Source organism: Hemicordylus capensis, chromosome 3, assembly GCF_027244095.1.
Source record: "Hemicordylus capensis ecotype Gifberg chromosome 3, rHemCap1.1.pri, whole genome shotgun sequence".
Lineage (NCBI taxonomy): Eukaryota > Metazoa > Chordata > Lepidosauria > Squamata > Cordylidae > Hemicordylus > Hemicordylus capensis.
The window spans coordinates 196236678-196480470 of NC_069659.1; the positions used below are offsets into that span (position 1 = coordinate 196236678).

Genomic DNA, 243793 nt, shown 5'->3' on the forward strand with positions numbered 1-243793 from the left:
CATGCTGCTTCTCTGAGCAGCATTCAGGTGCAGCGAGAGTGGAGGCGAGCACCAATTCATTTACTCTCAAAGGTGCCTCTCACCGCTCCTCCAGCAGTGCCCTCCCCATCCGCTATTGCACAGGGGTAACATCAATTCGAATCTAAGAAAGATTATCTTCTTCTGATTATCTTGTTCTGGAATCATTGATCTGATTATTGAGTGTTAAAAATCCATCGAGATCCATAACAGTTAGAATACAATAATTATCATCAGAATTTCTTCTTTAAAATACAAAAACAAAAAAGTATACCTTTCCCCCAACATACTCCAGTGTAAAATGGAGTGCATTCAGCTAATTTCAGTGGCAGGAGTGTCAGAGGCGTAACTATAGGGGGGGCAGGGGGGGGAACGTGCCCCGGGCGCCATCTTTTCTGGTCATGTGGGGGGCGCCGCCATGACAATTTATTTTTATTTTTATTTTTATTTTTTGTTAATACAAATGTTTCCTGCTCAGTGCAGCAGCACTGCAGCAGTCAAGGGAGCGCGTCGGCACCCCCTCCACGAGCGGTCCCTTCCGCGCCGCCCGCGCGCCCCCCCCCATTGCTTTGCTGGCACCTGGCGGCCAGTCAGTGGCCTGGCTTGGAGGCGGCGGCGGGCACTTGTGAGGAAAAACCTAAGTATAATGTAGTATGTTGGGGAGCGGGGGGCGCGGGGGGGCACCATTTCAGTGCTTGCCCCGGGCGCTGTTTTCCCTAGTTACACCTCTGAGGAGTGTTGATGCTGCACTAAGTCCCTTGGTTAGTATCTGGGCTGATTGAAGCATGGCGTGGGGCCAGCAAGAGGGGGGGGGCAACGCCCGTGCTGGTTGCAGGCATGGCAGCAGGCTGGGGAGGCAGCATGTTGCCTTCACCTCTAGTGGCAAAAGCAAACAAGATGGCCCTGATTTTGTAGTGATGTAATTATAACACTCAAATAAATCAAAGAATGATCAAATCACCGAATCTAGTGAGTGAGTGAATTGATAGCTTTATTATGATCATTGATCAGATGTACATTCAAGCCAATCAAGAAGTCAAACATACAAAGTACACCAACATAGTAGTTGTAGCAGATTCTTTTGTAGCGGAATCTAGAAAGTAGGGCTAGAAGTTAGCAGCCGCACAAAATTTGGCAACATTGTAGGTGATAAAAGGTTTCTTATCAGCAAGAAGGAGTGTGGCATAAAATTTAGTGGCTTGGCCGGGAAAGTGTGATAGCGGGGGAGAAATAAAATTACGCCGACCGACCATCAAACAACAGCACACCTAATCTTGTAATAACTGTGAGATATCAAGTTCTTTCCTGGTGTATAAAGGCAATACAAAGAACAGTTTGAAGAAGCATAGAGGTTTAGACTGACACAAGCCAGATTATAGAGGCCTAGTCTTTCTTCTCTCTGGCTTGTCTGCAAAACCTTATCCTCACACACTACCCCGTTACAATGTCAACAAAAATGTGAACTGGAATTCTAAACATTATAGGCACTAGTGACAGTGTCCAAGATTCTATGCAGTGGAATGCCAGTATTAGGGACCCACCAGGGCTGCAGGGCTGCGCATTGTGAGAGTCAGCCCTAACAGTGTTGCACAACAGAATATTTGCTCAATGTCTTAAACAGTATCTAGGCAGTTGTGTAGAGCTACTTCCATTGGAAATTATTATTATTATTATTATTATTATTACATTTATATCCCGCTCTTCCTCCAAGGAGTCCAGAGCAGTGTACCACATATTTGAGTTTCTCTTTCACAACAACCCTGTGAAGTAAGTTAGGCTGAGAGAGAAGTGACTGGCCCAGAGTCACCCAGCTAGTTTCATGGCTGAATGGGGATTTGAACTCAGGTCTCCCTGGTCCTAGTCCAGCACTCTAACCACTACACCACGCTGGCTATGGGAGCAGTGAAGCAAGGCCAAACTACAGGATGAGCTGGAGCTGTAAGATACAACATGGACAGAGTGTGCCCAAGCTGAGGCCAGTGTAGGGCGAAGAGGGGTGGCATATGGAGTGAGTGAAGTGCAGGGCAGGGGCAGCAAGGAGGGTGGGGCCTTGTCAGCACTGCCTCTGGGTGTGAAGCCAGCAAGGGCGGGGGGGGCACATGGAACGGAGCAATGAGACAAGGGTGGCCGTGGCAGGCGGGTGAGGCAATGCCTATGGGGGTGTTTGGCCTTGTCTTGTCTTAAAGGGGAAATTGATCCAGAAGAAATAACATTATGTCATATTTCATGCCTGAATTCTACCCAGACTAGATTTTTAAAAAACTACTTCAGCAATTAATTATAGAGTTTATTTCACAGGATATAATAATTGCGGGGTAGGGTGGGATTTCAGGTGTTGATGGATCCCAATCTGGATAGATGAGACTTATGAAGGTTAGTAGCTAAGTCTAATGTCATTACAGGGCAGTTTTGATACTTTTTAAGACTGTCACTGAACATTTGTCAAATCTAAAGTGAATGCCAGGATTTTTCCCAAAGAGCAATATCTTCAATTTTCAAGGGAAGACAAAGAAAATTATGTAACACAAGTGAAATTTCTCAGGGGGTTTCTGCACATTCCTAATCTGACCATGTTTTTCTGACTCTACAGATTTCTTCTAATAAGTGTTATCGACCACAAGAATGGAAGCTTAATAATCTATTACTTGCTGATAGGAGGTAGGAGGGAAAATATGAATGCAGATGGGATTTTCCCTAGATATATAGTTAATTCTGAAACCTCCTAGACCCTTGTTTGGGAGATATTTAAAGCATATATACAGGCCATTTGATCTCTCTTGCATAATTTAAATGCACACACAAAAAAGGAAACCTACTAGAAAGGAGATTCTACATTTAATGATGGATTAAAGTAAACAGCATAATATAATGTCTTTGAAAGAAATCTATTTGCAGTTACTGAGATGTAGGGAAAAACTAGAAACTTTCATATAGTGGGAGATACATTTCAACTCGAAATGGGCTGTTTCTAGTATTTCAAGCTCAAAACAGAACACACTTTAAATAAATGGCCTTTTGGAGGCCTGTTTTTCTCTTGCTCATTGGTTTTATGTCACTAGCTTCCAATTGCAATCTCCTGGTTTCCTGGTTGGCTTGTTATCATACAAATAAAATGTTGTTATGGGCAACTGTGCCCCCATTGGCTGGGGAAATGGAAGAGGGAGGGGGAACACAACAGGAGGGAATTTCAAAGTCAAAATGTATTCAAAAGGACTGGGAGGCAGGGAGAGCCCTTATAGTGTGCCTCTCCTGAAGAGGATACATCGGGAGGAGGAATCAATGAAAGTTTGATGCTGTAGTTTTCTTTTCTCAGGACTGAGTATAATATGCTGTGCTATTGCTACTATAACTAGCTGGTTTTGATGGATCTCAGACTGACAAATGCAGAACTTGGGAGCCTGCCTTCCTTGAGTTGTGGTTTGTTTTGTTTGTGAGATGGTGTTGTGGTGAGAAATGGACAGTAGCAGCTCTCTCTCGCTCTCTCGCTCTCTCTCTCTCTCTCTCTCTGCATAATATTTCTTGATGATTGCTGTGATGAGCTCCATGTCTGGCCTCGAGACTAACTTGTGCTTCATTCACTGCTCTGGTCTGCTCTGCAATCTGCATTGCAAGGCATACTCAGTCAAAATATGGCTGAAGTTGCTCTAGTTGAGTGTGTGCCTATGCTTGCTACTAAGGGTGCTGCTGTGGCCGCTGTTGCAATGCTAGGAAGTAACATAAGGAGCCATAATTGTGTGTAAGACAACAACTTGTGCCAATGATGTTACTGCAGCACAGGTACTGTGGATGCCAGTGAATCCTGGATCCATTATTCTTTTTTGGGCATTTTGGGACTGTGTTTGAAACATGTGTTCTGTGTTGGGAGGGACAGGTTCCCTTTTACTGTGTGTTTCTGAAGTGTTTTTCAAGGCAGGCCTGCAAAATGCATTCCTATTTGCTATGCAAAATTTGTGAGCATGCACTCTGTGAGTGCAGCTGTTTCTGACTGTAGGGAACAATGGGGAAACTTGAAATACCCCATTGTTCTACATAGGTAAATCCTAGGTGGGTTGTATGGTAAAATACCACAGTGGGTTGGGTGGTAGGGCATGATGAGGATCCTATGGGCGTTTGGGGGGAAAGTTTAAATATTTGTTTAAAATCACCCACTTGCCATTGCTTGATTTCCCTCTCCCCCTCCCCCCCCACTCTTTTTATAGTAAAATGCTGTTACTACTCCATGCCACCAACTCAGCAAGATGTGGTCCAAGCAGGGCTATTTAAAAGACAGAGCAAGGAGCATCTATGATGATCATGAAGTGGACCTTATTAGGCTGACCACCTTGGATCCTGGAGAGGAGCAATATTCTTAGGGTGACCTATCCACAGGAAGAGGACAAGAATGATTAAAATCTCCTCCCCTCCATAATGAGCTACACTGGCAGAAAAGGGTGGAGGACCAACCTTTGGACAATTTCATTACTTGAACAAAAAGGGGGGAAAGATTAAAATCAAAGCCTCCCCTCCTAGAGGAACAGAAATCAACAGTGTGGCAATTGAGAGAGGCTCTTCAAGAGGCAATTCAGGAGCAATTCAACACAAATGGCTCATCCATGATAAACAGAAAAGCATGACACAGGCAGAACCTACAGTATTTATTATTTTATTTAGTTAGTTAGATTTATATGCCACCCTACTCCTATAGGACTCAGGGCGGCTTACAAGCAAAAACATAACAGCAACACAATTCCACAAAATATATCTTACATAACCTCATAAACCACAACCCCATACAGTACTCATGAAGTAATGAAGCATTTAACTAGCATTCGAAAGGGCCTTTTCTAAATGATAATTATGTGTGAGTAAACATTTTAGAAGCATCTTGGCCATGAGGAAGACCACTGATGAATAATATTGTGTTAAATGCCATAATGTCCCATTCCAGCTAATTCTGGGAAACCTATGCCTTCACCTAAAAGGATCTAGTGTGGAAGCTGTCTAGGTTGAAAGTAAAAAAATTAAAAATGCCAACATCTAATTTTAGAGCATATTGAAGAAACTACTGGTGGACATACTGTATAACATTATGTATACATTGCAATGTAATGTTCATGCAGTTGCACAAGTGCATTCTTGTGCAAGTACAAAAATTGTGCAAACACAGTTGTGCAACAATACTGCCATTATTTCCACTGGTCATACTGTTGTGCAACTATGCTTGAACAAGAACACATTTGTACACTGTATGAGCATTCTGTTGCAGCATATACGTAACATTGTGCAGTATGCCAGCCGCCATGATTTGCCTTTAGGCACTCTGTACTTGAAATCTATCGTAGCCCAGGATGATTTGGGAATGTTTATACATCTCTTAAAGCCTACAAGATGGGCAATAAGCTTTAACGGGGTGAACGGTGGTGGGGACTAAATGCGCCAACTGACCATGAATAGTTTATATGAGTTTAGGATATGGTTTATATACGAATACAAGTATGATGAATATTTATATACCACACAAGTTCCCAAAGGGGTTTTCATAGATAAATATAAACAAATAAATAAATAAAATGGCTCTCCTGTCCCCAAAGGGCTCACAATCTAAAAAAAGAAACATAAGACAGACACTAGCAACAGCCACTGTAGGGATGCTGTGCTAGGGATGGATAGGGCCAGTTGCTCTCCCCTGCTCAATGAAGAGAATCACCACTTTTAAAAGGTGCCTCTTTCCTCAGTTAGCAGCATATGTTTGTTAACCAGCTTGGTCAAAGTAAGAGAGGGGAGACAGGATAATGATTTATTTATTCAGAAATGGAGTTTGTTTATCTTTATAAGAACAATAAAGTACAAGGCACAGCCCAGCCATTTGCGTTATTAGGAATGTTATAACTGCCATTTTTTTCTTTCTTATTTTTGTGTTGTTTCCCTACCCCACTTCATCCCATATGGCTGTGTTGAATCTGTAATGTTTGTTTTACAAAAGACAAATTTATATGTGTAAAATATAATCTACAGATATGTGTGAATAATACCAGAGCACACTGTGTTGTAAAAATTATTATTGTGATTTGAAGTCTTGTTTTGAAATGGTGTTTCGTTTTTAGTTTATCTGCTGCTATACAGCTTCAGATTTAAGCTAGATATTTTATTTTATTTTATATAAGATGAGTAAAATAAGTGAGTGGACTAAAAGAAAGAAATATACTATTTTGGGGCTGATCATAAGAAAATGTGGCTGTAAGTTTTGGGGAAAGAAATTACTGTCCTTTAGAGCAGATGGCATGCTTCTAGGGATGTGCTAACCAGTTCATGATAGAACTACTCTGGTTCAGTAGTTCTAGGTAGAGCCCAAACTTAAAATAATAATAATTAGAGTTGGTTTCTAGATTGGACCACACTGAGCCCAGTTCTAACAGAACCAACACAAGTGGTTCAAGCCTCCATTTTGTGTAAGAAAGAGACATCTGTCATCCATTTTGTGACACTTGTGTCAGTTGGAGCAATTGGCTATGCTATACATCCCCTGAGTCTGGCCCTTTGAGTGGCTTTGAAAATGTGTCACTCAGGGACACCTGTCACTCCATTGGCCAGTAGGAAGGGACAATGGCTGGTGCTCCAAGGAGAGTTATTCAAAGTATATTTAAAGACTACCTTGTGGCTTGGAATCTTTCTCTGCTGCTTGTGTCTGCTGCTGCTCTGCCTGCTGCCTGAGAAAGACTGAAGAGTTACTGTTACTGTTGCTGCTGTTGCTGCTGCTACTACTACCACTACTACTGGTTTGGTTGCCTTGCCTTGTGGTCTGGACTATGGATGTGCACGGAACCGGTGGGGGCCAGTTCGGCGGCAGGGGGTGCAGCACTAAGGGCGGGAGAGGGTGCACTTACCTCCCTGCTGCATTTCCCCCGCCGGCACTAAGTTCCTTTAAGCTGCACACACACACCGCCATCAAACAGGTGGAACCAGCTGCCGTTTGAACCAGTTCAGAGGCCCATAAAGGTCCATCCCTAGTCTGGATTGGTGGTATCCAGAGAGAGGTATGACTGACTCCTGCTTTCCCACCCATTCCCCTCTATTTATTTATTTATTTATTTACAATAATTACTTATTTTCCTGGCTGGCTACAGTGTGCTTAAAATTTTTGTGTGTAGTGAGTGGGTGCACGGTGAGGCTCTAATCCTCCCTCCTGCTTGTTGTCCAGCCAGCTAGCCTGGATTCAGACCTCTGGCCCATTTTTCTGGCCGTTTTTTCCCCTACATAATGAATTCCTATGTAAAATCGATGTTCCATCAGAGAATCCAACACATGTGGATTTTCTGATTTCAATAGTGTTGGATTCTCTTATGGCACATAGATTCTACATAGGGATTCATTGTGTTGAATCTATGTGCCATCAAAGAATCTAATCCCCATTATTCCCTATGGGAGAAATAATAAAACTTTAAAAATATTTTTAAAATATTTAAAAATTGCGCTTTTGACTGATTGCTTTGGGGCTTGGGTGGTAGTTGGCACCATGGGGGCCTACCACCAGCCCACTTTGGCACCCCTTGGTGTTACCCATAGGGAATAATGGGCCAGTTTGAGCCCCATTATTCTCTATGAAGAACTATTTAGAACTGGCTCTAGGGGGTTCTAATTCAAATTGAACCATGGGCTGGTTCTAACAGTTTAGAACCCAAACTGAGCCATTTTGGAAGGGCGGTATATAAATCAAATAAATAAATAAATAAATAATGAAACTGGTAGAATGAGTTCAGTTCTAATTAGAACTGAACCACAAAAACCAGTTTTGTGCACATCCCTGCATGCTTCAATATCACCAACCTCAAATGTTGAAAGTTCAGTGTGACTTAAAATTTGTGTTTTCAATGTTTTGTCTGTGAACATTCAAAAATAAACTTGGAAATCATGTGGGAGAAAGTTAATATTGTAACCAGAATGCTTCTCCATGGTTCACTTAGTGCTATGACAAATGTAAAAGTGACCATTGCCGTTGTGCACTCCTCCTGTAGGCTTTGTATTGCTTTCTTCTGCAGAGTAGGGTATGACTGAATTTTCTTGTTTCATTCCACTGGAGGCATTTCTTCCATAGGCACCTTCTCTGGTGGGGCTGAGGGCTGGGTTTAGGAGTGGTTCTGCCCTTTTGTCACACAGGTGACCCTCATTATCCACAGGAGTTCCATTCTAGGCTACCATAGATGATAAAACCTTGAGGCACTTCACACGATCGATGTGAAGCGCCGGAGGGGGTTCTGCAGAGAGAGCAGGCTTAGCCTGCTCTCTCCACAGACAAGCAGCCGCTCATAGCTGGGTGGCCGGATCTGCCGCCCACCCGACTGCCAGCTCTGTCATGGAACTGACAGGGGTGGCAGGGATCGGGGGCCGTGCAGCCCCCTGAAGTTCCAGGTTGCCCCACGTGAGCACGCAGGGCATCCTGGAGAGACCACTGAACCTGGGAGGCTGCTTGCATCCTCCTGGCAGGGATCTCCTCTTGTGTCGCCATGTTGCGGAGCTGTGCCGTGGGAGCACACGACCAGAAAATCTGGATTAGTGGAGCGTTCGGTCCACTAACCTGGGCTAAGGGGAGGGCTACTTTGGTGGGCTAGCCACTAGAGAACCACCAGGCTCGCCCACCAGCCCGCTGGTACTCACGATGGGGAAAAATTGGGCTGGGCTTCTTTAGCACGGTTTCCCCCCATCGTGAGAATAGCCTCCTTGAGTCTATGGGAATAAGGGGGCTAGGTTCCTGGAGGTTAAAAAAAAGCCTTTAAAAGTGTGGAAGAGGCAAAAAATAAAGGTAATAACATACCATAATATGTTCTGCAGGTCTGCAGCTGCCCCCCAACAATTCAGCTGATTTTCCATGAAAAATCACCAGGGGTGGTGGTTTTGAAGAAAGAGCCCCAAAACGGCTCCGTTCAGCAAAATTGTGGCCAGAAATGACCTTGGAAATAATTTCTGGCCACCTAGGAACCATGGATAGGCAAGTTTTTACTATTTTTAGAACAGCCGACAACAAGGTTGGGTCCCCATTGCCTGACCACGGATATGTGGATCCGCAGGTGCCAGGACTGCAGATCATGAGGACCACCTGTAATGCAGAACCAGCTACTTCTTTGGTCCTTTCTAGTTCTAGGGTGCCTCTCTCAGCCATTTCACTGCTACTAGTTTTATAGAGTGGAGGACTAAGACCTAGCAAAATGGGGAACTGAGCTTGAACTGAGGAAGGTCTTAACTCCAAAAAGAGCTTTCTAGAGCCAGGACAGTGCCTCAGCCAATCTATCATCAGTCCCAACTGCACTGCAAACAATCCTTTTTATGCCTTCAGTTCCTTCCTACCCCAAATTCTGCTTCAGTGATCAGGTGATCCCTTAACAGCATGTCCCCCCCCCGCATTGTACTTCATTGCACTTCTTAGAAAGTCAAGGGAACAGGATCAAATATTTAGTCTTTTCACATGTGCACGTGTATACACACAAACACCTGGCTTGAAAATTTAGTAGTTGTTTTGAACCTCAAACCTCACAATTTGCATTGAAGAGCCATTGACCTCTCATTGCACTGGATTTCAGGGGACTATTGTCCCTTCAAGCTCCCCTCACATCAGCCCCTTTCCATAGTTCCCCCTGCCCCACACTTTCCTTTGTTGTTGTTGTGTTGTGATTTCCTGAGCCAGAAAAATTGTTTCCAAGACGTTGAACAGAACATTCAAGATATATCATTAGTAAGAAGCTATGTGCTCTTGTAATAATAACTCAAGACAGCAAGGAAGACCTTGTCTTTTCTAGTCAACTAGATGATAAAGGCCTGTCATTAAAAGTGGTGCTCAAGTTCCTTTGTCAGGATAACATAATTTTGCAAAGTTTTCTGTTCGCTCACCATGTATCTTAAAATATATGATCACATGAGAGGTATTGGTGGGGAATGCATTTGGGGTTTCCCCTCAACTTGTTGGCACATCTCAGGGAATATTTGAGATAGGAATTTTAAAAAAATGTGTGTGTGTTGCAGGACTTGCAAATACATACATTTAAAATGTTGTATTTCTCAGCAAAATATACAGAAGTAAGGTTGGCAAAGGCTTGAGCTCCTGCTTCCCCATCTTTTGCTGAGAGAAGCAGCAATCAGGCACCTGGACACCATTTGCAAGTGAGGCAAGGCACAGGCATTTATTTCCTGGTATGTGTACCCAACTGCAAAATACTCAATGAAAGGAAGCCCTCAGATGCTCCGTTACCATATGATGGAGAAACAACTGAGGAGGAATTTTCAGTGCTGTTTGCCTGCATAGGGAAACAACGTCTGGGAGACAAGATTAGCGGCACAAAGGAATGATACCTTTTTGAGCGCCACTTTGTTAATGTGAGGTTCAGGAAGAAGGGGGGAACTTGGGATGGGGGTCACAGAAGTGTGAGGCCCTGAATACCACTGGGCTGAGGGCCCTGCACCCCTTCAGTCTCACACTGTTGAGAGGAGGACACAGAATAGTAGTGTACATGTGCCGGGAAAGGGTCATAACCTCCTCCATTCTTCTCCTGAGGGGGTTTGGATAATGAAGGAGAAAGCAGTGAAGCTGAGGGCTAATTTATAGTGGCATTTCCTGGCCTCTCTTCTGCCAATGAAGCTCTGTTTCATCTTTAGCCTTATCAGTTCTATGGTCATGTGGCTTTCCGCTTGCACGCCTCTGCTTCTTCTCCCCCACTCACACCTACCCCAGACTTTGATGCTAATAGAAATGTTGTTAATGTCATTAATCTGCTGAGAGGTACAAGTCAAAAATACATCAACACACCCACACACTCAGAAGCAAGGGCTGCTGGCATTCTTAGGCCACACAGTGCCTATCACACCTTTTCAGAGGTTTAGCATTTCTTTATTTATGGACCTTAAATTTCTTCTTCCTTTCTTCCACTACCCACTGATTTTGAGCTCTCACAGCAACCTTTCTCTGAAATCCAAAAGGATCCTGTACCTTCTTGTCTGAACTGAGCTTTATCTGTATCAAATGCACATCTAAGCCTGAATTACCGGCACTATACTTTATCCCTCACACACATTCATTTTCACTGCATACGGTGCACTTGCACTGTGTTGGTCTGGGGACCTGCTACTCCATTGTCACAGCAGCAGTGTGTCCGGGGCAGAATGAAATTTTAATGCTTCTGCTTCAACTCCCAGTTTGCAAACCCATGTTTGCCTGGTGATTGCAGGGGTGGAATACAGATGAGAATTGGTGGGAGAAGGGGAGTGCATAATCCAATTGGTAAAGTACAATTTTCATGTCGTTAAGTACAACCTTTCTGTTATATACTGTCAAAACCGAGAACAGCCAGGATGGGCTGAGCCTGAGTTTCCATCACAGGGCAAGCAAACCGGGATCAAGGAACCAGAGGCAGAAGACATAGTAAGAAATGGATTGGTGGTCAGGTACCAGATTAGGTAGACAATCAGAGGGTCATGGGCATGAAGTATGATCAACGACAGACTAGTAGTTAGGTTCCAGATGAAGCAAGGTGTGGCAAGGTTTTATTGATATCCAATCAAAGGAGTTGCTCAAACTAAGGACTGATGGCTAGCGCAACGGTTATACAAAAGTACAGAGTCGGGTACAGAGCAAAGGTACAGAGCCAGCCAGATCACCTGGGCTGGAAAGTAGCAATACCAGCTCCAGCTGTTATAAGAGCAATGCTGCAGCACAGCAGAGTTCAGGCCAATAATTCATTGTGCCTGGGAGATCTGCTGATGGCACAGGAAGGAAGGCACCTGTACCTTGATGCCAAAAGCTCTGGTTAGAGACTCCCCACACCTTATATATACAATCCTCAGACTCTTTCCAAATCTAAGGTACACACTACTATTCAATCACATTACAGCTCTCACAGACTAAGAGGCCATTCACACAATCAAAAACTGTGTTCTACCCAGATTTGGGAGCTGTGTGTGCTCCCAATTTTTTGTTGTGTGGAAGCAAGGTTTCCCTCCTACCTTGCTTCCACACAATCACTTCTACCCAGGTTTCCCCCCTACCTTGCTTCCACACAACTGAAAATTGGGAGCACTCACAGCCCCCAAACCTGGGTAGAACACAGTTTTCGGTTGTGTGAACCTCTGAGTTCTTTCAAACGATCATCTTTCTCTAGTATTGACAATAGTTGCTCCCTTGTTGATTCCTCAGAATCCAGACAATGTTCTTCCCAAACTGTCACATTACAAACTTTCTTAATATGTTATAAAAGCAAAATGCTGTATCTGTGTACAGTGTCCTGAGCAGGGGCGTAACTATAATAGGGCCAGGGGAGACCGTTGTCTGGGGGCCCACTGCCTTGGGGGGGGGGCCAGAAGCAAGTCACATGCTCCAAAATGGATGTGAGTGTTAAGACCTGGAGCTACCGGAACAGCATGTCTTTCTCTAGTACCATTAAATGACTTGCATCATCCACAATTTACAAAACCTTTTTAAAACTAATTTAGGACGATGTTCTATTGTGGGTCATAGGGGTGTGTGTGTGTGTGTGTGTGTGTGTGTGTGTGTGTGTGTGTGTGTGTGTAAAAATCTTACTATGCTTTTTGTTACCACTATTCAGCCTCATTTAAGATTTCTTTACTTCATGAGCTGAGCTTCAGGGGGGGCATTTTAAAATATTGTCTCTGGGCCCTCTACAACCTTGCTACGCCCCTGGTCCTGAGAGCACACTGGCAAGCCCCCACCTTGACACTAATGTGCTGAGAAGCCCCAGGCTCCTGCACTCTCCATGCCTGCAGTGTTTATCTGAAGAGGCAGATGATATAAGCATGATGGAGCTTGTTTCAGTGATCACAAGGCTAGGACACTTTGTACAAGGAGAGGATCAGTGAAGGCAAAGCTCGTGCACTTTTATTCAGTAGCAAACCCACTCCCACACATCAGCGCTCTCAGAGAGAGATCAAGTACCCAGGGGCATAGCTAGGGGAGAGGGGGCCTGTGTTCACCCCTCTGTCTGGAGACCTCTCAGAGTGAGGGAGTTGGAAAAAATGGAAGAAAATAGGGAGGGAGGGAGCTGGGGGGCCTCAGAAGCTGGGGCCCCGGGTTCTTTGAACCCATTAGCTCAATTATAGCTACACCCCTGCCAGTACCCGCAGGTTTGGCTGTAATGTTTTAATTTAATTTTAATAAAGAAAAGCAACTGACATTTCCTACCCACTTTGTCAAGGTCATGTAATACCTGACTGCATAATTAGCTAGCAGCAGCTTGGGGGGTGCATGACTTAGACCAAGGATAGAAGGAAAAGGTTTTTGGGTTTTTTTAAAAAAATCTCCTCTCAGAGTGCCACTTTCCTGTTCTTCAAAGCAGCTCTAATTTCAAAATTGAAGCTACTAATTATGACAACAAAAACTGTAAGTGTTCGTCTAATTTGGCCCTCAATTTCATCAGAGCAGAGAGGGTGGATAGTGAAGGAAATTGCATTGAGGTGTCATGCTGCCCAGGTTTGCCCATGAGCTCACTCTGTGCTTGAGCTCCCCAGAGAGGAGGATTCCCGCCAGTGAGATATAGATAGATATGATACACTCTACACAGCTTTCCCCTTAGACCTCTATCCCCCTTCTTACTATAGCAACTTGGTAACGTGCCTAACCAACCACCTTTTCATTTCCTGTACCCCTATTAGTCCTCAATATAGCAACTTTTTGTTTTCAAAGACACATCTCCATCTTCTTTCTTACCTTTTCCCTCCATGTTGCAGCCCCCTCCTACACACAGCTCTTACAGTATTTTTATGGCTGTTCACAGGACTGCACCATTTGACGCTAATTTCCCGCACTCATAAGCGTAACTATAGGGGGCAGGGGGGGGCACGTGCCCCGGGCGCCACTTGGCAGGGGGCGCCAAAAATTGCCCCCGCCGATTTGCTGAAAAAAATTTTTTTTTGATTTTTTTTTTTTTTTTTGCAGAGCAGTCCCCCTCCCCCGGTCCCGGCGCCCCCCCCCCCCCCGGCATTGCTCATCCAGCTCTGGGCGCCGCAGCGTCTTCATAGTCCAAGTCTCTGATTCTCACTCCCCGGCGTGCCCCGCTGCCCTGCCACCAGTCGTGTATGCGTCGAGAGGAGGACACGCACCAGAGCAAACTTCCTGAACAACTCCCTCTTCTGAACAACTTCCTCTTCTGAACAACTTCCTGAATGCCCGAATATAGACTATTCCTGCCGAATGCCAATGAGGTTGAACCACACTCCGTCCCCCACCTTCGGGAAGTACCGAAACATAAAGCGCTGCCAGAGGCATATCCGGCAAGTTGTGCCGTACCCTGTGACCGGAAGTTCTGCTTGGCTCCTACCCAGTAGGGGGGTGGAGCCTGAAGAAGAACAAGCCGCGGTCCTAGCCAAGGGTTTCTTCCCATGGCGGGACAGCCCCGCTTTCTGTGCCCACTGCGGATCAAGAAGAATGGATGGAAACAAATGACACTGGCTCTGATCGTGAAGAACCAATGGAGGTGGAGCCTGGACTCAGAAGTTCTCTGTGGTTTCCAAATGCCTCCGGTTAAATGTTGGAGTTTCTGTTTCCTGCTGTGAGGATGAGCAAATGTGTGATTATGTGACCGCCACACCAGGAGGCGATGCAGCGACTCTGCCAATCCGGGACTTGATCAACATTTTGTGTTCCTCAGCTGGGGGACACACAAATCTGAGTGGTGTGTTGGGACTGCGGACTGCGGAGTGTAGTGGTGGATGCAAGGACCCCCAAGGAGGACAAAAAAGGTTTGTGTGTGATCTCTTATTCTCATCCTCTCTGCCCAGCCTCGCTAGCCCCACTCCGGGGCGCCAGCGGGAAAGCGGGGGGGGGGTTCCTTGGGCTCAGGGGGCAGCAAGAGACAGCCGCAGCCGAGAACTGCCTTCCCCCCACCGCGCCCAAGCACCGGCTTCCCCTCCAGCCAGCACTGTCTAAGGGGCAAGTTTTCTTTCTTTTTTCATGTGTGGGGCACGCCGCCGCCACATGGAGAAGCTGGGGTCCATGGGGGTTGGGTCGGGAGCGCAGGGCAAGCTGTCTGTATTTTAAAGTCTTGGGAACAAGCAACATCCCCCTGCGAACCCAGCCCGAGAGCACTGCATAGACCATGCCTGTTTGGTGTGCTCTCTCCAACCCCCGACCCATCTGGGAGATCTTGCTTGCTGCTGTTGCTGCTGCTGCTGCTGCTTAGCTGGTCAGCAGCCACCCTTTCATGCCAGCCGTGAGCACCATTTGTCCTCCTTGGACTTCATCCTGATCTCCTTTGTCCAACTCATTCCCTTAACTGGCACAGATTTCCTCTTGCACCAGCTCAGTCGGGAAATGGAGTGGGGAGGGGGAGGGGCGGGCTGTTCTCCTCAGCTACATTCTACCTGCTGCTGCCAGGGGAAGGGGAAGGGGGAAGTTTTCCAGTTGTATTTTTTGCCACCAGTTCCCCTTTTTGCTCATTCAAGTCCTTCCTTCCCTATAATCTAACCACGTTTTAACTGAAAAGGTTCAGGGAGGGGGAGATGGGGGGATGTGGAACCTTGGGTTCCACATCCCCCCATCTCTCCCTTCCTGGACTTTTTCACTATGTAATGCAAGCTAATTTAATTATATGTCATCATCAAAATGGATTAGCTGTTTCAGCCCATCAGGAAAGTCTAAACCTCCACCGATTTAATTAACCAGACTGAAAATCAGATGAACTGAGAATGTTTTAAAGAAAGATGGTATATAAATTTAACAATAAGTAAAACTATCATTAGGAGCAATTAGCGATTACTTAAACATTGGTGCTGCCAAGCAATTTGTAAATAAAACTAGAAGCCCTTTGAAAATAAGCTGGAATTAATTGTAGGTTGGGCAGGGGGTGAAAGTATATACTTCTAAACATTTATTGTTAAATTTATATACCACCTTTCATTAAAAACAACCCCAAAGTGGTTTGGTTTTAGTCATGGATTTTAATTTTAATTGCTCTTTTTGTCAATGTGATGAAGATTAGTTAAATCTGAGTGGTCTTAGGCAACCAATGTTGCATCTGAAATGCCATTTCATTTTTTATTGTCATAAATACTCTCCAACCAATTTAAATAGCAAAGGTGTATATTATTGCTTTATTCAATTGCAGGGAATCTCCAAAAAGCAGGATTTGCAACTAAGGCAGTGCATATCTTCTCTAAAATGGCCCTTTTATAGTTTTTCTAACTTTGAAATCGTAACATAAAACAAAGCATAAATGCATAAATGCTTCCCCCTCCATTTGAAACCTTTTCTGGTGTAAATAGTGCGCGGTTATGGAAAAGGGGAGTCTTTCTTTAACAGCGGGAGAATAAGGAGTCTTTAGCACTATCACCCTAGTCCATCGAATTACTTTGGAGTCCTTGGTTTTCGTTTTGTTAAAATACAGTCACTCACAAGGGAAAGTCAGGAACAGAACCAGGGCGTGAGGGAGGGGCATCATAATCATAATCATCATCATTGCATCATAATTCTGATGTTTGAGATACAAGCCAACTTCACAGGGTTGTTGTGAGGAAAAACCTAAGTATGTAGTGCATTTTGAAATTTTTGGTAATTTTTGTAATTTTTTAAATTTTTAAAATAAAAGTTTTCTGAAACATGTGTGTCAGTCGGATGTATGTTGGGGGGTGGCGGGGGGGGTGGCGGGGGGGTGGCGGGGGGGCGCAATTTCAGTGCTTGCCCTGGGTGCCGTTTTCCCTAGTTACGCCTCTGCCCCCACTTGAGCCAAAACATAGTCCCTGAATATGGTAGCTGACATGCCTCCTGCAGACCTCGTAACAGTGGAATGGTAGATAATTCAGGAATGTGGGGTAACCAATCCCTCCTCTGTACAAGATGTGGCAATAGGGCTATGCCACATAACTGAAAGTGTTATGCTGCAATTGTGCTGGAAGCTAATATAAATTTTATATTATTTATTTAAAAAATTATAAAATTTTGTCAGCACTTGGTGGGGAGGGGAGAAAACAAAGAAAACACTGAAGCCCTCTTCAGATGTGTGTGTGTGTGTGTGTGTGTGTGTGTGTGTGTACACATACATATATAAAATGTAAAAGGGACACTGTATTTGTGCACAGCATCCCAAGAGTGCACTCAGAAGTCCTGCCCTGGTACTGACACACTCAGAAAGCCTTATATCACATCACTATCCACACGTTTGAAGAAGCAAACACACATCTGAAGAGGCAAACACTTCAAATGCGATTGATGAGGCAAACACTGTCAGCTTAATGGAGCTTGTTTCCATGTCTGGAAGGCTGGGACACCTTTCGATCCTCTAACCTTCACCTTCCAAACCCTAATCCTCTCTCAACAGTTTGTCCTCCATCTTTTCCTCAGCCAGAACCCAAGTCCTAAAATAAGCCCAGCTGGGAGAAAAACAGCCCTTGGGAGGTGGGGGGGATGCAGAGGGAAAGTAGCCAGTGTGGGAAGGGTGACGTCTTCTTTCATTTTGTGGGCAAATTAAGTTTATTTGGTCTAGAATTTGTGGGGAGGAATAGAATGTCTTTTAGGTTAAAACTGCTGCTGTTTTATTCTCTTTTATTGGATATATTAGTTATGTGATTTCCACCTCCACATACACACCCTTTTTTTAGTTAAATGCCTTAGATATCATGGCAGAAAGGTGAAGTATAAATATTTGAAATAAGTCAATATCCATTTACCAATCACTCACAAGTTAGTAGAATATTTGGCAAGGGTAGGCATAGATTGATTGTACAGATCCAGAGGTGGTTCCACATATATGAATAAACAAAGATTCAGAACACCTGGAAAGCAAACACAAAAGAAAATAGTATATTTCTAAATCTGACTCAAAAGCAAACTTTCTTTGTCCTTATGTCTATAAGGACAAAGCTCATACATACTTCAGTTACCCAGTTTCTAGGAGTCCATTTCAAAAGATTTATTTATTTATTTGTTATTTTATTTTAGACTTTTGTATCCCACTCTTCCTCCAAGGAGCCCAGTGTGGTGTACTACATACTTAGGTTCTCCTCACAACAACCCTGTGAAGTAGGTTAGGCCAAGAGAGAAGTGACTGAAGTGGATGGATGGATCCATAGACCTATAGGCTTTTACATATGCTAGTCTTCTCCATATTTTTTAACCACAAGCACTGGCAGATTATTTACACAAACACCCATTCTCTGGACTCTGAGCATTAACAAGCCAATCTGTGCCACATAAGAAATTCTCACAGCAGGTGGTTTTGCCATGTGCTCAAGTAGTTTTTAGACTCCGAGTCTAGGGTAGATTACCAAAAGTATTTACATCAGACAAAAACCTTTTCCCTGTAAGGTGCTGGAAGCAGAAATCAATCTCAAAATAAATGCCTTCGGATTTTGATTGACCGCCCTTCTGTCGGTCCCTGATTTCCAAGATGTTCGGGGCTCTAGGACCCGTAAAAGGGCCTTTTCGGTTGCTGCCCCGTTCCTTTGGAACTCTCTCCCGCTACAGATCCGGCTAGCACCTTCCTTACTGATCTTTAAATCGCTATTGAAGACTTTTCTTTTTTGCCAGACCTTTGCCCTGTAGTTCATTTTTCTGTTTTTTTGGTAGTTACTTCAGTTCTTTAATAATTTTTAATTATTAATGTCGTGTAATTTTTAATGTTGCCTGTTTGCCTGTTGTTGAAGACCCAGAGTCTTCGGAGTGGGCGGTATATTCAGCCTCAGTGGAGGAAAGAGCCACAATTGACTCTTTTCTACTCATCCAAGCAATTACTCCTCCTCCACAGAAGAACAGCCACTAGTTTTCTGTCCTTTTGGTCTTCAGCCCGGTTTGCATCCATGTAACCTATCAATTTAGGATCCTTGCAGGCTGGCAACAGAAACTCAACATTTGCTGTTCCTTTTAAATATTGTCCAATCCTATTCACTGCATTCCAGTCCTTTTTCGTTGGTGAGTCCACCTTCCTTCACAATATACCAATATATCAACTGCTGCTGCAATATATGGTCTTGAGATATGTATAAGGGCTTTCCAATTCCTGTCCTGTGTTTTTTATTGCCCTCTAGAGTTTCACTGCCATCTTTTTCTTTCAGAAAACCCACTTCCATTAGGGTGTTTGCCTTATTTGCCTCTTTTAGACCAAGACATTCTACTCTTATCTTTTGTATTTGATTGAGAGTAAAGCTTCCATCTCTTCACCATTTAAACTGAATTCCTAGATAATAGGATATTTCTGCCAGTTCAGTATTCTCCATTTCTTTATTTGAATGTTTCACGAACTCATCAAGATTTATTTATTTTTAATGACAAGCAATGACATAAGAACATAAGAAGAGACCTGCTGGATCAGGCCCAAGGCCCATCTAGTCCAGCATCCTATTTCACACAATGGCCCACCAGATGCTGCTGGAAGCCTACAAGCAGGAATTGAGGGCATGCCCTCTCAGCTGCTGTTACTCCCCTGCAACTGGTACTCAGAAGCATCCTGCCTTTGAGGCTGGAGGTGGCCTATAGCCCTCCGACTAGTAGCCATTGATAGACCTTTCCTCCATGATTATGCATTGTGTGAAAAAATACTTCCGTTCTCTGATCTTAAATTTCCCAGCAATCAATTTCATGGGATGACCCCTGGTTCTGGTATCATGTGAGAGGGAGAAGAATTTCTCTCTATCCACTTTCTCCACACCATGCATGATTTTATAGACTTCTATCATGTCTCCTCGTAGTCATATTTTTTCTAAACTAAATAGCCCCAGGTGTTGTAGCCTTGCCTCATAAGAAAAGTATGCTAGGCTCCTGATCATTTTGGTTGCCCTCTTCTGCACCTTTTCCAGTTCTACAATGTCCTTTTTTAGATGTGGTGAGCAGAATTGTACACAGTATTCCAGGTGTGGCCGCACCATCATTTTGTATAAGGGCATTAGCAGTTTTATTTTCATTCCCCTTCCTAATGATCCCTAGCATGGAATTGGCCTTTTTCACAGCTGCCGCACATTGAGTCGACACTTTCAACGAGCTGTCCACCACGACCCCAAGATCCCTCTCCTGGTCAGTCACCAACAGCTCAGATCCCATCAACATATACTGTACTTGAAATTGGGGTTTTTCATCCCAATGTGCATCACTTTACACTTGCCAACATTGAACCGCATTTGCCATTTTGTCGCCCACTCCCCCAGTTTGGAACTCCATTTTGGATTTCACTACCCGGAAGAGTTTGGTATCATCTGCAAATCTGGCCATCTCTCTGCTTATCCCAACTTCTAGATCATTTATGAATAAATTGAAAAGCATGGTCCCAGTACAGATCCCTGGGGGACCCCACTTCTTACTTCCCTCCATTGTGAAAACTCTCCATTTATACCTACCCTGTTTCCTGTCCTTCAACCAGTTATTTATTTATTTATTTATTTACACAGTCAGACAGGTGTTATTGACTGGTTTGTTTTATCCAGACATCAAGTCCTTCCCAAGGACCTGGGATGGCTGAATTTTATTGTCAATGTTGTTGCTGTTGTTAAAGATATCGTCGCAGAATATAGGCTGTTCCCAGTAAAGTTGCTTTTTGTAATTGGCTGATGGTGATTTCTGTGGCCCCTATGGTGTTGAGGTGCTCTTCAAGGTCTTTTGGAACTGCACCCAGGGTGCCAATTACCACGGGGATTATTTTGGTCTTTTTCTGCCACAGCCTTTCAATTTCAGTTTGTAGATCTTTGTATTTGGTGATTTTTTCTATTTCTTTTTCTTCGATTCTGCTATCCCCTGGTATTGCTATGCCGATTATTTTAACTTGTTTTTCTTTCTTCTCAACTACAGTTATATCTGCTGTATTGTGTGGCAGATGTTTGTCTGTTTGTAGTCGGAAGTCCCATAATATTTTTACATCTTCATTTTCTTCAATTTTTTCAATTGTATGGTCCCACCAATTTTTGGCTACAGGTTGCTTGTATTTTTTGCAGATGTTCCAGTGTATCATCCCTGCTACCTTGTCATGCCTTTGTTTGTAGTCAGTCTGTGCAATCTTTTTACAACAGCTGATTAGGTGGTCCACGGTTTCATCTGCTTCTTTACAAAGGCGGCACTTGCTGTTTGTGGTTGATTTTTCGACTTTTGCTCTTATTGCATTTGTTCTTAGTGCCTGTTCTTGTGCAGCCAGTATTAAACCCTCTGTTTCTTTCTTCAAGTTGCCATTCTTAAGCCATTGCCAGGTCTTGGTGATGTCTGATTTCCCACTTATATTGTGCAAATATCGACCATGCAGTGGCTTCTTTTTCCATTTTTCTGCTCGGTTCTTGACTTGTTCTTTCTTGTAGGCCTGCTTTGTTTCATTGGTATTTAATAGTTTCTCGACCATTTGAAGTGCATCTTCTTCACTGTCCTTGATATATTCTTCAAGGCCTCTTTTCTCCTCCTCTACTGTTTGATGGACTTGCAGCATTCCTCTTCCACCTGAGCTGCGAGGGAGGTATAACCTATCAACATCACTGTGGGGGTGCAGAGCATGATTGATGGTCATGATTTTCCTGGTCTTATGATCTCGCATCTCTAGCTCTGCCTGGGTCCAGTTGATTATTCCTGTGGTGTATCTGATAACAGGTATAGCCCAAGTGTTTGTGGTTTGTATGGTGTTCCCACCATTGAGTTTGGACTTTAGGATTTTTCTAACTCTCCTGATGTATTCACCTCCAATTTTTCTTTTAACTTCAGTGTGTGCAATGTTATCAGCCTGGAGAGTGCCCAAGTATTTGTAAGGTACTTTCTCTTCCAGGTTCTTGATGTTGCTTCCTTTGGGCAGTTCTATTCCTTCTGTTTTTGTTATTTTTCCTCTTTTCATTATTAATGCAGCACACTTGTCTAGTCCAAACTCCATTGCTATATCACTACTGAATATACGGACAGTGTTTAGCTGTGATTCAATTTCTGACTGGGACTTTCCATACAACTCCAGATCGTCTATGTACAGCAGATGGCTGATTTTACTTGATGTTTTAGATGTTTGGTATCCGAGGCCTGTTTTGTTTAGTATTTGTGAAAGTGGAGTCATGGCGATTACAAACAGAGGGGATAGTGAGTCCCCTTGGAAAATACCTCTTCTAATGCTAACCTGTCTAAGTGTCACGCCATTGATTGTTAGCTGTGTACTCCACATGCTCATTGCTTTTTAAATAAATATCTGAATGTTTTTGCTGACACCAGTTGTTTCTAAACATTTTAGTATCCATGTGTGAAGCAATGAGTCAAAGGCCAGTTCTATTCCTTCTGTTGTTGTTGTTGTTGTTATTAATTCGATTTCTATACCGCCCTTCCAAAAATGGCTCAGGGCGGTTTACAAAGAGAAATAACAAACAAATAAGATGGCTCCCTGTCCCCAAAGGGCTCACATTAAAAAAAATGCTGAGTTTCCTCAGGAGTCTTTGACGAGGAACTTGTCGAAAGCTTTTGGGAAGTCCAGGTATATTATGTCAACTGGAACACCTCGATCCACACACTTGTTGACACTCTCAAAGAACGCCAAAAGATTGGTGAGGCAGAAGCCTTTACCTTTGTAGAAGCCATGCTGGTTCTCTCCCAGCAGGGCCTGTTGCTCCATGTGCTTTACAATTTTATTCCTAAGGATGCTTTCCATGAATTTGCCTGGAACGGACGTTAAGCTAACCGTCCTGTAATTTCCCAGATCACCCCTGGATCCCTTTTTGGAAATCAGTGTTAAATTTGCTACTTCCCAGTGCTCCAGTACAGAGCCTGCTTGCAGGGATAAGTTATATATTTTAGCAAGGAGGTCGGCAATTTCACATTTGATTAAATTAAAACCGCAGGGTTTCTGTGGAAGACTCCAGTCCACCTAGGTTTTCTACCTTAGGAACATAGGAACATAGGAAACTGCCATATACTGAGTCAGACCATTGGTCTATCTAGCTCAGTATTGTCTTCACAGACTAGCTGCGGCTTCTCCAAGGTTGCAGGAAGGAATCTCTCTCAGCCCTATCTTGGAGAAGCCAGGGAGGGAACTTGAAACCTTCTGCTCTTCCCAGAGTGGCTTCACCTCCTGAGGGGAATATCTTGCAGTGCTCACACATCAAGTCTCCCATTCATATGCAACCAGGGCAGACCCTGCTTAGCTATGGGGACAAGTCATGTTCACTACCACAAGACCAGCTCTCCTCTCCTTCTATATCTATCGATCCCATCTTTAACATACAGTGCTACTCCACCTCCAAGGCGCCCCTCCCTGTCCTTCCTATAGAGTTTATATCCAGGAATAACAGTGTCCCACCATGTGGGTGGCCGATCTGGCCACCCAGGGCTACCAGAGTGCTCATCTGCAGGGTAAGCAGGCTAAGCCCACTCTCCCTGCTAACCCCATTCAGGCAAGTCTCACTGATCATGAGACTCGCCTCACAGTGCTACTCCACCTCCAAGGTGCCCCTCTCTGTCCTTTCTATAGAGTTTATCTCCAGGGATACCAGAATCCCACTGGTTCTTCTCACTGTTCCACCATGTTTCTGTTATGCCCACTATATCTGTTATCAACCAAGCACTCCAGTTCACCCATCTTAGCTCAGAGGCTTCTGGCATTGGCATATAAGCACCTATACACTGAATCTTTCACCTGATGTATGCTATCTTTCTTTTGACTCTTTGACCAGCCGGCACAGCCTTCTGTCTGCTCTTTATGTGGTTCTGCTCTGTCCCCTTCTGTTTTATCTGAATCCTTTGCACCCTCACACTTTAAAGAATGGCATTTGCCAAACCAGATACTGCCCAGCTCCTGTCAGCTATTCCTCAGGCGTCCTTTCAAAAGCTGCTCTGCAATCTTTTTGATTTTAAGCACCAGCCGTCTGGTTCCATCTTGGTTCAAGTGCAGTCCGTCCCTTTTGTACAGGCCTTGCTTCCCCAAAAATGTATCCCAGTGCCTAACAAATCTAAACTCCTCTTCCTGGCACCAACGTCTCATCCACGCATTGAAATCCCTCAGCTCTGCCTGTCTCACTGTACCTGCGCGTGGAACAGGTAGCATTTCTGAGAATGCTACCTTGGGGGTCCTGGACTTCAATACACTACCTAACCGCCTAAATTCGGCTTCCAGGACCTCCCAACTACATTTCCCCACATTGTTGGTGCTGACATGCACCATGACAGCTGTCTCCTCCCCAGCACTGCCTAACAGCCTATCTAGATGCTGCATGATGTCTGCAACCTTTGCACCAGGCAGGCAAGTCACCATGCGGTCAACACGCAGGTCACAAACCCATCTCTCTATACCTCTAATCACCCACATAATCTACATATGTAAGTATAGCTGTCCACCTGCCATCTCTGAGTCTTGCATATAAGCAAGGATCACCTTCTCCTTGTTTGAATCCTTCATTTACAAGTAATTTGTCCAGTTTATCATTCCAAGCCCCTGTTGCTTGTTTCAGTCCATGTGTGAGCCAGCTCAATTATAAATGGACCAGCCCCAGTTCTAAGAATCGCTTCATGGTCTGATTTGAGGATACTTGTAAAGCAGAATCCTTGAGTAAAGGGGTACAAGTAAAGGGAGCATCCCTAATCCTACAAGCACCAGTGGGGTGGAGAGAGAAAGGGACCTCCATACCTTTAGCGGAGGTGGCGAAGCAGGGGTAGAGATATCAGAGGCAGTGGGGGGTAGCAACAGAGGCTCCTCCAAATGCCCTGCTGGCCTCCTGAATGACAGCCCAGGCCAGTTGATCGGGTTCAGGCTTCCATGTGTGCTATCTCTGTAGCTCATTTTTCAACAAGCCTTTCATTAGAAGCTTTCCTCCTTTGAAAATAAGTCAATGGTCCCTTCTTAAAATAACTCTACATCCACATCTTGTAGCTGTTTTTACACACATTAAACTGTTTTGCAAACTTGGAACACAGTATGTCCCTGGAATACACACTTCATTCATTTTATTTTCACCAAAAGTACATTTCAGAAAAACTGTCCCTTTTCCTTCTGCAAAAATTCACTGCCCATTAGAAAGGTTTATAGTACTTTTATGTTCCATGCTTATCTCAGAGAAATCTTACAAATTATTGAAGAAACATTTATTTTTATTTTTATTATTTATTACATTTTATATCCCATTCTTCCTCCAAGGAGCCCAGAGCGGTGTACTACATACTTAAATTTCTCTTTCACAACAACCCTGTGAAGTTGGCTAGGCTGAGAGAGAAGTGACTGGCCCAGAGTCACCCAGCTAGTATCATGGCTGAATGGGGATTTGAACTCAGGTCTCCCCGGTCCTAGTCCAGCACTCTAGCCACTACACCACGCTGGCTCCCACAAACATGAAGTATTTCCACAACCCCAATATATTTTGTTTCTTGCATCAATCCTGCAGATTATTTCTCTTGCAATGTATAATTTCACATTATTCTCAGCATTATTTTCATTGCTTTCACTTTTTGTGAAAGTGTGTTTGTTAGATTGTCCATCCTTATGGAATGTAGTCTTACTCCCTTTACTTTGTTGAGAATAATTCCCTTGCTTTCTATTAGGACATGCATTCCTTTATTTATTTATTTATTTATTTACTTACTTACTTACTTACTTACTTACTTACATCTATGTAAACCACTTTGGGAACTTTTGTTGAAAAGCAGTATATAAATATTTGTCGTATTCATATTTGTATTTGTTAAATGTAAGGTGCTTCTACATACAATACATTGTCTACCATCAGCTACTTTCTAGACTTGATTTTTATTTATTTATTTATCATATTTTTATACTGCCTGGTATATAAATCTCTAGGTGGTGTACAAAATTTAAAATATTTAAAAGCCACAAATTAAAATACATTTATTTATTATTATTTATTTATTATTTATTTATTATTAAAACTTTTATACTGCCCTTCCAAAAGGCTCAGTACGGATTACATTAAAACACCAATAAAATCAATTAATAATTAAAACAAAAATTATAAAGCATAAAAACAATGATTAACGATTAGAAACATCATAAAACAACAATTAAATAATCAGAACAATTTAAAAACAGGTTTTAAAAAGCTGAGAAAGCCTGGTTGAAGAGATGTGTTTTCAGGTGTTTTCTGAAAATTGCCAGAGATGGGGAGGATCGTATCTCAGCAGGGAGCGCATTCCACAATCTCGGTGCAGCAGCCGAGAAGGCCCGTCTCTGTGTAGCCACCAAACGAGTTGGTGGCAACTGGAGACAGACCTCCTCAAGTGACCTCAATGGGCGGTGGGGCTCATAGCGAAGAAGACGCTCCCTTAAATACCCAGGGCCTAAGCTGTTTAGGGCTTTATAAGTTATAACTAGCACTTTGTATTTTGCCCGGAAACTTATTGGCAGCCAGTGTAGCTCCACCAACAAAGGAGTAATGTGGTCTCTCCAAGATGACCCAGAGACCAACCTGGCTGCTGCATTCTGAACCAACTGAAGTTTCCGGACTACGTACAAAGGCAGCCCCACGTAGAGGGCATTACAGAAGTCTAGTCTGGAGATTACCAACAAATGTACCACTGTTTTGAGGTCACTGATCTCGAGAAACGGGCACAGCTGGTGTATCAGCCGGAGCTGATAGAAAGCACCCCTGGCCACCACCTCAACCTGAGAAACCAAGGAGAGACGTTGATCCAGAAGTACTCCCAGACTGCGGACCTGTTCCTTTTGGGGAAGTGTGACCCCGTCTAGAACAGGCAGATCAAAATCGTCTCTAGAGTTCCGACCCCGCACAATAAGTACCTCCGTCTTATCTGGATTCAGCTTCAGTTTATTCTCCCTCATCCAGCCCATTACTGCTTCCAGGCAGGCATTTAGGGAGGACATGCCAGCTCCTGAAGAAGTTGACATGGAGAAGTAGATCTGGGTGTCATCAGCATACTGGTAACACCCAGCTCCAAATCCCCTGATGATCTCTGTGGAAAGTGGCTGTAAGTGCAACCTTAACCAGATGGTGGTCCGTCCATGACAACGGGGAGATCATAGGAGTCCCCACCCACGGAACACCACCCTGATTAGAATAAAAGACCAAATCAAGCATGTGACCTGCAATATGCGTTGACCCAGAGACCGCTTGGGATAGGCCCATAGTTGTCATGGCCGCTATGAACTACATGACAATAAAACAAATATAATAAAATAATTATTAAAACAAATTATTTAAATTATTTAAATTAATTCTAATTAAAAGCCTGAGAAAACTGGTGAGTCTTGAGGTGCTTCCTGAAAACAAACAGAGAAGGAGATGCTCTTATTTCATCAGGGAGCTTATTCCAAAGCCCTGGAGCAGCCACAGAGAAAGCCCGGTCCTGGATTGTCACCGAACAAGCCAGTGGCAACCGTAACCGGACCGATCCAGAAGATCATAACAGGCAGCAGGGATTATGACAGAGAAGGCGCTCTCTCAAATAGCCTGGACCCAAGCCATTAAGGGCTTTATGGATAATAACCAGCACTTTGTTTTTCACCCGGAAACATATTGGCAGCCAGTACAGTTCTTTTAGACCCGGTGTTTTGTGGTCCCTTCATGTTGTCCCAGAGACCAATCTGGCTGCCGCATTCTGTACCAATTATAGTTTCCAGACTACTTAAAAAGGCACCCCCATATAGAGCACATTACAGTAGTCAAGCCTGGAGCTTACCAGCATATGTACCACTGTTTTAAGGCCATTCACCTCTAGAAAATGACATAGCCGACATATTAGCCAAAGCTGATAAAAATCAGCTTCTGCTCATCACCTCAACCTGAGAAACCAGGGAGGCTTTGAGTCCAAGAGCGGTCCCAAGCTATGTACCTGATCTTTCACGGGGAGTGTAACCCCATTCAGAACAGGCAGATCTAAACCATCTCTCAGATACTGACCCCCCACAATCAGTACCTCCATCTTATTTGGATTCAACTTCAGTTTGTTATCCCCCATCCAGCCCATTACTGCCTCCAGGCAGGCATTTAGGGAAGATATGCCATTTCCTGATGAGGTCAGCATAGAGAAGTAGATCTGGGTGTCATAAGCATATTGATAATACCCAGCACCAAACCTCTTGATGATCTCTCCTAGCTGTTTCATGTAGATGTTAAAAAGCATTGGAAACAGTATGGAGCCTTGTGGGACTCCGCACTTCAGCTCTCACTTAGCAGAACAACAGTCTCCAAGCGACAACATCTGGAATCTGCCAGTGAGGCAGGAGCAGAACCACTGTAAAATAATGCCACCCAATCCCACCTCCCTCAGGCAGTCCAGAAGAATACCATGGTCAATGGTATTGAAAACTGCAGAGAGATCCAAAAGGATCAGCAGAGTAACTGTCCCTCTATCGATAGCCAGATGGCTCTCCATCAGGCTGACCCAGGCAGTATCAACCCCATAGCCCACATGAAAGCCAGTTTGAAATGGGTCTAGATAATCTGCATATCCAAAACTGCCTGGAGCTGAGAAGTCACCACCCGCTCAACCACCTTGCCCAACCATGGAAGATTAGAACAGGTCTGTAATTAGCTAAATCTGAGGGATCTAGGGATTTTTAACTGATTCTTCCCTTTCTGTTTTCTTTCTTAAATCAAATTCTTGCAAATGTTCTTGCACAAATTCCAAGATCACATTTTCTTTAATTTGCAGGAAGCTGATGATACTTACATATTATTTAGGAAAGGCATTAAGCAAAAGTTCAGTCTTTGCTGGTTCAGGCATAGTCATCTCCTGCAGTTCCAACTCTTTCCGTATTTTCAAAAATGAACTTATGTGCCCTTTCAGACTCCCTCTCTGAATCTTTTATTACACAAATGCAGCATAAGAGAAACTTGACGACTGATAGTTCTTTGTTGAAAGACCTCCTTCAGTCTTTCCCACATCTCTTTTGCTGTATTTTTGTCTTCTATATGTTAGATTAACTGATCACTTACAGTCAGAGATATGTGACCCATGGCTTGTTTATTTGAAGAATCCCATTCTTGTTGCTTCTTTTCATTCTCTGTTGGTCTTTGTTTCTCCAGTACAAAAGATAATCCAAATATATTCAGCAACATCTTGATTCCTCCAGAATATAAGATAGTCCAAGAGTAGTCAGCAACAACTTCACTCTGTACATCTTCACATTTTCACAGCAACATCTTCACTTTCTGTAATTTGTTTCATTGAGCAGTTCAATAGTGTTGTCGTTTCTCTTCATTCTCTGTTGGTTTTTGTTCCTCCAGAACAAAATATAACCCAAGAGTATTCAGCAACATCTTCATTCTGATGGACCATTTTCTGTAATATATGTTTCATTGAACAGTTCGACAGTGGGGCGCTCCCCCACAGAAAGTAGTCATCTTGTCAAGCTTTCCTGCCTACAAACTCTTTGTTATCTCAAAACCTATTGCTTCACAACAGGGCCGATAACCCAATGTTGCAGAGAAATTACAGGAAGCAACTTTAACTGAGAAACAGGAGTTTGATATTTATTACTAGTTAAGCATAGAGGTTGTTCACACAGTCAAAGATGGTGTTCTACCCAGGTTTGAGAGCTTTGTGTGCTCCCAATTTTCAGTTGTGTGGAAGCAAGGTAAGAGGAAAACCTGGGTTGAAGTGATTATGTGGGTGCAAGGTAGGAGGAAAAGCTACCCAGGTTTTTCTCCTACTGTGCTTTCACACAATCAAAAACTGGGAGCTCCCAAAACAGCTCCCAAATCCGGATAAAACACAGTTTTTGATTGTGTGAATGAACTCATAGGCGAAGAAAACAATAAACTTACAGTATTGTATGGCAAGAGAGGGAACCTCTCAGTTTGAAATTCAAAATAGCAAATGAAGAGCTGACAAAAAAACAACCTGTCTCCATCCCCAAGCCAGTACATAGAGAAAAAAAAACATACAGACAAGCATGTCTAGTATGAGAACTGAGACAATGCTATGGCAAAATCCGAACAAAGACATCAGCATGTCATTTGCTATGATGTTAGAAGGGGCGTGCTCAGTGTGATCATGCCTTTTCAGCATTGATCGCCCACCTTTGGCAGGGCAAAGACAGTGTAACCCTTTCCTTTCCTCACACCACTTGCACCACTGCCTTTGCAAGAACTCCCAGGCTACATGGTCATGCACAAGCACAATTATTGATACCTGGTATCCTGGTGACGAATTGGCTCCATTTCACTTGCAAGGAACTCAAAGGTCTGTCTGGTCATCCTACTGTGACGCATCTTACTGTGACACATCCATGGGCTGCCAGGTGTTATCATGTCTTGGCAGTGCCCACCTCCTCTCCACAGACAAGTCCGCCTGTAGAAGGTGCACCAAGGATAAGATTGCTTTTGCACTTCTTTGCAGACTTGCAGCGGCAGCTTTTGAACATGCAAGCAGTCTGTTCCATTTCATGGTAGCAGCACTGAACATTGCAGCTTCTTCATGGGGAGGCAGCTGCTGCACTCCCCCCCCCCACCCGTGCTCCCAAAGCTTCTGAAAATTTGCAGGATCACCCACCTTTGCATCAATCTTATTCTGGCTTCCTCCTCCCTGCTTTCCAGGACCATTTCCATGCCAATGTGCACTGCCATGCTGGGTGCTCTGCCCAGTGCCCACCATTGTTCAAATCTTCACTGGGTGAAAAAGGAAGTGGATGTTACCTGTCACCACTTTGGAGATGTTACAGTGTGTATGTTGCCTGCTCATCACCTCCCCGGCTATGGAAGACCTGCGGGTGCCCATGGGTGCTCTGTGAGTTCCTTGAAGAGCAGAACAGAAGAGGCAGTGTCCCCTCAGAGGACACAAGGAGCTGAAGAATGCTCTCTGTTCAGCAGAGGAGTGGAGATGGATTTCCAGTTCTTTGCACTGCTGTGAGCATAGAAAAGGGAGTCTATAAACTCCATTGGTGTTTGGAGTTATAATAGAGTTATAATGGAGCTATAAACTCCATTCTCGCTTGGAATGTTGTCTGCTGTCCCAATGCCCTGCTGTAACTTTGGGGCAGATGGTGTGTGTTCAGGAAGCACCTTCTGAAGAAAGGGCACACAGAGGCCATGGCATCTTGCTGCTTCCACAGTGTACAAGTCCCTTTATGTGTGTCTGAAGTCCCCCACCTACCCGGAAAGCAAGCAGGCACTACACTTGTCCCATTTCTCACCTTTGGGAAGAGGAGAAAACAGAGGCAGCAAGCCCAATGGGGAAGTTTGCAGTTGTAGCAGTTACCCAGTTCATCTCCTTTTTATGGGAGATGGGGGCCCTGATGGGTAAGAAAGCATTTGGGGAACCCAAAGATCCCCCCTTTATGTGGGGCACATCCACATACCCCTCCCCATGGGGAAGCAAGCACTCACACAGCTCTTGGCAAGTTTATCCCCTCTGCATGCTGCCATCCCACTACACCCAGTGGGGACATGAGCAGTTTTAACCCTTACCCAGTTTCTCACTTTTAGATGTTGGATACTGCCCACAATGGGTCATTAAGCAGCTGCAGCACTTCCCCAGTTTCTCCCCTTTGGTTGGGGCATAAACCACATACCACACCCCATTTCCCATGGGGAACCAGGTGCTTGCAGCACTTTTGAAGTACTTGACCAGTTTCTCCCTCTGGGATGTCTCCTCACCCCCACAACCTGAATTGGCAAGCAGGCATCTGAAGCACTAGCCCCCCCCCCTTTTGTGTTGGGCTGAAACCCCACCCCAATCCATGGGGGGAAGCAGGCAGTTACAGCACCCGCACGTGTTAAAACAGCAGCACCCTGCCCCACCCCACCCCCTCCATTCTGTAATGAAAACCAGAGGCAAGGTGTCATTTTAAAATAGTGTTTACTGACTGAAAACTTTTTTAAAAAAGACAATTGATCCCTGCCAGAGAAATCCCAGCCACAGGGGTGCTTGAAAAAATGATTTCTGCATGGAAACTGAAATGCCCAGTAAAAACATTTTTGAAGGTTTTTGTGAAAACCACCATTCACCAACACTCAAGTGCAACAACCACACACAACAATGGCTTGAAGAACAGAAGTACTTTAACTAGTGCGTAAAAAACTGAACTCTAAGGCATGGTGCAAAGAACTAGAAGTAGTTGTTTTTTCAGAAACTGTTCCTCCACGTGTGTGCCTTAATCCTCATCAAGGGTTGAGGAAGAATCAGAAGGATATTTGCCCCCAGCATTGTCCTTTCCCCTCCCCGCAACCTAAGCAGAGTGTGGGTGTGCACCCTTGTTGGAGATGAAGTTCCAATGCATCGACCTTTTGCACCAACTGTCCTAATGACCACTAGGGGCATTGGGAGTAGAGACAGTGAGTCAGGGTCTCCCTATCTGTCCCTACTCTATGACCCCTGAACTGACTCTGCAGCACTTCCTGTGCTGAGTCACAATCCTTCCTTTTCTCCTAGAGAGCAGATGGAAACATCTCTCTGTCTCTCCTTACCTATCCACTATGTAGTCCTTTAGATTAGAGATAGGTCTTTCCTATCTAAGTGTATTTAACCAATAAATGTTTAGTGTTTGGTCACACAAGGATCTCCATGTGTTTTCTCTAAATAGCTGCAATATCCAAACCACCCTCTGCTACCTACTCTGTAACTGGAGTGTGTGCTCATTCCTTAGTGCTCTGCTGTTTTACCTATTGTGGGTAAAAAATCAACAACCTCTAACAACCCTTGCCTTTCTGCAAAGTCATTTCCCCCCGGGGGGATGTGTGGGTGGCCACAGCATGCTTTGTATGGTACATGCAAGTTCCTTTTGCTGCCATGCTTTGGGTTTGGGGTGGCGGGTTTTGCGGCTCTGGAACCTGGGGTAGGACATGCTGTATTGGCTGCTGGTGTGTGAGCCCAGAGGGCCCTTTCCCTGCCTGTGGACATATGAAGGGTGCCTGCATAGGCTGCAGAGGTGCCACGGCTGGGGTGCCTTGGGCCGGCCCCGGCTGTACCAGCAGGTAAGGTGCCTGCATGAGCACCTGTGGCTGGTACAGTTGCTGTTGGTGGGGAGGATGAGCTGGTGCACGCTCAGCCAATCATGCAATTGATTCAGCCATCCTCTCAAAGGAGGTGGTGTAGCATTCAGGTCACATCTCTGCTGTGGCATCTGAGTGCTCCATGGCGCTGACCACTTGCTTCACTGCGTGTTTGGAGACTGCCTGGAAGTTCCTCCTGTCATCTTCCTGCCTCTGGTCTTCATTGTGGTTCAGTTCTCAGAGGAGGGTGCATGTGGCCTGCAAACTCTCTGCATTGTGGGCCACAAGGTCCGTTGCAAGCTGCAAGCGATCCACACACTGCCTGCTCCTCAGTTGTGCTGCACAACTGTGGAGCGCATTGGAGAGTGGCCTTCTGGGTAGAGGTCCTTCTTCTGGAGCTGCAGGATGAGTGGGCACATCTTCCTGTGGCTCCCCTGGGGGGTCATTATCTGATGAACCTGGAGGGAGAATTGTGAAAGGAATCGAAGACTGTTCAGAACCATAGCTTGAACTTTTTTTTAAAGTGGTTTGCAAGCAGCATAGTAAGCGTGTTTGGAGGAATGCCTGCATGGACTGATTGATTCTTCTTAAGGGATAGATAAAAATCTCTAGGAGCTGCAGAAAGTGTTTTCAACTACTCCTTTCTGCTTCACATTAATTCTGTGAACCATATACATCCTAAAGGTGCCCTTTAGTAGAGTGGCAGCTGGAATCATTTTTCAAATAGTTTTTACATTTTTAATCATTCTGAAACTCAGGATCTCTGCTCTAAAAGTTGTTCCCTAGATCTTAAAGGGAGGCCTGGAAAAACTGGGCTCTACCAACGTTGCTGGAGCACAACTCCTATCATCCCCAGGAGCAAAAACCTGTGTCCAGGGCTGATGGGAGCTATATTTCAACAACCTCTGCTGGGTCAAGGGTGCCTATGCCTGTCCCAAGTTCGTATCAAGGTCTACAATTTGCACATCATTGCACCTGTTATTAATTGTAAAAATGAATGAAAGCGTAATATGTGGTCAAGATGGATGGTGTGCTAATTGTGCATTAAACTGTGTGAAGATTACAGTTTGGACATAGCTGTCCTTAAGAGCAGTTCTTGTTGCAACTTGTCCAGCTTAAGGACAGGTGGACTCACCAGGTATGACTTCTTGCTTGAGATGGTGCTCTTCTGAAGCATTGTCTAAACCACCAGCTCCTTCAGCAAGCAAGGATGTAAGTGAAGGACTTTGAGCTGTCTCTTGTCTCAAAGACAGTGGAGGACAGTCAGAGGGCTATAGGGTCAAGACATTGGTCATCCCTTCTCTACTGCTCTGACACTATCCCTTTGGAATGTAGATTGCTACTCTTAGGGACTAACTTACTTACTTCCTGCTTTGCACTTCCTCTTCCCTTCTCTTCCTGTTCCTTCTACCTTGCAACATGCAAGCTCCTCTCCCCTGCACCATCTGTGCAGAGATGTAGAATCCATCTGCATCCAGCTAGATAGACAGATTAGAGATCCTAACTCCTCACTTTCCTATCTAGAATGTTCTCTAATAAATACCACTTATATTGATTTGAAACTATGAACTGGCTCCAAGTTACTTTACTCTCAGCATACATGCATACCTAACTAAATTCCACTGTGTTGTGCCTCTGTGCACCCTGCTATAATGAAAAAGGGTTTCTCCTACCAGACAGAATTCCCAACAGAACATAGCTCTCTTTAAGAGTAGTTTTTGTTGCAACTTGTCCAGCTTAGGAGGACAGGTGGACTCACCAGGTATGACTTCTTGCTTGAGATGGTGCTCTTCTGAAGCATTGTCTGAACCACCAGCTCCTTCAGCAAGCAAGGATGTAGGTGGGAAACCCAGAAAAATTATTTCAATGCCCATCCTGGAGAATACATCAGGGAATGTGAGAATAGTTCCTCTGACTGCTGTGCGTCCTGTACTTGCTCCAGGAAACTTCTTGTGCTGAGTGGAACACCCTCCACATGCTCCCACTCTAGCAGGGCACCTTGGCTATCCTCTTCCACTTATTGAATGGCATTCGGTGTTCAAGGGCCTCCATTTGTGTCTCATAGTCTTCCTCCTCAGAGCTGATGGGAGTACAGCGCAGACCAAAGTGTCTGTCCCTGGGCATCCCTGGACATCCACAGTTTGCACAAACACAGGTGCACTGCGCGCTCTGCCTTCCCGGGCAGCTTCAGTGGCAGCAGCTTTGTGCGTGTGCTCCACAGGAAGGGAAGGCCTGTGTAACTGGCTTGCCACCTCAGAGCAACTTGCAACCTCTGAGGCCCAGGCCTGTAATGTTGACATCATTGCATGCTACACCATGGCCATGTCTGCTGTGGATCTACCTGGACGGGCAGAGGAGGCAACGGCTTGCTGACATAGCTCCCTGTGGAAGGAGCCTGGCATGCTGGTGGGCAGTGCCATCTGGCTTGCCCTTTGCTTCTTCTGTGGAATGGGAGGGCCACTCCCAGCCATGCTCCCAGTCATTATGTCCCTCCAATCCGGGAGGACTGCTGCCAGCTAGCCAGAGTGTGGCATGGCCCTTCACTCCAGTCATGGCATTTGGTTGTGGGTGGTCACCCCCTTAAATGTCCTCTTCAGGAACTGCAGTTTTTCCTTGCCGTGTGCATTGGAAGCCCCTCTGTGCCCTTTGCCTAGAGATCCAGTTGAAGGTGGTCTTGTTCCTGAACTGCTGCTGCAATTGTGAGCGGACATGGTCAGACATCCACAAACACCCCCGTCTCTGCCTCCACCCACAACTTTGCACAAATGTTCCTGCTTCCATCGCCAGTGTGGCTGCTTTCTGTGGCAATGGTGGTGCCAGTTGTGGATGGCAAAGAAATCATGGAATGCTGAGACTGCATGGCTGGTGGCAATTTTCCAAGTAGACCGTCAGAGGAGCATGGCATGGGCCACTATCCTGGTCTCTTTGCATGAGGGGAAAGGAGGAGGGATGGGGACGTCTACCTCATGCATGCAAAGCCAGCAGTGTGCAGGAGGGGGCGTGGTCATCAACTATGTGCACACAAAGCAAGCAGTGTGGGTTACAGGTGGGACACTTGAGGGGGAAACAGAAATGACTGAGATGTGTGTGGCCAGAAATGCATTCAGTTATTTGTGTTCCTAGGACTTAATGTGTTTGTGCACAAAGCAATGCAGTGATGAATTGTTGGAGACCTCTCCTGCTCTCTCCGTCTTGTGCTCCAGTCCTTTTTTTTTTTTTTCTTCCCTTGCTCTGGAGAACACGAGGTCCAAAACATACAGGGGAAAGCTGGCTTGCTCCAATATGGTTCTGTCCCTTTAAATTCATGAAGTCTAGGGATGCAGCATCCCTGTTGCCAAGCAGCAGCAGGAGTAAGGAGACAGCAGAGGGTGGAGCATCAGCTCTGAGAGGCAGCCAGCAAGACACATGGCCACCCTAGAACTGACGCATTTCTGGGCTGCTCTGAGACAACATCTCTATGGTTGTGGGAGGAGCTTGAACACAAAACCCCGGTTATAGAGGCAGCAAAATTCAGATGACCCAATGGTGCCATCTAACCGCAGGTTTCACCTGCAAGCTGTGGTTGGGTGACAAAACTGTGGCTTCATGCATTCAGACGATCACCAACTCCAACCTCTCTGGCATGTTTACCTCTGGTTTGGCATTATGTCCGGACAGGCCCTATGCCTCTATGCATCCACCATACATGAGGAAAGGGAGCAGGAGTACACCCATTGCTCCCACCCCTAGTATCTGCATGCTCAGCAGCATATCTGAAAGAGGGGCTTGTGCATGTGCAGCTGTACGCACATGGGTTCTCCTTTCGGATCTCCCATTACACATGTGGGTGTGGGGATTGGCACTGGAAGGCTATGATCATCGGCATCAGAACTAGCAGGCAGACTGCAGGTGTATGGCATATCTGTGGAGGCATAACAAGAGACCAAGCAGAATTCGGGAGCATTTCTGAAACAGAGTGGACAAAAGTTTGAAACTCTCTTACCATACGGACAGTAAAGGCACCAAACGATATGAAGACTTTGCACAGTAAGCAAAGGCTAACCTAGTGAATCCAAGCAGCTAGACCTTCATGATCTCCCCCCACCCACTCCTGCCCCACCAAGGAAGCAATTAAGGCAAGTGAGGCAGCAATTTATATAAGGCCAACTTGTGCAAGGACAAGTCTCATTCATTTCAGAGTTGGTGTGGCAGAACCAAGTGTGTGCCTAAAAGCATCTTAAACAAGAAGCAGGCTACCACTCCCAGTATCACCTTCTGCACCCCCAAGCATCCAACCGTGCTGGTGAGAAAAACACAGATTTTTTTACTAGTGTCAAGCATGATACTCAAGTAAGCAGCATTGTAGAAAAGCAGCCTTCAGGGTTAAGCTCCTGGCACAAAGTATACATGATCCACTTCCCTGTTTGGGTGCAGTGTCAACCTCCTTATCTCTGTAAGGGCCCATATTGGCCAACATCCACATCAGCCCTCCAGCCACCCCCCCTGCTTTTAACACAGAAAAAATATTTTGGCACCCCACTCCACCCCCAGTGGCCTTTGAAAAGGCATCAGTACCAAAGGGATCCCATCTTCATGGTTTTCCCTTTCAGCAGGTCTCCAGGAGTTTAGGAAGAAGCTTTTGACCAACTCCTTCTTCTATTGTTGGAAAGGAGACAAAGGGCTAAGGACCTGGATTTAAGCATAATGACAAGAAGTGCCTTCATGCAGAAAAACCACCACAGAAGGAAACCCTCTGACATACACAAAGCGGGGGAAGGGAGAGAGAAATCTTTGAAAATAACTAATTAAAGTTGTTTTAGCCTCTCTCACACGCCTCTAAGGGCACCTAATCTCACAGGAGCGGTGGCATGTGGAACAATGGACCCTCAGCCCCCACCCCACCTCCCCCTTCTCTGTGCCCCAACCTCTGTCTCAGAGGTTTTAAAACAAGAGGCCACTTTAAGTTAATGAGCTCTCAGCTGACTGGAAGAAGTCTCTAATGAAAGCTGATGGTCACACATTCCCTGGCTGAATGAATAGGATCCTGCCAAGCCCATAACTGTCAGAAAGTTTCATTCATAAAATCCACATGCTGGAGAGGTAGGAGGGTCGCAAGGGGGGACTGTGAGGGATGGAGGTGTCTGCATGGAATAGGCCAAGTAAGAAGGTGCATGCATTTCCAGCAGTGGCCAAACCCCAGAACTCCTGGGCCCCAGGCCTTGCTCCTTTGTCTGTTGGTTAATTAGGAATATCCCCCAAATGAGTCTGGAGGCCAACCGTTGGGATCATCAGTGAGTGTTTGGGTTTGGGGTTTCCCATTTCCAGCTGTTATGTCACCATCTTTACTAGGGCCAAGGGCTGGGTGGCAGCAAGTGGGGGAGGGAAGAAGATGGGGATTGTTCTAAGGAGTTGGTGTGGGGACACCATGGCTTGCCAACTCAGGGGTCCATGTAAGACAGAAAGAGGAAAGGAAGTAGATGTCTTTGGTGGGTGTCAAAAGAAAGAGGATGGGGGCAGATGAGGGCACTGGCATCGTCCAAAGCTTGGTGGACTCTAAATGCATACTCAGAGCATATTCCCAAAAGATTCAAATTCTTCCACACTTGCAAAAGAGATTAAATTTGGTAGCCAACTCACATGACCGCCCCTGGGGCAGGGTGAGCGGTGGGAGAGCGAGGCAGGGATGAACCTACCTTCCCCCCAGATGATCAGTCTTGTACTGTGTGGGGCATGTCTCATACTCCCACATGATCTGTGCTGCTTCAAGCAGCATGGCGCTCCAGAGACCGGGGAAATGAGCCCTGGTCTCTGGATACTCCACAATGCACTGTGTGATGAGCATGGTGCATTGGGGGAATCCCCCTTGAGTTCAGCACTCTAGGAGCCCAACTCTGTATACTTGGGCTGCAAGTTTGTGGACCAGCTTGGGGAGTATACTTGTAAAAGGGAATCTGGCACAGATTCCCCTTTACAGGTACAGGGGGATTCCCTACCCGAAGGCAGAGGGGGAGAGGAAAAGGTCCTTTTTACCTTTAAATTGTAGGTGCTGGGAGCGACATTAGATTGTGGGTGACATTGGTAAAGGCTGCTCCAACCCCACCCCACCCCACCAGCCTCCCAAATGACAGCCCAGACTGGCTGTGGCCTGGTTCAGGACTCTGCACATGCGTGGATGCCATTTCCATGATGTCCACACAGGATTTATGTCACCACCGGTCCATTTATGTCACCACCGGTTGCACTTGCTGGTTCCGTGCACATCCCTAACAGATAGGAAGGGTATTGCTGTTCATGTGTTGAAGATCTTGTGTGAATAGGGGGCTAACATGTTCCTAGAACTGAGGTCAAGAGAAGCAGATGCTGACTGGGCTGAGAGCCTTGTCTTCTCTCTCCCACTCCCCAGAGAGATATTTCAGCTTAAAACCACTGAGGAGTAAAAATAATAACAATAATCAGGCACTGTATAAATTGTTTAAATGCATACGGAAAGAAACCAGAAACAGTGGGGGGGTGGGGGGCAAACCAGCAAAGAAATCAGCATTCACTGTGGGGGCAGGTAGGGTTGTCATCGGAAAAGAGAAGGGTGTGGGAAGCCAGGCTCACCATGCTGGGGCAAAAAGATGCTGGCTCCTGGTTTTGTGCATGCATGTTTGTATCCTGGATTCACTCGTAACTTAATAGATGTTCTAAATATATGAGACCAACTCAGCACGGGGTGGGGGGGGAATGGGATTATTAAACCTGCCAATGTGCGAGGCCAATGCTCAGGCTATAATGCCATAAATACCCCAAAGCAAGGAAATGCAAAATCCAACCGTCCAGCATCTTCCCCACCTCTGCTTTGGACCAGGTTATATGACTGGCAGGCAGCAGCACTTTCTCATCAATCTGGCTGCCCACCTTCCCTGACTGAACTGCCTTAGGTCTAGTGGTGGGAAAGCCTCTCCCAGTTCAGTTCAGCAGAGGACTCAGCAATCCCCCACAACCCAGCCCTGCAGCACTATAGCTCGGTTTCTGAGCTCAGTATGGCTCCCACCTGGCTCCCAGTGACATTTTCAGGAGTCCATTTAAAAGAATAGGGTACTCAAGTTCTGTATTCCAGAGTTCTCAAATGTAATGAATACAGGTGAAACTCGGAAAATTAGACTATCGTGCAAAAGTCCATTAATTTCAGTAATGCAAATTAAAAGGTGAAACTGATATATGAGACAGATGCATTACATGCAAAGCGAGATAAGTCAAGCCTTAATTTGTTATAATTGTGATGATCATGGCGTACAGCTCATGAAAACACCAAATCCACAATCCCAGAAAATTAGAATATTACATGGAACCAAGAAGACAAGGATTGTAGAACAGAACAATATTGGACCTCTGAAAAGTATAAGCATGCATATGTATTCAGTACTTGGTTTGGGCCCCTTTTGCAGCAATTACTGCCTCAATGCGGCGTGGCATGGATGCTATCAGCCTGTGGCACTGATGAGGTGTTATAGAAGACCAAGATGCTTCATTAGCGGCCTTCAGCTCTTCTGCATTGTTTGGTCTCATGTCTCTCATCCTTCTCTTGGCAATGCCCCATAGATTCTCTATGGGGTCAAGTCAGGCGAGTTTGTTGGCCAATCAAGCACAGTACACTGTATACTTTTCAGAGGTCTGATATTGTTCTATTCTACAATCCTTGTCTTCTTGGTTCCATGTAATATTCTAATTTTCTGAGATTGTGGATTTGGGGTTTTCATGAGCTGTACGCCATGATCATCACAATTATAACAAATTAAGGCTTGACTTATCTCGCTTTGCATGTAATGCGTCTGTCTCATATATCAGTTTCACCTTTTAATTTGCATTACTGAAATTAATGGACTTTTGCACAATATTCTAATTTTCCGAGTTTCACCTGTATATGAGAATTCTAACTGCCACCGACCATGGGAAACACCTGTATTGGACAGCCGCAATAGAGGAAGATGCTGAAAGGCATCATCACATACTGCGCAGGAGATGGCAATGGTAAACCCCTCCTGTATTCTACCCAAGGCAACTGCAGGGCTCTGTGGTTGCCCGGAGTCAAGACCGACTCGACGGCACAACTTTACTTACTTAACTGACATCGAACCAGCTGTGTGTGTGAAGAACTATGTGGCAGGAGCAGATCAGTCCTCCTGGGCCAGATATGATTATATGCTCTGGTCCTAGATTTGGTCAGGAAGGTGGCTGCTTTCAAGGAGGGCTTGCTCTTTGTCCCACCTCTGAGGCCAAGGGGGTGAGAACTGGTCTTGTGGTAGCGAACATGAATTGTCCCCTTTGCTAAGCAGGGTCTGCCCTTGTTTTCATTTGGATAGGTGTGAGTGCTGTCTGTTGTAAGATATTCCCCTGAGGAGATGGATCCGTACAGGGGCGCAGCAAGGTTGGATTGGGCCCAGAGACAAGATTTTAAAATGCTCCCCCCCCCACTGAAGCTCAGCTCATGAAGTAAAGAAACCTTAAATGAAGCTGAATAGTGATAACAAAAAGCATAGTAAAATTTATATAGATATATAGATATAGATATAGATATAGATCTATAACCTATATGCCACAACATCATCCTAAATTATTTTTTTTAAGGTTTTGTAAATTGTGGACAATGCCAGTCATTTAATGGTACTAGGGAAAGACATGCTGTTCCGGTAGCTCCAGGTCTTAACACCCACATCAATTTCGGAGGATGAATACAACTGAAGGAAGCCCGGGTGGGTGCGTGGCTGGGAGAGTCAGTCATGTGACTTGCCTCTGGGGGGCCCCCCAAGGCAGTGGGCCCCCAGACAACTGTCTCTTCTTGCCCTGTTATAGTTACGCCCTTGGATGCGTAGCTCAGTGGTAGAGTGTCTGCTTGTATGCAGAAGGTCCCAGGTTGACTTCCTGGCATTTCCAGGGAGCGCTGGGAGAGACTCCTGCTTGAAACTTTGGAGAGCTGCTGCCAGTCAGTGTAGACAATACTGAGCTAGATGAACCAGTGGTCTGACTCAGTATGAGGAAGCTCCCTATGTTCCCTATGTTCCTATGTTCCAAGGCAGCCAGAACACCAGTGACATCAGAGTGGAAGAAGGCCAGCAACTCTAGCATGGCCTCTTATATGCTGAAACAAAAACTGTTGCTCAAATATGTTTGTAAGCAGCCTTGAAGACCTAAATGGAGGAGAGGGGGGAGAGGGAGGGAGGGGAGGGAGGGAGGTTGGTTGAAGCACTAAGGGGGAAACACCCAATAATTAACAAAAGGAGATAGTCCTTTTTTATTAACAGCACTTTAAGTTTGCCCCCTTTTTTGGCTACTGAAGTACTAGTGAGTGCCCCCTGACTACCACGTGTCAAAGCAGTGCTGGTTGTCCTTCAGGTCGTGGTGATGGGAGGGGAGGTTCCGGGTGTTTACATGGAAGCTACAAACCCCTGAGCAAATGGTTTTCCCCTGACAAAAGTGCCGTGGAAATAAATGAGCGATGTGAATTGCATGAAACAAGAGGATGGGGGAGACTGAGTACTTCTGTGCCTTTGAAAATGTATCATCTGCACAAGCCTGGGGAATGGAGATGGATGGTTGCGGAGAGTGGAGATATGCAAAAAAAGAGAGCGAAGAACAACAGCGAGAAGCCAGGCACACTCAAAGAAGGTTTGCTTTGCCACATCCTGTGATCCTTTTGCATTAGGCTTATAAGGAGGAATGGTGGTTTTAGCTTTGCCTTGTGAGGGCACTTGTCTGACTCAAGAGGCACTACTAGGCCCTTCCCTTTGGAAGCCAAAGCTCTTAAGTGCTTAGGAGAGACAAAGGCCTGTTTGTGTGGAGTGCACTTGGGATGAGATGGCCTGGAGCCTGCAGATGCCTGGTGCAGCTTGTCAAGTGCATCCCAAATAGATCAACATGGGGCAGTGGTCAGACCATGGATGTGCATATCTTCTAGAGCTGGCATTTGTTTTTTCCTTCATAAATCCTCCTTGAAATCCTTCACTGATGATTCTGAGGCACAATATCCCTTGAAAATTCAGCATGATGATATTCAGTATCAGTCTCTGGCATCCAATGGTGTTGATATTAGATACCTGACACTATTTAACAACTGACAGGCTATGGTTTATGACACTTTCCTGACATCTAGTTGTATTTGGAATCTGAGAACTAATGGTGTTTGATAATTAACTTCCAGGACTTTGTACCTGACAGCATTTGATGACTTGAAAACAATCTTATATCTAAGAGATGTAAAAATATGTAAAGAGCTGAACACAGATTTCTCAGTATTTTAAAAAAATCTGAAGAATTTCGAATTCTTCACTCCACCCCCCCCCAAAAGAAAACCCCAAATTGCCCCCACATTAGTCAATGGGACAGAATGTTCATGGGCAAAGTGCAGTTAACAGGCAAGCAGGTGGGCAGAGCTAATGGAACTCTGTTGTGAGTGGGGAGGAGGGCTTGAACAGAAAGAGCAGAATATTTCTCACTTAAAGAATACTCCCTCAAGACAGTCACAATCCCTTCTGCTTCTGAGGGGGGAAAGTGTGTGGAAATCTTTTGTTGCCTCACCAAACACTTCACAGCTTTGTGTTTCTGAAGGGGAAAGAGTTTGAAAAGGAGCTGAGACTGAGCACCCAGAAAAGGGGGGAGAGGTTGCATATGAAATAAGACCAAAGATACAAAAGGGACTTCTGTCTTTGTTGCCAACTTTTGCTTTTTCACCATGCTCAGCCATGGGCTCAGGTAACATATGAACACCAGGGATGTGCTGCAACATTTTCTTGTGGGCCCATACTTGCAGTATTTAATATGTGATTTGTATCATCCATTTTACTCGATAGTATTTGAGTATGGACATTATTATTATATGGATAATATACATTTATAGATAATCGCTCTATGTATTATGCTCTAGTGATGGGCAGAGGTTCACAGTGTATCCTGCGAATGGGTGTGCTGTGATGGGCTGCAGAAATAGTCTGACTCCTCTATTCTGTGGCAGGCATCTAGAGCAAGGATGCGCGAATGCAACGAGACTAACTGTACTGGTGCACCGAGGAGAGGGTGGTTTGGGATTACCTCCCTCTGCCCAGGAAGGGTGTCCCTGAGGGCTGCAGTTAGTCTGCAAGTGCTGCTAGTCTGCTCTTCTTCCTGCACTGGTCAACCTGTCACTCAGCCATGGGGGTGCGGGTCTCCACTGATTTCAATGGGCGATGTTTAACTTACACCTCTGAAGTTGGCAGCACATTGTGCCAGCATAGGTACCACAAGTGAGAGGAAAGCTGGTCTTGTGGTCGCAAGCATGGCTTGTCCCCTTAGCTAAGTAGGGTCTGCCCTGGTTGCATATGAATGAGAGAATAGAAGTGTGAGCGCTGTAAGATATTCCCCTCAGGGGATGGAGCCACTCTGGGAAGAGCATCTAGGTTCCAGGTTCCAGGTTCCCTCCCTGGCATCTCCAAGATAGGGCTGAGAGAGATTCCTGCCTGCAACCTTGGAGAAGCCGCTGCCAGTCTGTGAAGGCAATACTGAGCTAGATAGGCCAATGGTCTGACTCAGTATATGGCAGCAGCTTCCTATGATCCTATGAAGTACTATGTGGAAGATGAATATTGTTCAAAGAGGGCAGTTGTGGGTTATTCTAAGCTGGTTGACAGGCTTTTATTTTCTTCTGTTGTACAGGTTTTATGTTTGTGCATGAGATTTGATTAGGGGTTTACACACACAGGATCCAGGAAGATCCTACCAAATGGACTGGTCTCACACTGAATTTTCAAAGGCCTCCCTTCCTGATCTAGATTCTGTTTGAAGTCGGTGGATTAGGGAGTCATCTCTGAAGATTCAGATGGTTCAATAAAAGGCACTGCTCACTACCATCAAACATTCTTCAATGAACTTATGTCTCTGACTCTTTCAAAAGAAAATACTACTACCAATAAATACTAATTGGACACCTACTCGATTCTTGCCCTTGCTGGATATGTAGGTTCCCAGGGGTCAATTGATCCCAGCTTTTCTGGAGTTGCCAAGGGGTAACCCCTTTTTGCTGGGGAATTTTCACCCAGATAAACACAGCTCTCTATACTTCCCATGTTAAAATGCATTCCTTGCTTTTTAAAGATTTTTTTAGGATACTTCATAACAACTGAATTCTGTCAGGGTCAGAGGTTATGGTTGGTTTGCAGATTTAGTGGTCAAAGGCATTACACTTTGAAAATGGGATCCGAAACGAACTCCCTTCGGGTTAGAGAACTGCTTGATCAGGAAGCACATGAGCAGGTGATGTTTGCTACAAAAGAGGCCTTTGGTAAATCTGAGGAAGTCTGCCCCAACGGCTGGAGTGATATGCGGACTGAACCTGGAGACATGACAGCAGGTGGCTTTCCCCTATCGGCTTAGGAGTGCAAGTAGACTTCCCAAGAAGCAGAGTTACATATATACACATGTGTGTTCCTTTCCTCACCCTTTTTCAAGTTGGACATGAGCAAGCAGTATGATGGCACTAAAAAAAGGCTTATGAGAATTTATTATTATTATTTATTTACACAGTCAGACAGGTGTTATTGACTTGCTTGTTTTATCCAGACATCGAGTCCTTCCCAAGGACCTGGGATGGCTGAATTTTATTGTCAATGTTGTTGCTGTTATTATTATAGATATCATTGCAGAATTTAGGCTGTTCCCAGTACTATTGCTTTTTGTAATTGGCTGATGGTGATTTCTGTGGCCTCTGTGGTGTTGAGGTGCTCTTCAAGTTGTTTGGAATTGCACCTAGGGCACCAATTACCACGGGGATTATTTTGGTCTTCTTCAGCCACAGCCTTTCAATTTCAATTTGTAGATCTTTGTATTTTGTGATTTTTTTTCTTTTTCTCCTATTCTGCTATCCCCTGGTACTGCTATGTCGATTATTTTGACTTGTTTTTCTTTCTTCTTGACTACAGTTATATCTGGTTTATTGTGTGACAGATGTTTGTCTGTTTGTAGTCAGAAGTCCCATAATATTTTTGTATCTTCATTTTCTACAACTTTTTCAATTTTATGGTCCCACCAATCTTTGGCTACAGGTAGCTTGTATTTTTTGCAGATGTTCCAGTGTATCATCCCTGCTACCTTGTCATGCCTTTGTTTGTAGTCAGTCTGTGCGATTTTTGATAACAGCTGATTAGGTGATCCACTGTTTTGCATGCTTCTTTACAAAGGCGGCACTTGCTGTTTGTGGTTGACTTTTCTACTTTTGCTCTTATTGCATTTGTTCTTAGTGCCTGTTCTTGTGCAGCCAGTATTAAACCCTCTGTTTCTTTCTTCAAGTAACCATTCTTAAGCCATTACCAGGTCTTGGGGATGTCTGATTTTCCACTTATATTGTGCAAATATTGACCATGCAGGGGCTTCTTTTTCCATTTTTCTGCTCGGTTCTTGACTTGTTCATTCTTGTAGGCCTGCTTTGTTTCATTGGTATTTAATAGTTTCTCGTTATTGACCATTTGAAGTGCATCTTCTTCACTGTCCTTGATATATTCTTCAAGGCCTCTTTTCTCCTCCTCTACTGTTTGATGGACTTGCAGCATTCCTCTTCCACCTGAGCTGCGAGGGAGGTATAGCCTATCGACATCACTGCGGGGGTGCAGAGCATGATTGATGGTCATTATTTTCCTGGTCTTACGATCTAGCGTCTCTAGCTCTGCCTGGGTCCAGTCTATTATTCCTACAGTGTAGCTGATAACAGGTATAGCCCAAGTGTTTGTGGCTTGTATGGTGTTCCCACCATTGAGTTTGGACTTTAGAATTTTTCTAACTCTCCTGATGTATTCACCTCCAATTTTTCTTTTAACTTCAGTGTGTGCAATGTTATCAGCCTGGAGAATGCCCAAGTATTTGTAATGATCTTTCTCTTCCAGGTTCTTGATCTTGCTTCCATTGGGCAGTTCTATTCTTTCTCTTTTTGTTATTTTTCCTCTGTTCATTATTAATGCAGCACACTTGTCTAGTCCAAACTCCATTGCTATATCGCTACTGAATATACGGACAGTGTTTAGCAGTGATTCGATTTCTGCCTGGGATTTTCCATACAACTTCAGATCATCTATGTACAGCAGATGGTTTATATTACTTGATGTTTTAGATGTTTGGTATCTGAGGCCTGTTTTGTTTACTATTTGTGAAAGTGGAGTCATGGCGATTACAAACAACAGAGGGGATAGTGAGTCCCCTTGGAAAATACCTCTTCTAATGCTAACCTGTCTAAGTGTCTCGCCATTGATTGTTAGCTGTGTACTCCACATGCTCATTGCTTTTTTTATAAATATCTGAATGCTTTTGCTGACACCAGTTGTTTCTAAACATTTTAGTATCCATGTGTGAGGCAATGAGTCAAAGGCTTTCTTGTAGTCAATCCATGCAACACTTAGATCTGTGTTTCTTCTCTTGCAATTTTGTAAAATCATTTTGTCAATCAGCAGCTGGTCTTTTGTGCCTCTGGTGTTCAGGCAATTTCCTTTCTGTTCAACTGGAAGCTGTTTGTTAGTTAATAAGTGTTGCATCACTTCATCTGCTATTATTCCAGTTAATAATTTGAACATGGTTGGCGGGCAGATTGTCGGTCTATAATTACTTGGAACTGCACCTTTTGCTGGGTCTTTCATTATGAGATGAGTTTTCCCGGTTATTTTATTTATTTATTTATTTATTTATTTCTACATTTCTATACCGCCTTTCCTTAAAAGAAAACCCCAAGGCGGTTTACAAAAATTAAAACATACAATAAAAAGCAATAAAAACATCACGCAATAAAAACAAAGCTAAAAACATATAAAACAAGCATAAAAACAAGACAACAGATAAAAACACCTTTTGCTGGGTCTTTCATTATGAGATGAGTTTTCCCAGTTGTTAGCCATTGTTCAATATCACCTCCTTGCAAAATGTGATTGAACTGTTTTGATAGTTTATGAAGGCTTGTTAGGTGTTTAAGCCAAAAGCCATGCAGTTCATCGTCACCTGGAGCAGTCCAATTTTTAATTTTCTTTGCTCTTTCACTTATTAATTCTGGTGTTGTTTTTAGATCTTTCATTTGTTGGTTACATTTTTTGACCTCTTTCATCCAGCCTGCTTTTTTATTATAATCTATTGGATTGTCCCATAATTTCCCCCAGAATTGCACTGTTTCTTCTTTATTTGGTGTTTCTACATTTCTTGCAGTTTCTCCTTCTATGCTTTGGTAGAAACGTCTCTGATTTGACTAGAATTGGAGATTCTGCCTGTGTTGTGTAATTCTGGCTTCGTATCTGCTAAACTTCTTTGACACTGCTGTTATTTGCTGCTTTATTATTTCCAGGACTTCTCTAATTCTCCTTGAATCTAGGTGGTATTTTTGGATCAGATACTGTTTGGTGTTTTCATTCTTCAGCTTCTTGTCTTTCATATCTTTCAATTTACTAGCATCTGATCTAAGCCTGGAGATTTTATTTTCTAATCTAATCTTCCATTTAGGTGATGTACTACTTTCTTTTTTTACAGGTCCACTGATCTTATATCCAAGTTCTTGTGTTGTTATTGTTCCTGCACTGTACATTAGTTGGTTTGTTTCTTCCAAAGTATTGGTTGTTATTTCTGCAAGTGCAGTATTGACATCTTTTAATGCCTGAGCAAGTTGGTTTTTTGGCAACTGTTTTTAGAGCTGGAAGTCGAACCGTGGTGGTTGTTTGGTTCATGTGCTCAGTTATTTTTTGCTTTAGTTCTTGTTGCTTTTCTGTTAAATGGCATTCGGGTTTTTGAGGTGAAGGCAAAGGGGAGGTTGCCTGGTTTTGATTTTGAAACAGTTCAGCAACAGTGGCATTCTCGATTTCCAACACCTCCTCCACCTGTGCCTGAGCAACTTCTTCAGTTGATGGTAATTCTTATTGCATATCTTGAGCCTGTGTTGCTCTTTGCAGTTCTTCCAGCTCAGCTTCTGTGAATACTTTATTTCTTATTATGAATCTTCTCTGGTCTGCTAGCCTTTGTTCTGTTATTTCTGTATCTCGATGCTTCTCTTTCCAAATTTGGTACATTCTTTTTAAATAACCTCTTCTAGTTGGACTAGACTTGTAATAGCAGATCATTATTTCCTTGTTGGCATTTTTCGTATTTTTTTTCAGTTAAGCGACGTTTCTTCCAGTAACTTTGCAGTCTCCAGCCCTGGTTGCTCAACTGAAGATCCTGAGTCCTGTTGCCCACTTGCCACCAGATGTCCAGGGACTCCAGCACCTGGCGCGGTCCTTGTTGACCCGGGCGACGACCGATCTGGTATAGAATTATTAAAGTTACGTCTCACCATATTGTTGATGGGAGAGGCACTCTTCGTCTGGCTCCTCTGGTGAGACCTGTCCAGTATGGTTGGACCTCTGGCATCGCTCTCACCTTCCTCAGAGCACGCAAGCCCCACAACCACGCCAAGGCAGTGCCTCACTGTAGGTTGTTGTTGTTTTTGTTATCTTACATTTGATAACCCGCTCTTCCTCCAAGGAGCCCAAAGCGGTGTACTACATACTTAAGGTTCTCCTCACAACAACCCTGTGAAGTAGGTTAGGCTGAGAGAGAAGTGACTGGCCCAGAGTCACCCAGCTAGTTTCATGGCTGAATGGGGATTTGAACTCGGGTCTCCCCGATCCTAGTCCAACACTCTAACCACTACACCATGCTGGTATAGTTAATTAATTAATTAATTAATTAATTAATGTGCTGCTTTAATAGAGGACCATGGTTTCCAAGTTAAAATACATAATCGTTCCACTTTATTCCACACTAGTCATGCCTCAGCTGGAGTACAGTATCCATTTCTAGGTTCTCACTAAGAAGAACTGTAAACAGACTGGCATGGATTCGGAGGAGGCCAACAAATGCGGATAAGAGTCTGGACAACAAACCCAATTAGAAAAAGTTGGAGGAACTGGATGTGTTTAGCCTGGAGAAAGAAGGCTGAGGGCAGACACAAAAGCACACTTCAAGTTTTACTTATTTACTTACTTGATTGTTTGTTCCTTTGTTTGTTTATTATATTTCTATACTGCCCAGTCCAAATGGCTCTAGGCACTTTACATTGCTGTGAAACAAACAGAAGAACAATTAAAACTATTAACCCATTTAAAAATCAAAAAGATAAAAAGTAGTGTAACAGAGAGAAGAGAGCAAAAACTACTTCTCTGCTGTCTCACAGGGATTAGGTCTAGGACTTGAATTACAGGAGGGCAGATTTTGGTGGAACATTGCAAAGAGGGATCTTAATAAGAGTAGTTCAACAAGGAAACCAGTTACTAGGGGAGGGGGTTTCCCTCACTGGGTCTTTAAGCAGAGACTGGACAACCATCTCTCACTCTGCAGTTTCTGCATCAAGAAGGTGCTTGGCCTAGCATGGCCTACAAGGCGCCTCCAGTTCTAGGATTCTGGTGTTTACTTTGGTCATTGGAGAAACTTCTGCAATTGACTGAAAGAGTTGTTGGGGGAGGGAGGGTGGAAGAAGGATTGGAGGGGGGCTTACTATAAAGCTTTAGGGGCTATTCACACGTGCAGGCAAAACTGAGCTAAAGAAGCCCAGCTCAGTTTTGCTGATGTGTGTGAACCGCTGGGAGACACTTGGCTCCTGGCGGCAGCATGGCAACAAACCTGCTTAGGGAGCCCGCCGCTTAGCCTGGGTTTTGGACACAAGGGCACCCTTAAACCAGGCTTAGTGCTAGTATGTCAGTGCCACATGGCACCGTGCAGCACCTACATGCGAGTCAGGGGCGTAACTATAATAGGGCAAGGGGAGACAGTTGTCTGGGGGCCCACTGCCTTGGGGGGCCCCAGAGGCAAGTCACATGACTGACTCCCCCAGCTGCGCACCCACCCGGGCTTCTTTCAGTTGTGTTCATCCTCCAAAACTGATGTGGGTGTTAAGACCTGGAGCTACCAGAGCAGCAATTCTTTCTCAAGTACCATTAAATGACTTGCATTGTCCTCAATTTACAAAACCAAGGATGATGTTCTATTGTGGCACATAGGTGTGATTGATTTTTATATATATATATATATATATATATATATATATATATATATATAATGTTTTTTGTTACCACTATTCAGCCTCATTTAAGATTTCTTTACTTCATGAGCTGAGCTTCAGTGAGGAGGGGAGCCATTTTAAAATATTGTCTTTGGGCCCGCTCCAACCTTGCTATGCCCCTGATGCGAGTAGCCTTTCGGCCAGTACTGGGAGGATCCCTATAATGCAACACGGTCCTACATGGTGGATTATAGGTGATCTGGAGGCTGGGAAGACGCATCCCAATACTCAACCTTCCACGCTGCTGGCAGTAGCCAGAAATCATCTGGGCAAGCCATCTGCCTGCCCAAGAAGGAGCCCTCAATTGTCTGCCAAGGAGTTAAATGTTTAAAGGCTTCCTTCCTTACAAATCAGAGCCCTTTCTCACTAATCATGAGAAAGGGTTCAGTATGTATTACAGTTTGCAATATGATCCATAGGCTGCATTCTCACATAATGGGGAACCGGGGTTGCAGAGGCCAGAGGTTTCCCTACCATTATGTCCAAATGCATGCAACTCCGGTCCTGTATTCTCCATGACCTGAGGTTTCACTCTGGAGACTCCAGTTTGAACCCTCAGTTTCTAGTGTGTTTCTCTACTCAGAACCGGGGTTCCATTGTGCCTCTGTTACATCTGAATGCAACTCTGGAAGCAGCTGCATGGCTCTGCTGGAGTTGGACCAGAGTTGAGGGAGGAAGTTCCTCCCTCTCTCCATATGTGATTGGCTATGCAGGCTGTCCTTCAAACAAGAAGGAAGCCCACACAACCAGTTCCCCCTCCCCTCTGGAGTCTCACTGACTGCAGAGAGGAGACTCCATTTTTTCCAAATGTAGACTGGGGGTGGGGGGAGCAGAACCACAGGTCCATTGGACCCGCAGTTCCACGTTCTGTGCAAATGTGGCCATACTTTCATTGTATTGGGTGAACTGATATCTGAAATTGAAATTGCAAGTTGTTAGTTTCCGGGGAGGGAGGGAGGTGGGCAAGGGTTGTTTCTGAAAACTGTACAAAGAAATACCTTTACTGAAATGTTAATTAAAATGTCATTTTCCTAATGGCAATATACTGTGCTTTGAGAGTTAGGAAATTGTTATTTCCCCTTAATGGAGGTTAAGACATTTGAACCAGCCATAACAACTGAGTAACAACTAAACATTCTTTGCACAATCATCTGGAAAAGCTCTTCAAATGATGCCCAGAGAATTTTGTTGGCAGGACACTTGATAATAGTAAAATGTGCACATCAGGGGTGTATTCATTGACCACAAACCAGCAGCTGAAATAAGAATGCACAAAATTACACTCCAAAATGTAAGCAAAGCAAATCTGATATGGGAGATTCTGCGATAAGAGCGACACATTTTGATTGATTGCACCAAATATGGGTAAGTAAAAGAAAGTTACTTCTTAAGTTGTCAGACCACATTCCTCATAAATTTGCCCCAGAATAGTATTGGTTGCCTTATTTTCTATAAAACCAGATATCTTATTTTTTGTGAAGTGGGTAAAAAGATTTTTTTTTTTTAAGAAAACATGTTGAAATAACTGAAATGGCATTGCACAGCTTTCTGTCATACAATAGGAATGGAGGGCAATAAGAGAAAATCCTTGCTCTGAGGATTTACAATTTGAGCAGCATTTTACATTGCCAGGATGTGTGCTGCATGCACATCAGTGTTTGTAGCACTAAAGAACTTTAAGTGTGAGGTGGATGTGCACATCTCCAATGTTCAAGGAATATAGTGGATACACACTAGTGGATCCATCATGATTCCCCAGTATGCACCCACTGGATGCCTAGTGACACATATCTTCCCAATTCACCATTAACATTGTTTGGTGCGCCCTGCCAACACTGATGTACATGTAGCAGGCACCCTAGTTGCCAAGCAAAGTGCACACTGACCCTTAGAAAGAGGAGAAAGCAATAGAGGTCTGCCAAGCAGTGATATTCAATTGTTAGATAAACCTTAGGGGTGAGTAATCTTTTTTTAAATGAATGGAATCTGATCAAATGGACCCCATTTATATTAGGTCCTTATTTGTTTTGAGATAAATGGGTCAGGATACAAATGGGATGAACAGAAATGAATTGTGGTGGGTCCATTTTTGGAACCTCTATTCATTGCCATTTGTTTCCGGGGGCAGGGGGTATTTTAAAACAAGTTAAATTCTTAGAAGTAAAGCATAGCACTAACTTTAATATCCATTCTACCCTAAGGCTCAGTGAAGTTTCATGGCAGTGTAGATAAAAATAATGGCCATCACCATGACAAAATTGGCACCCATTATACAGCAGTCACAGCCTTTTTTTTTTTTTTTTTTTTTTTGGTAACCCATACTGTTCCATTATAATAATGCATGGCAGGGCAAAATGGGTATTATCAGTGAGCACTGGAATTCCTGCTGAGAGCAGTTACAAGTTGAAGGTTAAGTCATTTTCTTGTTTTTAAAAAACTGAAAAATGAATAGAGTTACAAAAGACCCCTAATAAGCATCTCACCAAGAGACTGCACAAATTGTCAAACTGTCCAGTTTTGAATTTTCTGATCCAATGTCAAAGTCAGACTGTGATAGTTTTCCAAACTTCCTATTCCAGCTCTACTGTCTTTCACCAGAATCACGGATGATTAGCTTAACATTTGGGGCTAATGCAGTAGGGTTCACAAGCTAAAAATGTCAGGTTGACAGAGGCAAGACTCCTGATTCAGCGAGTAAGATTTTTTTCCTTCTTCCTTCTGGTTTGATAGTTGCTTCTACCCTATCTGTGCCTATAACTCCTGTCTCAAATTTATTTGGGGTGGTTGGTCACCTCACTGCCACTATACCATTTCAGCACTAGCCAAGTATCAATTTTTCTGGGTCCCAAAATGGGGGTAAGAAGGAGCTGTGCTCTTGTCTAGCACAGATTAGGACATACTCAGTCACTCCCAGATTATTGGCAGAGAGCAGCATGTCAGGCAATTGCAGCCTTGGCAGAATTATAATTCCCCTTCTTTATACCAGTGGAAGGATAGCTCCGCATTACCATCTTTCCACATATGGTGAATGCCTTTGGAATATGCTCCCTGTTGAAATAAGAGCATCCCCTTCTCTGTTTGTTTTCAGGAAGACCTTCAAGACGTACCTGTTTCCCCAGGCTTTTAAATTGATTTTTTTTTAAATTAATGTATTTTTATCTGTGATGTTGTTTTTATTAGTTTTATCAGTTTTATATTCTTCTCTCCAGACCTTTTAATTATGTAGCTTAAAAGAAAATTTAAAACTACAAATAAAGAACAGACGTTTCAATGTACATCAACTTCAGTGTTCCATGTCTCACCGCTGTTGTTTTTTTCACATGCTAATCAGGTCCCTGATTAAATTTAGGGAGAGTATCTGGGATATAAGTGTGTGGATTTCAAACAGTTGGACATGGAACACTGAAGTTGATGTCTGTACATCGAAACATCTGTTCTTTATTTGTAGTTTTTAATTTTCTTTTAATCTATGCAATTAAAAGGCCTGGAGAGAAGAATTTGGTGTAGATCCATTATGCATATAATGGATATCAGTATATAAATGAATTTTATACTGTTTAAATATTTGATGTCTTTTAATTTGTACACCACCAAGAGAGATTTGTATCAGGAGGTACACCACATAGAGAGATTGTATCAGGCGGTATAGAAATAGAAATAAATAAATAAATAATAGTTCATATGGTGAATGGTTCAACTTCACTATGCAAGCCAACTTGTAATCAGAGATCCTTGGTTATTTTTCCTCTAACACAAGGCAGAAATGAGGACCCTTAAGCACAAGCCTGCAATATGTATACATATTGTTACTGATGGTAATGATAGTAGTAGTAGTAATGATAATGTACATATCTAATGTACATAATGTACATATGTGCATTATCATATTTGTACATATGATAATGTACAAATATGATAATGTACATATTGGTTTTAATGGTTTCTGTTTTTAATTGTAAACCGCCCTGAGCCATTTTGGAAGGGCGGTATAAAAATCGAATAAATAAATAAATAAATATCACTTTTCAACAAAAAAAATTCTCAGAGCAGTTTACATTGCCAAAAAAAAAAAATTGAAATAAAATAAAATAAAAAGAAGGTTCCCTATCCCAAAGGAGCTTACAATTTTAAAAGAGACATAAGAGAAACTCCAGCAACAGCCACTGGAGAGATGCTGTGCTGGTGTGAACATGCCCACTCACAGCTAATTATAAGAAAGGGGAGGGGAGCCGCTGGAGACACACACACACACACACACACACATCCCGCAGCCGCAGCAGCAACCCCTGAGGCCGCCAAAGCCCACAGTGGTGGTGGTAAGTCAAACTGTCTAAAACAAAAGTTAATGTCACCCAGCACCCCCAAACCAGCCCAGGAGATTCGGCTTGAACCCAAGCCAAAGCAGCTCGAGACTGCGCCGGTTCACACATCCCCGATGAGCAGCCAACCTGGCGTGGAGGGAGGTTAGACAAGTCGTCTTTAGAGACAAACTCAAATGTGGCCTTTCAATGTATTTCAGGGAGGCCTTTCACACAGCCTCATGGCCACTGCTGGGAGGGCTGCGTGGAAGGCAGGAACTCACCTGACTCCCTTGGCAAATGAGCAGCAGCCACCTGAGCCTCAATGAGCAGTGTGGCATGGCAAAGGCTATCGCTGGGAGCTGAAGGACGTTCCACCTCCCACATCCCAGGATGCGGCGCTGCAGCACGAGCACAGCCACTCCCCACCCCCGGCTCACTGCTGGAAATGGTGGTGGACCCACAGGAGCCTCTTGAATCAGCGGTGATCACCCAGGTGATAGCCTGCCGAGGTGTAGCAAACCACAGTTTCACTTAAGCTTGGCTAAATGCCAGGTTCAAAAGCAGGGCTAGTCATGGGGGCAACACTGGGATCAGGCTTGATCCTGGTGCTTCATATGCACAGTTTAGCCCAGGATGGGCTGCCCTAGGCTGAGCTAGACTGTGAATATGAACAGCCTCAATGTCTGTCCTATAGCAGGGGTGTGCTGTCGAGTCAGTGTCAACTCCTGGTGACAACAGAGCTCTGTGGTTTTCTTTGGTAGAATACAGGAGGGGTTTACCATTGCCTCCTCCCGCACAGTATGAGATGATGCCTTTCAGCATCTTTCCTATATCGCTGCTGCCTGATATAGGTGTTTCCTATAATCTGGGAAACATACCAGTGGGGATTCGAACTGGCAACCTCTGGCTTGGTATGTCAAGCCATTTCCCTGCTGCATCCTAATTAATTAAACATACTACTCATGCTGTTTCCTTATTACCTGTTTACATATATATATATATATATATATATATATATATATATATATATATATATATTCTTTCTCCCCACCCCTCTCTCTCACACACACCCCTACCTTTCTGTGAATGCATTTCTCCTTTTTTATTTATTCATCCCTATTTATTCATTTTTATTTATTCACACCCTACCTACTTCTTTCTCCCAATTTCCATTCCAAAATTCTGAGTTAAACATTGCCTCGAGAAAAATCACATCTCCAATAAGAGAGGCAACTCCATTACAATTTAACATTAAAAGATCAGCTATATCGACCCATAATTTGAACAAGTGCCATGCTATTGACAGGAAGACAAAATAAGTTAGAATGACCATGTTTCAAAAATTCTGTATGTACACTCAATCATTGGAACAGAAATTGCAACTGGGTATATAACAACACAGCCGTGTTTTCTATTTCCCCTGTAGATCAATGCTAATACAAGGAGGGCACCTGAAGATGGATGTTGCTGACAAAAAAAACCCCTTAAAATCTTTAACACAGGGCTTGGGTGGCTTAGTGCAGAGGTTCCCAACCTTGAGCCCCAAGATATTGTTGGACTACAATCCCCATCATCTTCAACCACAGTGACTTAAGGCTAAAGGCCATTGTAATTGGGGAAGATGGGAGATGTAGTCCAACTTCTGGGGCCCCCAGGTATTCGCAAATAAAAGACTCTACTGGGATTGAAGTGGGCAAGGTAATCTGGGATCAGGTTCTGCTTCAGGTTATTTCTGAGTCATAGGTAAACCTACCAATTCAGGGAATTGTTTCAGATATTCTCAGGGACAGGCCAAGATACTGCAGTGCCTGAGGTGAAGAGCTAAATGCTGCCCAGCCCCATGGCCCTGGTGGGGGCTAACCTCCTTTCAAAACCAATCCTTGGAAGCTCAGGAGGTGTCATGGAGCACAAGGAGAAGGGATGTTTGCCAGCAGCCTCCTCTCCTCTCCTCACATTTCTTGCAAGCTTTGCAAGGAGTGTGAGGGAAAGTGCTCCTTGCAAGTCTTGCACCATCAGTTCAGTCTTAAAGAGCTACTGGGGTGGCAGGGGACATTTTGCTGCCTGACTGGGGCCCCAATAATCTGCCACCTGAGGCAACTGCCTCACCTTGCCTCATGAAAAGGATATTTTGCACCTCAACTTGGGTTAAACCTGAGTGTAGTTGAACATAACCTAGATTTCACTCATAGTTTGCCCTTGGGCTAAAACCCAGCTTCATATCCACCAATATAAAATGGAAATCTAGATATTCTGACTGACTGAAATAAGAAAATATTAACCAATACTTAGACTTTAAAATGAGAAGTGCAAGGGACCAAGCCTAAAGACAAACGATCCCATCGGGCATAGCAACACTTCCCCCAGTCCCAAATGTGTGAGACCTTGTTGAGGTGGGAGCAATGGATGCTCCCAAAGGAGCTCTCTTTAGCAGTAATTTCATATGCCCTAACTCTTGAGAACAAAATCAGATTCCACAGCTAAGAACCAGTCACTCATCTCACTGCCAGATGTATCGTAGGACAGGCTCTTGCACCTTTAATAACGGTCATCCAAAAAAGGTTGCTCCTCCTGAATTCTCCATTCCACTACTAAAGGGACACTAGTTCTGTCTCTGCTGAATGTGGCAGCTCAAAAAAGCAACCCAGTCCTCTGAATGTTATTTGGAAGAAAGTTCTTGAGTTCAATCAGACTGACTGGACAGCCATATGATCCTGCTATGTTGGCAGATCACTGACACTAGTGTAACTTTGATAGAGCTTAGTTAGGATCCTGTAAGCCCTCCACACAAAAGCCAAAGAGAAAAAAGCAGCACTCCAAAAAGGACACCGCAGAGCCACCCCACCAGCCACTCCCCCAGCATCCATGGCAACAATGCTGGCACACCACCAACCATTGGGCTGCATGCCAAAGATGGCCCCATCTTAGCCATGCATGGAAAGAGCCAAGAAAAGTCAGAGTTCAGGCAAAAGATGAGCTGCTTCTCAGAATGAGAATATTCCAACAAGCACAAGAAAAGAGGCATTTGATCAAGCAAAGGGCACTAACGTACTTAGTCCTTACCTGGATTTTTTAAATCGGTAAGTCTCATCTGAGATTCAGGCTACACATGATATTAAACACATGCTCCTGCTCCCCTCACTGAAATCAGCAGCTGCATATTTAACTCCCCACTCTTGCACCATAACATTTAGCAGCAGTTCTCTATGTCATGACATCAAGGCATGTTTCACTGGCACTGCACCACAGCATTGGCTGCTGCTGTTGAGAGTGGAGGAGTGGGAGATACAGAGTGCAGTGACATCACAAAACAGCTGAGGGTGACACAGAGTAGGCACGAAATGCCACTAAGCATTACTGGGCAAATATTTAACATTATGCTAGGTCAGGGCTTCAGTAAAAGTAAAGAATTGACTTGGTATGTCTCCCTGTCTGTATGTACATATGTATTGTTATTGTTTATTGTTAAACAATATGTGTTATTATTTATTATTGCATCATTTATTATTGTGTCATCTATGTGCATGGTGCTTATTACAAAGATTTGGAAGACAAGTCTCTGCCCCAAGCAGCTTACATATAAAACAAATAGAAGTGAGATGACGGAAGATGCGGGGGAAGTGGAAGCAGGGATCACCTGAAGGGGAAAGTCTATCATTCTATTCCCAGCAAGGTTTGGGCAGAATGGAATGGAATGGAGTAGAATAAATAGCTATCAGAAAGCAAGACAGGAAGGTGATGGGTCAGCCTGTTTATTGTTTGGTTCCCAGAAGCTGTGCTCACACAAATCCTCTCTCTGAATGTTGATTGATTGATTGATTGATTATTGATTGAGTGGCATCAAGTTGGTGCTGACTCTTAACGACCACATAGATAGATCTCTCCAGGACAATCTGTCTTCAGCTTGGCCTTTAAGGTCTCTCAGTAGTGCATTCATTGCTGTCGCAATTGAGTCCGTCCACCTTGCTGCTGGCCGTCCTCTTCTTCTCTTTCCTTCAACTTTTCCAAGCATTATGGAAATGAATGTAGAAGTTCCATTTAATTATAATGATTGATCATTGTTGATAGGCATATCCTCCATGAATTGATGTAATGTTTTTATAAAGCCACCAAAGATAGTGGCCATCATCACATCCTGTGGCTCCATAAGCTAATTGTCCATTGTATGAAGAAATACTTCCTGCTACATGTGTCATGATGAATTTGCTACTGACTGACCAGCTTCATCCCTGAGTTCTGTTATTGTGGATGAGAGGGAGAATTCTTTCTATGTTTGTTGCTCTCACCAACCATTCAGATACCACCACCACGTATACAGATACGGGTTAGTTAGTTAGTTTTAGTTTTTTAACAGAAAAGCCTTCAATCAGGACTGGCCTGTCTACCTAGAGTACCAGAGGGTGTGTGTGTGTGTGTGTGTGTGTGTGTGTGTGTGTGTGTGTGTGTGTGTGTGTGTGTTGGGGGAAAGGACATAAACAGTGCCAAAATATAGCACTGCCAATTATTCTTCCTCTTCCTCTTGTATTGCACACCTGAAGTACTTCACAGTGGTGTAAGAATGTAATATGTAATACTGCATCCTGCTCCGCTAAGGACCTGTATATTCTACACCCCCAAATACAGTCTTCTTTGCTCATTGCACCTCAACCCCCAATAAACAGCTAGCCTTATTAGCAGCACTCCCCCTCTTGAATACGAATTGCCTGCCTCAGCATTATATTTCCAAAAAGAAATTGTCTCAGACTCGAACATAGGAACATAGGGAGCTGCCTTATACTGAGTCAGGCGCTTGGTCCATCAAGCTCAGTATTGTTTACACCAGGTCTGCTCAACTTCAACCGACCTGCAGATGTTGGCCTACAACTCCCATAATCCCTGGCTATTGGCCACTGTAGCTGGGGACTGTGGGAGTTGTTGTCCAAAAACAGCTGGGGGGCAAAGTTGAGCAGGCCTGGTCTACACAGACTGGCTGCGGCTTCTCCAAGGTTACAGGCAGTAGTCTCTCTCAGCTCTATCTTGGAGATGTCAGGAAGGGATCTTGGTCATTCGTTGGTCATCATCTCAAATGAGCAGCATGCATGGCTCAAGTTACAGCCAGGGCTCCACATTTCTTTGTGGGGGGATAAAACTTTGGAGGGATAAAACTTTGCCTCGGGCACCAAAAACCCTAGAGCCAACCCTGCCTCCAGTTGCTTCTGCTTTCCTTCGAGGCTGACTTGATCATTTTTATGTCTTTCGGCAACTTTTACAGCTCCATTATATCCTTTTGTTTTAAAAGACGAGGTGCCTAAAAGTGTCCACAGTATGGCTGTATCACAAATGTATAGGTTCATGGCATTGCTGCTGGGAAGAAAAACAATCCCTGAAATGACTCAGAATTGTTTCCTGTTCTTGCTATGCACATGTCAATGTCAAAAGAATATTTGTAGACTGAGATTCATTATGTCCTCTCAATGAACAAACATGACTGACCAAGGAGGATGTGGTATTGGTACAAAATGAATTCTTCTCCAATTAAATATTTGTCATTGTATTTATTTTATAGATATTACATTACATTTTTTAAAAATGCCACTAATCTGTACGAAATTTATCTGACCTGGTTCAAAACTAGCTCAAAGTGTCTGAGCCATTTATTGAAAATTTCTAGAAGTTAGTATCTTAACCAGAATTGAATAGGAGGTTTAAAAAACAAACAAACATGCATATTAACTTGAATTTGAGCAGCACTCTTTTTTAATGGTTAAAACATGTAAAGATTACAAAGTTTAGGGCCAAATTTGTTCTTGCTCTTGGTTAGTTTTCTGCCTATGTCTTTCTGCTTTCATCCCATTTTTTCTAGGGGAAACATACTGCTATGTATAGCAGTAGGTTTGTTGTTACATTTAGGTTGATCCTATGAGAACTCTGAAAAATGCACATTGCGGCTAATAATGTGGCCTTGGAGTGTCATCTAGTGTTCAACTGCAGCACTGCTCTTTGTTGACAATGCAGTCATAAGTAGTGCTAAGCCAGAATAAGGAATAACACACACACACACAGTTTTTGTCCAGCACCTTTGCAAAAGTGTGCTAAACTATTTGCAATGAAGCCAGGGACAAAACGAAGGCAACTGGGCCAATGCTTCATCTTCTTCAACCAGTTGGGAGGATAGATGCCACACATATGCAGATGCATATCAAAATTTGGATGACATCCACACTGCATTAATTTCAATGGGATTCACATTCAGATGCACATCCAGATGTACCTCCCCATCCACATTCTGCCCCAGCTAGCCATAACTATGCATGACTAGAGCTGGATTGAAAGTATGGCTGCAGTGCTGGTAGGCAATGAAACTGCCAGCACAGCAAAACAGGATATACCTGGCTGGTTGCCTGGGAAATGGCCATGCTTTGCTTCTCCCCTGCCTCTTCAGAGTGAAGGCAATGAGAGGGCTGTGTTTGTCTTTAGCAACATTGTCACTACCAGATCTGATTGGATATGTGGCACTATGGTGTCATCATGGTCACTACATGATCTCTGACTGGCTGGGAAGACACAGTGAAGAAACCATTTCAAATTTTAAAAATAGTACCAAAGTGGGGGCGGCAGCAGGGAAACAATGGCTTGACTATAGACTCTGGCAATATGCACAAAAGAACAGAAGGTAGGTGTTTATAATGGACCTCTTGTCCTCCCGCAAAACCTCAACTTTTAAACTGAAAATCGACACTTATGAAAATTCAACACAGCACCAGTAACTAGACAGCAGATCTTGACCCTCCATTAAAGCAGATTCTTTGCCAATGCAGTTCCTCTGAGCCATCCCTTTGAACCAAACCTTGGGAGAATTACCCAGAATGTTGCCCAGCTGCAAATCTGGAGCGACTTCTCACATATAGTCAAAGGGCAGTTGTCCAGCACTTGAAACATTCTGAAAACTAGTTTCCCATGTTCACTGTCTTCAGGGCACCCTTTGAAGCTGAACTTGAGCGGCTGTCCAAGCATGAAACAGATATTTTATGTAACTCCCTGTGGGATCACACCATTTCCTCATACAAATGGGGAAGGCTGATGTAAGGAAATGATTTGTAGTATTTAAGGAGCAAGATACAATACAAATGCAAATTGTCAATTCAAAGGCACAAAAGTAAAGTTCATCATCCCCACAACGAAAGTTGTCCATTGTATTTTGGATGCTGCATAAAAATCCTGAATTATTATTCTGAACAGGAACCCAGATCAAGCTGGATTTTGAAGTTGTGAATGCCATTACAACTAGCTGACATCCTGACCAACACTGCGCTCGAGCAAGTCTGTTGCATTAGCTAATTGGGCTAAAATCGGCGGGGGTGGGGCAAACTAGAATAGTGCTAGTGCAACAGGGTGAGCTTGCACAACAAGGCTCAGAAGCAGACATCCCCATCATGTTCTGCTATCCTGGTTGCATACACGCAACACTTGTACAAGAGCAGAAGGGCTCGTGCAACTCTCAGCAGCTACATAACCTTGCACATATGTAACTTTGTTGCACAAGTGTGTCTGGATGTCAACCACTGTCTCCACCTTCACAACTCTGTGCAGTCGAAAACATTGCATTTATAGCTGCATCACTGTGTGCTGTAACCAGTTTTGCAGTTATATTTCCACAGTTCCAACAGAGCCTTTGAAGTTAGAGCATTAGTGCAATATATTGGAGCCAGTTGATCATCTGTCCACTGTATTCAGTTGCTAGTGAAAAGATGTCACCAGTTTCACTGTACTTTTGCAAATGAGAGCCATGTAATAAGCTTGTCCAAGATAAAGCTTCAATGTCCCTTCCTTCCCAAATCTAAAATATAGAAGGTAGAATGGCATCAAGCATATTTTCATTTTCTGACCCTCTGAATAGACTGAATGCATGAAGTATATCATCAGTTGATTCTATGAGGGCTTTAAAGTGACTTACCACCCACTTCTTTTCAAAAGATGCAGCGTTATCCATGCCCTTAATTGTGTGTTATCCAATCTTTGATCCCAGTTTTATACATTTATTAATTGAAACTTTTCTGATCCTTTTAGAACAAAAAGAGTGGCTTTGGCAAAAGAGACAACAAACAGACCAAACATATCTGGAAAAAATAAAAATTAAATCGCTAGGACCAGATGGCATCCACCCAAAAGCAAATGTGAAATTATCAACCCCCTTGCAAAAATATGTAACTTATCCCTACAGTCAGACTTTGTACCAGAGGATTGGAAAGTAGGTAATCAGGGGTGTTGCAAGCTTGGAGTGGGCCCAGAGACAAGATTTTAAAATGCCCCCCCTCACTGAAGCTCAGCTCATGAAGTAAAGAAATCTTAAATGAGGCTAGTGGTAACAAGTGTGTGTGTGTGTGTGTGTATCCTATGTGCCACAATAGAACATCATCCTTAAATTTTTTTTTTTTAAGGTTTTGTAAATTGTGGACGATGCAAGTCATTTAATGGTACTAGAGAAAGACATGCTGTTCTGGTAGCTCCAGGTCTTAACACTCACATCAATTTCGGAGGATGAATACAACTGAAGGAAGCCCGGGCGGGTGCGCAGCTGGGGGAGTCAGTCATGTGACTTGCCTCTGAGGGGCCCCCCAAGGCAGTGGGCCCCCAGACAACTGTCTCCCCTTGCCCTATTATAGCGACGCCCCTGTAGGTACTGTAACACCAATTTTCAAAAAGGGGGAATCCAGGAAATTACAGCCTGAGGAGCTTAACATCTGTGCTGGGCAAATTGATGGAAAGCATTCTCAAGAATGAAATTGTAAAGCCAATAGAAGAACAGGCCCCGCTGAAGGAGAACCAGCATGGCTTCTGCAAAGGTAAATCTTGCCTCGCCAAACTTTTAGAGTTCTTTGTGTGTGTCAACAGGTGTGTGGCTAAAGGTGATCCAGTTGACATACTTAGACTTTCAAAAAGCTTTCAACAAAGTTCCTCATCAAAGACTCTTGAGAAAACTTAGCAGTCATGGGATAAGGGGACAGGTTCATGTGTGGAGTGATAACTGGTTGAAGAACAGGAAAGAGAGGAGAGGTATAAATGGAGAGTTTTCACAATGGAGGGAAGTAAGAAGTGGGATCCCCCAGGGATCTGTATTGGGACCAGAGCTTTTTAATTTATTCATAAATGATCTAAAAGTTGAAGTAAGCAGTGAGGTGGCCAAATTTGCAGATGTCACCAAACTATTTAGGATAGTAAAATCCAAAACAGATTGCGAGGGACTCCAAAAGGTTTTCTCCAAACTGGGGGAGTGGGCAACAAAATGGCAGATCCGGTTCAATGTAAACAAGTGTAAAGTGATGCAAAAAAACCCTATTTCACATGTACACTGATTCGGTCTGAGCTGTTGGTGACTGACCAGGAGAGAGATCTTGGGGTTGTGGTGGACAACTCAGTGAAAGTGCTGACACAATGTGCAGCAGCTTTGGAAAAGGCCAATTCTATGCTTGGAATTATTAGGAAGGGATTGAAAATTATGGTTGTGCACAAAACGCAATTCAGGTGCCAAATCACAGCACATCCCTTTAAGATGGAAGGATTACACAGCCCCTTTAACATGGAAGAGAGCAGGTCCATACCTGCTCTTCTGCCACTTCCTTAATTGCAGCAAAAAACCCCACCACCCTATCATCGCACACTGGCTGTGCTCTCCCCCGGCTGTCTCTCCATGACGCTGGCACACACATGGCCTCTGCACATGCTCTCCTCCATGTAAAGGGGATGTATAATCCCTCCGTTTTAAAGGGATGTGCTTCAGTTTGGCATCTGAATCACATTTCATGGACATCCTATTGAAAATAAAACTACTAATATAATGCCCTTATACAAATCTATGGTGTGGCCACATTTGGAGTACTGTGTACATTTATGGTCACCATACCTCAAAAAGGACATTCTTATGAGGTAAGGCTACAACACCTGGGGCTTTTTAGTTTAGGGAAAAAAGATAACTAAGGGGAAACATGATAGAGGTCCACAACATTATGGTGCGGAAAGAGTGGATAGAGATAAATTCTTCTCCCTCTCGCATAACACTAGAACGAGAGGTCATCCCATGAAACGGATTGCCAAGAAATTTAGGACTGACAAAAGGAATTACTTTTTCACACAACGCATAATTCACCTACAGAATTATCTGCCACAAAAATGTGGTGACAGCCACCAGCCTGGATGGCTTCAAGAAGGGCTTAGATAAATTCATGGAGGACACGTCTATCAACGGCTACTATTCTGAGAGCTCTAGCCTCAGAGGCAAGATGCCCCTGAATACCAGTTGCAGGGAAGCAACATCAGGAGAGAGGGCATGCCCTCATCTCTTGCCTGAGGGCTTCTCAGGGGCATCTGGTGAGCCATTATGTGAAACAGGCTGCTGGACTGGATGGGCCATGGGTCCGATCCGGAAGGTCGTTCTTATGTTATTTGAACTGGAATTGGAGCTGCACCCATTTTTAATGGTTTAAACATGTAGACTGGGATATGCAAAACTTTTCAACAAAACATTTTGACTCAGAAAAGGCCGTTCCAAGTGTTTCATTCATTCATTCGATTTCTATGCCGCCCTTCCAAAAATGGCTCAGGGCAGTTTACACGGAGAAATAACAAAGAAATAAGATGGAACCCTGTCTCTAAAGGGCTCACAATCTAAAAAGAAACATAAGATAGACACCAGCAACAGTCACTGGAGGTACTGTGCTGGGGGTGGATAGGGCTTGAAAGCTTGGGAGGGGGGGACCTATTAAGTAAAGGGCGTATTTCAAGCTCGGAACAAAACAACCCTGTCCAGCAGGACTGTTCTTATCAGGGTTGAAAGAATTTAATTTTGGTACCAGTGAGGTGCAGCCAGGAAATTTGTTTAGCAAATTGTTCACTTTTGAGTTCAAAATGTCAAACTTGCCATAGATATGCAATAATAATACCTAAACACTTTCTAGTGAAGATCAAGCTGGCTTTTGCCAAAGAGACAATTGAGAGACAATGTTAGAACAGTCTTGAATGTATTGGAGTACTATGAAAAACATAATGATAAACAGATGGCGATGATTTTTTTGGACGCAGAAAAAGCTTTTGATAATATTTCGTGGCAATTTATGCGGGGATTACTAGAGGAAATAACTGCTGGCAATAATTTTATTAGGGCAATTAAGACAATTTATTTGGAGCAATACGCTAAGATTATTGTAAATGGGGAACTATCAGATAATTGTGTAATACAAAAAGGGACTAGACAAGGTTGTCCACTTTCCCCATTGCTTTTCATACTGGTTCTAGAAGTGCTTTGTAGAAGTATTAGAGAAGATGACAAACTACATGGTCCCAAAATTGGGAAACAAGACTATAAGTTGAGAGCCTTTGCAGATGATGTTGTGCTGTTTTTAGAAAATCCAATGGACAAGATTGAAAGACTCTTGGATAAGATACAACAATTTGGCCAGCTGGCTGGATTTTATATAAATAAGACTAAAAACAAGGTCTTGACTAAAAATATAGATCAAAAAAATTAAGGACAGATTCTCCCAAATAAGTGAGTTAAAAGTGGAGAACAAAGTTAAATACTTGGGGGTCTGGTTATCAAATAATAATTCTTTGTTGTTCACCCATAATTATGTCAAAATATGGAACTCAGTGAAAATTGATCTACAAAGATGGTCTAAAATGAATTTATCTTTAATGGGAAGAATTTCAGTGGTGAAGATGAATGTCTTGCCTAAAATGTTATTTCTCTTTCAGACTATTCCCATAATTAACACTTTAACTTGTTTTAAGCAATGGCAGAAGGATATAACTAACTTTGTTTGGCAGGGGAAAAGACCAAGAATAAATTTTAAGAACTTAACAGATGCAAAGGAAAGAGGTGGTCTTGCCTTGCCAGACTTAAGTTTGTATTTTGATGCTGCTTGTTTGACATGGCTAAAAGAATGGATAACATTGAGAAACCCTAGAGTTCTTGATTTGGAGGGATTTGACAGAAGGTTTGGATGGCATGCTTATCTATGGTATGAAAAAAGTAAAATACATAAAGATTTTTTGAACCACTATGTGAAAAGGAGTTTAATGAGGGTATGGTTAAAATATAAAAACTGGTTGGAACCTAAAACTCCGTTATGGATATCTCCGATTGAAGCCTTATCACGTAAAGAAGTAAACATGCAGATGTGTTGGGGTACTTATAGGGACTTGTTACACTTTCAGGGAAAGGACTGTAAATTAAAAAGCTTAACTGAAATACAAAGTTTGGTTAGAGATTTGTTTCAGTATTATCAGTTAAATGAGATTTATAAGAAAGATTTTAAAGTTGGATTTGAGGATCAGATTTCAAATTTTGTCAAGGTGATGAAAAATTAGTTTCTAAAATGTATAAACTGTTACTTTTGGAGGAGACAAGAGAGGAAGTGGTCAAAACAACTATGATAAAGTGGGCTCAAGATGTGGGACATAATATAGAAATGGCAGCCTGGGAAAAGTTATGGAAAAATGATTTAAAATTCACTGCTTGTTATGCTTTGAAAGAAAACTATTATAAAATGATGTATAGATGGTATTTGACACCAAAAAAACTGGCATTAATGTATAAAAATGTTTCAAACAAATGTTGGAAGTGTGGGCATTCTGAAGGTACCTTTTTCCATATGTGGTGGAACTGTGGGAAGGCTAAGGCCTATTGGGATATGATATATAATGAATTAAAGAAAATATTTAAAATGACATTTCCTAAGAAGCCAGAATCCTTCCTGCTGGGAATAACACAAGGAGTAATTTCTACAAATAACTTAACATTTTTCATGTATGCTTCCACGGCGGCCAGAATAATATATGCACAGAAATGGAAGAGTAATGAATTGCCTTCAAAAGAGGATTGGCTGATAAAATTTTTGGAATATGCGGAGATGGCAAAACTTACAACACTGATAAGAGACCAAAACTTAGAAGGTTTCAAAGAAGATTGGAAACCGTTTTTGTTGTACTTAAAGAATTATTTTCCTACTATGGATCTTACAGCAGGATTTGAAATTTTTTTTTAAAAAGCAGGTCGGGTAGATTTAATTGTTTTTTTAAAGGGCTTAATTTTGTGTTTTGTATTATTACTATAGCAAAGGAAAATTTTATAGTTGATGTTTCACGAAGAGAGGTACGTGGGAAGTTCATTTTTGTCTATTATGTTTGTTATGGATATTATTTTTAAAATTAATAAAAATTGAATTTGGGGGGGGGGGACACTTTCTAGTGTGGATCCATCCTCATATCGACTCCTACTTTGAAATAAATTAGTTTCTGTTTTTTGCATTGTTTGTTTATAAAAATGCTAGCTATATCAAGAGGTACTCCAAATAGCATTTCTTAAGTTCCAGAGGAATTAGATGTCAAAAATAAAATAGACAATACACACAAAACAAGGCATGTGTATAGTCCAGGATTGGGTAAAACATGTTTGTCTCCAGCACTTCCAGGCAGATTTCATCATGCTGGGGGCCTTGTAATGGGGAGAAAGTACTTTCATAGAGGGGGCACAAAACCATCAAAAAAAATTCAGGCTGATAAAACTGCTTGCTTTAGTGGTAAAGGTAAAGTGTGCTGTTGAGTCAGTGTCGACTCCTGCTGACCACAGAGCCCTGTGGTTGTCTTTGGTAGAATACAGGAGGGGTTTATCATTGCCGCCTCCTCCTGCGCAGTATGATGATGCCTTTCAGCATCTTCCTATATTGCTGCTGCTCAATATAGGTGTTTCCTGTGGTCTGGGAAACATACCAGCAGAGATTCAAACTGGCAACCTCTGGCTTGCTAGTCATTTCCCTGCTGCGCCATTGGGTGGCTACTGCCAGTGGTAGGGTAGCTTTAAAAATGAAACATGCTGCTGTCTGTGGACAATGGAAGCATTTCAAACACTGCTTCTTGCCAGTGCACCAGGGTGTGTGTTTTTTAAAACATACTTCAGATGTTTAAAAAAAATGCCCTGACCACGGCAGCCTCATATTACCACCCTTTCTGCTTGTGGTGGTGTTGTAGAAGAATGTGAACATCTCTCTGGGAGCCCACAGTGCCAACTACCTTACAGAAAGCTGCAACGAGTCCATTGCTTAAAAGGTCCCCACTAGAGTCATTTGCTAAGACTGCACCTCGAGGCTGCTGCAGACTTCAAAGCCAGCCCCGACACTGTTCTGAAGCAGAAGGTGGGGACGCAGGTTTCCTCTTCTGCAGGTTCTGCAGGTCCCCTCATCATCACATACGGCTGTTGGCCTGTGTCTAATTTGCCACTCTTGGACTAAGTGCTCAAACAAGCTGTGGCAACCCATTTCCAGGGTTTCCCGAATAAGATAGATTGAGGCAACTCACACAAGCAGCCAAGACGAGGCTAAGGGCAGCTGCCTCAGCCTCAGGAAATTACCCCAGGCTTTAACCGGAGTTTAAGGGCGCAAGCCCTTAACCCCAGGTTTGGGCAGGCAGGCAGCCAGTACACACACAGGGCCCAGCAGCAAGAGTGCCCAGCTGAGGGAGGGTCCCTCCATCCACTGCACTCCTGGCGTGGTACACTGCGGGATATCAGAGGACTTCCTCCTCCAGCTCCCAGCTGCGGCACTCGCTGCAGCACTGCTCATGTGCCGCAGCAAATGGCATAGTTGACAGGGGAGGGAGGTCGCCTGTGGAGAGGCAGAGTCCTGCCTACATCTCTACAAATTGGGTCATGTGTATGACCTCATTATCTTGAGCCTATACAACCTCATTTCCATTGTGGTGCTGGGACTGAAAGCTTTGGTCATTCTGCTGGCCAACCTATGCTGGGAGCTAGATGGGGGCGTCTCTCTCTCTCTTTCTGTGTTGGTTCTGGTGAATCTCCCTAAGATTTTTTATACCATTGCATCCTTCTGTACCACTTAGGCAGGTTGGGACTAGAAGGCATTGAGGTCATTCACACAATCAAAATGGTGGTCTACCTGGGTTTGGGAGCTGTGTGTGGTCCCCAATCAAGGGACCAAACCTACCCAGCCTAGGTTTTCCTCCTACCTTCAGTTCTTTCTATCTTTCTATCTATCCAAACAGTTCTACCCAGGTTTTCTTCTTACCTTGCTTCCACACAACCAAAAATTAGGAGCCTACACAGCTCCCAAATCTGGGTAGAACACCGTTTTTTGATTGTGTAAATGACCTCATTGTTTTCTGCTTGCTTCATTCTAACCTGGAAGCTGGGTTAGAATGGCTCTGGAAGACTTCATGATCTTTTACCCAAAGGGTCCCTCGGGGCTCCATCTTATCTCCCATGCTGTTTTTACATCTATAGAAAACCCCAGGGAAAGAACACCCAGTTGGGCTTAGGTTGGGTTGTCATTAATATACAGGTAACACACACCCTGCACCACTTCTTTTCCATGTGGTTTATCCAGGGAAGCACTGGAGGTTCTGAATCCAATATTAGATCAGTTATGCTAGCTCATTCACAAATAAATGCATTCTGTATCTTTAGGAAATCACTTCTCAAAACTGTACAGAGTAGGAGCCTTCTATGCTCTGAAGCATTGAACAGGATTAATGAAGAGGGAGCACATAGGGTTATAAAATGCTGTCCACCAGCAGAGGGGGCTCTGATTCCATCCATGAGAACCCCTCTAATGCAGGATCCATTAATACTGTATTCTACTGAGGTTGTGTGTCTGTTATGGGAATATTTTCCAAGTACTCAAAGCCCAATAGTCGGTAACTTGGAATATGTGCTTGTTACAGCAGGTAGGCAGCACATCCATTGCTATTGTGGATTTCCTTGTGGGGCTGTAATATAAGTTTGAACTCTTTGAAGATTATCATTTTTCTACATTTTTTAAAAAAATAATAGTTAACAGTTAACAGAATATTTTTGCTTTTAAAGATTCTGTTGTACTTTCAGCAGATTCAAATTAGGAATTGATATTTTGATTTGAATTAATAGAGAGAGGTTTGGTTTTCCTTTTTGTAGCTTGTGTCAACATAGATGCTCTTGTATAGAGATATCTTGTAAACAGATACTCTTGTATCTAGCATAGAATGTATCTATTTATGAACCTGGAAAGCAACTGGGGTTGTGGTGGATTGTTCAATGAAAATGTCTAGTGTGCAGCAACTGTGAAAAGGGTGAATTCCATGGTAGGGATTATTATGAAAAGGATTTAAAATAAAACTCTCAATATTGTAATACCCTTACACAAATTTATGGTGCAACTGCACTTGGAATATTGTAGTGTTACTAAGTACTATCATTATAGATATTTTAATACCCTTTTCAGCACTATCAATGGGATTTGAGCAAAAAAACCCAACCTGAAAGAAAATCAAAATTGATGTTTCTCTGTCCCAACAGGTTCACAATCTAAAAATACAAAGGGAGACACCAGCAACAGCCATTTGAGAGGTGCTGTAGTGGGTTGGATAAGGACAGTTCTGCATTCCTTGGTTCAAATGCCAAATTTTGCATTCCTCGGTTCAGAAGCTGAAGTACAGCAGGCAGCTTCAGATCATAGTTTGGAAGGAAAAGGCATGGTGTTTTCTGTATAATGTCATAAAAACTAACAGGGGAAAACCCTTGCCTAAAGCAGACTGTTCCGTGCATTAGGTTTTTTTGTATTTCACTGTACACACAAAACATATAGCACTGTGAAACTACAGATGTTTGGGTAATGAAAACACATACAATATCAGCAGAGTTAAATATTGTACTCCACTGTTTTGGGGACATGTTTTTATGACTGAATGGGCACATTTCGGCAAACCAGGATGCTTTTGCAAGTTCTATGCTGTCTTGTACCTTTGAGTTGGATATATTGGGTGATGCACTACCTGCAGTCAATGCAACCACCCTGGCAATGACCTCATATATACCTTACAGCTGGTAAGAATGAAGATTTTCTAACCTTGAGAAAACATCTGCTTGCCTACACTAGGATAAAACTTTGGCCTGCAGAGCAGTGGAAACATCCAGGTTCCAAGCTTCCAGGTTCCAAAGGTGGCCATCCTCAGCCTTGGAATCAAATGTACCTTATGTTTCCTGTTTTAAAAGGTGAAGAACCATGATTTGGGAATGATATCCTTCAGCGTAAAGGAAATGAGAAATCTACTACTATGTTGCCTGAAGGCTGCCGAAAGATGTGGATTATGTGCATTTACTATAGGTGTGCCCCACCCAAACAAGCATCAGACATGCCTACTAGAGAAAAGGACCAGTTAGGCTGGTAATGAGAATCAGTGGGATCATCGCAGATCCTGCCACTCCCCCTGCCACCTAACCCTCTTAAGAAACCCCAGCTGTTAGCCAAGGCTAAGAGTGTGCTTGGACCCTTACCCCAGCTACCAGGTATCATGTGTCTCCTCAGGCTGAGTTCAGCCTAAGGAGACACAGAGGCGGGTGCATAGGGTGCCCATCTGACGGGGGAATCCCCAATGACATGTTGCATTGTGGGATATTGAGGCCGGAACAACAAGTTCTGGCCCCATATCCCTCTACCCTGCTCCAAGCCTCACAGAGCTGCACAAAGCAGGGCTGCCCATGTAGGTGCTTTAGGCTCACATAAGTCGGACAGTCATCTGGGGGGTGGGGTAAGTAGGTTAAGAGCAGCTCTTCCCCCACACCCTCCCAACCCACCCCTGGCAATCATGAGAATCGCCTCCCTGTGTTTCTTCTAAGAAGCTTCTGTTGGGTGCAGCACCTTCTGGAAGAGTCTGCACTGGAAGCACCCCCAAAGCTACTACTAGTCCTAGGAGGGAAGCTTCTTCTGGTGCCAATGAGCATTTTCCTCTTGTGGCCAACAGCAGCTTAGGGGGTGTGATTTTCAGTGGGACCACAATGTAAAGGAAAGGGTTAAATACCCCTTCCCCACATTCCACAGTCCCAATCCTGATCCACCACACATGGCTACTAGTTCATAAGAAACAAAACACACAGGCCACTGCATATTAAACATAACAGTTTGGTTTTTAAAGAAAAATACTTGGAATGGACATACATATGTAGGTGTTTAAAGAATTCATTACAACCAACAGTTTGCTGTCTAGCAATTCCGTGAACGTCAACACTCAGAACCCAGCTTGCAGACCACAGCATTTTCAAGAGAGATGGCTACTACAGGCATGGCCCCATGTCTCAAAAGCATGGAAGAGAACAAAGTTCATCTAGTCCAACATAATCCAACCCCACTAACTCAACCTACGTAAGTGTGCAGTAGAAAATAACAACTCGTAACCAGCGAGTCAAGTTTTCCAGAGTGGTACCTACCTTCAAAGCAAAGGAGCCCCAAGCAAGTGAATACAGTTACCTACTGCAAGTTAACAGTAAGGGAAAATGTCTTCTTCTGTCTATCCCCTTTTATGGTTATCTAACACACTATGAGAGCACCAGTCCAGTGCATCAAGACATCATGCCCTCAACAACATGCATTCGTACACAACTTCACATCACCACCAGTGACATATACTGAGCTCTATGAGCACAACTGGCCACAACAGTTATTTTGGAACTAGCATTGTAGATGTCGTTTAGTGTTTCCCAGACTCCCGAGAGTTGAAGCACTTTCACCCCCTGTATTAACATTGGAGACAATTCCCTTACACCCAAAAGGAGCATGGAAGAGAATTCCCCACCCCCTTTCAGAGCTCTCTGTATAGGAGTTACTGTTCTGAACCTCTTGATTACAACAAGAAGAGGCTACAACTACAACAGCGACTCTCGGACACGACTGGCAACGTTCTCCATGGGCAAGCCCTTCCACTGCATTTTTGTCTTGTAAACAGTTAAACTTCAATTAGCAACTCCCAGCAGAAACATAATGCTCTGGTCGTGCCTGCTTTCAGTGAATCATGCACAGATGCAGCGGCTAGCCTTCACAGTAGTTGGATATTCTGGGCTCTCAGGAGCCTTTAATTAATTTCTTGCAGAACATGTTGAGAATGTCTGCAGCAAACACCCTGCAACTACTCAAACCACACAGGAGCCAGTAAGAGAAATAAAGGTCCACCATGACGAGAAAGCATCCTTGGTTTTCTCCATTTTTTCCCTCCCAAGTACCCAAAGAAGTTGATCTGCTACGTTGCTAATTGGGTAATGAATATAAAAAGGGAACAATGTAAGGATATCAAGGAGGCAGAGAGCAAAGAAATGAAGAGAACGTCTATCAGTCACAAGTTAGCCAGGATTTATAGATTCAATTGACAGATACTTATGCCCATTCTAAGCCTTCTTACTAGGAACTCCTCATTTCAACATCATCTTCACTAAATGGCATGAAGTACTGGGCAAGAGGTGAGACGCCTTTTCTGCTTATACATTTGAGATGAGACTCCCCTGTGTACAGAAACAGGCTAATTACAGAAGATGACAAGGTAGAGGGCTCTTTGGGGCCCTCTACCCTTTTCCTTATTTACAAGAGTTACTTAGTGTGTTGCTTGTGCTGTTATACAGGAAGTCTTTGGGAATCTGTGCATAACATAATCATGTTCACCTAAAAGAAGTTAAAGCCTAACATCCATTACTGTACGATTTTAAAATGTGCTTCCTTTAATAGATAAAACTATTTTTCGATGAATTTCCAATCCTTTGAATATGACTGGCTCTTGATTTCACTCTCACACACTCCATTCCCACCTTTAGAGGCAAGGCAGGAAGGGTACAAGTGAAAGATTACTCCAACATAAATACTCACCTTAAAAAAACACACACACACGCAAACCACACAGACACTGAAAGATGCCACCTTTGGCTTAAGAGGAGGAAGATATTTGGTGGATGCACCTCTTCTCAAAATTTTGGCACCAACAAAAATCTCCCTACTCTTTAGCCTTCAAAAGCACAGGAGAAAAGCTGCAAACCTCAAGAGAAAAGATCTCCCTCTCAACTCTGCTCTCTGAGAGGATGCAAAAAGCCTTCTTTCAAGGCTTCCTTTCCCCAGCGGAAAGCAAAAGGGTGCTAGTGTTGACTGCTGTTAAACTTGTTCTCCAGGAAGCTGTGAGTTTCCACAACTTTCCCCAAAGAGATGTCATGAAGTTCAGGGTATGGGTTCAGCACCTATTCTCTTGGTTGTCTGCAGCCATTACAGGGTCAGAACTACAATCCATCTCTAGAATATCTTTAAAAATCACACATGCTATATACCAGCCAGCCAGGATACAGCTGGGAATCATATATAGTCCATCCTAATGCAAATGGGTTTGCTTTTATAGTGCAACCACATAGCCTCCCACAGGAGCATCAGCACCTCAAGACAGGCCCAATTTGCAGTGATGGGACTGAAACTCATTCTGCCTCTCGAGCTCCTCAGTAGCAGTATCCAACAGGTGTCAGGCAACCAGGATCAACTGGTGTGCCCTCAATCCATTAGATCTGAAGATTGATAAATGGGGCAAAACCCACGACATCCTGCAAGAGAACCAGGGCACGTTGCAGTGGAGGCTCCACGTCCAGCTCCACACCACGACTACGCAGGATGCTCAGGCTAGACTCCACTACATCATGACAATGCTTCACCTTCAAGGCTCGCAGCTTGGGGCAGTATTCTGCCAAGGTCCTACCAAAAAAGGGTGAAAAGAGTTAAGATCATAGTTCCCACTAGCATCAGACATTAGCTATCTTTAGACCAACAACCTTGCCCAGGAGGATGGATTATTACTGCACAAATAGCAAGGCTACTTTATAAATAAGGCAGTTTGATTAAGATTAGAAGTTGAAGGGAATGTGAAATCCTGTAGTAAAAATCCAGTTCTAGGACAAGAAACCAACACTGCACATAACGAAACTGGGCAAATTTAAGTAAATTCCAAAGCAAAATAGATATCCACACATACACGTACATATATGTGTATGTTCAGAATATTTTTGCTCTAATAGTTACAAACAAAGGGAAAGAAGATTGCAAGCCAAATCATGGGAAGTAAGAAGTGCACAGAGGTGGGGAAAGTGGAACCTAAACTGAGTGGAGGACTACTACTTGCTACTGGAAGCAACTCTCAAAATGTTCTTGTTTGAGAATTTGGCTTCCCACAATGTATCAGCAGTCTTCCAGGCTGAAGCTCAATCAATGTTTGTCATCTGTATTGCCCAGATCATAGTCAACACAGAGAATTGTTCTCTACTTATAGTGACAGGGGAAAAATAGGAACCAACTACACAATTTCTACCTAGTAGCTAACATCCTGACTAATGCCAGTGCTTCTGAAGAGTTCCAGACTAGTGATACACAAGTTCTAGTGGGTGTGGAAGGGAATATCAGTGACCTCTCCTTCCCCTGGAAACCCTCTGTCTTGTCCAGAAATATGTCCCTGAGAGCTGCACGGCCCTTAGGGACCTGTTTTCAGGTGTCATGAAGTGCTTCCTGGGGAAGGGGAAGTTGTTAAAGTTTACCCCACTGCTGAGCCAAACAGCAGAGCTGAGTTAGATGAACTTTTCAGAAGCACTGGTGCTTCATTAGTCAGGATGTCAGCCAGTGTTTTTTTGCACCTAGTTCATTAAGGAAAAGAAACACAAAATATAGAGGCTCTCCACACGAGCAGTGTGGCAAGCAGAGAAAGGTTTGGCAGGGAGAGTGAGCTTGGCCTGCTCTCCCCGCAGACGATCATGCCACTAGCCCTGGGTGGCCGGATTGGCCGCCCACATGATAACCAGGACCATCATGGAGCTGGTTGGGGCAGCGGGGATTGGGGGCCGCTCTGCCCCTGGAAGTCCTAGAATGCCCCGCGTGAGTACGTGGGGCATTTTGGGGAGCCCCCGGTCGGGGTCTCCTCGTGAGTCACAGAGCCATGTTATGATGACTCACGATCAGAGAAACAGGGTTAGCAGAGCACTTGCTATTGTATATTGTTTATTTAGAGAGATTTGCTGCTGGGAGCCGCACAGCTCCCATTGCAAAACACAACCGCTGGAAAGTGGGCTGGGCTCCCTTAGACCGCTTTCCAGCAGTCATGAGAATAGCCTCTTAGTCTTGTAAGCTGATTCAATTTACTTGGCAGGCCTATGTCACAAGAGCAGGTCCCATATACATCTCCACTATCTCATAAAAACTATCAATGCTAAAAAGAAACATTGCTAAGGGTATCTTGGAGGTACTGAATAAAGTTTCCATTAATTGGAAAGGCAGGCATAGATTGTTCTCTGTAACTACCTGTACCTCTCCCATTGTCTTTCAGCACTCCATGAATCCCTTTTCAGACCCTGGCCTATGAATTGGTCAAAAGTAATTTTTGCTAAAGACTTAAACCACAACGGGATAGGTGTAACTTTCCAGTTTAATGGGGATGAGACTTCCACATCCCTCCCCATGGCTCTGTGATTTTCCTCCTGCCCATTCCTCCTTTTCATTCTGTTACCTAACCAACCCTTACCCCACAAATAGGCTTATTTTTACACACACACTAAAACCTCAATGATGTGATCAGAATAATCTGCAGGCTTTGCAAGCTTTGTTCTACCTACTTAGTGCACTATCTCCATGAATGTAGCAACAGGAACATTTTGAAGAAACCTCTATGGACATAGGAAGACATGGACATAGGAAGATCAGAAACAGCTGCTCTACTCTATATATGCATTGAATACCTAATGGAGCTGTTTTTGACCCGCAAGCAACCTGTGAGGTCCAGGTGCTCCAGCTCAGGACAGGCTTTGGCAATTTCCTCCACTGCTGCATCACCAACATTTGCATTAACAGCCAGCGAGAGAAACTTCAGTCTATTACATCTTCTTGCAAGGTAGCAGATGGCTTCATCTTTCAGCTGTCGGCAGGCTGTGAGGTCCAGGGACTCAAGCTCTTTGCAATGGTCAGCCAGGCTCCACAGAGAGAGACTGTCCACCCACTCGCAATGAGCCAGCGAAAGCTTGCGTAAGTTGGGGCAGCTCAGAGAGATGGCCACCAGTGTGTGCCGGCTCAGTTGTATGCAGTTATTCAATTCAATCTGCTGCAAATGGTGGTTTTGGCCAATCACAGGAAGAAGCTCCTTGTCAGACAGCCATTCAGAGCAGTTTTGTAGGGCCAGTTGTTGCAGCACCACATTGTCCTTCAGCAAGATACAGAATGCAGCTTTTGGAAAGTTAGGTCCAACCTGCCATGGGCAAGAAAACAAACTTGGGCTACTTTGGCATCTTAAACTTTTGTCAGGGAGTCACTCCTCCAGCACAATTATTGTCCAATACCAAAATGTTACCATGAAAGGAAAACAAGGAAGGGACTTCATTTATCCTTTGCCTGAAATAGATGGTTTCCTTCACACCAGCTCTGCCCTAGGACTTAATATTGCCAGAAGGGCAAACCTCTGCTGTGGCTTATGATGATTCTGTACAAAATCTAGTTATCTTGCACAGACATTGGGGCGAGTATGGTCAAAAACCTGCATGTGCCCAGAGAAGAAAACATAACATGGTGATTCTTGGGCTTGCACTCTCCCCCTCCCTCCTCCTCTGCATGCTTGGGGAGGAGACTAGAAGATTCCACTTTCAATTTCCAACTTTATTTATAATTTATTATAAGATACAAATTGAAGCTTCCAATCTTTTCCCCTCACTTTCACGTGCATTTTATTAACATTTAAGGTTCATGGTAAAATGCCCAGGAACCACTCTGCCTTAATATGTAAGCGCTGCCACAGTCATACAATTATCAAATGCACATGGATAGTGCTATGTAAATAAAATATAACCACAGTACTGTAGCTCAAAAGCAAAATAAATTTGCCAAGAAGTTCTCTCTTATTTTATGCTGTGCCTTTTCTCAACGTTACTCTGGACCAGGTATTCCCAGATGTTGTTGACTACAACTCCCATAATCCCCAAGTAAAAGCCATTGAAGCAGTTGTAGTCAACAACATCTGGGAATCCCTGTTAGAGGGAACACTACTCTGGACACAGTTTGACCCAAGGATCCTACAACTGCACAAAGCACTGTACAGAGGAATGATCACCACTCTCCCTTGTTTTTGCTTCGGATTACAGTCTAGTCATAAGGCAAACCCACTCTGCATAGGACTGCAACCAGACACTCTTCACACCCACTCCATTGCCAATACCTGGCTAGAATCAAAGCTGTGCATGTTGGTGACGTAAAGCTGGATTAGAGACTGAAATGCCTTGCTGACCCTCTGCAGGCTCAAGAGCTGCTTCAGAGGGAGATGAGCAAGAATGTGGGGGAAGAGGATGTCCTCCCAAGGCAGGTCCAATAACTGCTTCCTGGAAGAAAAAGTGAGATGTCAAGGCAGGACTTGCAAAGGACTACCCACAAACCGCTATGCACTTTAGGCAACTAGTTATTAGCAATGATGTGGAAGGTCTGAAAGAAGAACACATCTAATATCAATATATATTGAAAATGACTCCGGGCCAGTCACTTCTCTCTCAGCCTACTTCACAGGGTGGTTGTGAAGAGAAACTTAAGTATGTAGAACACCGGGGCTCTGGGCTCCTTGGAGGAAGAGCGGGATATACAATGTAAATAAATAAATAAATAAATAATATAGTGTTAACATGTAATGGATTGGATTAGCAAGAAGATTTTTCTTGGAACTGCTCAACAAATCCTAAACTATGGTTGTCCTTCCCCCTGACCCACTGATTTTAGAGGACAAACATGGGGGGAGGGGTTGCATTTTACAGAAATTCAGCAACATCATGCATGCATGAGAACATCATAATGAAAATCACCAAATGAACTTTGGGTAAGTTCGGCATGCTCCCTCCCTAATTTTTTTTTTAAAAAACTTAAAACACATCTTTTAAAATAGGCTTTTTAATGTTTTATCTGCTGTTTATATCTGGTAGATTGTTTAGTGGTTTTGTTCTCCGTTTTTAGGCTTTTAAAATTTGTAATTTTAAATGTGGTTTTAGGCTGGTCTTTTATCTTGTTTAACTTTATTCATCTTTTACTTTACATTGTATCTGTTTTGTTAATGTTGAGTTGCACTGAGCAGTAGTGTGCTAGAGGGGCAGAGTATACATACTTTAAATACATAAATAAACACATTACTAATAGGCAAACCAACATCGTCAAAGTCAGATCTAAAATACTGTTCTCAAATGTCCTTAACAATCCCGCAGTGTTTTGTGTGTTGCGATGTGAAGGGTGCCTCCGCGTATAAAAAGGGCCCGTTCTGGCCTCTTCCGTTCTGGCTTCTACCCGGTCTCAGAAGTTGTGGCTAGTCAAGAGAGCAGAGTTCTTGTATTTGGCAGCTTTTCTTATTGAGGCTAAGTCGCGTGTCAGCAGCCAGCCAGCCAGCCACCGCCACCTCTACCACCACCACCATTCCCCTCCTCCCTGCTGGTACGACTGAGCCCGTATCCAGGGGGCAGTGCGAACACGAGAGGAAGGGGAAGGGAGCTTTCCTACCCAGCCCCACCCTCTAGGATGGAGGAGGACGACCTGCTCCCGGACAGAGGTCTCCTCCTCCTCCTCCACCACCACCACCACCACTCCCCACCCTGGCACCTGGCTCCGCTCGGGCCCTCCTGCCCGGCTCCCGCCGAGGGCTCCATCCTGCTGGGCAGCCGGCAAGGGGGGAGGCACACACGCCCCTCCCCCCACCTCCGCTGGCCCACAAGCGACGTCAGGAGTGGGAGGGCGGACAGGCGCTTGTCTTTGACGTCCTCCTCTGCCGCCGCCGCCGCCGCCGCCTTCTCGCCCAGCAGCTTAGACTCCTCCGGGGCTGCTACTGAGCCGCGCCGGCTCGCTTCCGCGTGGGCTTGGCATGCATGGCCACGCGGTGGTGCCTTACGGGGACCGCCCCCCCCCCCCACCGCGCCGCCGCAGCCCAGGAGCGCGCCTGCGTGCCTTGGAGGGCTCGGCTGGGTGGTGGACTTCGTTTTAGGGTGGCCTGAGGGGTGTTGGGGTTGTTGGGATTTTATTGTATTTTACGGCTAAAATCCAAGTCGCCACCGACAGAAAGTGACGGCATGGGGAGGAGAACCTCCCTTAGAGCATTTTAAAACACAAGTGACCAGCCAGGACGGCTCAAACAGCGGCAGGTTTGGGAGTCTGTGAGGGTAGAGGGGTTGCGAAGTTCTTGAGAACTGAGCTGGGGAAGTGGGGCGCTTAAGCGGTTTCTGTTTTCAAAATCTACCCCCGCCAGCTGCTTTCCCACCCTTTGGGGAAAACATAAGCCCCTTTCACGCATTATGTTCAACGTATGTGCAGTCTGTGTACAGATGATTTGTATGCATGTCGTTATTTACACAATATGTTCAACGTACTTCCTATCTCTGCCTTGCGTTGGCGACAGAGGGGGTGGGGGGTGCTATATCCAGGCTTACTTTTAAAATGAATGCATGCACAGTCATTCACACAAAAACATGTACCGTGTACGCATGTGCATGTTTACAGCAACATAATATCTCAATGGGGTTATAGCGGGACTCCCGTGGATGCAAAAACTTCGCCCTCCCTTCAACTTCATTTCCCTTTAAAGAAAAAACAGCCAGGACACTGGATAAGAACGTTGAACTAAATTGTTGCTGTAGAGCACTTATCTGCATATTGCAGCTTGTGGAACTAAGACTGACAATGACCGACTCTGATTGCATTGGGAGGGCAATTTTTAAAATTGGGGGGCGGGGAAGATTTAACGTTTGTTTGTTTTTTACCTCCAATAAGACCTGAGATTGAAATAGCATGAACTCCTGTCTTTGCTGCTTACATTTATTTGTTGATGGGTGTGTTGCTGCTCAGTCACAGGTATATTCAAATCTGTTATATCATGGACCACTATCACCTTATGGACCATTTTAATAATAATAATAATACATAATACATAATAATAAAAAATTAATCTTTGTTAGCCACCTCATAAGAGAGCCAGCGTGGTGTAGTGGCTAGAGTGCTGGACTAGGACTGGGGAGACCCAAGTTCAAATCCCCATTCAGCCATACTAGCTGGGTGACTCTGGGCCAGTCACTTCTCTCTCAGCCTAACCTACTTCACAGGGTTGTTGTGAAAGAGAAACTCAAGTATGTAGTACACCGCTCTGGGCTCCTTGGAGGAGAGCGGGATACAAATGTAATAATAATAATTAATAACAACAAATTGTTCTCTGGGTGGGTTACAAAGCATAAGATAAAAACAAAACACACATTAAATCATAACAGACCAAAAAGGAGGGGAAGGAAAATACAAAATATTTTCCCCTCAAAGTTTGGTGGGGGGGAGATCTGGTACGGGATCCGTTGATATGCATTAGAATGGGTTCTGCGCCTGCGCGGAAGCCTCTCGGTGTCGAGTTTTACAGCTCCTTTCAGGAGCCTGCGCCCCGCCCCACGTGACCATGTGGCTATTTAAGGCGGGAGAAAGCACAGGCTGCTCAGTTCCTTTGCGACCGCCGTGGAAATCACTTGGTTTCTACGGCTCCTTTGCGCTAGATCCTTGGAAAAATTTCTCGTTTTTTGATTCACTGGCTTCTGATATTTGGACTGTTTGACTGTTCTATTGACTGCTACTATCGTTTTGACCTGGACTGAAATTACCTTGGCCTTCTTGTTCCACTGTTTGGCAAAAGATCGGACTGATTTTCTGGCGTTTGACTTCGGCTTGTGAGTACCATGGAGTCCCCTGTGGGGAAACGTAATTTTAAACGCTGCACAGAGTGCAAAGCTAAATTGCCCTCGCAGGATCATCACAGTTTATGTCTCTTGTGCCATGGCGAAGCCCACAAGACTGCGGCGTGTAATATCTGCCTATCATTCTCAAAACAAACTAGGAGAAATCGCGAACAGCGTTTAAGGGCCGCTTTATATGATGATGTCCTATCGGGACCCTCTTCAAAATCTCCTCAGCCGCATAGCTCGAAGGACCTGGGTCCGGCCCAGTCTAAAACTTCGAAGCTCCAGTCCAAAAAATCCCCTAAGTCCTCGAAGAGGCCGGGAGAGAAAATGGCGTCCGCAACTGCTCCCACCAAAAAGTCACGCACCAAGCTTTGTCGGAATCGACACCCTCGCCGAGCGCCGCGCAAGAGGTTGTGTTCGTCTCGGAATCGACGAGTACGGTACCGAGAAAATCTACACCACAACCTTCGCCACCGACTGAATCGACATCGACATCGAAGTCTCCAGCTGAACCTCTGTCGACATCGAGACCTGCTGCTGACTCGACATCGACGCCACCTTCCATGCCGACAACTACTGAGCCCCAGTCGACATCGAGACCTGCTGCTACCCCGACGTCGACACAACCTTCGATGCCGAAAACTGTAGTTCCAACGGAAGCAGTGGAAATTGCCACTACCCATTGTTCCTCGACATCGACACAGACACGAAACGTCTCGATGCCGATGGTGGAACTCGCTCAGCCGTCTAAACAAACTACAAGTGCCTCGATACCGACTGCCAGGGAACTGCTACCGGCGCCGACACCGATTCGTTCGCCATCGATATCGAGGGAGGAAATTCAAGCTTCAGCGCTGAATACCCCTGTGAATGTCACAACTGTGACTCCACGGTTTAGGGCACCCATGACTTTTACTTTGTTAGAGACTGTGGAGGTTGAGGCCCTACAATTAGATCCCTTGATTAAAATGCTGGACTCTACTGCTACCACCCCCGCTACTTATCAAAGCTTCCCCAGAACTGAAGATACAGCCTTCAACGCCGGGACCAGGGTGCTAACAGCTGAACGACTTGCCTTACCGACTCCATGGCACACTTGTGGATTCAGCCATCAAGTGTCACCCTCAACAGAATCTGCCTTGCCAGGGACTGTCTCTCCTGGAGCAGGTTATGACTTCCAAGAGCACCGGACATGGCGGTCTGCCATGGCAGCTGCTCCACTTCTCAATAGGACCTTTACTAACGTGGGGACACAGACAAAAGCTTACACCGCCTCAGCACAAACCCAAACAGAGGTTCGAAATTTTCTTGATGTGGATGCACAAACTGACCCTGTTCCTACCTCTCACCCTCGGAGGGACACGTCACCTCAAATACCATCTCACCATTCTATTTCAGACCCAGATTCTGGTGAAACTCACCATGGGTCATCAGACTTCGAATCCGAAGGGGAAACTATGGAAGCGGACCCATCTCCAGATGTGGCTACGCCATCCCATGTGTCTCCAACAGAGGAATTAAAAGCCTACCACTCCCATGTTAAGCGTATGGCGAGTGCACTAGGATTGGACCTTAGTTCACAAACTGAAGACAATAGACGATCCTGTCTACAATTTCATGCGAAGATCGCAATCGGCTGAACCGGTAGCGCTTCCCCTACTATCAATAATTTCAAACGCTGCGCAGTGCGCCTGGGAAGTCCCTCACACCTCCACCCCAACGTCTAAAAGACTGGAAGGACTCTACCGGGTTCAGGAGAGGGATAATACCTACCTCTTTAAACACCCAGTCCCTAATTCGTTGGTCATCGATTGTGCCACGTCCTCCAAATCTACTCGACGTCATACTACACCTGCAGATAAAGAAGGCAGGAAGTTAGATGTGATGGGAAGAAAATTGTATTCCACCTCGTGTTTATCAGTGAAAGTAGCTAACTACCTAGCCTGTATGTCTAAGTACAGTTACTGTATTTGGGAAGATCTAGAAAAGAATTTAGATTCCATGCCATTAGAAGAAATAAAACAAAAGTTCCGAAAAACATTACAAAGGGCGGGGGACCTTACCTGTCAGCAGCTAAGTACGGCAAAGCACCTGGCGGAGTCTGAATCCCGCTCCATCACGACAGCCATCACCTTGCGTCGACACGCCTGGCTGAGATCGGCAAACCTGCAACAGGACATGAAGGACAAAATTGAGGGTCTGCCTTTTGACGGCAAAGGTCTCTTCTCCGAGGAAACAGACGCCACCATGGAGAAGATGAAGAAATCAAAGTTTACTGCTAAAACCTTCACTTTGACAGTTTCACCGGCTACGTCTTATGGCAATAGACAACGTGCCTCGTATAGGCGGGGTTCATCATATAGACAACAGGACCGTAGAGACTTCTGGAAAACTTACCATCAGTTTTCTAAACGGTCAACCCAACAAAAAGGAAAATTTGCGTCCAACCAACGTAACAAACAATCGGACGGAAACAAGCAGCGTCTTTGAAGTTCAGGACAGCCCATCGTCCACAAATGGTACTTCCCTATTCTCCTGCTCCCAGAACATCAACGAGCAATGGAGTCTGGTCTACAACATCCCAGAACCGGACCCACTAGCCGCCAATTCCATCAGGCTGGCAAGCCGTGCAAATGCATGGCGCAACATAACATCAGATCGTTGGGTCTTAAAGATTATTCAATCAGGTTATGCAATAGAGTTCAAGACCAGACCGAAATTCAGGAGAATTCGCTTCACACGCGCAACACCTGCTCTTCTACAGGAGTTGGAGGAAATCCTGCTCAAGAAAGCAGTAGTACCAGTACGATGGGCACACCGCCAGGAAGGATTCTACTCCCGGTATTTTCAAATTCCAAAGAAAGATGGAGGGATTCGGCCCATCATGGACTTGCGACATCTGAACAAGTTCATTCAAGTGAAAAAGTATCGAATGACGACGTTACAGGACATCCTACCTCTTCTACATCTGGAAAAGTGGTTTGTGACGTTGGATTTGAAGGATGCCTATTTTCACATTGGGATCCGACCTTCCTATCAAAAGTACCTACAGTTTACAGTGGGGATCTCGCTGTACCAGTACAGGGTGCTACCGTTCGGCCTTTGCACGGCCCCCCGTGGTTTCACGAAGTGTATGGCGGTGGTAGTCGCCCATCTCAGGACAAGAGGTCTGAAGCTGTATCCATATCTGGACGATTGGCTTCTATCCTCAGCAAGTAGAGAAGAATTGCTGTCACAGATAACATACATGCTGGAGCTACTCCAGGACTTGGGCATACAAGTAAACTGGAAAAAGTCGAAACTAACTCCAGCAAAATCCATATCTTACATTGGAGCTCAGCTCAATGCTACATTGGGGAGGGCGTTTCTACCGGAGGACCGGTTTCAAACCATAGCATCCCTGGTCGGGACTTTTCAGTCCACGCCACGACAGACAGCATGGCATGTGCAACGTCTGTTGGGCCTGATGGCATCTTGCAGGACAACTGTACGATATACGTGCCTCAAAATGAGGAAACTGCAGTTGTGGTTCCTGTCCTCCTTCAATCTACTCAGAGACAGCCCCGGGAAACTACTGACAATTCCGCTACCAATTCTAAGATCTCTCTCCTGGTGGACCCAGCGATCAAATCTGCTCAGGGGAGTCCCGTTCCACGTCCAGCTTCCATCCGTATGGGTCACAACCGATGCCTCTCTCCGCGGATGGGGAGGTCACTGCAATGCCACTACAACACAGGGCCTTTGGACCCGGAGCCAGAGTCTCCTGCACATAAACTTCTTGGAGCTGCTAGCTGTGTTCCAAGCCATGAAGGCTTTTCTTCCCATGCTACGTGGCAGGGTAGTCCAGTTACAATTGGACAACACCACAGCTATAGCCTACTTCAACAGGCAGGGAGGAACAGTCTCCAGATCCCTCTGTGCTCTCAGCGTCCAGATCTGGCACTGGTGCATCAGGAACAGCATAACGCCAGTTGCAATTCATATAAAGGGCTCAGACAATGTGTTAGCAGACGACCTCAGCCGCTCGTTCACCAAGGAACGTCACGAGTGGGAGCTGAACGACCAGTATCTTCGTCAGATCTTCGGCCAATGGGGTCAGCCGGAAATAGACCTATTTGCCACTTCAGAGAATGCGAAGTGCAGACGGTTCTGCTCCAGGGCAGGACACGACCCGAACTCACTGGGAGATAGACTGGTCGATGGAAAGGTGTTACATGTTCCCACCGTTACCACTATTGAGCAGAATCATAGCCCATCTCCTGCATACCCCTGTGAGGTGCATCCTGATTGTCCCATGGTGGCCGCGCCAGCCATGGTTTCCGCATTTACTCAGACTGAGCTCTCATACTTACAAAAGACTGCCAAATCGCCCAGACCTGTTAATACAGGAACACGGTCGGGTACTGCACCCAGAAGTACTGACGCTTCAACTGACAGCTTGGCAGATAAACTGCTGAAGAAAATCCTTCTGAACGTTAGAAAACCATCCACTAGAAAAAACTATGCTAGCAAGTGGAGGCGGTTTTTGACTTATGCAGAAACGCATGGATTCCAACCACGGCAGGCAACCATACGACAAGTCCTACTGTATCTTACGGACCTTAAGAAATCAGGTCTCTCTAATGTGTCCATACGAGTACACTTAGCTGCCCTTACGGCAAAACACCCTGGGTGGGATGGAAAGACACTGTTCTCCCACCCGACATGTAAAAACTTCCTAAAAGGACTGTCCAGTCTCTACCCTCCTACACGCAAACCTATTGAACCTTGGAGCATATCCTTGGTACTCTCTGCTTTAACAGAACCGCCATTTGAACCCATGAACACGGCCACACTTCGTCATGTCTCCTTGAAGACGTCCTTTTTAGTGGCTATCACAACTGCCCGGAGGGTAAGCGAGCTGACTGCGCTACGCATGGATGTTTCTTATACCCGGTTCTACCCGGATAAAGTTCTTCTGCGTCCGGACATCAGATTTAAACCCAAAATAGTTTCAGAGTTCCATGTCAATCAGGACATAGTTCTGTCAACCTTTTTTAGAGCACCGTCGACTCCGTTGGAGAAGGCTCTACATTCATTAGATGTCCGCAGAGCACTACTTTACTATCTTTCAAGAACAAAGCCGTTCAGGAAGTCAAAGAAACTACTGATATCATATAAAGGGTCTACTAAGGGCCAAGCACTGTCTAGACAACGATTATCGCACTGGCTAGTGGATGCGATCCGCCTCACTTATTCAATTCAAGGGGTGCCGGCTCCAAAGACTATCAAGGCACATTCCACCAGAGCATATGGCACTTCTGCAGCATTTCTATCTGGAGTTCCCTTCACGGAGATCTGCAAGGCCTCTACATAGTCATCTGAAGAACCATTTGTAAAACATTATGCTGTTAACCTACGGTCTGCTGCGGAGGCGAACTTTGGGAGAGGCGTTCTCAAAAGGGTGTTGCAATAAGGCACTGCTCCCTCCTCCTTCCGGAGCTAACTAAACACCCATTTTAATGCATATCAATGGATCCCGTACCAGATAAACAGATTGCTCACCTGTAACTGATGATCTGGTAGAGATCCGTTGATATCCATTAGACCCTCCCGGACCTCCCCTCTGCAGTGCACCATAGGTTGTAATAGTGAATCTGCACGAGTCTACGACTGCTTCGGCGGTCTCCAAGGAACCGAGCAGCCTGCGCTTCCTCCCGCCTTAAATAGCCATGTGGTCACGTGGGGCGGGGCGCAGGCTCCTGAAAGGAGCTGTAAAACTCGACACCGAGAGGCTTCCGCGCAGGCGCAGAACCCATTCTAATGGATATCAACGGATCTCTACCAGATCATCAGTTACAGGTGAGCAACCTGTTTTTTTCAAAAGGAACAAGGCAGTCCCATCTTCAAACAACGAAACTGTGATTCTATTCACTTTCTATCTCTGTCAGAAATACCCAGTGACAGCAGAAAGAGATAAACTTCAACTGCAAACTGGATTGTCTGATTATTTTTTTATGGCCTTCCCCTGCCCTACTCCAAATTGCAGAAGTAACAGTTGCTTATAGGAGGCATTAGAGGAATTTATCATAGCTGTAATTTCACAACAGCATATTCTCACTAAGTAAAATCAAAGACAGGAGTTTATGCTCTTCCAAATACAAATCTTCCTCTGTGGAACAAACATAAACTTCTAGTTTTTTAATTGTCCCGCCAATCTTCTTGCACTATGAGGAGAAAAAATAAACTTCCCAATGTTCTTATCCTATTGTAGATGAGCAGGTTAGGAGATATTAGACCCATATCAGAAGTGTAGAATTTTTTTAATGTCCTGGGGTGGGGGGACTGGGCCAAACCCAGGAAAGATGCAGATTAATTAAATGTAATTAGTCAGTAGTCCAGGAACATATAACCTATAGACTGAAGTCTAAGATCTGTCCCCCACAAAAAAGGGATTTTTTGAAGGAAAGGTTTGAATTGCACAGTGATGTGTGATTGAAATTTGTATGCATAAGTGTCCATTGTTACATACAACACACCTCTGCATCCTGGTTATTTTTATTTATTTATTTGTCAGATTTGTACACTGCCCCAAACATTCGTCTCTGGGCAGTTAACAATAGCATAAAACCAGTTTAAAACATATACAAAAAACTTGAAGAATTTAAAAATAAACCAGAGATTAAAACCCAAAAAAATTTAGGAAGCTGAGAAAGCTTGGGTGAAAAGATAGGTTTTCAGGTGTTTTTTGAAAATTGCCAGAGATGGGGAGGATCTTATCTCAGCAGGGAGCACATTCCACAATCTCGGGGCAGCCACCGAGAAGGGTCGCTGTGTAGCCACCAAACGAGTTGGCGGTAACTGGAGACGGACCTCCTCAGATGACCTCAATGGGCGGTGGGGCTCATAGTGAAGAAGATGCTCTCTTAGATACCCAGGGCCTAAGCTGTTTAGGGCTTTATTAGAAATGAATTCTGCTGGTCTTGAGAAACCCTTTCCTCCAGCAAGTCTCATAAGGTCTGGACAGCAATTGATACATAGATAAAGGGAATAAGTTTCCATAAGCATCCTTAAGCATGCTCTATTAAAAATTAGCTTCAGTATTCCCTCATGCTAATAAGCTTGCTTGCAGTATCAGCAGAGATGTGGTATTCCAGCAAATTTTGAATTGGAGATTTTTCCCATGCAACTTTCTCCATTTGCATAATATTAAAAATATACAGTTTTTTCCTGGTGCCCTAAATAGATTTGTTTGTTTGTATATTTATATCCCGCTCTTTTTCCGAGGAGCTCAGGACAGTGCACATGATTATTTTTATCTTCACAACAACCCTGTGAGGTAGGTTAGGCTGAGAGATACATGACTGGCCCAGAGTCACCCAGTGAGTTTCATGATTGAATGAGGATTCGAACTTGGCTCTTCCCACTCCTAGTCCAACATTCTAACCACTATGCTGAGCTGATTGTGATCTGATTTGGCATGTTATCTGACCTATTTCTACAATTAAAAAACCCTCCATAATATTTATTTTCCCTCACTGTATCTCTATAAATTTTTTTAAGTAGCCAAGTAGAAATTTTAGAAATGGAAAAATTTCCACAGAACATAAAGTATTGGGGGAAATTCCAGAAGATGTTTTACCCACATCTCTGAGCATCAAGGTCTGGTGTTCTAGAACTGCCACTGTAGTTTTCACATTGCTGTGTCACATAATACAACTTTTGAATAACTTGAAGGTTTAAACTGCACAAATATTCTTTTGGAACTGCAGATTTTTCCCAGCTGTAATTTTTAAAAGCCTTGCTTTATTATTAAAGCAAGTGTATTACAGCTAACTAAGAGAGGATAGCTGGTCTTGTGGTAGCAAGCATGAATTGTCCCCATAGCTAAGCAGGGTCTGCCCTGGTTGCATCTGAATGGGAAACTTGATGTGTGAGCACTGCAAGATATTCCCCTCAGGGGATGAAGCAGCTCTGGGAAGAGCAGAAGGTTTCAAGTTCCCTCCCTGGCTTCTCCAAGATAGGACAAGATTTTTTTTTTAATAGGACAAGATTTTTTTATTGAACCAACAAACTACCAAAGCATACAGTACGTTTCTGAGAGAGATTCCTGCCTGCAACCTTGGAGAAGCCACTGCCAGTCTGTGAAGACAATACTGAGCTAGATAGACCAATGGTCTGACTCAGTATATGGCAGCTTCCTATGTTCCTATGTATGAGAGCAACAAAGAGTAACTAATCAGAGACAGCACCAACAAGTGTACAGTGATGCTAGAATTCTTCCAAAACTGCTGATTCTAACTGGTGCTGTCTGGATGAACTCAGATAAGAACTGCTCCTCCTTCTGAGCCTCTGATTGGTGGGTGGATTCCTCAGCAATGCATTGACCACTTTCCTTCCCTCACCCCTAGACTCCTCCTTGCTCCCCCCATAGATAAGGATTGCTGCCACCTGTGGAGTCTCTTCCCCTTCTTACCTTAAAAAAAGCAACAAACAAGGCAGCAATGTGCCTCCCAGGGACTTGCTGGGTCCCTAGAAGACAAGACGGACTAATGAAGCTGCCAACCTGTGAACTGCTGGTGATTCCTGGCAGCATGAATTGCTTTAGCAGTCTTAAACACCATTTATTAAGGTCTTGCATCTTAATACATTAATTTATCCCTGTGATATTCTATTATGTTTTGGAAGTGTTGCTTTACCAACCATGGAGATAAATAGCAGAATAACCCCGATGGCCTGTAATGACATTCCATCCCCACTGCCTTGATGGGTGAGTGGGTGGAAATAAACAGACCAGAGGCTATAACAGCTTCAGCCTCATAATCAGTGCCTTGCAGAAACTAGCTTGCATCAAGCCCAGATGGAACTGGCTGTTAACCATCTTCCTACACTGCAAGTTCCTGAATTTGATCAGAAAGATCCTATTGGTGTTTAGCTTTTACTACCTTCCTAGTAAACAGCCCCACCCCCACACCACTCATAGACTTGCAGGTGCCTAGTTGTTATGACCACCCCTTTTTTGTCCAATGGTGTACACTAAAATTTCAGTCCTAGTAAAGGGTGACCACTTGGGAGGAGGGTAGCCCACTCTTCTCCTGGGCAGCCTAAGAGACTGCTAAGAAGAGACAATGAGGCTGTTCACATGGGCTTGGCTGCTTGTGTGCACCGCCAGGTTTGAGCCTGATCCTGGCACTGCCCCAGCTCCAAGCCTGGGAATTTATTTATCCCAGGCTTTAACCTGGGTTTAAGGGTGTGCAGGGAGGTGAGCAGGAGCCTGCCTCCCTGCCAGCCCTCCACCACGCTGGTGTTTATGGTTGTGTTCACAACCTTTAAGTCTCCTTTGTATGTTAACAGTAAATGTAAAAATGTAACTCCTCTCATCCTAAGGAAAAATAATGTTTGAGCTAAAAACTCTGACAAAAATTGCTGAAGATGTGCAGTGAGAAAGGGCTACCCGTTGTGTGGAGAGGAAGCCTGGAAGCGCTTACCTCCTCGTAACATCCCTGGGTGGGCAGATCACCCACCCAGATGAGCACCGGCTCCTGCCAGCAGCTCCGACGGTCGGGGTGCCAGGATGCACCACCCTGTGCCACCCACTGAAGCTCCAATAATGCACTGTGCAAGTGTGCGGTGCATTATGGGGGGACCCCTCCTATCCCCTCATCCTTCAGCCATGGCTGCAAGCAGCCATGGCTGATACACAGTCACTCAGACGCGGTTAGGAGAGCACTCACTCTCCTAACCCCATTTTGAGAGGAGGCTTCGTAGGCAGGTTTGCTACCATGATGCCGCCATGATTGGGTGCAATCCCGGCAGTTACACACACATGCAAAACCAGGTTCCCTTCACCTGGTTTTGCACACACATGTGATTAGCCTCAGTTAGAGGCTAGCTGATTAACATCAGTTAGAATTCAGATAGATATGTTTGGTGGGAAATTGAAGGTTTAAAATATTGCAGACATGGAAAAAGAGAAATATGATACCTCAATGACTTGTCAGAAGTCTTGGATTATATTCAAAAGATCAAGAAGAATACAGCACCAGAGTTGAATAGATTTGATGCTGACTTTTATCAAACTTGTAAGGGTATTTTAGCCTTAATTATGGCATAATTGTTCAATGTGCAAAAACATATTTTGTTGCACAAAGAAGGGAAATCTTTCTCTGAAGTCTAATCATACAGACATATCTCATTGTTGAACTCTGTTTGTACGTTATTGCCAGGAATAGACTGAATTTCACCACCCACAATTATGTTCACATAGATCATAAAAGACTCACTAAGGCTGTGTTCTCACTATCACAATCTTGGTTAAAAAGTTAATCCGGATTAGTGAGCCCCATGGAGCTGATTGTATGAACCCAGAATTTCAGGGCAATCTTGGTCAAACCACTCTGGAAAACCAGCATTTAATCAGGATATGCAGTTTGACCAGGATTGTCCTGAAATTCTGGGCTCACACAATCAGCTCCACTAGGCTCACTAATCCTGATTAACCCTTTTAACCAAGGTTGATGTGACTGTGAGAACCTAGCCTAAAATGGGGCCGGTGTGTGTGTGTGTGTGGAGAGATAATATCCAATAGGTTTGAATATTCTAGACCTTGCAAAAACTGTCAAATGGCCTTTTTTGTTCAGAATTATTGTTGTTGTAATAATAATAATAATAATAAACCTAGTAATGATCATCATCATCATCCCCCAGTGAGGATTTCAATTTCAATTGAAATTGAAAGGCTGTGGCAGAAAAAGACCAAAATAATCCCAGTGGTAATTGGCGCCCTGGGTGCAGTTCCAAAAGACCTTGAAGAGCACCTCAACACCATAGGGGCCACAGAAATCACCATCAGCCAATTACAAAAAGCAGCTTTACTGGGAACAGCCTATATTCTGCGACGATATCTATAACAATTGACAATAAAATTCAGCCATCCCAGGTCCTTGGGAAGGACTCCATGTCTGGATAAAACAAACCAGTCAATAACACCAGTCTGACTGTGTAAACAAGAAATCATCATCATCATCATCATCATCCCCCAGTGAGGCACTACCTTGGCCTGGTTGTTGGGCTTGTGTGCTCTGAGGAAGGTGAGAGCTATGCCAGAGGTCCAACCATACTGGACAGGTCTCACCAGAGGAGCCAGACAAAGAGTGCCTCTCCCATCAACAATATGGTGAGACGTAACTTTAATAAATCTATATGGATCAGTCGTCACCCGGGTCAACAAGGATCGTGCCCGGGTCAACAAGGACTGCGCTGGAGTCCCTGGACATCTGGTGGCAAGTGGGCAACAAGACTCAGGATCTTCAGTTGAGCAACCAGGGCTGGAGACTGCAAGGTTACTGGAAGAAACATCGCTTAACCGAAAAAAATATACGAAAATGCCAACAAGGAAATAATGATCTGCTATTACAGGTCAGGTCCAACTAGAAGAGGTTATTTAAAAAGAATGTACCAAATTTGGAAAGAGAAGCATCCAGATACAGAAATCACAGAACAAAGGCTAGCAGAATGTATGTAGCAGATACATAATAAGAAATAAAGTATTCACAGGAGTTGAGCTGGAAGAACTGCAAAGAGCAACACAGGCTCAAAGATATGGAAGAAGAATTACCATCAGTTGAAGAAGTTGCTCAGGCGCAGGTGGAGGAGGTGTTGGAAATCGAGAATGCCACTGTTGCTGAACTGTTTCAAAACAAAACCAGGCAACCTCCCCTTTGCCTTCACCTCAAAAACCCAAATGCCATTTAACAGAAAAGCAACAAGAACTAAAGCAAAAAATAACTGAGCATATGAACCAAACAACCACCAGGGTTCGACTTCCAGCTCTAAAAACAGTTGCCAAAAAACAACTTGTTCAGGCATTAAAAGATGTAAATGCTGCACTTACAGAAATAACAACCAATAATTTGCAAGAAACAAACCAACTAATGTACAGTGCAGGAACAATAACAACACAAGAGTTTGGATATAAGATCAGTGGACCTGTAAAAAAAGAAAGTAGTACATCACCAAAATGGAAGATTAGATTAGAAAATAAAATCACCAGGCTTAGATCAGATGCTAGTAAACTGAAAGATATGAAAGACAAGAAGCTGAAGAATGAAAACACCAAACAGTAACTGATCCAAAAATACCACCTAGATTCAAGGAAAATTAGAGAAGTCCTGGAAATAATAAAGCAGCAAATAACAGCAGTGTCAAAGAAGTTTAGCAGATACGAAGCCAGAATTACACAACACAGGCAGAATCTCCAATTCCAGTCGAATCAGAGACGTTTCTACCAAAGCATAGAAGGAGAAACTGCAAGAAACGTAGAAACAACAAATAAAGAAGAAACAGTGCAATTCTGGGGGAAATTATGGGACAATCCAATAGATTATAATAAAAAAGCAGGCTGGATGAAAGAGGTCAAAAAATGTAACCAACAAATGCAAGATCTTATAATAACACCAGAATTAATAAGTGAAAGAGCAAAGAAAATTAAAAATTGGACTTCGCCAGGCGACGATGAACTGCATGGCTTTTGGCTTAAACACCTAACAAGCCTTCATAGACAACTATCAAACAGTTCAATCACATTTTGCAAGGAGGTGATATTGAACAATGGCTAACAACTGGGAAAACTCATCTCATAATGAAAGACCCAGCAAAAGGTGCAGTTCCAAGTAATTATAGACCGATAACCTGCCTGCCAACCATGTTCAAATTATTAACTGGAATAATAGCAGATGAAGTGATGCAACACTTATTAACTAACAAACAGCTTCCAGTTGAACAGAAAGGAAATTGCCCGAACACCAGAGGCACAACAGACCAGCTGCTGATTGACAAAATGATTTTACAAAATTGCAAGAAAAGAAAAACCCATCTAAGTGTTGCATGGATTGACTACAAGAAAGCCTTCGATTCATTGCCTCACACATGGATACTAAAATGTTTAGAAACAACTGGTGTCAGCAAAAACATTCAGATATTTATTAAAAATCAATGAGCATGTGGAGTACACAGTTAACAATCAATGGCGAGACACTTGGACAGGTTAGCATTAGAAGAGGCATTTTCCAAGGGGACTCACTATCCCCCCTGTTGTTTGTAATCGCCATGACCCCATTTTCACAAATACCAAACAAAACAGGCCTCGGATACCAAACATCTAAAACATCAAGTCAAATCAACCATCTGCTGTACATGGACGATCTGAAGTTGTATGGAAAGTCACAGTCGGAAATTGAATCACTGCTAAACACTGTCCGTATATTCAGTAGCGATATAGCGATGGAGTTTGGACTAGACAAGTGTGCTGCATTAATAATGAACAGAGTGAGAACAACAAAAACAGAAGGAATAGAACTGCCCAATGGAAGCAAGATCAAGAACTTTGAAGAGAAAGATCATTACAAATACTTGAGCATTCTCCAGGCTGATAACATCGCACACACTGAAGTTAAAAGAAAAATTGGAAGTGAATACATCAGGAGAGTTGGAAAAATCCTCAAGTCCAAACTCAATGGCGGGAACACCATACAAGCCATAAACACCTGGGCTATACCTGTTATCAGATACACTGCAGGAATAATAGACTGGACCCAGGCAGAGCTAGAGACGCTAGATCGTAAGACCAGGAAAATCATGACTATCAATCATGCTCTGCACCCCCGCAGTGATGTCGATAGGCTATACCCCCCTCGCAGCTCAGGTGGAAGAGGAATGCTGCAAGTCCATCAAACAGTAGAGGAGGAGAAAAGAGGCCTTGAAGAATATATCAAGGACAGTGAAGAAGATGCACTTCAAATGGTCAATAATGCGAAACTATTCAACACCAATGAAACAAAGCAGGCCTACAAGAAAGAACAAGTCAAGAACCGAGCAGAAAAATGGAGAAATAAGCCACTGCATGGTCAATATTTGCACAATATAAGTGGAAAATCAGACATCACCAAGACCTGGCAATGGCTTAAGAATGGCAACTTGAAGAAAGAAACAGAGGGTTTAATACTGGCTGCACAAGAACAGGCACTAAGAACAAATGCAATAAGAGCAAAAGTCGAAAAATCAACCACAAACAGCAAGTGCCACCTTTGTAAAGAAGCAGATGAAACCGTGGACCACCTAATCAGCTGTTGTAAAAAGATCGCACAGACTGACTAAAAACAAAGGCATGACAAAGTACCGTGTTTCCCCGAAAATAAGACAGTGTCTTATATTAATTTTAGCCCCAAAAAATGCACTAGGGCAATTAGCGGTACATCTAGGTCTTACTTTCGGGGTAGGTCTTACTTTCGGAGAAACAGGGTAGCAGGGATGATACACTGGAACATCTGCAAAAAATACAAGCTACCTGTAGCCAAAAATTGGTGGGACCATACAATTGAAAAAGTTGAAGAAAATGAAGATGTAAAAATATTATGGGACTTCCAACTACAAACAGACAAACATCTCCCACACAATACACCAGATATAACTGTAGTCGAGAAGAAAGAAAAACAAGTCAAAATAACTGACATAGCAATACCAGGGGATAGCAGAATAGAAGAAAAAGAAATAGAAAAAATCACAAAATACAAAGATCTACAAATTGAAATTGAAAGGCTATGGCAGAAAAAGACCAAAATAATCCCAGTGGTAGTTGGCGCCCTGGGTGCAGTTTCAAAAGACCTTGAAGAGCACCTCGACACCATAGGGGCCACAGAAATCACCATCAGCCAATTACAAAAAGCAGCTTTACTGGGAACAGCATATATTCTGCGATGATATCTATAACAACAGCAACAACATTGACAATAAAATTCTGGCATCCCAGGTCCTTGGGAGGGACTTGATGTCTGGATAAAACAAACCAGTCAATAACACCTGTCTGACTGTGTAAAATAATATAAATTCAGTTTCTATACTGCCCTTCCAAAAGTTGCTCAGGTGGTTTACACAGAGAAATAACAAATAAATAAGATGTATCCCTGTCCCCAAAGGGCTCACAATCTAAAAAGTAACACAAGATAGACACCAGCAACAGTCACTGGAGGTACTGTGCTGGGGGTGGATAGGGCCAGTTAATGAGCCCCTGGTGGCGCAGTGGTAAAACTGCTGCCCTGTAACCAGAAGGTTACAAGTTCGATCCTGACCAGGGGCTCAAGGTTGACTCAGCCTTCCATCCTTCCGAGGTCGGTAAAATGAGTACCCAGAATGTTGGGGGCAATATACTAAATCATTGTAAACCGCTTAGAGAGCTCTGGCTATAAAGCGGTATAGAAATGTAAGTGCTATTGCTATTGCTATTGCTACTCTCCCCCTGCTCAATAAAGAGAATCACCACGTTAAAAGGTGCCTCTTTGCCAAGTTAGCAGGGGTAAATATAATTTACAAGTTCTACACAGAACAACTACACACATTTAAAATCATACCATAAAAGCATACCTGTGCAGACAACAATGTTACACAAAATCACATAATGGAATATATTAATAAATGTCCCTGAATAGTCAAAGTAGGCTCACAGTGAGCTAATATCCTTATGAAGACCAAATGCCTTCCACCAAGCAATAAAAGTCTTTTCAAAGTGTAAGAGTACTTTTTAGTGGGTCATTTCCAACATGTCAGACGTGTTTCGACATAATACATGTTTGTTTATGTATTACATAATACAATGTGATAATACATCACAATGCGATAATACATCTTTTGTTTTCTGCTTATAGTCTGTTTTGATAAGAAAACACTCAAAGCTTTGGATTTAGGTGTGTGTGTGTTTTAGTGGCTAACCTTGATTGATAGTCATCCATTTGCGGTCTAATGGTAAATGCAAATACATTAATGAATGTTCAGCTGACTAGAGGAACTTATCACGGCTGCCCAGTTTTGCCTGTTGCTTACTATGTTTCTGCAGTGACTGGGAACTGGAATTAAGTTGGATCCCAATATAAAAATATTTCAAGCTGAGAAAGAGAAGTTTAAGCTCTCTTTATTTGCAGATAATAACAACTTTAAGGGATCCAATGGACTCAACTGAAAATCTGCTTTTTATTGGCAAAGAGGCACCTTTTAACTCAGTTTTTATTTATTGATTCTATAACCTGATATTTCAGCAAAACCTTGCATAGTAATGCAAGGTTTTGCTGAAATATCAGGTTATAGAATCAATAAATAAAAACTGAGTTATCAGTTAGTGTACACCAAATTTGTAAAACATATCTTAAAATATGGTCAGGGATAAAATGAAAACCAATCAAGTACCTAAGACTTCATATACTAGCTGTCTTATCTCAGCTATTTAAAATCAATTATGAGGTCCTGATGAATAAGATTAAACAGGATGTGAAACATCTGAGTAAATGAGGTCTTTCTTAGACTGCATAGCTTTAGTTAAAATCTTGATTTTACCCATTTTTGTTGTTAGTAGTAGTGTTTATGGTTGCTTTGAGGAGACATGTTAAGTAAATTTATTTGGAGGGGGAAGCAAGTTTAGGTTTTGGTACACTGCAGACGAGACCAGGAAAGAGCTGTGTGGGGATTTTACATTTATCTTATTATATATCAGTGTAACTGGTGTAATTATTGCATTGGTTTTTTCATGACAAATTTTCAGCAGAGCTCAGTTTCAATGCCATTATCAGTATTGCCATGGTTACCTAGGAAACAACAGAAACCATTGTTAAAGGGGTTAACCAAACATCCAGAAGGGCAACTAGCAGGGGAGGGAAGCCAACGAGACCCCCTCTCCTTTTAACTAAAGTAATCAGACATTGGCTCAGAGATGACAACGAAGAAGCCATGCTCCAAGTGCCAGATACGAATCTGCCCAAGGAGCCACAAACAAGGCAGCACACACACACCCTCCCCAGTATGCACACACACAAGAGCACAGGCGAAGGAACAGAACTGCATGCAAAGACATAGCAACATCAGGAACCAAATACTGTACAAAGCCTCAACAATTATATTACCAACCCAGTAACCACACTGCAAATTACTTAATACAGAAGATAATGCATGTTGTTCTGTGAAGAAGCTGTGGTTCTCAAGGCTTTAAGCGTGGCTTTTAATTAGCAAGTGTGCAAATGAGAGAGCAGTAGCTATCTAGCAGAACAGGCACCATCCAATATGTGCTCCTGACTGCCATGGCAGTGACAAGAGGAACAGAAGCAAGGAGCAGAGAGGAAATTGTTTTTTCCTAGCAACAAAACATCTCACTGGGAAAATATCATATCCATGCAACAGAAGCATTTCCTCAAGAAATAATATCTGTGTGTCCCACAATAATTCTGAAACTGCTTCATGTTTTTGACTCCCTGAAAGGACTCCCTTGCATGGCAAAAGTAGCCAGTGACTCTCCTTGCATTCGGACTGTTAGAGCTGTCCCTTCAGCACCACACTAGATTTGCTGTAGCAAAATCCCAGGGCTTATTTTCACTCTGCATTTTTTACTTGGATGTGTATGCAAGATGTTTGTCCACTCCTCCTCCAAGAGCCACCAGGGTTATGGAACAGATGCTCGATTACAGAAATCAACATGCCAATAACCTCTACATGTTGGAAACCAGATTGGATCACAGGAAACCCAGTTTCTTAGGACAGGGAACACCATGAAGAGACCATTTTGGTTGTGTGTCTCTCTGTAGTGAAGGAATGCATGCTTTGTCCTTTAGTGTGATGGTTAGGACCTTTTTATTGTAATTGCATCCACATTCTTTCTTGAGCTGAAAGGAAGGATAGAAGGTACGAAGGAACTTTGGAAGGAAGGCACTGTTCTCCCTGTTGCCTTATGTGCAGTTACCATAACAACTCAATGTAAGGCTTCAATAAAAATAGAAGCTATTATTCCCTCCTGCTCTCACTTTGTTTCAAAGGTAGCCTGCTCAAAATAATTTATTTCAGAAATTTATATCCCACTTTTGTATGTATGTATGTATGTATTTATTTATTTATTTATTTATTTAAAACTTATGAAATGTCCAGAGCAACAAAACAAAGACCCATTGAGATTGAATCAAATAGCAGAAATAATATTAGAAGCATCAATTACTGCAGTGCTCAGAGGGAGAATGCTGGTGAGTTAGCGAAGGTATGAGGCAGCTGTTTTTCACAGGAGCAGTTGGTGCTGCCTGCATGGACTCGCCCTCTGGGCACTTTAGTAGTGAGGATTAGCTGCACTGGGTTCAAGTCTTCCTGCTGTGCAGTCCAGAGAAAGAGGGCAAGTGAAAACCTCTGCACCACTTAAGGAATGAAATAGGCAAGTTCTGCTGATTCCTGTAATCCCTTAAAAACTTGGGACAAACCAAACAGCCCTAACAGAGTGCCTAAAACTCTCGGTGCCTAGCGGAAGCAACAATTGCCTACTTTGCAGGATCCTTGTAAGGCTGACTGAGATGTTTATGAAGTACAGTGGTCCCTCGACTTACAAACTACTCGACATAAGTATTTTTCGAGTTACAAACGGCAGTTTTAGATCCGGTTTTAGATGCGGTTTTTTCGACTTACAAATTTTTAGATGGGGTTTCCTCGACTTACAAATTTTTAGATGGGGTTTCCTCGACTTACAAATTTTACATGCGGTTTCCTTGACTTGCCTGCCTGTTTACTGCCTGTTTATTCTTGAAAAGAAATGTTCCTGTGCAGTTTGCAAGCCTTACTGGGGGTCTGGGTCTTTTTTCTAGGCTCCGGAACGCATTAATCCGTTCCCAATGCATTCCTATGGGAAACCGCTTTTCGACTTACGAATTTTTCGACTTACAAATGTGCATTCGGAACGGATTAATTTCGTAAGTAGAGGGACCACTGTAGTACCAAAATGGCAAAAGAAGCCAGTGAGGGTGGGTTGTAAGCACCCCAGGGTCTTGCAGAGTGCAACATATCTTTGTGCATTTGTGACAATGGTGGGCCTCCTGGTGTTTCATACAAATCATTGTTCAGCCTTCTCAAAACATCTCCACACATTCCTATGACCACTTGAAAAATTAGCAGATTCTATACTGAAGAGAATGGATGTGAAGGGTGGGGGATGGGAGCAATTTATCAGCACCGATGGCCATTTGGACAAATATGTATTTATATGGATTTATCTTTGAGCTTGAAAGTAAAGGTGAAGGATTCCCAGTCCATTCAAAATATACCATAGCCTTCTTCAGCCATTATGCACATGGTTACCATGCTGGCAGGAACATGTTGGCAAGTCCTTCCTCTGCACCAACGCACTCTGTAGTCTCACACCCTACTGTCCACAAGTATCTTTGTAGGCATTCCTTGGTGATGAGCCTCCACTCACAGCTGTTCCTAAACACAGAACCCAACAAAATCAGGTTCCATGCAACCTGAAGCTTGCCAGGCCCTCCAAAGCCTCCCACACAAAGAATCCAAGCATCTGACACAAAAAGCAAGATGCAACAGAGGGTTAAAACTGAAGATCTGGCGCACATGAGCCAGAGTCTTCTTATCGGAGAATGGTTGCACTTAGGGTCAAAGAGCTACACATTACTGTAGCAGTACGATAGTCCTGTAGCAGCACCGATGGTCCAGTCTTGTGCAGCTATACCTCTCTCTCTCTCTCAAAAATCAAATTTTCAGTATTAATAAATTTGAAGCACAGGGAAACTACAGGGTGGCAAGCATCGTGTACAGCGAAGAGTTAATAGACAAAGTATGTCCATCCTGGACTAAACATCCCATCAGGTTGTGCTTCTGCATCTGGAGACTTCCCAACAGTGAAATGGAATGTAACATTCCAAAAAATGCCCAAATGAGGAAGTCCATAAGAAATCTATGGGAAAGAAATGCAGATAATTATGAGGGACCCCAGGGTGAGATTGATGCTATGTGTATTACCCTAGTCCCCTAAACCACAGATGGTCTCGATTTCTCCAAGTGGGCAAGAAAGGCCTTTTTTGGCACTGTCGGTCAGAAAGACAATTTATTTGCTGCTAGAAAGAAAGCTATTAACAGCCGTACTCTCCCACGTGGCCGGCCGGTGCATGCAACTGAAACTACCCTGCTCTCCCCGTGTGCGTGTGTCTACGTGTGTGCACACGTGCACACTGCCTTCATCGTGTAAAAAGGCAGTCTGCTTTATTCATGGTGCACGCGAACCCACACATACAGACTGACACGTCTGCGTACTGGCAGCCCTGCGCGCGTGTCTCTCTGGCCCAGGGCGGAGCCAGACGACATGCTGGCACGCGAGTGAGTGTGGCAGCCAAGGAAATAGCGCGCCATCCGTCCATGCTGCTGCTGCAGCACCGTCCTTTTGGCGTGGCAGCAAGTGCGCCTTCCTGGCGGTTGCTTGGCCCCACCCTCGGGCAGGTAGGGTAGGTGTCAGCCAGCATCCCTTGGGAGCGCTCCTCAAGCAAGGGGGCGGCGGCTGAGAAGAACTGCCGCCGCTGCCGCCGCTACTACCACTACGATTACAGGGCACCGCCGAAGCCGGGTGGGGGGGGGGTGCTGACCTTGGCTTACCACCCGCATCAGGAAAGCCGCCAAAGCGCTCGCTCTGAGCCGGGGCTTCGAAGCTGGGGGCGGGCCCAGCAGCCGGCAGCCGCGAGAAGCCGCTGATTGGCGCGGGGGGCCTGGGCGGGCGTGGCGCAGCCTGGGGGGGCTTCTGCAAGCCGAGCGCCGCTGCTGCGCTGGGTACCTGCTGGTTGGCGCTAAGCGAGGAGGAGCGGCTGCGGCAGCCTCTTGCTCTGTCCGGGCGAGCGAGCGAGCGAGCAGCCGGCCCTTGAGCCAGGGCGGAGAGGATGAAGCCGGCGGCCCCGCAACCAGGGCGGCGGAGAGCCCCCCGGTAAGTGTCGCCAGCCTGCCGCCTTCGCGAGCTGCCCAGCACGGGCGGTTAACGGTTGGCACACACAAAGGTGTGATGTTCCCCTCTTGGCTGGCTGGCTGGCCTGCCAGCCAGCTCCCCGCAGCCCGGCATTGTCTTCCGGAGCTCGGACCTTTAGCGCTCTGCGGGCAAGCGGGCGACGTTCCCCGAGGAGAGGCGAGCGCTCGCGGCTTTGCACTTCAAGAATAGCTGGGAATTAGCCCGGCGGCTGCTTGCTTAGGAGGAGAGGAACAGATGGAGGCGGGAGGGTGGGGAGGAGGCAGACGGGCAGGCAGCTAATCAGGCTGCTGCTGGTGGTGCTGCTGCCCACTGGTTCCGATTAGAGTTCGTCGAGCCTTGCGAGGCTTAGCGGATTGGGGACCCCGGAGGGTGACGGGCAGGGGCGGGAGGAAGAAGGAGAGGAAGGCTGCTGGATCTCCACCCATCCTTTGTGAGATCATGTAAAAAGAAGAGGCTCTGCCTTCATCCACCTTCGCGGGGTGGGGAGGGGTTGCTGTGGTTAAATCAAGGATATGGCGCGGGGGGGCTACTGCTTGGGAGATGATGATGGAGAAATAATACTATCGATGATGGGTCAGAAGTTTGTATCGGGCTGCTTGGAAGGTGAAGGGGCGGGGGCGGTCATTGCAGGTCCGCACCAACCTCTGCAATAGGCGTGTATCAGAAAAATCAGATCTATGCATGGAAGCAGACTCTAGATCCAGCCCACTAAGACGTGGGGTAGAAAATCTACTGGAATCCACTTGAGCAAGGAGAACCTGAGCGTCTGGGCCCTACCAAAAGGAGGTGCTCTAAGATATGGTGGGCTGAGTCAATAGGAAGCCGGTCTGTCCAAGGAGATTGGTATCCAAGGATGCAGTCTGTCATCACCCACACTCACAGGGCTGACACGGGCATGTTTAATTAAGTCCTGAGTGATATTTGGTAATTGTGGTGATGGTGGTGGGAGTCTGGCTACTGAGTTTTGTGTTTCTTTCTAGCCATTTTCATGTTAACTTGGAAACTGCCTATGCACAGGTTGGATGCAGTGGGCTCTGGCTCATGAGAGCTTAGGCCACAATAAAACTGTTAACCTTTAAGGTGCTACAGGACTCCTGGACTCTTTGTTGTTACTATAGGTTATGCATCTAAATTGGCAAGTGGTAGCCAGTTCAAAATCGTGTTACTCGGAACCTAAGCTCTGACCCCCACCCCCCACCAAATACACTGTTGTCTTTACCATGACCATCCAGCCAGAACAATCTTCTAACATTTTTGTTTTAAAAAAGCATTTCCTTGGGCAAAGCTTTTTAGGAATTTAAAAACTCATTGAAGTTGGATGCGTTTAACAAATCTTAAATGGTCGTCTAGTCCTGGTCTGGATTGAAAGAGGAAGCAGCATTATCTGTCTAGTAAGAGATCCAGCAGGAGCTACAGAAGATACTGTATTGCAAATGTGTACAGATGTACATAATCTGAATCTGCTGTGAAAACACACTTGTTGGCATTACGTGCAGCAGTGCAAAGCATCTTCACTCCTGCCACCTCCTTTCTATTGAAGCTCCCTGAGCCCCTGAATAGCCATTGCTAAGAGTCAGGGGCTATTTGGCGATGGTGTGGAATGTGGCATGGGAGAGGGTTGCAGAAGGATGGAGGAATATCCAGGAAGTGGAGTGGTGTCTTTGCTAACAAGTTCTCCTTGTAGTTGCTGGGCTTTTCCCTGTCCCTGCAGCACGTCCCATGCATTACCAAAGGACACTGGATTCTCAGCAATTATTTTTTGGAGTACTCAATCAGCTTCAGTAGGGAAGAAGAGGTGGATCAGGTTCCTTGTACTAGCACATGCTCCAGTGGCATATTCTGGATGCTATCTATTGTATTTGTTCAAACACATATTCTCTCCCCAGTCAAACTCAGATTAAACTTGTTCTGCTTATTTGCAGAAATCCAGCTGTGCACAGTTCTGATTGGCTAGAGTTGATGATGTCACAAAACTTCCTCCCGATTCCCTGAAACAGTTTTTTCTAATTATTCTAAAATAGGCTATTCTAAAATAACAAAGTAGACACCCTGCCTGAAATGTGGACGGAGGGGCAAGATGAACAACGGAATTAGCTAGCATTCAGTTTGCATCTGGCATTTGCATTCTGAATGTGGGAATGAACCAGGTTCATCCTGCTGGGGAAAACTGTGTCTTGGTGGTTTTTTTGGTTTTGTTTTTTGTGCATGTGTCCTGTAAGTCTGGGTGCAAGAATTAATTAGAAGTTGAGTCTGTTCTCTTTCCATTTCTCCAGTAGTTCAAAAATTCCAGCATTTAAACGCATGTTCCAAGGGACAATATTTCCAGTGCCCATTTTTGGACTTGTGCTGTGTCCTAGTTGACCAAGTTTGTCACTAACCTCTACTAAACTAGCAATGCTACAGGTATAGCTATAAAACCAACTATGCCTAGCAACTGGCCTATTGAGTCTGTTCCTGATCATGATACAGCTACTTCAGAAAGATACTCTAATGGTGACCCACGAAGTTTCCTTTTCCTTCCTTTGCCTTCTCAAGAAATCAAAGAAGCACCAGTGAACACTCTACCAGGCCTCCCCACAGTAACTGTGGAATTTCTGCCTTCACTCACCTGGCATTTTCTCTAAGGGTTGAAGTGGCTGAGAATCAGGGATGGCTCCCTGGAGTGCTCAAGGGATGCTCAAGATAGGGATGTGCTCAAAGTGCAATTCAGCTTCTGAATCACTGCACAACCCCTTTAAAATCGAGGGCTTACCTCACCCCTTTAATGTGGAGGAGAGCAGGGCCAACCCTGCTCCCCCTCCGCTCGCCTGAATTGCCATGCTGGCAGTGCTCCACAAAGAGTGCACCACTGCTGCTCTCCCGCAGCTGCTCCGGCCTTGGTCAGGAAGAGAAAAGTTGACTAGAAAGTTTGGAGTGATCCAAAAAGACAGCATTTTCTAAAAGGAAGCTGGACTATTTTCTGAATGTTTGAAAATGTCAAGCAAGTTTCACCAATAAGATAAATAAACTAGCAACATTAATTACCTAGTATAAGTTCTGCAGAATGCTTGCTCTACTAATAATGTTCATCATTACCCCTTCACTCCCCATATAACAGATAATTTGTTTACTGTCTCTGAGCACTGGATTCTCTGGGAACTCGTGATCCAGATGGATGTCACATCTACTCAGAGCTGATCCTGGCTGAGGCAAGAAGAACTGGACTGATCTAGGGTGAGGATCAGCCCTGGTAGGCAGGTGGGAGGGAGGGATTGGGAGAACTGAAATATCACTCTGGCTAGATTGGAAGCTAGGTGGGCTAGATAGTGAGGCAGAAAGTCTAAGAGCAGCCCAGGACGGCTGGGTTCTCCTTTCCCATCTGTTTCCATCCCCTTTATTTTAGAAGAAAATGAAATTTGCTTATTCTTGTCTGCCCTATGCCACTGTCTCTGAGCACTACAACTCTTGCCTCTGCCTGCTTCTAGAGAATATGTGCAAGATCATTTAATGTAGATAACCAGCCCTTAATACCGGCCCTTAATAACCAGCCCTTAATACCGGCCCTTAAATTCTCTGTCAACTTGGCTAAAGACTGATAAAAACTTAGATTCCTTTCCTTCCCCTACATGTTCTTTATATTGATCTGTAGAAGGTAATTCCTATGTTGCAAATAAGATTTTGAAGGATGGCAACTCTTTGGGATTAATTTACAGGGAATAAAAGGGGGGGAAAGAATAAAAATTATTTGCACAAGTGATATGCAATGTTGCCATCATAAATGGCTACTAGTCTGGTAGCTATAGGCCCACCTGCAGCCTCAGAGGCTAGATGACTCTCAATACCAGCTGCAAGGGTAAGCAACTGCAAAAGAGAGGGCATGCCCTCACCTCTTGCCTGTAGGCTTGTCAGAGGCATCTGGCGAGCCATGGTGTAAAACAGGATGCTGGACTAGATAGGCCTTGGGCCTGATCTAGCAAGGCTGTTCTTATGTCCATCATAAATTCTCTGTGGAGCAGGGTATTGTTAATATTTGAACAGAATGTAATACAAACTTAAGTGGGTAATCCTTTGCTCCACTTCTTTAAGAATGTTTTCTCCCCATGTGTGGACATGTACACACATACACACTTTACTTATACTGCTCACTTCTGTGCACGCCGCACTTCTTGCTTTTCCCTCATCCCAATTTGTTTTTTTAACCTCAGAGGCAGAAGATAGAAAGAAGAAACTGGGATGGACCATGAAAGAAATCAGTCTTGTATTAAGGCAACTTTTTGTGCAGAATATTTGTCTTCCTCTGAGAAGGAGAGCCCCATATGTCTTCTCTGTAGCACATGGAGACTGAGCATAGAGTGTTCTTGCCATTGTTATAATATATTATTATAGAACAACAATAGCCAATAGCAAAGAGTACATGATATTAACAAAAGTCAGTTCTCTGTCCTTCCAAAAATATAAACAGTGGGGTTCTTTACATAGCCATGTTGAAGCCCTTGACAGTTCTCCTTTGATCCCAATTGTCCCTCTGCTGCTTTTTATGTGTATGCAGTTCATGTACACTTTTCCTCTTTGGATTGTGTGCTTAGGTAATTTACGCTACTCAAAAATGTGATTGCACAAGTGTGCATGTGAACCTGGTGGTCCACTGTGGTCCACTGTGTGAAACGGGATGCTGGATTGGATGGGCCTTGAGTCTGATCCAGCAGGGCAGTTCTTATGTTCTTAACCATTTTTATTCACTGTGAAATGGTGCAATAGGAAACTTTGAGAGGTTTACTTGGGATTCTGAAGTAGTAAGGATTGTTTGAGGTCAGAAATGACTCCCTTCTGTTCTTCTTTGCCCCAGTTTATTAATCCCTAGTTGTTCAAGTAAGAACAAACGAATACCCACAAGTGAACTGCAAACACACCCTTTACTTCCTAAATATCACACAGAAAGGAGCAACCTGTAAAGTCAAAGGCATCTTCATATGTCCTTTAAGTCAGATCTGAAAAAATACTGCAGATATCAACCTAAGTTTTCCAGGAGCCTGAGCAATCAGCTACCTGGGAATTTGCCTACCTGGCCTCACTCCAGGTAAGCAAACTAGTTGTGACTAACTTGCAGTACTTTAGTGCAACTAACTTTGTTTGTATTGGACCCCTGAGTTGAACACAAATCATTTGGGTTTTATAAACATGATGCTTCCTGGTAGGTAATTCTTACTTACCTGAATCTCTTGCAGTCTGTAACAAGGATGGTACATTCTAAGTGGTATATACCACTTAGAGCATTGATTTCCCCCACTAAATAAGCTAGTTAAAAATTCCTAATTTGTTACACTTTACAGCTTTCACTTGAAGAACAAGAGCTTGCTCTTAGAACAGAAACATCTGGGGTTATCTTCCATGTGCACATTAGTCAGCATATGTCTCACTGTTCTTATTTGGCTTGTACATTGCTGATGTCAACAATTTGTAAACATGAAAATACACATAGGCCCTTGGGCTTGTTCACAGGATTCCAGAATGTTTTGGTTGGCTATGAGAAAATTACCCCCACCCCCCGCTGATTCATTTTGGTAAGGTCCCACCAGGAAATGTGACAGCACCACCTTGACAAGGAAGGCTAACTATGGGTCTTGAATGGGTCGGAGCCAATTCAAATGGGTTCTGGAGCTAATGTGTTCTGATCTATTACCTTTGGCTGGCTTGCTGATAATCTAAATCCCCAGAGCTTTCATTCTTAGTTCAACATTGTCAAACCTACTTTTTAATTTGGACTTGAATTGAATCGAGTTAGTGTAATGTAATGGTTAGAGCGCTGGACTAGATCCAGTGAAGTGGGTTCAAATCCCCACTTAGCCATGAAGCTCATTGGGTGACTCTGAACCAGTCGTTTGCTCTCAGTCTGAACTACCTCAAAGGGCTGACAACATTGGGGAAGAATCTTGCATTCTTCCTGGAGCTCTTTGGAAAAGGAGCTCCTTGAAGGAAGGTCAGGATATAAATGTAACTAACAACACTTTATAGAATAATTTCTATGGTGTGTTTTGACCTACAGAATTCCTAGAAAAGTCCTACAAAAATAAATAAAACAACTTTAAAAACAGTGAGCTCAGAATATACATGAGAATTGCAAGTTGTCCTCTAGGAGAAGTCCTAAATAGTTGTTGAAGAAGGCAAGACATTCCAGATAAATAAACCTTAGAAGAAAGAGTCTACCTTGGTCTGTATGCTCAGACTTTGTTGAGCAATAAAGCTTGGATATGACAGCATCACCAGTGAGATAAACATGGCCAAGGAGCCTGTTGTTCAGCAGAAGAGTCACTCCGCTAAGACCCTTCATTCATTCAGGACTGCCAACACTCACTTATATTGTGTGTTAAATAGGGAATACAACAACAACAACAAATATTTATATACCGCGTTTCAACCAAAGTTTCCAAAGCGGTTTACATAGAGAATTAATTAATTAATTATACCTTCAACAGGCCATGCCTATGGTGTTGTGCTTCTTCATTACTTGGCCCTCTCCATCCTAATTTTGTATGACATGGCATCAAGTACCTGGCTTTTGCTTGAGACCTTGAAACATGGCTTGAGGATGTCTTCATTACGCACTAGACCTGATTGCATCTGGATAGAGACTACTCCTGGCTCCACGAGTTTGTAGAATCCATTCCCGAGTTGGTAGATCAAAATTAACTTAGGGATCAGCTTCTTGGAGCAGAATCCAGCCATTTCCCCCATCCCTCGTGCCTCCTGGTTACTGATTGCTTCTGTGGCTAAAAAGTCCTTAGAGATTTAGAAAAACCAGAGCTCGGTAAGCACAGAAACTCTTTTCCAGGAAGGGCTTCTCCTTCAGCCTGGGAAGCTCTGTCTACCCACTCTGACTTGCTAAACTGGCATGAGGGCATACTGTTTGGTGCCTGGAACTTGTCAGAACCTGATTATATTATATTATTGGTAGCTAATGCCCATAACAGGACTGAAGACTTGAGGATGTGCAGTTCTGAACTTCTCACAATTGCATTGTGTGTAACCATCATGGCCAGACAGGTGGTAAAGGAACTAATGACTATGACTGTATATATTCTGTGTGTAGCTGTGCTCACACAGATCTGGTAGCTAGGCCAATACTTTAGAATCTCTTTCTTAGTGTTTTATGGGCCTAATGGTTATAAAAATAAATTTTGGAAAAGGGCTTTATATTGTCCCTCATTATGGCTTTTCCAGCAGCTCCTGAGGCCCTTCCAGTACTGAGACTGCTCATCCCAGTATCGCTGTTCTCACTAAAGAGGATGTTGTTCCAGCCATTTCTCCATGCCTGTGCCATAAGTAGTAGCACAGCTTGATTAATCCCGCTGCGTCTTGCCAGGGGAGGCCTTCCAGTGATGGACATGTTCTTAACCACCCCCTTTGCCAGATGCTGCCAAAGCCCATTACTGCTATCCCATAATCTCGTGCTCTTTCTTTGCTGAGTGATGAGAGTAATTGGCCCTTGTCCTCACTTTTAACAAAGCTTCTTTATGTGCAGGCAGCTTATTATGGCTTATTCTGTCCAAAGTCTCAGTGGTAGTTTTGGATCAAATATTGCAGAGTCTACCCTTCAAGGAGAAAAGGTGTGACTTGCCCTAGGAGGTGAGGTAAGGTGCAGGTTTGGAGTAGGAGATATAGATCTCCTCTATGAGGCACACTGCACCAGAAATTTATTCTGTTCAGGCCCCATTGAAATGATGGAAGCTTAGAGATGTAAGACCAGGAGGTTTTACAGACAGGGCTTTCCCCCCTGAATCCACTCCTGATTGGAGTGTGCCAGTCCACATATTCGCTGAATTTAACCCAACCTCCCTGTGGGCTATCAGGGACCAGGACAGATAGGGCTCTGTTTTTCTCCAAAGGGAGGCTGCAAATTCTGGCTTAACCCAAGTTATGTCCAGGGTTTTAAAAAATCCTCTATTTCCAGCAGCTTTTGAAAAAACTCTGAGGCGTCTGCCTTCTCTGAAGGTGTTGATGGAGGTGCTGATGGCTATGCAAAGGAGGTGCTGGTGGCTATGCGGAATGGTCCATCTAATCCCTTGAATTAAAATGCCTCAAATCTGCTGTGAAGAAAAAACCTCAAGGGGGGAAACTGGAAAATTTGGAGGGGGGGAATGATTTTTCCCAATTTTTACTGGAAATTTTCAGGAAAATGTTTTTTCTGAATTTTCTCTCCCGCCCCCTCACCCCCCTCAGGCATTCACATCTTTATAGAAGTGATATGAGCATTATCATGGGTCCATCAATATTAGGTTATCCCCTCTGTTAATGAGTGGAAGGTGGAGGTGCTATTTTATTTACCACCTCAAGCACCAAAACGTTTTGAGTTTCTACTCCTCAGGATATCTTCTAAGGGACACTGATTTTGTTCTGGTCTAGTGGCTTCCCAACCCAAGTACTTATGGCAAAATCAAGATGCTGTTGTATTTCACATATGATGGTGCTGAACATGGTTTTTACAGAAATAGTCTTGTCTTGGTACAGTACAGAATAGCATTGTTCCGCATGGAGATTCTCAAATTCCTATTCTAAGTATTAAATATCTGTAGCAAAGTGAATGAAAAATTGTGGGCTTTGTAATCAGCTTTTCATTTCAAATACAAACACAGCTCTTTCCTTCCATTCTCTGCACATACTTTGAGCCTACCTTCTCATTCAAAGCATGTAACATATATGTCTAAGCCCCAACTCCACACCAGGCTGTATCACTTTGTTTTGGGGACTTAAGCACATATCCTATTCTGCTGAAGAGATGACTGACCAAGGCGATGCCATTCTTAAGACCATTGCATAATAATACCCTTTTTCTACATGAAGAATTATTTGAAAACCATAAAGACACAGGCATGTGTGGTGCACATGTGGCAAATATCCACGTGTGATACTTGCATGTTATGATCTATGGGTTCATAACACATTTTTTGTTTGACTAAGATGAGGCCTTTGGCTTAACTTTACTGTTCAGTATCCTCTGTGTGTTTGCAACATATTTATCTTGAACCCTGAAATACCTGAATGAAATCTAGTACACTTTTTCAGGACACAACTACCCATTTGGTGGTTGTACTCTAGCTCAAGTTCTGCATCTATTTCCGAGAAGGCAAGGACAGATGCAAAACATGGTGTAATGTGCTATCTTCCTTGAGCGCTGAGATATCACCATGAATTGTGGTATGCATGTTTATGACACAATTCTCCACTTGATCTTCAAACACCAGCTTCACCCCTGCACCTGTATTCAATGGAAGCAGGAAGGAGAAAATATGCAAAATACATTGTAATGTGATATATCAAAGGGGACTTCTTGAACACTGATCTTACTAGTCATTCCTACATGGAACTGTAGGAAGCATCTAACTGATTAAATAACCGACCTGGATATGACATTTCCGGTCAGAATAGAAAAGGATTTGAGGAGGAGGAGGAGGAGGCCCTGCTGGATTCTTGAAACCAGGTTGTCCCTCCTGTTGTGGAAGGATAAACTCAATCTGAAACCAGTGCAGAAAGCAGGAACTATCACAGGAATAGCAGCTCTGTAGAAATATAGAGTTGGATGAGGTCTTGTAGGCCATCTAGTTCAATCCCTTGCTCAACTGCAGGGAATCTAAGGCTAGAGCATCCCCAATAGATGGCTGTCTAGCCTCTTCTTAAAGACCTCCAGTAAGGGAGAGCCCACCATCCATTGCAATTAGTTCCATTTTTGGACTGCTCTTAATGTTAAGAAGTTTCTCCTAATGTCCAACTGCAGTCTGGCCTCCTGTAAATTAAGCCGATTAGATATAGTCCTTTGCTGCCTCAGAGGGCAGAACAGATCTTTGCCCTCTTCTATGTGTCAGCCCTTTCTGTATTTGTAGAGTTCTATGATGTCTCTCCTTGGTCTTCTCTAGGCTAAATATATCTAGTTTCTTCAACCTTACCATTTTAGGACTTGTTTTCCAGAACCCCTAACCATCTTTGTTGGCCTCCTCTGAACCAGTTCCAGTTTGCCTACATTCTTTTTAAAGTGTGGTGCCCAAAACTGAATCAGCTTCTTTTTCTATGTAAACTGCTTTGAAAAATGGTGGTGGTGGAGGTTGTTGTTGAAAAGCAGTATATAAATATTTGTAGTTATAATAACTGGATGCAGTATTCAAAATTATATTTGACTAATAATAAAGTAGGACTATTACTTCCATAACTTGGAAATTATGGCTCTATCAATATAGCCTAAAATAACATTTGCCTTTTTTGTAACAGCTTCACATTGCAATTCATGCTTAGCTTGTGATCAGCTGCAATCCCCAGATCCTTCTCATATGTTTACTGCCAAGCCATGAATTCCCTATCTTATGCCTGTGCATTGGGTTTTGGGTTTTGCCTAAGTGCAGAACTTTGTGTTTGTCTTTGGATTTCATTTTGTTTTCAGCTCAGTTTTTTTGCATTCTGTCAAGGCTATTTTGAATTTTATTCTGATCTTCTGAGATGTTAATAATCCCTCCCAGTTCTGTATCATCAACAACTTTGGGGACTGACTTCACTCCTTATCTAAGCCTTTGATAAACATTTTGAAGTGCAGAGTCCTGCAGCACCTCACTAGGAATCTTCCTCTTGTTTGATAAGAAGCCATTGATGAGCTCTCATTGAGTATGGCTTTGCAACCAGTTGTGTAAATACACTGATGGTATTATAATAATTGCCTAGGGATACATATATCAGGCAGTCTATCAATATGATAAATACATAAATAAAATCTAGCCGACATTTGGTCAGTTTGCCAACCTATTATTGGAAATTCTGTCAAATGCTTTCCTGAAACCGAGATACTGTAAATTATGACCACAGCCTATTATCTTCTGCTATTGAAAGTCTGGAATATTTATCTTTAGGGAAAAGGAAGTATGAGAAAGTGATATATCTATCACTGCGAGATACACACGCGAAGATGTATTTTGGTTAGATTAGTAAAATGTATGCTAAGATTAAAGGACTAGGACAGGGGTAGGCAATTTTGGCACTCGAGCTATGAACTATGAACTATGACTCCCATCATCTCCAGCCACAATTAAATTTATTTATTTAAATTTATTTATTTATCTATCAAATTTGTATATCACTCCAAACTTTCATCTCTGAGCGGTTAACAATAGCATAAAACAAGTTAAAAATATATACAAAAAACTTAAAACAATTTAACAATTATGTTTTCTATACCTCAGGTCAAGTGAGAGAAATATTTGCCTCTCCTCCAAACCCATGTTAGTGAACTCCGGAGAGGGGAGGAGGTTGGTGGCAAGCACAAATAGAAGCTGGCAAGTGAGCCAAGCCAATATTTGTGGACCCATTTTATTTCTCGTAGCAATGCCCAGTTACCCTTGTGCAACCACATGCATTGCTATTGTGATAGCTGAGTAGAATATGCCCCCTCATTTGAAAAAGAATTTAGTAATCCAGAAACCTTTAGTTTAAGATGAGAATTAAGATGCTTTGCATTTTCACTTGTTCTCAAAAAAGAATGGAAATTAAGCTGTCCATCTTAATTTAAGTGCCAAATAAACTTGTAAAGACTTTGTACAGTCTGATATATGATTTAGAAATGAGGCTCCATGCACCCATGCTTTGCCTTGATCAGACATGGATCAGGCAGAAGCTCATCAGGAACATTAGGGAAACTGCACCATTTATTTATTGCATTTCTAGATCACCCCATCCAAAGGCTCTGGGGTGCACAAAAAATTAAAAAAAAATTAAAACAAACACCATTAAAAACACTTTGCTTAAAACAATATAAAAACAATCTTAAAACATTTCAGAGCCATTTAAAAACCAATTAAAATACTTAAGATCAATTTAAAAACCTTGGAAGACCAGACCAAACAAGTAAGTCCTTAGTGCTCTCTTAAAGGCCAACAACGAGCCTAAATTATGGATATCTGCTGGGAGTGCATTCCATAGGCCAGGAGCAGCTACAGAGGAGACTCGATTCTGAGTCGCCACCAGACGTACTGGTGGTAACTGGAGATGGACCTCTCCAGATTACCTCAGTGTGCGATGGGGATCATACAGAAGGTAGCCCAAGCTGTTCAGGGCTTTAAAGGTAATAACCAGCAGTTTGTATTTTGCCCAAAAACATACTGGCGGTCAGTGCAACTATTTTAAGACTGTTTTAAGACAGGCATAATATGGTCTCTCCAGGTTACTCCAGAGACCAGTCTGGCTGCTGCATTTTGAACCACATACAAAGGCAGCCCCACATAGAGTGATTTGCAATAATTGCACCTGTTAAATGTATGCCTGGGTGCTTCCCTCCTCACCCCCACGTCCAACTGAAAGATCAAGGCAAAGTGTGGGTGCATGGAGCCTCATTTCTAAAGCCTTCATCATATACCAAACATACAAAGTCTTTTCAGCTTATATGGCACGGAAGTGAAGATGGGCACCTTAATTTTCAATTTCCATTTTTCCAGGCATTTTAAAAAGGGAAATCTGATTAGACACTATGGTGAAGAGCTTACCCATCCAGGTTAAGTTGAGTCTTCCCATTCTTAGGCAATATACCTCTGATGCAAGAACCTCTGTGTTCAAAGGCAGTCTGCCACAACCTTTTATGCTACTGCAAGGTCCCAGTCATCTTGCCCTCACCATGGTAAGTACAGTTGCCACCTCATACGTGCCTTCAGAGTTGTCCTTGCACCCCTAGTGGGGTGCAAGGCCTGGGGCAAGTCAGCCAGTGTGGGGCCCCCTTCCAGTTAATTTTAATGGGGGTTAAAAGAGAGGGGCCCAGGGCAGATGCTCTGCTTGCCCTGTCCGAAGGACAGCCATATGTGCCTTCACAAGTCAATACGTCATACTGCCCCCACTGCCTAATATAGCTTGTAAGGACCCCTTTTGCCTTGTCATCAGCTTGTGCTTCCTCATAAGCATTCACTCTTGCTTGAGTTCGCTTCCACAGTCTGTTGCCACCTCCTTGTATTCCCTCAAGTTCATACACCATTCCACCACAGCCATGGAAATAGCACTGGGAATAAGTATACTTCCCAGATGTTCCCATGTGAATTCATGTCCATGTGTGAACTCTCAACCCCATGGAAGGCCCTCCCAGCACCGGGAATGCAATGTACTGCACCCGAGATGGCCGAAGCAGCAGATTCACTAGGATTGCAGCACCCAATGGACAGTCCTAGTAGCCAACACTTGTTTTCTAGAGTTTAAGGCTCAGTTTAACTGCTGCATCTTAGCCACTTTCTGCACCAGATCTGAAAGGGTGGTGTAACTTAGTTGATGCCTACACGCTTTCGGGCACATAGGGCAGGCAATTTAGGTTTTATCACAATATTCAGGGCTTATAATATTAAAATACTGAAACAACTCAGAACTGTGACAGAACTTTGAAAACTTTACCATTTGGATTCTGTTCACTCTGTTGGTAAAGTTTTCAAAGTTCTGTTATGACTAAAGTTCTATTAATTACCTACCAAATAATGTGAGCTCAAACCACATAGGAACATAGAAAGCTGCCATATACTGAGTCAGGCCATTGGTCCCTCTAGCTCAGTATTGTCTACACAGACTGGCAGCAGCTTCTCCAAGGTTGCAGGCAGGACCCTCTTTCAGCCCTATCTTGGAGTTGCCAGGGAGGGAACTTGGAACTTTTTGCATGCAAGCATGAAGATGCTCCTCCCAGGCAGCCCCATCCCTCGAGGGGAAAATCTTACAGTGCTCATGCATGTAGTCTCCCATTCATATGCAACCAGGGCAGACCCTGCTTAGCAAAGGGGACAAGTCATATTTGCTACCCAAAGACGAGCTCTCTCAGTTCTACCAGGAAGGTAGAACTTCCTGATATTGAACATCAAAAACTTTGTAAACCTTCAACTGTAGAGTCACACATTCCACCCCCACCCCACCTGAAAAAACACAATTAAATTAAATCATTTGGTTTGGTAATAATGGCAGTGTGATCCCACCTCATGATTATTCAGCAATTAATGAGGACAAAAGCAGGTGATTTGTGTTCACTTTACGTTTGTACTTCATTTTTTCTTAAACACACACACACAAACATTAAAAAATAAATGCTTTAACAACTGTGTCCAAAACTACAGATTTCCTTCCCAGAAATTTCCCATAAACCTCATAGTTCTCCTGCTTGCTTTAATTTCCTTCTGGATGGTGTTATCGGCAAAATAGTGGTAAACCTTAAGCCAATCTGCTTTAACCCTCTGAATTGTGTCTTTTAAAAAATTGATTGTATTTGTAGAACACCCTAAACTTCCATCTCTAGGCAGTTTACAACAACATAAAACAAATTAAAACAGATATGAAAACCTTAAAATGATTTAAAACCACAAGTCTAGTTAAAAAGCTTGGGTGAAAACATCTGTCTTTAAAGACTCCTTAAAAGTTGTCAAAGATGGAGAGGCTCTTGTTTCAGCAGGGAGTGCATTCTAGAGTCTCAGGGCAGCAACAGAGGAGGCCCGTCCCAGGGACAAGCTGGTGGCAACTGCAGACAAACCTCTCCGGATGATCTTCATGGGCAATGGGGCTCAGGGTGAAGAAGGCATTCTCTTAAATGCCCAGGGCCTAAGCTGTAAAGCTGACTTCATAGGTTTTTACCATATAGAGAGACTCCTATTCAGCTTTATGAGCCCCCTAGAAAACAAAGCCCCCCAATTCTTGAAGCACCCAACTCTTTTGAGGGATAGAAACCTATAAGAGCCTTATCTTCTTTTTCTCCTTCTTTTCTTCTTTTCCTCCTTCTTTTTCTTCCTTCACTCAGGGCACATGGGCTTTGAGCAGCACCCCCCCCCCACCCACCCGCCTGCCCGCCCGCCCGCCCCTGCACTTCTCCAGGGCCTGCTCTCTGGCTACAGCAGAGCTCTGAGGAGCTGACATGAGCTCTTCTGGCCTTGGCCCTTCTCCCTCTTTTAATAAAGTTGTGGCATGGTTTAATGATACCTATTAGTCTCTCCCTCTTTTCCTTCTGTCTAGAAAGCAGTAGATTTTAAAAGTTATACACAAGCGACGTAACCTCTGAGCACAGACGGAGCAGATTTCTTCCCTCTCAAGCCTCCACTTAATGGTTAGTGGCTGATAGGATAATGACTTACTCAAAGTAGTCTCATTGAAATTAAAAGGGCATTAGGCATTCCTTAACACGTTCTTTTAACTTCAATAGGATAACTTGGAATATTGTTCCTCATTATCTCGGTCACTGGGGCTGTTCACACAAGCGCATGGCTGTTCACACAAGCACATCTCGGCCTCTGTGAATCCCACAGTGCACTGCACTAGACGTGCGAAGCATTGGGAGATCCCCCCCCCCCCAAGTACGAGCCCAGCTTACACACGAGCCTGTAGCCTGGGTTCTGGGAGCATTTTCTCCCTTATCCTTGGCTAACAGCTGGGCTGAGAAGCGGGGCTAGGCTGGGCATCCCTCGCCTGGGGTAAGCTGGGCAGGAGAACAGCCTCACCATCTCTTTCTTGCTGTATTCTCTACAAAGTGGGAGAAGATGATTGTTGGCGTTTTTGTTGTAAATGTACTAACTAGATCTTATGCTAATGTTTCGGCTGATGTCAGATTCTTTAAGAACAATCTGTGTACTGAGTGGGGTGTTGGTGGGTTTACCTCACAGGATGTTTACATTGTTTTCCACTCACATTTTTAAAAGGACTATTCCATTAATCTGCCCTAAGACAATTTTTCCAGGATTGTTTAACTGTTCCCTCATTATATGGAAGCAAGTCCCACTGAGTTTAATGGAGTTTGCTTCCTTCTAGGTGTGCACACAGAATTGCAATTTCAGTTCTCAAAATGCTGCTGGAAAAGGCATGTATACTCCAGTCCAGCATCCTCTTTCTCACAGTGCTCAGATACATGCTTCCAGCAAGCTCCAAAGAAGTGCAGCAAGGAAATCCCAGAAACCATTCCCACCCAGTGCCAACTAACCATTATTGTGATATAGACTGCCCTTGAACATGGAGATTTTACATGAGAGTCGAACCACCTGTGAATATGGAGGCTTCATTTCTTAAGTATGGCCAAGTGAAGCTTCCATATTCATTGGCAATCTGGCTCTGATGTAGAACCTCCATGTTCAAGAGTAGTCTACACAAGAATGATGGAGGGGTTGCTGTTGGGTGGGAATGGTTTTTATTTCTTTGAGGTTCCCCCTAGCATGGGGTCCTTGGTCCCAATACTATACATTTGCACTCAGAAGTAAGCCCCGGAGAAATAAATGTCCCCCCTCTTCTAGGCTTTGCTGCGGGGCTGGGAGGAAGGAGAAAAAAGAGAGCCTACATTTTTGCCTAGGATCTCTGCTGGTCCTGGTTCCTATGTGCATTTATTCAAAAGAAAGCTCCAGTGCAATTGATTACTTTCTACTAATTTATTCCAAGCTTTGCTAAGGGCCTCTGCTTCCACCACCCACCCAGTTGGGCGTGAGAGAAAGGGGGCAGAGAGAGAAAACAAATGCCCATGAAAGGAAAGGGAGGGAGAGGAATGGTAGTTTAACTATACAAGTGCCAGAGTCCTCATAGACCGTCCAGGGGTGTAGCAAGGTTGGAGTGGGCCCAGAGACAAGATTTTAAAATGGTCTCCCCCCCTCACTGAAGCTTAGCTCATGAAGTAAAGAAAGCTTAAATGAGGCTGAATAGTAGTAACAAAAAGCATAGTACGATATATATATCCCATGTGCCACAATAGAACATCATCCTAAATTATTTTTTTAAAGGTTTTGTAAATTATGGACTGTGCAAGTCATTTAATGGTACTAGAGAAAGACATGCTGTGCTGGTCGCTCCAGGTCTTAACACTCACATCAATTTCGGAGGATGAATACAACTGAAGGAAGCCCGGGTGGGTGCGCAGCTGGGGGAGTCAGTCATGTGACTTGCCTCTGGGGGGGCCCCCAAGGCAGTGGGCCCCCAGACAACTGTCTCCCCTTGCCCTATTATAGTTACGCCCCTGAGACCGTCCTTATCAGGCATCTTGTTCAGAACCAGGAGTCACTCACTAGAAATTACCAGGACTTGCCCCTCCCAAGTCGTGGCTTCAGAATTCTCAGAGGGCAAACTCAGTTCTGCTCTTAACTAATTTCCCCTTCGTTATTTTTCCTGTTATGGGGGATTTCGAACAGTTATTATTCAAAATCATGAGACTGATGTTTTTCAAACCAGGAAAAGGTACCAGTCCAGTATGGACCTGCATTTTTGAGGAATGCTAAAAAGACACAGAGGCTATTCCCATGATCAACAGAAAGCAGGCTAAGCAACCTTAGCCCACTTTCCGTTGATCAGGGGAACCACCGGGCTCGCAGGCGAGCCCAGTGCTCCCAAGGCGGCTAGCCCGCTTAAAACACCCTGCCCTTAAATGAGGGTAACGGAGTGTGTGCTCCGTTGACCTCATTTTGTTGCTCATCTATCGCTGCGGTGCACAGCGACACATGTGTAGACCCCTGGCTGGGAGGCTACAAACCGCCTCCCAGTCCCAGGGGTCTCTCCAGGATGCCCCACGCACTTGCACAGGGCATCCTGGGACCTCTGGGGGGCCCCGCAGCCCCCAATTCCTGCAGCTCCTGCTGGCTCCATGATGGATCCAGCAGTCGTGTGGGTGGCCAATCCAGCCTCCCAAGTCTATGAGCTCGATCGTCTGTGGGGAGAGCAGGCTAAGCCCGCTCTCTCCACAGACCCAACAGAAGCGCTTCTCACAGATCATGAGAAGAGCTTCACATTATCTGTGATGAAAAAACATAGCCACACTTTGAAACCTCTTTTTAGGAGTTAAAAACTTAAATTGCTGAATCTCAGCCATTTTGCAATTGATGTGCACCAGATTTGGAGAAGCAGTGTCTCTTGTCCCCTAATTGATGTGTGCACGATTTCAGAGGGATTGGGTGCAGTGTTCCCTCTAAGGCGTATGCGTGCGTGTGCGCTCACACATTTTTTGATGTCTGCTCAGTTAATTTTAGATCCAGCTCAGGCTGAATCAGGAAGGCCCCATCCTGAATGCTCATGTGCGCACACTGCTTTGATACTGCTGTCCAGAACAAAACTCATTCTTCACACAGATGGAAAAAAAATAGAGAGAACACTAATTGGGTGAATACTATTTGACTTTATAAGCAATAGAATGTTCAGGGCTTATAATGGCAGAAAACACTCTCCATCTTAACTATACTCACATGCTGGGAAAATGCGGTCTCTACAGTCTAAGTGCAACTCTGATGGAAGATGTGTAGTCTGTGAGTTGCCACTGAGAAACAAATCTGCATTTATTTAACAACAGAAAACTATGTGAAAATGCTTACTGGAAGTCTGTTCTGTGGTCTTGTTTCTTGACTGCCACAGGGTAGGATCTGCTCACACTCTCCCTCTAGCTCAGTATCTCTTCGTGTCTCATGGTGTCTCACAGATCCTGACTTCTGATCTTCTGCTGTCTGTTTCAGGGCCATGTAACACTTCTGCTGCTGCTTCTGTTGGATCTCTCCCCTCAGCAGTGCCTGGGAAGCCCCTTCTACTCATTGATCTTCCCCTTTCAGCTCCAAGTTGGATTCCTCCCTTTCCTCCAGGATGTCCCAGGCTGGAGCAGTTGTGTGCTTCCTTCCTGAGGGAGACCGTGCCGTGTCACCTCAGCACTTTGCTAGAGAGCTGGAGAGGAGACCTTGGCTGTCACCGGCCAAGAATGCGGAGCTTGCTGCCTTCAACGCCCAGCACTGCCTCACACCAAACCTCAATGCTGGCAGGATTCATCTTCTCCGCAAAGGACTGACCCCAGAGGCCAGGAGGTCCCAGCTGGGCATGTACAATAGCACCGGTTCCCTCATCCGGAAGGTCACAGAGATGGGCTGCTGCCCCAGCTCAGGGAGAGTGACTGCTCCATGTACCCCATTGAGAAGCAGGCCTCTGCCCTCCCTGTGCTCCCCAGGCAGCCGCACCCCTCTGGTGGCCCCAGTCCCTGGTGGGAAAAGCTCTGTGGTGACCTTCCGCTTCATTGAGAAGGCCAGTGTGAAAACGTTAAATGGCCTCCCGCTGGCAGAGGCCAGGAAAGAAGGTGGCCTGAGCAGGAGCTTGGAGTTTGGAGAAGCCCTTCACTGTGGCTCCAGCAAGCCAGGGAGCTGCCGTTCTCCTGCCCCAAACCAGCATCCCCCCCAACAGCACAAAGCTACGATGTCTCTGGAACCTGCCACTCTAGACACGAGTGAGAGTCTCCAAAAGAGGACAAATGAGTACAACCTGGCCAGCGCCAGCCCTACAAGTGAACAAGCTTTGCTGATCCTCAGTGGTAAAGGCCAGGAGCACCTGAGTCACAAGCTGAAGCTGGAGACCTCTGCTTCAGATCCTCTTCTGGCTGGAAACCGGTTCCTTGGGGGTGCCCAGTCCTCACTAAGCCTGGGCAATGGAAGCCCACACCCTCTGAATTCCAACTGCCTCTCCAGCTCACTCACCAGTGGGATAAGCAGCCCTTCCAAGGACATCACATTACTCCACAGAAGCCCACAAGGTGGAGAATCCCAGTACCAGGTATTTCACAGTAAGAGCTGCTCTCTTCCCCCCCCGCCCCCCATGAATTGTATCTTCCCTGCCCCATCCCCTTCTCATCCCGCACCACACTCATTAAGGACCTTCCCAAATGAATTTCTCCCTCTTTTCTCCAGGGAAACCTTTGGGCATATTCCCGAGAGAGTTCTGCCCATGCCCAGCGCATTGCCAAAGCCAAGTGGGAATTCTTCTATGGCTCATTGGACCCTCCTGGGACAGGTAATCGACTCATTGCTAGTACTGGGGTAAAAAGTGTTTTCCATTTCTGACCAGTGGTGTCGCATCAGGATTCATCACCTGAAAACTATAGCCTGAGGTTCCACACTAGGATGGTGCCCTCGAACACTGAATAGTTAGTTACCTGACTAAAGAAATGAATAATGCACTTCTCAAATTATGACAATGCAGAAACTTGAAATTTTGCAACCTTATATAATAAGCTAAATGTTCAAATTGATCTCCATTAGCTGGACAGCTGCATGGCTGATGAAAACCTGAAGTTCAACTAGAAAAGAATATAAAGAAAGAAAGATCAAATACATTTGTACAAAAAGAGACCCATTTAGCTGTGCAACAGAACTTCTGAGAAAGGTGTATGGAGTAAAACTAGGGACTTCAGTTAATTTGTGGTGTGGCGGTTGCACTGTGAATTGCAGCATTCACTATCCTCTGTAGAAGAATATTTACCACAACCCTGTGTTCCCCAAATGAGGGATGTTATTATTTGTGGGGTGGGGAGTATCCAGCCCTCTTAGTTAAAGACATTAATAGACTAGCCACGATCCAGCCAAGAGACAGTAAAGTCCGTGAATGCCTCTCATTGAAATGAATGAGACTTTAGAAAAGTTTGACTTTGGCTGCATGGTGCCCAGTGTATTAAGTGGCAGAACTGGTGGGATGGAGAGGCTGAAAGTTGTTTTTATGGTGTGTCTACAGCAGCTGTTTCTCCTGGGATTTGTTCTAGGAATAGCTGGTATGAACTGCACCTCCTGCTGAAAGTGTCCCCTATTAAGACTTATTAAGATGAAAATGGAAAGAAGTTCTCTCTTTCCCTGACTTAGTGTTGGATCTTTTGTCCTTTTAGCCCAGTGTGTTACTGCTCTGACAAGAAGCAGCTCTCCAAAGTATCAAGAAAATGGTCACCTGAGCATATAGCGTGAAACTGCGGGTTGACAAACCTGAGGTTAATCCTTGAACCCTGGAATCATCCCTCAGTTGATCTTCCAAACTGGGTCGGGCAACCTCTGGTTCCAGGGCACATCCTGGGCCGAGGTCGCATCCCATCAAGCTCTGTAGTGCTTGTGTCACCAGACTGCGAGCAAGGCGTTGGCACGTCAGCAGGGCAGCAGCCATTGGCCATGATCTTCAAGGAAGAGTGCCCTTTTCAACACTGACTGCTGATCATTTCTTTTCAGCATTGACTGCCCATTCTTGGCAGGGAAAGGGCATTTAAACCCTTTTCCTCACACCACTTGCACTGCTGCCCTCACAAGAGGCCCGCAGCCAAACAGTCTTGCACAAGCACAATTACTGGCAACTGGGAGACGGAGAGGGGCACTATTTTTCTGTTACCCAGGAAGGGATCATGATGACTTCCTAGGAGGGAATATGCATATTTGGCAGGCAAAGGATCCTGGGGTCTGGTCTGGTCCATTGTGACAAAGGATGCTCTTGTGATGACGAACCCAGTCAAAGTAGTTCAGGAATCCCCAAAACACTCCTGCCCCCATGTCAGCTTGCCAGCTGGGGATTAGCACTCTCATGTGAGGGCTAGTCCACTGGGGAGGACTGGAGGTACTTCGGGTCTCCATGAGGGACTACACCCTCATGAGTTAGGCCATCCAACTATAGGGGACCCCGCTGATGTGGGGTCCCCAGATATTGGCTTAAAAATAGAACTCCTACTCTCCTTCCCTATACACTCAACCTCTAAAGACTCTCAAGGATTCCAGGCCGCTCCATGTGTCCTGCTGCTTCCCTGTGGGCTCAGTCTGGCAAGATCAGGGATGGCTCCTAGGACACATTCAAAATTCCTGGGCTGGAACCAGTGTTGCAGCATATGCAGATCAGCTGCAGCAGGGGACCATGGGTGAGGGAAGCCCCTATTTCCAGTGATCCTTGGCAAGCAGGGTGGCCATTCTGGGCTAAAACAAACATGCATATGTGCCAAGGGACAACCAGACTGCCAGAGTGAGCACTTTCACTCCTGCAGTCAGCCAGTCACCATGACCTGGAAAGGTGTTTGTGTGGTACCCTTCCCTATGGCTTGGATGGATCTAGCAATGGGGCTGGGTGGTGACAGTCCTCTGGCTCGTATATGTGTTTCTATGGTTTGCCACTCCCATGAGATAGTGGTCCTTGGGAGAAGGGACATAATCACACATTATTAGTGATCCAGCCCAGCATTCTCCACGATGGTTATTTTCATGAGTAATGCCACAGAGTGTAAGCTTGCACTCAAGGGAAAGCGGTTGGGTCCCCCTTCCCCTACTAATCTGTACAAAGAATAAACAACTGGGTTGCCCAGTTTATGGTCCCACCAGGACTCCATGTGCTTGTGCAAATACTACTTCATAACTTGGTGTGCAGAGACCTCTCCACAAAGTGCCCATTTTGTCATCCCATCCCCTTTTCCTGCAGATTGCCCAGGAGGCAGGGCATGAAACAAAGTGGAAAGTGGGCATCCCCCAATGTGGCTTTTCCCTTTGACGTGCTGTAAAGCTTGGGATGTGGTGACGCAGGGTCTCTATTGCCAGACAATGGCTGGAAGAGTACAGAGATGGCGGAGCACGTGCTTTGGAAGGCAGCCAGCTAGAAGCGCAGCAGGCATAGAGCTGGTGCGTTTCTGGGCTGGTCCGAGCCACCCTCTCTATGGGGTTGGCAGCAGCCAAAGCACAAAACCCAGGTTACGGCAGCAGCAGAATTCAGACAACACAATGCCACCTTCAAACCTCTTATTGGAGCAGCAAAACTTACTACAAACTGAAGGTTCAGGTTGTGGTTTCTGCTCAAAAACCTCGGGTTACTTTTGTAACGAAACCACGGTTTCATGCATTCAGACATCCACGAAATTGAACCTCTGCCCCCTTTGCATCCAGTTTGGTGTTATGTGCGAAGGCGGCCCTGCTCCCTGAGTCCCTTTTAGTAGCAAGAGATGCCAGGGGTTGTAACAGGGACCTTCTGTGTGCATGGAAAGTGCATGTCCCACCACTGAGGTATGGCCTCCTTTGTTTGCCTTTGTTCCCAGAGCCCAGTTCCCTTGCCTTGATTACTGTGTTAGCCTGCAGGCAGGGCCTGCTTTTATCTTTAATTTTTGTGCAGTTCCTAGTGATTTTAGGCACCTTCTAAATAATTGATGATTATCATTTTCCTTGCTTCTGTCATCTTTCTCCTTCTACTTTTTAATGTGATTTTGCAAATCAAAGAAATCAGTTTAGGTTGGAGAGAGTTCTGTGTAGAATATAATATCAGTTCTGATTAGTGCTTAATATTTCCTCAAATAAGAAAATAGTATGTGCACAACTGTGGAACCTAAATGATCCTTTGATGTGGATTTGTAGGACTTGTTTTTCTGGAATGAGAAATTTTGATTTGTTGTTCTCAGTAAGTGGAAGTCTCTGGTTATAGTAATCTCATCCAAAGTACTTTAGAAGACTGTTCAGAAAAAGGTTGGGGAGATAAAGTATCTGAAAGGCACCTTCTGTCAGAAAAAAAGGAAAAGAATGTTCATGGTAGTGTCATACATGACAGTGGGTATTATGTTGTTGTTTAGAATACTGATATACCTCTTTTCAGTGAAATGAGTTCTCACAGCAGTTTACATAGCAAAAGGAATTAGAAGATGGTTTGCTTTCCCACAGGGGCTCACATAGTCATAAGAACATAAGAACAGCCCTGCTGGATCAGGCCCAAGGCCCATCTAGTCCAGCATCCTGTTTTTCACAGTGGCCCACCAGATGCTGCTGGAAGCCACAGACAGTATTTGAGGGCATGCCCTCTCTCCTGCCATTACTCCCCTGCAACTGGTTCTCAGAGCCATCCTGCCTTTTGAGACTGGAGGTGGCCCACAGCCCTCCGACTAGTAGCCATTGATGGACCTCTCCTCCATGAAGTTATCCAAACCCCTCTTAAAGCCATCCAGGTTGTTGGCTGTCACCATGTCCTGTGGCAGAGAGTTCCACAAGTGGATCATGCATTGTGTGAAAAAGTACTTCCATTTGTTGTTCCTAGACCTCCTGACAATCAATTTCATGGAGTGACCCCTGGTTCTAGTGTTGTGTGAGAGGGAGAAGAATTTCTCTCTCTCCAAATTCTCCAAACCATGCATGATTTTATAGACCTCTATCAGGTCTCCCCGTAGTCATCTTTTTTCTAAGCTAAAAAGCCTCAGGTGTTGTAGTCTTGCCTCATAAGAAAGGTGCTCTCGGCCCCTGATCATCTTGGTTGCCCTCTTCTGCACCTTCTCCAGTTCAACAATGTCCTTTTTAAGATGTGGTGACCAGAATTGTATGCACTACTCCAGGTGTGGTCGCACCATAGTTTTGTATAAGGGCATTATAATATTAGCCGTTTTATTTTCAATCCCCTTTCTAATGATCCCTAGCATTGAATTTGCCTTTTTCACAGCTGCCGCACATTGAGTCGACACTTTCAACAAGCTGTCCACCACAACCCCAAGATCCCTCTCCTGGTCAGTTACTGACAGCTTGGATCCTATCAGCATATACTTGAAATTGGGGGTTTTCGTCCCAATGTGCATCACTTTACACTTGCTAACATTGAACTGCATTTGCCATTTTGTCGCCCACTCCCCCAGTTTGGAGAGATCCTTTTGGAGCTGCTCACAATTAGTTTCGGATTTCACTACCCGGAAGAGTTTGGTATCATCTGCGAATTTGGTATCATCTGCAAATTTGACCACCTCGCTACTTACCCCTGCTTCTAGATCATTTATGAATAAATTAAAAAGCACCGGTCCCAATACAGATCCCTAGGGGACCCCACTTCTTACTTCCCTCCATTATGAAAACTCTCCATTTATACCTGTCCTCTGTTTCCTGTCTTTCAGCCAGTTAGCAATCCACACATGTATCTGTCCCCTTATCCCATGACTGCTAAGTTTCCTCAGAAGTCTTTGATGAGGAACTTTGTCAAAAGCTTTTTGGAAGTCCAGGTAGACTATGTCAACTGGATCACCTTGATCCACACACTCGTTGACACCCTCAAAGAAGTCCAAAAGGTTGGTGAGGCGAGATTTACCTTTGCGGAAGCCATGCTGGCTCACTCCCAGCAGGGCCTGTTCTTCTAGGTGCTTTACAATTTTATCCTTGAGGATGATTTCCACAGGGGCATAACTACCATTAGGCAAGGGGAGGCGGCTGCCTGGGGGCCCCCACGCCTCGAGGGCCCCCCCAGAGGCAAGTCACATGTGAAGTGAGTGTGTATCAGCGAGGGGCCCATTTTAAAATTTTGTCTCTGGACCCACTCCAGCCTCGTTACGCCCCTGGCTTTCCATCAATTTGCCTGGAACGGATGTTAGGCTAACCGGCCTGTAATTTCCCGGATCGCCCCTGGGTCCCTTTTTGAAAATCGGTGTTACATTTGCTACTCTCCAGTCCTCTGGTACAGAGCCCGATTTCAGGGATAAGTTGAAAATTTTAGCAAGGAGGTCAGCAATTTCACGTTTGAGTTTTTTGAGGACTCTTGGATGGATGCCATCCGGCCCTGGTGATTAGTTAGCTTTCAACTTTTCCAGACAGTTTAGTACATCATCTCTTGTCACTACTATCTGACTCAGCTCTCTAGCCTCCATCCCTAAAAAGCCTGGTTCAGGAACAGGTATATGCTCAGTATCCTCTGCCATGAAGACAGACGCAAAGAACTCATTCAGCTTCTCTGCAACCTCCATATCCTCCTTAATAATCCCTTTCACTCCGTCATTGTCTAAGTCGGAAAAGAAACATAGGGGAGACACCAGCAACAGCCACAGGGAGGGACAGTATACAGTGGTCCCTCGACTTACGAACTACTCGACATAAGTATTTTTCGAGTTACAAACGGCAGTTTTAGATCCGGTTTTAGATGCGGTTTTTTCGACTTACAAATTTTTAGATGGGGTTTCCTCGACTTACGAATTTTACATGCGGTTTCCTTGACTTGCCTGCCTGTTTACTGCCTGTTTATTCTTGAAAAGAAATGTTCCTGTGCAGTTTGCAAGCCTTACTGGGGGTCTGGGTCTTTTTTCTAGGCTCCGGAACGCATTAATCCGTTCCCAATGCATTCCTATGGGAAACCGCTTTTCGACTTACGAACTTTTCGACTTACAAATGTGCATTCGGAACGGATTAATTTCGTAAGTAGAGGGACCACTGTACTGAGGTGAATAGGGACTGTTTTTCTCCCTGCTAAATATGAGAGCCTCCATTTTAAATTGTGCTGTTTTGCCCAGATACTATCTGGTTAGCATTTGTTCACCAAAAAGGCACATAGTTTTGGTTTTTGATGCCTTAACATGCATGCAAAGAGAGCCCTGTCCTTTCCCAGTCACTATTCATGTGTATCTCAAAGGAGCAAATACAAAATAACACACAAGCACTTGCTGTTTGAGGTGTGTTTGAGAGCGGTTTACCTAAGAACACATGAAGGACATTCATATGACCTTAGGGGCTGGGGAGAGCTGGGGAGACCTACCTTCCCCCACATGATCTGGGGCCTGAAGAGGGCTCCGCCACCTGCGTGCCCACACAAGCGGTGGGGTGGTGAGCGGCGTGCCGAAGGAGAGGGGAAGGAAGTCCAGTCACCAGATATCTCACAATGCACTGCGTGAGCAATGTGTTGCATTGAGTTACCTCCCAGCTGCTGGGCCACTCCTTCCACCCGGCTCTATGGAAAGGATGGCTGCCAGCAGCCTGAGCACTCATACAACCTCAGCATGAGATAGGAAGCGTGTGCATGTCCTCCTACCTCACTTTTAGCCTGGGTACAAAAGCTGAGCTACCCAGGAGAGGGGACAACTGCCCACTCTTGCCCCTGCCTCTGGATGCCATGATAATACCAATTAAGCTATCCCAGGATAGTGATATCTATGGGAGCAATATTATGCAGAGAGAGAGAGAGAGAGAGAGAGAGAGAGAGAGAGAGAGAGAGAGAGAGTGAGTATTGGATGATATGATATTTGGAATGATTTCACAAGAACCAAGGTCAATGATGCTTGGTAATATCAGAAAGTAATGTGTGTACTTGTTATAACAATAAGCTAACACTCTGCTTTGGGATTCTTATAGCTAATCTGTCTTTGTGCTTTTGAAAAGAGCAGCAACTAAGCTTCCTCATTTTGCAGGTATATTTGAAGAGTCTGCAGTGCTACTCGCTACTCTCTTGGGGCTGCAGTCACATTTCTTGCCTCTTTACCAATACAGTTCCTAGTCTCCTGCCACAATCCTTGGAACAACAACAAAAAAAGTGCTAAGTTGGGCAACATCTCTTAAAACACAAGCACGCGCGCACGCACACACGCACACGCACACACACACACACACACCAACTGTAGGGAGATGATCCAGACCAAGGTGGTTGGGATTGAGATTCTTTCTCTCTGGACTTTTTCTCCAAAAGATGATACCCCACCACAGCTGCTATTTGCCCCCAAATGGCTATTTGCAGCCACTGATTATTTGATTATATCTTTCCTCCAAAGAGCAGCATACACAGTTCGCCCTTTTATCCTCACAACAGCCCTGTGAGGTCATTTGGGCTGTGAGATAGTGAGTGGCCCAAGGTTACCTAGTGAGCTTCATGGCTGAGTAGAGAAGAGAACCCAAGTTCTCCCTGCCTAAGTCCCAGGCTCTAATTGATGTCCCATGCTGACTGCTCCATCAGGAAAGGAAATAAATGCAAACGTGGCAACTTGGTAGCTAACATATGTGAGAGAATACCTTGGCTGATTAGTCATGGTATGAACTTACAAAGCTAAATATCCTGGTTCATCAGATGCATTGTGTATGGCTGAGCTTTAAGGTGCCGCAATGTGGTGTCTTTGGAATGTTGAGAGGAACACACAAATCGAAGGAATCTTTGAACCTTAAAGCCACTGTCGGCTACTTTGGGGGCTAGACCAGTGATTCTCAATTGTGAGGTAGGCCCTCAGTGGCAGACATGGGGCCCAGTGTAAGTAAGTGATGTTGTAACCATGGGCCATAATACAACATTTTTTAAAAAATATATATTAAAACAAAACCCAGTATACAATAAAATTCAGCAAATAATGATGCAGTATTAATTAAGCTGAGACCAGCACTACAGTTTGGAACAAAGCATAACAGATGTAAATTTCTTTCTAAGTTTAAAGGAAAGCAAGGCACGTGTGGCAACTTGGTAGCTAACATATGGGATAGGTCCCAGTGTGTGCAAAGTTCCAGTGAGGTAGAGGGTCTTGAGGTAGGTAGTACCTTCCTCTTCCCCCACACTTGCTCAAAGTTAGACCTGTGTAGACTGAAAGCCCCTGGCAGTGGACCATCACTAATTTGGGAATGTGCGTGACTGCCCCCTTAACTGTTCCATCATTCCAATGTGATTTGGGAAGAAGAGAGTTCAGAAGGAACTGCTGCCCATTGTTTTTGTGTCTTAACTTTTGTACACCACTTTGTCATTGTACAGCACTTGTATAAGACAATATATTAATTTTTCATTCATTCATTCATTCATTCATTCATATGGCTGATACTATACTCCTTTGAGGGAAACAAACTTGTTTCTTAATCTCTCATTCTCTTCTGTTTTCCTTTCTCTCACACACATTTCTCTCTGTCTGATTAGACACACTCTATTCTGTGCTGTACACACAAAGTTGTTATGTAGCATGTTTCTGAGGTGAGTGCCATGGATGTAAGACAGAGATCCAGCATCTCCTGGGAATTTCTTGTATGTAATTTGGGATCTCTGTGTTCCAGGCATGTCTCTGCAGAAAGCACCTGATCCTCCCTCTCAGCTCAAGAAGTCCAGCCTCCCAGTGCAACCAAAACCAGACTGGGTGGTGCCAGAACACAGCCTGTGTCATGTAGAAGTAGAGATTGAGATGGCTCCACCGGGCAGTACAAAGCCTGGAAACTGTGAAACTGGAATTATCCGCAGAACACTCAAGTATTCAGAGACTGATTTGGACTCTGTTCCTTTGAGGTGCTACCATGAGACCAATATTGATGACATCTTGGCTGAGAAAGAAGAGGTGGATTCGGCCATTGAGAGCCAGAAGGACAGCGAGAGCAATCCGAGCTTCACGGGGATCTTGGGGAAAGGGAGTGCTGCTCCAGGAGATCCCTTCACACAGCACATGGGTGAAGAGAATGGCGAATGTTTGAGAAACAGAATACAGGACAATGAAGAAGATGACGTATTTGAAGTCCCACACCAGCAACAGGAGAGGTGAGGGTCTCTCTAGAGTGCTCAGTAGTACCCAGCATGACACCTAGAGTGAGCATTGTTGGCGGTTTTGCTGAAACCCAGAGAATGGAAGCATGGGCTTGACTGGCTTGGGATCATTGGATCTCTCTGTGCAGGGCATGCTCCTTCCTATTAAGACAGGGCTAGGTATAGCCAAGACTTGTCAGGGAAACCCTGTCAGCCGTTGGGGGTGCTGCAGGAGACAGGATATTGTGGTGTCTTGGTTACATTCTAGGGTTGCCAGCTCTTTTGCTTGTTTTGATGTCCCAGTCAAAGCTTTGCTGGTCTTCCCATACTCTCCTTAAGTGCTCTCTGTTCTGCATCGTAAATACCTTTCCCTTCTCCTTTGCCCTTTGCCCTATAACTGCAGGCTACACTGCCATCTCTTGGTAAGCAGCTACTGTCATTGTTCTCACAAATGCATTGTAGATTTTATTTATTTATTTTATTTAAAGTATTTCTATACTGCCCAAAACTTGTGCATCTGGGCGGTTTACAATTTTGCCTGCAATTTCACTTAATTCGAAGTCTAATTTATTGTGCCATGTTGCAGTAATACACCAGCAGCTTTTCCTGAGTAACATCACCAAACACACACTTGCCTACCTCCTTAAAAATCAGAGTATTGCTGAGGATCCATGAACAACTCAGCAGTAAGTAACAAGAGCACTGAGATAGTAATATTACCATACATTGACAGCTGGGGTGGCTGTCACCCTAACCTGCCTTAAAACACTTTGGGGCAGCCCATGGTTGTCATGGCAGCCCTAAAGCCCTAAGCCCCTGTTGGGAATTCTCTCTAGTAAGAGATACCCTTCTATTACAGCAGAGTGCACTGAGGGACAACACAGTGGAGTCTGCCTGGGCATGTGTGTATGCTGAGAGTTAAAGAAACTTGGAGCCTGTACATAGTTTCAAATCAATATAAGGAATCTTTATTAGTGAACTCCATTCTAGATAGTAAAGTGGAGAGATAGGATCTCTTATCTATCTAGCTAGCTGGATGCAGATGGATGGATTCTGCATCTCTGCACAGATGGTGCAGGGAGAGAGGAGCATGTGTGTTGCAAGGGAGAAGAAAGGGAAGGAGGAATAGGAAGTGGCAGGAAGGAAGGAAGTCCCTGAGAGTAGCAATCTACATATCAAAAGGGATAGTGTCAGAGCAGTAGAGAAGGGATGACCAATGTCTTGACCCCTCTAGCCTTCTGACTCACTAATCTGTCCCCCTCTGTCATTGAGACATGAGACAGTGCAGAGTCCTTCACTTCCAACAGCCCCCACTCCATATAGAGGCCTCAACATGACTTTTCCTCCAGGATTCAGAATCTAGGGGATCCAGCACTTCTAGGAGAGTTTTGGGAGCCGAGGATTGCTTGCCCTGTAAGGGTAATTGTAATCGTTCATAGTCAAATATAGACACACACTATATCTTCCCCACCCATTGTATCTTCCCTGATTCCTTGGAAAGGGGCAAAACAGCTATTTAACTAAATTATTAAAAAGTGTAGTAGAATTCTTAGATATGCCCATAAGCACATAAAAACAGCAATTTTGTGGCACCTTAAAGCCCAATAGATTTATTGTGGCAGGAGCTTTCAGGGAGTAGAAGGCACTATCAGATGCATGAAGTATTATCCTCAGTGGGCAGATATACAGTAGTACAGTTGTCCCTCACCTATCGCAGTTTTCCTAATCACGGATTTGAGTATCCGCGACTGGGAAACTGTGACCGCCCTCGCCAACTGCGATCTGAGTATTCACGGTTTGGTGATTTTTTATTTTATTTTGGGGTGGGTTTTTAAAAATAAGTTGAGGGGGAGTCTGAGGGTAATTTTTTGGAGTTCAGCGGGGCATTTCCAGAGTTCAGGGGGACATTTTCAGGGGTCAGGGGCAATTCTTTCAATTTTTTAACCTTATTTTCCCTAAACAATTCCCCTAACCCCTCTTATCCCATTGACTTTAATGCCTCATCTACTGCAAATTTGCTAACCACAAGGGTTTCCAAGAACAGAACCCTTGCGGTTCATGAGGGAAAACTGGTATAAATAAAATTGTAATGGGGCCAAATGGTCATGCAACACAAGAGGCATAGTTCTGTGTCAAGCTTAAATGTACACAGGGTAAGTACACTGGCCACTCACAGCAGCAGTAATAAGTGATGTAGTACAATCATTTTATTTATTTTATTTATTACATTTTTAGACCACCCCATACAAAAAAGTCCCTGGGCAGTTCACAATCATCCTAGTTTTGCTTTGTTAATATGTATAGTGGGAGGGGGCCAGCGTGGTATAGTGGTTAGAGTGCTGGACTAGGACCGGAGAGACCCGAGTTCAAATCCCCATTCAGCCATGAAACTAGCTGGGTGACTCTGGGCCAGTCACTTCTCTCTCAGCCTAACCTATTTCACAGGGTTGTTGTGAAAGAGAAACTCAAGTATGTAGTACACCGCTCTGGGCTCCTTGGAGGAAGAGTGGGATATAAATGTAAAATAATAATAATAAAATAATAATAATTGTCTGGATTTGAACCTAAATGATAAGCATGAAACTTCCTGATAAGTTCTAGTTTAGCAATTTCATATTGGAGTCTCCCTTTTGAAATCTGCTGGTTGCAGAATGACAACTTACAGATCTCTAGCAGAGTGTTCTGGAAGGGTGAAATGTCCTGCTGGTTTCTGAATGCTGTCATTTTTAATGTCAGATTTGTATTTATTATTTTGTGCAGGAAGTTACCTGTTTGTCTTATGTAAACAAGAGAAGGCCATTGTTGGCAGGTGATATTTATTTATTTATTATTTCAAATATTTATGTCCTGTCTTTGTCCTTATGTTATGTCTTATGGCACAACTTTACCTTTAGAATAACAGCCAGGATTAAAACTAGATGACAGTCACAGCAAGCTTTTAAAAGGAAAGTTTTAAAGTTCTTTTTAAAACTAAGCAAAGAGGGAGAGTGACGAAGCACTTCTAGGAGGGCATTCCAAGGTGGGGGGGGGGGGTGGACACTACTGAAAAAACCTGGTCCCCACCAACTAGATTTGTGTCCATGGTGAGGCCAAAAGAAGGACGTGATTGGATGATCTGAGGGCCCTGGCAGATTCATACTGGTGAATGCAGTCCAAAAGGTACCCCAGCCCCAAGCGGTGTGGGGCTTTAAAGGTCAGAACCTAGAACTTTGAATCTGGAAGCAAACTGGCAACCAATGAAGCTGCCGCAGGATAGGGGTAACACTTGTGTAGCAACTAGTGCCCCAAAGCATCCTTGCAGCAACATTCTGGTCCAGCTGAAGCTTCCAAACAGTCTTGAAAGGCAGCCCCACATAAAGTGCATTGCAATTCACAAGTGGCCGTGGTCAATTCTGGTTTCTTCAAGTAGGGTTGCAGCTGGTGTACCAGCCAAAGTTGGCAGGAGGCACTCCTATGTCCCCAAGTTATGGACTTGATCTTTCAGGGGGAGTGCAACTCCATCCAAGACCAGATTTACCTCTCTACTCGGCTAACCAGTTTTACTGACCCAATACACTTCCGTCTTATCTGGATTAAGTTTCAGCTTGTTCACCCTCATCCAACCCAGAAAAGCCTCCAGACTCTGGTTCAGGACATCAGTTGCCTCCCTGGCATCAGCAGATGTAAATGATAGGCAGAGCTAGGTGTCATCAACACACAGATGCCTGTTCTCAGATGACTGTTCTCATGAAAATATGTAGATGTTAAATAGCATGGGATTCAGGATAGAATCCTGTGGCACCCCACAGAACAATGGCCAAGGAGTAGAACAGGAGCACCACCTTCTGGGAACAGCTCTCCAAGTAAGACTGGAGCCACCATAAAATAGTGCCCGAACCCAGAGGGGTGTCCCAGAAGGATACCATGGTTGATGGTATTGAAAGCCGCAGAGAGGTCCAGGACAATCAGCAGGGTCACACTCTCCCATCTGTCTCCCAGCATAGGTCATCCAGTCGTGCAACCAAGGCAGTTTCTGTCCCATATCCAGGCTGGAAGCTGGACTGAAATGGAACTAAATAGTTGTTTTCATCCAGGACCGCCTGGAGCTGAGACACCGCCATGCACTCCAACACCTTGCTCTCAATAGATGAGTTAGAACCTGGACAGTAATCATCCAGAATGGTTGAGTCCAAGGAAGATTTCTGAAAGAGGGGCCTGGTGACTGCCTCCTTTTTTTTATTGGGGTGGGGTACACACTCCCTGTTTCAGGGAAGAGTTTATTACCTCCACAACCCATGACCCCAACCCATCTCTGGCTGCCCTTTGTAGTCATGAAGGGCAAGGGTCAAACACACAAGTGGTAGGTCTCAGACCTCCAAGCAGCCTGTCCACATCTTCAGGCAGCACAATCTGAAACCCATCCATAACAATGGGACCAGATGGTGCATTGGGAGCATTCAGTCCTGGCTCGGCAAAAACTTTAGCGTCCAAGTTGGTGCGGATATGAGCAATTTTTATCTGCAAAATATAAAGTAAATTGATCACAGTGGACTGAGGAGGGTTCATTCTGATGGTCCTTGGGGCCTTTATTCAAGAGTCCCCAAACCACTTGATGACATTGAGCAGACGGAATGGTGGTGAAGAAACAAGATTTTTTTCACCACCACAGAGTAGACTCTAATGTGGTCTCTAGCCTGTGTTCAGCCATGTTCACTTCAAATTTTCTGCCAATGACGCTCAAGCTGTCTCCCAACCTGCTACATTGCCCACAGTTCCCCTGTATATCAAGGGGTTTCATGGTCTCAGATGATCAGAAGAGGGTGCTTAGGTGTGACCATGTCAGTCACCCAACCCATCTCTTCATTCCAGAAGGAGACTAGGGAGTCAATAGGGTCATCTGCTCTTTTTCAGCAGGAAACTCCCCCAGAGCCATCAGGAATCCTTTAGGATCCATAAGTCTCCGGGGGGGCAGACCATCCTAATTGGTGCCCCACCCATGCATAGGCATTCTAGGTAAACTCTCAATCCAATCTTCACCAGATAGTGATCCGTCCATGACAACAGCACTGAGCCCTTGTGGGTAGGTAACCCATGGAATTCCACCATCCAAATCAAGTGAATGGCCCTCAATATGAGTGGGACCAGAGATGAGTTGAAACAAGGCCATGGTTGTCATGGAAGACATGAAGTCCCAAGTCATCCCAGACAAGGTGGTCCCAGCATGGACACTGAAGTCCCCCATGACCAAAGGCCTCAGGGTCCTCAACACCACATACACGATCATCTCAAGCAGGGAGATTGTTAGGCAGCAAGGTGGTACGGCACCCTAACAAAATCACAACTATGTCTCAAGATCCCAAAACCACATGCAGACACACAAAATGACCAGAACAGTGGATGCTACTTTTGGTGAGGGGTGGTGGTCTCCTGGTGCATCAGAGCAACACCACCTCCGCAACCATCCCACCTTGGCTGGTGCTGAACACAAAACCCAGTGGGCACAACTGGGGGAGGTTTACATGATCTCCTTCCTCCAACCAGGTCTCTGTGATACATGCCAGGTCAGCATGCTCATCCAGGATAGTCTCCTGGTTCGCCAAGGTATTCCCATTTACTGAGCTGGCATGTGACATCGCAAGCTTCAAGCAGGATCCCTGTGGATGGGTCCAGAGGGAGCAAGCACTTTGACATAGCTCACACGCTCACACACCTTCCCCTCACCTGGGTAGTCTGACTCCTACCACCATAGCACCCCCTGCCAAGGGCAACCTCAATTATGTGGCCCCCATTCTGCCCTCCGAGACACATTATCTTCGCTCTGTCAGTCTTGCTACTGTGTCATCCGCCTCCTTCCACTGCCTTTATAGACAAAATAAAATAAAAGGTGGTATGAATTCTGATAGCGAGAGAAACAAACAACAAAAAACCATAGATGGGGTGGTGATCCTGCTTCTATTCCTGCAGTTCTTCCTCTCTTCCATGCCAGAGGTTCAAGTGCTGCAGCTTCCCCTCCAGTAGCCTCTGCCTGCTCCTATCATAGCATATCACACTGTCGGGTGAGCAGATGAATGAGCCCCTGATGTGGACCACTGATGTGATTAGGTCCTGTAATCATATTGCCTGAATGGCTATGAGGAGAGAGTTGGCATCTGGGTGTTCTCTGGGCTTGTGTGTTTGTTATTGATGATGCTTGTTGTTGATGAGTAGCATTTTAAGATTAGGGGGCTCTCTGTAAGCAAGGGCAGGCGTACCACTTAAGACCAGTGTGGGGAGGAAGTATAATTGTCCAGGATAGACTGCAAATCACTGATGATACATTTGGAGTCCTTTTAGCTACAGCTGACAAGTGGTGGTTTGTCACTTTGTCTTCTTGGGTCTGTCCAGTATTAGATTATTCATGAGTATGAATCTGGCCTTGTCAATCTCTGGTGGTGGAGTTTTTCACTCCATTGGGAGGGCGTTGTAATTTTAGGAATGCCTAATGTAAATTTTAATTCGCTAGTCTGTCCAATGAGCTGGAATAAATGAGTGGGGGGTTGTCTATAAACAATGGATTGTGTGGTGTGTTCTAGGTAGAAGCTAGAAGCATGCAGATGTGTGTGGCAGCCAGTGGGACTCCATCAAAAAGTGATGCTTCTGTGTTCATTGTGTAGTTATGCAACAGTGTCCAGAAAGTAAAATTGCACCATGAAGTGGTTCAGGCACAGGTTGATAGTGGGGTGAAGTTGTTGAAGTCCTACAAGCATTTCTCAAGGGCAATTGGCCCATCAGTTTTCCAGAGAGTAGACCTTGCACTCTGAGGTACTTCAGCTTCCCTGATAGCTTATACATCTCAGTCTTCCCAAAATCCTGTCTGTCTGTGCCTATATATGACCAAACACACAGACATCTCTAGCTCAGTCAGTGAGTTGGGATGCAGGGGAAGCAAAAGGATTATGTCATTTCACACTCCTGCAGTATCCCCCTCCCATCAGGTGAACCTGACCACTTGCTAGACTCTTAATGACTTCTTAGTGACCCTGAGGCAAGAAAGTGATTCCTAATATAGAAATGTCCTCTGACCTCCAGGACTATTAAACAGCAACCTGCTTAATAAGAGTATGCCAGCTAGTATTAATCATAATCCATTGATTAATACTTTCCCTTCATAACATTGCCCTTTCCCCAACCTTTGAAAACAGGTGGAGGTGGCCAAGTTGGTATTCAGAGCTGGAATGTGGAATTCTGCCCTGAATATTTCTACCAAATTTAATTTCAGTGTCTCAGTGTTTGATGATCTCATTGCAATAGACACAAAGACAAAATGTGCAATGGGTGAGTTAAAGTAAAAGTCTTGCTTTGCTTGGCCAATGTTGAAGAACACCAGACCCAATATAGATTCTGGGGGGGGTGGGGTGGGGGCGGAATCCCACTGCTAACCTCACTGTCTGTCTGCTTCTTGTTGTTTAGCCAGTTACCAAACCATAAGGGAATCCTTATTCCATGGCTACTGTGTTTAGTTAGGTGCCTTTAGTGAGGATGCAGGGTGAGGGTTTTTTAAGTCCAAACATATGAGGCTGTTCTCTCATGCACCCTAACCCAAGCTAGAGAAGGCCAGCCTGGGTTAGGCTATGCATGAGAACTGCCAGGACTGGGCCCAATCTCGGCAGGGCAGCACCACCTAGACCAGCTTTTAAACCTTGCTCTTAGCCGGGGTTATGGGCTTGAGCAAGCCCTTAACCTGGGATACAGGATTGTGTTTTTGCTGGGGCTATGACTCCTAGAGCGCCCGTCTCCTGGGGGAATCGCCCAATGCATCGTGCATGTCATGCAGTGCATTGTGGGATATCTGGGGGGCAGGACACATCGTCCTGGCCTCCAGAGCTCCATGCTGCACCATGCAACATGGTCTAGGAGTGAAATAAAAAAATGCTGAATCATCCCTGACGAGCTGCCTGGCTAGGCTTCTCCTAAAAGTAATCTATATTTCTGGTAGAATTAAAATGTGGCTGCTGCCACCCCTCTTATTCACAGAGCTTGAACCTCCCTGGGCTCAGGGTAGAATCCCAGGGAAACCTCTTAATGGTTTGCTGTTGGATAAATACAAAATTTTTCCACATGTATGCCTACATGGCATGAGAAAAACTGATAGCTGCTGAGTGCTTGAGGATGCTTTTGCACTAGAGAAATCCGCTTTCTGCCCTCTCTTCTTCTCTTGAGCGGGGGGGGGGGGGTGAAGCTGCATGAGGACTACCATCACACCTTCACAGTCCCTTGAAATATGCATACTTTATACAGGATACCAGCCAGTAGAACTTTGATTGATTAAGTGTGGTCATGTCGGTGTCAACTCTTAGTGACCACATAGATAGATTCTCTCCAGGATGATTTGTCTTCAGCTTGGCCTTTAAGGTCTCTCAGTGGTGCATTCATTGCTGAGTCCATCCACCTTGCTGCTAGTCATCCTCTTCTTTTTCCTTCAACTTTCCCCAGCATTATGGACTTTTCAAGGGAGCTGGGTCTTCGCACAATGTTTCCAAGTATGATAGTTTGAGCCTGGTCATTTGTGCCTTGAGTGAAAATTCTGAATTGATTTGTTCTATGACCCGTTTGTTTGTTTTCCTGGCTGTCCATGGTATCCTCAAAGTCTTCTCCAACCAAAGTTTAAACCAAAGTTTAAAAGGGTCCTAGTTTAGTTTAGTTTATTTATTTACAGTCATTGAACAAAAATAAAGCCAGATTCAAAAGCTTCAATACTTTTCTTATCTTGCTTCTTCAAAGTCTAGCTTTTGCATCCATAGTGTCATGGGAAAAATCATTGTCCGAATGATTCTAATCTTTGTAGGTATAGGCATGTCACGGCATCTAAATATCCTTTCCAAGGCCTTCTTGCAACCCTACCAAGTGCTAGTCTGTGATATATTTCTTGACTGCTGGATCCTTTACTGTTGACTGTCGATCCTAAAAGGCAGAAGCGATCCATCACTTCAGTGTCTTCATTATCAATTCTGATAATGCTGTACCTGTTGTCATTAGTTTAGTCTTCTTTACATTTAGTCGTAGTCCCATTTTTTCACTGTGCTCCTTGACTTTCATTACTAGAGCTTGCAGATCATCCATATTCTCAGCTATCAGAGAGTGGAGTCATCAGCGTAGTGCACGTTATTTGTGTTTCTTCCTCCAACTTTAAAACCACACTCATTTTCTTCCAATTCAGCTTCCCTCATTATATGTTCAGCATATACATGGAATAAATAAGGAGAAACTATACAGTATACTTTCTCTTATACCTTGTATACTTGTCCTACAACTTTGCCAATCTGGAACCAGTCTGTTTCACCATGTTTGGTCTGGACTGTGGCTTCCTGTCCTGTGTATAGGTTTCTCATGAAATGTTCTGGGATGCCCATTTTCCTAAGGATATTCTACTTGACATGGTCGGTGCAATCAAAGACTTTTCTGTAGTCAGTAAAGTACATATTGACTTTTTGGTATTCTTTGGCTTTCTCAATTATGCACCAGCAATAATGTGTCTTGTTCCTCAGCCTTTTCTGAAACCAGCTTGAATATCCAGCATTTTCCTTGCCATGTAGATCTCTAATCTGCATTGGATGATCCTGAGCATTATTTTGCTAGCATGTGAAATTAAGGCTATTGTGTGATGATTTGTGCAATCTGTTAAGTCTCCTTTCTTTGGTATGGGTATGTAGACTGACCTCTTCCAATCTGTTGGCCACTGTGTCATTCTCCAAATTTGCTGGCATAGTTTGGTTAGAGCCTTGACTGAGTCTTCTTCTGTTGCCTGCCATATTTCTGTAGCTGTTCCATCAATTTCTGTACCCTTCCAACTTGGTAAAGACTGGAGTGCTGATCTAACTTCATCTTCCCGTACTAGAGGTTCTTGCAAGTCGGGAATATCTTCTAGAGTCTCTTGGATGCTGATGTTCCTGCTGTACAGATCTTCAGTATACGCCTTCCATCTCTGTTTGATCTTCTCTGAATCAGTTACTATCTGTCCTATGACATCCCTTAACATACCAATTTGAGGTTGGAACCTCCTTCTGAGTTCAGAGATCTTTTGGAGAACCTTCCTTGTTTTTCCGTGTCTATTTCCATCCTCAGGGTCTTTACAGAGGTCATTGTAGTACTGCTCCTTGTCTCTTCTAACAGCTTTCTGAAATTCCCTATTAAATTCTTCCATTTTGCTTTCTTCTGTTTCTTGGTCTTTGGCAGTCTCTTTTCACATTCTTCCTTAACAACTTCTTTGATTTCATTCCACATTTCCTCTGGTTCCCTATCCATGAGATTTAGAACTTCAAAGCGGTTCCTGGTGTTATCCTTGAAAATGGTGGATACATTCTCAAAATCATATCATGGAAACTGGATAGCTTTGTTTTTCTGCTTTAGCTTGACTTGGAACTTGCACATGAGCAGTTCGTGATCTATTCCACAGTTGGCGCCCAGCCATGTTTTTTCTGTTATAACTGAGCTCTTCCACCTCCTTGCACCAATAATATAATCAATTTGATTTCTGTGTACTCCATCTATTTATATCTGATGATGTCCATGTGTAATAGGCGCTGCTTTGGTTGTTTGAAGAATGTGTTAGCAATGAAGAGATGATTGGATTGGCAGAAACTAATAACTCGTTCTCCTGCTTCATTTCTGTTTCCTAGGCCATACAGTCTAACTGTGTTTTCCTCCTTACCATTTTCAGCTTTGGAATTCTAGTCTCCAACCACCAGCAATACATCTTGCTTGCATATTCTGTCAATTTCAGATTGAACTTGAGCATAAAACTCAGCTTCCTCTTCTTCTGCATCAGTTGGGGCATAGACTTGAAAACCTCATGTTAAAGGGTTGTCCACAAAATTTAATTGATATTAGTCGGTCACCAACTGCATTGTACCAAGTACTGTCATTTCTATATCCTTCCTGGCTATGAAAGCAACACCGTTCATTCTCTGTTTTTCATGTCCTGAGTAGTAAACGGTATGATTTTCTGACTGAAAGTGTCCAATTCCAGTCCATTTTAATTTGCTGATGCCCAGGATGTCAATCTGTAGTTGATTCATTTAATCTTTCATTGTGTCAAGCTTTCCCATATTCATGCTTCTTATGTTCCATGTTCCCATTGTAACTCTGTCTTTGCAGCTTCGGATTTTCTTTTCCCGCATGGCAACATCAGCCGCAAGATGTCCAAAAGGCTTTAGCCTAACCGTATCATAAACACTATCGGTACTCTGAGAGATCCTCAGCTCTTCACAGGAACAGGAACACAGGAAACTGCCATATACTGAGTCAGACTATAGGTCCATGTAGCTCAGTATTGTCTACACAGACTGGCAGTGGCTTCTCCAAGGTTGCAGGCAGGAATCTCTCTCAGCCCTATCTTGGAGATGCCAGGGAGGGAAATTGAAACCTTCTGCTCATCCCAGAGCAGCTCCATCCCCTGTGGGGGATATCTTACAGTGCTCAAACACCAAGTCTCCCATTCATATGTAACCAGGGTGGGCCCTGCTTAGCTAAGGGGACAAGTCATGCTTGCTACCACAAGATCAGCTCTCCTCTTCCTCAGTAGCATTTTGAGTACCATCTGACCTGAGGGGCCCATCATCTTATTATTTATTATTATTAATTAGATTTCTATACTGCCCTTCCAAAAATGGCTCAGGGCAGTTTACAAAGAGTTTACTTTTACAAAGAGTGCTTCTTTTGGCTCCAGAACCTAACTCAGCAGTCAGGGACCACTGCAGAGGTCCCCGTCCTTGTCAGACGAAAATCGGGCCAGAAGTCTTTCCAGGGTCCTTTTTCTTAGAAGTCAAAATTTCAGGTGGCACCACTGTTTTTAAGCTGGCTTAACAATTAACCTATTGTTTTCTGTCACAAGCCCTCCAGATAGTATGGGGCTGGGCTATGAATCAAATAAGCAAATAGGCATTACAACCTATGGCAAGGAAGCTCCTAAATTTGCTTGGTACAGAAAGCTCTTCTTGGGCTGAACTTCAGAGCCTTCAAAGCAGAGGGGCAGCTGTTCTTCAGCTTGGCAGATGCAAATAGAACAGCTGACTTTGGTTAGATGCTGTCTAGTGAAGCCAAAAAGTGATAATGAACTCATTTTCTGAATGACAACAGGAAGAACTGATCAACCTCTAAGATGTCTGGCAGGAACATTATCTTCTTGGTCAGGGGAGTAAGATAGGGAACCCTGAGCCATTTGCCTCAGTAAGGGAAGATGATGTACTTGATTCTTGGTAACCACCATATTTTTCTCCTTCCCTCCCTCCTTCTCCACTTCCAGGATCATGGACAGAGATGCCCAAGGGCTGCTCAAGTCCCCAGTGCCCTTCCTCCTGGGGCATAGCCTATCTAAGGATGGCATGGATTCATTCAGCAAACATTTTGAGAGCATCATGGAGTCTCACCGAGCCAAAGGAACTTCCTACACTAGCCTGGATTCCATTGATATCCTGTCTTCCCCCACTCACACACACAGTGGGACTTACTTCACTTTTGATCTCCCTACCCTTACCCCAGCAATACAGGAGCAAATTCGAGACAGTGCCAAGCTCATTGAGCAGAACTTTGCCCCTCTGGCCCTCCTGGAGCCAGACTCTGGAACCAGTTCTGCCACCGATGCTCCCTGGACTGAGCGGGAAGAGGAGCCAAGACGAGGAAGGAAAAGTGGTCTGCAGAGTCCCTGCCACTCTGATGACAGCTTGGGAATTCCCCTGGCCTCAATCATCAGGTGAGTGAACAAGGCTACCTCCAATTTATAAATGGTACTTACTTGGATAATGTTGTCTAGTTGCTCAGGATTCTAACTGAAATTCATCTTTATTTGTCTCTTTTCACTAGCTGTGTGAGACTGAAATCATAGGGGGTGTTGACTGGGCAGCAGCATTCTAGGGTGTTGTCTCAGAAAGCTAAAAAGAGGAGCTAGGGGTATGTGTGCAACAGCGCTTGCTTGCTTATTTATTTATTTATTTATTTATTTATTTATTTATTTATTTATTTATTTATTTATTTAATTGATTTATATACCGCCCTTCCGAAATGGCTCAGGGCGGTTAGATATAGATATTGGTACAGCTATGTCTGAGCATCACAACCCTCCCTTCTGTTCTACTTCCCATCTTTTTGCCTCTTAGAAATGGACCCTTGATCATCCAAAGGATGCTCATCTAGAAAGGGGATGTATGCTTTCTAACAAAATAAATGGCCCTGTGTTGAATTTCCGTAGTGCTCAATTTTCAGTGTGAAAGCTGCCATTTCAAAGGGCATGAAAAAGATCTTTAAACAAAGTCTGGCCTTCTGTGTTTCACACTTGTATTTCCCCATGTTTGCTCATAGCCATTGTTCTCTTCCCCTCCCCACCCCACCCTGCCTAATCTGCCTCAGTACCACTTCTTTTAAACTTGAAGGGGCATTGCCCACACTTCTTTTAAAAAAAAGTTGCTGTCCATTAATATACATGCAAAGACCCTCTCCGGGCACTCCTTAAAACCCATTAAACCCCCCCCCCCGATACTGTCATCCCTTTATGACAGGCTGAGCCCCCTGTGTCAAGCCTGAACCCCACAAATAGAGGTAGAGCATGATTCAACCATTCAAAAGGGAATATCCTGGAGGATAAAAAGTATCTCAAAACAAGGGGTAAGTGTGTAACTAAGCAGTAGGCTAGAGCTGAATATAAACTTCAGGGATGGTTTGGCAGTAAAAAGGTACAGAAGTTGTTTGTTTTATTACAAAAAAGAGGAGAATTTACAGGCAATAAAAAGTAAGGATTGAGGTAGCAAAAATAACAGATAAAAGTAAAATATTTCAGGCATACTGCCTGCTCTAGAAGATGATAGATCAGGAGGCACTTCCATTAAGGCTACAAAAGATTGTTCAAAGCCTTAGCCTTTCTCGGAAGCAAGGTTGCTACCCTATGTTCCAGCCAGGAATAAAGAAGTCTTAAGCATAGCCTTTGGCAAGGCCAGGTCCATTTGGTGTATCCAACCTCCTGTGCATTGGGTTGTCAGTCTCATGATCAGGATCCAGTCCAAGAATGATCATTTTGTCAATGCACAACACTTGCCACTATGCTGTTCTTTGTATTCCATGCAGGGTTGACATCACTGGAAGCTGCTAAGGGCCCTGGGCCCTCAGAAGGGCCCACTGCTGACCCTTGAGACCTCTTCTGTGCCCATAGCATTTGTGTGGTGGTGGAGTAACTTTTCTGAGGCCTACCATGCCCACAGAGGGCAGTTTGTCAAGACTCTCCCCCCACCACACACACAAACACACACCCAAATAAAACCGGGACCTAGCCCTGATTCCATTTATTCCATAATCAGGGCCAGCTGGCTAGTTAGGCTGAGTGTGATGTCTGTTGGTGGTGACAGGTTGGCCAGGGTAGCACCACACCCACCTGCCATCTCCAGTTGCCTCCACTGGCCTGCCCCTTACCCAGTCAGAGTGTAAGCCACCATTGCTACTCTCTTCCTCCAATTCCAGCCACTAGATTATTCTCCCAGAGGGGAAGGGAGTGGAAGGAATTGTGGAGGAGTCTGGATGAATCAGCAATTTATTATAGAACGAGTTTCTTTGACATTTTTAATTATGATGTACATGAGACATTTTTCAATTTGGTGTTTTAATGAAATTTCTGTGCATTAGGTCTTCTTGCGGGGGGAAATGTGACTGTTGTGTGACCTTTTGGAATCAATAACAAGGATTTAAATAAAAGGTTTTAATGTATGTGCAGCACTTCTTTAGGGAAGAGGGATCAGAAACTGTGCATATGGTAGTGTTTTAGTTTGTGCACACACAGAAAAATGTCCAGATTTGTTTTTTCTCTGAAGTGTTCTGTGTAAAGGGTTGGGCTCCATGCCCCAAAACAAAATATTATCCTATATAAATTGATCGGTGGTGGTGGAGGTGACAGATAATCTTGGCTTCATTGCTGTAATAAAGACTGTTATATGACCTTTTCTTTCTTCGCAAATTCACATTTTCTCAAAGGCAAATTGCAGTTAGTGGCCAGGAGATGCACGAAATCTTAAGTTTCCTCCCAGTTTAGATGGACATTGCCTGCCATTAATGCAAAAAGAAGAGTACTTGCTAATGAAGTGCCCCCCCCACTTTTAGTTGTTGCTGATGAGTTTTCAACAGCTTCAAGTTAGCTGTTGCCATTTATCTTAGAATAGACTTGAAAAATGGTGTTCCAACAAACCAAATGCAGTCCCTGCTCGAAGCTGGTTCTGCTGTTTTAAATAAATCTGAGAGCTATGCCTCCATTCTCCTTGAGGTCCCTCCCCATAATGGGGGGAGGGGAGTATCGCTTCGGGCTGAGTGTTGTGGGTCCCTTGAAATACACACCATTAATCATTATGATCATATTAATCCTAGTGATAGTGAATTATGACATACAATATCCTGATGTTTTGTGAAACTATGAAAGCTCCAGGGGTAGCATGAGCATTGATGAGTTTATTTGGCTGTATGGCCATCCCCTGGGAGATCCTGACAGATCAAGACTAGTGGCCTGCTTCTTGCGTGATAACCCAGTTCTGTAGCCTAATCCAGTTTACCCAGTTGTGGGCCTCCATAAGGCACCCCCAAATGGATGGACTGGCTGAACAGTTCCATTGGACCCTGAACGCAATGTGTGTGGAGGAATATCCTGCCCAGCAGGATATGTATTTAGATTGTGACATTCAGTTTGCCATAGGTCCACCATTTAAAGTGCTTAATGACAGGTGACCCATGGCCTTCCTAGCTATATTACCTGAAAACTGGGCAATATACGAAATCCGGAGGTGGTGCAAGGGAGAGGAGATATCTGCTGTACACCAATTGCAACAAATGCTAGAAGAAACGAGAGAGAGAGAGAGAGAGAGCGCGCACAAATGCTTATTGGCTGCCCAGAACTAGCAGAAGAATTAATTTTGACCCACAAGCCCAAGTTTGAGAATTCTAACCAGGTGAGTAGGGGTTGAAGTCAAAGGAGGGATATCTCCCCTTGGGGCTATGTAAATGTAAGTAGGCAGAAGTGCTGGGATAAGTGTGCTGACATAAATTGCAGTGGGAGCCAGAGCTCTGCTGGTGGGGTCAGTAAGGGCTGGAGAGATTATTCTCTCAGGTGTACTTCAGAGCCCCCATGAGCTCTCCTGCCTTCTGAGATTTGACTGAGTACAAGGCTAGCTACCAAGATGTTTCTCACACCCAGCTTTTAGTTTGCATCTCCTCTGGAATGGAGGTGTGCATCCACATATCGGCCACATTTACCCTGAAGTTCCTGCAAGCTATCGGAGCACTTCACAAACAATTCGGGTTTTTCATTGCACATTAGAGTGTAGCTCGATCTATATGCAGGGTAAAAAAATCACTTTTTTGCATCCCTCGCAGAAAACCTGTGGCAAACCCTGCTGTCTGGGAAAGCTCTCAGAGGCAAAGGAAAGGAATTGCAGTACCCATCTTTGACCACATGAGAGCACTCCAGTTTAAGGAATCACTTCACTGTCACTAAAGTTCATTAGATGAGCCAGGAAAATAGGAGGCTGATCAGTCTTTCATGAGGCAAGACCTTCTAACCATAGAGATTAAGGGAAACCCAGGGGCATAGCTAAAGACAGTCTAACCCCATCACTGTTTGGAGCAGAGGTCTACTACTGAAGAAGGCATTATGCCCAGTTCCATTTTTTGCAATGGGAAGCCTTATTCAGAGATGTCATAACGAGTGAGGATGCTGTACAGCACCTCGAGTATGTGCTCTGAAGTCCCACCCTAGCGGTCAAGTGCTCAGAGAGCTGGCCTTCCTGCTGTGCATGCTGGACTGCTGGTCAGATTATTGTCATGATGCAGAACATTTTACATCCTTCTTACATGCCTTTTCACTTAGTCCTGGCTAGCTAATTAGCCTTAGCCATAGATTAATATGTTCCTAAAAATAAAATGTAATAAATGGTTTAAGTTGAACATAGTTAAGAAACCCTTTCCACGGAGCACTTAATACATAACTAGCTGAGCTGGGCACAAAGCATCTGTGCCTCTAGTTCCCCTGGCCACTTTCTCCCCACCCCCACCGCCGCCAGCCTAATGGCAGGAAAGCGGGCCCGGAGAGGGAGGCTGTGCAGCCCTCTCCGCCGCCTACTTGGTCATTGTTCTTGCCTCTCTTCTCGCGCAGAGAGGCTTCATTTGGCCCTAGTGTCGGCTGACCTGATCTTTGGCAGGCAGGCTCAGAGAGGGAGGCTGTGCTGGTCTGTTTGGGCGGCAGTATGCAGGCAGGGCAGCAGTTTCTTTTTCCTCACCCGCCCCTCCCCGCCATGGCCAGTGGCACCTGGGCTGTCTGGGAACTCAATTTCTTTCTGCCCGCTCCCACCTTATTTCCTTTGCCCACTGCCTGCAGCTGCTCGCAAATTCTCGCAAGAGCTGCCACGCATGGGATTAGCGACGGGTACACCTTAGAGAGCCATCTAATGGTACAGCGGGGAAATGGCTCAACCACCAAGCCCTAGGTTGCCAGTTTGAATCCCCACTGGCATGCTTCCCAGACTATGGGAAATACCTATATTGGGCAGCAGCGATATAGGAAGATGCTGAAAGGCATCACCTCATACTGTGCAGGAGGAGGCAAGGGTAAACCCTTCCTGTATTCTACCAAAGAAAAACCACAGGGCTCTGTGGTCACCAGGAGTCAACACCGACTCGACGGCACACTACCTTTACAGCGGGGGCGGGGGAGAATGTAACAGATTGGATTACAAAAATGATGTTGAATGAAAATGTGAAGATTTTTATTTAAATCTTGTTTTATTAAAAAGTCAGTTTTACTAAGTGTGTTATAAAAACAACATGGCTTAAAATGATATTTGAATGTAAGACAATATTAAATTCCATCATGTTCAAGAGCTCTGTTCTTCCCTTCAAAACCATGTTCCCTGAACACATGTGGAGGGAAGTGGAAATGCACCACTGACTCCTTCTCCACAATGTGAGAAAGTTGGGAAAGGTTCATTTGGGCTCTCAGGGCTCCAACTGTATGCAGTTTGGCTTTTCCACATGATCAACACCCATGCAGGACCAGGAATCCTGATTACATCTCAAGAGAGCCTGTGTGTATAGAGCTGCATTTCCACTTCCCACTGACCATGCAGAGGTCAGAAGTGGAGCCAATAGATTCAATCCTCTCCCCACTCCACACAGAGAATGGTTTTGAAGGGGAGTATAGGGCCCAAACCTTTTACAATGGAACTAATGACACTATCAAACAAATTGAGTAAAGCCTGCCTTTCTGTGTAAAAGAACAAAGTCAGTTTTATCCAAGAAGCTGACAAAATGACTACATTAGTTGATGGGACAACCCTGTAGTCTAGCTTGACTAGCCGCCTGCCTACGATGGGATCCTATCCAGTCCAACACAAAATCCAACACAAATCCAACACAAATCAGGAACAGTAGAGAGGAGCTGAGAAACACCCAAGAGGTGCAATCTTACCAATCCTTCAGCATCTATGGCAACACTACCAGCATGCACCAGTCACAGAGTGGCTCACCATCTTGCACACACATACAGGGGTCAGGCATGGGTACACCAAGGCACCCACACACACAACTGCCTGACACAAGAGTGCCATAACACTTTCTGCTGATTGAGAAGCTGTGGCATAGATAACAAGAAACAGAGAGCTGGCAAGGCCCCAGCACAGGGGAGATGTTCGAATCCCCTTGTACCACTCACACACTGCTATAACATTCTGTGCTCAAAAAGGTGCTTAAGAGAAGGAAGATGACTCACTTAGGAGAGAGCAGAATGTGCCACAAACATAGGCCTTCCCAGGGCGATGGGTTCAAGTCCGCATAGGGTAGCAACAACCAGCTCCAGGAAAGCTTTGGGGTTTTTTTTAAAAAGCCAGGAAGCAAGTCAGAAAGGGAGCCCTGACTGCCTTCAGTCAGATGTAAATTCTAGTGGCTCACTATACAGAGAACCAGGGGGGAATCAGGGTGCTTTCTTCCTGTGTTGTGACACCACAGTGCCTGCACTGTCAGCAAGGTGCTGTTCACATTTATGATGTCTTATTTCGGATTTTATATTTGCATTATAGTGCTACAACATTGCAAGTCTGTTGCAGAAAAGTAGCTATATCTTCCCGTTGTAGGAGTTTGAGATTCGAGGGATCATTTTCAACATGATCCTGCCAAGCCAAAGCATTTTACTGCTGTTCTAAAGTGTAATCTGGAAAGCACCCAGGCAAGCCAGGTCTGAGTTCAGCCAGCAGAAATGTTAAAACCAAAGCCAAGTTCATCTTTTGAATGATTGGCTGTCAATAACCGTGCAGGAAATAAAAAAGGTAAAGCAGGCAAGTCTCAAATCCATGTTGCCCAGTCTACAGAGCAGCTTTCTAACTACCCAGCCACAGCAGCAGACAGAAGAAAGACACATCATGGGACATTTCCATCCCCTTGCAAACTTATGGACAGATTATCACAGATGTGAACCATGGATGGGATTCCTCATTGGAAAAGCCTGGGAGGAGTCAGATGGGGAGGAAAGCTGGTCTTGTGGTAGCAAGCATGAATTGTCCCCTTAGCTAAGAAGGGTCTGTCCTGGTTGCATTTGAATGGGAGACTTGATGTGTAAGCCCTGTAAGATATTCCCCTTAAAACAGGGATCCTCAACGTTGGGCCCCCAGATGTTCTTGGACTTCAACTCCCATAATCCCCAGCCCCAGTGGCCTTTGGTTGGGGATTATGGGAGCTGAAGTCCAAGAACATCTGGGGGCCCAACATTGAGGATCCCTGCCTTAGGAGATGGAGCCACTCTGGGAAGAGCAGAATGTTCCAAGTTCCCTCCCTGGCAGCATCTCCAAGATAGGGCTGAGAGAGATTCCTGCCTGCAACCTTGAAGAAGCCACTGCCAGTCTGTGTAGACTATACAGAGCTAGATGTACCTATGGTTTGACTCAGTATATGGCAGCTTCCTATGTTCCTATGAGTCCCCACAAATAGGTATATGTGAGAAACTACAGTCTCTCAGCCAATTGCCTGGCTCTCACACCACATGGCTCATTTTGCTTCAGCATCCCATCTAGCTACAGAGCCCATGTTTGATTGCTTGGCCATCCAGCAACTCTTATCATTCCTCCACCCTCTTAGCAATACCTTCTTTAAGGTATTAAAGAAGAGAAATTAAAGGGGAAATGCCTAATTCATTGTTAAAGGGGAAATGCCTAATTCATTAAAGGGGAAATGCCTGATTCATTGTTAGAAGGCAAAACTGTATTAATTCCTAAACCTCGAAAAGATAGATCTCTGGCCAGTTCTTATCACCCTATATTGCTTCTTTATTATGACTTGATTGAAGTGCAACTTACATAGGATAATAAATATAACTGAATATGTGAAAAGGGTAATATCCTTTTTCTAGCTGCTCTTTTTGTTGATGTGGAAAAGATCCTTTGGCTGGAAATTCCTCTTGAAATGGCAACTTTCTTTTGCTGGTGCATTCATTGAAATGAGTAAAAGCCATTTGTATAATTAAGCAAATTTATTCTTGAATGGCTCTTTTTCAGATGCATGTCATATTTGCATAGGCATTAGATAGGGAAGTCCCTCATCTGCTTTACTGTGGGCCTTTCCAGATGGCAAACTGTGGGGTGTTCAAAGCTTTTTTAAAAGTTCCAGACATGATCTTACTTCATGTATATTCTTGATCATACCCATGCCATGCAGGGACCTCACACAATTATAGCAGTGCTTCTTACAGGCCAGCTTTGGCATTCCAGAAGTACCAACTCTTTTTGCCAGTTAAAGGAGCACGTTCCACTGCAAAAATAATGTACCTTGCCTGCTCAGCATGTGTACAGAGAATAAGACTACACTAGGAAGTAGCATGGAAGCTTGCTGAAGCATATGTGCAGGAAGTAAGACTGCACTTGGAACTCACACAAAAGCTTTGAACAGCCTGTAATTTATTGCCACCTCAAAAGGGAGTTTATGTCATTTCAGTAGAACCTTTTGTATTATTCTAGAATCAAAAACTTTCTATGTAAGAGAAGAGTTAAAGGGAAGAATTAGAAGTGCCTATTAATTCCCCAAAGCATGGAAATTGTAAAGCAAGGTGCCTTGACTTCAGTGCCTTGTAAGCAATAAACCCATTCCACAGTCTCACATATTGTGCTCACTTATATGCACCAGTGCTTTCCCCTTGGCCTTTCAGCCTTCATTGTATCCCTCTGTGCTTTTAAATATGAAATAATTCTGACCACCAACCTTTTGTATAGTTTATTTTAAGCTGCAGATTGTCGCCTGGTGCACGCTTGAACCAAGAGTAAAATGAACAAAGTAACTACTCAAGCTTGTCAGAACTCAAAGCTATAGACTTGCACTGCTTATAAATTTTACAGATTTGATTTATTCATTTTAAACAAAGCCAACCTGCTGAGGTCAATCTTAAGCATCTTTAGTCACAACCTGCAGAGGAAGAAAATTGGGATTGATAGAGCAAAGGAGAATGTGGGTGCATGGATGCCAAGTTGTGAGTCCTGTGGAAGAGACTGTACATGGCATGGAAGTTAAGGTGGTTTCCATGCTTTCTGGGGCATAACTGAATTTGTAGGCACCTTAACTCTTCTCTTAAACCAAAAGTTTTTTATCCTAGAATTACCTTGTTTTAAAAAGGGAAATGCACTAAATTACTGGCTGGGGTGGACTGTAACTTCACTGTGATTCTATAAAACTTGATATTTGCACTTTAAGGTATAGAAAACACTTTACATATCAATACTTTATATGGTCAACAACCAGAAAACAACAAAAACCAAAATAAAACAATATGATACCAGCAATAAACAAAAGCAACTACTAAGACAATTTAACCAACTCTTGACGAATTTTACAGCTTATAAAACAAAATTTAGCGACCTTCAAAGAAATCATTCTGGTTGGACAGTAAATATTGAAGGTAAAATAAATCCGAATGACCTTAACTTTAAAAGGAGTATAAAATGAGTTCAAATATCCTTCTAGAAAGGATATGAGCTGTTGATTCAATTGCACCTGCTCCATAAGGGCAGAGCCAAGCTTTGTACAGTATTTTCTTATACTTTCCTTCTAATACTGTCATAGGACAAACTTCCTGCTTTGTTATAGGAAGCACATTAAAAAAGCTCTTCTGAATTAAATATCTTGCTGGTCTTACATTTGATTGATTGCTCAAAAATAAGTTTCTTGGAAGGCTAGATTGATCTAAAAGACCTTCCATATCCATTACCATTGTCTGAGTGTTCTCTTAGCCTGCTCAAAGCCCAGGATGATAAGAGCTTCTTGTGAGAATCTGTAATAATATAATTTATGATAGATCTTTTCCACTTTGAAACAAAATTATCTGCTTACGTCAATGGAGCTAATCCTACTGGAGAAAAAGAAAACCTTAGCCAATAAGTGAAAATATATAGCCATAGCTCCGTCTCCGCCTTAATTACACCTGCTTCTTGGTGGAGAACCAGATTAGGTACACACTATGCAACTTGGAAGCTATTTCTTTAAAATATGGATTGTATGGCCTCTAATGGGGTAAAACTTTCATAAGGCCCAAGGTTAAGCCCCATACAAAAGCTGAAAATGGGCTTTGGCTAAAAATAGCTTTATAACTGCTGGAATAAAAAATGCACCTCTAGAGTAATAAAAATATTGTATGGCTGAGGCCGATTTCTATGCATTCTGCGAAACACAATCCAAGTGGGTACTCCGCCTACCAAAGGCTACACCTATTTAAAGATTTCAACCTGTTCAATTTCATGACCATTCAGTTTCCATGAGTAGGTTTTGGGATGCTTGTCTTTGTATAATTAATCTCTAAGGCTTCCTCACTGCAGTATGAGGCAAGAGAACGTAATGCATGTTTTAAGCCAATCAGAGTCTGGTACAACAAGACCACATCATCCACATAAAGTACTATTGTGGTATGTTTGTTTACTAACTGGAGGATGATGGGCAGGGGCGGATTAATCTTTTGGCCGCCCATAGGCAGCCAAAGATTTGCTGCCCCAGGGACAAGAGTAAGGGGGCATGGGGGGGAGGGAAACTTATTTCTGTCTTTCACCTTTATAAATGCTGCTGTGTAGCAGCAGAGCCTCTGCCACTACACAGTGGCATTTATAAAGGTTAGAAAGGAAGAAAGGAAGAAAGAAAGTTTCCCTCCAAGATGCTGCTCCCCAAGATTTGCCACCGTAGGCGGCTGCCTATACTGCTTATGCAGTAATCTGCCATTGATGTTGGGCAGAATTATTAAGTGAAATACTAAGGGATTAATATAGAAGTTAAATAATAAAGGTGCCAATATACAACTTTGACACTTCTCCATGTTGGAATTTCTTTTGCAAGGTGACCTTGCATACTACATCAGACTTTCAAACAGGATTTTTCATGAAATTTGTACAATAAAAGTAGCAAACATCTATCTATGGAAGAATTCTTAAAATTTGGACCACAGCTTTACTCTAGAAATTAAGTCAAAAGGAAATCTAAAGTTAATAAAGGCAGCCTACTTTGCAATGATAGATTTATCTGTATATTTCTTGACCAAATGCTGCAAACCTCCCTGAGCTATTTTTGGAGGGGCAGTATATCAATCAATCAATCAATCAAATAAATAAAATTAAATAAGAGCTTGGTCCAATGGGGAATGGCCTTCTCTAAAGCCGGCTTGTTCTACCAAAATGCTTTCAGACTCTAACCAATCCAAACGTTTTTCATGTTAATGTTTGGCATACAACTTACTAATTATACTCAAAAGACTGATGAGATGACAGTTAGCAGGGATATTCCTTTTGTCTTTTTAATAAATAGGAATTATTATAGCTATACCCCAACCTCTTGGGTCCATTGCAGTACGAACTATAAAAGCAAATAAGGAAGCCACTTCACATATGTTCTCTCAATAATCTTCACATCAAGTCTGCAATGTAGACCATTTTTATTATCCCCATATTATTCCCATTTTATTCTAGTTTATTCAGCAGTTCAAAAAGGATACTAGGCAAACGGTGTAAACAATTCTTGTTTTCAGGGAGAGAAGAGGCTAAAGTTGAGGCACAATGGCTTACAACAACTCTGGAATGTAGTCCACCACTTTATTTATGTATTTATTTAAAATATTTATACCCCGCCCCTCCAGTGCAATACTGCTCGGGGCGGCTTTCACAGACTGCCAATCAGATGAACATCACAGAAATATCAAAAGAGAAGGAGCCAGTAATTAAGGGAATGATAAGCCAGAGATTGCAAATCAAGGCAATTTAGAGAAGCTCTGTTTTCTAACACACCCAATGTGCCACATGTAAACATGCATGGCAACACGTGGCTGTGCCCTCCTGTGCTCAGGACGTCATACAGGGGTCTAGCAGTCACCCACCTCTATGGCAGAAAGTAAATTGCTGCTCCCAGAGACTGCTGGGTTGAGAGGAAGGTTTTGTTCCCCCCTCAGCTGTAACCCTGACTGTAGCCTGTTCAGTTTCCCCCACATATCAGTGGTTTCCCATGTCTTATCTGAGGCAAAGTAAATTAAACTGCATTTGGGAAGATTACTGATGTGGGGGCAAAAGCTGCCTCCTGCCTGGGTGCTGAACTTGCCCATGCCTTTGTTCCTACCTCGGCTGTGTTCCCAATTACAGCCTCTCTCTTTTCTCCTGTGGTCATCAATGGCTCTTATTAACTTCTGTGGGAGAAGGTAAACACAGTTTATCATAGTGATGGGCATCTTGCCAGTTAATTAATATACATGGGTTAGTAACCAGAGCTGGATAATGCTTGCTGCTCTCTCCTGCTCCTGCCTACCTTAACAGCGGGTGCTATGGCAACAAGGAGAAGGAGGAAGGGAGAGCCTAGCAACAAGGAGGGTCTGGCAGCAGAATTCTAAGCAGGCCCGTTGGGAGATGGCAGCCGAATGAGAGCTGAGCAACAGAAAGAGGGGTGGCAGAAGATATTAAGGGAGTGGGGGCGGAGAGGGGATCCTGGAAGGCTGCAAAATGTAAATAGCCAAACGTAGCCTGGCCCTTCACTCATAAACAAACTTGCATCTGTCCATAGCAGTTTTTCCGTGGGTGAGTACAATGCAAACAGGAAGTGGTAGGTTTCCAGCTGGAGATTCTCCTCCTCTAAAGACAAGTATGCAACAGCCAATCCTCATGGCAATAAAAAAAAAATTAAAAACCAGAACCCGATTAGAACTGGATACTATGGCTGAGATGGTTGAAGGGAGGTCAGGGCCATCCTCTAGTCCTACAGTGACATTTAGTTTTAAAATGGATTACAAGCTTTTTAAAACTGAGAGAAACCATGGTAGTTCTTACAGATGCACAGGTTTTATTAAGAAAATCATTTGAAACCAAATGTCCTGAACTTGGACATAGCTTTTTAACATTAGTTTAATTTAAAAACAAAACAGAATTTGCTTTAAATAGGGCAACCTGGGGCAATTCCTCAGATTAGCTCTTGAGCTAATCTTGCCCCAGAGGAATAAAGAGAAAGAAGTCCCATGACAGAAAGTACAGTAAATACAGTAACATGGGTTAGGCTTCCAGTTAACACTGAAAGGTCTTTCACACAACCCTCTAAGCAGGGTGGGGAGGGAAGGCAGGATTGCACCTACCTTCCCCCCAGATGATTCTGTTCTTTACTTTGGCCACGTGGCTCCCACACCCACATGAGCCATGTTGCCAGGAGCCACATGGCCATCTGGAGGCCAGGGAAACAAAGCCCAGCCTCCATAAATCCCACAATGCACCACATGAGAAGTACGGTGCATTGAAGGATTTCCGCACTACTGGGCACTCTAGCCACCCAGGTCTGCAGCTGCTTGGGCTGCAGGCAGCCCAAGCAGCCACGTGACCAGGGACTGAGGTAGAAGAGCATGCTTGTGCCCAGGTAAGAAACCCGAGCTACCGGTTGAGACAGCACCAGGATTGGGTCTGATCAGCCCCAGTGCCTCTTGCAGCTTCTACATGTGTTTAACAGTGGCAAAATAGACACTTGCAAGCTTTTTCACATGACTGCGCATATTTTGTACTGAGGAAGACATCCATGTTAGGCAGTGGCCTGAGGCCTCACAGTCAACCATGAAGCCTAAGGGGGGCGGTGCCAGGAGGCGGCCATGAGTCTCTTGTGCTACCACTGCCTCCTTCTACCTGCTTTCTGTCCACAAATGACAACATCCCTGCCTCTGGGGAATGTTCCAATTTGTGCATGGGGAGGCAGGCTGGAGTAGCTAGTAAGAGTGCAAAAGATTTGCAGTGCCGCTGCTGCCTCCCCTCCTCTCCCTTGATGAACAAACAGGCTTTCCTACCATAACTCAATCACACAGGGGCTTCTGGGAGGAGATACCATTTGCTGAGAAGGAGATAGGAAAAGGAAAGATGTTGGCAGTGATTCCTCCCCACTCCCCTCTTAATAAATGGGGTAGCGTGCAGAAGTGGCAGCTCCTCATTTTGTCCACCATCTGAGGGTGAGGAAGAGAAACAGGTGCTGCCACCACCACCACCGCGTGCCTTTATTAGGCTTCTCCCTTACAGTCAATAATCTATTTTACAGCCAACACATTTTCATCAATGAATTATGCACAGCATTTTGTACCTGTGCATAGGTACAAACAAGGTCTGTGTCTTCCACAGCTATATTTTCAGAGATGTAAAACTTGACATTGTATGGTGTTTGAGAGTAACCCGTATCCAACACTTCAGAAGAAATCTGCAGCAGTCTTCGAAAGTGAAAAGTGCTTTTAATAAAGAAGTTTGGAAGCAATTCTTCAGTTAAACTTAAAATAGTCTATGCCACAGGAAATATATCTCTTGTTTTGCCTTTGTTTGCTTTTTCTGCCAGTGGTTCATGTCCTGCAAAATATTGTAAAGAAAATTTAATGCATGTGAATAATAAACTGAATGAATTTTTGAACCCATGTAGCTGGATAAGAGCAAGCGATACATAACAGGTCCTGGAAACACATTTTAGGCAACACTGGTTGTCCTAATCATAATTTTTATCCAGTAGTTAAACAGATATAAATAAATGTTCATAGTTCCTGAGATGGTTTGTTTTAGAATGCAAATCAGGAGTACCTAAGGGGGTCTAACGTGGTTCTTAACATGTTATTGGCAGGATTCAAGCATGCCCCACTTTCCTCCCCTCCCCTCCCTCTTGGAGAGGTAGAGGCTTGGAGAGAGAGCAAGTGACTTTGTGTGAGAGAGAAGAGGCTTGGTTAGAGAGGAGCTTGATGAGAGGGGGCCTGGGTGAGAGAGAGAGAGATGAGGTATGGCAGGGGTTGGTATGAGGAAGGGGAGGCTTGGTGTGTGTGTGAGAGAGAGCGGGGGAGAGAGAGGCAGGCTTGGTGAGAGAGGGGGGCTTGGAGTGAGAGGGTAAGAAAGAAGCTTGGTGAGAGAGAGAGAAAAGGGGGCATGGCAAGACGAGAGGGCGGGGGGAGGCCCACAATTGGCTCCACCTCTCGCTACCCCTGCTCTGCTCCCCCAGTCTCAGGAGCCACCATTGTCAATTGTAGCATTACCAGATCTAAATCTTCTTCAGTAAAAAAATCTTATCTGTTCCTAAATACAATCTTATAGGTAAAGGCTTCCAAGCTTGCCATATGATGCTTGCCAAATGATACTTGCCATATAATTTTGCTGTAGTGCGTTAACAACTTTTGAGAACAGTAATTTCATTATGACATAAAATGTTATGCCACATAAAATTGTTTCAGATTTGGGGCAACTGATGGCCACTCATGGTCTCGTAATAATTGTTCAATTATTGAATTTTTTCCCAATAAGTTTCTAACATAGAAAAATAGGAAGCTACCATATACTGAGGAAGACCATTGGTCCATCTAGCTCAGTGTTGTCTACACAGACTAGCAGCGGCTTCTCCAAGGTTGCAGGCAGGAATCTCTCTCAGCCCCTATCTTGGAGATGCTGCCAGGGAGAGAACTTGGAACCTTCTGCTCTTCCCAGAGCAGCTCCATCCCCTAAGAGGAATATCTTACAGTGCTCACACACCAAGTCTCCCATTTATATGCAACCAGGGTGGACCCTGCTTAGCTAAGGGGACAAGTTATGCTTGCTACCACAGGACCAGCTCTCCTCTCATAATTATTTCAATTCCATAATTACACAAAACCATGTACACAGCCCTGGGCTCCTTGATTGAACAATGGGATATAAATAATGTAGTAGTAGTAGTAGTAGTAGTTGTTTGTTATTTTATTTATTTTATCATCATCATCTCTGGCTCAAATTTGTCTGAGAACATTGAGCAAATGCTTGCCTTCTCTTTATGATGATATTTTTGGGGCACAGAGACCAAATATTAAAAAGGAGACTTGCAGAATGGAATGCAAAAGCTTCAGGTTTTAGATTCCTCATGATGCAGCTCTGTTCCCTAGAGGAGTGAGCATAGTAATCCACTGGGATTTTCTACCTCCTGTTGCCTTAAACAGTTCATTTGCCTGCCATTATTTCCAGTTGGAGCCACATTTCTTAACAGTGAAACTCTCAGAAGTGCAGCCTGCCATTTTCTGGATTTCAAATATCTTTTGGTTGTACCTAGATGATCGATTTGGCACAGGAACACACCACTAGAATCATAGCACACCCTAGCAGGGGAATTTTATGTTATACTACCATGGGCTATGCCACCCATGCTGGTCCTGCTAGCCTCTGGATTGCCATTTGGACTAAAAATAATTAGCACGGGAATTGCCATTATTCCTATCTGGCTTTGCAGTAAAGTGGCACACCTGGCAATATCTCCTCTCCCACATGAACATCTTCATCTAGAAACAACATGAGTGAAGTGCATCAGAACAAAAGGCCACCGATTGTCAAGGTTTATGTGATATCTTCTGTGTTTTTGTTATAGTGAGCATCCTCTTAGTCAGCTGATCTCTGACTCAGACTCTGAAATGGACAGCACAGAGCAACTGGCCCTGGGCAGCACAGACACCCTCTCCAATGGGCACAAGGCTGATCTGGAGGCTGCTAGACGCCTGGCAAAGAGGCTCTACAACTTGGATGGATTCAAAAAAGCAGATGTGGCCCGCCACCTGGGGAAGAAGTACGTGTGGGTATTAAGAGAAAATACTCTTCATCCAGACTTCCATTAGCTCCCCAAGGGATTACTGCAGCCTCTACACTCATACAGAACCGTCTTGAGAAGAAGGACTTGTGGAGATAAGACACTGCCCTCACTCCAGAGTAACAAGTAAACCTTTGGCTAGCTTGCTTTTATCAGAAACTCCAGAGATGGCACTGTTTTCTGGACGGCCCACCCAGCTATGTCTAGGGGACAGCCAATGCTTGTTTCCTCTAGCCTGAAAGCAACATTCACACTAACCACATGTGCCTTCAGCCCTAATAAATGTTGCTACTAGAGAATAAAGCTGTTGCAGAGAATAAGGGAGCATATGATGAAGTCCTCCAGCAGACTGTAGGTGCCTTTGCTAGCTTAATGTCTGTTCTTTCTGAAGTCCTGTCTTCCCATTCCATTGCGGTGGTGTTCATTCATCTCTAATGCTATAGCTCTTTAAAATATTTCTCTCCCCCTTTCAGTAATGATTTTAGCAAGATGGTTGCTGGAGAGTACCTGAAGTTCTTTGAATTCACTGGAATGAGTTTGGACCAAGCACTTAGGTAAGTGTTCCAGGGAGAACTGCAGTCTCCAGAAATGCTGAAGGCATAAAAAACCAAGTTTGACAGAACTTCAGGGGAAAGTTGCCACCTGCAATAGTTGGTTACTCTCAGGATTAAACTTTCTCTCTTTTAAGAACATACTCTAATTGTGTATTTCCATTATTCCTTAATACAGCCACTTCATGTCAGCCCACCAGCATTTGGTAAACTTTCAGTTTTTGCTCTCTGATGTGGATTGTAAAAACTGAGGGGAGGGGGATAGTCCAACACTTGGCAGCTGATGTGTAGGCTTGTGCTCTGGCAGCACCAAAGCCAAATAATCTGTACCTTTATGCAAGTATTGTGTGGAGATGGCTGCTTGCAGTGCTACTGCATGCTTCCAGTGCGAGGGGTTTCCTTTATGGGAAGTGGAGCCTCATACCACAATGGCTTGGTTGGGTGGTGCGCACAGAGCACTGGGATAGATATTCCTTCCAAGCACTTTTCCCCATAGAGCCTAGTGCCAGGGTGCTATAGGGCTTGGCTTCCCATAAAGCAGCCCCTCACCTTTCACCAGAAGTGCTCAGCTCTTTCCAAAGACATTTGCACTTCAAGGAGCCACCCCCATGTGGTACAAGTGCAAAAGTGCAGAATATTTGGCTTTGACACTGCTGTAGCATCGGCCTACTGTGGAGTTCCATTCAGCTTGGAGGAGAGGGAGGCATTACAAGTTGTGAACGTCTGTTGTAGAACATGCATAATTTTTTTTGGAAGCCATAGGTTGCAGTGGTAGCTCTTCTGCAGAAGGGTATACAGACGTTTCCAAATTGTGCCTCCACAACAGGGAATCTAATCCTCAATGTACAGTTCAGAGTTATGTTTTAAAGGCAATGTTTTCTCCTCGCACAATTGTGGTGCATGTTCGGTATGTATGTTGTTGTGAGGCTGTCACAAGCACCTACTGGATAATGCTCATAGCATCATTTGTCACAAGAGACACATTTTCCTCTCCCCCACTCCTTGCAATTTTTCTGCTGTTTTAAAGGGATGAAGGTTCCTTTTTTAAAATTGTTTTTCTTGTGGCCACAGTACATGTGATATGGGAGATCTTTGATCTACCCAATGTAGTTTTTATATATAAAGCTCAAAAAGCAGCTGGGGGGAGGGGCACAAATGGGCTCAGAGCACCACTACTGGGAGAGGGCTAGTAGGCATGCTGTGGGGGAAAGACAGAAATCTGTATTGGTCCTCTTTTCCCCCTCAGCATGGCTATTAGCAGATTGGAGTGGGGGGACAGTTTTGTCGGGGCTTGGTTACTTCTGTTAGAACACAAGAACAGCCCTGCTAGATCAGGCCCAAGGCCCATCTAGTCCAGCATCCTATTTCCCACAGTGGCCCACCAATGTTACAGCTGGGTTACAGTGTAATCCCTGATTATGATAGTGTCAGGGGACGGGGGTATATCAGCATAGTGAGGATTGTGAATTGCACCCTTAACTTGTTTATCTCCTAGGGAAGAGATTGATCCTCAGGTTAGTAGCAGGATATATCAAGACAGTGGATATGATATTGGGGAGTCAGCACCTGTTCCTCCTTATCTCCAGGTCCTTTCTGAAGGAGCTGGCCCTCATGGGTGAAACTCAGGAGCGGGAGCGAGTCTTGGCTCATTTTTCCCAGCGCTATTATGAGTGCAATCCCAAAGCCATCTCTTCTGAGGGTGAGATATCATCATGAAGCATGAAGGAGATGGGTGGTGAGATGTTGGGATTTGTAACATGTTGCCTTAGTTCTTGGCATTAATTATTAATTATTATTAATCATAATTAATTATCATTTTTATTATTATTATCATTACATTTATATCCCGCTTTTCCTCCAAGGAGCCCAGAGCAGTGTACTACATACTTGAGTTTCTCTTCCACAACAACCCAATGAAGTAGGTTAGGCTGAGAGAGAAGTGACTGGCCCAGAGTCACCCAGCTAGTATCATGGCTGGATGGGGATTTGAACTCACGTCTCCCTGGTCCTAGACCAGCACTCTAACCACTACACCACGCTGGCTGTGGCTTCTGCCAGGCTAGTCCCACAGTGCAACCCAAGGTCTTTTATTACTCCTATCTGGGGCATACCATGTCCCACATGGCACATAGATACGATTGCTAGAGCCGGATTCTATGCTGTCTGCATTGGAACCTATGCCACATGCAGCAGTTGCCTCCAGAAGGGGTGCAGAGGCCAAGAAGCTGAACTTTCGGTGAGCTGAATAATGGTGGCAACAAAAGAAGGAAAGAGTCCCATGAACTGGCCCTCTTTTTGCCTGCCACCCAGCACAGGAGTGGGCTGAATCCAGTTACTTCCTCCTTCCACACTCTTCTCTTGCCTGTGCATACCACTCTCTTTATATGGAGAGTTGAACTGGACCCCTGATGTCTGCTATACAAAGTTAGAATTCATGCTGTAAAACAAGGTATGGTTGCATGTTCCCCACTTCCCTGATTGTTCCAGGGACAGCACTATTGGGTTCAGTTTTCTTTGGATGAGAGCGAGCACTCGAGATGTATGGTCTCTTTGTAATACTTGCTTTATTTGCAAATATGCAAGGAAAGTACAAGTGGAAGCAAAAAGGCACTTGGGCAGTGGATCTGGCACCCTGCACAGAGAGGACCTGTGTCCCCGAGGCGTTTTCAGTCTTCAGCCAAATTGTAATGTTCTCTCTCAGAACGTTGTCTCTGTCCCTCAGAAAAACAAAACCCTTGCCAGCTTCTCCAAGCCCAAACACAGTGAAATTCCCGACTCCTAACCATGAGCTCCCATTAATGAAACATCAGCCATGCTGCCTAACACAGGAATGGCCAGTTGAAATCATGACATGCTCCCCTGGCAGCTCACATTGCTCCCCGGCAGCATTAATCCACACCAAACCCAACAGCTCAGTAAAGAGCTAATGCTGGCGGGCTGACTATGAATCAAATAAAAAATGCTTCAGAAGAAGACAAAACCACCATTTTGAAATGTAAAAGCCACAAAATGCTGCAAGTCAAATATCGAAAAAGATGCACCTTCTAGAAGGTGACAGCAAGTGTGCTCAGATTTGAATGGAAGTATTGAAGAAGGAAATTAATACTAATGAAAATAAAAATTCTAAAAACAATCTAATGTCCCCGACTAGTTCCAAAGCGAAGTAAAATATGTACATATTGCTTCAATCAGCTGCGATAAAGAAAAGCTCATATAGCTCTCCTTCTGTACATCCATTCATATGGCTATGGGTCTGGTTCATAGGATTTCTATAGGGATTGTACTTGTCTGCCTTCCACTTTCCTATAAGGTCATGCATGACCATCAGTCTTCAGAGCTAGAATTTTAGTGCAGATGTGGTCCACATTGCAGAAGTCAGTGATTAAAAATATGAATTACTAAATACCCGATGGCTGGGCTGGGGGCTGATTAATCTTTCTGGTGTGTTTGCTGCAGATGGAGCTCACACTCTGACCTGCGCCTTGATGCTCTTAAATACAGACCTTCATGGACATGTAAGTGCCTCTGTGATGCTTGTTGTCTGCCTGCTGTGTTGGAAGCCTATCGTTGGCATAGGGCACTTCCTTGCCCTGAATTGGATTTCCACTAAGCGAGGAAGAGAACTGGTCTTGTGGTAGCAAGCATGACTTCTCCCTTTATCTAAGCAGGGTCTGCCTTGGTTGCATATGAAAGGGAGACTAGAAGTGTGAGCACTGCAAGATATTCCCCTTTAGGGAATGGAGCTGCTCTGGCACCACTGTCTCAACCAGAAGTTGTGTAAGCTGCATCCCCGTAGTTTCTCCAATTAGCCACAATGGGAGAAACTGTGGGCAAGCAGTTTCTACAAGCACCAATTGGAACAGCAGTGTCGTTGCTTCTGTGTACAACAGCAGCAACAGTGCTGATGTCTTCTGGCTCTGTTACCCCTGCACATCATGTCAGCCATTAATATAAAACAACACTGGTTGTACTAAACATTGCCAACATTTGGTATTCAGCAGCATAATGCCTCTGAACACTGAGGTTCCATTATCACAGCTAATAGCTGTTGATAGACTCCCTATCTTCTATAAAGTTGTCTAAGCCTTTATAAAAAACCCATCTACTCCAGTAGTCATAATGAATTCTGTCCTAATGAACCTGCTTTAATTTAATCCTCTCTCTCTTGACCTCTGTTACTCTTATTCCTCTTTCTGCTCCTAGAACATTGGGAAGCGAATGTCCTGTTCAGATTTCATTGGGAACCTGGAAGGACTCAATGGAGGGAGCGATTTCCCCCGAGAGCTGCTCAAGGTAAATCCAATTAGAGCTCTCTTTGGGCAGGTACAGTGGAAGGAGTGCCTTTCTCAGAAAGCTGTTACCAAGCCACTCTTTCAAGGACAGTTCTGCAAACCTGGCAAGCTTTGTGTTTTTCCATCTCAGAGAGATGATTTGAATTATGAAAAAGGGACAACATTATTCTGGGCAACAGTCCTTTTCAAGAGAGGACTTTCCTTAGCCAGAACATTTATTGTAAGTGATGATGATAAATGCTCTACTTAGAAATAAAGGGGCCAGCACTCTACAGCCATACATTGATAACTAGCTGGGATGAAAAGTATGCTGCATTCTTCTTGGAGTCTGCTATTTGGTATAGAGTAGCTTCCCCGAATTTTCTGCTCTTTTAAAGAAAGTTCAGATTATGTGATGGTCAAGATATTTCTTTGAAAATGCACAGATTGTGGGTATCCCAGAGGTGGTTAAAAGCTGATAATGAGAGAGGATATGGATGGGAACAATGATGTGTTTCAAAACCACTTAATTCACTTTTGTGGTTACACAAGAGCCCACATGATGGATGTTCCTGATCGTGGGCATTCCCAATTGGCTGAGACTGCTGCGCACATAAACACCAGCCCTGGGAGTGTTGCACAAGAGCACAATTGTACAGCTACTTAAAATAGCCTGCCTGCATTTGTGCAACAGAGCTTACATTCAAAACAGCACCAGGGTGTTTTACATGCACAGCAGCACCAGCCAATCAGGTATTGTTGTCTTGCATTGTGCATCATGTGGGCCACTGAAAATAGAAATAATACAATTAGTCAAAAGGTTATCCCAGAATAAAAATAAATAAATAATTGGGTTAAATACAGGAATAGACTTCAGCCTTCAAGCTCTTCTTTTTAAAAAAATAAATAAATAGTTATTCATAATCCTTTAATATGAATAATAGATTGAGAGACTTTTCTAAATGGGTAAAATATAACATTCATCAACATAGTCTTTGTTGAGAAATAACTGCATGACAGCGGCACCCTACTCATCAGCCTGGGACACTGCTAGTGAGGGGGGTCTGTACTCAAAACTAAAGAGGTTAGTAACCTTATACTTGTATGAACCACTATTACTGAGAAATATGTATTTATTTCAACTTCTCTTAATCTATTCTTTGCTGCCAACACCAAGCTCCTTATGCTTGGGGTTTTATCCTGACAGCCCCTAGTAGAGTAGCTGTGCGTTGCGTGAGAAGGCCATATAAGGCACTGGACACAGGATGAACTTTTAAATAAAACAAAAACAAGTTATTTATGTACAAGCAGATTAAAGTTTCTCTCTGCCAAAGTAGGGCTCCACACTCATAATGGTTTCTATAACAACATTAAGGCTTGGCTACCGTGTATATATTGCATGATGTAAGATTTGTGACACACAGATTTCACCCACTGGCACAGACGTTCTACATAGTGTACATGGACAGTTGGAGAAGCAATATGACAGTTGGATCGCCTGTCACCTATACACACACCGATCCTCTCCTACCCAGTCCCTCCCTGGAACACCACCAGTCCCAGAACAGACCCTGTCTCTCTAGAGATCCTCTCTCTAGCCATGGCGTTTTCAAGACTAGGCCCTACAACGGGGTCAGGATGTATCAGGGAAGTGTGCTTCCACACTTCCTGCATCATGACACTGCAATCCCTACGTGGACAGCAGGGTGCCATTCACATTTCCGATGCCTTGTGAATTTAATCGCTGCAGTATAGAGCAAGGATGTTGTATATCCGGTGTGAAAAAGTTGCTGTTTTGTCGGGTTGTTAGTTGCTGCGAGACTGCTCCCCCTGCTGTTTACGTTCCTAATGTGACTTGCCCGAATGGAGGCATTTTGCTGATGATGACCAACTAGTCTGGAAAGCGCCTATGTCTGTCCCTGTCTGAGCTTACAGAAGGTCAGTTTAACTGCCACTCTTTGCTCCATTCTAAAGCCCCTCCCTTAGGAATCCCACCTGGAGGGCGGTTCCTTGGGCTTTAAAAGGTGATTGACAGGACTCCAGATAATCAGAAATTATTGCATTGCCTTGTGCATCATGTGGGCCGCTGAGAATAGAAATAAGACCATTAGTCAACAAGTTATCCCAGAATACTTAATTAAAAATGGGTTGAATACAGGAATAGACTTAAGCCTTCAATCTCTCTCTCTCTCTTTTTTTAAAATGTTATTCATAATCCTTTGTTTAATATGAATAATAGATTATGCAACTTTTCTAAATGGTTAAAATATAATATCTATCGACACACTGATTTGTTGAGAAATAACAGTTTTCTCACTCAAGAAGACATAAGCCTTGTTACCCAGGGTGCTCTCCATCCTGGTTTCAAAATCTCAGGTAAGACACTTTTTTGTATATGCTCCAAGTTACATACCTTGGAATGACTACTACAGTGCTTATTGATATGTGAATCTAGGATTGCACGTGATGTTCTTAAGAAAAAGGGACATTCTTTCACCATTTACACAACTTTTGTAAACAGTTTTAAAGTTCAGAAAATTTCTTTGGGAACTGTTGGGCTTCTTGTTCTAGAAAACACATAGTCTAATATCTTCATGTTACTAAATTGTCTTCAGTAAGTTATGAAAAACAAGATGCATAATGGAAAATGATTCATGATTCAAATGGAGTATATTAGCCCACTTAGGCTTAATAAAATGCTTTACACTGATAGATTCCAATACTGGAAATGTCAAGGTGAGCAGGCAGATTTCATGCCCCTCTGGTGGAATTCTACCTATGCCTAGGTTAATTTGGTCTCAGATTCTGGACTTAAATTGTGGAAGAAAATTTGAATCAACAAGAGTTTTGTTTAAATTATTTGAATGAGAATATTCTATTACTCATTGGTGAAAATTTCAGATATTGTCTGTACTGGACAATGGAAACTTCCTACAATTCCATATGTGAAGAAATTACTGTTTAAAGCATTATAAATGGCTGAAACGGACAAACTGACAGATAGAGGTTGTTCACACTAGAAGCCCTACCCAGGCTTCCACAGCCCAACCTGGGTATGGCTGCTCTTGTGGAGCATCAAGATTAAGTTTGATCCCAGTGCTGCCCTGCTCGGTAGCCTGAGGTTTTTCCCCAGGCTATTACCCAGGTAGAAGGGCACTCTTCTACTTGGATCCTGGTTGTGTGTCTGCTTGGGCTGCAGGCAACCTGAGCAGCCACAGAGCTGGATGCCTAGAGCGCCCAGCAGTGGAGAAATTTCCCAATTCACCATACTCCTCACGTGGTGCATTGTGGGATTTCTGGAGGCTAGACTGCATTTCCTCAGCCTCCAGAACTCCATGCTGCTCACCGCAACAGTGACTGTATGTGTGACCAAGTGACACAGCACAAGGATCACCATGGTCATGTGGGGGGAGGTAAGTATACTCTTGCCTTCCCCCCAGCCCTCTCTAGCCACCAGGGATTTGGTTGTGTGAATGACCTTACAGTCTCTGCCTGCAAAGCTGTCAGATTTGTAACATCTAGACCTGAGAAACTGGCACCATTTTATGGGAATGCAAATTGTAATGATATAAGGTTAGAGGATTGATTTTTGCAACATCTTATTGTTTCAAGGAAATTATATAAATGATTTAAATAATAGGGAAATACGCAGTCTGCAAAAATGAAGTGAATATATTTTATTTTATTTATTTTATTTTTTACATTTTATATCCCACTCTTCCTCCAAGGAGCCCAGAGCGGTATACTACATACTTAAGTTTCTCTTTCACAACAACCCTGTGAAGTAGGTTAGGCTGAGAGAGAAGTGACTGGCCCAGAGTCACCCATCAAGTCTCATGGCTGAATGGGGATTTGAACTCGGGTCTTCCCAGTCCTAATCCAGCACTCTGGCCACTACACCATGCTAGATATAGCTTTTGAAACTTGCTTGTAGGGCAAGCCTATAGGATCCAAGGTGGAGACACTCTGCTAGATTCCCACATTGGTGGTGGTGGTTGTGGTGGTGATGATCCTGGTCCAAAAAAGTGGAAATGCCACAGGCAACTGGCATAACTCCTCTCTAGGTTTGAAAGGAGGGTGGCTTTTACTGAGCATCTCTGTAGCTGTAACGTGGAACACTGGAACATATGAAGCAGACCATCAGTCCATCTAGCTCAGTATTGTCTGCACTAAGAGTGCACAACTCAAATGCCCTGGTGGGCCGGAATGAACCATGACTTGGTGTGCAGGGGCCGAGGTCAATTTTCAGAACATCATTACATTAAAATTAATTAACAATATAAATGAAAACAATTATTAGTTGTAGATTTGTAGATTTTTTTCAAGGGACCCACAATTTTAACCAAGGATAGTGGCAGAAAATGGGCCCTGCATGAGCGTCTGCAGACAGGGCAAGGGGGGCACTTCCCCCATCTCCTGCTGGATCCAATCAGTATTGGGGCAACTCGGTCCCTATCCCCATCCTCGGGGCACTCTGAACTGAGTCAGAGCTGAATGAAGTGCTGACTGCTGAGGATCAAGAAAAGTTCAGAGGTGCCCCTTTTCCTGATACTAACAACGTCAGATGCAGGGAGGCATGGCCAGTTGTGAGCAGAGGGGCACTGTCTCTGCCCCTCTCTCCATCCTCAGCAGTCAGCATTTCATCCAAGCCTGACTTGGAGCTCTTTTCTCTTCCTCTCCAAGGCAGAAAAGAAAGCTCTGAGAGTGAACACTGAATGAAATGCTGACTTCAGAGGAAAGGGAGAGGGGCGGAGCTGCCCCCCTTCCCTATACTGGCCATGCCTACCTGTATCTGATGGTGCAGGGGTGTGGTTAGGGCACATACACCAGCACACACACTTCTTCTTCTTCTTCTTCTTCTTATTATTATTTATTAGATTTGATTTATATACCGCCCTTCCAAAAATGGCTCAGGGCGGTTTAAACAGAGAAATAATAAATAAATAAGATGGCCCATTTGCAGTGGGGTAGAGGGCCACCAGCTGAAAAGGTCCTGCAGACACCCATGGGGCCCTGTCCCTGCTCAGTCTGTGTATGCCAGCCCCAAACAAATACCACATCCTCTCCCTAAATTGCTGTGGCTTTCAAGTTGCAATCCTGGGCATGCTTATTTGGGAGTAAGTTCACTGGGCACACCATGGAATATATTTCTCAGTAAACATACATAGGATGCTGTTGTATGCAAGTTTCCAGAACGAACAGAGGATGCCTCCCACTCAGAGAAGAGGGAACTGACCAAAGGAGTGACCCTCTGCCTTTCTGGGGTGTGCTCTGCTTGGGCCTGCCTGATGCCACTGCTGCTGCCGCTGCTCCAACCCACTCCAGTTCTGCTGCTGCTCAAGCAGCAGCAATTGGCTCACTCACTTGTTGGTCCATTGTTGCCACATGCATTTCATCTGCTCTCAAGCAGTCGACTGCATTGAACGGTTGTTGCTTGACAGGGGGACAAGCTAAAAGCTCTTCATGTCTCCTGCTGTTGCTGCAGGATATTCGTGTTTGGGGGCCAGCAAAAAAGTCTTCGCAGGCCAGATCTGGGCCCTGGGCCTTATGTTGTGCAGACCTGGTCTACAATGACTGACAGCAGCTCTCCACAGTTTCAGGCAGAGGTATTTCCCAGTCCTACCTGGAGATGTCAGGGATTGGACCTTGGACCTTCTCCTTGCAAATCAGATGCTCTACCACTGAGCTATGGCCTCATTCCTGAGGATGCCTGGTTTGGACTTGAGCTCCCCAGAAGTGACAGGTGAGATATGTTGAAGTGGGAAAGACAAAGGCATTGAGAGCTGTGGTGATCCTAGCACAGCCATCAGTAGCTGCCCTGGCTTTCCCTGGCTGCATTAGAAAATGTGTTGAGGGAAGAAACCAGAAGGTATCTGAAGAGAGATGTTTTGGAATGCAAGAATTGTCACACCCAAAGGCAAGATGTATACAAGGGCCTTTGCAAGACATGGGTCAAATGTGACATGTTACAGATGCATATTTTCTGGACATCTTTTCAAAATATGGCAATCAAAAACGTATTAGGGTTATTCACACAACCAAAATTGAGATGGCGGGGGGGAGGCAGGATCCTATCTGCCTTCCCCCCAGACGATCTGACCCTCTTCTGGGCTCTGCCGCTCGCGCACCCATGCAGCTGGTGCTGTAGTGAGCCCAGTGACTATCAGGAGCAGGGGGAAGGCAACTAGTCTGCCAGATATCCTACAATGCCCCACACAAGCAGCATAGTGCATTGGGAAACCTCCTTGCTGCCAACCGGCTCCTTTCCCCCCATCTATTGCCAAGATGACAACACCATCAGCCAGAAGACCAGAGAGTGAGGTAGGAGGTGTGTGCTTGTGCTCCTACCTCACTTTCTGCCTGGGTTTAGGATCAGGGCTACCTGGGGGATGAGCAGCAGGATTGAGAGCGAACCTGGCGCTTCTCATGAGTAGCTTTACCTGGGGTAGCCTTGTTCTACTCCCACAGGGCTGGTTGTGAGAACAACCTCATTGTTGCACATAGTCATTGTCTGGTCCCTCCTTCCAAGGAGACAGCTTCACATCATACAGGCCATTCCCAAGTCTCAGTCTTCCTGGTCTATATTGCTTTCATAACGTGTCTTGCTGTAGGCTTGAGATTCCCACTCTGCTTTTTAAGGATGCCGACTCCCTTTTAAGCTCCTTTGCACCCTTTCTTTGACAGGTTTTGTACAGGGCCTGTGAGTCACTGTTGCTCAGGTTGCCAGTAGCTTATGTTCTGGATGTCAGAGTGGAGCTTGTAAGCCTTGGGGCAGAAAGCTGGCCACTTAGCTGTAACAAGGAAACATGATTCAGATTTCCAAAGTCCACAGGAATTTTGGTCTAGAAAAACAGCACAAGAGCGTATTTATACATTGGGCTTTCAAAAGCCACATATTGTGGGTGCTGATCGGTTGAGTGATCTCAGAAATTTCTATGGGAAACTGACAGGCAAGACTGAGAAATGATATGGTAGGGCAGAGAAAGGTTCACCAAGGTTCATTCTCTGAACCTGTTATGAAAGCCCTGGCTCCGTCCTGGAATATGTGGGTTAGGGGGTGTCCCCAAGCATGTACAGAATACATTTCTGTCACATTGAGCAACTACAGTCTGCCTCGCACCACTGGAACTTGGGTTCAGGATTTCAAGTTCACAGAGTGAATTTTCCAGGCAGGTTTGGGCACGACACCTCTCTCAATTACTAAAATAAGCACTGTTGGTTACTGCTACTGAATATTTGCTATTGAATATAAAATATGGTGTAATGATGTGAAGTGGGGCAGACTGAAGGAAAGCCTTCCTCCTTTCTCTGCTCTGGTTGCTCTATCTACTACAATTGCTCATGGGGATTCCATGTGTAGGTTTAAATTCTTCTAGCCCGCTGCTGCTGACAGGGGGCACACTCTGCTCACTCGTAGTTTTAACTTGTTGACCAGAGAGTGCCAATATACAGTTTTGCTCCTGGTTTATCCATAATACCCTGCTTTTGTCAACTTACTCATGCTGTCTTTGAAATACTTCTGCCTAATCTTTTTACTTTTCCAGTATTTTCAACAACTAAGAGCCATGTGAAAACTTCCACTGTTCTAGAAAATTTAAAACTAAGGGATTCCTATCTCCATAAAGTCCATGTGAGAATCTGTGGGTTCCCTTTTTTTTCTACCTGGAGTGTGTAGATTGCTCTCTGCTTGGGTGAGGCTTGGTTGCTGTTGCCCTTCTTTAGTCCAGGAAAACAAACACATTCTTCCACTGGCAGAACTACCCGTTTTAACACCGGTACCAGCAGAGAAGCAGCTGGCCTAGGGAGCAAGAGGCTGTTAGTTCAAACCCCTGCTAGTGTGCGAGAGAGAGAGAGAGAGAGAGAGAGAGAGAGAGAGATATGAATGAAGTCACCTGTATTGGGCAGCAGCGATATAGGAAGGTGCTGGAGGCAGATGCTCACTTCGTGACAATGGCAAAGGCATCATCTCATACTGCGCATGAGGAAGGCAATGGTAAAACACTCCTGTATTCTACCAAGAAAACCACATGGCTCAGTGGTCGGCAGGAGTTGACACCAACTCGACGGCATAATCTTTCCTCTCCTAGGCTTAGAACTACAGCAGTTTCCTATAGTAATTCTATAGTAATTCTATAGCACTATAAACAAGCACAGGTTTAACATGAATCTAAGTTGCACCTTTCCTGAAGTTGCTATTAGCTGTGGGTGTGAGGAGACAGATAGAATATAGGTATGTCTCCCTGCCCCCTGCAATGGCTAATAGCAGCTTCAGAAGAACAATTTAGATCAGGGCCATGGTGCAGGGGGGAAGGTTTAAACACCTTGTCCCCTGTCCCCACCTGCAGCTACTTTTAATGAAAGAAAAAGACCTTCAGAGATCCAGTCACAGATCTCCCATATCGCAGGTAATTTGACCCTAATATGGGCTGAATGAAATCTGTTTCCATTTTGAATCTTGCTACCATTAGATATCTAGCAAGAGAGAGGCAGAAGCACCCACAGGGGTTTGTTTAAAGTCGCATGATTAAGCCCTTGAGTAGGAGAAGCAATATTTCTTATTACACCCACCTTGATATCCTAGAATGTTTTCCCTCCCTCTGATCTTACATCTCCAGCTGCCTGTCTGATATTTCCATTTGGATGTTTCATCATCATCATCATCATCATCATCATCATCTCCTCAAATTCAATATATCCAAGACCAAATTTCTTATCTTTCTTTTCAAGCCCTATCCTCAGTATCCAGTAAGAATGTCTTTGTCCACCTTGTTGAATAGGGATGAAGCCAAGGATCTGAGGAAAGAGAGGGGATTGCTGGCAACCATAAATAATAACTGATTAGTGAGCTAAGCCAAAATTTGTAGGTCACTGTACTTCAGCCTTCCTCTCTGGACTTGCTTTGCCTCACCCAGCACTCCACTGCCAAAATCATGTACTGTTCCATGCACTTATTACATGATTCCCTACCTTAAATCCTTTCATTACCTTCTTAGCTGCTCCTGATTCCAGCACAAACTCTTTGTTCTTACCTCCAAAACTCTTTGTGACCTTGCCCCCACGCCTTCATTCTTCCCAACACATCCTTGTCCAGGACCTCAACTTGTTCAGATACACCACCATCAGCTGTCCAAAGATCTCTGGCTTCCTCAAACTACTCTGCTCTTTCTTCCCATTACACCTGAAACTACCTCTCATTCACCTCTGTGCTTCCAGCTCTCTTAACATCCTTAAAACCTCTCCTCAGAACCTATCTTTTCTGTGAAGTTTTTGGTGCAATCAGTGTCAAGAAAATTAGTCTGCGTGGAAGTGTAGTAACAACCACCTTTCATGACTATGCTTGGCTCAAAGTGAGGCAAAACAGCTTCAAATAGGTGCAGGACTGCCAACAGCTATATTAACCTTGCAATATTTTGGGAAAGTCAGTCATGGCGTCGATGTGTTAGAAAGGACAAAAGAGAATAGAAATGTGCCTTGAAAACAAAGAGTTTCTTTATTGAGGGGTAATGGGGTACAGAAAGAGAAAGGAGGGTGGTAAGCTTCTAAAGCACATCGCGCGGGGAAGGGGAAAGAGAATTGAGGACGAAAGAAAGAGGAAAGCAATTTTGCATAGCTACCTGCTCTAGTTGGTTCTCTCCAGTTGGCTCAAGCATGAGGTGAGCTTTGAGGCATGGGTGCAGAGTCCGATGGTAGGGTGCAAATGTAAAGATGCAGACTTGCAAGTTGGCAAGAGCATGTGGTGCAAGGTATCAATGCCTTCTTCTGGAGGGGTCTTATGGGGAAAAATATACTCTGAGGCATAACTGAAGAGTTTCAGTGAAGGAGACTAACAGAGGTGCAGCTAGGTAATTTTGGACCCAGGACCTAATGAGCTTATGCCCCTCCCCTATGCAAAATAAGCATACATTTTACCACAAACCCACAGGTCCAGGCCAAAGTGCATTTGGGCAGGGGGGAGACTACACAACCCTCAAAGGATCCATACACCTTGATCATTCACCACAAACCCACAGATGTGGGCCAGAGTGAATTTGCCACACACACACACACACACTCACACTCCAATGGATTTGCACAGCTTCTTGGCCATTCACAAACTAACAGGGATATTATGCAGGCGGGTGTACCACCAGGATTGGGCCTGATCCCAGCAGTTCATACTCACATGCAGAACTGGGCTGGGCTCCCTTAGCCCGGTTTTGCATGCTCATGTGAATAGCCTCTACATGTGTCCCTTGCTCCACAATTCAAATGCAAAATCAAGTTGGATACTGCATTTGTAAGGAGAATAAATTGAAACCACAACACATGCCACTTGCTTCACAGTTCTCATGCAGACCTTTTGGATCACAAGACAACTTGAGCATAGTGCATTTGGTGTTTTTTTTAAATGAATTGTTTGTTTATTCAGATGTAACACTCAGTTCAGCTTTCACTAGATGTGAAGTACTCCATTGATATAGATAACTCTATCTGGTAGCTTTACTGCAGTATGAAAAAATCATTAAAAATAAATCATAGGATTGACCCATTTCCTTGAAATAAAATTCACAGACTCATGCCATCTTGGGCTACCTGTGTGCCCAATTTCAGAAGCCCAGCCATTCTGGAAAGTTGGGCAAAGGGGGGGCATGTTGCACTTTTTAAATGAAGGCAAAGGGCAAAATCTTATACACGGGGGTGGAATGATGGTCCAAGGAGGGGCTTCTCTTTCAGAAGTTTTTGTAATTTTCTGCCATGAAACAAGCCACTTACAGGACCTTTAAAAAAGGTTTTTTAAGAATTAAAAAAAATCATTAAAAATCAATAGAATGACCAATTCACTTCAAAATCAATACACAGAGTCCTAATAACCTGTCCTACATCTATGCCAAATTTCAGAACTCTAGGCCAAGCCATTCCAGAAATATAAAAAGGGGCCCTCTTTTCCCTTGGGGAACAACATGAGGCCTTCCTAGAGTGGGCACACAGGCCTGTTTCTTTAGAAAACTTACATTGTTTTGGAATTCTTGCTCCAAATAAGGCATGAATATCAAGTATTGATTAGGTTATGTTTGGGGGTGGTTCCCTCTGTGTGCTCCTTAAACAAAGGAAATGTTTCACAAAGAGATCACCAAGAGCAATCACCTGAATAGAGATGGGAAGGGGACACATCGTGCTTTCTGTCATTACACACCCAATTTCATTAACAATGGGGAGGAAACATGGTGAGAAATTTGACTTAGCCTTGGGACCTCTTGTCCACATATAAGGGAGGAAGAGAACTTTGCATTCCTTCTGCTTTTGTCGCTTTCATTCTTCTAATTTGGTTTGCCCAAAATCTCTATGTATATGCTCTGTTGCAATCAGGGGCATTTCCTTTAGTCCATTGCAGCCTTACAATAGCCTGAAGACACCATGAGGAAACGCCTTATCAGAATGGCCTGTCACTTTTGGAATGTAGCCAGCTAAAGCTTCTTATCCCAGAAAGCTAGGAAAATAGCTAAGTTTCTCTTGTTATTTATTTATCATATTTTTATACCACCTGATAAGTAAATCTCTAGGCGGTGTACAAATTTTAATATTAAAAATCACAAGTTAAAATACATAACACAGTGAAATAAATATAAAACAAATTATTAAAATTCTGTTTAAAAGCTTGTGAGAACAGGAGAGTCTTCCTGAAAACAAACAGAGAAGGAGATGCTCTTATTTCAGCAGGGAGCATATTCCAAAGCCCTGGGGCAACCACAGAGAAAGCCCGGTACTGAGTCGCCACCAAACGAGCTGGTGGCAACCACAACCAGACCTCTCCAGAAGATCGTAAAAGGCGAGAGGGTTCATGACAAAGGAGGCGCTCTCTTAAATAGCCTGGACCCAAGCTGTTAAGGGCTTTATAGGTAATAACCAGCACTTCGTATTTCACCCGGAAACATATCAGCAACCAGTGCAGTTCTTTCAAAACCGGTGTTATGTGGTCCCTTTGTGTTGTCCCAGAGACAAATCTGGCTACTGCATTCTGTACCAATTGTAGTTTCCAGACTACGTACAAAGGCAGCCGCATGTAGCGTGTATTGCGGTAGTCAAGTTTGGAGGTTACCAGCATATGTACCACTGTTTTAAGGCTGTTCACCTCTCGAAATGGACATAGCTGACTTAACAGCCGAAGCTGACCACTGCCTCAACCTGAGAAACCAGGGAGAGCTTTGGGTCCAGGAGCATTCCCAAGCTATGTACCTGATCTTTCAGGGGGAGTGTAACCCCATCCAGAACAGGCAGATCTAAACCATCTCTTGGGTCCCAACACCCCACAGTCAGTACTTCCATCCTATTTGGATTCAACATCCATTTGTTATCCCTCATCCAGCCCATTACCACCTCCAAGCAGGCATTTAGGGAAGATATTCCATTTCCTGATGAGGTCGACACGGAGAAGTAGATCTGGGTATCATCAGCATATTGATAACACCCAGGACCAAACCTCCTGATGATCTCTCCCAGCGGTTTCATGTAGATGTTAAAGAGCATTGGAGACAGTATGGAGCCTTGTTGAACTCCATGCTTCAGTTCTCACTTTTCAGAGCAACAGTCTCTAAGTGACACCATCTGGAATCTACCAGAGAGGTAGGAGTGGAACCACTGTAAAACAGTGCCACCCAATCCCACCTCCCTCAGGCAGTCCAGAAGGATACCATGGTCGATGGTATCAAAAGCCACAGAGAGATCCAAAAGGATCAGCAGAGTCACACTCCCTCTGTTGATATCCAACTGGAGGTAATCTATCAGGCTGACCAAGGCAGTCTCAACCTCATAGCCCACATGAAAGCCAGTTTGAAATGGGTCTAGATAATCTGTCTTGAATTATACATTATAAGTCCCTCAGGGCAAGGAGCTGCCATCCTGTACTTTATAAAATGCCATGGACTATGATGGTGCTCTATAAATCATCATCACCTCCCTCCAGACCATTCACCTACTGTGCTACTGATGCCGAAGAGATGCATCAACACTTGCACAAGAAAGAAAGTCCTGAAATCCTTTAAAACTGCCCTCTCACTGATGCTGCCGCAGCATCAATTTGTGCAATAGAGATGAGAATGTGCTGCAACCTTCAGCTCCATTCTTTTAGCAAAGGCTGGTATTAAGAATGCCTGTTGCAGACAACAGCTTTGTTCTCCATTACACCAGCTGTGTGTGTTTGTCTTGTACCATTCTTCCCAAGAGGACTAATGACTCAATATGGGCCACGTGAGTGCCAGAGGGCAAACTTCTCTTTGCTTGTTCATCTCTGTGGTGGCACCATCCCGATGATGTTGCAGCGCTACAAACTCAGAAGGAAATAGCTTCATCTTGCAGAAAGTGCATCAGACTAGGAAGTAGTAAAACAATCTGGAATGTATACCCACTTCTGCTGCTAGGCATTTTCTGCCCCACCCAGGCATGCCTCAGTTTCCTTATTGGTTAGTGTAAGGAATTACAGCCTTTGTTTCAAAGCTAGCTCACATAAGGAAAAAGAAATTCCGAGTCATCCTTGGTGAGCTGCCTGGCTAGGCTTCTCATAAAACTATTCTATATTTATGGTAGATTTAAAATGCTGCCGCTACCACCCCTTTATTGGCAAAGCCTGAACCTCCCTGGGCTTGGGGTAGAATAACCCAAGGAAAACTCTCGTTTTCCTAGTGGATAAGTACTAAAAATCTTCCACACATATGCCTGCATGTGGTGAGAAAAACTGATAGCTTCTGAGTTCTTGAGGACCCTTTTGCACCAGAGAAATCCCCCCTTCTGGCCTCCTTTTTCCTGAGTTGAAAACCAACTCTGAGAGGCTTGTAAAAAGAAAAGAATAAAAACACAGTTTTATTCAATTACCACAGACTGCTTCCATCTGAGGTTTTTAGCTTTAGATACATGCAAAAATATTTAGTAGATTACAAAAATGGGTTGTCTTAGGCTTCAGTTTTAGGTTGCATTTAGGCACGCTTAGATGTTTACAGAGTCTTTTGCAACACCCTAGATGGTTGGATGTAGGCTAGTGTTTCTTATTTTAATTATATTGCAGGTAAACAATACTAGAACAGTATCAGGGATATACAAAGCACACACACAAAGAAATATAAGTTCCTAACACAAAGTCTGACTAAACAAACTGTTCCTTATGCTGGATTCCCTTTTCCTTGAAAACTCACCAAAACTCCTGCTGAGAAATCAAGCTTCCTGCAGATCTCTCACCCTGAGAGATTATGCTGCAGCCTCCAGGCATGAGGCATCCGACCCCATGCTAGTCCACACTCTCTGCACAGACTTCCTTTCTTGTTCCCAGAATTCCCAGCAACAGCTCTCTAGGTGTACTGATTGGGTGATCTCTGGAGGTCACCAGCCTGTCAGTCAAGACAAGTGTTCCCTTCCAGTTAACTCTTTAGAAGGAGGGGAGACTGGTCACTACAGTTAGATAAGGATGCCAGTAGCTGTTTCCACAATAGATGTCCTGTATACATGAAAACCCTATCATTTCAGTGCTGAATTGATCATGGTGCCAGGATTACAGGTGAAACTCGGAAAATTAGAATATCGTGCAAAAGTCCATTAATTTCAGTAATGCAAATTAAAAGGTGAAACTGATATATGAGACAGACGCATTACATGCAAAGCGAGATAAGTCAAGCCTTAATTTGTTATAATTGTGATGATCATGGCGTACAGCTCATGAAAACCCCAAATCCACAATCTCAGAAAATTAGAATATTACATGGAACCAATAAGACAAGGATTGAAGAATAGAACAATATCGGACCTCTGAAAAGTATAAGCATGCATATGTATTCAGTACTTGGTTTGGGCCCCTTTTGCAGCAATTACTGCCTCAATGTGGCGTGGCATGGATGCTATCAACCTGTGGCACTGATGAGGTATTATGGAAGACCAGGATGCTTCATTAGCGGCCTTCAGCAATTCTGCATTGTTTGGTCTCATGTCTCTCATCCTTCTCTTGGCAATGCCCCATAGATTCTCTATGGGGTCAGGTCAGGTGAGTTTGCTGGCCAGTCAAGCACAGTACACTGTATACTTTTCAGAGGTCCGATATTGTTCTATTCTTCAATCCTTGTCTTATTGGTTCCATGTAATATTCTAATTTTCTGAGATTGTGGATTTGGGGTTTTCATGAGCTGTACGCCATGATCATCACAATTATAACAAATTAAGGCTTGACTTATCTCGCTTTGCATGTAATGCGTCTGTCTCATATATCAGTTTCACCTTTTAATTTGCATTACTGAAATTAATGGACTTTTGCACGATATTCTAATTTTCCGAGTTTCACCTGTATATATAGAGTTGGGGTGGAGACTGGTGAGAAATAGAGGCTATTCGCATGATTTCTCCCATCATGAGAAGCACCAGGCTCGTCTGCGAGCCCGGTGGTTCTTAAGTGGGTCACCCGCCTAAATAACCCTCCCCTAAGCCCAGGTTAGAGGAGCGAGCACTCCGCTAACCCGGGCTCTATGATCGTGAGTTGCCATGGCAACTCATGAGTAGACTCCCAACCAGGAGACTTAAAAGCAGCCTCCTGACTTGGGGGTCTCTTCAGCATGCCCTGCACGCTCGCCGGATCCCCCCAGCCCCAGCCGGCTCCGTAACAGAGCCGGCAGTCATGTGGGCAGCCGGTTCGGCCACCCGGAGCAGACTGCTGGGTCGTCTGCGGGGAGAGTGGGCTAAGCCCTCTCTCCCTGCTAACCCTCTCCAGGTGGCTCCCACTGATCATGGGAACCGCCTCATAATCTTACTACTTTCCGCTTCAGTTCCTTCGACTTTTTGCCTGTTTGCGATATACAGGTGAAACTTGAAAAATTAGAATATCGTGCAAAAGTTCATTAATTTCAGTAATGCAAATTAAAAGGTGAAACTGATATATGAGATAGACGCATTACATGCAAAGCGAGATAAGTCAAGCCTTAATTTGTTATAATTGTGATGATCATGGCGTACAGCTCATGAGAACCCCAAATCCACAATCCCAGAAAATTAGAATATTGTGAAAAGGTTCAACAGTCTAGGCTCCAGGTGTCCCACTCCAATCAGCTAATCAATCCATAACACCTGCAAAGGGTTCCTGAGCCTTTAAATGGTCTCTCAGTCTGGTTCATTAGGAATCACAATCATGGGAAAGACTGCTGACTTGACAGTTGTGCAGAAAACCATCATTGACACCCTCCATAAGGAGGGAAAGCCTCAAAAGGTAATTGCAAAAGAAGTTGGATGTTCCCAAAGTGCTGTATCAAAGCACATCAATAGAAAGTTATGTGGAAGGGGAAAGTGTGGAAGAAAAAGGTGCACAAGCAGCAGGGATGACCGCAGCCTGGAGAGGATTGTCAGGAAAAGGCCATTCAAAAGTGTTGGGGACTTTCACAAGGAGTGGACTGAGGCTGGAGTTAGTACATCAAGAGCCACCACACACAGACGGATCCTGGACATGGGCTTCAAATGTCGTATTCCTCTTGTCAAGCCACTCCTGAACAACAAACAACGTCAGAAGCGTCTTACCTGGGCTCAAGAAAAAAAGAACTGGTCTGTTGCTCAGTGGTCCAAAGTCCTCTTTTCTGATGAGAGCAACTTTTGCATCTCATTTGGAAACCAAGGACCCAGAGTCTGGAGGAAGAATGGAGAGGCACACAATGCAAGATGCTTGAAGTCCAGTGTGAAGTTTCCACAGTCTGTGTTGATTTGGGGAGCCATGTCATCTGCTGGTGTTGGTCCACTGTGCTTCATTAAGTCCAGGGTCAACGCAGCCGTCTATCAGGAGATTTTGGAGCACTTCATGCTTCCTTCTGCAGATGAGCTGTATGGGGATGCTGACTTCATTTTCCAGCAGGACTTGGCACCTTCCCACGCTGCCAAAAGTACCAAAACTTGGTTCAATGACCATGGGATTACTGTGCTTGATTGGCCAGCAAACTCGCCTGAACTGAACCCCATAGAGAATCTATGGGGCATTGCCAAGAGAAGGATGAGAGACATGAGACCAAACAATGCAGAAGAGCTGAAGGCCGCTATTGAAGCATCCTGGTCTTCCATAACACCTCAGCAGTGCCATAGGCTGATAGCATCCATGACACGCCGCATTGAGGCAGTAATTGCTGCAAAAGGGGCCCAAACCAAGTACTGAATACATATGCATGCTTATACTTTTCAGAGGTCCAATATTGTTCTATTTACAATCCTTGTTTTATTGGTTTCATGTAATATTCTAATTTTCTGGGATTGTGGATTTGGGGTTTTCATGAGCTGTACGCCATGATCATCACAATTATAACAAATTAAGGCTTGACTTATCTCGCTTTGCATGTAATGCATCTATCTCATATATCAGTTTCACCTTTTAATTTGCATTACTGAGATTAATGAACTTTTGCACGATATTCTAATTTTCCGAGTTTCACCTGTACATCCTAAAAGAAAGTGATTTTTCAAATGAGAGTTTATAAAATCAGGGGTAGGGGGGGATATTACAGGAATGGTATACAATGCTGCGGAAGCTCTGCAAGTGGTTGCTTGCTGCTTGTTTTTCTGTTTAAACTGCTCCCTGAGGGCTCCTGTGATTCAGCGTTACTGCAGGGGTGAGAAGTACCCGAGAAGTTTTAAGACATCTTTACAAAACTGTCACAAGCTAATATGAGCAGAATTTTGGGTGGGGGTGGAGTTCATGTCCCAGGCATGATTTCAGTGGATGCCCTTTCTCTTGCAGGGCCACATCCCACACAACATCTTCCATCACAAATCTATTACTGTCTGAGCTCTGAGAAAATAAGTTGTCTTCAGAACAGAGGCACTTTTTTTGAGAGAAGGTGACCTCTGGCTTTTGTACAACAAACTGAGAAACATATTTGCCATTTTATAAACGGATCTGTTTATAGTCCTGATACAGTCCTTATATCACTGGTGTCCCAAAGCAACCACTGGTTTCAGAAAGGCAGTTTCTTTGCTTCTCCACCCTTCTGCCTTTTGAATCTTGGTTTTTTTCTTCCCCACCTCTGGCCTGACAAGCATAAGCAGTTACATGGATCTGGTGTAGGGATGTACGAATCGATTGGGCACAAAATGATTTGTACCTGACTTTAGCTAATTCAGGTGATTTGGAGACAGAACAAATTGACCCTGTGGTCCATTGGCTAGATTCGGGACCAAATCGAATCACACTGGATTTGATTAGAATCGCTTTGAGATTTGGATTCCTCCTATCATTTCCCCCAGATCCCCAGCTTTCTTTTAAAAAAGGGGGGGGCTAAGCTCTAGCCCTTGTAGAACTGGGGTTATGGAGCAAAATGTGTGGTCACTATTTTTCAAGTGTTTGGATTCTTTGGCGTATAATAACTCTTCCTCAATGAATCCCTATGAGGATTCATTACACACCTTCATTTCTTCTATTCATTTTGACTGTTTTTGGACAGGGCCAACTGTCAACTGCCATGTGCCAACCTCCTCCTCCCACCCGCAAGGCAGTAGGGTACTACTCAGTTTCTTCAAGGGTTTTTTTCAAGGGTTTAGACTCTTTGGTGTCTAATAACCTTTCCTCATAATGAATCCCTATGAGGATTGATTACACACCAAAGAGTCTAAACATCTAAAAAATTCCTAAAAGATAAACTGAGTACCCAGTGGCTTGCAGGTAACACTTTAGATTTTCTGAAATTCCTAAAAAATAAATTGAGTACCCTAGTGTGTGTTTGTGTGGGGGGAGGTTGTAGTTGACACGTGGCAGTTGACAGTTGGCACTGTCCAATGACAGTCAAAATGACCAGAAGACATGAAGGCATATAATGAATCCTCATAGGGATCCATTATGAGGAAAGTTTATTAGACACCAAAGAATCTAAACACTTCAATATTCCTAAAAAATAAACTGAATACCCCACTGCCTTGTAGGTGTGGGGTGGGTGTAGTTGGCACATGGCAGTTGACAGTAGGTCAAAGTGTCAGTCAAAATGAACAGAAGAAATGAAAGTGTTCAATCAATCCTCATAGGGATTCATTAAGATGAAAATATATTATACACCAAAGAATCCAAACTCTTGAATCCCCATTATTTCCTATGGCAGAAATATACAAAATCAGTAAAAACTAAATAAAATCATTAAAAATCAACCAAGTGCCCCACTGCTTTGAAATCTGGGTGGTAGGTAGCACCCATGGGAACCTATCCACCATCAAAGTTGGTGCCCCTAGGGCCTTTATAAAGTGGTCCAAATTGAATCTGGGGTGATTCAGGGGGACAGATTCGGACACAAAACAAAACAGGGGTGATTCAATTTGGGCACAAATCAAATTGAAAAAATCCGTGCACATCCCTAATCTGGTGACGGTGGAGAAACTTCCTTTGGTGGATGGGTTCTCCTGAGTGACATATGTTGAGTTGGATATAATTTAACCTCCTTCCTCTGATGGTATTTCTTGTTTTGGTTTTACTTGTCATCGAATGCAGAACAAAAGAAAGGGCCCTGCTGGATAAGTCCAAAGGTTCATCTAGTCCAGTATCCTATTCTATACAGTGTTTGGATAGAATAGTGGGAGCCCACAAACAAGAGGAAGGCATGTCTCCTCTCCCACCATTACTCCCTTGTAACAGTAATTCTGAGGCATACAGCCTCAGAACCCGACGTTAGCATGTAGCCATCAAGATTAATAACCATTAATAATAGAGTTGTCCTCCATGAATGTGTCCAATCCCCTTTTAAAGCCATCTAAGCTAATCACCATGTCCTGTGCCAGCATAGCTTTTCTTGCTGGAGGGTGACATCCTGCTGGTGCCAAGGGCCTGAGATCCAAAAGTGTTTGACCCCTTCAGATTCTGATGTTGTCCACACACCACTTCTTCTGTGGTAGGCATTGCCACATAAGTGACTGAACCAGGTGAGCCTTGGAGCTTTCTCCATATTTGCAAGCTTCTGTCAGTTATTAACAGCATGTATCCTTACTCAGGCCCAAACCATATGTTACAGCAAGGGGCAGATGGCAGGAGGACAGCCAAAGTGGGCTCTGACTGGGAGGTCTAGCAGCATGGGAAGAACTCACAGGTTAAGCTCTGAAGCCCTGCCCAGTGCCTGACATGGTTGAGGTAGGTGGTGGCAGTGATCCAGAGCACAATCCAGAACACTTGGTGGCAGCTGCACTGGCTGCCAACTTTTTTAAAACAACAATGCAAAGCACTCATCCCATTGTTGTGTGACATTAGCTCTATTCAGACATTATGTTGTTTGAGTGTACAGATGTCTGTACACTTGTACATGTGCTTGTGTGACTGTATCTGTGTTCATTTTAGAAGTGAACCTGGGTACAGTCCTCTCAACTGCCTGGTACAGATAGGAGGTTTACTGCTGTACCTGTGTGTTCAACATAACATGTGAATAACTGTACATGTGTACAGATCTGTATCTGTGTACACTGTACACTCATCATACAAGTGTACCCCATAATGTCTGAATAGGGCTTATGACCAGAGGTGCACCTAGGTAATTTTGCAGCCTGGACCTAAAGGCTTTTAGAGACCCCTCCCCAGCCATCCAGCCAGTATTTTTAACATACTTTTAATGTGACCACACCACCTGGGACAGACTAAAAAGGATTTGAGGGCTCCCAGGAGGTGTGGAAGCCCTGGACTTCGGCCCCCAAGTCCAGGGGTAAGAGTGCCTCTGCTTATGACACAGTGATGGGGCAGGCTCATTACATGGTTTTTTGTTTGTTTATTTAATGGAGGATATGAACGTATGAGGGTATGGCACAGGTAAATCATTGCTCAAGGAATGTTCTGGCTCCTCCTCATTTAATTTTTAAATTTATTTTTCATGTTGAATTGTACTTGTTTTGTATATATCCATGTGCAGCACATGCACGCACAGGGCCCGGGTGAGAGGCTCCAGGATCAGGGTTATTGCCTGGGCACCACTCCTGCAAAGAGGAATGTGTTGCTGCTCATTACCGGCTTGCCAATTCATTCTTTCTGCTCCCAGGAGCACCAGTGATCATGGGTTGCCTCCCGCCTGCCTCCTTTATTTAAGGACTTCCTTCCCTTTTCTCCTCCAAGCTCCGTCTCCCCACAACACAGATTTACTTCACTGCTCATTAGACTTCCCCAGTCCTAGCTGGGTTGCTTCACTTCCTACACATTTCACACCATTAAAAGAAACAAAACAACACCTAAGACAAAATTCTCTAAGGGTTTTCTCCACCCCCATGCCACCCCACTTCATCCCCCCCCCAACTACCCATGTTAAAAAAAATGCAATTTATTGGAGAACTTGCCTGTAATTCCAGAAAGCCAAGCTGCAGCAACTTCCCAGTAACTCCAGGGAGCCAACTTGCACCCCAGTTTCTTGTTTGTTTTTTAAAAGATGTCCTCCTGCCTTGCTCCTTTTCCACCTTCACACTGTTTTGCTCCTGCTGCTGGACTTTGCCAGGGTGTTACAAAGGGAAGAATAAAGGAATGGTTTGCTCAGCATTATTTTAAAAGTGTGGCTGAGAAATTGAAAACTAGTGACTTTTCAGTGTCTCCCCTAAAACAATTAAACAGTTTAAAATTAGCTTTAATTAAAAGCCTGAGAAAACAGGTGTGTCTTTTAAAAAGCAAACAGATGGAGAAGCTTTTATTTTGACAGGGAGTGCATTCCAAAGCCCTGGGGCAACCACAGAGAAGGCCCGCCCTGAGCCACCACCAGACAAGCCGGAGGCAACCATAACTGAACTTCCTCAGATTATCTTGATAGGTGGCAGGGTTCATGATAAAGGAGGTGCTCTCAAGTACCCTGGACCTAAATGTTGTAGTGGATTAACTATTTTATTGACTAGGAAACTGGGAAATAGTACACTGCATGCAGTATATGTGTGTATCCCCTCCATTTATTTATATATTTATACTTGGCTTGTAGCCTAGACCAGGGTCTCTTAACCTTGGGCCCTCAGATGTTGTTGGACTACAACTCCCATCATCCCCAGACATGGCCTTTGTGGCTGAGGATGGTGGGAATTGTAGTCCAACAACATCTGGGAGCCCAAGGTTAAGAAACCCTGGCCTAGACTATGGGCATCGTAGAATTTCAGAAGTTGTGTGCTCCTTGAGTGTGCATGTCCTTCCTCCCTCTTGATGTGCCAGGGCACCTTTCTGTAATCTGGAGGGGTGGGGGAGAGAGAGAGAGATAGAATGGGATGTTTATCCAAACAGCTCCTCTACACATGCTGTAAATAATACTTGTTTATACTAGCCCATAATTTCTGTTTGTGATACACTTGTACTCCACATTGTTTACTTCTCTTCCTAGAAATTAAGCTCATGGACCCACCAATTAGTGTCTTAAGCCCTCTTAGCATGCAACTGTCCTAAGTTTACTGTGTGCAAGGAGGATGGAGTGAAACCCTGCCTCTGATGCCAACAAGCTCATTGGCCATACCCCGGCAACCACACACTCTGTCAGTGTTCCTGAGAGAAAGGGAAGTACCCATGCACACTATGAAAGCAGGAATGCTGGATAATAAGAATTCCCACTCATGTGATCCATGTGGGTACCACCACTTTCCCAGGGCCAAACATATAGTCACTAGGGAGTGTGGCCCAACAGCCACATCATTGTCAGGGTGGAGTGCCCCCCTGTATTCAGTAAACACAAAACATTGAGGCTATTCTCACGATCAGCTAAAAACAGGCTAGGGGAGCCTAGCCTAGCCTGATTTTAGTGGACCGTGAGAACCATCAGGCTCGCAGGCAAGCCCAGTTGCCTCAAAGCGGGTAACCTGCTTCTGCAGCCCTCCCCTTAGCCCAGGTTAGCGGAGCGAGTGCTCCGCTAACCAGGGTTTCTGGATTGTGTGTTGCCACAAGGCAGCAACTCACGAGGAGACCCCCGATCAGGAAGCTAAAAAGCAGCCTCCTGGCTCGGGGGTCTCTCCAGCATGCTCTGTGCATTCGCACAGAGCATGCTGGAAATTCCAGGGGCCACGCAGCCCCCGATCCCCGAGGCCCCCACCAGCTCCATGACGGAGCCAGAAGTCTGCAGCCTGCTCATGTGCGGGGAGAGCAGGCTAAGCCCGCTCTCCCTGCTAAGCCTCTCGAGGCAGGTCTCACTGATCGTGAGACTCACCTCATTTTGTAAGAACAGGGCTTCTTTTCTTTTTCTTTTTAAACATTTATATACTGCTCTTCCTCCAAGGATCCCAGAGCCCAGTACGTGGCTATATTTCTCACAACAATCCTGTGAGGTAGGTTAGGCTGGGAGCCACATGACTGGCCCAGAGTCACCCAGTGAGCTTCATGGCCGAATGGGGATTTGAACTTTGGTCTTCCCAGTCCTAGCCAACACTCTAACCACTACACCATGCTGGAGATGTATGGAAGATTGTAACTGGAGATGATGGAAGTTGTAGTTTAGCAACATCTGGAGGCCCCCAGGTTGGGAACCACTGGTATAGTATATAGAAGCACAGCATGTTAATAAACTACACTAATTTTTGCTAATAATTTCCACAGAATTCTATAGCTTAAGGATGCCCTGGAGATTTATCTCCCATCTGTCTTTTTTGGAACTCAGTTGAACTGTAAATGAAAACCACATACTGTAGCAAAGGGTTCCAAAAGCTAGTTCTGTGCTGTGTGAAAACTAATGATGTTGGACCTGCATCAGGAGAAATCATCTAAGAAATCTTACTGCCAAAGTGTGAATGTTCAACTCATCTGACAATGTGGGCAATCATTCTACTGTGAAATGTGAATCTTTTGTTCAATTCGCATTTTTAAAAATTGCATTATTAGTCCAATTACTGGAAATGGGACTTTGGACTAAAGGAGACTTCTGGTACAACCCTTCTTAGCAGATATGTTTATTTTTAATGGAAGGGGTACATTACTATCTCTGGGCACTTCCAGACAGGATGTTTAGTCTGGGATTGTCACACCTTGTTTACTTATATTCACATGATGTCATAATCTGTCCATTGTTAACCTGTACTTTCCTGGTGCTTAAATATCACATCACAGAGGAAATAATAGAAGACATATGATCCTTTTGGGGGGGTGGGAAGAGCAGAAGTATTGCTGAACAATGTGGGATATTGTTAGCACCACTGTAAATTGATCAAGTGTATCTTTTTTTGAGAGGTGCATGCCCAGATACCACGGGTCAGGAGAAAAATAGAAGGGATGAAAGAGGGAGGACCACAGGTCTCCAGAGCGCATGGTCAGAGTAGAAGCAGCAATGCAGTTTGGTTGCTACTCATAGCAGAAAAGCAGCAACAGGGCAGCATTACAAGGACCACATCTGGAAGTGCCCAAACTCATGCTGGTATGTGGATTCAGATCCCAATACTAGTTAAATTTTAACCAGGGAATGTAGGAAGGATTTATCAGACGATGGGAAAAGGCTAGAGCTCTGTTGTGCAGAAAGAGACCTTTTTTCACGCACAAAAAGACACTAGTGTGGATACAGGGATGCAAATCCACTTGAGATTCAAAAGCATAAAAGCAAGTGGATGACCCTACAAGGAACACATCTGGAAGAGCTCTTTGACAGTGGAAGACAGCTGAGGGTTCAGAGTGAGACAAGCATCTCAGAGCCACCAGCTCCTCTTTAAATTCCAAATTTGCCATCGTTGGTGGCACATCCTGACAAGTATCTCAACAGATAGGAACAAAGGAAGCTGCCACACACTCAGTCAGACCACTGGTCTATCTAGCTCAGTATTGTCTTCACAGACTGGCAACAGCTTCTCCAAGGTTGCAGGCAAGAATCTCTCTCAGCCCTATCTTGGAGAACCAAGGGAGGGAACTTGAATTCTTCTGCTGTTCTCATAGCTGCTCCATCCCCTGAGAGGAATATCTTACAGTGCTCACACTTCTAGTCTCCAATTCATATGCAACCTGGACGGACGCTTAGCTAAGGAGACAAGTCATGCTTGCTCAGAGCAATTAAAGTTAGTGTCCAATGTTGGTAGGTATTTTCCCTACAGTGCCTCCCTACCACTCAGCTCAAATGAGATGTTCTGCCTTGCTCCAAATGGTGGCCTTCAGGCTCTTCTCAAAAAAGAGCATTTTCCCTACCCCCAAACTTCATAATGTAGTTCTTCTCCAAACTGGGGCATTCTCACCTATTGGTTATTGTGCCTAACAACCATGGTTACTGACAATACAATCTTCCTCATACCATTATGGAAATATTTTTAATGTATATATTTCATTCCCCCACCCCGTTTCAGGCAGGTGCATCCTTTTCTTCTCATTAAAATTGGGGGTTGGGGACGTTCAGAATACACAACACCCCTTGCTATTTTCTGCACCTTTGCACATCCACGTCGTAGTGCGAGGCTGTGCACACACACCCCTCCACACACAAACACAAAATTCTGGAATGCACATCTTTCGTTTGTTTGTTTTTTTATTATTTATTTTTAAAAACCGATTGGCGATCTTTCGGTTGCACAGTTGCTCCTTCTAACAATTACCTAGGGGCAAGATGTTGCCCTGCTAGCCATACCACTCCCTTGGGTTAGTTAACAGCTGGTGACTGAAACGGGGGTTTTGTGTGAAAAGGCGCCCTACAGCAATAGCGGGATCTGGAAGCTGGGCTATTGGGGAACTGTAAAAGACACGAGGCTTTTACAGTCTAGACAGGAGTCCTTGCAGACAGGTTTGGCTGGACCCCGTCCGTGCAACCACTATAATACGACGATCGTGCTGCAAGGGGAATGTGTCGGGGAGCGCCCCTTTTCACCCCCGCCCGCCAGTCCCCTTCTCTTTACCGTCACGTCTCTCCACCATCTTACAGCCCGCTTCTTGATGTCACACGTGCAGCTTCGCCGCCGCCCTCCGCCGTTTCGATCCTAGTCCCCTCCCCTCCCCATCGATCCTCCCTCCGCGTTCCGACAGGCTCTTAGGCGCGCTAATTGCCTGGCTCTGCTCTGCTTCCCACCCGCCATTGGCTGCCGTGGCAGAGGAGAGAGCGCTGAGGTAGGAGCGTTGGAGACCCTGCGCTCGACTTCCTACCTAGCAACACACCGAGCAGTGCCGGGGCGTCGCGCCTTGGAGTAGTACAGCCTCGCCTGGCCGGCTGCTTCAGGGAGGTGCCTTGCCTTTGCAACAGGCAAAGCGGGCGGTTGGAGCGCTGCCTCCGCCAAGATGATCGGTGTCAACAGCATCAACAGCAGCGGCAGCGCCGGGCGCCTCCGGTCGCGCTCAATGTGCTCGGTGCGCTATGGGCGCAACTGCCGCGGCATGGAAACCTTCTGCTACGGCTGGCCGCAGCGCTCGCGCACCCTCAAGCCCGTCCTCTACACCGACTTGGTGGTCAGCCGCCTGCAGAGCCGCAGGAAGAAGAAGCCGGTAAGAGCTAAGGGAGAGGGAAGCCAGACGCGCCGCTGCCCACAGGAGGAACAAGGAGGTCCGATCACGGCGGTGCCGCTGGATCTGCCCTCCTGCGGAGAAAAGTGAGCGCCCAGGCAAGAGGAGGAGGGCGGCAGCGGCAGCAGCAGCAGCAGGGTGTGCCGTGTGCGCCACAGTTTTCCTCGCTGTTTCGCACCACGCGCTCGGCCCCAGCAGTGCCCAGGTGGACTAAATTCCCCTCCCCCCGCCCCAACACCCCAGTAGACCCCCCCCCTCCCCTCCCCAGCTCTCGGCAGCGCCTGCTCGGGGAGACGCCCCCACGATTTGTGCCGCGTCACACCTGACGTTTTTCTCTACACAGAGGTACACTAGTATTTGCGGAGCTCAAAACGCAAATGACCATTTGCTGTAGGCTTGGAAACTCGCGGCAGCTTTCAGGGCAACGTGGACGGATGATCCTGTCTCTGTTTCCTCAATCAGTGGGCAATTGTGCGTAAGACTGCAGCTTTAGTCGAGATCCGGCTCGAAGGGGGGAAAGCGCCCCCTCAGACAAGTCATTTGTCCCATCTGCCCCACCCCTTCGTCCCGCATTTCTCTTTCAGAAATCTAACATGTGGGAGAGACATAGCTTACCCATTCAGGAATGCACGCTGCCCCCTTTGTGCCCCCCTCAATGTTTTTTAGCGCTACCACTGTCCACCACCCATACAGTTTTGTCATCTTACAACCCACACACACCTGTGCAGCTCCCAAGAATGAACACACACACACCTAACTGTATATACTTGAACAGATAGATCTGTTCAGCCAATACAAGGCCATATTGTCATCTCAGCATTGCTGGCAGGCAGTCACGTCGTTTTGTAAACAGGTTGGTTTAAATTACCTTGATGTAAATCATGATTTTAAAAGACAGGAAAAAAGACCAAGGTTTCTTCCAGCTGGGGTGTTTACTCTGGGATTGTCGCATCTTGTTCACATACTCTTTATGGAGAGGTCCATGCTTTGTTGTCATCCGCCCATTGTCAACTTGTACTTTCCTAGCGCTTAAATAGTCATTTTTATTAAACAGAGAAAACCTGATTTTTTAAAGAACAGTGCTGTGTAGACTGTTGTTAATGCTACTGTTCTCCCCCCCCCCCCCCTCTTTTATTGAGAGGCTCATGCCCAAGATACAGCAGACCACAATAGAAACTGTGTCTTCAAAACACACAAATATCTACTGTAGTGCAAAAGTAGAGATGCAGTTCTGCATGTGATGATTCATAGTGGGAAAGAAATTAACAGGGTGGCACTTCAAGGAGCATGTCTGGAAGTGTCCCTGTTCTAAGTAACCAGTTTAAAGAAGTTTCCCATTTTGCAGTTCATGTGTGAGCATACACATTGTACTTAGTAACTGAAATTAAATAAGAGTACTTAAAAGCATCATCTAAAACCTCTGGTCTTACAGCCCATACTCTTTTGTGTTTCACAGTTATATCTGCACAAGGTTGAGGGCAATTGTGAAATTAATGGATCTCTGATTTGTTCTCTGTGCCAGAGAGATAGACACTTATTAAACAAGACAAGAGCATAAAGTTAGATGTACAGGACTCTGGGCTAAGTGTTGAGAACGTTCCAGAAGCAGATCCCCGTTAACTGAGCAGCGAGGCACCTTTTAAAAGTGGTCTCTTTATTTAGCAGGGGGAGAGCAACTGGCCCTATCCATCCCCAGCACAGCATCCCTCCAGTGGCTGTTGCTGGTGTCTACCTTACGTTTCTTTTTTAGATTGTTAGCCATTTGGGACAGGGAGTAATCGTGTGTGTGTGTGTTGTATATATGTATGTATGTATTTGTATGTTTGGGAACTTTTATTGGAAAGCCGTATATAAGTATTATTTGAAGCAAGACTGTAAATAATTACTAGCATTTCTCACTCAGGAGGAGGAAGATTATGAGGTCATTCACACAATCAAAAACTGTATTCTACCCGGGTTTGGGAGCTGTGTGTGTTTCCAATTTTTGCTTGTGTGGAAACAAGGTAGGAGGAAAACCTGGGTCGAAGTGATTGTGTGGAAGCAAGGTAGGAGGAAACTTCCACGCAATCACTTTTGCCCATGTTTTCCTTCTACCAGGAGCCCCTGGTGGCGCAGTGGTAAAACTGCCGCCCTGTAACCAGAAGGTTACAAGTTCGATCCTGACCAGGGGCTCAAGGTTGACTCAGCCTTCCATCCCTCTGAGGTCGGTAAAATGAGTACCCAGAATGTTGGGGGGCAATATGCTAAATCATTGTAAACCGCTCCGGCTATAAAGCGGTATATAAATGTAAGTGCTATTGCTATTGCTACCTTGTTTCCACACAACTTAAAATTGGGAGCACACATAGCGCCCAAACCTGGGTAGAATCCAGTTTTTGATTGTGTGAATGACCTCCATGATATCCTGAGATGGGCAACTAGCTTGTCCCATTAATTTCAGTGGGATTACTCACAAGTAACTTTGTCTGGATGTCAGCCAGGGTTCCTAGGTGCTTGTACAGCAAAGAGAAGTTGCCACCTCCTATGGTTCAGGGTTCAGAGTTCTGAGCCATCGCTGGTGGCCAAGTGTTCTCTCTCTGGGGCGATTCTCACGATCAACAAAAATCAGGCTAGCAGAGGCTAGCTCAATTTTTGTTGACCGTAAGAACCACCGGGCTTGCAGCCGAGCCCGGTGGTTCTTGAGAGGGTAACCCGCTTGAGAACCACTGGTAAAAAGCAGGTTTGCAGAGCGAGCGCTCCAGCAAACCTGCTTTTTACGATTGTGAGTAGCCGCGGTGCGCCTTTGCACTGTGCCTACTCATGAGTAGACCCCCGGCCGGGAGGTGAAAAGCCGCCTCCGGGGGTCTCCCCAGTATGCCCTGCGTGCTCACGCAGGGCATACTGGGGCTTGCGGGGGCCACGAGGCCCCCGCTCCCCCCACCCCCACCGGCTCCGTCACGGAGCCAGCCATCATGTGGGCAGGCTGCCCGCTCGTGAGAAGAGAGAGAGGGCTTAGCCCGCTCTTCCCGCTCACCCGAGGAAACCGGGTCTCACTGATCCTGAGACCCGGTCCTCTGTCTCCTCCCTCAGACAACAAGGCACCCTCAGACTGTCAATCCAGCTCTCTCTTCCACCCCTCCCTCTCTCCCAGTTGCCAGTCTGAGAGTGTAGCGCCTGAATTTAGGTGTGTTGCACCTTGTGTGCCTGCCTGCCTACTTGCATGCTGCTGCTTCCGCTGTGCTTTTGTGCTTTGACTGCTCTTCTTCCATTCTGCTGCTCCAGGCAAGAAGAAGTGTGGTTGTTGGGTGCGGGTGTGGGGGAGCTATTGTCAGTCAATGCTTGACTCTTTATTTTGCTTCTGCTCTGCTGCTCCAGGCAAGAGGAAAAGTGGGGGAGAGGGGGCAGAAGAGAGGAAGAGGAGGGTGGGGTGGACGTTGGACTTGAAAAACACCAGCCCATATCCTCATCACCACCTTCCCAGCCTTATTCCAAATCATTTAGCCTTTGCTTTATTTTCCCCTTCACATGTGAAGTATCTGCCTATGAACGTCTACTCAGAATTAGGTCCTATTGAGTCCAGTGGAATTTACTCTCACATAAGTGTGTATAGGACAAGGATCCAGTCTCTGCTTTAATCTTCTGATTCAATGGCACAATCTTTCCTTTCTTTCTTTATTGCTTTTCCTGTAAGAGGAAACAAGAAAGTTTTCCACATACCCAGCTTTTAGCCCACATCTCCTTTGGAATGGAGGGGGTGCATCCATATTTTGGCCAGATTTACCTGAAGTCCCTGCGAGCTATCGGGGAGCACTTCACACACAATTCGAGTTTTTCACTGTGTGTTTTAATGTTGCCCGATTTCTATCCAGGGTAAAAAAAAAATGCACTCTTTGCATCAGGGTTCCCCCCCACCCCTCCCCCCCACCCCAAGCTTCGAACTTGTATAAAAGCCTCACAGTAAACCCGCAGTAAAGCCTGCTGTCTGGGAAAGTTCATGGAGAGAAAGAAAGACAGAACCGGATTTAAACCAGAAGTTTTAAACAGGAACTGTATTATAGGGATCCTCGTCCTATACATACTTGATTTACATGAGAGTAAATTGCATTGGACGCAATAGGATCTAATTCTGAATAGGCGTTCATAGAGGATGCTGTATGTTTGAGAAGGGGCAAACAGGCCCTCCCCCAAATGACTGGGGGAGGAGTAATGCTGGGAAGTTGGTGAGGTTTCTGTGGAAGGTGTGACATACACAGATGTAATAGTTAATCTAATGAGGTGGGGTGGGTGAGGGAATAAATGGCTCAGGAACAACTGAGCATACAGATGAGAGATGAGCACAGCTAGGCACACAAGGAACTATGGTGGAGGCTTTTGAGCACCTGCTGAAGGCAGGAAGCCACTTGCATTTCTAGGCTGTGAGACTGTTCATTTGCTGGACAGATGCCTGTTCAGATTATGTTTCAATGTTAAAGCAGCCTCAAACACAACGTCTGGTTTCTGACACAACCAATCAATAAGTGAAATCAGCTTCTTTCTGTAAACACTGACATATTTCCCCAGTATGATCTTGTGGCGCTTGCTGCACACGAGAGTGATGGTGTTGATGAGTGCCCATCAGGACACCATGTCTGTCTTAAGATCTTTTTTAAAAAGAATTCCTGCGGCACCCCCTGTAATCTCCTGCTGGATCCGCTCCTGTTCTGGGCCTAGAAGTTTTCTTCCAAAATACAACAACATGGGGCTTTTCTTCTTCTTGCACCTTCCCTTCTCTCGTTTAGTTAGGGGTTTGTGGTTCCACTGCTTTGTGTCTGTGATGTTTGTTCCTATCAGGGAACAGATTGTTTTGGCGCCAGGTTTGGCCATGAGGGCAAGCGGCTTAGTCCTCCTGAGCAAGGTGGCTCAGCCATGGTGGGAGCTCCCTAATCCTTGGCATCCATGGGCTCCCAGGGAGGAGCTGAGTGTGCAGCAACCCTTGGCACCTGCTGCTCCTTGGCAGGCATTAGGAACTTGCATGGTGTAATGCTGAGCATGCTCCATTGGCAGCAGCGTTCATAAGGCCGCCACCACAGGGAGCCACGAGCAGTGTTCCCTCTAATAGGGATTCCCAGATGATGTTGACTACAACTTCCAGCCTCCCCAGCTACAATAGCCTTTGCTTGGGCATTGTGGGAGTTGTAGTCTACAACATCTGGGAATCCTTGTTAGAGGGAACACTGGCCACAAGGAAAGACCGGACCCTGGGGGTATTTGGGGAAGACTCCACACCACAGGGCGAGAGTGCCCCAGCACTTTCTCGCCAGCCACACAGTACATTCAGCGGGATGCCAGACTCCTGCTTGTCTGAGGAGCCTCCCACTCTGGGCTCATTAATTGATTGAGATTATTTATAGCTCACTTTTAAATCCTGATAGATTCCAAATGCAGAATTTAATTAAACAATTAAAATATTTGGACAGTACAAATGAAGCAAACAGAAAAACAAATACAGCAAGCAGAAAGATTTGGGATTCAAGTAGTCCAGCCCTGAGCCTCCTGACTGGGAGCAGGGCTTATGCTAGGCAGATCTTTAAAATCTCAGGCAGCCTGTAAGAGAGGGAGATGACAGGAATGGGGCAGGTAGCTGGAAACAGCCCATACCCCCTTCCCTCCAGCTGCCCTCTTCCCTCTGGAGCCTTTGGCAACAGCTTTGAATTCAAACAACTCAGCGCAGAACTGCAATAGTACACCATCAGCACTCCTCTGGCCTCTTCAGTTCTGTAGCCCCAGGGGAACTGGCAGCTGGAACAGATTCAGGGTGAGGCCCAGCTCCCTGAAGCAGCCTTTCTTGGGCTGATGATTGGTCTTGCCAGTATGTACTTCCCTTGCCAGTATGTACTTCCTGGGCATTTTCCAGATTACACACTGCAACGTATCCACTAAGTGCCCCTCTGTATTGCCCATGTTTCCACATCAGTTTTGCGTTGTCAGAAGGGTGCCATTCATATTTCCCATGCCTTGATTTGAATTTTGATGATGTGTTTTTGCCCTACAACATTGTAAACACGCTGCAGGAAAGTAGCTGTATTTTTCCGTTTAAGGAGCCTTGCCCCGCATTTCATGTGTTACAGTATGGATAGTTCTCCCCCCCCGGCACCTGTGCTTGCTTCCTCTGCCCCCTCACTGTGGGGAGAGAAACAGGCAGGGAGAAACCTTGGCTTTCCCCTCCTTTCCTCCTCCACCCTCCTTCTCCACTTGCTTCCAGTATACAGGTGAAACTCGGAAAATTAGAATATCGTGCAAAAGTCCATTAATTTCAGTAATGCAAATTAAAAGGTGAAACTGATATATGAGACAGACGCATTACATGCAAAGCGAGATAAGTCAAGCCTTAATTTGTTATAATTGTGATGATCATGGTGTACAGCTCATGAGAACCCCAAATCCACAATCCCAGAAAATTAGAATATTACATGGAACCAAGAAGACAAGGATTGTAGAACAATATCGGACCTCTGAAAAGTATACAGTGTACTGTGCTTGATTGGCCAGCAAACTCGCCTGACCTGACCCCATAGAGAATCTATGGGGCATTGCCAAGAGAAGGATGAGAGACATGAGACCAAACAATGCAGAAGAGCTGAAGGCTGCTAATGAAGCATCCTGGTCTTCCATAACACCTCATCAGTGCCACAGGCTGATAGCATCCATGCCACGCCGCATTGAGGCAGTAATTGCTGCAAAAGGGGCCCAAACCAAGTACTGAATACATGTGCATGCTTATACTTTTCAGAGGTCCGATATTGTTCTATTCTACAATCCTTGTCTTCTTGGTTCCATGTAATATTCTAATTTTCTGAGATTGTGGATTTGGGGTTCTCATGAGCTGTACGCCATGATCATCACAATTATAACAAATTAAGGCTTGACTTATCTCGCTTTGCATGTAATGCGTCTGTCTCATATAGCAGTTTCACCTTTTAATTTGCATTACTGAAATTAATGGACTTTTGCACGATATTCTAATTTTCCGAGTTTCACCTGTAACTTGAGCTTGTCGACACAGAAGGGGAGGGGAGAGCAGCTGAGCAGATTTCTGAATCCAACCCTTCCTCGTGCACTTTTTACTGAAGAGGAAGCCCATTGAATGAAATCATTTATTGCTGTGCAATCCCACTCGCTTCCTACAAGGCAAAAGGTAGGAAGAAAGAACAGTCACTTACTTAAAAGGAAGCCCATTGAACTGAATCACAATTCATTTATTATTTATTTACTTACTTACTTACTTCTGTGCATTCTCACAGTCCTCACTGGAGGAGCGCTCCCCTCCACCTCTTCCTATCTATCTATCTATTTATCTGGAGGCACACCAGTTCCTGTCTTTCCCCCTTCCTGGCTCGCCACAGAGTTCCCTTTTGTTCCCCCACACCAATAAGCAGTTCCCTTGTTTTGTCACTCCAAAAGATCTCCTCGTGCACCCCACTCCCCCTCTTTCCTTTTTAAAATGTTATCCCAACTTTTCACACACATCACCCCTTCTACCGCAACTCCATTGACCCAAATGGAGCAGGAGGAGAGCTGGTCTTGTGGTAGCAAGCATGACATGTCCCCTTAGCTAAGCAGAGTCCACCCTGGTTGCATATGAATGGGAGACTACATGTGAGCACTGTAAGATATTCCCCCTTAGGGGATGGAGCCACTCTAGGAAGAGCATCTAAGTTCAAAGTTCCCTCCCTGGTAGTATCTCCAAGATAGGGCTGAGAGAGATTCTTGCCTACAACCTTGGAGAAGCCGCTGCTAATCTGTGAAGACAATACTGAGCTAGATGGACCAGTGGTCTGACTCAGTATATGGCAGCTTCCTATGTTGCTATGTGAATGCACCCCCTCCATTCTGGAGGAGATGCGAGTTAAAGGGCTTTAAAAGCCCCGTGTGAAAAACTTCAAGGCCAATGGCAGAGGCCAGAGTGTGCTTCCTTTCAGTCCTGTGCTGAGGAAGATGTCGCAGTAATCCCTGTAGAAATGTCTGAGACTCTTTCAGGTCCCATCCCTACCCTTGAAGGGGCTCTTCTTTCCCTTCTCCACTAGGAGTTTTGTGATGGATAGTCTGTACAGATGGGGGTGGAAGCATAAGAGCATCACTACCACCAACCTGGGTCTTTCTCTGAATCTGTTGGCTCTGAGAAGATGTATACCACATGCAGCACTCTGCTAGCCCACCCACAGTATTATGTTCAGCTCCCTATTTCAAGCCCAGCTCAGGTTTTTCATTTACTCTAATCAGGCCATTACTGAGGAGAGAGATCAGAGGGAATGAATATAGCTGCCTCCTAACTGGTGAGTGGGTAGAGAACTGCATCTTTTTCCTTTCCATTCCGCAGTTCTCTTTGGGAATCAGAAACTTTCTGATTTGAAGTCTTAATAGAGGAGGGTGAACCATTATACCTGGCAAGGGAAGGTTGTCTTAAGAGACTTTTTCAACTGAATATTTTCCTGCCTTGGTTTTTGAAGGCTATTAAAATCTTATGCTATCTAGCCCCTCACAGCCTGCGGATGAGTTGTAAAACAAGTTGTTGTTTTCCCTAGACCCTTAGAACAGAACATTCCTTTCCCTGAAGATTTTGAAATGGGTTGTCCCAGTACAGGAAAGGGCATTTCTGGTAATGGGGAGGGGTGGATTCTAGGGGTGGTGGTCTCCCTACAATTTGCTCTTGTCAATGCAGCAATGTCTGCTTTAGTTTTGAGGGCTTATTCTCCCCCCAAATAGAGATGAGTTCTTAAATGACCCAACCGAAAAGAAAAGTGAAGCTGTGGTTCTTTCTTTGTTTTTTAAAATAAGGTTTATACATCTTTAGTAATTAGGGCAGCTTCTGTTAATTTTCTCTAGGGCCTCTGTTCTCTATGCAAGGGGCACTTCAGTTGAAACTCTGCCAGGGTCTCAAAGATGTCAAAGGATTAATAAGTAGACCAAAGCTGCTTACTTCATGGCTGGTTCCAGCTTAGATTGAATGAAATACACATCCAAAACCAAGCAGGGGCAATGAATCACTATAAAGCTGATAAGCATTCTCGATCTAATTAAGCTACAATTTCTGTTTTCAGAGGAAGTTGTTGAGAAATGCTCTCAGGATGTCAGGGGCAGAGAAGAACCAAGCCCTGTGCCATCCTTCTCTCTCACATTAACACATGAAGTGTATGTAGACTGAGGAAGAACATGGTTTCATCTAGGTCCAGTATTGTCAAACTGATTGGCAATGGCTCTCCAGGGCTTCAGACAGGAGTTTGTCCCAGCCCTACCTGGAGATTTCATGGGTAGGATTTGTGACCATTGAGCTGCAGCTTCTCCTCCTACAGACCTGCCTATAGATCAAGGGATTTTAGATACTTCAAGCAGCAGTTCAGGGTTCTGTGGTCCAAACCACCAAGTCCAGGAAGCAACAGATCCAATCCATCTAATGCTGCACAAAAAAAAATCCTCCCACTCCAGATGAGGCAGCCCTGCACCTGATTCTGCAAGGATTCACAGATGGGGGCCAGAAGGCTACAAGTCACTTTGTGTAGAAGAGGAAAGGTCAGATGCTGATCCGTGAATCCTTTGAATTGATACCACTCTTCCTAATGATTTTTTCATGTTGCATGTCAAAGAATCTTGAAAAACAGTGAGGCGGGTCTCACAATCAGTGAGACCCAGTTTGGGAAGCTCAGCGGGGACTCGGGAGAGCAGGCTAAGCCTGCTTTCCCCGCAGATGATCAGGGCGGGAGCACTGGGCAGCTGGATTGGCCGCCCACATGATTGCCAGCTCCATGACTGAGCCTGTGGGGGCTGAGGAGTTCGGGGGCCACATGGCCCCCGGAAGCACCAGTATGCCCTGCGAGAGTGCGCAGGGCATACTGGGGAGACACCTGAGCTGGGAGGCTGCTTTTCAGCCTCCTGCCAGCGGTCTACTCATGAGTAACCACGGTGCAGAGCCGCGATGCGGCTACTCATGATTTTAAAAACCTGGGTTGCGGAGCACTCGCTCCACAAACCCGGTTTAAGGGGTGGGCTACTTGAGCGGGTTACCCCGCTCACACCTATCGTGTGAATAGCCCCAGTGTAGAGTTTTGGCAGCCATAGGTCATCATCTCTTCATTGAGACAGTGGAGTCAATATCATCTCATGAAAGGTTTTGTTCTGTGGTACTATCTTGATCTTTTTTTTATGGTCTCAAAAAGGGAGGGGTCTGGCAGGAAATATTAGTCGTCATGTGTATACGTGAGTCTGTTTGAGCAGTGGGCATGTATTTGTAACTTGATGTAGTCAGCTTGCACTTCAGTTTGCACTACTATCACAGGGAACCTAGCACTCAAACAGCAATATGCAACCATTTCAACTTGGTTTCTCCCATCCCACCCCACCCCCACCAGCTTCTTCATCCTTATTGAAATGGTGTGTGTGTTTCTGCACACAGATGATTGATAGGCTGTTGCAGGCACCTGTAGCTCGGTGCTCAGTACTGCTGTATATGCTCATGCTTTAGCTCTTTATCCCTTTAAAAAGAAATCAGCAAAATGCTGCTGCACCCCCCCTGGCATTGCTGCATGATGCCAGACTGAGTCTGGGCCAAGAGGTGAGCCCCTCAGGCAGGGGCATAGCTGCAATTGAGCAGATGGGTGCAAAGAACCCAGGCCCCCAAGCTCCAGAGGCTCCTCAGCTCCACCCCTTCCTATTTTCTTCATTATTTCTCTCACTCTGAGGGGCCACCAGGGAGAGGGTTGAGCACGGGGCCCCCCCTCCCCCAGGAGAGGTTGAGCACGGAGCCCCCCCTCCCCCGGGAGAGGGTTGAGCACGGGGCCCCCCCTCCCCTAGCTACACCCCTGCCCTCAAGATTTCCCCTCGTTCTGTGAATTGAGTGGCCTACAGGAGCTGGGCAGTATCCGGTTCAGCAAATGCCATCCTTTAAAGTGCGAGAGTGCAAAGGATTCAGATAAAACAGAAGGGGACAGAGCAGAACCACATAAAGAGCAGACAGAAGGCTGGGCCAGCTAGAGATATAGTGGGCATAGCAGAAACATGGTGAAACAGTGAGAACCAGTGGGACACTGTTATCCCTGGATATAAACTCTATAGAAAGGACATGGAGAGGTCTATCAACGGCTTTTAGTTGGAGGGCTATAGGCCACCTCCAGCCTCAAAGGCAGGATGCCTCTGAGTACCAGTTGCAGAGGAGTAACTGCAGGAGAGAGGGCATGCCCTCAACTCTTGTCTGTAGTCTTCCAGCGGCATCTGGTGGGCCACTGTATGAAGCAGGATGCTGGACTAGATGGGCCTTGAGCCTGATCCAGCAGGCCTGTTCTTATGATGGCTCTGAAAAGAACACAGTATCTTCAGCTAGTTAATAGTGATGTTTTCCTTAACTGAAAGGGAAAGGCCACCTACCTTTATAAACACTGCCCAAAGTAAGTCCTTGATCACAGGCAGTCTGATGACGGACATTGCCAAGAAGAAACCCTGACTCTGTGCAACCTTTTGGCTGTTGTTCTTCAGGTGAGGGCTGTAATGCAGCAATAAAACATGAAAGAAGGCATCAGAAATGTGAATGGCATCTTGCTTACAGCACAGGGACTGCGATGTCAAGACACAGGCAGTACGGAAGGCCACTTAAGGGATACATGGTGACGCTCTGGTAGTGTGCAATCTGGGAAGCGCCCTGGTCGCACAAATGACCGTCTGACTAATGGAAGGTCTTTAACTAGGACTTACTACATTTAAATCCCACTCTTCCTCCATGGAGCCCAGACATGGTTATGCTTATCCTGTAATGCTGCACCCCAGGGCTGCTGCAGAGTCTGAAGGCAGCCCCTGTGCTAGCAGTGCATCCACAGCTTTCCCCATGCTGGCGAGTGGGGAACATTGTGGAAGTGCTGCTAGCACAACTGCTGTATCTGAGCAGCGTCGGAGCTGCCTTCTGACTCTGCAACAGCCCTGGGGTGCCGCATTTCGGAATTGTAATAGTTTCCATCATGTCAGCAAATGTTTTTAAAACCTGAAGGGAAATTCTTCAGCACAAACTGGAGGAGTTAGTCATGCAGTATGCTCCAAGAGGTGTTTGCTCAGAAGTAAGGCCTTATAAGTGCAGTGGAATGTACTTCCTACTAGCAAGTATGTTTAGGAGTTCGGCCTTAAGCAAGAAATTGAGGCAGTGGGGGGGGGGAAAGCAGAGGTTTTGATTATTAATAAAGTCTGCATACAGGAGAAGAAAACCAGATGTGCTAAAGGCAGATCCAAAGTCTGGCAAGGAAAGACAGACATGACACAATGAGAGCAAGTTGTATGACATGGGTACAAAGGAGACTTTTTGGTATGGCCGCAATATTGCATTGTCTCGGTTTCCGTAATGGGAACAATATTGAAAATAACTCCACTGAGAGGATCACTGCTGCAGGAGTATGAAAATTAATGCATCATGTCTCAGTCTGAGGAGGGGAGGGGAGAGGAGGAGGCAGATAATCTCCATCTAAGCATATGAGAAGAGCTGGCACACTAGCAATGATCTTTTTAAAAACAGCGCACACACGTTTTAAACATTTTTGTGTGCCTGGAAAATCTTGTCCCTATATTCAAGAAAGGGGAAATAAGGCACTCCAGACCAGTTTGTTTCACTCGAGGGCCTTTGCTGGTAAGGCCCTCAAGGACAAATATTTTAAGGAAAGAATAAATAGTGAATTAGATGTATGCTAGTGGATCATGTCAGATTAATCTGATATCATCATTTTAGAGGATAACTGCTAGTCTTCCGTATAAAAGAAATGCAATAGAGCTAGTCTGTTTGGGCTCTACTAAAGTACATAATACAATACTATGCAGGGATTATTATGACTCTAAGTGGAAATTGATCGGCCTCAGCTCCATCTATCATAGGAGAGGTGGAATGGATCCCCGAAAGCACCTTCATCCAGGCCCCTGTGGCCTTACCAAATTTTAACCAAGGTTTGGTAAAACATTTTGCACAGTTTCAATTAAAGGAAAGTGAAATTGCTTTCAAATGCTATCCTGCATTTTAATGTTATCTCTCTTTGGATTTTGTATGTAAAATGCTTTTACATGTAGCCAAGAGAAGCATAAAGATTCTATTTTGTGTAACTTGGACTGGATTGTTAGCTCATCATTTTAAAAAGAGGGGTGGACACTGCCAATTTGACTCTTGTGGCATGTCTTTCAAGAAAGGCTTTCATTCTCCAGTGCCCTGCCCCCCACCGATGACTTCATACTGTGCAAGCATGTGTGCTCCCCAACTGTGAAGCCCAGGCTTAGCTGCGTAACAACAATTGTATGATAGAATATGAACATGGTAAAAACAAAATGCAAGAATCTGTCCATCCTCAAGGGATCATCAGATCTTATGAGAAGAATTGAATTCCCTGGCAAAATATGCCTCCTCCCTCCAGACCACTGTGGAGAGATAAAAGTTACCTTTGAGGAAAAAAGAAGTTGTCTATCACAGGGATTTTCTTTCTTTTTCTTTTTTTCAAAGGGGGGCTTAGTTGAACACCAGCTTTTCAACCATTTGGAATTTGGCTGGTGTTTTCCATGTATCAGTCTGTTTAGTTTAATAGTGGTATCCATTTGTCAGGGATACGTTCTATACATGATGCTTGCAAAAGATGCCAAATTAGGAGGCCTTGGGCCATGAGGCATCCACTTGAGGAAGTACCACAGAAGTCTCGCTTCCCACCACTTCCATTGTCGCTACAGAAAGTGTTGGCTGCACTTGGATGAGGGAAGAACAGGGGGAAGGCTTCAGAGACAAGAGGAGAGGAAGACAGCCGGGGCAACAATTTCTCCTAAAGAAATGAGGTGCTGCTGTGGGGATGAGTGGATGGCAGGAGCTCTCTCCATTTGAGGAGCACAGAACAGAGTCAAAGCAGGAAGGAGGCTATCTGGGCATGAGTAATTTGTGGCTGCAGGAAGCAAGGGCTTCCTGGCTCCTGCAGCCGTAGATGGGCGTCCTGCCTCCCACATTAAAAGGCTAGTGAGAAGAAGGATTATGTAAGTGGAATAAAAGAAATGTGTAGGCACAAAAGGGCAATTATATATCAATTATGCTGCTTCACTTAGGCTGGGGGTGGCCAACCTGAGGCTCTCCAGCTGTGTTAGACAATAACTCCCATCACCCCCGGCCCCTGCTACAAGAACTTTTAATTTGTAGGTGATTTTTAAATTGTTAAATTGTTTTAAGTTTTTGTATATATTTTAGCTTGTTTTATGCTATGGTTAACCGCCCAGAGACAAAAGTTTGGGGTGGTGTACAAATTTGATTAATAAATAAATAAATAAATAGTGGACCAACAGCAGCTGAAGAATCTCAAATTGACCACCTTTGAGTTGGGATTTTGAACAGAAGCATAACATAGTTCAGGGATCAGCAACTAGATTGGCCAGTGGGCAAATTCAGTGCTGAATAAGATCTTGAAGGACTACCGCTGCGGGTCCTCCCCCGCAGGACCGGTGCCAGACTGTTTTGCGCCCTAGGCAAGGCTAAAGTACTTGCGCACACACACACACACACACACACCCCAAAAAAATTCAACTTTGATTTTCAAAAACATGTTTTGTAGAAAAAATGGAAAGCACAAAACTTGAAACTGCTAAATTTATTTTAAATTGCAAGAATAGGTAACACATCAATTTTTGATTATCTTTCTCAAATACAAAAGACAATATTTTGGCACACAAATCATTTTGATTGATTTGGTACACTCTGTGCCCTAGGCAGCTGCCTAGTTGGCCTAATGGTAGCACTGGCCCTACCTCCCTCCAGCCCCACTTTCCTTCCAACTCAGCTTGGTCCTGGTGCTAGAGAACCACAGCTATGGAGGCTACTCCATAGGCAAAGGGATTGAGGGCAAGTGAGAGGAGAGCTTATCTTGTGGTAGCAAGCATGCATTGATTGTCCCTTTAGCTAAGCAGGGTCTACCCTGGTTTACATTTGAATGAGGGACTACATATGAGCACTGTAAGATATTCACCTTAGGGGATGGGGCTGCTTTGGGCAGAGCATCTGCATACTTGCATGTAGAAAGTTCCAAATTCCCTCCCTGGCATCTCCAAGATAGAGCTGAGAGAGACTCCTGTCTGCAACCTTGGAGAAGCCGCTGCCAGTCTAGGTAGACAATACTGAGCTAGAGGGACCAATGGTCTGACTCAGTATAAAGCAGCTTCCTATGTTCCTAAGTGTTCCCTCCGTTCCCATAAATGCAGTCATTCTAAATCAGGGTTGCACAACTTCAGTCTTCTGGCAGATGTTGGACTACAACTCCCATCATCCCTGACCATTGACTGTACCTGGGGATGATGGGAGTTGTAGTCCAAAAGCACTGACATGCCAGAGTTGTGCAGCCCTGTTCTAAATGGAGTTATGTCTGCTTAGCTGGCATCATGCCAGTTGAATGAGTAAGATTTCATTTGGAAAAGGAGAGGCAGGGAAAATAAGGGAATCATGTAGGTTGTTACATGGCAACCATGCAGGCATCTCCTAAAGCTTCCAGTTAACCAAGAAGCAATAGGAACACTTGCATGGTTGTCCAGCAACCACACATGTACTTTCCTTTACAGCTTAAATGTTGCTAGACTAACCACCATGCACCTATCTGGAAAGCTATGCAGCTGCCAGTGCTGCACCTTTGATGGTCCAGCTGCCAGGCTTTCATGGGTCACATTCTGCCCAAAAACCCATTAGTCCCTAAACTAGATGATGTATGATCTGGGTGTAGTCTATTATTCTTGCACAAGGGATTGTCCAGTTTTGTTTTTCTATGGAGCAACATAAACTATAAAGCAAAATAAATGTACATGCCTGAGATAATGGTTACTGCCCTGTTCACTGGAAAAGGGGGGAGGCTAGGAGTGTTCACCTTTAAAAGTAAAGGGGGGGGGCACTGCCACAGCAGGAAGCTGCCTGGAGTAGTGGTCACACTGGCAAGAACCTGCATCTTTACTTTTAAAGATGCTGCTCACCACCACCTTTTACTTTTAAAGGTGTTGCTCGCCACTTCCCCCCACCTTGAACCACCGGACTGGTTTGTGGTTTAGCTGAACCAGGCTGAACCGGTTCCCTGGACTGCAGACCACTCAGAATTCAGTTTGGACCTTGGTCCGTGCACACCTTTAGGAGAGACTGTAACAACCTATGGAGTTCTTAGCAGATTTGCTATGTTCTCTCATTATTGGCCTTTGTGAGATCTTAGACCTTTATTCTCATTTTTAGGTGTGGGAGGGGCCCTTCACTTTCTGATTGATTTGTATCTACATGAGGTCCCAATTTATTTATCTGAACTATTATCCAGCAGTTCCCCCTGATACATGAGAATAGCATATTACAAATTTCCTTTGTAGCTGGAGGGAAATAGAGATATATATTACCTATATTAATTTTTGAATTCCCTAGTATTCTACCTAGACCTCACCTCTGGGGAATAATACCTTTTTTCTAAAAATAAAATAAAATAAAAAGTTAGAAAATGGTTCAAGAGCAATCTGTGGTTGGACTTTGCCACAGGCCATGGCTATGCAAATTGACAGCATTGTCCAAGTAGAAAAACAAGTTCACTTGAAGAATAAGAAAGCAATTGATACTGAAGAGGTGCAATAGAGAAGGTCTATAAACTTGTGTTTAGGGTTGCTCCTTAGGAATATACAGAGGTGCACCTAGGTAATTTTGGAGCCTGGAACTAAAGGCCTTTGGAGCCCCCTACCCCCACCCCGCTGCAAGTCAAGCATCATTTTTTAAGTTCTTGAGGGCACAAGAGATTCTTGAGGGCACAAACCACACCACCCAGGACAAACTGAATAGGATTTGGGGACCCCCAGGAGGTGTGGAGGCCCTGGACCTTGGAGCCAAAGTCCAGGGATAAGAGTGGGAAAATAAATGAACAGATCCAAAGTGGTTTCTCCTGGAGTAGAATCTGTGGCTCAGGAAAGGGAGGGGATGTTTGGAAGAAATAAGTGATGAGATATAGCATTCGAAAGTTACCTTAGAAGTAAATTACTAACAAAAGCTTTCAGTAGCACCCTTTTCCTGTTTCATATCTAGCTAGCGATGCCTACAAATAGAATAATAATTTAAAATATCAAGCATTTGTAATGTAAAAGTCAAGTATATGGGGGTTATGCATTTCGTCATATATAAGCCTAGTTTCTCCACTTCCCCTGGACCATCAGGAGCTATATAAAAGGGACCTCATACTGTGAAGTATGGCAAATAATTCAATTAAATGAGCTTTGATTTACTCAATGGGTGGGTTTGGCTTGGACAAGGTCTGATTTTATTTATTTTTTTAATTAAAAATATTTATACCCCACCCCTCCAGTACACTACTGCTCAGGGCGGCTCAAAACATTTATAAAAAGATACAATGTAAAAGTAAAATAAGACTAATAAAATTAACCAAATTTAAGTTAAACAAGTTAAAACCAGGCTAAAACCACATTTAATATATTGTTTGAAAGATCCAAATTAAAAGTTATTTTAAAAGCTAAAAACAGAGAACTATAAAAACTAAAGAACCTACCAGATATAAACAGGTGGAACATTATCTGATCACCATATTTGGCATCTGAAAGGAATCATCTCCTCTCCCCTTTGTCCACTTGGCCTTGGATCATCTTGAGCTATTTATGTAGAGGGACACTTGCTCTTGATCATAGCATGCTGTGATGCGCATTGCACAGGTTGATCTGTTTGGACAGTTGGTTCTAATTCAGAGCAGCAGATTAGACTAGAGAGCCTTTAGGTCTCTTCTGGTGCTACTATCCTATGGGGCTATTCTGACCATCAGCAAAAATTGAGCTAGCCTCCGCTAGCCCGATTTTTGCTGATCGTCAGAACCACCGGGCTCACAGGCAAGCCCGGCAGTTCTGGAGCGGCTAACCCATTCTGGAACCCCTGGTAAAAAGCAGGTTTGCTCCCCCACCCCCCGCCGGCTCCGTCACAGAGCCGGCAACCAATCCGGCTGCCCAGGGCTCCCTGCCCGCTCGTCCGCGGGGAGAGCAGGCTTAGCCCGCTCTCCCCACAGTTTCTAAAAAAGCGGGTCTCACGGATTATGAGACCCGCCTCTATGAGTTCCACAATGAAGACTGAAAACTTGATTTTGGTTTGATGAAACAGGAAGTTTTCTGAAAGTCTGGTTCTGTGCCGGATGCCAGATTCTTCACAAAATTCTTACAATAGCTGCTAACTTTGGCCACAATGCAGAAGAGCTGTGTGCATACAGAGGCGTATCTAGGGAAAATAGCACCTAGGGCAAGCACTGAAATTGCGCCCCCTGTCCAAACATCTGACACCCATCTTTCAGATAACTTTACCATAATATCAGCTGAAAAATACAAGTCAAGCTTGTTAGTCTTTTAATATTTCAAAAACTATTTAGCAGTGGACATAGCCAGACCAAAAAATGCTGGAGAACTACAAATTTCAGTATGTGGGGGCTCATGAAATACCCAAATACTATGTGGAGGTGTACTTGGGAAACTAAACAGAAGTGCCTAATTCTCTAGTATGCATTGTAGCATCACTATTACATAAGTTTTAAAAATAAATGGAGAATTTGACTTTTCCCAGATACTCTGAAAATAATTAAAGGATATGCAGAGTAAACTGGGTCACTGTTTGGAATATATTCTAGTCTTTCAGAAAGACAGTTAAAATGAGAGAAAGAGAGCAAGAAACTCCCAGTGGGCCTTAATACTAAGAATTTCACACTGATTCAAAGACAAACTCACCATTAATAGACATATTATTAAGACATCACATTTAACTCGCTTATCACAAGAAGCAAAGTAAGAGCAAATGAATACAATCCTAGCTCATAATCCTCAGCTCAGTATTCACAAGCCCTGATTCTCTGTACATAGTTCCCAACTAAATATGTGTACAGTGACTTATATTATTATTATTATTACCTGTAGCTCCTTCGGGGTGCTTCCTAAAGGCTGTCGGGGAGGGTCTGCAAAGGTTCCCCCTCCCCACGCTGGCCTCTAGGGCCTCGCAGGGACCACCTGAGCATGTGTCGCGGCCGTTTTTTAATTTTTTTAAATGGCCGCTAAAAACAGAGGCCATTTGAGCATGTGCAGGGGCCATTTTGTTTTCGGCGACCATTTTTAATTTTTTTTTTAATTTTAGAGAATGGCTCCCCCTTCAAGTGGCGCCCAGGGCATGTGCCCTGCCTGCCCTACCCTAGATATGCCCTTGTGTGCATACACCCTTTTGATTTTGATGGGATTTAAATGTCCCAGTGCACTGGGTTGTAGCTTTTGTATGCAATTGAATTCTCTCAGAACTGACTGGACAATGAGTTCTCTTGATACATGTGACTATGTGCCTTTGACTGAAATCCTCAGAATGTCTACTTGAAAATGAGTTCACTGAGGTCAGTGGAACTTGCTTTTTGCACTGGACTGCCAAAACAGTAGATCAGATTCTTTCTTTCTCTATTATTATCCAGACTATAAGCAGCTATGTCAGTAGGTGTGTGCGTACATACATGTACACATCTGGTCTTGATTTAGCCCACACCCTGGCTATTCTGTCTCTGTAGATCCAGCATTTAGTGAATGCAATTCTATGAAGGTTGCCTTTGGCACTTTACAGGATTGTCGCCGGTTACGGCTGCCTCAGGCTGGGTTCAGGAGTGAGGGAGAGTTCCGGAGCGGGAGGGAAAATGCACTGTGTACAGGCAGAGGCTGGAGATTTAGGAGGAGAATGGAGGAAAGAGGACTGGGGAGAGATCTCATGATTGCTCAAGATCCTGCAAGATGGGGATTCAAACTCTTGCAAGATCTGTCAAGACTGTGGAGGGGCATTTAAGGGACAGGCTGATGATGAAATGGAAACAGACTACATGAAGGATTCTGGAGTCCTAACTGGATGGTGAGAAAGCCCAGAGAGAGAGAGTCCAAGAAGCTAAACCAGCCATAGCAGAAGTGGGGGAGGGACAGGTGATATACTAACCTCCCAACTCTCCTTCAAGCTCCATTACCTGCTGAGGCATAGCCCCTTCCACCCTCCCTGCTTTTGGAAAGATAGGGAGAAACAGGAGAGCGAGGGAAGCTGGGAGCTTCACATGAATCTATGGTGCTATTTTTTAGCCTGTTTTCCTTAAGGAAAGTAAGCTTATGAGATTACCCAAGCTTACTGTGTGTATCCGTGTTTCCGCCTCTGATTTGGAATAAAGGCTCTAGGCTCTTGAACCGCCTAACCTATTTGAAGCAAATTGGATATAGTTGCAGGGACAGCTCAATGGCATATCTTGTGGTGTTGTCATCCACGCAAATTCAAGATGGTGGACATGTGAACGTTTGAGGCGCAAGTGGCCTAAATTGTGAACCGCCTAACCAACTTGAACCAAATTTGGTACAGTTGCAGGGACACATAGGGACACCTCAACGGCATAGTTTGTGATGATGTCATCCACCCCAATTCAAGATGGCGGACGCGTGGACATTTGAAGCACAAGTGGTCTAACGTGTGAAGATGGTAATTATCGATTAAGATTATAGTGAAAGGAAAGTAGGCAGATTAATTCTTATTAGAACTTCTTGTATATAATATCAATTTCTGATTTTAATGTACCCAGCAAAACTCTCCACGACCAGAACTATGTTACAAATTGTAGAATATGGCAAATAATGTAGCATCTGTTAGCACCTGCAAGATCTGTACATCTAAGCTCCATAGTGATTGAAAAGTCTGATGATGAGTGGTCGGTTTCTTTTAATTCTTAGAAAGAAGAAAAGTTTTGGGTGGGACATGAGCAGCAGTGGCCATGGATGAATCTCAATCCCTCTCCATCTGCCTCTACATACATTTGTCCACAGGATGAATTAATACAATCAACCTCATGCTAGTTTGATGGGAATCTGAGATTCCCGAGGCCCATGCATTCCTATGGCATGTGCTGTATAAAACCAACCATTACCAGGAAACCAGCCATTACCAGGAACTGACACCACACCAAATCAAAAATAAAATATCATCACGGAAACTTCAGATTTAAGATTACCGATCTTGGCTTCATGTCAGTTTAGTGTGGTGCTGATCTGAGATTCCCAGTAATGGTTGGGTTCATGCATCTTGCTTCATGGACGTGCATATACCTCAGGAATCTCTGATTCCCATCAAATGACTATGACAGGGATTCTCAACTTGTGGGTCCCCAGATGTAATTGGACTTCAACTCCCATAATTCCTAATCAAAGGCCACTAGGGCTAGGCATTATGGGAGTTGAAGTCCAGTAACATCTGGGGACCCACACGTTGAGAAACCCTGGACTATGACATCGATTGAGTGAGTGACCTTGCCCTATGAATCTTAACAATTGTTCCTTAAACTGTGATAAAATTGGAAGATACACCTTCAAAAACCAAATTATGCGTGATTGGAGATTTCCACTTCCAAATTATTGGAACTTGAATTATAGGGTCAATTTTCATGATCAAAGCAATGTCTGTAAAAAGGTTAAATCCTAGATCAGCACAGTGCATGTGGTCCCAGTATCCAGTCATGTGAACTCAGAAATGTTCAGCAGTGTCAGCTCGGCACCACATCAACCTGACATTTACCTCACAGCCAGAGTTTGGCATGATGCCAACCCAACATCACAAAAAAAATCCAAGTTCACATGACAAGAAATCAGAGGCACACACACCACACAGATCTAGGATTGAACTTTTTAACAAATAGCATGGATGATGAGAACTGGCCTGTGTTGTGTATTATTGGAAATACTTTTTTTTCTCCCCCAAGTACAACTTGGAAATAAAATTTAATTTAAAAATAAATTGTGCATACAAGATGAAATAGGCAGATTAATTTATTCCAATATCAACATTTGATATTCTTATAAATCTATGGTTTTATTAAAGTTCTTTTATAGGCAAATAAGAATTGCCTTTCTGAATCAGACCAAAGTTTATCTTCTAATCCAACACTCTCATATAGCAGCCAGCCAGAGTGCACAAACAGGGTATATGGGTGATCATCATCCATTGCTTGCTGCCAGCAATTGGTAGAGAGATACTGCCACTGTATATCTCCCCTGCTAACTGAACAAAGAGGCATTTTTAAAAAGTGGTGATTCTCTCATATTTAGCAGGGGCAGATCAATTGGCCCAATTTGCCCCCAGCACAGCATCCCACCAGTTTCTTCCTTGTGTTTCTTTTAGGCTATGAGCCCTTTTGGGACAGGGAACCATATTATATGTGTTTCTGTGTAACTGCTTTGAGAACTTTTGTTAATAAGCAGAATATAAATGTTTGTAGTAGTAGTATTAGTAATCCATTGATTGTCTCTCTTTTTTAAAAAAAACTAAGCTATTTGATATCATCACATCTTGTGCTAGATAGTTTCATATATTATGAACCCTGTGTTAGCATTTGGCATGACTAGATATCCGATAGGATCCACATATTGGCAAGGGGTCCACCATTGACAAGGGAAGCACTGATGCTGCCATCCCATCCAACCCTGCCACTTGCTAATGCACCTGTATGTGCAGTCATGCACAAGAGTGCATATGGGGCCATCCCTGTTCTCTCATATCCAGGACCTGCTGCATTCCAGAGCCCAAAGGATGTGTCTGTCCTTTGCTTCCAGTTTTTCACCCATTAAAAATACATATTTGGACTTGTTCTCTTATCCCGTAAGGTTGGGTAAGAGTCGTGAAATCCTCAAAGAATTCTGAAAGATTGGTGAGGCAATCGTTACTTGCCGAAGCCATGCTCATTCTTCCTCGGCAAGACTTGTTCTTTTGTATGTTTAACAATTCTACCCTCAATTAAGCTTTCCAGCAATTTATCTGGGCCAATAGTGAGGTCAACTAGTCAACAATCTTCTGGATCTTCCCTATGGTACTTTTAACCTATGCCAATCCTAAAGATTGGCATTGTACTAGCAACCATCTAATCCTCCAGGAGGTAAATTTAGCATGTTTCATATTTTGATCACAACATCAACAATTTAAGTAATCTTGGGTGAACACCAGCTGCCCACAGTGATTTCTTACTTCTTAATTTGCTGCTTTCTAAAACTTCATCTTTTTCAACTTTATTTGATATAACAGTTAACTTTCAAAAGTAGTTATCCAGATGTGTACATCTCTAACATATTTATCAGTGATTTTAAATAATTTATTTTGTTTCTTATTTCCCTGTCCTCATTCATTACTTCATAGATAGATAGATAGATAGATAGATATCTGTGTCATCCATCAGTCTTTTAGCTCCTTTGGCTGGTTGCTTACTTCTGTTATATATGCAAGAAATATCACTGGGTGAAATATCTTCAGCAATTTGCCCTTTGGTTTGCCTTGCTGTCTGTATACATTTCTTTTGACAGAGGTTGTGCTCTTATTTTCTGTTTGTGCAAGAAAACTCTTTTTATCATGTAATAAGGGCTTCCTTGCCTCTGCTGTTGAACTGTGGCATATTTTTGTGAGTGTTTGTGCCTTTCCTGATGTATGGTGTCTGTTTTATCTGAGCTTCTGTTATAATGATTTTAAATAACCTTTGATCTTTCTCAAGAGAGTTTACTCTCATGACTCTGCCTTTAGTCTCCTTAACCAATCTCCTCTAATCACTGTGTGGCACATTCTAAGAAATTATCATTCATACGTATATTGACTATGATAGCATTATGGTCAGGGGTGGGGTAAGGTTGGCATGGACCCTGGGCCAAGAAGTGAAGATCCCTCCCTCCTCCTTCAGGGAGGTGCAGTAGGAGAGCAAAGTGTTACCCAGCCAATGTGTCGTTCTCCCCCCACCCCCCACCCCCGCCCTCAGGGGCCCTGGGACATTTGTTCTCCTCTTCTGCCCTTGCTAAGTTGCAGCTTCAACCCTGATTATGGCCATTGCTTCTGAACTGTTGGATAAATCTTACATCTCATATTAGTTAGTAGCTGGATTTTGGATCTTGTTCAGGGTTAAAGCCAGAGTCACTTCTCCTCTTGTCTGTTGCATAATTCCAAAGTGAATAACTTTTGTATCTAGAAATGTTGTCTCTTTGTAATTACTTGATTAATGTGTGTGTGTTGGTTTATATTTAATCTCCGCAGGCCCTGTATAGCTCCATCAAGAATGAAAAGCTGCAGTGGGCTATGTGAGTACCCCTATTTATTGCTTATAGTAAGAGATCTCCTTTGAGCAGCCCCTTAGTAATTTCTCTTTTTCTGCTACAACTCACTCCAGGCTTTGCCACCTCACCATCACCATGGGCTCAGTTGGGCAGCAAAGTGGCAAGCATATCCCAAGAACAAATCACACGTGTAACAAGTGTATGCTGAATACATAGTTTCATTACTATATTAATCCTACAGAAATTAGGTTTGTTTTATCTTCTGCAAGCAATGTTCCTATATACCCATGTTGGTTTTTTTAAAAAAGAGAGTTGGGAGGGAGCAGAAAAAAGCTTGCTAAAGATAGCATGTGGATTTAAGTCCCTTTGCCTCCCTTCTATTGTCTCTGGTATCTTTTGTTTGGGAACTTTATTTGTGCAAATCAAATGTACATAGTGGCTAAATGATCCCTCACTAGATGAACATAGTGTCTGTGCCTTTGCTATTTATTTAGTGTGCTATTTCTGTTACTCAAAAATACCTGTCTAGGGTAGGGGTGTGCAATTCAGGTTTTCGGTGATTCGGTTCGGGACCCGAACCGAATCACCCCCAATCTGTTCCGTGCCCGAATCTGGGCCACCCGAATCACCCCTGATTCGGTTCGGATTCGGATTAAATCCGAATCCGAATCGATTCGGGAAGGAAAAATGGGTCTGTACCCCATGGGTTAGAAACCCATGGGGGTGGTTGGCACCCTATGTGCACTACACTACCACTCTCTCTGGGCCACCCCAGCACCCCCCAAGTGCACTTATGGGGCTGCTGACACCTCAATGCTTCTCTATGGGGAAAAACCTTAAAGACGCGTAAACTTTAACAATTCCCCAAAAATCAGCCCTCTGCCCAAATCCTTTGAAAAAATTCAGGTAGCTTCCTTGACCCTACCTGGCACTACCACCAACCCCACACTGTTCTAGGCCACCCCTTTGCCCCCCGCGTGAAGCTATCCATTTGCTGACACTTCAATGCTTCTCTATGGGGGAAAACCTTACAGACGCGTAAACTTCAACAATTACCCAAAACTCAGCCCTCTGCCCCATCACTCTGAAATTGGGGTGGTAGCCTTCACCCATTAGACACTACCACCCCACCCCACTCTTTTTGCCCAGATCCCACTCTATGCCCCCGAACTGCCCCAAAGACACTAAAACTTCAAAAATTCCCCAAAAATAAGCCCTTTGCCCAATTCCCCTGAAATTTGGGTGGTAGCCTCCAACCATTGGGCACTACCACCCCACCCCACTATTTTGCCCCTGGGACCCAAAATTCGGGCTGACATCACTTCAGACCTCTTTGCATTCAAATCAATGGATGCAAAAAGGCGGGAAATTCAAAGAGATGTCATCCTGAATCACCCGAATTTTTGGGGCCCGAAATTTGGGTGATTCGGCTCGGCCCCGAAAAATATCAGGGGTGATTCGGTTCGGACCCGAATCACCCGAAATTGCTCATTTCGGGCACAGATCGTTCTGTGCCTGAAATTTTTTGCACATCCCTAGTCTAGGGTTTCCTATCAGTCTCTTTGGGCCAAACTGCATGTGAGGTGCAGTTGTATTTAACTTTGCCCTGATTCTGCCCCTGCCTCCCCCACCTACCCGCCACAAGTGAAAAGCAGCTATTGGAACCTAAAGTCTTCACCAGAGTACCTGTGGGTGGGGAAGAGGTACTTAGCCCTTCTCACTTGGGTCATTTTTTTGCTACAGATCACCCCTGTTGCTTTTCTCCTCTTGGGGCGGGGGGGAAGTTGCAGAATCAAAATCATTCCCAGCTACTTTTCTTTCAATGGGGAAAATGATACAGGTTGCGAGAATAGCAACTTTGAGCACTTCCTCATCAGTCATCTGGTCAAGATGGCAGGCTCCACTTTTTTTAGCAGAAAAAAGTTACATCACATATTGTTTGTCCCCTTGGTTACACTGTAATCTTGTTATTTCATTAGGAACAAGTGAACACTTTGAGACAAAGGTTTTGCTAATGGCCAGAAATTATGCCAACAAAGACAACCACAGGGCTCTGTGGTCGCCAGGAGTCCACACTGACTTGATGGCACACTTTACCTTCACCTCTCATCCTGACTTCTCATGCCTTTAAAAGAGAGAGAGCTGCCTTGTGTTTGCTCTTGGTAAATGTCTGCCTTTGAGGCTGATGCCTTTGTTTTTCTTGAATTTCTAACCATCTGCATCCATGCTGTTCTGTTTGAATTGTAGGTCAGAAGCAGACAGCCTCTGCTTAGATATTCTTTGTGTGTAACCTCTTATTATTTATTATTTATTAGATTTCTATACCGCCCTTCCAAAAATGGCTTAGAGCGGTTTACACAGAGAAATAACAAATAGATAAGATGGATCCCTGTTCCCAAAGGGCTCACAATCTAAAAAGAAACATAAAAAAGACACCAGCAACAGTCACTGGAGGTACAGTGCTGGGGGTGGATAGGGCCAGTTACTCTCCCCCTGCTAAATAGAATCACCACGGTCAAAGGTGCCTCTTTGCCCAGTTAGCAGGGGGATTTATAACACAGTGAGGCTGTATACACACACACACACACACACACACACACACACACACAAAACCGGGCTAAGGGAGCCCAGCCTGGTTTTGCACACATGCGTGAACTGCCAGGATCGGGTCCGATTCTGGCAGCACCATGGTGGCAAACCCGCCTGTGGAGCCTCCCTTCTAAACAGGGTTAGGAGAGTGAGTGCTCTAACTATCTTTATTTGATCGTGTGTCAGCCACAGTTGCTTGCAGCTGCGGCTGCCAGACTTGGGGAGGGGAGATCCCTGTAATGCACCACACACTCGCACGATGCATTCTTGGAGCTCTGGGGGCGGGGCAATGTGGGGCAGTGCATCCTGACACCCTGACCTTCGGAGCTACCAGCAGGAGCCAGTGCTTGTCTGGGTGATCCACCCACCCAAGGAAGGACTGCTCGTGTGCAGGGAGGTAAGCGTTTTAGGGCTTCCTCCCTGCAAACCAGGTAGCCCTTTCTCAGTCATCATGAGAAAGGGCTCAGTAACTTATTATTTTTTGAGGTTTTTGACTTACCAATATTACATGCATTAAGCTTCAATCAGTGGCCTGTTACGCTTACCTATACGTTGTTTGTTTTCTCTGCTGGTATTTTTCTTCTTTAAAATATAGAATGAATTTACATATACCTGATGTTGCCCTGTATGCTTTCTAATTATGCCCTAAATCTTCTAAACTTTAATATACAGCTGGTCTCATATTACCAAGGTATTCTGCAGAATGCTTTGAGGAGTTGTATGAGTTCTGTTAAGTATGTCTAAGTGCACAAACAGCTATATAATAGATTTAAACTATTCAGTCAATCATAATTGCTTCAGTTATACTTCGGATGGTGCTTCTCCATCCTGGCTGTTTTTCAATAGGGAAGCTCAAGGCAGCTGAAAATATTCAGTTCTGTTAAATCTGTTTGCCTGTTTCTGCCCGGCTTCTATTGTCTGTATTTGAAGATAAGCAAGAAGGAGACTCCCCAAGATCAGCCAAGGCTTATGAAAAAGCATCACCATTGCACTAGGGATGTGCCTGAATCATTTTGACACCTCTTTGCTTCAGCTCCCGTCCCTGCAGCCGAAATGTTTAGGCACAGGGCAAGGGGTCCCCTTAAGAGAAGGCAGGCAGGTCCTACCTGCCCCTCCTACGAGCCTCTGCTGTCCCATCGCGCCGTGGTACTCCGTAAAGTTCTGCCATGGCAGCAGCAGCCCATGCTGCTGTCTCCTTTAAGGCGCCCGTCACGGCGATGAGACACTGCTCCCAGCATCCCTCGCATGGTGTTGGCACGCAAATGGTGCTGATGCCCACTGGCCCTGCAGACGGCATCGGCACATGCATTGGCATCATTTGTATGCCGACGCCGCACGAGGGATGCTGGGAGCAGCATTCCACCGCCGTGGTGGGCGCCTTAAAGGAGCCAGCAGCATGGGCTGCTGCCGCCACGGTAGAACTTTACAGAGTATAGCACCGCGATGCGGCGGCAGAGGCTCGCAGGAGGGTCAAGTAGGACCTGCCTGCCCCCTCTTGAGGGAACCCCTCCCTGCCCCCTGGGATGTGCCCAAAGTATTTTGTGTGCATCCCTAAACTGCACCATCTTAATTCCTCAGCCCATATATAGTCTGCCTTGGTTGGATGATTAGTAAGTTCTGGCATTCTGATGTGTCAGTGGACAACATCCAGACTAAGTTAGTCATGACTATTTCCCACTGAAATTAATAGGAGTTAAGTGAGTCACAACTAACTTGTGTCATTGGTTTCAGTGGCTGGCATGCAGAGCAAGGATGTACCAGTGCAGTGAGAGAACAGCCTTACAGAACTTCCCAATTAACTGCACTGGTGCAGCAGGGAAGTGGCCTTTTTTTTAAAAGCCTACTTTCCAGTAGGCTTATGAGATCACCCGGCATTCTGTGTGTTTGTCCGTGTGTGTCCCCCCACCCCCCACCCCGCACCGCCATCAATTGCAACACCTGGACCAATATGAACCACATTGGGTACAGTTATAGGGATAGTGGAAGCGTAAACATTTGAGGCGCAAGTGGGCTAACTTGTGAACCACCTAACCGATTTGAACCAAATTTGCTACAGATGTAGGGACACATAGGGATGCCCAAAAGGTGTGCTGTGTGATGATGGACTCCATCCACTCCAATTCAAGATAGCGGCCACGTGAATATCTGAGGTACAAGCAAGCTGATTTGTGGACTGTCTAACCAATTTAAACCAAATTAGGTATAGTTGCCATGAGTGACACATAGGGACACCTCAATGGCATAGTTTGTGATGATGTCATCCACCCCAGTTCAAGATGACGGACGCGTAAACCTTTGAGGCGCAACTGGTCTAACTTATGAACTGCTTAACCGATTTGAACCAAATTTGCTGCAGCTGTAGGGACACATAGACACCTCAACATCAAAGATTGTGACAATGTCATCCACCTCAGTTCAAAATGGTGGACACATAAACTTTGGAGGCAGAAGTGCACTAACTTGTGGACAGTCTAACCTATTTGAACCAAATTAGGCACAGTTTTAGTGAGTGACACACAGGGACACCTCAGCGGTGTAGTTTGTAATGATGTCATCAACCACGATCCAAGATTGTAGGTGCGTTAACATTTGAGGCGCAAGAGATCTAACTTGTGAACCTTGATTTGAACCATATTTAGTGCAGTTGTAGAGACAGTGGAAGGAAAGTAGGCCGATTAGTTCTTACTAGAACAACTTGTTTTGGGTGGTGGGGAGGGGGAGAAACGAGCCACAGAATGGCTCTGTGCTACAATGGTGGCTGGAAATGGAGAACAGATCTTTTCTCCTTCAACAAATCTTCACCATGGGGCACCCCAGACATAGGCATTTTGCAACCAGGACCAGTGGACAGCATGTTGTACATTGCACCATAGCAGGTCATGAACCCTGATCCAGGGGAGACACTTTGGGCAGAATTTATCCCCTCCCTTTGTTTCCACTGATCAACAGAGTAATCCAAAAAATCTGCCAAAGACACGACAAATTGCATTCTTCTCACACCATGGTGGCCATGTCAGCCGTGGTTCCCAGTTCTGTTATATCTTTCCAGAAATTCCTAACTCCATTTTCCACCACACTCAACTCTTTGTTCCAAAGATGACAGGAAAATGTAGCATTCAAATGTCCAAACAATTCAGTTAGCAGCCTGGAGGATAAAAATGGATTAACCTCTGTGATATACAAAGTAATTTTGGTTTCTAGAAAACCGCACTCAGATCTTATATAGCAAAGTGAAAGTGTGTTTCCACAATGCAGTTGCTCCAGTGAACACAGTACTCTCATATCTGCTCTTTTTAAAAAGTCAGGCCTGAGTTTTTCTTATTTATTTATTTGTTTGTTTAATTAATTAATTACATTTATATCCCACTCTTCCTCCGAGGAGCCCAGAGGAACATGGTTATCTTTATCCTTGCAACAACTCTGTGAGGTAGGTTAGATTGAGAGACACATGACTGGCCCAGAGTCACCCAGTGAGTTTCATGGTTGAATGGAGATTCGAACTTGGGTTTTCCCAGTCCTAGTCCAACACTCTAACCACTACGCTATGCTGGCTCTCTTTGCTTAAGGTACACCTGGTTGCTGTTGTAGCCTACAGAACGAAGGGTTGCCATGGTTCACTATTTAAATTATCCTCAGTAAATGCTTCTTTCAAGGACTCTTGAAGCTATACCCCACCATTCCCAAGTTCCTTCCTCCATGGGACCACCTGCCTCTAGTATTAATACAATTAATTAGCAATACAACTAATAAAAAAAGTATGGACCAATCACAACCTGTAACCTCAGATTATTTACCTGGAATATGACCTTGCTACTAGCAATTACATTGGCACACAGAATGAGCAAATTAAGAGCCCTTTGTGCAGACCCTCACATTATCTTTCACAATAAAAAGGTAGTTCTCTGTTCAGATATGATTTTCCTACCTAAAGGAGTTTAAGAGTGACATTTGTCTCAAGAAATTTCCTGTATTTTCCCCTTCTTGATAGTCTCCAGCTGAGAAAAAATGGCACTCTTTAGATGTCGAGGGAACTCTTTCCTTTTACCTGCACAGATCAACAGCGATTAGAAAGATTAACTATTTGTTTGTGCTATGCTAACTCTAAAATGGGACTCCAGGTCTCCTCCCAGAGCCTCTCCCAGTGGATCTCTGACAGTATAAAACTGTGCTATTACTTAACAAGAAAGTCTGTTCCTCAGGGGATCCAAGGCTTGTCAATTTCCACTGCATTTGAGAGAGATTTTTCTATACCAGGCATCTGCAGAGCACCAGCCTTTGTCTTTCATAAGACACTACACTCTGGATATCAGAGCTCATTCTAAAGCAACCTTTGGCAAAACAGTTCTACAGTCTATCTTTGCTTATGAAATTGCACCCTCTATCAAGGTAAGCTACTTGTTGTGAGCCGATTGGCGTGAGTAATAGAGAAGACCACATTTTTAAAATTTAAAAAAGCAGATTGCTGACCTGTAACTGGTTTGTTGAGTGGTCCTTCTGTGCATCACATGCCCTCCTCACTGGAGCACACTTCCTTACTTACTAGACTGGCAGACCTTCAAAGTGAGGAAGAAGAACTGTGGGTATTGATTTAAAGGATGCCAAGGTGTGAGGCTCCTACCCCCCAAATAAACTGAGGAAGGGCTCTAGGTTTCTGATGAGGCTTTGCACATGTGCTGAAGCCCATTGGTGCGAACGTGCTAGTATGATTGACACCTGCAGAGTGTGTGCTGCTATCAGCACGGGAAAACCACAAAAGAAACATGTGCTGATCTTAATGTGTAGATGCCCTGTAGGACATGAGTGAGCATGTAGTAGTCAAGGCCTAGTCTGGGAGTGCCCTCAGGCAAAATAAGTTATTTGGCAAGAGGAAAGGCCTCTTCACTGTGCATCCTTTTACAACCATCTGCAAATGAAACGGATCTCCATATTCTCATGCACTCTTTCTTTTTTCTAGCTCAATGAAAATCTAGCTTGCATCCTGTTAAGTTATCCATTGAAGCTCCCCTCTCCTGTAATTATATCTCATGCATAAAAATAAGCTGTTCCCCCAGTATCTTCTGCATGGTAGCTACATCTTGCTCAGTTCACTGGCTTGGAAGGGATTTTTATGTAAAGATATTGTAATGCTGTTGGGGCTGAGGCAGTCAGGCTGTTTTCTGCTCTTAATTGTCAAAACTCCCAGGGAGGGACTGAGGAGTCAAAGTGGGAATGGCACAAGGTGGGAGAGACAAGTCTCATTAGGAAGAGCAGCTGCTGTGTCCTCTCCTAAGGTGGTTTTCTCTCCCCATTGGTGAGTAGGCCAGTGATTGTTGTATGACTGTTCCGATTCAGTCACCCAGAGTTTACCAGTACTTTTTTCTGGTGATTCTTTTATTTCTCCTTCTTGAGATGCAAAAATGTTACTAGGTGAGCGTCCCCGCCACCCCCAGTAATCAAATGCATTCACTTAAGGTTATTTTTCACTTACTGTGTAATTTGGCAGCAGCTGAAAATGAGCTTACCCTGAAAGGAAACTCTTTGTTGCCAATGAGTCATTTGTGAAGATTGTTGGAGTGCAGAAAATAAGATCGAGCCATTTTAAATTTAAATTTACAGATATGTGGGAAATTCAAATACTGTTCTTAATGCCACTTCCCAGCCCTGCTACCTGCCACCTCAAGTAAGAATTGCAAAACAACATATCCTTCCTGTCAATTGCTTTAGTCTGTGTATAGGTAGGTTCTCCCTCTTATCAGGAGATACAAGAGGGGTTTCCTTCATCTGCTGCCAGATGAGAACTGCAGCAAACTTGTTTGGAGGATGTTGATTGTCCCCAACCAAGTTCTTGATTTTTAAAAAAGAAAATTAACAAAAATTAATTAATTAATTAATTAATTAACCCTAACAGGGACCCTGGTAAGGGAAATGTCATCCTTATAGACCACAGCCACTCCACCTCCCTGCCCAAGTCCCCTCACCTGCTCCTCTACAGAATATCCTGGAGGGAGACGCTGGGACCAAACTGGACCACTAGCTTCCCCCAACCAAGCCTCAGTAATACATACCAGGTCAGCCCCTTCATCCATAATCAAATCTCGGATAAGCTCTGGCTTATTTTGGACCGACCTGGCATTGCAGAGGAGCAAGGTGAGGCTCTGTGGGTTGTTGGCAATGCTCCCTGAGGTCAAAGAGCTGGCAGCACAGCCAGAAGGGGAGACAGCTATTCAATTTCTGACTACCCTTCCCCTGGAACGGCCTGCTGACCTGCCAGCGTTACTATTTCTATTCCCCACCACCACAGGAATCGCTGCCCCACATTCAATGAAGGCGCCCCCTGTCTCTCCATATGCAGGCAGACCCAAACACATTACCCAATCTCAGTGACAAAGCTGGCACACTTACTGCTGCAACTCCTCAAACAGTCAAACTGAATAGAGTGCAGCCCAACCCTCAGCCCTACACCAAAGGCCGGCCCCCTTTGGCAGCCTCCTGCAAGCTGGCTGCACTGCCTGCCACAGCCCTTCCCTTAAATAGCCCCCCCCCCGAGTCCTTCCTCTCACAAAGGACCCTGGGTAGGGCTAATGTGGGCACTCACTGTCTGATGGTGATGAACACTGGCACTTGGAGAAAGGAGGATCCCAGTTAGGCAGCAGGTCTGTGCTGGGCTCAGTTGGTCCGTCCAGCAAACGAAGGGTGGGGAGGAGTAGCTCCAAAGCTCCCAGCTTCCAACAAAGGAGGCTTGATAGTAAAAAGCCACAGCTCACTTCCTCCAGTCTCCCTCCAAATTAAGTAGAACTGCAGTGTTTGATTTAACTGAGTTTAACTGCAACGTTCAACTCAGTGGGTTTGACCCAAGCCCATCTAATTTACAAAGCCAATGCCCCTGATGAATTGGGCTGTAGATTTTTTTTGTTCGTTTTTAAAGTGTTATAAAGCCCCATCTTAAAAGAGGCATTCTCTCTTGTCTACTGCAAAGGAGAAAATGCCTCTGAAGATGAGATGTGTGCCTCATCTAAAAGTAAAGTATGTTTCTTATTTGTGAGCTTTCTTGTATACAAATGTATTGATTAAAGAAATCATAATGGATTGACTGGATGACAGTCCTGCTGGAAGTCCTAGTAAAGGGTTAAATGCCTTCTTCCTACACACCACAGTTCTGAACCTAAATGCCCTTCTCCATCTTTGGTGCTTTGTTTTGTTTTGTATTTGTTTGTGTATTGATGTTTAGGGATGTGCCTGGTCCGGAGCAGTCCGGACCGGCACCGAAGGGGGGCCTTTCTTTCAGGGCAGGGAGGTCTTACTTACCCCTCCCGCCTCTTTGCCCCCTCCAGCGCCCATATTTTACTGTGTAATTGGGTTGCTGGAAACCAGCCGCCCGCCCCCCCGCGAGCGGATTAGGGCCAAAAGTAAACTACTGCCGCCGTCGCCCGCTCTCCCTCCCTCCCTCCCAGCCGCCTGCCCGAGTCCTCACCACATGTTTTTCCAAAAAAGAGAGGAGCTCGCGAACAGAGCTCCTCTCTCGGCAAAGTCTCGGCTTCAACTGGGGCCTTGAGCGCGCGCACACCGCAAAGGACAACTGGGAGTTCTGCCGGAGGCCCGGTCTACCTGGCCTCTTCCCGGCGGGTAGACTGGGCCTCCGATCGCCGGAGGCCCAGTCTACCCGGCCTCTTCCCCTGCCGGCGGGTAGACCGGGCCTCCGGCGGAACTCCCAGTTGTCCTTTGCTGCGCGCGCGCGCCCAAGGCCCCAGTTGGAGCCGAGACTTTGCCGAGAGAGGAGCTCTGTTCACGAGCTCCTCTCTTTTTTGGAAAAACATGTGGTGAGGACTTGGGCGGGCGGCCGGGAGGGAAGGAGAGCGGGCGACAGCGGCAGTAGTTTACTTTTGGCCCTAATCCACTCGCGGGGGGGGGGCCTGGTTTCCAGCGCCCCAATTACACAGTAAAATATGGACGCTGGAGGGGGCAAAGAGGCAGGAGGGGTAAGTAAGCCCTCCCCGCCCTTAAAGGAAGACCCCGGACCCGGACTGGCCAGGTCCAAACCGGTCTGGACAGTTCGGAGGCCTTTAGAATGGCCTCCAGACCGGTTCGGACACACCCCTATTGATGTTAAACATGCAGGTCCAAACTACATGTTAATATAATGTGTGGTTTGGTCTTTATTTTATCCTGTCCTTTATTATTGTATTGCCCTAATTTTTGGTTTGCCTTCTTTTCATCTTGTTCCTCTGTTCTGTTCTCACTTTTGCATTCCATCTGATTTTCCCTTTTTGTTACTTTGGTGTACATTGGCTCCTCTTTTCCCTCATTTAAATGTCTATGTCTGGATTTTCTTTATTTATATTATCTTCCCTCCTCTCTCTCTCTCTTCTGCATACTCCCTTTGTTGTTTTAGCATTGCCTTCATTACAATGCTAGGATTTGGTGCTGCATTGCTTGTCTTCATTCTTTCAGTTCCCTACCTCTGGGATATGAGTACCCTTCCTTCCAACATATGCAGCAGGAGGCAGAGCCAAGATGGCGACCAGTTAACAGCTCAGTTCATGAGCTCCTGTCCCAACCTGGGCTTTCCCCCGTTCCCTGGGCAACTTTCCAGGGGCTTGCCTCCCCCAGAGGGAGGAAAAGATCTCGCAAGAGCCCTGCCAGCAAGAGTCCTGCCAATGACAGTGGAGGACACATAGGAAAGAAGATACAATTGAAAATTGATGTCTTCCTCTCCCCCTCAGAGGCAGTAGTGGGAGATGCGAGCACTGTGAGCACCAAGAATATATTTATGGCTCTGGGCATGGAATCTCCCTCCCCTTCAGCCAAGGAGGCTGCTTCACGCAAGCCGGCATCTTGGAAGGCAGCTATAAATCAAACTGCTCTAAAGTTGTCTCATTAGAGGGGAAGCTCCTCCTAGAAACAGGGAGGCAGGGCTTCCATAGCTCCCAGCCAAGCACCTCACCTCTCGATTGACCTTGTCACTCAACAAATCAGCGATACCTGTTTAATTTCAGTGAATCCTTAATTATAATCCTTGGCCAGTTGAACACTATTGCGGGGAAAATGGACAATTTAGGACAGATTTTTGACCAATTCATCATAAAGAACCAACAAGGGGTTAAAAATACAGTCTATGTCAACAACTCTTGACCAGCCCCTCCCCTTGCGATTGACTCTCTCTCTCTCTCTCTCTCTCTCTCACACACACACACACACACACACACACACACACACACACACACACAGCCAAATTCTGGCTTATGGCCCATATGACCCACAAGTATACCCCTTAGGTTCTGGCAACTCTGACACACACCCCAGGTAAGATGCCTTTTGGGTCTTCAGGAATCAAGTTACCCCAAATCCCATAGAGTTTTACAAACATCTCAGCTTGTCCTTGAATTCAACAGATATAATTATCGCGATTGGGCTAGCCACTAGGCAATTACTAAGTCATTGTCTTGTCTCATAAACTCACAGACAGAAACTACTGGATTAGTTTCATACTACTATCTCCCTTCAGACTGAATGTGAAAAGACTCTTTCTAACCTTTAAAAATACAGCAATGGTCTCGAAACTAATGCACTTGACACATCAGCTGCAATTTATAATATTGTGGCAAGGAGAGGTTTTTGGGGTTTTTTTCAAAAGCCTTTAATAATAATAATAATAATAATAATAAATAATTCGATTTCTATACTGCCTTTCCAAAAATGGCTCAGGGCGGTTTACAAAGAGAAATAACAAATAAGATGGCTCCCTGTCCCCAAAGGGCTCACATTCTAAAAAGAAACATAAGACACACACCAGCAACAGTCACTGGAAGTACTGTGCTGGGGGTGGATAGGGCCAGTTACTCTCCCCCTGCTAAATAAAGAGAATCACCACAGTAAAAGGTGCCTCTTTGCCCAGTTAGCAGGGATTATATATAACTGTTAACTCTAGTGGGAGTGGCGAGGCTTGTCACTACAGATGCAGACTCCATCAACTTCCTCTCCCAATTCGATATAATCTTGGTGCAAGAAACCTAGACAGTGGATGACCTTACTCTTAATGGATACCACTCGTACAAAGTAGGGGTGGTTCCTGGGGCAGGGCCAGAGAGACAAAGGTGGCCTGGAGATATTAGTCTCCACTACCCTGCATGCAACAACATCACTCCTCACTCCACTTAATAAACTGTTATGGCTATTCTAATCACCTGGGTCCCAGCTCACTGCTGATAATAAATAACCTCCTGCCACAGCGAAAACCTGAAATCAGCTCTGTGTGGGCTGAACTCAAACATTATACAGATGACCTCTTGCTGGCCAATCCTGATGCGCTGGTGGTTTTGTGGGGTGGCTTCAATGACTATACCCTATTCTCCCACCAGCTTCCATCTCCCTGCTTGGAGTCCAAGCACACACACTCTCCTGCCTCTCTAAGGACCAGAGATCAAATTATGTGGGCCTGTGCCTAGCAAAATCAACTGCCAGGCTCAACCTCCATATATTAAATTGCTCCTTTGCAGAGGACCATCCAGGAGAATTTACTTATTTATCTGGCTCCAAAACAAGTACCATTGATTACATTGTTATCTCTGGAACCTGCTACCCTTTACCGAGAATTTTAAGGTAGTACCTTACCTTCAGTGATCATTTCCCTATCTGCCTTCAATTATCAGCTCTTCCCCAGCAGATCTACTTGGAGACCCACTTCCCCACGCGCACACACAATCTTACCTGCAGGACAAACCAAGTGTCATGCCAAATGATTCCCCCCAAGTTAGATTTAACAATAAAGGAATTGCTTGCCGCGGAAATTCTACAGAGCTGCTAGCTAGACCTAACTTAAACGGATCCCACTTGTGCACGCCTGGTGACCAACAAAACCCTAGTGCACAAACTGCAAAAGTATCTAATCTGTTAGGCCTGTGTCTCCGCCTACCATACCCACAAATCCAGTACAGGAATCAATGCCGCAATGGTCCTCCCACACCTCCTCAGCCTTAAGAGGCAATATAAACTCCTACTGGTACGCAAGAAACCTAGTGGGGTACGCAAGAAACCTAGTGTCCACCGGTCTCTACAGCTGATACGCAAGAAACCTAGTGTCCACCGGTCTCTACAGCTGAGATTGAGTCATTTCCCAAGCAAGAGCGGGGAAGGCCCCCGGGGAAGACCTTATCCTCCCCAGAGCTTATGAAAAATAATATTGAGTGGTGAGCTCCAGTCTTGGCCTTGCTCTTTACTTACTTTGACTCTCATGGCCATATTCCCAAGGTCTGGGGGCTGGCGATTATCACCCCCATATTCAAAAAGTGAAGAAGAGATGATCCCGCCAATTATAGGCCTGTCAGCTTGCTTAACAACATCAGCAAGCTAGACATCTACATGGGAAACTTAAGGACTGGCAAGACCAAGAAAATCTGCTTGCAGAGGAGCAAGCTGGCTTTAGGGAGGGCAAATCCACAGCTGATCAATGCTTGGTGCTTTAGCACCCCATTGAAAAATATTCTTCCAACAACTCAGCCTCCCTTTACTTTTGATTCCATCTCCCGAGTCAAGCTACGTGACATCATGGGCTTGCGATGATCTATTTCAGCTGTGCAGGTGTGCTGGAGCAAATTGCAGTTATCAAGAGCCGCTGGGCTGGACAGACAGGCCCAGTAGTCACTCCAGCAGGTCTGCTCAGCTCACCTCCTGGCTACCCCTCGGCTGCACACATGGCGGCTCAGCCAAAATTATATGGGGGGGAGGGGGAGGTTTGGCACCGGCGGGGCAGGTGTGGGGTGGCTTCAGGCGGCCCCCAAAAGTAGATCTCAGGGGGGTCTCACAGTGGGGGTGGTCCAGCCACCAAAATTACCTAGGTGTGCCCCTGGTATTATATATGCATATTTTGATTAAAAAATTGGATAATTTGAGGATAAATGCAGCTCACCACTGTGAAGCTGATGACCAAGTGAGCTGTATGTCGGCTCTCTAGGTGCAGAGTAGTCAAGGCCCTGCTTCTTCACTGTAACTTCATCTGCTGGTTAGGTTTGCCACACACACAGCCCTCTGACCTCCACCCCCGTGGGCCACTCAGCCTGCTCTCCCCAGCCAGGCCAGCAACTTCACCCCTTGGCTTGAGGCAGGGCAGCCATCTAGTTACTGAGCCAGCCTCTGTGATATGCTGACGCAGTGGTGTGTGCCTGGTTTCCCATTTGTGCTTGCTGTTCTCTAAGACCACAAATCTTTATAGACCACTTTTCAGCAGAAGGTTTCGCAGAGATTGTAATAGAAAAATAAATAAGAAGATGCTCCCCTGTCTCCAGAGGGTTCACACTCTAAAAAGAAACACAAGGTAACACAGCATCAACCACTAAAGGAATGTTGTGTTTGGGTTGGATAGGGCCAGCTGCTCTCTCCATGCGAAATAGGAGATATTCACCACTGTAAAAGGTGCCCTTTATTTGTTTATGTATTTATTTAAAATATTTTTATACCCCCCAAAACTTATGTCTCTGCAACTTACGTCTCTACTCAGTTAGTAGAGATAGCTTCTGAGTTAAGTTAGTTAGCTGAGTAAAAAGACACTATCTCCTCACCACCATCACCACATGGAGGCAAGCTGCACCTACGGGGCCCACCTCTCTGTGCTCCTGCATCACATGGCTCTGCAACCTGCCACTGAAGCAGAACCTCCCTTCTGGCTTCCCCATTAGATGGATGGTCAGTAGGGAGAGGAAGGAGACAGAGGAAGAGAAGCTGCTCATGAGAGCAAAATGTTCTGAACCAACAAAATGTCCCAGCTGCCCCCCAGAACTCTGGACAGCACAACAAATGCCAAAAAAAAAAAAAAAAAGCCATTTGGTCCCCCAAGATAGTTGCATGTCCTCTATAAAAGTCCCTGGTTGGCAACGCTAGGCTTGGACAGGATCCATCTGAGGCTTACTTAGGGACATGTGAAGTGCCCCTAATCCTAGCATTTAGAGGTACAAGGCCCTCCTACATCCTCGGTGACGTGAGCTGTGCCAAGAGGGATGTGTCAACTTCTCATCTGCCTTCCTGGCTCCCATCATCATAGACTTGTCCAATGGATTTGCTAGGATTAATCATCCTGGTTTGTAACCCGGGCTGCAAGCCAGTACAGTCAAGGCTGCTGTCATGGAGACAGCTCTGCTGAGGCTGATGTGTTTAAGTAAGCAATGTGTTTGTGAGGGAAATGCAGCATACTTGCTCCTCCGCCCTGGCACAGTGGGGAGCAGTGCAAAACCATGATTCATAAGGGAGAGGGAACATGGCAGGTCTACTGCCTGTCTGCAGCCTTCACGTGGGTGTGATATGCCAGCACAATTCCCATATCTGCTTAGGGTCCTTTGTTCTATTCATCTCTAGACAAAAGCAAATGCCACCTCTGTGCTCACGGCCAGGGTTTTCCTCAGGAAACTTTCCTGCGTGTCTGCATGGCGGTCTGCCTCATCCTCTGTTCGGTTCTGTGGCGCTCCCCTTGGCACTGGGACTCACATTAAGGAATGTGCCATTTAAGAATCTGAACCTTCATTTGAAACAGGAGCTAGGGATGTGTGAGCTGGGCTTGCCATTAAGCTGGCCTGGTTCAAGCAGTCTGAGTTTAAACTGGGGTATACTTGTAAAGGGGGTTCCCTAGCTGGAGGGGGCAGCAAAAGAATCCTTTACCTTTAGTTTCCCCCCAGCGGGGACAGTGGCAGCATCGGAGGCAATAGCAGGGGCTCCTCCAACCAAACCATGTCCCCCCCCCCCCACTGGCCTCACAAATGACAGGCGAGGCAGCTGCAGCCCAGTTCGGGCCCAAACCAGGCTGCAGCTGGCTCACCTGTCATTTGAGAGGCTAGGGGGGTTGGAGGAGCCCCACCACCACCACCCCCTTCGATGTCGTCATCCCATCTCCACCAGGGAGGAGCATAGTACTTAGCATAGAACTTAGGCTATGATCCATCACAATACTACCTCTCACTGAAATGACTTGCTCAAGGTAACTTGCAACAAAATGAAAAGATAATCATAAAATAACTAAAACATAGAACGCAATAATAATAAGTAGCCCAGCCCAAAGGACAGATGATAACTTTGCACAGTCATTTCTTTATCTATCTTTGTACAGCTATTTATTTCTCTACTCCTGCCTTTCCTCTGAGGGGCTCAGGGTGCTGGGCTATGTATTGCATTGGAAACTCTTCCTTTTTCACCAATGACTTTCTTGCTCTGTAGTACACACTCCTCCTTACCGTGCTCTCTGGGCATAGCATCAGTGATGAACACACATCCTCCCCCATCTCCTCTTCACATCTATAATCGTTTTCCATTTTTATCCCTTCATCATCTTTTTTTAAAAAACTTTTTTTGAGCTACTGTACTTGCATGTCCACTATTAATCATTCATGTAAAAGGACAAAATTTCCCCCCATCACTGGTGATGTGTCACAGCTGGATGGTTTGAGCAGTTTTAAAAATGTTTTCCTCCTGTTTCATAGATAAAAGGTGTGTGCATATCCATCGATTCTGAAACAATTGCAAAACTGCCCCCTCCCATAGAGCAATGCCTCATTTCAAGAACAGCTCTTAATTTTTGAAATTGATTTTTCTTTGAACAGTGTGCACTCACTTTTCAAGCAAGAATATTTATTCCCCTCCTAAAAGGTTCCCTGAGGAACGAAACTGACCAGAATAGACACTGTTTGCAGATGGTCTTGTGAAGTTTGCACATCTGTTGACTAGCATGGGAAGCAACTGGAATTAGGCACAAGCCTTTGTCTCTTTGCTGGGAGGCCCCCGTTCTCTGGCCTCCTTCCTCCCGTTATGTTTGTACGGTTATCAAGCTACGGTTACTGGCCTGTGGCTGGTGCCATGGCAGCAGGAAGTGGCTCCCATTGCTCCTCAGAAAGTTTGTAGCAAATGTGTGGAACCAAGCTTGAACCAGATGTCCCTAGTCAGCTGACAGGGCTGTCTCATTGGCTATGCTGAGCATAACAAGTTCATCCATTTATTTGTGTGTTTTATAATATCTGTATACCATGTCTCAGCCGCAATGATTCTCAAAGTGACATACAGTAATAAAATCACATTTGTGTAAGTGATGGATATGTTCTCACAATCATAGGCCTGGAATACCAGGTACTAGAAGGGGACACTAATGGTGTCCAAAAATGATATCATGTGGCCTGGCTCTGCTCCCCTAAAAGATGGTTGACATGGCAAAGGCGGTGACTAGCAGCAGATGTTCTTCCAAGACCTCAGCACCTCGGAACACCATGTGTTCCTGCTGCCTGCCTTGCACTGAGCAGATTGAAGTAGATGGCTTATATGTTGCACAATATCATGCCTGCATAATGCTGTGCCCCACAGTTGCTGCAGACTCCCGAGCAGCCCAACTGCTGCTCTGAGTGAGCGGCTGTGCAAGCAGTGCTACCACAGTTTCCTCCATGTGCAACTGCTCGTTCAGAGCAGCGTTGGGGCTGGAGTCTGCAGCAGCCTTGGGGAGGCATGACACAGAGCATCATATAAGCCAGCAATTGCTATCCTTTAGAACCCTCAGAAGCTATGGTTGTTGGGGGCACTCGGGTGTGTGTGTGTGTGTGTGTGTGTGTGTGTGTGTGTGTAATGACAGGGATGAACCAAGGACTCTCTCCAGTCTTCCAGCTGACATGGTTACCTCACTAGAACTGCAGCCCTGGCCAGAGGGAATGAGCTCCCTTTCCCAAGTAGGCTGCCAGCCCTATGCGGAGCAGTGAGATGTCTTCAGTCTCTGTGGGGGAGGGTGGGCTTCTTCCTTTTGGCCAGTGTCCAGCTCCTGTGGCTTCTGGCTCTGTCACCTGAAAGGTGGGGGCAGGCGAGTGCACTAGGAAGACTCTACTTCAGAGGCCCCTCCCCTGCCCTCTTGGTGTTCTTGCTGCTGATCTGAGCCGCAGGTTTCCAGAATGAGGGAAACACACACCCCCATCTTGCTGGGAGGACCCCAGGCATAAATGGCCAGTCCTTAGGAGAAGAGCAGTGTGAAGTGTTTACATCGACAACTTCGTTTTTGGTCTCCTGCTACCTGGTTCCCAGGGTTTCAAAGGCCTGGCTTAGGTGATTGTGGGAGGGAGGGAGGGATTGGGGACAAGATGGTTCTAAAGGTGTGCTGATCCTTAATGCCCGTTTTCCTTCCAGAGATGAAGAAGAACTGCGCAAGTCCCTTTCAGAACTGGCAGACCCCAACCCCAAATCCATCAAACGCATCAGCAGCTGCAGTAACCCTTTCCTGGACTTCTCACAGGATTCCAGCATTGCCACGTACAAGCATGGTCTCCTGGTGCGCAAGAGCCACGCAGAGCCCGACTGCAAAAAGAGTACGTGTGGCAGTAGCGGCTGCCAGGGTGGGGGCGGGGGCATGCCTGGAAGCCTTGTGGGCTGGGATGAGGGTATGTGAGGGATTGGGTGCACATCTTTGGCTGTGCTCAGCAGCTTTGCCAATGGAAGACTTTGGGCTGGTGAGCATGAGGCATTATTCACATTAGCCTCACAGAGGAATGGATTACTTTTTTAAAAAAATTAACTACCTTGAGGTGGGATCCTTGCCCTGTCTTTGGTCAACAGAACACCTTGAGGCCTCAGAAATATTTTGGCTTTATCAAGGCAAAGAGAGGGGCTTTGCGGAAAGAGGTTACACAGACATAAACACAACTGGCAGGTTTTAGCCTAACATATTGAGGCACCACTTATTTTCTCCTGTGGTGGCACTTCAGTGAGAACCAGGCTGCAGCTGGGGGCGGAAATGCCACTGCAGTTTCATGAATGGCTGCTGACTACTGACAGCTGCCTCCATGTGCAGCTGCCTTCATGCTTACAAGAATATCTCCTCCATCTTCTTCATGGGTTATTAATGCTCACAGAAGGGTCCCTCCATGACTAATTCCTCAGCACCCAACCACAATGGCATATCAGATTAGGCTTCAGCAGGAAGGGTGTAGTTTAGGCAAACAAAGTGTGATCTTCTGAGTACAGAGGATCCCAGGTTTAATCCCTGGCATCCTCTATCTATGTGGTCGCTAAGAGTCGACACCGATTTGATGGCACTTAATCAAATCCTCAGGTAGGGCTGAGGAGGGCTCCTGTCAAATCTTGGCGAGCCACTGCCAGTCAAAATGAAAAATACTGAGCTAGGCGGACCATTGGTCTGACTCAGTACAAGGCACCTTCCTATGATCTCACCAGGGACCTTTACCCACAGCAGGCTTTACCATGTGTTTACTGGGAGGCTTCACTGTGAACTCAAAGTTGTCCCCCAAAACCGACACAAATAGTAGCTTTTTTTAACCCCAAATATAAATCAGGCTACATCCAAACACACTGTGAAAAACCCAGATTGTGTGTGAACTGCTCCCCAATAGCTCGCAGGGACTTTGGGGAAATCTGGCCGATATGAACGCATCCCCTTCATTCCGGAGGAGATGCGAGTTAAAGGGCTTTAAAAGCTCCGCGTGAAAAACTCCCAGGAGCATTTCCAGATGGGGCTTTGAGCTTGCTTCTCCTCGAGAATGGAGAGTGTACATTCATAGATTGGCCAGGTTTACCCCAAAGTCTCTGTGAGCTATCAGAGAGCACTCAAGATACCATTTGGGTTTTTCACTGCATGTTGGAGGATAGCCCAATTTATGTCTGGGGTTAAAAAAAATCCACTTTTGCAACTTCTGGGGGAGCAAATCTGAACTCACAGTAAAGCCTCACAGAAAACCCACAGTAAATCCTTCTGTTTGAAAATGCTCGTTAGCTATGGGCTTTCTGTCCAGGTGCACATCACCACACTGCGCGCACACAAGCAATACACACTCTTGGTACAGGTTGCATGAGAATGCTAACTTCATCATTCAGCCCATCCTTATCAACTTGGGGATTAAGGGGGACACATTCTCTCTCTTCACTGTCTTTCTCCAAAGTTAAATGCAGTCTGGGAGGTTACAGTATTTTACATTTTCCCTCCAACTTTTTTGAGCAGGGCTACATAGCCAAGTGACAGCCTTCTGGCCTCTCTCCAGCCAAGATTTTGGTCTGCTGGGAGAGGGGCAGCATGGGGCTTTTCCTCCCAAGTTCATCTGGAACAGACGTGGCGCTCTTTCTTAATGATGGAATAGGCACCAATTCTTTTGCCTGGTTCTGAAGCGCCTACCCAAGAATGCAGTCTCAATATGCCCACTCCATTTTCTCCTGCAAAATCCTCCCTAATCCCAGCCAGTTAATGCCTCCCTGATCTGATTAGATGGCGCCTGTTATGTTTTGCATCTGCTGCCGAGTGCAGAATTTACCTGACAGGAACAGCTCACTGCATCTGCTTCCTCTAAAGCAGCAAGCACAGGGCTTCAGCAGCTGCCTGCCTCTGCCGTGGTCCCAAGCCAGGATTCCATGCAGCTCTGCTCAGCACATTCTCAAATTCAGGCACCAAAAACCGTGCAGGGCCCCACCCAAAGTCTTCTGGCTGGTAGCAAGAGGTGTACTGATTGTCGTTTCTTTGGCAGCCCCCAGAGGAAAGCGGGGATGGAAGACTTTCCACGGGATCCTGAAGGGGATGATTCTCTATCTCCAGAAGGTACAAGAGCCCCTTTTCCTTACACTCTATAAGCCCTGCCTGGCACTACCAAGACTGCATGAACACACACACACACACACACACACACACACACACACACACACACACACACTGCAGATGGAAAAAGGGGTCCAAATCAGGTTTGCTCACAGCAAGTTGTCTTTCAGTAATTAAGTGTTCAAGGAACTGAACTCTTGACAAGAAAAGATGGAACAGAAGACAAACGGGAAGGCCACATTGAGAGTGGTAGGCCATGAGAAGCCAACCACAGTGAGCAAATCACAATTAGAAACTCACAGAGAACATTGTAATCTTTTCCCCCCATCACTCGATGGTGATGCATTGGCAGCACCAGCCCCTTTTCTCAAACAAAGTCATTTAAGGGTACTTTCTAGACCGGGGGTTCCCAGGTGGTATTGAACTACCATCATCCTCATCCTCAACGACTATAGACCAGCTGAGGCTCCAACATCTGGGGACCCAAGGTTGGGAACCCCTGAACTAGAATCTCTTTTTGGGCTGAGAGAGCTTGCTTGGGAAGTCAAACGTGCTGGTATTACACACCAGCATCTGTGTACAAGCCCAGCCAACACAACAGGGTCATTTGTCCTGCTTCTGTCCTGTTGAAACCACTACTCTTGCAGCATCTGAAGAAGGGCTTTCTTTTCTGCCTGGCTAACGTACAGTGCCTTGACAGCCCTTCACTTCAAACTGCTCAAGTCCTGCAGTGAGATTTGATATTAGAAAGAATTGCTTATATACAGAGTTTTAAAAACCAGGACACCAACGTGTCATAAAATATTCATCTTCCTACTGCACAAAACTGATGCAGGTGGCACCTTTTCACAGGATTTGCTCCAAAAAGCAAAATATAGCAATTACAACTTTCAGTGCTTTACACTCTTTATGGTTGGCTTCACAATAGCCCCGAGTAGTAGGACACTATTAAGTTCAGCTTCACACTGTGTGTGAAGCAGACCTGAGACTGTAGTGGAAAGATATGAGAAAATGGCATGGGACAGGAAAGCAAGGTGGGGGTCATTCTGTACCTCTGCAAAATACATATACTCATCTAAATACAGACTTTCAAAGGGAGGAGACCAATGGTTCATTTTCTGGGTTGGAGAAACCAGGAAGAACTGGAGGATGCCTCAAGACAAGACTTTTAAAAATATCAGTGAAGTAGAGAAGTGTATACAGTTTCAGATTAGGACTGACATTTGACTTCATATCTGATTAAAAATGACCAACTAACATAACTGAAATTGACTATCCTTTCCAATTCAGCTGCAAATGCTTAAAAATTATGCAAATAGAATATGTAGAAGGTGCAGTGGGGCAATGATTTGCCTAACAAGCATGAGGTTGCTGGTTCGAATACCTGCTGGTATGTTTCCCAGACTATGGGAAACACCTATATCGGGCAGCAGTGATAGAGGAAGATACTGAAAGGCATCATCTCATACTGTGCAGGAGATGACAAGGGTAAACCCCTCCTGTATTCTATCAAAGAAAAGCCACAGGGCTCTGTGGTCGTCAGGAGTCGACACCAACTTGACGGCACACTTTACCTTTAGGCCTGTTTATGTTACTGTAATGGTTGCGTACAAGTCTTCTGGACCCCACATCCAGGATGTTCCACTGTAGAAGTGCACAAAGTTCCATTCCTAGGAGTTTCTTAGCACAACCACCAAACACGCTAAGATCAGGTTCACCAACATGGATGGTAAGGAGCGAGAGCCCCCATGTCTGCCTGGAAGGTGGCAAGGGGCAAGGAAGGAGGCACAACTCTCTCACACACCATGGCCTTCCTTTCAGGAGGAGTATAAGCCTGGCAAGGCCCTGTCAGAGGAGGAGCTGAAGCACGCCATCAGTATCCATCATTCCTTGGCCACCCAAGCATCAGACTACAACAAGAGACCCAACGTCTTCTACCTCAGGACAGCTGACTGGCGGGTCTTTCTCTTCCAGGCCCAGTGAGTAGTAGGGCTTAAGTGCTCATGTGAAAAACCTTGGCTGTCTCGAAGGAAAGGAAAATGGGTTGCAGCTACAAGAGCTGGGCATTGACCTTCCCCAACAGGACTACTCCCCTTTCATAGCATCAGCCAGGCAGCCCTCCGAGTCTACCCAGATTAAAACTCGTGCCACTCCGTATGGTGCTTGACTTCACTCAGTGGTGACCCAAAAGCCTCACTGCCTCTCTCCTTTTCCTCTTTATTGTTCTTTGGCAGGTGGGGAGGGAGCATTTTGCCCATGTCCCAGTTATCTGTCACTTGAGCCAGCCAGCCACCTCACCTCATGGAAGAGCCTTCCAAACCCCACCTTGGTTACTCCAATGGCCAACCCCTTCCCCATAGTTGCAGGCTGCTGTGTGCTGATCAGTGTCCAGCCACCTACAGTCCCCTTCCAACATTTGCTGTATTGCTTTGGGGGTGGGGTGGGAGTGGTGCAAGGCTTACCCAAGACATGACGGAGCTTGGCCACATCATGCTCTCAAGGCAGCCACTGCTCAAGGAGCCTAGGGAAGGGTGGATGCCTCACCCATCAGACTGGTGGCTAGTTGCAGCTGCCCTAGAAATGCCTCACAAAAGACGGTTGCTCACTGTGAGTTTTGGTACTGGCACATACACAAGACAGATGGCATCTTTCTACTCTTGTATCTTTCTCCAGGAACACAGAGCAAATGCATTCCTGGATCACACGCATCAATGTGGTGGCAGCCATGTTCTCTGCCCCCCCATTCCCAGCTGCCATTGGGTCCCAGAAGAAATTCAGCCGCCCCCTACTGCCCAGCTCTACCACACGGCTGTCTCAGGTATGTGGGGGATTTATCAGCCACCTTCTGATGGCTCTTATAACGTTGTAAGATATTGGAGAGAAAAGCAAAAGCATCAAGTATCACTGGTGGGGTTGGGAGTTGAAAAGCAGTGAGTGGAGAGGTGCTGAAACACCCAAAGTTAAAGGGACTCCCTGAAGTAGAGAAAAGAAAAGGTGAACACACTTGCCAGTGTATCTGTGCAGAAAAACATGTTCAGGGAGACACAGAAGGGAGCATTAGGAGGGACAAGCCTTGAAGAAGAGCTGGGAAAAGTGAACATGGGTAGCCTAGAGACTATGAGGAAAGGTAGGCTAGGAGGAACACCATGCCAGCAGCTTCCCCTCCTCTCTACAAGGGGAATGTAAGCAGCTATGGTTAGGGTTATTGTGGGGAAGGATAAGTTGAGGCTGATGTGTTTATTGAAGCTTCTGAGCAGAGATGTGCCCTTCGTCTTCCCAAGGAGGAGCAAGTGAAGAGTCATGAAACCAAATTCAAAGCCATGGCAGCCGAGTTGCTGGAGCACCGCTCCTCCCTGCCCGAGAAGAAGGTGAAGGGCAAGGAGTATGAGGAGCTGAAGCAGAAGGAGGAGTATCTGGTGTTTGAGGTCAGTAACGGAGGTGGGAGGCCCCAACAGACTTGTTTCTACCCCTCCCTGGCCAAGTCACTGAAGGCCTGATCCGAGAGGTTCTCCAAAGTAGGAGCAGGGCAAGCGTCATTCTTAAACAGCTCAGGGCTGCACTTACCTAGCTCAGAGATCTGCAACCCAGCATAGCAAGAACATCCACCTGGTTCAGCAGTCCACCTGATGCTTTCAGGAAGCCAGCTAGCAAGGCAATGAAGGAAACAGCCCTCCTTCGTTTATCCCAAACCCTAGACCTGGAAGTCCCATTCAGCAGACATACAAGAGGGCCTCCCAGAACTGCCCACTGGTAGAGGAGTGGCTTACCCCCCACTCCCCAGCTTCTTTCTCTTAATGCACCTGGCCACAGTGACTTCTCATCCTATTTCAACCTTAAGTGGAAAGGGGCCCATTAAGAACACTTTTTTTTCCTTTCTTGCTTTCTGCAGAAATCCCGCTATGGCATCTATGCCACACTAATGCGTGCCAAGCTGAAGACTGGCTCAGAGGACCTGGCATCTCTGGAGGCCACCCTGTTTGACACAACAGGCAGCCCCGAGGACAACCTCAAGAAGTCCCACACCAGCCCCTCCCTGAGCCAGGAGCCAGTGGGCACAGGTTCCAGGATCAAACGTAACAGTCGACAAGCTACCAGCAGTCTGCAAAAATCCTAGAAGGGACAGGCCTGCCAGGAGGGTGGCATGCCTGTACTAATAACCTGCATGATTTCATTCTCCGTGGCCAGGAGCCATACCATAGGAGGCCAGAGGGCACCTTGCTATGGACCAGGTCCTCCATCAACTTCACCAGCCAGCAGGAAGGCTGATGACCTATCCTGACCACAGTCCCAGCGTGTACAGCCTTCCCTGGCTCATGGGACTCCGGCTTCTGCACAAGTGAAGCAACCAAAAAAAACCCATGGGTAACCAAGCAAGAGGGCTGTGTTCCAGGGCACACAGGGGTTCCACAGCAGGAAGAACCTTTTCCATTTCTTGCAAAAAAAGGGGAAAAAAGAGGGAGCTGGATCCTGGCTGCCTCCACACTGCACCCCTTTCCCTGCCAGTTTTACACTTTTTCTGATATAATGTTTTACATTTTTTTAATACTTGACAAAACTGAACCACATTGGGAGTAGGAAATGTTAATTCATGCTTTGGGGACACTACAAAAGATAGTTGCTACATTTGGTGGACAGTTTTGCCTAGAATCTGGGGGCCCTTATCCCTCCTGCAGCCATAAGGCTGCCCACAGGAGAAACTCCTGCGCAGAAGCCCAAATCCTTTCACCACCAGCAGCTGTCCTGGACTGGCTCACTTAAGTTTCCACCAGCATGAGCTGGACCTTGACTCACAGAACTGGCTGAGATTTGCAGTTTAGCTTCATACTGAGGGACCAGCACAAACAGGGTAATCCAGGGACAGTGGATGCCTCCCAAACGGCAGCCTAACCAAGCCATACTGGGGTGCCCCAGGAGCACATCCTGTACAATCCCTTCCCCCCTCCCTCTAGGGGTTGCTGTGTCTCGTGGGCATGCTGGCCTTTTGCTTAGGCCTGGGTAGACCCTGGCCTACTTGTGGGGCTTATGAGTTGTAGTGACCAGAACGGAGTGGCTTGTGGACAGCGCTTGCTGAATATCAAGCTAGAAAAGGAATCAAGTGGGGACATTTTCCAGACTGAGCCTGGGCAAGGCATGTCTAAGAAGGGGTTCCAAAAAAACCTGCCAGGAACATTTCCATCCCCAACTGTTGTCCTTGGCTGTACAACTGGTGCCACCACAGCCCCTGTACAGATAGCCTGTTCCTTTAACTTGTAACTTCAAAGGGCTTTAATGCAGTGGCTCCAATAGTTGCTCACAACAAAATGTACACTGAGAGAGGGACAAAAAAAAAAGTCTAGCTGATTTTCAGAGTCAGAGGTATAGACATAAGCCAGCGGAGAATCTGCAAACACATGAGAAGGCCGGAGGTCTACAAAAAGGGTTGGTGTATTCCAGGGTAGTGGGTGGGAAGTGCCACGCCCCAGTGCAAGGGGCTGGCTGTTTCCAGCACTGGCTCTCTGAATGTGTCAATTTTTTATTCTGCTCTTGAGTTGACTGCAAAAAAATAATATATATAGATCTATATATAGATGAGCTCTGTACAGTTTCTTTCTTCAGTTACCAAAGTAAAACCTCCTCAAGCACCTGCAGTGGCCATTCTCCCTCAAAACCTTCCCTCTCCTTGGCTGGCAGGCCAGGGGCTAGAAGCCACTCCCCTGGTGTCAGAGCCAGGTTTAGCAGCTGCTGCAAAACATGGGGCCAGGGAGACACAAGATTGCCCTCTACAGGGGAACTAGGCACACTGCCTCTCTAAAGAAAGGGAGCCTAGAAGCACCCACAATACTTACCAGCCCAAGTATTCCAGGCTGTACTCAGCTGATGCAGATACATACCAAAAACTTACCTGTTTTGTTAAAGTCATTCATTTTGAACTAGCTCCAAGGTGGTCAGGAAAATATGCCATCAGCTCAGTCCTATGCCCTGACCTGTACTGCCCAAGCACAAGTGATAAAAAGAAGAAGTAAAGATGACTC

The 243793-nt window shown here is 44.8% G+C and overlaps 2 protein-coding genes and 1 long non-coding RNA gene across 10 annotated transcripts; 1 reads left to right on the top strand and 2 right to left on the bottom strand.

The window, feature by feature from the left end:
• Positions 1-73068: 73068 nt before the first annotated feature.
• FBXL15 (F-box and leucine rich repeat protein 15) lies at positions 73069-84816 on the bottom strand. 3 transcript variants are annotated; one of them, XM_053312757.1, is made up of 6 exons: positions 84739-84816; positions 84449-84527; positions 82598-82682; positions 79159-79318; positions 77696-78198; positions 73069-75671 (listed from the first exon to the last, which is right to left on the bottom strand). In XM_053312757.1, the coding sequence occupies exons 3-6, from the start codon at positions 82672-82674 to the stop codon at positions 75482-75484; spliced, it is 930 nt and encodes a 309-aa protein (XP_053168732.1). In that variant the 5' UTR covers positions 82675-82682; positions 84449-84527; positions 84739-84816; the 3' UTR covers positions 73069-75481. The 3 variants fall into 3 exon arrangements, with proteins under 3 accessions (XP_053168732.1, XP_053168733.1, XP_053168735.1); XM_053312758.1 differs by lacking the exons at positions 82598-82682; positions 84449-84527; positions 84739-84816 and adding an exon at positions 80571-80944; XM_053312760.1 differs by lacking the exons at positions 82598-82682; positions 84449-84527; positions 84739-84816 and adding an exon at positions 80128-80429.
• A 17991-nt stretch (positions 84817-102807) lies between these two features.
• PSD (pleckstrin and Sec7 domain containing) lies at positions 102808-243350 on the top strand. Of its 6 annotated transcripts, none has more exons than XM_053312752.1 (17): positions 102808-102946; positions 121883-122957; positions 123092-123194; positions 131924-132395; positions 144640-145086; positions 161232-161432; positions 161921-162001; positions 163585-163697; positions 165455-165513; positions 166202-166291; positions 216654-216697; positions 235373-235551; positions 237715-237785; positions 239604-239761; positions 240456-240600; positions 241064-241207; positions 241672-243350. In XM_053312752.1, the coding sequence occupies exons 2-17, from the start codon at positions 122007-122009 to the stop codon at positions 241894-241896; spliced, it is 3483 nt and encodes a 1160-aa protein (XP_053168727.1). In that variant the 5' UTR covers positions 102808-102946; positions 121883-122006; the 3' UTR covers positions 241897-243350. The 6 variants fall into 6 exon arrangements, with proteins under 6 accessions (XP_053168727.1, XP_053168728.1, XP_053168726.1 ...); XM_053312753.1 differs by having other exon boundaries at positions 102831-102951; XM_053312751.1 differs by lacking the exon at positions 102808-102946 and adding an exon at positions 103254-103421.
• LOC128352300 (uncharacterized) lies at positions 157254-169464 on the bottom strand. The gene is made up of 3 exons (XR_008320309.1): positions 169411-169464; positions 168265-168355; positions 157254-159211 (listed from the first exon to the last, which is right to left on the bottom strand). It is a non-coding gene; the product is annotated as an uncharacterized LOC128352300 (long non-coding RNA).
• Positions 243351-243793: the final 443 nt, after the last annotated feature.

Bases quoted from the DNA above. Each gene is read 5' to 3' on its own strand.
- FBXL15 (XM_053312757.1), bottom strand. From the start codon at position 82,674: ATGGTACTCACAAGCCGAAGTCAAACGCCAGAAAATCAGTCCGATCTT. The intron at 79,319-82,597 runs GTAATTTCAGTC...TTTTTCTTCCAG, and splicing joins AGTGGAACAAGAAGGCCAAG to GAAGCAGTTATTGGACCTGC. The intron at 78,199-79,158 runs GTATTGGCAATG...TGCCCATGGCAG, and splicing joins ACAGCTTTGATTCTAGCCAG to GTTGGACCTAACTTTCCAAA.
- PSD (XM_053312752.1), top strand. From the start codon at position 122,007: ATGTCCCAGGCTGGAGCAGTTGTGTGCTTCCTTCCTGAGGGAGACCGT. The intron at 123,195-131,923 runs GTAATCGACTCA...TCTGTGTTCCAG, and splicing joins ATTGGACCCTCCTGGGACAG to GCATGTCTCTGCAGAAAGCA. The intron at 132,396-144,639 runs GTGAGGGTCTCT...CTCCACTTCCAG, and splicing joins CCACACCAGCAACAGGAGAG to GATCATGGACAGAGATGCCC.